Genomic DNA, 288358 nt, shown 5'->3' with positions numbered 1-288358 from the left:
AAAAGTTAACTCTCTTGAAGACACATTTATTGACTAATCTTCATGAAACTTTGCGAGAACATTTGTAGCAATACTATATCAGCTGAGTTTGAAAATGGTCAGTTGACAAACATGGTCGCCAGAGGGCGGTGCAGATATCGTTAAATGGCTATGGTAAAACCTTGTAAACACTCTATCAGTCTTATTTTTAGTCCAACCTTAATGAAACTTGGTCAGAACATGTGTTCTAATGATATTTCGGCTGAGTTCTAAAATGGTTACGTTTTTTTTTTTAAAGCATGGCTGCCAGAGGTGGGGAAGTTTTGCTAATATGGCTATAGTAAAACTTTGTTAATCCTCTAGAAGTCATATTTATATTCCAATATTTATCAAACGTGGTCCTTACATTTTTCTCAATTATAGCTCGGTTGTGTTTGAAAATGGTTCTGGTCCGTTGAAAAAAATGGCCACCAAGTAGTGGGGAAGTATTCATAATATAGATATAATAACACCTTTTTTAAACTCACATGCATAGTCATATCTTCATTAAAATTGGTCACAACATGTGTTCTTATGGAAGCTTATCTGGGTTCCTGTCCGTTGAGAATCATAGCCACCAGGGGCGGGTAGTTTTCCGTTTATGGCTATAGACCGTTCCAGAATTTAGTCATACCCAATTATCTCCCCTGAATCTCTCCGCGTCCGCCATTACACTACTGCCTCACAACCGGTAACATATATAAGAGAGCACCCATTATTCAACGGATGCATTTCTTTCTTTCTGTAAAACGTTTTGTTTGTCATGCAAATTCTATGAAATAAAGTTTTTTTGCTAAGGGAGATGTTAAGCTAGTGTTATAACCGAAAAATGTTTGAAAAACATGCATTTTTGTAGGTATTTGTCTAGGAAAAAAAACAAGTTGACACATTAAAAACATTTAATTGAAGGGGCCTTTTCACAGTTTTTGGCATGTTTTGAAATAAGTCATTAAATGCTTTATATTGATAAATGTAAACATTGGATCTTAAAAGCTCCAGTAAAAAAAAATCAAGAATAAAATTGAAAATAGGAGAAAAAAGTAGCCGCAGCTGGACTCGAACCAGTAACCCCCGGAGTCCTGGAGTAACCTGGAGTAAAAACGCATTAGCCCGCTCGCCTATTCTGCCAAGCATACTTGGTTAGAGTATTTTATGCATTATATCAGCAATCTTTCAATTTACCAAACCGTGAAAATATCCCTTTAAATTAAATGCAATATTTACCATTTGATTATTTGCATCAATCTTACAATCGTTTAAGCCTTTGCATTCCAGTGTTTAATTGCCCATATGTTCTGCATAAACCGATTATCTCGTTTTGATCAGATATTATCTAGACTTGACTAACAACATGGTGTCATAAACCACACTGGGTGGCAGATGACAGTCTGGTCATTAAACACAATTGATGATGCCACCATGTCGTCCCTTTCTATTAGTATATAAGCAGTCATTTGGTTGAATAATTTACCTCCGACATACTTAACAGTTGCGTACATTAGATATGTTTAATATTGTACAAATTAAAAGTTATGTCCAATATAGAATATCAGAAATTGTACACCCAAAAGATACTAGCCCGTTTAATTTATGAAAAAGAAGTATTTAATAATTATTAAATTTACGTAAAAACATATTACGTATTTAGCGGGTATCAGTTAATTAAAACTACGTCATTCTGTATGAAGATTGTTAGATATTTGTCACTCGTAATCACTAGTAACGAGTTTTCAATATACATGAATACACAGTTTAATTTGCATCATGTGAAGTTTTATGTTAATAGCGTCATTCTCTGTATAAACCCCTTTTAAAACTACATGTACAGTACAGCTCACGCAAAACAAGCATATTCCGCGATCCACGGAGTTTGACGCCATCATTCGTTTGCGGAGTCGACTCGGAATCGACCAGCTGGTCGCCGAGTAACCGCGTCTGTCCGCCGAGGCACTCCGCATCTCGCCTCCGCGACACGCCTCGGCATGATGCCGAGGAATTTTTTGATGATGCCGAGTCACTCGGTGGACAATCTTATTAACTATTATCCCTTTCCTTGACAGGTACGCGTTTTTACGACCGATTCCCTGTCAAATACACGTTTCTATGCCTCTATCGATTACCTGATATCTACGCATTTCTACTACCCTATGTATTACCTGATATATACGCGTTTTTTCGAGGCACGAATAAATTTGAATGCTATTTAAATGCTTACAATGACGTTTTGAGTGTAACAGAATTGCGTGTACACATGCGATCACCATTTTTCTAAATTGTCGAGTAAACATCCGGTAATGTTGCTATTTAAAGTTATGATGCAATTGACGTCCAATAAAGACGAGGGTTTATCATTGGAACATGCGTAAATCACGTTCCCGGATGTGTGCGCATTTCGTAATGTTCTAAAATAACTGCCATTCTCAAACCGTATTTAATATAGACATTTTCCAAAAACGTATTAATAACTCGTTAAAAATGAATTGCCGCGAAAATAAACACATTCCATAGGGACATAATATGCGGTGTAAATCGATTTCATTCTTATTGTTGTTTGATTCCATTATATCGTACATTTTTAAACCAAGTCCCGTTTCCGAGATCATATATGAGAATTACTTCGATATGTTTACTGACATGTACAATCACTGTTTTTACAAACAACACGTGCTTATCTAAAGTTTGTGTCAGGATATTGGATTATCGGTGCTTGATTGCGCAATAAAACAAAGACGCAGTCGGCGGTCTTCAATATGCCTTTTAAACTGACCATCATAATAATGAATAGCGCACGTGCTTATCTAACATTTAGGGATAAGAAACACGGGTTTTACACACTTTGTGCTTGTTTGGGCCATAAAACGCAATTCCGATGGCTATTTTCAGTAGCACGCGTGTTCAGAAACTAACGAGTTCGAGTAATAAAGCACAGAGATTATGATCTGAAAACTGCATGGAATCTGAAATGAAACAAAATGCCGACAAAAAAAAAAAAAAAATCACCTTCAATTAGGTCCTTCAACACCTAATTGAAAGAAACGTTTTATTTTGACACGTATTTTTCTTGTTAAATGTTGTTTTTTTATTTCAGAAAGCAGTACTTGACTTTAAACCAACATTATTTTCTTCCATATGCCGAATGAAAAGAAAGCATGGCTATGAGTGTATTTATTTTATATGTGTTGATTGTTGAAAAAAATATAAGTATTATAAATGCAAAACTTTGTTGTTATTTTCCTGGATAGCAAACGTATTTCTTTCTTAACTGGCGAAATAAAAAATTCGCTCGAAAAATGTAATGGGAATGTGTGTGGAAATTAAAAAAACACAACACTAGTATTTTATTCATCCTTTTATATTCACAAAATTAGTAATGGTAATGCAAGATATCAAAGTTGTGAAAGGAAAGTTATGTTATGTATAAAACATCGTTAGCATTCATCAATACAAATTATATATATTGATTACCGGTTTTGAATATCGTCTAAACTCCACGCTCTAAATCGGGGGCCACGAACACTTCCCTACATAATTATTACATGTTTTGGAGCGTTTGGAACAGTGCATGAGGCGTTTATAAAATTCCATTATTTAAATTACAATGAAAATGCTCACGCTTTCCAGGCGGGTAACGTGATATTACACAAGTCATCTTTATTTTTGCGCAAATTCTAAGAGAACTGCATATTAACAAGTGTATTTAATTGTCACAATAATGATACTGTTTTGCGTCACAATATTATTTATGTAGTCACATTTATGCCGCGTTTAATGTTTCTATATATTTCCCGATAATTCCGTTTATTACAACCATTTTTAGAAGCAAATTCTGTTAATATTGCTGAACAGTTTGTTAAGACAAACGTTTTGCATTTTCCATCAAACGAATTGTACATGCGATTGTTTTATTTAATGGCAGACTTATCGAGACGGCGGTATTCTCGGCTAACAGGCGTATATCACCTGATGCAATGTAAAAATTTAAATGTAGATGCCACATGTAAATGTCCAATTCTGAAAATTGGGATGAAGTGAAAGTAATCATTTTTAAATATAAACGAACATATGTTTTTATTAAAATTGTCAACATTATTTATATTTGTTTTCTATGTGTATAGTTGTTTCGTTCGCATATGTATTTTCGCAAATCTTATGAAAATCAATATTTTGTTTTCGATGTTAAAAGCAAGTCTTGTTTCCGATATCATGTATGGGATTAAACTGTGTAAGGTTCATTGATATGGTTATAAGGACCTACACAATCATTTTGTATGAAGTTCCGTATGCAGAGAAGCTGACGAAAGGTTTACACAATCACGCAGAAGTAAACATATCAACGTATTATTTGTATCTGTTTCTAATAATCGTTTATTTAAAAATTATTTCATATTTGTTATAGTATAAAATCAATTATTTTTTTTCTCTGTGAACCTCCGCTTGTTAAGACGCGACGTGATGCCGCGGATCGATGCCGTGGCAGGAACAAACGCTGCGTAACTCCGCGAATTATCGCGGAGTGCCTCGGCATGATGCCGAGGGATTACTCGTTGTGGATGCGGAGTAACTTCGAAAACAAAAGAATGTGTCCGCGGCATAGCCGCGGATTTTGTTGGTTTTTGCGTGAGCTGTACTGTAAATACCGTCATGCACTGCGCTTTTAATATGGCTTTGTAGTACGTTTATTTTCAATGCACCCTTACACTTTCTATCACCCATTTGTTTATCACACTAGCGCAAGTGTCGTTATCCATATGTTTTGCGTTAGTGCAAATACATATACAATTTTTTTTTTGATGTTTAGCTTAATAGATGTTAAATTATTCCAAAGACGAAAATTTATTCAACTATATATATTCACATTCCCTTCATCTTCCATATAATCACCTTAAAGATCGTCAAGATCAATATCACTCTCTCATGATAAAAAGTTCGTTTTTTACGTGACATAATTCCAGCTCACAAAATTCAATTTAAATTCAAACAACCATTTTTTTATTAGCTCATTTTTTTATTTTTTTTTAATTATGAGCTATTGTCATCACCTTGGCGTGGGCGTCGGCGTCTGCGTCGGCGTCTGGTTAAGTTTTGCGTTTCGGTCCACTTTTCTCAGAAAGTATCAATGCTATTGCATTCAAACTTGGTACACTTACTAACTATCATGAGGGGACTGGGTAGGCAAAGTTAGATAACTCTAGGCGTGCATTTTGACTGAATTATGTGCCCTTTTTATAGTTAGAAAATTGAAAATTTTGGTTAAGTTTTTTGTTTAGGTCCACTTTTTTCAGAAAGTATCAATGCCATTGCATTCAAACTTGGTACACTTACTTACTTTCATGAGGGGACTGGGCAGGCAAAGTAAGATAACTCTGGCGTGCATTTTGACAGAATTATGTGCCCTTTTTATACTTAAAAAATTGAAAATTTTGGTTAAGTTTTGTGTTTAGGTCCATTTTATTCCTTAAGTATCAAAGCTATTGCTTTCATACTTGCAACACTTACTAACTATCATAAGGGGACTGTGCAGGCAAAGTAATGTAACTCTGACTGGCATTTTGACAGAATTATGTGCCCTTTTTATACGCCCGTATAAATACGGGACGTATTATGTGAAACCCCTTGGCGGCGGGCGGGCGGGCGGGCGGCGGGCGGCGGGCGGCGGGCGGAAGGCATCACTTTGTCCGGACTCTAATTCAAATTGTATTCATCCGATCTTCACCAAACTTGGTCAGCAGTTGCATCTAGTTGATATCTAGGCCAAGTTCGAATATGGGTCATGCCGGGTCAAAAACTAGGTCATAGGGTCAATAAGTGCATTTTCAAAGGGGCCACTTTGTCCGGACTCTATTTCAAATTGTATTCATCCGATCTTCACCAAACTTGGTCAGCAGTTGCATCTAGTTGATATATAGGCCAAGTTCGAATATGGGTCATGCCGGGTCAAAAACTAGGTCATAGGGTCAATTAGTGCATTTTCAACGGCGCCACTTTGTCCGGACTCTAATTCAAATTGTATTCATCCGATCTTCACCAAACTTGGTCAGAAGTTGTATCTAGACAATATCTAGGTCAAGTTCGAATATGGGTCATGCTGGGTCAAAAACTAGGTCACAGGGTCACTTAGTGCATTTCAAGCATTTAGCATGGTGTCCACTCTCTAATTGAAGTAGTTTTCATCCAATCTTCACCAAACTTGGTCAGAAGTTGTATCTAGACAGTATTTAGGTCAAGTTGGAATATGGGTCATTCCAGGTCAAAAACTAGGTCACAGGGTCACTTAAACCATTTCAAGCATTTAGCAAGTGCTCTCTAATTGAAGTAGTTTTCATCCAATCTTCACCAACTTTGGTCAGAAGTTGTGTCTAGACAATATCTACATGTAGGTCAAGTTCAAATATGGGTCTTGCCAGGTTAAAAACTAGGTCCCGAGGTCCCGTAGTGCATTTCAAGCATTTAGCATGGTGTCTGCTCTCTAATTGAAGTAGTTTTCATCAGATCTTCACCAACTTTGGTCAGAAGTTGTGTCTAGATGATATGTAGGTCAAGTTCAAATATGGGTCATGGTAAAGTTATCAAGTTGTCCAAAGTCTTAAAACGGGCGTATCTTGTGACAGTTTGGCACTCTTGTTATACTTAGAAAATTGAAAATTTGGTTATGTTTTGTGTTTAGGTCCACTTTATTCCTACAGTATCAAAGCTATTGCTTTCATACTTGCAACACTTATTAACTATCGTAAGGGGACTGTGCAGGCAAAGTTATGTAACTCTGACTGGCATTTGGACGGAATTATGGGCCCTTTATACTTAGAAAATTGAAAGTTTGGTTAAGTTTTGTGTTTTGGTCCACTTTACCCCTAAAGTATCATAGATATTGCTTTCATACTTGGAACACTCGCAAACTATCATAAGGGTACAGTAAAAGGACAAGTTGCATAACTTTGGATGTCATTTTTACGGAATTATGGCCCTTTTTTGACTTAGTAACTTTGAATATATGGTTAAATTTTGTGTTTTGATCCACTTTACTTCTTAAGTATCAAGGCTATTGCTTTCAAACTTCAAATGCTTTCATGCTATCATGAGGTTACTGTACCTGGCAAGTTGAATTTTACCTTGACCTTTGAATGACCTTGACTGTCAAGGTCAAATTATTAAATTTTGCTAAAATTGACATAACTTCTTTATTTATGATTAGATTTGATTGATACTTTGACAAAACTACTCTTACCTGACATACCACAATAGACTCCACCCAAATCATCGCCCGTGCCCACCTTATTCCCCCCCCCCCCCCCCCCCCCGAATTACCCCCCTATTTTTTTTTTTTTTTTTAAGATCATCTCACAAATGACCACCACAGCCTCACACTATACCCCCGACCCCACCCCCTCCCCAATTTTTTTTTTTGAAACGGTTATAAAACAAAACTATTTATTTTGATTATTTTATGTCCCACCCGAATCCCCCCCCCCCCCCCCTAAATTTTTTTTTTTTTTTTTTTTTTAAGATCATCTCCCAAATTACCACCACAACCCCCCTCCCCCAAATTTTTTATATTTTATTCCTTTTTTCCGCATTTTTGGAAGCTAATGTAATAAATGTCCACACCCCCACACAATGCACCCCTCATCACTCCACCCCTCCCTCCTTTGTGATTGAAAATGAGAGTCCCTTCATCTTTAAAAAGAAAATAGATGAGCGGTCTGCACCCGCAAGGCGGTGCTCTTGTCTCTGATTTCAGTTAGAACAAGAAAAAATGGAAGGTGTATCAAAAAAATCATACTTAATACAATATTTTATGATTTTAGAATATAGAGTTTTACCAATTGATACAAATTCCAAACAATTAGCGGTAATTTATTGCGCGAGAATCTTTTATAAGTATTAATTAAAATATAATCTGCTTGATGTTGCGGCTATTAAAATCAACACGACAATACATGAGTGAATTGTTTGTAACAAGTTAAAAGTAAAAAGTCTTACCAAAAATTGAGCGACTGAACCGGCAAATTTTAGCCGATGATTACCACTTGTTTACACACACAATAAAACAAATACACGAAAGCATTTAAAATAATTTATTTGTTACAATCAATCTCAACTTCAATCAATGATTTTAACAACAATAATGTGATAATCGCCTAAAAATAATTAAGTAATTTATTTATCCGACATCGGCGAAGCGGGTATTTTCTACGTCTCTGGCTTTTAAAATCTCAAGCTCGCAGAAGATGGCATTAGTATTATGGCGGTCAGTCACGTGACTGACAATATGGCGGCGGTCAATTTATCGATTCTGGGACGGTCTATAGTGAAACCTTGTTTACACTTAATATTCCAATCTGCATGAACTTAGTCAGAACATGTGTACTTATGATATGTCGGCTGAATGTGAAAATTGTCCAGGTCCGTTGAAAAACATGGCCGCCAGGGGATGGGGAGGTTCTCAATATATGGCTATAGTGAAACCTTGTTAACACTCTTTAAGTCCCATTTATAGTCTAATCTTCATGGAACTTGGTTCGAAGATTAGTTCTTATGATAGCTCGGCTTTATTCCAAGAGGGTTACGGTTTGTTGAGAAACATTGCCTCCATGGGAGTGGCAGTTTTCCTAATTTGAATATTTTAAAACCATTGTAACACTCTAGATGTAAAGAGGATGTTGGTGCACAATGCTGTTATAATGATTTTGATGCTGCTGCTGCTGCTCATTATGATAATAATTATGGTATTGATGAGGATGATAATTATGGTATTGATGAGGATGATAATTATGGTATTGATGAGGATGATAATTATGGTGTTGATGAGGATGATGTTATTGATGATGATGATGATGGTGATGATGATGATGATGATGATGATGATGATGATGATGATGATGATGATGATGATGATGATGATGATGATGATAATGACATTGATGATGATGATGATGAGGTTGATGATGATGATGAGGAGGAGGAGGAGGAGGAGGATGGTGATGATGATGTTCAAGGTGTTGATGATAATGATGATGATGATGATGATGATGATCATCATCATCATCATCATAATCATCCTCCTCCTCCTCATCCTCATCCCCTATAACATTCAAAGATGCCGTGGTGTTTATCTCATGATCTCAATGCTGGACAACGTTTTTTAGAAAAGTGTACTGTTATTTTCTTTTATTGATTAATTTATTGTCCTCATAATACTTTTATCAAAGCTGTGTCGCAAAGGGTAACACATGTCTTTTTTAAACCCATTCACACACACACACAAAAACAAAAACTACTTATATCCCATATTTTATATATATCTTTAGAAACAACAACAATATCGTTTCACAAAACAACGTTTACAACCCTTGCCTAACGTCAATACTACTCTGGTGAGCGACACAGTGCCACCATGGCCCTTTTGTTTCAGGATTAGGAAAATATTTGAGGATTGAGATATATTTTGTTAATTCCATCATTCAAATATTTTCCATGACACCAATTCAAAGAGAACGCAAGATATATGAGCATTTGTTTCAACAAATCATCCAGATACAATGTTGAGTGACCGTTTCTAATTACACGGTAGCTGAAATTTTAAATGTTTGGATGCAAACATCACCAGGTAATTACTACATTGCAAACACAATTTTGAGAAACATATTTTTTATTATCAGTTGAATAATCAATAATAAAATACGAATTGAAAGTCATTGAAAGTTATGACGATGACAAAGCAGTCGTAGGCAATTACATATTTCTTTAAGTTTTCGAAATAAAAATAATTTAACAACAATTACACATTACTTTTAGTTTTCGAAATAAAAAATAATTTAAAAATTATAAACCACCCAAGATTGATAAACCAAGACCTATATATATTTTAAGGTGTACGTGCCAAATCACAGGCGAGGATGACCCAGCATTGAATTGACATATCTATAAGATTAATTTTCCAATTTAAATTGATAAAACGGTGTGTGTGGTCGGTTCTCTTGACAAGCAGATTACAATCCTTTCATATTAAGTGCTATTTTTCCTTAGTGGCATTATCTTGTCATTAATATTTTGAGTGCAAATGCTAAACTTGTTTAAACATTGCGTGATAAATTGAGGTAAAGGGGAAAGATAACCAGCTTTAGGCCAAAAAATAAGTGTTAAGTTTTTCAAGTCCCACTGCATAGATTTTACAATGTCTTCTTTCATTGTTTTATCAATGGCGAAACACTTATTGCATGAACAATAGTATTTAGAGATTTAGGTTTAAATAAAAGGTTTTAAAGCAGTTAACTTTGCATGTGTTTGGGGTCACTATGTAAGATCAAAAACAAATTATATTACTCTGACCCTCAATTCGAAACTTAACGCATATTTTGTAAAATCATTTGTGGGCTCTAGCAAAGGCTAATACACTGTAACTCCAATATAAAGCGCTCCGTTATAACGCTGAATCCAATATAACGCGGAGGGTGCTTGGATCCCATTTTTTCTCCAACCTTCCATTTGATTTCTTATTCAAATCCGTATTATGCAACTTCATGTATTTTCAGACAATTCAAAGATGGCGACAATCATGTTGATTGCTTTATTCAACTGTCCGTTGAACCGATTATAATCGCCTCGAGGTTAAACAACACCGACAGCTAATTGGTGTTAATCTGTTGTGTAATGTCAATAAAGGTGTGAAAAACTCGCGTGTCAGTGTTTATTACATGTATTCCTCATCAGAGCGGTTCAGTGCGATAATTTCCATAAGTTAAGTGCAAGCGGGATAGTTATACAATTTAAGTAATTCAAAACGATTGAAACATTCTTACTTTGATATGGTTGCAGTTTGACTATATTAAATGAGCGGCTGTGAAATATACTGCCTACTGTATAAAACAACCTTTTCTGTAATTTCATTATCATTCTAGTATTATGTCATTTAATCTTTCTGTTCGTGTATAAGAAATTAAATAATGCAGACGATTTATTTACATGCGAACGCAGTGTACCGCCAATTGTTAACAGAGTTTCACTTTCATTTTCGCGCGGTATCAGAAAGTCCCCGGGAAACACGTTTTTTGCATGCGTATGACGCAATAAAACAATTTTTTGAACATGAGTCGTATTGAATTCAATCTAAATTTAAAGTCGCTCGTCCAATGAAAGCTCTGCCCCATAATGCACTGTACTCTTAACATTTCTGAAAATGGCATATATGCGAACGGTTGTGTTTACGAATTTCTTAAACATATATCGTCATTAATGTTCAAGATTATTATTTTTTAAGTTATGTTGTAATTTCATTGGATTATCGGATAAATGTGCACATAAGAAAAGCGGTATGTATACTGTTATCGATACGATTCGGTTTATATGCATGTATTTGCGTCAACACAGCATGGCAATATACATGACCTATATTATAGGCTATTCTATACCTGTTTTTTTTTATAGCGCCCTGCAGTAAATGAGCTCAAAACCTATAACGCGGATCCGTTATAACGCTGTTTCGCGGCTTGGACCCCATTGACTGCGCTATATTGGAGTTACAGTGTAACTCTGACCCGTAATTTAGTAGATTTATTCCCCTTTCGTTCTTAGACGAGTCTGGAAATTGCGTGCATCAATGTTATATCTGTTTGTCTACTACAGATATTGAAATAAAACTACGCATTGGTTCAGTTGCTTTTAAAACAATCGCTTACTAAGACCCATAACTTTGACGAGCCTTTAGTTGCTATTCGCACCTTTTGCTTCAATCACTTTTATGGCAGATAATATAGAAAAGAAATTATGACTCTGCAAAAATGACAAATTACAATCAAATTAACGATGGGCATCTTTCAGAAAGCAGAGGTTTATGAAATGCCTGTGATAATTACCGATGCATAAAACGTTGTAGATACAATCACTATATGTACTTATATATCAATTACACCCAAGTGTGCTTATTTATAGTTTTATGTTTTCCCACCACTGCCACTGATGCCATTAAATATTCCACTCAAAACCAGGTTACCACGGATAGTTTTGCTCTTTTTTGCCTTAACCGCGCGTTAAAATGCCTTTTTATTGTACTGCACCAGGCCCCTTGGTACTCCTGGGAAAACACTAGTATACCATTGCTGATGTTGCTCCTTATGCTGATTTTGACTGTACTAATCGCTGTGTTGCTGTTGTTGATGCCTTTGGTGATGTTCATTAATGTTACCACTGCCTTTTATATGGCTCGATATTGCGAAGGCTGTGTGTTTGCTAATGTAAACAACTCCAAATAAAAAGCTTAAACACAATTTAATAAAACAACAAATGAGTTCTTCCTGCAAGAACGTACGTGGACTTACCGCTGCATACCAAAATTTGTGTGAAATTTCACACCTTGTGTAGTGCAAAATTATTCCAGTTTGGCAACGAATATTATCAATAATTGTATATAACGGAAACAATTCACATCCTATAAGAAAGCATATTTCTCCTAAACCACAGCTCAAAGGCACTTATCATATATAAATTTTGCAAGAAAGTGATCTATTCGAAAGTTAGATTTCAGCCGAAAGATATGACATCGCATCAACAAGGGCTGATTAGGAAGCGTTCGAAAGAAGGTGCAGCACGTACAGTATTTATGATATAGCATTGTCAAAACTTACAAACATGTTGATAATTGATTAATATTGTGTACACCTTTGTTATGAATTGAACTCCATTGGAACTCGATAAAGATACTTTCAGAAAACAACCTAGCGTATAAAACACATGTTTCACAGGTTTATGTGAATAGTTTGTAAATTGTATTTCAAAACATCATCTAATGATTAACTGGCAAAACATATGCATTAAGCAGACAGTTTCTTACATGCTCATTGAAACAGCACATAATTCATGTGGCACAGCCTGAGTGTCAACAAGAGCAGATAAGGCATGCAAAGTGATTCCTATTTCATTTCTTATGAGTCATGTTGGTTTATATAAACTTCTAGACAGTCAATGTTTAATATGGAGTGGAGTTTTACAACATAGAATGATGGACAATTTTGATCATGAATATCTACTACTTGCTGCATGCTGATGATCATTTGGTTTGATCATCATATGCACTGCCTGTTTCGATGATACAATTATACAGTCAACTTCTTTTCAGAGCTAAAGATGTTTAATTAAAGAGGGTTGTTTTACACATAGCAAAAAAGTTTCTCATTATAAATGTGTTTGCACGCCTATTTTTTTTATATAAAACCGCTTTTCTAGGGAATAGTACATACAAATAATTAGCGGTATAAAATAATTTTCCGTCCTCCAATATTTAATTTAGAAAGAATGGCCTGCAGAAATTAATCTTTTGACTAAATTATAGTGCTATGCATATATTTGGTGTAATATACCTTGGCCACTTTCCCTCTTCGATCAAATTGTCTGTCGGTACGTTGGTGTTTCTGTAGAGCATTTCTCGACCATGTATAGAGAAGTCACTTTGAAATAGGGTCATTTAAATTTGTATGCTGGAAACTAAAAGTTTATATGTGTCCTCTTTTAAGCTTGTTGATATCATGCATCTGGGATCACCTGATACAACTATTACTTTATAGTAAAAAACGTAAACATCTTATTTTCTGAAACCGCAAGTGTTATTGGTTTATATTTGGTGTGTATCATCATATGGATGCCCTCCACTAAATGCATGCTTAGGAAAATATTTACTCCATTCTAGGTGCTATTCTCAATACCCCGCCAAAGGCAGAGGGATATGGAATTGGCGTTTTCTTTCCATCAGTCTTTACTTCTGTCAGTCAGTCATTCCGTCAATCTGTCCGTCAGGGCTATATCTCATATATCATACAATACTTAAACAGGAAACTATCTAAGTGTATTAATAGCAGAAAGGAAAATTGCAGTGTACACGAACCATTACCATAGTTACACTTTCTAAAATAAGAAATATTGCCCTTTGTTTTTGTATTGTGTAAATGTTCAGGGCTATATCTCAGATATGCTACAATGTTTTCATATGACACTGCACGTGTTTACAGATATAAATTAGGAGAAGTGCAATGCATAAACACACTACCCTACACTGTTTTCTTTTTGTTCAGGATTATACCAAATATCAAGGGATTTGCACCCGTCAATATACAAACTGTATTTGGCGGGGATATCAATTTAACTAATTTGCTTCTTTTATATGTATTTAGTGAACATCTACTAATTTCTCATACTTTCAAGGCATATTTAAAATCATTGTTATACAAAGTATACATACTATAAACATACTTCATTTATTTCACATACCTCACAAAGTCTGCTTAACCCTTTCTTGACAGCCATTTAGCCAAATTATAGGTTACGCATGCACAATTAATTTCCTTCTATATTACATATAAAATAGTTAAAGTTTGATATCAATTTTTACCATGATCAAGCAATGACCCACTTTATCAATATACATCATTAGAAAGATAAATGCATAATCTTTTGAAAAAAAAGGATGTCATTAAATTCTATACGTTGTAACTGAAAATATTCACCTTAGAATAGGCAAACCGGTTTTGACAGCTGTGCAGGCAACCATTTTGGGGTCAAATAGTATGACAAACTTTCAAAGCTGGGAACCATCAACAGAAAAAGTAGAGCACAAAAATGGCTTTTTTTCTTATTGCTCACAAATATACCTTCAAATTAATACCAAAAACAACCATTAACAATGTATTTTACAAATCATATGCAGCATGCACTGAACAATGTGTGCTAAGTATCAAACTTACTGCATATAACCCTAAAAACAGGAGTTCCAGTTTGGGGTTATGTGACCTTAAAGGTTACGCATGCGCAATTAATATCCTTCTATATTACATATAAAATAGTTAAAGTTCGATATCAATTTTTACCATGATCAAGCAATGACCCACTTTATCAATATACATCATTAGAAAGATAAATGCATAATCTTTTGAAAAAAAAGGATGTCATTAAATTCTATACGATGTAACTGAAAATATTCACCTTAGAATAGGCAAACCGGTTTTGACAGCTGTGCAGGCGACCATTTTGGGCTCAAATAGTATGACAAACTTTCAAAGCCGGGAACCATCAACAGAAAAAGTAGAGCACAAAAATGGCTTTTTTTCTTATTGCTCACAAATATACCTTCAAATTAATACCAAAAACAACCATTAGCAATGTATTTTACAAATCATATGCAGCATGCACTGAACAATGTGTGCTACTTGTATCAAACTGACTGCATGTAACCCTAAAAACAGGAGTTCCGGTTTGGGGTTATGTGACCAATAAGCCTATGCAGTTACCAACAAACCTAGCTGCCTGCTTACCAGTGGCTGATAGCCATCTGATCAATATCAGTACCCCATCTTTACAGGCATTATTGGAAAAACGCTGTTTTATGACCCTCATTGCTTTTGAACCTGATATTATCATATAAACTGAAAAATTATTGAAAAATACTCAATAAAACAGTTTTAGCTTATAAAATTTCCTTTCTTTCCTGTGGTGTAAACTGTATGTTTCTACCTTAATTTATTGGTCAGTTATAGTTATGCAAAGTTGACCATTGTGTGTTAAAAATAAAACTTAAAACATTTTGCAAATAAAATACGAGTGATAAATAAAACGTTTCTTTCAATAAGGTGATGAAGGACTTAATTGAAATATTTTATTATTTGTCTGCATTTTGTTTTATTTCAGACTCCATGTAGTTTTCAGATCATAATCTCTGTGCTTTATAACTCGAACTCATTAGTTTCTGAACACGTGTGCTATTGAAAATAGCCGTCAGAATTGCGATTAATTGCCCAAACAAGCACAAAGTGTCTAGAACCTGTGTTTCTTATCCCTAAATGTTAGATAAGCACGTGCACTATTAATTGTTATGTTGGTCAGTTCAAAGGCATATTTAAGACCGCCGACTGCGTCTTTGTTTTATTGCCCAATCAAGCACCGATAATCCAATATCCTGAATAATACGAAACACAAACTTTAGATAAGCACGTGTCGTTTGTAAAAACATTTGAGTGTACATGTCATTAAACATATCGATGTAATTCTCGTATATGATCTCGGAAACAAACATTTACGATATAATGGAATCAAACAACAATAAGAATGAAATCGATTTACACCCAAATCATATTAAATCCCTATGGAACGTGTTTATTTTTGCGGCATTTTTAACGAGTTATTAATACGTTTTCGGAAAATGTCCATATTAAATACGGTTCGAGAATAGCAGTTATTTTAGGACATTATGAAAGGCCCGAAGCGCGCACATCCCGGAACGTGATTTACGCATGTCAAATGGTAAACCCTCGTCTTGATTGGTCGCAAATTGCATCATAACTTTAAATAGCAACATTACCGGATGTTTACTCGACAGTTTAGACAAATGATGAACGTATTTCTGTTACACTTAAAACGTCATTTTAAGCATTTAAATAGCAAATTAAATCATGCCGCGTAAAAACGCGTATATATCAGGTAATAGATAGGGTAGTAGAAATGCGTAGATAACAGGGAATCGATACAGGTGTAGATACGCGTATTTGACAGGGAATCGATAGGGTCGTAGAAACGCGTACCTGTCAAGGAAAGGGTTAATGCATCTTCTGTTTTTTGGTGGCAAAGTCTGTTTGTTGTCGCTTACCAGTAGCGGGTTTCAGACATGTAAAGTTTTTGGCTTCATCTGTGCGATAGAATTCACAAATGTGTTCAAATGGTACCACTGACGGTCCAGATCAAGCCCTTTCGCAAACATTTCTTTTGGCAGGTCGTCACAGCTCACATTTACATTCACTTTCAAGACCTTCCTGAAAGTGATTCTGACTATTGGTGAGTCACTAAATTCCTTTCACTCCACAACACCTGGATGATCCGCTGACACATGGGATTGGTGATTGACACATTTTATTTGATTTTTTTAGCCGGATTTTTTTCGAAAAAATCTCGGCTTATAGATTGATGTTGTCGTGCGGGCGGGGGGGCGGGCGGGCGGGCGGGGTGGCGGCGTGCTCGAAAATGTTAAAGTTCTTATTTCATGGTATAACTTTGGTATGCTTGGACCTAGAGTCTTCAAACTTGACATGAAGGTTGGCCAGGATTAACAGATGACCACTGGTCATTTCAAGGTCATTCATTTGAAGGTCAAGGTCACTGTGACCTTCAATATAAAAAATGTTAAAGTTGTTATAACTTTGGTATGCTTTGACCTAGAGTCTTGAAACTTGACATGAAGGTTGGCCATAACTAGTTAGTAACCACTGGTCATTTCAAGGTCATTCATTTGAAGGTCAAGGTCACTGTGACCTTGAATGTAAAAATGTTAAAGTTCTTATTTCATGGTATAACTTTGGTATGCTTGGACCTAGAGTCTTCAAACTTGACATGAAGGTTGGCCAGGATTAACAGATGACCACTGGTCATTTCAAGGTCATTCATTTGAAGGTGAAGGTCACTGTGACCTTCAATATAAAAATGTTAAAGTTGTTATAACTTTGGTATGCTTGGACCTAGAGTCTTGAAACTTGACATGAAGGTTGGCCAGAACTAGTAAGTAACCACTGGACATTTCAAGGTCATTCATTTGAAGGTCAAGGTCACTGTGACCTTGAATGTAAAAATGTTAAAGTTGTTATAACTTTGGTATGCTTGGACCTAGAGTCTTGAAACTTGACATGAAGGTTGGCCAGAACTAGTAAGTAACCACTGGTCATTTCAAGGTCATTCATTTGAAGGTCAAGGTCACTGTGACCTTGAATGTAAAAATGTTAAAGTTCTTATTTCAAACCTTTTGGAGTGATCATAAGGCTGTCTGGATTTCTGTGTAGGTATGTGAAAGCAAAACAATAAATAGTATTATTTCATCTAAGTTTATTTTCTTACATTTGATAATGAAATTGATGGAAACTTCAAACAATATGTTACTAATTTGCTAATAAAAAAATTGAGATCAAACTTTCCTAATTGTCAATTCAAGTTCATATTTGTGACCTTAAATGTTATTGTTGTTCATGTATATGCATGCATTCAAAACATAACACAAGGTTTGCTCATGCCTTGAAAAGTACTTACATTTCATTTTGACCTTTGAACAATATTTCAGTAATTTAAGTATTGCATTGACAAAAACACGAAAGGTACTTTCCTGTCATTTAAATCAAAAATCCGGCTTCAATGCGGTCATCTCCGACCGCGGAACTCTTGTTTATTTTTATATTAATGATACTACAGCTTTAAGATGTGTTCTTATGTACAGTCTGTATAATTGCCATAAAGAAACCAGTTTTACTTTGACCCTCGTAGTCTTAAAACAATGTCAACCAGTTAAGTGATAACAATATGCCTGAAACCCATTATGTGGTCTACTAGACAATAATAATTTGAGACCAAGGCAGTAATCCTATACCAATAGTCTGACAAGTGAAAACCCCCTCAATGGTGGCTTTCTTTGTACCAGTGGTCCGTATTTGTAAAACATTGTGGCATCGCCCTAAAATATAATTTACAAAAGTTATCTAGGGTGGTCTTTATGACATGTTGTAAGAGTACTTGAGCACATTCTTGAGCATAGAGCTATAGTAAGATGCCTCAACATTAGTCCCTGCAACTATCGGTTCTCACAAAAAGTTGAAATTTGAAAGTTATATAATAATAAAAAAATATGAACATTTCGATTATATTGGTCCGTACCTAAAATATATTTATATTTTCATTCAAAGTGTACCTGTAATACCCAAACAGTTCATATTTGGTATTACACATTCTATTGTGATAACTGTAAGGCCCAAACATTTTAAAACTTAAAGCATGCATATAAAACATCAATATTTAATATGTATGCATATTTTTATAAAGTAACACAGTTTTTATGAAGATATTGCATTAACAAATATACACTATTTAGACCCATGCAAATATCATTTGCATTAAAAAAAATAAATAGATTCGGGCTCTAATAATTTAATAGAAAGCCATAATAACGTTTTACGCACACACATTTATTAATTGCGATTAACGTGAAGATGTTTATTGAAAGAAACTATGTATATTTTTTTACGGAAACTGTTTTTCTTAAAACTTACAACAATATTGAAAAGGCTTGGTACATGTACATGTACTATGTATAAAGCAAACATCTGAATGTTAGATTTACATGTATGCATATGCTGATAGCAGCTAGTACACATGTACTTAACATGTCACTTTCTTAAGGATTTTAGTAATTTGATCGGTAATTATAAGGGATGGGAACGAATACTGAAAATGATATTCGAATATTCTTTTGTCATTATTCGAATATATATTTGAATATTCGATTTTTAAACCATATATTAAAATGTCTGAACTTATGACCGTCCGGAGCAACGTGCTCGTCCATATTTCCACTAATACCACTATAGATTGTATCACATGTGCAGCTTTGAAACACTTTATAGAGTAATAATTTTAGAAAAAAGATTATTGATAATTATTTCTTCCTTTAAAATAAATGATGTTTATTTTCATAAGATATAAGATATTTAAGGAAATGTCATAACCTTAATTTTACTTTATTTCTATACTTTAATTGATTTGGATTACTTCCAATCGATAATATTTATGCTTTTGTTTTCGCTATTTTTTTCTAGAATTAAGAACCACAACGACTTAATTGGTTAATATTTGAGCAACTAAATTCTGATTAAATAAACATTGATTTAATATAATGGATAATGCATTGAAAACAAACATGGCATACGTCCTGATCTCGTCGGGACAGTCCCACTTTTGGGGTATTTGGTCTGGCGTCATGATATGAGACAATTTGGCCCGACATTCGTAAAACACAATGAACGTTCTAAAAATTAACAATAAAAATCACTATTCAAGGTCTATCTTGGTAAAACATAATATCACAAATGATAATCCCTTAATTGCCCCTTTTTACCATCTACTTCTACTCGAGTGCACCAGTGTAGTTTTTGACACCTTATCAGCCACAGGCAGCAGTATCATAAATTTGCCCCCCGGCCCCCCTCCCCCCCCCCTACCCTACCCCCCCCAAGGTTTGAAACGCACTATATGCCTAATTGCTGAAAGATTGTGGAACAATGGACGTGACCTTTTTCATCGAAAACACACATGTTCCCATGCAGCTGCCGACAAAATGATCCATCATCCAAGCTTTAGTGAAGGATGATGGGCATTATTTGAGTAAAGCCGGAGGCTGAGCATGTATACTTAGCATATCGGGATGACGATATCGAGTGATCCGCATTTTAAATAACGCGCTTAAAAACACCACGTGACTCACCTACATACCCGGATATTCAACCAGATTTTACCATTCTTTAAAACTGTTTTGTTGCTTCCAAATCGTACACAAGCACAAAGGGAAGGGAAAAGAGTTGATCAAACTTCAATCAACCGAAAAGCCATATATTAAATTATATTCTCAGAATACATAATATAATTTCATAAAGAAGGGTGGGAGTATACATGCTCAGCCTCCGGCTTTACTCAAATAATGCCCATCATCCTTCACTAAAGCTTGGATGATGGATCATTATTTTCCGTAAAGCCTCCGGCTTTCACATGTATACTTAGCATCTTTAAATCTAGCAACAAAACCGAACACAAACAATAACAACTGTGAGTATCTTTTACTAAAGACTTCCATTATAACTATCATTATCAATCATTTATGGATGTAACACTACAGATATTTTCACAGGAGATTCAACCCTGTTAAAACAAATCAACACAACATTTTGGATATGCAATCTTTATCAACACATTTCATTACTAGTTTAAAATAATAATTATTAACTACCTAACACAGCGTCATTAATTGACACTGATTTCTCTACTCCAGTTATAAAAATTCTTATCAAATTTCCAGTCTGGAGTTTTGAAAAATGCCCACTAAGGATCAACCTTTATTATATGCTGCAGAAGTAGCTGCATATGTAAACACACAAGCCTTAACAATACCAATGTCTATACCAGAAGTTGTAAGACTTTCCTTAACCATCTAGCCGCAGTACAAGTGGTAACTGTATTATAGGTTACATAAAACACTAACAAATAATATACATTTCGAAAGGCTTCAGTACATTTTACATAAAACAACACGGTATGCATAACATACAATTTCTCATAATGAAATTTTCTAAAACTAACAGATAATTATTATGCTTATTAGTGATTATGAGATGATTAGGAAACACAAAACACACATTATTATTACTTGTCTTCATATAGCCTAAGTGTGTTAAGTAACACTAAAGTCTAAGCCCTGGGAAGCAGGATAATACTATAAAAGCAGACACCTAAAGTGTCATCATTTTCATGGAATACGGACAAAACCCCTCCCGGATAAAAACCCACCCGTCAATTTCATAGGGGGCGGACGAAAACCCTCCCATGAATAAACATGGGCGGACAAAAACCCTCCCGTGAAAAAACGGGGGAGGACAAAACCCCTCCCATGAAAAAACGGGACTGGACAAAAACCCTCCCGTAAAAGAAACACTTAGTGTTGCATTCATTAATCCGATAGAATTACCCGTTGTGTGTATTGTGTTTTCAGGGGTTTGAAATTGAAAGAAAATGTGTATCCATTAACTGTAAACATACTGCTTTCTAATGTGCATATATATCCGATAATCCAATATAATAACAACATCAATTAAAACATAAAATGAGGCCATTTATAGACAAGTGAATTTAAATTTAGATTGAATGCAATACGATACAGTGCAACGATTAATCGCGTCATATGCTCATTCATGCAAAAAACGTGCTTTCCGGGAATTTTCTTAAAAATTTGCGAAAATGAAAGTAAAATTCTGTTAACAACTAACAATTCGTTAGCATGTAACTAATTTGTCTTAATTACTTATTTAATTTAGCTTTGACTGTAACATTTTCAATTGCATTTTTGCAGACAATATATAAAGCATACTCTATTGTCAAATATGTCAATGATTCAGTTATTTAGGCCCACTAATCAGTTAATCATAACAATTAACTAGTTAATGGCATACAATCATATGTATCAAAATAGCAAACTGTGAATCTGCAACTGCGGACAAATTTCCTCCCTAATAAGGCAAATGGACGCATTTTTTTTCTGTTTTATAACTGGTTATCATTTTTTTAAACCACATAAACACCAATGCTTATTTTTTTGAAGATTATACTGCAAGTTAAGCAAGTGATTTCAGTATTTAACAATGCTCAATGTTTACATTGAAAGTCTCATTGAACGCAACTTCAGGCTGGGATTATAGACCTGTGATGCTCACAAAAATAACTTCTTGAGGCCCGGGAATAGTTTATTATGAGACTTTAATCTATCGATGACTACAAGAAGACGAGACTTGGCAAAACATTAAATAATCTAAATATTGGTGAAATTAACATTAATAACATGCAAGAGTAAAATGGCATTGGTCACCTTTACACCCATGTATTCTGGAATGCCTGACTGAATAAGGTAAATTACTGAAATTTTAAGAAAAGCATATTTCTAAAACATCATTACAGAAGAAAACACTTTGTTTACATAAAACGAAAAAACAAGTGTTATTTTGTCCGAATTATGTTGCCTTCCAGAAGTAGTTTCACACTTGGTAGTGTGGCTCACACATGAGGTAGAATGGCCGTGGTAACTACTTGGGAGGCAAAACAACTAGGGGAAAGGAAACTACTTGGGAGCAAAACAACCTGATACTGTACAGAATTTTATTTTGTTTGAACATGTTGATTTTTGTAAACCACAATTATTTGCTTGTGAAGTAAGTTTCTGTTATTATAAACCTGTTAATGAGTTAAAGAGTTTATATTTGTTTCAAAATATACATTCATATGTCTTTTTTCCAGGACCACTGAAGCGTGTGAAGAAACTGTATTTTGATGATGAAACACTTCCAGTGCCACGTTCTACGCACTATTGGAGACAGATTTAATGTAGAAAAACTACACAAATATCTGAATAATGTTATGAAAAAGATGGATGAAATCCACCCATTACAGTTACCAGAAGCTCCTGTAGTTAGTCACCTAATTCCAGTTTAGTTCTCCGAGATTCTTGTGATGGTGAATGTTGAGGAGCTCTGTGAAGTCCTAGTGTTTTAATTGACACAAGATTACATGCAAATTCAGAAGACACTAAGTATGCAGAATTCCGAACAGATACAGTAAAAAAAAATTAAATAATGTGTAATTTGGTGACAAATTATAGTCAGTTATATACATGTATATGTATGTGTGTAGCAGAAGATTTTGTAAGGACTTGTCTTAAAGGAGAAGTACTTTTTGGTATTTCAGGGATAATTTTCTCCAGTTCTCCATAAAAGCTTATGTTTGTATACTCATTAGGAGTGCCTCGTAACGTTGTTTCTAGTGAGTAACCACATAATGTTTTAGGATTAGAAATAAGACAAAGTATCCCAGACCTATCAACAAACACTCCTCCTTAACATTAGTCCTCTGTTTGTGTATGATATATATATATCTTATGATATGACAGCAATACCTTGCAGACACCAAAGCAAGCAAAGTTTCAATGTGAAAATTGTTTTGAAATATTATTTGAAAGAAGTCAAATTATCATTGTCTGAACTAGTTTATTTTAAATATGTAGAACAATTGTAGGACAATTGTAGACTTTGGTTCTAGACCTGTTCTATATGTGTTCTTATTCCCCATTAGAATGTTTGTAGAACTTACTGGTTCTTAAAGAGTTCTAAATGTGTTCTAGAACTACAGTTTAGAACATTTTAAGAAATTTCTTGAACTTATTTTGTTCTAGAAATGTTCTAAAATGTTCTTGTATATTATTAGAACAGTTTCAGAACTAAGCCTTGTTCCACAAATGTCTGGAATTATTCTAGAAAACAGTTCTGGAACAATTCCAGAACATAAGTTATAGAACGCGAATATGGAACATTCTAGAACTGTTCTTGATGTTTTAGAACAGTTCCAGAACCGTTCCAATTTCTAGAACAAATCCTCGCAGGGGTACTACTAATTTGTATTTTGAGTAGGCTTCATTTATTTAAAGAAAGTTTCCAATACTTGAGACTCACACTTTCAGTTCGGGACTCGCATATTTGAAGCCAAGCTAAACTTAAAAACGGTCCTGCATGAGGAATTTCTCCCTAATAATAAATACAGCGTATCTTGGTCAAGTTTGCAGAAATGATATATTTTGATGTCAGATAGATCATGTGTTATTGTGACTTTTAAAAAAGTCCTTTCCACATGAAATTTCAGCTAAGTAACCAGTTTATGTGATTTGCATTTTAATTGCATGTTCATGTCAACTTGTTGTTATCGCCATCAGCTTGATAGTTTATTGTACATTGATATCATATTTCTTTGTATTCACTTGTGAGAAATGGCTGAATTGAGGAAAATCAGACTTAAAGCCACACACCTTATTTGGCATAGTAAATTTAAGTATACATAAGAAACATATTTTATCTACATGTATGCCAATTAGAATATATCTGGTGGTTGCAAGATAGAAATCTGTCTTTTTGTGCTTTAAAACTTAAAAATAATCGTGTTTGTTGAAATGGACGTATACATCTAGAAATCATACTTTCACTTTTAAAAGCGGTATATACCGTTTGAAAAAAAAAATTACTTGCTAACATTAATATTAAGGCTATAGATTTTATGTTATCAATGCCAATTAGAACATGGTGGTTACAAGGTAGAAATCTGTCTTGTGTGCGCTTTAAAACTTAAAAGTAATCGCGTTTGTCGAAATGAATGGACGTATATGTCTAGAAATCCTACTTTTGGTTTTAAAAGAGGTACCGTTTGAAAATTAATAAATTACTTGCTAACTAGGCTATAGATTTAATGACAATTTTGCACACTTTCAAATTGCATCTATATGTACTGATTAACATGTATTTCATTTCAAAGACAGAGGCAATGTGTTTGACTTTAATCCAATGCATAAAGTTGTCCACCAAAAATGGATGTAATACAGTTTTACATTTATGCTAACTTGGCAGTAATACACGCTTGATGGGCCGGTTTTTCTTGAAACAAAGATGGTGATATTGTCAAGGTCACAAAGATAGCTTGGTACATAGTTTGTTTAATTTCCTTTTCAGGGTTCAAGTCCTGTATGCAAAGTAATAATTACTCTACTTAATTATTGCTCATAGTTTGTTTTAATGAATTTATGGAAAGGGGTTTTATCCTCTGTACAACACTTGTTTCTTCTTAATATTTTGTTATGCATTTCATTTTCATTCTATGCGATTTAATTGATACATGTAGATGAAATTTACAAATTCCAAAGCTGAGTATCACTATGTATCATACAAAGAAACATGATAGTCCCGTGGTAACTAAATTTACATTTATAATAATATACAAATTTAACATTTTGTAACCATATCAGCTATAATCTCTTTTCGGCCGAATAGAACTTAAGTGCCATGTCATGTGGTGAATAAAAAAATATAACATCAGGTGTTCAGTTACCAGGGAGGTGCCTTGCATATCATTAAAAGCAGGATAGCATCTTAAAATGTCACATTCAAATGAAATATCACGTGTCAAACAGTTTATAGTCACAATGAAACGTGTTTGTCTATATTTGTGTATTTGGTATTGCAGGGTATGTTAAATGTATCACATGTAGTGATAGCTCTATTCTGTTTACTCTGTACACAAAAAACAATGTTAGTGAGCAAAGACAGAATCAAACATGCATTATTACTGTAATAACGTTCTATAATGGACAAATAAACAATTCTTGATTATTGTTTAATTTTTCATATTTTTATTATTTGTTTGTATAAAACAATGGCCACATGATGATGCTGTGATAGTCACGTGATAAACATCTTACCAGTTCACACATCGGTTTAGTGATCTTGGTGTAGTCAAAACTTAAATCCAGAACATTCTGAAGCGAAAACGTGAGATATTGGACAAGTTTGAGGGGAACTTTAACTCTGAAAGTAAAAACCCTAAGCGTGAGTCGGATTACGCTTCAGAGAATGTGTTAGTTCATAAGTGGTTTATGGATGCTATATAAACACAAAACTGTGTTTTCAATTCTTTATTACCTTACACATGCATTAGTTTTCACACATTTAAACAATAGAGCACATACATAAATAAGGTACCTGTTAAAGGCCTATACTAGCATTTTTGCAAAGTTTCAATCCACCCTGCAAATAAAGACCACATGTGAACAAAGATCACAACGATCAAATCCATTGAGTGGTCTTTATTGGCAGGTTGGACTGTATATCAATGTGCTCTGTTATCACCTACCCCATGTAATAATTATAGTACTGGCACATTACTGCATTATTGTTATCATTAATTTTGCAATTATTGCCAAACATCAATATAAGCAATATTTTCCACTTTGCCTTATCATATTAACTTGGCTTGCAGATGCGTTTTGGTCATAATCTTCTTGTAGAGTGCCATTGGATCGCCATCTCACAATTTTGACCCAATTTCACAAATTGTAACATGTATTTTATGAAAACAGCCGCTGCAATCTATTAACAACTGACTTGTTGTGTTAAAGATAGTCAAAACGGGCCATTTTTTATTGGCCTGGGGCGAAGCCCCTAGGCCATAGAATTCAACACGTTTTTTTTAGTTGAGCTGACTTGGCTGGCTGCCAAAACAACCACGAATGAATGAATTTGGAAAAGTCCGATTTACCACTTGGCGGTCATTCGTGCGCTATCAAAGAAGAGGGACCTATACAAACAAATAGGTCCCTGCAAAGAAGTTCTCAATAACCCGCATTGTGAATACAGAACATCACTATATAACATGACAGTGTCAAAACACGCGTAAAAAATATTATTGAAGTAAAATTCCTAAGCATTGGGTACGGCATAGTTTTTATTATTGTGTGCATATTCATGCGAGAATAAGTTCCTCACTTGACGGTCTAGGCCGAAAATATACGAGTGTCTACGGAGACAGTAAGAAGAATTTGTTCTGATACATTTTTTAAAGGTATTAGATCTCTAATGAACTTCGTGCTCCTTCCTTCGTACATATCCGTCAATCCGAACGTTATCCGGGAATGTGCAGAAAACTACGAATATTCTATAAATACGCTAGAAATACTAAATGTAGGATCCGCTAAATACAAAGACAACAAATATGGCCGACATTGTACCAGATTGGTCGTTTAAAGAAAAAGCAATTTGCTATATTGAAAGAGAACGATTAAAAAAAGTGTTATTATTGTTCATATTAATGTGACTGGAGTTAATGATAAACGTCAACTAATGCATGGCAGTGTTGATATTTATGAAAAAAAAACGATTCCTGGAAATACGATGTGAAACGGTTGAAAATTTTGACCACTGTGAAGAATAACGTTTAGAACCCGTGTCACTTACAACATTTTATATTGTTGGTGAGAAGTAAAAGGGGATAAAGTGGATTTATGCTTGTGTGATGACTGTAGCCATGTAAACCGGTTATCGTACGGCAAAACCCATCACGTAAAGAAGAGTCTTCAACTTTTCAAGAATGCCTTGTTTTGCTATCAACACAAAGCTCGGAACAGGAAGGTACATAGATATTTTGTCAAGTATAACAGTTTCATTATTCATAATTGGAGTAAAGTAAATTTTGTAGGAAAAGTGCACCCTGTCAGTGATTTTTACCACATAATCGGGCTCATATTTGCTTTCATTTTGAAAAAGAAAACGTGCCATGTAAGGAAAAAGTAGGATGATTGAACTTTACCGGTACGCAACACTTAACATCAAACAGCGTACCCTAACCCTTAGCACCTAACATATAACAACTAACGCAACACCTTATAATCCTATTTATCCTATATATTTCCTTAGTATCGGGGGCTACCGCCCCCAAACCCCCGCTTTGTTGATAGTGGTAAACAACTGCGTACCGGTAAAGTTCAATCTAGCCGAAAAAGTTGTGTTGTAAATGCATGGAAATCAAGGACAGCATATTTGAATTTTATGACCGAGTATTGATGTTTTCCTCAAACAAACAACAAAAAAGTATATTATGTCCAAAATACAAAAATTACTATTCTGAAAATGATATACTTTTTGTGTGATCATCTATATATATACATTCTTCATCCAATTGTTAATACCAAATACATGTATTATCCCTACTGGATATGTGGTGTTTACACTTACTTATTAATCCAGTTAAAAGGGGTTTATCATATAAAATACTGAGTAATGACATGCTATGTCGTGAATGTCTGAATAAATAAAAACGATGACGCATATCATAATGGATCATTTCACACTTCTCATGAAACACTAATATCAGTTCTTACTCCTATACAAGTGCTTGTGTATTTGACATCTGTATATAATTATTTTGTTAAAGAACTTGAAGAAAATGTTGTCAATTTATAGAAACAACTTTGAGAAGGCTTATTGAAGCCAAATTAATAAGAAAAGACCAAATATTTCTATTTTAATAAATACAAATAGTTAAAATTATTCATACACAATTTGCAATTGTGCATAATTTTGTTGACTGAAACTACCGTAATTACTTTATGTTTTCGGACACTGTAAGCAGAGCTCCAGATAAGGTTTTGTGAAATTTTTAAATTACTACCAGATTTTCAAAAAGAATTCTTAACTCTGAAATTTTATTCTTAACGTTACTACTAAGTTTTGGAAAATAATTCTTATTTTTTCTAAAAGACCTAAAAATAAATAATAATGGTTATTTTCATGCAAAAAAAAATCAAAATAAACATACTAGCAACTTTATTTATGCGAGTTCAACAGTGTCTTTTCAGTATTATACAATGTTATTTTTCAAATACCTTCATATGCCCAAACTGTGCTTAGATTGTATGCCTTAGATGAATTTTTACATATTTCACAATTAGAACGGATCTCCCCTTCAATCTTTTCAACGATTAGCCACGGGACTTGTCCCTTCCACTCGTTCAATGTTTTTTTTGTGTTTAAGTTTGGACCCGTCGTGTTGCGTTTTTGTTTAGCTTTTCTGACTGTGTCGGCAACTGAACAAACAACATCGTATAAGATCTTTTCTATAATGTCTTTCTTAACATTTAACTTCGGCTTACTTTGCGTACAATATGTTAAAAGCGTGTTTTTGGACGCTTTGCATTTTTTTAGGACGTTTTCTGGGCGCCGCCATTTTTTTTGCCAGATAGACTGTATACGCCGCTTTTATTGGAAAAAATGCGCTTTGTTATACAAACCTGATATCCATTCTATATAAGCACCGCAAAGATCTTTAATACGCAAAAAGAACTCAATAAAAATCGATACGATCCGATGTAAAAATAATATTCGTAACTGGATTTTGAAATTCTTAATGGTATGACAAGATTTTAAAATAAATACGTAACGGACTTGAAAATAATTCGTAATTACAAAAATACGACCCTTATCTGGAGCTCTGCTCTAAGTTTTCGGACACCCCTTTTTTTAGCAAAAATAATTATTTTTCGTGACTCTTAATTTTCGGACACTCGAGTTTTTGTCAATAATTAATATCTCTAAGTTTTCGGACAGTATATATTACAGCGCTGTTTTACCAAATGTTGGTCCTGTTTTTGATATATAATGACACTTCGATTATGGGGTTTTACAACCGGATTAACATCATAAAACGTGGCAGGTGCATGCCTGAGGGCAACGGACCATTACATTTGCATTATTGGGTAAATAACCCTGTAAACCGGTATTAAACATTGGTTTTGCCCGATAGCATAAGCGTTATGACAATTATCAGGGGTAGTGCCAATTAACAAGTTCAATTATCTAGCGCAATGGTATTACCGATTCTCAGTAAAATAGCTGTAACAAATAATAAAAGGTTCAAAGTGTGATGCACCCTATTGCAAGTTTTACGATTAATGGAAGGTGTAAGACAACAACTTTCGGAAACGAACAAACAAAGAATTCATAGTTTGCTTTTTTATTGCGTTAATTACAGGTTCATAATAGTGAGTATCGGTACATCACATGCTCTTCTGTGAACTCGTTGGCCTATTTAAGTACAACCTAGTAGTAACTTTCTGTCAAATAATTTAAGCATTTAAAATTATTTAAAAGATAATGCAAACATAACTGTAATTTATTCTAAATGATATTTTACAAGCGCGTGCTATCACCGGTAGTCGTTGATACAATGGACGCTATTTTCGGACACTTCAATTTTTGACTCTAAGTTTTCGGATACCTGTATTTTGAGAATAATTTTCGTATCTAAGTTTTCGGACACGAATACAAATAATTATTTTTAAGTGTCCGAAAACATAGAGTAATTACGGTAATTGATGATCTTATGAACCTGTCTGAATATAACTACATGTACTAGTCAAATATCAACTTCAACATTTCAGTGATACATTGTATGCTGATTACCTGTGCAGGAGGAAAATGAAACCAGACAGATTATGGACTCAAATTCAACCCGTAAAAAAGCTAGGAACTTGCAGTCACTGAGTGTTCTTGTTTACAGTCATGTGTTTAATGCTGCCACAACATAAATATTATAGCTGGCTCTGGACTCTACAATATGCATCTTAAAATGATCTTTGAACGCGATTGTCTCAAGAACATTTTTATAATAAATAACTTTGACGGTCAGCCCAGGGTCACCAATGCCAAGCGTCTTTTGGAGACACTTATTCCAACCTGTCAAAGTTCTTCAAAGAACTACCATGACAATCGTGTATTTGTTTTGTTTGTCATAATAAGTTTAATGTTTAATATCACTAGTATCACTAGTCATTGATACATTGATAAATCTATTTTCCTTTAAACGTGTTTGATTGAATGATTATATGTGCCTTGTTACTTAATTATTAATGTTCTTATTTCCCTGTAACATTTTCAAGTCTTATTCATAGAAGAACGCATTTCACATGCAATTTCAAACAAGGTTAGCAAATCTTACTGCACTGAGTAGGTTTCGTCTCACACATGATATATGAGATGTATGTATGTTTATATGTTTATGGGTTTATTATAGGCTTTTCCTCTTTTTTATGCCCCCCTTCGAAGAAGAGGGGGTATATTGCTTTGCTCATGTCGGTCAGTCTGTCGGTCGGTCCGTCCACCAGGTGGTTGTCAGACGATAACTCAAGAACGCTTGGGTCTAGGATCATGAAACTTCATAGGTACATTGATCATGACTCGCAGATGACCCCTATTGATTTTGAGGTCACTAGGTCAAAGCTCACGGTGACGAGAAATAGTTAAATGGTTTTTGAATGATAACTCAAGAACGCATACACCTAGGATCATGAAACTTCATGGGTAGATTGATCATGACTTGCAGATGACCCCTATTGATTTTGAGGTCACTAGGTCAAGGTCACGGTGACCCGAAATAGTAAAATGGTTTCCGGATGATAACTCAAGAACGCATACGCCTAGGATCATGAAACGTCATGGGTAGATTGATCATGACTCGCAGATGACCCCTATTGATTTTGAGGTCACTAGGTCAAAGGTTAAGGTCACGGTGACCCGAAATAGTAAAATGGTTTTCGGATGATAACTCAAGAACGCATACGCCTAGGATCATGAAACTTCATAGGTAGATTGATCATGACTTGCAGATAAACCCTTTTGAGGTCACAAGGTCAAAGGTCAAGGTCATGGTGACCCGAAATAGTAAAATGATTTTCGGATGATTACTCAAGAACGCTTTTGCCTAGGATCATGACACTTCATAGGTACATTGATCGTGACCCGCAGATGACCCCTATTGATTTTCAGATCACTAGGTCAAAGGTCAAGGTCACAGTGACAAAAATCGTATTCACACAATGGCTGCCACTACAACGGACAGCCCATATGGGGGGCATGCATGTTTTACAAACAGCCCTTGTTTTATCTTTTTATAATAATTTTTGAACATTTAGCTCATCTTAATGCTCACATATAAAAATCTCAAATTCAGTATGGCGTTTCTGGAAAAGGGGGGTAGCCTTGATTGTAAAGCTGGAACTTTTCGTTTTCACTGGTGACCCCCATTTTTAGCTTATTATTATAAAACAATGTCTTTGCCATCAACTACAAGTTTCTGTATAGTTTTGTTTTCGTTTGTAAGTTTTTCATTGTTTGCAAAGTATTTTGTATTGTTTTCATTGTGTTCAACATGCTGTGCCCGTGCACGAAGTATTATGCCATCAAATTGTAGTTTTCAACTATGTTATTCAAAATGTTCCTATTTTTGGAGTGAGTATAAGATTTCCATTATTTTTATCTCTAATTATGCGTTAAACACAAAATTGAAATCACCTCCAACTAAAATGTTTTTATCTTTGTTATTTATTTTATCGGAATGTAATGTTTCATAAAATTTGGATTCATCTATATTCAGGCCGTAAACGTTTATTAATGTTAATTGTGTTTTGTGTATAATTATCCCCCGCCAGAGGCGGAGGGATATTGTTTTGGCATTGTCCGTCCGTCCAGCTGTCTGTCCGGCACTTTTGTGTCCGGAGCCATATCTTGGAAGTGCTTTGGCGGATTTCATTGAAACTTGGTATGAGTATATATATGCATAAGAGGATGATGCACACCAAATGGCATTGTACACCATCTGTTAAAAATAGAGTTATTGCCCTTTGTATCTTGAAAAAATGCTTTTAACTATAGGCACTTTTGTGTACGGAGCCATATCTTGAAGTGCTTTGGCGGATTTCATTGAAACTTGGTATGTGTACAGTCATTGAAATTTAGATGTAAATCTACAAGCAAGTGGGGCTAGTAATATGCGAATTCGAAGTAGCCTGAGTCAGATTTTACTAGCCCAAACATTTTTGTTAAAAATGCAGATAAACATAACATAAAACATCCAAAGAAGCATTCATTTATTCAATCTTTAGAATACAATACAAATCTCTTATTAATTTCATCCTCATCCAAGTCAGCTTCCTCTTCATCTGAGCCAGCCTCTTTCGGATCCTGAAATAAGAAGAAATTAATTTCACACACGGATTTCAATTTAATCACAATTATAAATATATACATTAAGTTTAGGTAAAAAATTAGCAGAAATGTATCCCATATATCCATGTGAAAGAGAGAGCAAACCTGAACCACCAGAAAATATATAAGCAATTTAGTGCTAGGTTATTCTACAAAAAGCCAGTTGACAAATGCGTCAATCACACTTACCTCAGATTTGCATTCCTCAATGACGTACTTCAATGACAACTGTTCGGCCATTACTCTCTGTGTCCCGAACGAAACGCAAAAGATTTATTTTACATAATAATAATCCGGGAACCACAAAACCATGCGCTTTATGCGCAGTAATCCAATTATCGGCTGATTGCCCAGCACGTGCGCGCAGTGTGTTAAAACATAAGCAGCTGTTGATTTAAGCGGCTCAAAACTTCGTTTACAAATATTGAAAATGAAATTCGAACTTGTTTTGTTAAATGAATTGTACAAGCAACTAGTTTTTTGCTGTCGGACTAGTGCGAATTTCGACAACTGTGTGTATATACATATGCATAACAGGATGATGCACGCCAAATGGAATCGTACACCATCTGTTAAAAACAGAGTTATGGCCCTTTGTATCTTGAAAAAATGCTTTTTACTATAGGCACTTTTGTGTCCGGAGCCATATTTTGGAAGTGCTTTGGCGGATTTCATTGAAACTTGGTATGAGTATATATATGGATAAGAGGATGATGCACACCAAATGGCATTGTATACCATCTATCTGTTAAAAACAGAGTTATTGCCCTTTGTATATTGAAAAAATGCTTTTTACTACAGGTTCTTTTGTGTCCGGAGCCATATCTTGGAAGTGCTTTGGCGGTTTTCATTGAAACTTGGTATGAGTATATATATGGATAAGAGGATGATGCACACCAAATGGCATTGTACACCATCTGTTAATAATGGAGTTATGGCCCTTTGTATCTTGAAAAAATGCATTTGTTTGCGTGTCAGCAGCTATATCTTGGGAGTGCTTTGGCGGATTTCATTGAAACTTTGAATGAGTATATATATTGATAAGATAATAATTCACGCCAAATGGCATTGTACATTATCTGTTAATAATGGAGTTATGGCCCTTTTTATCTTGAAAAAATGCTTTTTTGAGTGTCAAATATAACACTTGTGTCCAGCAGCATATTGGCGGGGGATATCAATTCAACGAATTTGCTTGTTATATCTATACTTGCTTGTCTGACAATTATTATTTCTTTCAAGTTATCCACTGTTATTCCTGTATTACATTTGATCAGTAAAGTGATGCCTTGTTTATTTGTATGTTGTCCGCTAAGATAAATATCTCCGTCCAATGCACTTTTCAATGTTTGTGCGCAGGTACGTGTGATGTGATTTTCCTGTAAAAGACTTTTTTTCGTCTAACCATTTGAAAATTTAAGTGTGTTTGTCTTTGTTATTTAGCCCTTTTACATTTAGAGTACATATGTTAATATTCATACAAAAGGAGGAGAAATACATGCCACTTTTCTTGTTTCTAACATTTTAAAATCATTTTGTAGAGCTAGATTATTTATTGATACTAACTTATGCAAAATTATATTACGCTTTGACGTTAAAAACAATAACCTTCCATGTCGTTGATACATTCTGTTCATTAAATTGATCTACGTACTTGTTCATTTATTACAATGGTATTGGTAACTATGCCCTGCCTTCATTTAAATTGATCTCGATACCATTTTTTGAACATTTCATTATCATTAACCAGTTTTTCCAAAGGAAAAAAAATGGTTATTAGATTGGTGAATGCGGGCGGGCTGGCTGGCTGGCTGGCGGGCGGGCGGAACATGCTTGTCCGGGCCATAACTATGTCGTTCATTGTCAGTTTTTAAAATCATTTGGCACATTTGTTCACCATCATTGGACGGTGTGTCGCACGAAATAATTACGTCGATATCTCCGAGGTCAAGGTCACACTTTGAGTTCAAAGGTCAAAAATGGCCATAAATGAGCTTGTCCTGGCCATAACTATGTCATTCATTGTGAGATTTTAAAATCATTTGGCACATTTGTTCACCATTATGGGACGGTGTGTCGCACGAAAGAATCACGTCAATATCTCCAATGTCAAGGTCGCCACGACTAAAAATAGATTTATTTTAAAAAACAAACTTACAAAGGGGGTTAATTTTGTTTGTTCATTTCAAAAGTTCAGTTTGAGTTTTCTCCCTTTATCAGAATTTTTTTTCACAATGAAAACATGGTTTTGTGACAATTTTGTCCCTTGTTAACACTTTGCTTTCCGCGTGGTAAGACCACCATTGTTAAATGAATGAATAATTTAGTGAATTAGTTAAATGTGTTTGAATATCATTCCAAAATATTTTATAACACTTGTTAGTGATGCTATCAGATCCCGAACTTTTGTTATTTTGCATTTCTTTAAGAGCTAGTCCACATTCATATTCAGTTAGTAATCCGTCACATACTTCTTTTTCCTCTTCATTTAAAGCATGATGTGTTTTTTTACAGAGGGTGTTATTTTCAACATTCTTTCGTTTATAGGGTTTCAAAAAATAGGCTTGTACTATTATTTGCACAATATTCATATTCAGTTTGTAATCCTTCACATACTTGTTATTCCTCTTCCTTTAAAGCATGATGTGTTATTATTTTACAGAGGTTGTTATTTTCGACATTCTTTCGTTTATAGTGTTTCAAAAAATAGGCTTCTTCTATTATTTGACTTTTATTTGATATGTCTTTGCCATTAACTACTAGTCTGTGTATAGTTTTGTGTTTGCTTCTACGTTTGAAAATGTTTGCACAGTATTTTGTATTGTTTTCATTGTGTTCAACATGATGTGCCTGGCTCGAAGTATTATGCCATTGAGGTGTGTGTGATAAATTCCTTCTATTATATTTTTTTTAAGCCCCCCTTCGAAGAAGAGGGGGTATATTGCTTTGCTCATGTCGGTCGGTCGGTCGGTCCATCCACCAGGTGGTTTCCGGATGATAACTCAAGAATGCTTGGGGCTAGGATCATGAAACTTCATAGGTACATTGATCATGACTCGCAGATGACCCCTATTGATTTTGAGGTCACTAGGTCAAAGGTCAAGGTCACAGGTGAAGGTCACAGTTACTGGAAATAGGCATTTTAAGGATTTAGCATGGTTCAAACAAGGGAAACAACTACCGTTTATGCATGTTCTTTTTATTACAGCATTTGCCTCCCTTTAATTCATTTAAAATCTCATTTTACAGCAGAGATTCCAAATCTGACCTGTAAATGAGCCCCATATTTACTGCCAGTGCTAGGTTACCTTTTCCCATTTGATCATTCTTAAGTATTGGTATTGTAATGCTGCTGCTACTGCTACTGCTGCTACTACTACTTCTACTACTACTACTACTACTACTACTACTACTACTACTACTACTACTACTACTACTACTACTACTACTACTACTTATACTACTACTACTACTACTACTACTTATTCTACTTCTACTACTACTACTACTACTACTTCTACTACTACTACTTCTACTACACCACCACTACACCACCACCACCACTACACCACCACCACCGTTCACAGTGACAAAAAACGTATTCACACAATGGCTGCTACTACAACTTATAGCCCATATAGGGGGGCATGCATGTTTTACAAACAGCCCTTGTTTTGTAAGAATTTCCTTCTTCAATGGAGGTTGCATAATTTGTGTTTCTTTTATGCATCTGTTTTTCAAGTGCTTCAATGACTTTTATGGCTTCATTTTCAAGTTTGTGTGTTTCTTTTTTTTTAGCTTACCTGAGCACAACGTGCTCATGGTGAGCTTTTTAGATGGCCTTTTGTGCCTTGTCTGTCGTGCAGCGTCAACATTTACCTTGTTAACACTTTAGAGGTCACATTTATTGTCCAATCTTCATGAAACTTGGTCAGAACATGTGTCCCATTAATATCTTGGACGAGTTCGAAAATGCTTCTTGTTGTTGAAAAACCTGGGTGTCAGGGGGCGTGGCAGTTTTCCTAATATGGCTATTGTAAAACCTTGTTAAGACTCTAGAAGTTACATTTTTTGTTTAATCATCATGAAACTTGGTCGGAACATGTGTCCCAATAAAATCTTTGACAAGTTCAAAAATGGTTCCGTTTGGAAGAAAAACATGGCCACCAGGGGGCGGGGCAGTTTTCCTATTATGGCTATAGTAAAACTTGTTCACTCTGTAGAAGTCAAATTCATTGTTCAATCTTCATGAAACTTAGTCAGAACATTTGTTCTAATGATGGGGGGGGGGCAGTTGTCCTTATATGGCTTTAGTGAAAACTTGTTGACGCTATATTAGCCTTATTTATTGGCCAATCTACATGAAACTTGGTCAAAACATTATTTTGTCCCAATGAAATCTTAGCGAAGATTGAAACTGGGTCATATGAGCTTAAAAACTAGGTCGCTAGGTCAAATATAAGAATAAACATGTTGAAAGTCACTTTTTTGGTCTAATCTTCATGAATCAGTTTGCATTTGTCCAGAATAGTCTAGTTCCTTTTGCTCTCAGGTGAGCGCCTTAGGGCCTAACGGCCCTGTTGTTTTAAATGACGTGCATCTTATTGTTGTGTTAAGTATCTTGCCTTTAATTATTTCCCATAAGGTGTTTGGATTTGCATCTTTGTTATCTTAAACTGTATTGGTTATTACCTGTTATATTTGTGTTTGATATTGTGTATCTTTTCAGAAGCTATTATTAACTTTTAAAGTACCTTGGGCCTCTTTCAGGTTGTATTTCATGCAGTTAAAGTTCAACTATCGAGTGATCAGTCATAAATCCTGGTTTTTAAGTTGCATGTGTTGATAAGGTTGCAAAAAGACTCGCATATTTAAAAAAATCTTATCTCCAAAATATTGCTGTTTTTGTGTTTGAGTGCCAGGTGAATTTTCTTTCATTATGATAAACTGTATGCCTTATGTCTATCAAATTGTAGTTTTCAATAATGTTATTCAAAATGTTCCTTTTTTTGGAGTGAGTATAAAGATTTCCATTTCTTTTATCTCTAATAATGGGTTAAGAACATTATTAAAATCCTCTCCGACTATAATGTTCTTATCTTGGTTATTTATTATAACATTTGGATTCATCTATGTTCGGACCGTAAACGTTCATTAATGTTAATTGTTTTTCGTGTATTTTTATATCTATACTTGCGTGTCTGCCAATAATTATTTCGTTCAAGTAATCCACTGTTATTCCTGTATGACTTTTACTCAGACAAGCGATGCCTTGTTTATTTGTATGTTGTCCGCTAAGATAAATATCTCCGTCCCAACCACTTTGTTTGTCAATGTTTTTGCTAAGGTATGTTTTAGGTGACTTTCCTGTATAAAAAAGACATATATTACTTTTTTTGTGTAACCATTTGAAACTTTTAGTGCATTTGTCTTTGTTATTTAGCCCTTGTACATTTACAGTACATATGTTTATACTCACACAAAAGGACGGAATTGCATGATACCATTCTTGTTCCAAACATTTTAAAATCATTGTGTAGAGCTAGATTATTAGTTAATAGTTCATTATGTCAAGTTATATTAAGCTTTGATGATAATAACAATTACCTTTAATGTTGATACATTGTGTTCATTAAATTGATCTCAGCACGAAGTACTTGTTCATTTATTGTGATGGTATTAGTAACTTTGCACTGCCTTCAGATTGATCTCAAAACCATTTTCAAACATTTCATTATCATTAGCACTTTCCTTTCAAAATGCCATCATTGTCATTATATTGACTGAAAATAGTCTACCAGTCACACATAACTTAATTAATATCTCCCTTTTTAGCTCGACTTTTAGAACAAAACAAGAGCTATTGTCATAGCCAGGTAGTCGATGTTCGCGTTTGTTTAGTTGTCTGTAAATGTCAATTTCCGCAAAGACTATCAAAGATATCCTCTTCAAACTTACAATACTTGCTCAATTTCGCCTGTTAAGTCCATACTGACAAGGCTGGTTACCATATGACCTATATTTATGGAATTATCTGCCCTTGTTTTGACTGAGTACATAGAAATATTGTCAAATTCTCAACAAAAAACTTAATTTTCTCAAACATCGTCCAACCTTTCAACTTGACAGTCTACATACTTATATAATGTGATGACATGCAACTTCTGTTAAAAGCACATACCTTTATCCTTCATATTTTACTAGTTATTAGTTTACCGACTTACAATTTCTCAAACACTATCGAAGCTTTCAAATGAGAAGCTTGACATCCGTTCAACACTTAAAGAAACCTAGCCTTACTTATGAATCTTCCTCTTCATCTCTTGAAAATGTTTGTCTGTAAAATACAACCATAAATCTAATATTTAATTTAAACTTTTTCATACATACATTGTTTTAAAGCCCAGAAGGCAGGCATATGGTTTCTGAACTGTCTGTCCGAAAAATTATACTTTTGCCATAACTTCCATACTACAGAATAATTGTTTTCACTTGATATTTGTACACAACTCTTCTTTGATCAACACCTTCCCACGGACATATTTCTTGATGACCTTGGCCCTTGAACTCAAAAGTCAAAGCACCCAATAACTTAACATTCACCATAACTTTGTGGTTCATGATTGGATTTACTTTATTTTTGTCCATAACTCCCTTTTGGACAAGACCTTCCCACTGACCTACTTTATGATGACCTTGACCATTGAATGACCTTAGCTTAAAGGTCGAAGTGTTTAAAACCAAAAAGACATATTAAGCACGAGTAACATATTAAATCTTCAACTTCATAACATCAGTATACATGTACACTGTATCTGGCAGCAAAATAGCGTGGATCCGTTTGCATTTACTTCAGTTTAGTCACTACACTTCTTTCCAAGCACCCTAAATTTAGCCCCAGGCCTTCAGCGCCTTCGGCGCTTTGATTTTAAAAATTGTGATTTGTTAAAATGTTTTTATTAACTGTTTTGATCATTTACCTACATTTACCTCGTTAGCTCTCTAGAGGCCACATTTATTGTCCAATCTTCATGAAACTTGGTCAATACGTTGTCCAAAAAATATATCATCTGAGTTTGAAAATGGTTCTGGTCAGTTGAAAAACATGGCTGCCAGGCGGCAGGGCATTTTTCCTTATATAATTACATGTATGTATATATATATTGGCTATAGTAAAACCTTTTTAACACTCTTAAAGTCTTAGTTTTAGTGCAATTTTCATGAAATTTTGTTAAAACAATTTTGTTAAAACAATATATTAGCTGAGTTTTAAAATGGTTCTTGTCTGTTGAAAAACATGGCTTTCAGGCAGCGGGGCAGTTTTCCTTATATATGTTTATGTATATTGGCTATATTAAAACCTTGTTAACACTCTTAAAGTCTTAGTTTTAGTCAAATCTTCATGAAACTTGGTCATAACATTTGTTCTAATGATATCTCAGCTGAGTTTGAAAAAGAGTCCCGTTGGTTGAATAACGTGGCCTCAAGGGGACGGGGCTACATTTTTCCTTGTATGGCTAAAGTACAACCTTGTTAAACATACATGTAGAATACAAATTGGCGACTGTGGATTAATAAGGCATAGGAAATGATTAAATTCCGAATCACGAACAAGATATGACGCATTGAAAGTCTGTCATGTCGGAAAAATTGTTGCTCAATAATTTATGAAAATAAATAAAGTATTAACAAAATTAAAAGTAAATTTATATAAATACATGCATCATTTTATTAAAACAATGGTGGTGATAAGGTAATGTGATATTTAATTGTTTGGTGCAACTAGTAACAATGTTTCTTTAAATTTATCTGTTAACTGCTTTATAAACAATACTTATTTGGTCATTCCTGATCAAGAGCTTTGTATTAGTACAGCTAAGGGAAGTATGTATTAATAATTATGTTCACTGTATCTTCACTTTATCAAGTTGCACTGGTATGATACTGACACATGTAATATTTTTAGCACCATGTTCTGACTGTTCGAAATCTTTCGAGTAAGTAATCAAATATTTAAGTACGTTTTGTAACACGACATTGAACTAAAGCGGCTTATATTAACTTCCTGATGCTTCAGATAAAACGTTGAAAACGCTGTCAAGTGGCTTCAGGGATGAGCAGGTATTGTTTCATGTTGTTTGTTAGTTTATTTTGAAATATTCTGATTGCGTGTTTAGATCTCTATCATGTGAAACTTTGAAATAAATCTTCCTGTTTTGGTGTTTGATAAATCACGATAACGATACATAACTTCCCTGCATTTGTATTTTGTTTATTAGTTTTGAAGAACTAAACACTCGGAATGGGTGTGTACTAAATGCCTTACCATAATGTTAGTAATGTCTGAATTGAATACAAGATAAAAGAAGATCACATCAGAACTAGCATTTGAGTTGAAAAGGTCAATGATACACTTCTACAAGAACAAAGTCTTGATCAAAACTAGACTCAGTTAATTCAGACTTGTAGAATCATATCATATCTAGTAGCCTACTACTATAGCACTGAAAGTGTCATCAAAATTATTGGTACCCTACTACTAGTAGGGTACCAACATATCAAGTAGCCTACTACTATAGCACTGAAAGTGTCATCAAACTTATTGGTACCCCACTACTAGTAGGGAACCAACATATCTAGTAGCCTACTACTATAGCACTGAAAGTGTCATCAAACTTATTGGTACCCTACTACTAGTAGGGAACCAACATATCTAGTAGCCTACTACTATAGCACTGAAAGTGTCATCAAACTTATTGGTACCCTACTACTAGTAGGGAACCAACATATCTAGTAGCCTACTACTATAGCACTGAAAGTGTCATCAAACTTATTGGTACCCTACTACTAGTAGGGTATCAATAAGTTTGATGACAGTAGTAGGGTACCAATAAGTTTGATGACAGTAGTAGGGTACCAATAAGTTTGATGACAGTAGTAGGGTACCAATAAGTTTGATGACACTTTCAGTGCTATACGTGATGGATACTGTGGCTGGTATTAAACTAATTAAAACAACACATATTTGTGAACATATTTTTATAAAACGTAATTATCCCCATGCTTTTTGGAAAAAGAAGTGGGGATATTGTGGTTATCTCCGTCTTCCGTCCGTCCTGGCCACTATCTCCTCCTACACTATAAGCACTAAAACCTTGACACTTACACACATGGTAGCAATCAGCATATGTGCGACCCTGCACTATTCTGAATTTTTATCTGACCCCTGGGTCAAAAGTTATGGGGGTTGAGGTGGGGCTGGGTTAGATATTTTTACTTATGTTTTTAGGTTATTTTACTATAATTACTTCATTTCTACACCGATTGTCTTCATATTTATACTGAACCTCTCTTTCGACAATACGGTCAATCTCAACTATGCATGGCCCCATTACCAACCCTGGGGCACCCCGCCCACATAGGCCACACCCACCCAAAATTGCCTTTTACTATAATTTCTTCATTTTTACACAGATTCACTTCAAATTGATACTGAACCTCTCCTATGACAATATGGTCAATCTCAGCTATGCATGGCCCCATTACCATCCCTGGGGCGCCCCGCCCACATAGGCCACTCCCACATAGGCCACACACACCCAAAACTGCTTTTTACTATAATTACTTCATTTCTACACCAATTCTCTTCAAATTGATACTGAACTTCTCTTATGACAATACGGTTAATCTAAACTATGCATGGCCCCATTACCAACCCTGGGGCGCCCCGCCCACATAGGCCATGCCCACTCAAAATTGCCTTTTACTATAATTTCTTCATTTAACACCGATTCACTTCAAACTGATACTGTAACTCTTAAATGACAATAAGGTCAATCTCAACTTTGCATGGCCCCATTACCAACCCTGGGGTGCCCCGCCCACATAGGCCACGCCCACTCAAACTGCCTTTTACTATAATTTCTTCATTTCTACACTGATTCACTTCTAATTGATACTGAACTTCTCTTATGACAATGCGGTCAATCTCAACTATGCATGGCCCCATTACCAACCCTGGGGCGCCCCTGGGTCAAACATGCGGCATGGGGATACGCATCTGCCTCTGACGCGCTATTTCTAGTTGTAAATGTATTCCTCTAATACGAAATATATTGTTTAAACCAATTGCTTATTACCAAAACTCAAAGGCCTTGTTTTGCTTTTTCATTGATATAATTTGATGGTGGTTCGGCAGTCAATATGTACTGATATTTTCATTTTGTCAAGAATGAGATGGGCTATAGTTGAAAAAGTCTAGTTATTGTTTGTTGTTATATTTGTTTGTTAATGTGCAAAATTGTGTTAGATGAACACTTAAAACATATCTTTCTTTAAATGTTTTTGGCAAGTGTTTTTGAAATACCGTAAACTAAAATTGTATCATCTGTGTTCTTTGTCCATAGATGTAATGTATATGAAGTATAAGTCATCGTCTGTGCTGGGATAAGTTTCAAACACCACTGCAACTAGTGGTCTTTCCTATACTGAACTAAAGCTCTGAATTCTGCACTGGCGGAAAGCTAATTTGTATCAGTATTCTTGAAAGAATTTTTGGGTAATTACACGTAACAAACTTGATCTCAATATAAGCTTTACTGAGCGCCTAGACGTGTCAGAACTGTCAGTTGTTGATTTGTGTTGTGTAATGTTACTAACAAACGCAAAAAAGTAATTTTTATACAATAGTTTTGCAATGAACATCTTAACTCTCAATTTTTAGCTCGGCTGTTTTTGGAGAAAACCCGAAGTATTGTCATAGCAATCTGTCGTCCGGCGTCGGCCGTCTGCCATCCGCCGTCTGGCGTCTGCCATCCGCCGTCCAGCGTCTGCCATCCGCCGTCCACGTTGTGCTTAAACCTTAACATTGGCTCTAAAATCAAAGTGCTTCCACCTACAACTTTGAAACTTCATATGTAGCTGAACCTTGATGAGTTCTAAGTGCCACATCCATTGTTGGGTCACTAGGCCCAGGCCAAGGTCAATGTGACCTTTAATATGAAACTTTAACATAAGCTCTGAAATCAAAGGGCTTCCACCTACAACTTTGAAATTCATATGTAGATGCACCTACACGCCACACCCATTTTTGGGTTACTAGGTCAAAGGTCACTGTGACCAACGGTAATTCATTACACAATGCTTCTAAAATGAGAGTTTTTCCACCTACAGCCTTCAGTGTTTATGCACCTTAATGACCTTTAGAACCATCATATTCTCTTTTGTTTCACTATGTTAAAGATAGAGGTCATAATGTGTTGTCTAATACCCAAATTTCTTTGATACTTAAAGTATGTGGACATTTTACAATAATTCCTTTACAAATTTGTAGTTGTCACCTTATGTTACTTTATTTGATGTTCTGTTGTTAATTTTATATCAGACAAATACATTATTATTGTGAGTATGCAAGTTAGTTAATTCAATGTTTTTCAAATACCAAATGCATATTCAACCATACATTATCATCAATTACATTTTGTCATGCATGATAATGTCTGCTGATCTGCAGGACCATGTTGGCTCCGATCAACTCACTGGCTGGGATTACGTAGTAGTCCTTAAAATGAAAGTATCATATCTGCAGATGCATAGTCTCTAAGATGAGTTCTTCTCGCCACGTACCTTTCTTCCTTTTCACCTGACAAGCTTTCATTTATTCAAAGCATCATCCACAGCCAAGCTTTGGCACCCGCTATGTGGTGCTCTTGTTTAATCTAAATTATTGTTTGGTATTTTCAATGCATATTTATGCCTTTAATACACAAGAAAATATGCCTTCTTTGGGCTGAGAACACACACTATGAAATAAATTCCAATAGACTTAAAAAACTTATTGACTAAAGCTTGAATTGTGTATTGTCCACTCTGAAGTCATTGTATAGCTAAAGTATAGCCAGGTCTTGAAACTCACAGAATGCAGACGGCCAGTAAAAATTCAATGTGCATACATTGTTTTGTAAGCAAGTAATATATGATGCCAAATGTATGTCCAGTATGTCATTGTATGTCCACTGTGATTACTGTATATCCAGTGTGTCATTGTACGTCTAGTATGAGTACTGTATGTCCACTATGTAATTGTATGTCTAGTGTGATGACTGTATGTCCAGTATGTTATTGTATGTTATTGTATGTCCAGTGTGATGACTGTATGTCCAGTATGTCATTGTATGTCCTGTGCGATGACTGTATGTCCAGTATGTCATTGTATATCCAGCGTGATGACTGTATGTCCAGTATGTCATTTTACGTCTAGTATGTGTACTGTATGTCCACTATGTAATTGTATGTCTAGTGTGATGACTGTTTGTCCAGTATATTATTGTATGTCCAGTGTGATGACTGTATGTTAAGTATGCAATCGTATGTCCAGTGTGATGACTGTAAGTCCAGTATGTAATTGTATGTCAAGTGTGATGACTGTAAGTCCAGTATGTAATTGTATGTCAAGTGTGATGGCTGTATGTCCAGTATGTCATTGTACGTCTAGTATGTGTACTGTATGTCCACTATGTAGTTGTATGTCTAGTGTGATGACTGTTTGTCCAGTATATTATTGTATGTCCAGTGTGATGACTGTATGTTAAGTATGCAATCGTATGTCCAGTGTGATGACTGTAAGTCCAGTATGTAATTGTATGTCAAGTGTGATGACTGTAAGTCCAGTATGTAATTGTATGTCAAGTGTGATGGCTGTATGTCCAGTATGTCATTGTACGTCTAGTATGTGTACTGTATGTCCACTATGTAATTGTATGTCTAGTGTGATGACTGTTTGTCCAGTATATTATTGTATGTCCAGTGTGATGACTGTATGTTAAGTATGCAATCGTATGTCCAGTGTGATGACTGTAAGTCCAGTATGTAATTGTATGTCAAGTGTGATGACTGTAAGTCCAGTATGTAATTGTATGTCAAGTGTGATGGCTGTATGTCCAGTATGTCATTGTATGTCCATTGCAATGACTGTTTATCCAGTATGTCATTGTAGTTCTATTGTGATGACTGTATGTCAAGTATGACATTTTATGTCCAGTGTGTTAACCTTGTGTCCAGTGTGTGCATTCTTTTCGATTTTTATTTTCGCTCAACAACGTTATTCCTCGTTTATTGTCTGCCATCTAAAAATCATGTTTGCCTGCAGAAAGAGAGTTGATGCTGAAAAGCACTTGTTTAAAGTCATTGTCATTGTTTTTGCAACGCGTAAAAGTTTTAAAGCAATAGACAAACATCGACGATAAATTTGTTGTCGACAGGCTGGACCGTACATAATTTTACAGGCAATGTTTCGCGGCGACTGAAACAAGCAATCATAGTGGTTCATTTGGCTGGCGTTTTGCCAGACATTGTTAACTAAGAACATAGAAGGTGTTATTTTTAATAAAATGATATATACAGAACTATTTTACTTAAAATAATTTGAAGGAAGATAACTATTGATTTCAGGGCCATAAGGTAAGAAGTATTTAAAAAAACAAAAACAAATTGAGACCAGGGGCAGGGTTCTAGAACCATAACTTTTTATGTACTGTTATTAGGGTTATTGCCATTTGCTTGTTATTTTGCTGAGCATAGCTACAAATCGAAAAAAATAACAGTTCACTTAAGAAATGTATGTTAACTTCCTGATGCTTCAGATAGCATTGTGTAAAAGGTGTCATGTTGGTGCTGGGATAGGCAGTTTTTGTTTCATGTGGTATGCTAGTCCATATTGAAATATTCAGATTGCATGTATAGATCTCTACCATTTGAAGATGTTCAAAAGACGCATACAAACTTCTTGCTTGGGTGTTTGTTAAATCACAATAACAAAACACAACATCCCTGTATTTGATATATTATTTGTGAAGAAAAAAAGAAATTCTTTGACTGGGTGTTTTTTAGAGATTGCTATCAGAGTAGCACATCACATAACCATTGTGTGAAATACTTAACAATACATAGCTGATTTCCTTGTAATTGTTTATAATGTCTGATTTGAATAAAAGATAAAACAAAAACACAGTATAACTAGCCATTGTGCCAAACAGGTTGATAATAAACTTCTATCATAACAAACTCCTGATACAAAGCCGGGGCTCAAGTAGTGCAAACTCGTAGAATCACACATGTATCTAATACAACTATTTTTCAAATAACTGTTTGTTTCTCGGCTTACTTTCATGTAAAAATAGTGGATTATCATAACCTTCTGAATTATTGAATGAGTCCAGCACACTTCCCCGGCGAAATGTTGTTCATGATTTCACGAACACTTCAAGCCAATCAAGAACTGTTCATGAACGGTTCTGAAAAGGTTCCTGAGCTTGGTTCATGAACTTTTGGACATGAACTGTTCTTAAGACATGTTCATGAACTGTTTATGAATTATTGTTGAACATTTCAAAGTTCATGAACAGTTCTTCATCTAACCATAAATACTTAGTGATGAACATTTCATGCACAAGTATTTCTAATGACTTTTCTGAGACAGACTTTAAGGATCCATCATGAATAATTCATGAATTCTTTTGTGCTAGATGTTTCATACATATTTTTGAAAGTAATATCGAAATGTCTAGCATACAAATCTTGTAGATTTGTGAAACCTGTGAAGTTAGTATGAATATGCATAGTACTTTCACCACTGTAAGTTAGAGTTCTTGACCTGTTCTAGAGAATTTTAAGAACATTCGTACAAGAACTGTTCAAGAACTGCCTTCAGGAACACTTCAATAACTTTTTAAGGACCTTTCCTGTTCTTGAATTATTCTTAAACTATTCTTGAACACTTTAAGAACTTTTTTGAACAACATGTTTCCTTCTGATGTTCTTAAACAGGTCTACACAATATTTTTGAACGTATGATGGACTTTTTAAGAATCCAATATGTTCTTAAAAGGATCTGTCATTGTTCTTGGCAGACTTAAAAGACAAGTTTAAGAACGTTTTAAGGACATCTTATTTCAAGAACAGTTTAAGATGATATCAAGAACTCAATGTACATTGCATTGCTGTTTTTACAAAGAAAGAATATTGTGTGCACAGGAAGTTGAAACGGAAGGCACATGGTTTATGTTATATTTGAAAATGTAAGTCTTTAATAAATTACCGGCTGAACTGATCAGCCATTGGTTCCATTTCAAGTTCTTTGGCACTGTAAGTGTAACCATTTCAGGGAAACCATTGATTAGTAAATGATTCTTGAACTGAAAATGAGACTATTCATAATCTTTTCAATACATGAATTATTCATGAACATATAGTGCAAAGTTGTATTATGAAATTTAAAGAGTATTATCAAACCACTTGTATCTCAGTTATTAGTGTTATATTTAAATTATTGTTATATGTTGCTATCAATATGTTAAGTGCTAATACAAGACTTGTTTCTTCTTACCCTGACCTGTTTGTTGAGCTTTAGTAACACTTATGATAACCTTTGCATAAATTGACAAATTCTTGTTCATGAATAGTTCATGAACACTTCATGCCACCTCAGTTCATGAACTCTTGAAGAACTATGGTTCATGAACTATTCACTTACAGTTCATGAACAGAAAATGAGCCATTGAAAAATAGAAGGAAAATGTTCATGAACTGTTCGTGAACAGCAAAACCCTGAAGAATTTTTCAAGAATTGTGTTGTTCATGAACTGTTCAAGAACACTTCATGCCATTGATGTTCATGAATAGTTCATGAACATTTCATGCCATAATGGTTCAAGAATAGTTCACGAACAGTTCATGAACTGTTCACGAATTATTCGTGAACTGCAGAACAACATTTCGCACGGGTTGTCTTAAGGCAAACACCTATTTGTCCTTACTCCATAGACCATAGCCCTTGTTAGGGTATCCAATCCTTAAATTTATAACAATTCAGATTATCACAAATACAGTCCAATGTTGAATAAATAAGTTTATTAATTTGTCAATATGTCAACATATGTTAATTTGGTTTTAAATGAGGACATATGACAAGGTCACGTTTAGTGTATTTTTTAACATAACAGTACCAAGTGTAGCACTGGGGATGACACAGAAAAGTACACAATTATGATGATAAAACATAACATACTTGTATTTGCTGTTATGCTTTGATATTCGTTTTAGATTGAATCATGTACTTTGGAGTGAATACTGTAAAAGCATTTGTATTCGTCAGCATACAATTTTGATGTTTTTCAAAACATTCCTTTTTGTGGACACGAACATTTGTGGATTTCATATTTTGGAAAAAATGAGGAATTTGTGTTTGCATTATATTCGTTGAGAAAAAGCCTATTGAAATGTAACGCATCTTTTACTATGAAATCTAATTATGAAATAAGAGGAAATACTGAAAATAAAAGCTGATATTTACATAGAGGTTATGTTCTCATTATTTAGTCACTCCTTAATGCATCTGGCAAAACTGCCCTATAGTATGAAGCTGATAGATAATTGAAAATTCTGAGTTTACTGTCACCAGAAGGCATTTATACTGCTACATATCCTATTTCATCAGGAGAACATTTTTGAACTTAAAATACCAAGGGTTAACTGTTTGTTACAATCATCAAGGGTTAATTGTTTGTTACAATCATCAAGGGTTAACTGTTTGCTACAATCACCAAGGGTTAACTGTTTGTTACAATCATCAAGGGTTAACTGTTTGTTACAATCATCACATGTACATGTTAGAGGGAAAGTGTGGATAATTTTGTTCTCAACAAAATGCATTAAAGGGACTGTCCAACAGTCAAAAGAGTTGTTCGACGCAAATCAATATTTTGGGGAACTACGAGGATTGCTTATATAGCTAAAAAAATACCTCCGCATATGACTTGAGCCTGGATGGTCGAGTGGTTAAGTCGCAGTGTTTTTTTTTCACTTATAGGGGAATGGTGGCGGGGCCCGTCCAAAGGGGAAAAACACGTCGTTTTTTAGGAAAAGGGGAAAATTAAAAATTCACTCTTTTACATGTAATTATATTTATTATATGAATACACATGTATGCATGAATGTCATATTTACAGCTGAATGTCTCTGCCCTTTTTCTTAAATATATATCAATGATTTTTTCAACATAAGTTCAGCCTTCATGCACAGTCTCAGTTTTCCTAGCCATTTTGAGTCTTATTGAGATTTTTCAATCTATAAAATGGCAAATTTGAGCATTTTTTATCAATAAAATGGACCATATTGGAATGTTTTTATCAACAAATATTGACACAATATAGAAACATCAGGCCTTTTCCTGGCCATTTTGGGGAAAAAAATGCAATTCATTTGAAAAGTTCTACTGATTTGGGAAAAACTAATTTAATATAACTCTTTATAATAATTCAAAATCATATTAATTATAGTAATATATTTTGTTAGTTGTTTATGAAGTAAATTTGAGATATATTTATCATAAGACAGTTCTTTAAAAAAAAAAAAAAAAAACTTCTGGAGGGGATTTTTTCTACAAAATGGGGGAAAAATATATACTATTTTTTGAGGGGAATGGGGCCCCAAAATTGCCATAAAAAACACCGAGTTGGGTGAAATTTTACTCCAAAACTCCAATACTCTAGGAGTCAGTGGTTCGAGCCCTGTGGAGGTTAACGTTTTTTCTTCTTTTTTTTTTATTGTATTCTTATTTTTTTACTGGAGATTTTTAGTTCAAATGTTTAAATTTATCAATATAAAGCATTTAAAGCATTAAATGACAAGCAGCTTTAATACATGCCAAAATCTGTTGGACGGCCCCTTTAAAATACATGTTCATAGTGAAACAAAAATAGTAATTTATAGTGCAACATGTGTATAAATATCTATTGAACATAATTAGAAAGTGAAAATTTGGAATACTGATGAGGTTTGAGGTCACTGGGGTCAAGGTCACAGACGCTAAAAATAGATTTTCTGTCACAATTTTTTACAGTTTCTCACAGCGCCTTCAATACTTTACCGATCTTTTTCATATTTGGGATGTTGGTACCTTGCATGGACCTCTACCTTTTGATGACGTTTGAGGTCACCGAGGCTAATAATAGATTTTTCCATCACACTTTTGTTACAGTTTCTCAAAGCGCCTTCAATACTTTACCGATCTCTTTCATATTTGGCATGCAGGTACCTTGCATGGACATCTACCTTTTGATGAGGTTTGACGTCACTAGGTTCAAGGTCAAAGTCACTGAGGCTAATAAAAGATTTGTGTCACACTTTTTTTACAGTTTTTCATAGCGCCTTTAATACTTTACCGATCTTTTTCATATTTGGCATGAAGTTACCTTGCATAGACTTCTACTTTTTGATGAAGTTTGAGATCACTAGGGTCAAGGTGAATGTCACTGAGGCTAATAATAGATTCTTAGCTCGACTATTATTTATGAAATATATATAGTGGAGCTATCATACTCACCCCGGCGTTGGCGTTTCCGTTAGCGTTCAAATGTTAAAGTTTGCGTACTACCCCAAATATTTTCTTTGTCTTTTGACATATTGCGTTTATATTTTGCATACTTCTTTACCAACATGACTCCAATCTATAAACAAGAGCAGACAACTGTATCAAGCATTTTGACAGAATAATTGCCCCTTTTATACTTATAATATGCATATTATTGATAAATCTATGTTAAAGTTTGCGTACCAACCAAATTATTTCCTATATCCTTTGACATATTGCTTTTATATTTTTCATACTTCTTTACCAACATGACCCCAATCTATAAACAAGAGCAGACAAATGTATCAAGCATTTTGACAGAATTATGGCCCCTTTTATACTTAGATGATTGAAAATTTTGCTTAATTTGCCATAACTTCATTATTTATGATCACATTTGATTCATATTTTGACAAAACAACACTTACCTGACATACCACAATGCACTCCACCCAAACCATCCCCCATGCTCCACCCCAGAATCCTCCCCCCTCAAATTTTTTTTGGGTTTTCCTTATTTTTTTTTAGATCATCTATTAAATGATCACACACCCACATTATACCCCACCTCCGTGATGGCTTACGTTATACTGTCAAGCACTCGAATAGTCGAGCGCGCTTTCCTCTGACAGCTCTTGTTTTAGGTGGTTATTAACACATAGATTGACAAAGCGCATCATCGGGGAGCATCCATCAGTTTCACTGATATTCTTGTTATTGCTATACATAAATTAAATGAGTTTAAAAAAGGCTTTTTCAGGTAAAATTTGCCTCAAACGATAGAAGTTATATCAGTGGTGACTTAAATTACTAATGATAATATTAATTTCTGATAAAACAAATGCGACATCAACTCGACAAGATTTTAACTACGAATGCATTTCTTGTTTAAATTTTAACTCATAAACATTTTATTGTTTCGAGCAATAAGTGTTGGATATTTGTTAACAAAATATCAATATAAGTCGTCCAATGTTTTAACTGATTTTTATCGCGAGTTAGACAAACGTGTCAATAACGTCTTCGATAAACGTGTCAATAACGTCTTCGCTAATGGTCCACACGCCCCGTAGTTCGCTAGTTAAGTTTTGGCGAGTAAAAAACAATCAATAGCACCAATTATCAAAACATTCTCCCTGTTATAACCAGTCAAAGGTACTGAGTTATTGCTTTATTACCTTGGTTGTTGACACGTTATTTATTACCATCAATGGTGCGGCATGTGTTCTAACTAGTCGCCAGCCCAAGTGGGCAGTAAGTCACACGCAAAACGTAACATTGTATGAATCATTCAATGAAAATTGTTTTTTTCAGTTTAACCATTCATGAAAATGTAACTGGTTAATTGGTCGTTCCGGTAGATTAAACGGTTAAGCGGTTAACCTCTTGCATCCCTAATTTTAATGTTATTGAGTTTGCAGGGCTTTGAAATGAATTTCCCTGATAATCTTATCCATTTAGATAGGTTCAACTTGGAATTGCAATTGAGTGCTTGGCCCGTCTTCTCATTGTTGAGGTGACTGGAACTCAACATAGAACAGTTTTCGCTCAATACATATCGTTCAGAACATGGTATAACATGGAAATGGCGTGGGTAATTGTATATTATCTGCAGATATAGACATATTGTTCTGAACATGGTAAAACATGGAAATGGCGTGGGTTTGTATATTATCTACAGATCTAGCTTCATGTTGTATGGCGTGGGTATGTATATTATCTGCAGAAATAGCTTCATGTTGTATGGCGTGGGTATGTATATTATCTGCAGAAATAGCTTCATGTTGTATGGCGTGGGTTTGTATATTATCTGCAGAAATAGCGTCATGTTGTATGGCGTGGGTATGTATATTATCTGCAGATCTAGCTTCATGTTGTATGGCGTGGGTTTGTATATTATCTGCAGATCTAGCTTCATGTTGTATGGCGTGGGTTTGTATATTATCTGCAGATCTAGCTTCATGTTGTATGGCGTGGGTATGTATATTATCTGCAGATCTAGCTTCATGTTGTATGGTGTGGGTTTTTATATTATCTGCAGAACTTGCTTTATTTTGGATTTTGGATCAGCCAGGTTAAGGTCAATGTCACTGATAGTGAAATAAGAAAAAATATTTCCCAAAATAACATAAGTTTGGATGGAGCCATTTCACTGAAATTGTGTAGGAGATAAAGGTCATGGTTACTGTTACTAAAAATAGAAGAACAGGTATTACAGTACACTCCACGCGTTTTTCCCCAAAAAAGCGCTCACTCCGTGTTTTTATGTCCCCCACTATAGTAGTGGGGGACATATTGTTTTTGCCCTGTCTGTTGGTCTGTTGGTTGGTTGGTTGGTTGGTCTGCGCCAACTTTAACATTTTGCAATAACTTTTGCTATATTGAATATAGCAACTTGATATTTGGCATGCATGTGTATCTCATGGAGCTGCACATTTTGAGTGGTGAAAGGTCAAGGTCATCCTTCAAGGTCAGAGGTCAAATATATGTGACCCAAATCGCTTATTTTATAAATACTTTTGCAATATTGAAGATAGCAACTTGATATTTGGCATGCATGTTTAACTTATGGAGCTGCACATTTTGAGTGGTGAAAGGTCAAGGTCATCCTTCAAGGTCAGAGGTCAAATATACAGTACAGCCAAAGCAGAACAAACGTATTTCGCGATCTGCGGCGGCAAGGCGAAACAAGTCGATGCCGCGTCAGTCGTTGAAGCCGTGTCAGTATGCGGCGGCAAGTCGCATTTCGCTGCAAAACTTCGCATCTGTCCGCCGAGGCATGCCGCGGTCCGCGACATGATGCCGAGTCGATGCGATCATGAAATATTTTTTTTATAATTATTAGTTACATGTAGTTAACAAATTTTGAAAGAACAATTATAATAATAATTAAAATCATAATAAATTTATTGTGCGCGGATTGTATTAGCATATACATGTAAGCATAGATAATGTGTCTGGCCAATTATTAAGTTTGTTTCCCGCCCTTAGCGTATGTATTTCACACATAAACAAGGTCACGTAATTATGTTTTCGCACATACAAGTGGTCAAGGCTCCAGCATATGGTGGATTTATAAATTAATTGCATGTTGATTCCGCTATTATATTTTAGCTGAGAAAATTAGCAGTTTGAAGCCACATCAATAATCAAGACGGTGACAACGTATTTGTAGTTTTGTTAATTATCAGCTTATTACAACTATTGTTTGAATATGCGTATATAAACACGTTTTATTTTGTTCATATTATACAGTTAATATCGCTACTAATTACCCGATAATCCCGTATATTCCAGTTTTAAAGCAAATGCTGGTAAATATTTACGATACACAAACATTCTCGATATTTCCTTAAGTATCAAATACATTTGGGCATTTGTTACTATTTATAGAGATGATGAAATAACGTCTAATCGGGGCGTTTTTTTCTTCACTGAACACGCGATTTACGCCTGACGTGATGTTCATGTATTTATACAACACAAAATACACCCAAACTTTCCAAACGACGTTCTACATGTCTGCATAATTTTCGCGCGCTTTTTATGAAACAAAGGATATTTTAGCACTGTTTATTTGACGCAAGAATTTGCCAAAGGACGCGTTCGCATTAAAATTCTGAAGTGTGTTTCGGATTACAAATATAATAATGATAATCGAACGAAACATAAACAGTTGCGCGTAATTAATTCTACGCTACACATACATGTATGCACATGTAGGTGGATATCTTTTCACTCGATCCGCCGCGTACGTATGCGGCGGATTTACTCCGCGAAAGTACGCGAGGTTAATACAGACTCGGCGTCGTTGCGCGGATCGATGCCGAGTGCCACGGCGATACGCCGCGTGAACACACGATTCGGCCGCCGCGGACTAATAATCTGGCCGTGGCGTAGCCGCGGATTATGTTTTTGTCGCCCTGGCTGTACTGTATGTGGCCAAAATTGCTTATTTTATGAATACTTTTGCAATATTGAAGATAGCAACTTGATATTTGGCATGCATGTGTATCTCATGGAGCTGCACATTTTGAGTGGTGAAAGGTCAAGGTCATCCTTCTAGGTCAAATATATGGGTCAAAATTGCTCATGTAATGTAACTTCTGCAATATTGGAGCTAGCAATTTTATATTTGACATGCATGTGTATCTCATTGAGCTGCACATTTTGAGTGGTGAAGGGTCACGGTCAAGGTCATCCTTCAAGGTGAAACGTCATATAGATGGACATTGTGTTCCACAAACACATCTTGTTTTTTCCTGCTAGCGAGTGATTACGCGGAGTTTGAAAGCGAGGTAAAACACGGCGTTCCGCCGAGTTCGCTAATACCCGCGGCGTGTATTATTTTAGCCTAGTCGGTAAATGCAGACAATTTCCGTTCTTATCAGAGACCGCCGCGCAACACCGCGTTAGCAGTGTGCTACTGGGCATGCCAAAAAATAAAAACATTGTTATTAAAAATTGTTTAAATACTGTATAAAAATAAAGATAATTGTATAGAAAATTAATACGTATAAAAATTATGTTTTATTTAATTCACAGGTACGTCTACAATATGAATGAATATACGACATGTCAAGCGTTTTGACAAATTAATATTTAAATCATAACACATATAACACAAGGATGAATGTTCCGTAAAATTTCCAAATGAAAATAATAATAAGTAATCCGAAACACACTACGATTTTTAATGTTAACACGACATTTACAAATGCTTCCAATATACAGTCATCATGTATATTTCCCGACAAAAGTGCGCGAAAATTATGCTGCAATGTACAAGGTCAAGGAATACTCCTGCAAACCGTGCGTGTATTGATTTTTTTTATACAAACTTTGTAGCGCAGAGAACACTTAATTCTGTTGATTTCTGTTAAAAGTTTCTTTGGTATTTTTTAACAAAATTATATCGCGAATAAGTTGATATTTCCTCCAAAATAATTTCAAATCAAACACGCAGAATCTTTATCGTTACGGTATTTTAGAAGAGTAATTATTTTAACAGTAATTGTACTGTAAACTGATTAATAAAGAAGACATCTGGGCGGAACTGGATTAAGTGTTTGACGTTATGAAAACACGCAAAGCTTGTCTACTGACCTATTGTGTAGACTGCTGTCTGCGGTGTTTTGACAAAAGGGATTAACATGTGTGAATGTCACTCTGCCCATTTGGTCCATAATTACCGGTAAACATTGTTTTGAATGTCGACGCCATTAGAATACAACTGTGAATATTTAATGCAACTATCAACTCAATAGTTACCACCTTCTTTTAGCAATCAATGGAATAACCTACCTACAAAGAGAAAACAAATGCATAAGTGAGCAGAGAATCGACTTTGTTCAGACAATTAAAACCATTCTTATGCATTCGTTGAACGTTTTTACTTGAGTAAGTTATGCCTTCAGACAGGAAGCGGCTTTCCTTTGATAACGTCAAACTGTCAATTTACAGAGACTTTTAGGGTCCTTGGTCATTTGTTTACATGTTCAGTATAGAAAAAACACCTGCTTACATGAAAACTTTGGATTAAATTATCAAAATAAAAACAATTTTGCAAACTGTGATTATATTAATTGGTAAGTATCAGTTTAAAGACGACGTTTTGTTTGTCGTAAATCAACGAGTTTTCTATACAACTACTTCTACAACCACGTGGGGATCAATTTATCTTGGTTGTTTTTTAATGGTATATTATACATATATATATATATATATATAAATTAATATATATATGTACTTGTAATAAATGTAATTTTATTTGAAAATCAGGAAGTCAAACAAAGTTAAATTGATCGTTACCTCGTAAAACGCGGAGTTTCCCCGCGTTGCCAACGCTGAGGGCCGCCGCGTGGACTTATCAACTTTGCCGATCGTGCAACGCCGCGTCCCAAATCATGCAAACGCCTTGTATAGCAAAATTTTCCTTATCTCCCTCTGCGTTACTGCGCGCGGCGTATGGAGGGAAATTGGGGAAAACGCGTGGAGTGTACTGTATGTTAACATTATGTAAGTAAGTGGGGCATGTACAGCATTGCCAATGTATGGTTTGCGCTTTGTGCGTCTGTCTAGTCTGTCACACTTTTCTGGATCCTGCAATAACTTTAAATGTTCTTAATATTTTTTCATGGATCTTGCAACATGGATAGATGGCAATATGGACATTATTTACGTCAATTCATTTTGTTTCTACGTCAAAAATTGTGTTTGCTATGGCAACAACAAAAAAAATTCTCAAAATGATCGAATTTCTGACAATGGTGGAGCCGGTAGGGGACCATATTGCTTGACAATAGCCTTTTTTTCTATATTATTTACTGAGCAATGATTTCTACAACAGATTTATGCATCTTCACATACCAGTTTAATACAAACTTTTGTAAGGGCGTACTTAGTAACATTAGTTGGCACTCTTGTTTTGTAACATTGTAGAATCACAATGACATTGTGTTGTTTGATATTCCTGATTGCAAAGGGAACCCTTTAGTGATAAATCATTTGGCATGAAAGACAAAGAAAGTTTACTTTTGAACTCATCTTTCTCAAGTTATGACAATTTTAAAAAGTACAATAAGGCTTGTGCAACTATTAAGAAACTTGATGAGAAGGTTTTGAAATTGTGTAAAGATTATGACGATGATTAAAACAAGACAGCATAAGTTTGGTTTTAGTTTTGTTTCATTAGAAATAGTCATATTATACATGATTTGTGCATGTTATATGCATGCTTTATGATGACCCATAGCAAAATATTCGATTGAAAGTGTTCTAGTTATTGTTATTATGTTTAACAGCGGATGCCCGCAATCCTCTGTTTTATTTTCAGCTGTAGAGATCTTTTGCTCGCTTTGCCTCATGGGTCATGCAACATGCGTCATCCACATTTGTATTTAGACTCTAGATTGTCCAATCTTCATGAAACTTTGTGATACAATTTTGTCCTAATGATATCTTTGCCAAGTTTGAAACTGGGTCAGGTGAAGACAAATTCTAGGTCACTAGTTTAAATTAATTTTAAAAATGACTAACATTATCATATGTATAGTCCAATCTTCATGAAACTCGGTCAGAACATTTGTTCCTATGACAGCATAGTTTGAAAATGGTTCAGAATCATTGAAAAACATGGTTACCAGTAGCGGGGAGGTTTTTCTGATATTGCTTTAGAAAAACCTTGTTAGCACTTTAGAAGTCACATTTACTTACCAATCTTAATGAAACTTTGTTAGAACAAATTTATGCCCCCAACGGGCAGCAATATAGTTTTCGCACTGTCCATCGGTCGGTCAGTTCGTCTGTCTGTCTGCCCATTTGTCAAACTTTCCGTGTCTGCTTTTCAAGTAGTTCTCATCCAATCTTCATCAAACTTGGTCATAAGTTGTATCTAGATAATGTCTAGGCCAAGTTCGAACATGGGTTCTGCCTAGCCAAAAACTAGGTCACGGGGTCACTTAGTTGGTTTCAAACATTCAGCATGGTGTCTGCTCTCTAATTCAAGTAGTTTTCATCCGATCTTCCCCAAACTTGGTCACAAGTTTTATCTAAATGATATCTATGCCAAGTTCAAACATGGGACATGCCGGGCCAACAACTAGGTCATGGGGTCTCTTCGTGAGTTTTAAAATTCAGCATGGTGTCCGCTCTCTCATTCAATTAGTTTTCATCCGATCTTCACCAAACTTGGTCGTACGTTTTATCTAGATGATGTGTAGTCCAAGTTTGAATGTGGGCAATAGGGTGCAAAAGAAACTAGGTCACGGGGTCAAAAACTAGGTCAGGGGGTCACTTAATGCGTTTTTATCATTCAGCATAGTGTCCGTTCTTTAGTTCAAGTACTTTTCATCCGATCTTCACCAAACTTGGTTACAGGTTTTATCTAGATGATCGTTAGGCCAAGTTTGAACATGGGCCATGCCGGGCCAAACAATAGGTCACAAACTCATTACATACACATGTACGTGCATTCATGTTATTTACATGTCAAGAATGGGCAGAAAAAAACATCTTCAAACTGCAGCAGATGACGTATGTAACAAGCAACATAATTTAAATATTGAACCCCTGTTATGCAGCAAACTTGTTGTTTACTAAAATAAAGACGATGTACATGTATATCTAAAAAAACATTTACACAGTTATGTTTTTTCGTAGTGACAAAGTAACAGTTGGGGGCTACCGTGTCGTGTGGACAAATTTCTTGTTCTAATTATATGTAGGCTGAGTTTGAAAATGATTTTGGTCTGATGAAAAAATGGCCGCCAGTGGCGGGGCAGTTTTCCTTATATTGCTGTACTTAAACTTTGTGCACATTGTAAAATGTGCCCTCATCCTAGCTTTAGTGAAGGATGAGGGTCATTATTAGAGTAAAGCCGGAGGCTGAGCATGTATACAATAGCATTATGTTCGGAGTCGTTCGAACTAATCGATTAATTCGCCAGTACAACGAGAAAATCGAGTCTACCCGAAGTACTCCCAATCGAGTACACCGGAAGCACTAAGCACATTTTTCATAATTCAAAGCTCAATGTTTTGTTGAAAAAACACAATGGGCGGGCTAAGAAGCAGATATAAAATATTGCAGAATAAATGTATGTTAAACAATACATAAAAATGTTGGGTGGGTGTATACATGCTCAGCCTCCGGCTTTACTCTAATAATGACCCTCATCCTTCACTAAAGCTAGGATGAGGGCACATTATTTTTCGTAAATGCCTTCGGCTTCACATGTATACAATAGCATCTTCAAAGAGCAACAAAACATTCACTCAATCAAACACATTTATTATAATAAATGTTCATCGTCATTTAAACACCGAATCAGCAAACGACATATTTTCTTTGCTAATAGTATGTCTGTAATAAAACTTCCTAAAGTTCTTATCAGAAGACCAGTCCGCTGTACGTAATATCTTTTGTAAAGAACAACCACTTACTAAAGCTTTAGATACAGATGCCCCTCTAAAAGAATGTGCCTTGAATTTATTAGAGTCTATTCCAGACAAATCCAAAACAGTACGTAACCATCTAGCAACAGTACTAGTGGACACAGATTTAAAAGTGACATACGAAATAAGTAATTTTCTTGACAATCGTACACTTTCTGTTTTACTTAAATAAAATAATAAAGTATGCATAGCACACAATTTCTCGTCTTTATAATGCTCAATTTTTAAATTATATGAATGTCCAATTCTTGAAGTTTTCAACACAGATGGAAAACCTATAATAACACATTGCTTTTCCTTCAGCATATAATCTATATCCATGGCAACTAAAGTTTGTGCTCGCGGGGCTGCAGCCAAGGAAATCAAAGCCACCACTTTAAAAGTCAATAATTTCAATGATAAACTTTCCAAAGGAAATAATGAAGAAAGAAATTTCAAAACAGGAGTTACATCCCAAGTAAAATTATACCTTGGTTTTGGAGGCATATTCATAAACACTCCCTTCATAAACCTTGTAATTAAATTACAGTTAACACACCATGTATTTCCCATCAATGGTAAAGTCTGTAAAAGCATTGCTTTATGCAAATTAATGACTGAATATGATTTTCCTATCTGGAATAAATAACACAAATATGTCAACACAACTATTTCAGTCGTCTGAAAGGGATTGCCAAACCTGATACCGTTCCAAAGCACCCAATTCTGCCACGCATATTTGTACTGCTGTCTAGTTCCTTTTGACCAAGAAGATGTAATGAGGATTGAAGCTGCAGATGGAATCTTTCTTGTTGACATCTCTTGGATGATATGATGGCTGCGAAGATCTTCAACCTCTTCCCTAACGGGTGCAGCTCCCCGCTGTGAGGGAGAAACAGCAAGTCTTTATGTCTCGGCAAACTTACAGGAATATCAGTCAAACATTCTAATAAAACTGGAAACCATGACTGTGCCGTCCAATATGGAAAAATTAAGAGTGCCTTTTTAACTCTGTCTTCTTTCACCTTATTTAGCACCTTTGCAATCAAATTAAAAGGAGGAAATATGTATGGTTCCAATTCTCTCCAATTTAATGAGAATGCATCATTATGAAAGGACCCAGGTTCAGGGTACCATGATACAAAACGATCAATTTGTTTATTTAATTTTGAAGCAAACAAGTCAATATTAGGGTAAAATAATTGTTTACAAACTCTCTGAAAAATATCTGACTTAATAGTCCATTCTGTATTTTCAGAAAAATTTCTAGAATAATAGTCAGCAGTATTACTTGAACCAGGTATGTAAACTGCTGAAAGAAATATGTCTCTCACTAAACACCATTGCCAAATATCACCAGATAATCTGTCCATACTTAAAGAGGCAATTCCACCCATATCATTAATATATGAAACAGCTGCTACATTGTCAGACTGAACTTGAATATGAACTCCACTTTCTTCATTATAAAAGGATTGCAATCCATAAAAAATTGCCAACATTTCCAAGTAATTTATTGGATACAATGATTCATCCATGTTCCATCTTCCATTGGCATGACTACTTGTGATCAAATCAATAGCGCCCCAACCTAAAAGGCTTGCATCAGTTCTACACACAAAATTAACTTCTCCTTGCCTAATAAGTTTCCCATTTTTCTTTACCAGATTAGTTTGCCACCATTGAAGCTCCTTTATACTATCATTACTCAGTAACACTTTGTTATCAAAATTCATCATGTGTCCTAAACCCAATAATTTATTTCTTTCCAATTGCCTGTAATGTAACGGGGCCTCTAGCACTGCATAAAAAGCGTTAATAATTGACCCTATAAAAGAAGCCAAATCTCGGACAATAACAAACTTTTTGTCAATTAAAATCTTTGCTTTTTGCAATATTTTGTTGATTTTTTCCTCTGTAAGAAATATTTTAAACTCAACCGTATCAATTATAAAACCAAAAAATACCAATATTTGCACTGGTTCCATTACAGACTTATTCAAATTTACCAAAAAACCCAGTTCTTCTAATGTGTTCTGGGTAACTTTTGTGTTTTCTTTGCAAACCAATCTATTTTGATTCATAATAATGGAATCATCAATATAATAGGAACATCTTATGTTTCTATGTCTCAACCATGCAAAAACAGGTTTTAAAATCTTCGTAAAAATAAATGGAGCAGATTTCAAACCAAATGGAAGGCATACAAACTGGTACAATTTATCATTCCATTGGAACTTAAGAAATTTTTGAAAATCTTTGTGAATTGGGACCGAAAAATAAGCATCTTGTAAATCGATGGAGGTCAAGTAATCATTTTTCTGCAAAAGATCAAGTACAACTTTGAATGTCTCCTGTTTAAAATGATCATAATGTACAAATGCATTCAAATACTTCAAATTAATCACAGGACGAAACTTTCCATTAGGTTTCGGTACTATAAAAATAGTTGATATGAACTCTTCGTTTTCATGAACAGAGTTAATAATAGCTTTTTTGCTCAAAAGAGTTTTGATCTCTAGATCTACAATTTGCCAATGTTCTTTTTCAAATGGAATTTCTTTTGGAATTTTATGTTGACATGGTTGTATGTCAAAATGAATACAGTAACCAGACACTGCATCAAGAACCCATTGATCTTGTGTAATTTTTCTCCAAGCATGTAAATTATATTTCAGACCTCCAATTTTACATACCTTAATGTCCACATCTACTCGTTTGGGTGTGGATTTGGAGGTGTAGCAACCGCATTGGCTGACCTCTTGAACCCTCTACCATATGTTAGACTACCAGATCTATACTGGCCCCTGTAGGGGTACGGCTGGTATCTGTTTGGGTACGGATCCTCATAACCGCCCTGAACATAACTTCCTCTGAAACCCCCTCTTCTAGGGTATCTACCAGGCCCTCGACCTCTCACAAAATTGTCATTTCGTCCAATATAGGACACGAAGTCACAAGCTTTGATTTCTTTTGACACTTCATCACCAAAAAGCTTATTTGTAATCTGTTGAGAAATGTTACAAAGTGGATAATATTTCCGTTTTAAAGCTGGTCTTATCATATACCTTCTTCTTATAGAAAGGTTGAATTGCACCTGACCCATTAAAGTGAGTGCATCACACAGTAAAGTTTTTGCTTCTTGATTCGCCATAATTTGAGGCTTTAATACCTCTGCAAGACGGATAATGGGTGTCATACCCGAGGCTACCAAATTTTGGGTTTGTACAATGCTTCTATCTTGCGTCTGAGTGCGTTTATTCAGAATTTTCCATATTTCATTATTAACCAATGGAGGGCAAGCCATTTCACAATTCTCAGGAACAGAGTACTTTGAAATTAAAGAATCTGTTTCACACTGTGTTGTGCAAGCAACATTTATTACTTTCGCCAAAGATGGTGATATTGGTTTGCCCTTATCTGGGGCTTTAAGACGGGGCAATTCCCAAGTGTCACATTCAGCCTCATCATCATCAAATAGTGCACTTGACATGTCAATGTTAGTACGTTTTCTTTGTTTTATTACATCATCAGTGTCAGAAATCTGATCTGCATCTACTTCGATTGTCATTCTTGGTAAATTTTCAAGAGAAGTTCCAAACAGAGATGTAATGTCATCATCATCAGCATATTGTGGTTCTGTACTAGGAATACCAAGTAACTCTCTAAGACTCTTTATGTCATTTTCTGATAGTTTAGACAAATCCAATGCAGGTGTCTGCTTATTACAACCTACTTGTGAAACTGAAAGTTCATTGTTATTCTTATCTGAACCAGATTGCTTCTTTTTTGTTACTTTCGAAACATTACTTTTACTTGTTTTGTCTTTAGAATTACTTTTGTCTTTAGAACTAATTTGCGCTTTCTCCTTCGGAGTGGCCTTTTCTTTTGCATTTAGTTTCTCATTAAACGTTTCTTCATCAGAGAAACCATAAAACGAGTCCTCCGACTCCTCTGGATGCAACGAAACTTCGTCTCGTTTAGAGCCCATTTTCCCAACTTTAAATGTCAATAAATTGGCAAAAACACTATAACACTGAGATTAATCAATGCTAATATAAACTGGGACTACGTCCTCAGTTGGCTCCACAATATATTGATGTACAAATTGTTTATTTTGTCTCACCTTGTTCGTCGAACGCCAGAACATAAAATGAAAAATGTGCTTAGTGCTTCCGGTGTACTCGATTGGGAGTACTTCGGGTAGACTCGATTTTCTCGTTGTACTGGCGAATTAATCGATTAGTTCGAACGACTCCGAACATAATGCTATTGTATACATGTGAAGCCGAAGGCATTTACGAAAAATAATGTACATTTTTAGTCCAATCTTCATGAAATCTATTCAGAAAATTTGCACTAATTTGTTATCTGTGGAGTTTAAAACTGGATATTGAGAATTCAAATATAAGGTCATTAAGTCAAATTAAAGTTTGTTAACACTATGAGTCACATTGTAAGTCGAATCTTCATGAAAATTGTTCTAATGTTATTCTGCGTATATCAATTTAAGGTTATAATATGGACATATTTGTTATGTATTGTTAATGTTTTCAATGTATCAAAATGCTGTCCTTATAATTTGCCTAGCATTGAAATATGTATGTTTCATATACTTATTTTTTATGCCCCATGTAGGATGGCATATAGCAGTTGAACTGTCCATCAGTCAGTATATCAGTGATGGTAGTTCAAGGTCAAAGGTCATTTTTTTATATTTCAAAGCACGCAGTAGGGGGCATTGTGTTTCTGAGGAACACATCTCTTGTTTCTTCTGAAGTTCACCTTGTCAGAATAGTTCAGTTCCTTGGGATCTCAGATGAGCGTCTTAGGGCCAATTGTTTACGACCACTTGTGTCTTCATTGTGAATTGGAGTAAAACATTTACAGTTAGAGTTACTCTAATCACATTGAGTATTCTCATTTTGTGCGAGATTTCAAATCAGCCAATTATAAAGCATCTTTTATTGCACTCGTTCAATCTAAATTCGTGTCTCTTGTACTGTGTGGTAGAGTATTGGATATTTTGGCTTAAAATGAATGTGACATGAATTGGAAAAGAAATTTATGTTACACACAATAGAGACAACAGATTTGTCAAGGTTAGTTATTCTTGAATTGCGATGTGCGAGCTTTGCCATAAACACATCAATTATTGAATGCACAATCTTTTTGCTCTTGTTTCTCATTACAATTAAGTTGATACCTTTCAAATAAAAAAGTACTATGAACTTTTATGTACTAGGTTACTGGGGTATTTTTGGTTTCCTTATGAACTATTATTAAACTACTTATGAAGAGTGTTGTGAAACTGATAGCTATGTTCTATGAAGCATTATTAAGAGCACTGGAAAGTAATTTCCAGACTGGCCGAGAAGTAATTTGTTTTGGCATTCTTATCCCTGATGAAACTCATTTGTAAAAAAGTTATAAAAGATACTTTCTATGGGTGCCAGCAAAATAGTTTTGTAATATTGAAATCGCTTTGAAATAAAACTACATAACATTTAGTTGTGTACATTTGCACTATTCATAATTACTGTTGTAAAGGTTTCTAATCAGTTTGATGTTTGTGAGACCCTGATTTTGAGTTTAGCTTGAAAAATGTGTATATATGAGTAAAAATGGTATAGTTATCCCACACTTTTTGGAGAAAAAGAGTGGATTTTGTGGTTATCTCCGTCTTCCGTCCGTCCGTCTGTCCTGGCCACTATCTCCTCCTACACTATAAGCACTAGAACCTTGAAACTTACACACATGAAAGCTATGAGCATATGTGCGACCCTGCACTATTTGGAATTTTGATCTGACCCTTGGGTCAAAAGTTATGGGGGTTGGGGTGGGGCCAGGTCAGAGATTTTTACTCATTTTAATGCTTCCCGGTTGGGTGGCATATAGCAGTTGAAATGTCCGTCAGTCAGTATGTCAGTATGTGTGTATGTCAGTCTGTCCGTCCGAAAAAAACTTTAACGTTGGCCATAACTTTTGCATTATTGAAGATGGAAACTTAATATTTTGCATGCATATGTATCTCATGAAGCTGCACATTTTGAGTGGTGGAAGTTCAAGGTCAAGGTCATCCTTCAAGGTCAAAGGTCAAACAACATTTTTTTTAAAGGGGCGTTCTCATAAAGCTGCACATTTTGAATGTTGGCAGTTCAAGGTCAAGGTCATCCTTCAAGGTCAAAGGTCAAACAAAAAATAAAAATCAAAGAGGCGCAATAGGGGGCATTGTGTTTCTGACAAACACATCTCCTGTTTTAGGTTATTTTACTATAATTTCTTCATTTCTACACCGATTCACTTCAAATTGATACTGAACCTCTCTTATGACAATACGGTCAATCTCAACTATGCATGGCCCCATTACCAACCCAGGGGCGCCCCACCCACATAGGCCACGCCCACCCAAAATTGCCTTTTACTAAAATTTCTTCATTTCTACACCGATTCACTTCAAATTCATACTGAACCTCTCTTATGACAATATGGTCAATCTCAGCTAGGCATGTCCCAATTATAGCAACCCTGGAGCGCCCCGCCCACATAGGCCACGCCCACCCAAAATTGCCTTTTACTATAATTTCTTCATTTCTACACCGATTCACTTTAAATTGATACTGAACCTCTTTTATGACAATGCGGTCAATCTCAACTATGCATTGCCCCATTACCAACCCGGGGGCGCCACTCCCACATAGGCCACGCCCACCCAAAATTGCCCTTTACTATAATTTCTTCATTTCTACACCGATTCACTTCTAATTGATACTGAACTTCTCTTATGACAATACATTAACTCTCAACTATGCATGGCCCCATTAACAACCCTGGGTCAAACATGCGGCATGGGGATACGCGTAGGCCTCTGCCGCGCCATTTCTAGTTTTTCTTAACACTTTTGTCAGTAGTTTTATGTTAATAGGAAATGATGTGCTTGATTAACTATTTATAAGCCTTGTGTATGAACTAAAATACTGTTTATAAGAGAATGTTCCTTTTATTTTAATGTGAGAATAAATGGAAACATTCAAAACCATCATAAATGGTTAAACCGATTATTCTTTCATAGATCTTTCAAACATAAAAATCAGTATTGCTTCAACAATTTCAGCAGAAAACACAGCAAACAATATTTAGAGAAATAATATGCCTTTAAGTATTTCTCAGCTCAAATCAGCGTTTATGGATTTTTAAGCAATGATTTTTGTAGACGTGACTGTTATATTTTGAGTAGTTTGCAATTAGATAGCCTTTCACAGGGATTTCCTTTAAGTAGGGGTTTGGAAAACTACTTCTACAAATGCATGGTTGAATTGTATATCTACAATCAAAGTGCTGAAGGCACTGTAGGTGTTCACTGTTGTATAAGTTTAGACGCAACTCAGTTTTAAAAATTATGTTATAGCTTTTTATATTGCAAGTTTTAAATGAACACAACCCATTCAAATTTATAAAAAATGTGTCTTAAAGCACTGGCCCAGATGTGTTTTTTTAAATCATTAATTTAAAATACAATTTAAGCTTCATGTGGGAAAACATGGCTTAATGCATATGCATTAATTGTCATCCCAGTACCAGAGACACTCTTTAAACAAAAAACATTATAAAATCAGAAATATCGTCCTTGATTAGCTTGTGCAAATTGAACAGGCTAATCAGTGTGCACAGACTAATCTTTTTTTACATGCCTAAGACACTTTAAAAAAACAACTTGAAACATACTTGTTCGGTGACTTTTTTGCATATTTTTAAGGTAATACGTGATGTACCTTTGTATGTTTTTAATTTGTGTTTAGATTTTTTATTTCTATTGTACAAAGCCATTGAATATGTTATATACGTAGGAATAGGCGTTCTCTGCTAGGAGAAGGGCATTTGTCGTCTGCATTATTTAACTGCAACAGGCAGTGGTTGTCTTTCCATAGCGTTTTTAAGCCTTCTAAGCGCATACAGATTTGTAAAATATGCTCTGTAAAATTAGCTGAGCTAACGCCCACACTAAAACTGGTGTGCCATGCATTTAAATATGTCAATATATCTGAAACCATGTTAACTTATATAAACAGAAATGTATAAAAGTTAGGGCTGCAACAATATACCGGTATATTGGTATATATTGCAATACCCAATCCGCATTATTGTATTGCGATACGATTTTCATCATACCGGTACGAAAATTTTACAAAACTTCATTCACATTTTGTCCAGAAAAGCCATCCGAAATAATGATAACAAGGTAAACAAAACAAAGCAGTGTAAATATTTTTTTTCGTAAAAATAGCATTCTGAAAAGTATATTATACGGAGTAGCGTTGTTACATCGGAGCATTCGTTCGATGCTTTTGAACAGATTATCGTTGAATTAATTGGGCACAGCTGTAAATGTTTTTGATTCTGAATTGAGCATTATTAAATTTGTAATCCAAATTTCGGAAATACGCTTCAAAATTTTAATGCTAATGCGACAATAAAAAATTATAGCATCAAATAAAAAGTGCTTTATCCTTTGCCTCAATAAAAAGCACGCGAAAATTATACAGACATGTAGAACGTTGCATGGAAAGTATGGGTGTATTTTGTGTTGTATAAAACAGGAACATCACGTCAGATGAATTAAGCGTGTTCAGTGGAAAAAATGCCCCGGTTGGACGTTTTTTCATCACATCTTTAAATAGTAACAAATGCCAAAATGAATTTGATACTTAATAAAAGTTGCAAATGTTTGTGTTTCTTGTTATTCTTGAGCACATTTACCGGTATAGTAAATATTTACCAAAATTTGCTTTAAAACTGGAATATACGGGATTATCAGGTAATTGGCAAGTTATAATTTTGGTACAAGTTAGCAATATATTGCGATATATTGCAATACGGGTTTTTGAACTGACAATATATTGCAATACCGATTTTTGCGTATTGTTGCAGCACTAATAAAAGTCCATAAACTTTCCAAGTAAACGAATATTTCGTACAATATTTCGAAAAATAAAGTTAACACATTAACGCTGGCAGCCATTCTTCCGTTTGCTCGTAAATGTTCGGATATCATGGTGGGAAATTAACCTGGAATATATTGTCACAATTTTTTTTTAATGAGCATTGTGTTATTTTTTTTGGAAACATTCCATTGGTAATTTTAATGCCCTATTTGGGTAAAAATATAAACTTCTTTTTTATTAGGAATTCAAACAGAAAAACACACTAATATAGAGAGCTTTTTCATTGCATTATTGATCGGTTGTTGTTTTTTCACTGGATTATTGATGGGTGGAGTCAAGGTTACAGGTACTTAATAAACTAGAAAATATGGATGTAAGCCATTCCGCACATCTTGATACTGCGGTAGAATGTGAATAATTATTAAATTGTGGCCTGTTCTGAGATTTTTGGTCGAAACGGGTTACATGGACAATATTGAGTTATTCACATTTTCAGACATCTCCATATACAGTCTAACCTGCACATCCGACCACTTGCATTTAGCGACCCACCTCGCTAAACGACCGTTATTAATTCCTCCCAAGCTAAAATCAATTAAAAATGGCTTTACTTAACGACCACCTTAAATCCGCAACCAACAACCATTGTTTTTCTTACAAATTAAGACTCGTTACGACAGTAAGCGACCATTTTGCAGTCTTGCAGTGAAGTTGCTAAGCGATGGTGACACTCAACTAACAATGCAGGTGATAATCCGCTAATTGGCATCCACGCTTGCACGCTATTATCGGGAGCAAACTGTGGAAACTCGGCTGACATTAATTATTTGTGTACTTAAAGTTTGCAAATAATTGTTTTTATTACAATGACAATATTTACTCAAAGGTAAGTTTGTAACGGACAGCAGTATAAAAAGGGAGGTAAATAATTTTTCAAGCACTTGCAAAAGTACACAAACAGCGCAACATGTCTTCTACTAAACGAAAGTGTCTTACATTGGAAGAGCGGATGAAAGCACTAAAAATGCTTGAATCCGGGAGGAGCTGTAGGGCTGTAGCGACCGAGATGGGTGTTGGCAAGACACAAATGCAGTCGGTGATGAAAAGAAAACGAGAAATTATTGAAGAGTATGAAGGGGACGGTAATCTACAAACCAAGCTTCAGCAGAAAGCCACAGAATATGACGATCTAAATGACCTTGTTCACAAGTGGTTCTTAGATGCTACTGGGCGTCACGTGAACATATCAGGACCACTCCTGAAAGAACGGGCGCTCAAGTTCGCAGCAGAATTGGGGTTAGCGTCGTTCAAGGCATCAAATCGGTGGCTCGACTCATTCTTAAGACGCCATAACATTGTATTCAAAACACGGACGGGTGAGAGAGCGGAGGTGGATCCAGTCGTAGTGGATGACTGGAAAAAGCGTCTTCCAACAATCTGCAAAGGTTATCAACCGTGTGACATCTATAACATGGATGAAACAGGATTATTCTACAAACAAAGCACAAGGTAAGAAAAAAATTAAAACACGCTAATAATAAAACACATAAATAAATGAAAATGTAAATAAATAAATTATAATTTTATATTTCAAAATTACTTTTTTAATATTTTCAGTGCGACGTTCTTCAAGAAAGGCGAGACATGTGCCGGCGGGAAGATGGCGAAGGAGCGCATCACTGTGGGTTTATGTGCCTCGGTAAGAGATAAGCTGCCCCCAATCATCATCGGGAAATAAAAAAACCCGAGATGTTTTGGGTCAGTTACTCCCGACAAATTGCCGATACGGTATTACAACAACAAAAAGGCGTGGATGACGACCGGGATAATGGAAGACTGGCTGAAGTGGTTTGATCGGCGGATGCGACATGCCAGAAGACACGTCATATTATTCGTAGACAACGCACCATCACACCCTCGCATCACACTAACCAAGATCAAGCTACAGTTCCTTCCTCCAAACACAACATCAGTGATACAACCCATGGACCAAGGGATCATACAGACAATGAAGCTAAAGTACAGAAAACGTCAACTACAACACGTGATGATGGAGCTGGAAAGATCGTCGGCGACCACCGGACCTCAAATTCTGAAAGAGGTTAACATCCTACAAGCTATCTACTGGGTCATCAGCGCATGGAAGGAGACAACGACGAAATAAATGTATATTAATATATTAAATACAATTAAACAACAAACAACTTTTTTTTCTGTATATATTTCTATAAAAACGAACACTCAATATATATTTGAATGTATAATGTACATACTAAAGCCAGATACACATGCATGTACTGACATATGCTAATGTGTTGCATTAACAACGACCAACTGGTCTGACAGGTCAAACTGTACTCAGAGACCACCTCAGTTAAGAGACCACTTCCTAGATTCACCTTGGGTGGTCTCTGAAGGCAGGTTAGACTGTATGAATATCTTAAAAAATAATTATGACGCTGTTTTTTACTTGTGTGTATGTTTTATGAAATGTGGTACATGTATGTATTGAATAATAAATCGTGTATCTACAACAAACTTATTTGTGTCGTCACTCACCTATATGACAAATGCCACGTACGTACATGTATAAAGCACCACGCTCACTTTGGGATTAATCCAAACAAGTCGGTATGGATTGTTGTTTGCTTTTAATCGATTAAAAACACATTTTTTAAGAACGCAATTAACATCATCAGTACCTGCGTACAGTTATCACATGGTACATGTAAATGTATATGGTTTGTTTTATTTTTATGTGATTCTGTACACAATGCATACCATGTATATTTCGGCAATATAAAAACTCTTGGTAAATCGGAACTCTCTGAAAACCGGACGATCAGGCCGGTCCCGAGACTGTCCGGTTTACAGAGAGTCTACTGTATATATATAAACATGGTCAAAACATGATGTTGATTGTTATAAAATTATCTAGAAGTGCGACAAGTGAATACAAGCTACAGAGTTTGTTAATTCTTTTTAAACCATACTGTACTACTGTACATTATCATTGATCAGTAAATGAAATGTTAAAAAATACTACTTCTTTACAGAGGCCATTGCTGATGGTCATCTCATTAAAGGACATTCCATTTGTAATTCAGTGACGCACTAAACATAATCAAAGATACCCTTCCGGTAAATTGAATTCCTGTCAGGAAACTCCTTGATTATGTTTCTGTAAATTCAGATGTGTAAGCTACAATACACATGCCTGTCTTCTCAGTATTATCCATCCATTTTTTTCCAGTTTGCTCCAGCAATTCCAGTTTGAAATATATCTGACTAACCTTCGTAAAAGATTTGCTTCAGGAAGAATCATCTCTTCTGTTTTAACAAAGAGCATATCCAGCACAACAAAGAATGGCCACACTTAATTTTATAAGAATCAAGAGATTGAACTTTTTTTACAGTTGACCCCTTTTTTCATCGCAATTTCGCAAACAAGGGACTTATTAAGGATAAATGTATAAATATTTAGTCTACCGAAAGTTTGTTAGTGAAAGCAAATTAACTCTACTTTATGAATTTCTTCAAATGTTCTCTATAAGGTCCGTGCAATCACCAGACTTCTGTTTGGAGATTATTCAAACATAGCAACTAAGTTTTACGCTACGTTCGGTTTCATTCATCTTGTAGAACATGCGTAGATTTGATCTTTAGCATCTAAAAATATGTGAAATAGAAAAAACAACACTATCTTTTGGAGAGATAAATGTACCTATGCGATAAGCAAAGGACCTGTGCGACAATTCCCAGGCTTTTTATCCCCGGCCAGAGGCGGAGGGATATTGTTTTGGCGCTGTCCGTCCGTCCGTCTTACTATAGGCACTTTTGTGTCCGGAGCCATATCTTGGAAGTGCTTTGGCGGATTTCATTTAAACTTGGTATGAGTATATAATATATATGGAAAAGGAGATGATGCACGCCAAATGACATTGTACACCATCTGTTAATTACAGAGTTATGGCCCTTTGTATCTTGAAAAAATGCTTTTTTCAGTGTCAAATATAACCCTTTTGTGTCAAGAAGAATATGGGCGGGGGATATCAATTCAACAAATTTGCTTGTTAGTCTGTTTAGTTAACACTGTAATAACATTTTCCATACATAAAAATGCTCACCCTTCCAACTTTAAGAACCTAGTGGGACGAGGGATAGAAAGAGACAGTCACATGCTTGAGTACATTTCAACCCATGCGCATTGCATGCTTTTTTCACATAATAAACAGTGGAGCGATTCAGGGCCATCATGGCCCTCTTGTTTATACTGTATGAGGGAAAGGATCTGATATTGTAATAAAATTGGTTTATGTAAGAACCTGCTTAATATTATCATTATAATTCCATGTTCATAACATGTCATTTATTAGAGCAATTAAATATGTGGTGTTTTAAAAATTTGGTTTAAAGGTTTTATCTATACAGCTTCTATGGAACAGTTTAAACTCTAGTAATCAAAACACACATTACCCAATAGTCATGTGACAAGTATACATAGTTAGACTGTTAACCTCTATCATACAAGCGCCATTTGATGGTTAACTTGGTTGGTGTTCAGTTAGAAATTTCATATCACTTGTCTATGTTTAATAACATTGTGTGTGTGTGTGTATTGTAAACATATGCTTGGACATAACTATTTCAAGTTATTTCAGATTGTAAAATCTTGTTTGTTGAAAGTGATTTATCAAAATGGCGACATCTAGAATTTCTAAAAATTCTGATGTGGTTAAATATTATTATTGTACAATCTGCAAAAAAGAGCAGTCTGTAGAAATAGATGCAGATTTTTACTGTAAAAAATGTCTTAAATACTTCTGCAGAACATGTATTCACTCTCATAAACAGCATGGTTTGGGGTTTTATAAAAAATCTCCTTATGGAAAGGATAAAATAAGGAAGTGGCCACTTTCTAAGAAGATGGAGACTTCTCTTTTAATGTGCATCATACACAAGGGAGAAAAATTAACAATGTACTGCGCGGACCACAACCATCTGTGCTGCTCTAAATGTGTTGAGCTTAATCACAGGTAGCTTAAATTATTGCTTATTTTATATCAGTATAAATTATTGCTTTGTATAATTCAATTACCATCATCCATTTTAATTTGTTTGGATTATTGTAATATTAGTTATATAAGTATTTCCAAATCATTGCATGTGTACAATTTGTTGTTCAGGTTTAATTTGTTAATTTGTGTTTGTTAATAAATAACTCTTCAATGGTTCAAGTATATGGATTACAAGATATTGGCCATATTTCAGCAAAAAACATAGTGTAAAAAGTCCTTCTATGAAATGACTTAATTATAAACTCTTTCTTTGTTGTTTCAAGTCAAAATGGTAAATGCAATAATAATGATGGACCTAAAGCTGTGACAATCAACAGTTAATAAACAGTAAATTTCTCATAAATAATGTAATGACTCCCATGCGGCAATGCAAGCTTTGTTTCAGAAAAACCTTAATTCAACCTGCCTGTATAATGTCTGATGCATGTATTCCTTTACCCAATTTACATGTTTGAAGGATATGTAACACGTGGCGGCTGAATGTTTGAGCCTGCATTTTTTAACTCACTTGAGCTTATAACCTGCTCATTGTGAGCTTTTCTCAGCCTGATCTCTTTATGTTGATTGTTCGTTGTCTGTCCAACAATTAGCTAATAAAAACGTTAGAGGCGCCACATGTATTGATAATATTCATGGGACTTCAGGTAAGAACATAAATTGCCTCCATGATATTTCTGCAAAATTTGAAACTGGGCTATTTGAGATAAAAAAATGTAGGTCACATAGTCAAATCGAAAAAAAAACCAGTTTTTCAACTCTATACAACAAAAGCATTGTTCGCATTCATTCTTAAATGTGCCGAACTGTCGTACCTGACCAAAGTTATTAAAACATGTCCGATTGAAAATGCTTTGTTGTCGGTTCAAATGTCCAGTAAATAATTAAAGAGCAAAAGTTTCTTTATTTCATAGAATTAAAACATGAAACTAAAAGCGAGCTTGAATGAAATATGAGCAGTACAAATTACCTCGTTTTTATGTTAACAGTCATGAAATGGTACTGCACATGCACACCGAACAATTTCTCCTATGTGAGTAAATGTGTCAATAGGTTTTACTGTTAATCCAAAACACGTTCTGCAACAGTGTTACGCTTAATAGGGCTTTTTCATTGATTTTTATATCTTTGTGGTTGGTTTGTTGATATTTGTAGTTTAATTCTGAGTTTTCATATAATTTCCAGACCGGGAAATGTATGTCATTGAAATATTGTAAATACCTCGAATTGCTTTTTAAACTTAGTCTGTAAAATTATGTAATTGATAGCAACATGTGTTAAATTGTTTGAGGTACTTCGTTGAGTCCTTTCAAGTATAAAGGCGATGTTTTTGTGTAGAAATAATTTATTTGCATTCTTCAGTCATTGTGACACCTAACTATCAGCATCTGAAAACATTGGTGTTCACAGAAATGTGCATGCCAGTATACAATAACTGAATTTTCAATTGAACACTTGCATTGTCTTTAACTTCATTTTGGTTTAAATATTTTTCTTAAGACTACTGTGATTGTGTTGTGATTTGTTAGTGTTAATTGTTCAGTGCTGTGTATATTTTTCATTTCATTTTTATGCCTCTGGAGGAGGGCATATAGTGATCGCACTGTCCGTCTGTCTGTCCGACACTTTGCGTTTAGGTTTCGAAAAATGCTCATATGTAGCTTCAGATGTAACCTTCATATTTGGTATGCATGTGCAAATGGACAAGGCCTTTCCATACGCCTCAACATTTTGACCCCTGTGACCTTGACCTTGAACTTACAGGCTTTTTCCGCCCTATGCCACGGGTCTGAATTTTTTTACCCTTTAAATATATAAGTTGACCTGATCTGGTGTAGAAAATAGAAAGTATTGCATAATTATATTATCTGTTGCCTTGAATTTGTTTTAAGAACTGTAAAATATGTTAATGATTATTTAAGACTTTCCTTTTTTTCCTCAAAATCCGGCGCTTCCCGCGATTTTTTTCACCTCAAAAAGGCCAAGCCTTTTCCCCAAATTCAGATTAAAAAACCAGCACTAATCACACATGTTCATAATATTTTGTAAAATTTTAATAATAAGTTACAGTGCCCCAGATAATTATTTGGGAATTAGGGTTTTCACCCATTGATTTTGATAAATAGGGTGATTTCATTCTTGAAATAGGGTGAAATGAGATATAAAAATGCATACCATAAAACCAGTGCCGCTTTACTTCTGTTGAAGCTGCACACTTGTATTGATTCAATAAAACTGTTTCAACATTTACTTTAATAAACTGATGTTTCATAACATCTTATATCTTTGAAACTGTGCATAATATAAACGTTTAACTAAAAAATGATAACACGAATGAATCGGCACTTATGGGCTTTTGCTTTCTTGGTTCGAAAACGTTTGCGATCGACTGATATTTTGGCGCAACAATCGCGGACATCTTTCGACCCCTCTTAGACTTTTTATTTCGCACCGTAATAGAAGCTGAAAGTACAGACGCTTTACAAAGACATGCACAATGAACGACGGATTAAGTCAGATTTAAAACGTATGTATGTCGTCGTCAATAATTTGGTCGGACGCTTTATTTAACAATTAAAATCTAGACCGCAGAGTTTGGATAACTTTGACTTTTCCTGCTCCGTCATCCAGGCGCATGCTGAATGAAAGCGTCGCCGCATTACGATAATAATTCCAAAGAGAAAATACCGAAAATGAGCAAAGCATTTTCGATCGAAGCTATTGTATTGTACGCATCAAATTTGACGAATTTGCGTATAAGTAAAACCTTTTGCGTTTTAAATACGCATGATATTGTGTTTCTTTGCGTTTTTAAGCAATTTAATAGGGTGAAAGACGCAGATACGCAGCTTATCTGGGGCACTGAAGTTATCAAAATAGTCGTTATTTACCAGTTAACGGCTTCTTTGAAATATAAGAAACACTGTTTTAAATAATTTACATGCGATAATTTTTCCCAATTGAGCCAATTTTGCGATTAATTTTTTTCCCAAAATGGGGGTTTTCACGACGCGAAATTCCCAAAATTCCAGTGTGGCGTTTTCCCAAAATGGAGCGGAAAAAGCCTGACTTAGGGTCCGCGTTTAGGTTTCGAAATCTGCGTTTAGGTTTCGAAAAATGCTCATAACTTCTATCAAAGCGTTAATATGGTGACAGCTCTTGTTCTGATTAACATTATGGCAATAAATTTGAGTTGATGACGTGATGTATAGGTCTTATGAATCCCGGTCCGGTCGTACAATTTTTTTAAGTCAACAGGACCCAATGTCCTGTGACCTTTAAATACTTTTGGGAATGTCTGGTTTGTCCGATCTTCATTAAACTTTTTCAGAATATGTGTATGCCCCCCTTCGAAGAAGAGGGGGATTATTGTTTTGCACATGTCGGTCCGTCTGTCGGTCTTTCTGTCGGTCCGTCCACCAGATGGTTTCCGGATGATAACTCAAGAACGCTTAGGCCTAGGATCTAGAAACTTCATAGGTACATTGATTATGACTTGCGGATGACCCCTTTTGATTTTCAGGTCACTTGGTCAAAGGTCAAGGTCACAGTCACTCGAAATAGTAAAATGGTTTCCTGATAATAACTCAATAATGCTTAGGCCTAGGATCATGAAACTTAATAGGTACATTGATCATGACTGGCAGATGACCTCTATTGATTTTCAGGTCACTAGGTCAAAGGTCAAGGTCACAGTGACTCAAAACAATAAAATTGTTTCCGGATGATAACTCATGAATGCTTATGCCTAGGATCATGAAACTTCATAGGTACATTGATCATGACTAGCAGATGACCCCTATTACTTTTCAGGTCACTAGGTCAAAGGTCAAGGTTACTACTGCTACTGCTGCTGCTACTGCTACTGCTTCTACTACTTCTACTACTACTTCTACTGCTACTACTACTACTACTACTACTAAAACTAATACTACTATTACCCACCACCACCACCACCACCACCACCACCACCACCACCACCACCACCACCACCACCGATCACAGTGACAAAAAAGTATTCACACAATGGCTGCTACTACAACTTATAGCCCATATAGGGGGGCATGCATGTTTTACAAACAGCCCTTGTTACAGTATTTAACAATAAGTATGAATTATCATTCTTCATCTATTTATTAATGAAGCTTATACCAATATATGCAAGAAAGCCATTAGTGAAGAGGAATTAAGTTCTCATAATTTATAACCTTAAAAAAAATAAAAATATAATAGTAAAATAGACATATTAACGGCTTATGCAAAAAAATATTTTATTTTATACCTAGATTGCCATTTCATAAGAATTATTATGCCCCCCTTCGAAGAAGAGGGGGTATATTGCTTTGCTCATGTCGGTCTGTCGGTCCGTCTGTCGGTCCGTCCACCAGGTGGTTTCCGGATGATAACTCAAGAACGCTTGGACCTAGGATCATGAAACTTCATAGCTCTATTAATCATGACTCGCAGATCACCCCTATTGATTTTGAGGTCACTAGGTTGAAGGTCAAGGTCACGATAATCCGAAATAGTAAAATGGTTTCCGGATGATAACTCAGGAGCGCTAAGGCCTAGGATCATGAAACTTGATAGGTAGATTAATCATGACTCGCAGATGACCCCTATTGATTTTCAGGTCACTAGGTCAAAGGTCAAGGTCACGGTGACCCAAAATAGTAAAATGGTTTCCGGATGATAACTCAAGAACGCTTAGGCCTAGGATCATGAAACTTGATAGGTAGAGTGATCATGACTTGCAGATGACCCCTATTGATTTTCAGGTCACTAGGTCAAAGGTCAAGGTCACAGTGACCCGAAATAGTAAAATGGTTTCCGGATGATTACTCAAGAACGCTTATGCCTCGGATCATGAAACTTCGTAGGTAGATTCATAATGGCTGGCAGATGACCCCTATTAATTTTCAGGTCACTAGGTCAAAGGTCAAGGTCACGGTGACCCAAAATAGTAAAATGGTTTCCGGATCATAACTCAAGAACGCTTATGCCTAGGATCATGAAACTTCATAGGTACATTGATCATGACTCGCAGATGACCCCTATTGATTTTCAGGTCACAAGGTCAGAGGTCAAGGTCATGGAGACCCGAAATAGTAAAATGGTTTCCGGATGATAACTCAAGAACGCTTATGCCTAGGATCATGAAACTTGATAGGTAGATTGATCGTGACTCGCAGTTGACCCCTATTTATTTTCAGGTCCCTTTATTAAAGGTCAAGGTCACAGTGACCTGAAATAGTAAAATGGTTTCCTGATGATAACTCAAGAATGCTAATGGCTACAATCATAAAACTTCATAGGCACATTGATCATGACTCGCAGATGACCCCTATTGATTTTCAGGTCATTAGGTCAAAGGTCAAGTTCACAGTGACTCGAAATAGTAAAATGGTTTCTGGATGATAACTCAAGAATGCTTACGCCTAGGATCATGAATTTTCATAGGAACATTGATCATGACTGGCAGATGACCTCTATTGATTTTCAGGTCACTAGGTCAAAGGTCAAGGTCACAGTGACTCGAAACAGTAAAATGGTTTCAGGATGAAAACTCAAGAATGCTTATGCCTAGGATCATGAAACTTCATAGGTACATTGATCATGACTAGCAGATGACCCCTATTGATTTTCAGGTCACTAGGTCAAAGGTCAAGGTCACAGTGACTCGAAACAGTAAAATGGTTTTCTGATAATAACTCAAGAATAATTAGGCCTAGGATCATGAAACTTCATAGGTACATTGATCATGACTGGCAGATGACCCCTATTGATTTTCAGGTCACTAGGTCAAAGGTCAAGGTCACAGTGACAAAAAACGTATACACACAATGGCTGCCACTACAACTGACAGCCCATATGGGGGGCATGCATGTTTTACAAACAGCCCTTGTTACTGTATGTGCTTACATTGTGTTAACAAAATTGTCAAATGCCTTTAAATTTGAATTTTAATTAAAATAATTAAGGTGTAAGTGTTAATGACTTGCATATCACTTACTGTCTCCCGTGTGGTTGTTTTTTTCAGACAATGCTTACAAGTGACTCCATTACCTCAGGCTGCCACAGGGAGGCCAACAGAATTCAAGAACCTGTCTGTCAGAACGGAAAATACCCTTGCCCAAATGAAAGAGTTTCAGACATATCAGGAGGACAGAGTGAAGTCTTTAAAGATTGCATACAATGAACATGAGAGGCATATTGTGGATGGTATGCGTCTGAATATATATCCTTTTTACTCCAATGTGAAACCAGCGTTGTGAATAAAACACATGAACATTTGCAATACACAGTCAGTGAAATGCGTGAGAAAATCAAATATTGTTTAGCAGATTTTGAGAAAAGCACTGTTAAGGAAAACAAAGAAGAGCTGACCCTGAAGAAAGCTCCTCTCATGAGTGTGAGATACAGATGCATCTGGCTTCACAATGAATTGTTCCATCTCCATATAGCCATACAGAAAGTACAGTATAGACCTGAACTCTCTTTTATTGCAATTAAAAAATGTCTGGAAAAAATGCAACAGTCGGATACATTTTTAGAAGAGAACTCTCCAAACCATGTGTTCACTGTGAATGGGAAGTCTGTGCACAATGTGAAAATGCCAAGTGATTCACACACATGCTGGATTGCAGCGATATGTGCTCTCAAAGATGGGCAGGTACTGGTTGCAGACCAGCAAAATTATAAAGTCAAGCTGCTGAACAGGCAGTACCAGGTGGTGAGTCACTGGGATGTGGTTGCAAGGCCACGGGACATGTGTCTCATCACACCCAGTGAGGTTGCAGTGGCTGTGGATGATAGAGTTAACACACATGAGGTCCAGTTTATCACAGTCAACCAGAGTCAGCTTACTCCAGGGAGGAAGTTTCAGTTACAACATTGCTGTTATGTAATTGCCCACCTTATGGGTGACCTGTTCATCACCTCTGGTACTGCACTGTTCAAGTACTCACCCAGTGGCAAACAGGTCTGCAGACTCTATGAGACCATAGACGATGCAGGTAAGAATCATAATGGATTCATCCTGATATCATTTGTATGATGTTCAGAGGTTTTCTAGCCATTTTTGGAAAAGGAGTCTGGTCTAATTGGGAATTTTTAAATCGATAAAATGGCAAATTTGGAATTTTGTATCGACTAAATGGACTGAATCGGGAATTTTTAATCAACAAATATTGACACATCATGCCTTTTTTGTATTTTGACTGTCGCTACATGACATCTGTAAATAGAAACTGAATTTCTGGGAAAGAGGCACTTTCTGACTGTCTTCATTTTTGTGGCTGTCATATTACTGTACAGTGCAATATATTTTATAAATACCGATAAAATAATAAAAAATCATATAAAATGGATACTCTTTAAATTGCTGTAGCTTGATTTTAAGAAGTTTTCAAATATATGTATGTAGTTATTAAGATTCATTTTAACATCTTGCTTGTGTTAATGGTTTAGTGAACAACTAGATAGAAAAGCGTCAATATTGTTGTTTGAAATATAATTGTTCATGTTATAAATAACACTTTTAAAACACAAATAAAGTCGTAACACTGTACATGTATGAAATATGTCTGCTTGTGTCAATTTCACTCATTTCAGTACATTGCTTTCACATGTATACATGACTGTGTTGGAAATCTATTATTGTTGCATATAATAACATTCATTAAATACACGTGTTGATTGAACTGTGCATTTGTTTCCGTATGTGTAATTGTTTCCAATCTGTGTAATTTTTCTACACTTCATTTCTAACTCACCAGTCGCATTTCAACTTGTCAAACGTATACACGATAACACTGCTACTGAAGTTTATTGTCACATTTAACTATTGAATTATTGGAATGTATGCATATATTTTAGATGTGGGAAGGCCTATTTTTAGCGAAAAATGCGTAATACAATATGACTGCAGTATGTTTAATATTATTTGACATGTACAATTATTAAATATGATCTTGATGTTACTCTGCTTTGCAGTATCCAGGTGTGCTGTGAGTCCCACAGGAGACAAGCTGTACATCGCTAACTACTCCCAGCACAAGCTCCTCACCCTGGCCATGGATGGAACACTCCTGACTACATTGACAGACCCAAAACTAGAAGGCCCACTGGGTCTACATGTGACCCCTGCAGGCCAGGTGCTGGTCTGTGGATACCTGTCCTCCACTATACTACAGGTGGACTGGGAGGGAAAGAGTAAGCTGGCTACGCTGGCTACTCAGGAGGATGGAGTGAGGTACCCAAGGTCAGTCTGCTACAGCAGCACAACATCCTCCATCATTGTAGGACAGGATGACAGCAACAACATCCTGGTGTTCAGAGTGGAATAGTGTGTACATGTATGTATAAGTTGTTGTTATTAGCGATGAATGTTTCAATCAGTAAGAGTTGTTGAGCATTCACAAATTGTAGTGTGTAATATTACTATACAGCATTGTGTGTGTAGCTGCAGATGCAAATAATGTGTGTACACATATTGTTACTTTCTTATACAATGTTAAGTATCTCTTATTGAACATTAAAACTAGTACATATTATGTTATGTTATCGTAACATTAAGTGTGTCATGATGATCCTAAAATTTAGTTCTTGTAAACTTTGCATGAAAAAAACAAAGCATTTCAACTGAAAATTTAATATTTGAACATAGAAGCACATGTACATAGCAACTGAGGCTATTTTTAGACTTTCATTTCTATAAACACCAAGCCAGGTAACAAATATATATGGATGAATACTTTTTATAAAATATGAAATAGTTTTAGTAATCTTTGGAGGAATATACATGTATATTGATTTTTTTGAGTAATAATTATAGAATGTTGACACATGATGTGAGATTTATTAATTTGCCTTTTTAATGCTTTTGAGCATTTGTTATTGATTTTAATTACATTTATATAAATGTGTGTGAGTCCTAAATATACATACAAGATAACAATCAATCTATTCTGCTGCTCCAGTTGCTGCTGAGTTAGGACATCGATGCTGAGGATGTGGTGGACAAGAATGACCTGAAGACTCAGAAAGTAAAATAGATGCTTAAATTGTCAGGCGTTTTCTTGGCCATTTTGGGGGAAAATGCTTTTTTTGGATTGGGATTTATTTCGCATGAAAAATCAATTTATTTGGGAAAATATAATTTTGTATAACTCTTTCTAATACTTCAAATTATAATAATAAAATCATATAATGATACAAATGTAGTTCTATACTTTTTTTTAGATCTAATTGAAACATAATTGAGATATAATAATCATGAAGCACTTATCTAAAAAAATAACGCTTTGGGTATGGTTCCGTTTAACCAACCCATAAATATGCCTGGAAAAGGCCTGCTTGTGTATTTCCTATGTATTAAGAATGCACAAAAAATGAGGTGGGAAAGAACAGTATGCATTGACATAAGGTAAAATATCCTCTTGAATTGTTTGTATATTGTACAATCATTTATATTCGTGGATTTCTCAGTTTGGAAAAAAAAGAGGAATTTGTCAGTTATTTTCTCACATGTTTGTGTTAAATTTGTTGATCACTCAACTCTTAAAATCAACAAAACATAATGTCCCACGAATATTAATGATTTGATAATGTACCTGTGTATTAAGAATGCTAAAGATGAAGTTGACAAGATTATATGATTACACATAAGGTAAAATGCCGTCTTTTCTTGTGTATATCCTGTTTACAGCACTACTTCATTTACTTGAGGATCAATAACTCAAACCCTTCTTCAGCTGGATGATTTCCAACTTACCAATACAGAAACCTCAGTAACTCAACACCTCGAGAATTTCTGTCATCCTCATAAGGCCTTGAGTTTTTATATAGTTGTGAGATATTTAATTAAGCTTATAAATATGATTCCATGGAATGCATTTGTTCTCAATAAGAAGGACCCCGGCCTCATTCCCAGCACAGTGTAATAAAAGCTTTAGAGTTAGTTTTCATGCATGCAATGGCAACAATGTAAGGATGCATGGGAAAACAGGACTTAATGCATGTGTGTAAAGTGTTGTCCCAGATTAGCCTGCGCAGTTTTGCATAGACAAATCAGGGACAACACATTTCCCTTTTATGGATTTTTTAATTTAAATGAAGTTTCTTCTAAATCAAAATTCCATCTATGCAGATATTCCATGATAAGCCTGTATGGCTGCACATGCTGATCTAGGAAGACACTTAGGGCAACATTTATTAAGCCCTGTTTTCTCAGAGCAAGACAGTCTACAATCTGTTACAGAGTTGTACAAGGTGATATAATGAGAGCATTGTTTTTGGAAAATGGGGCTTAATGCATTGTTAGTGCAATCCACTGGTAAGCCTTAGTAGTGTGCACACAGACTAATCAAGTATGATAGTTCAGCTTTTAGGAAATTTTCGTTTAAAGGGATTTCTTCTGAACAAAAATCAAGTCTTGATGGAAAGCATCGTCTCAGGTAAGCCTGTGAGGACTGCACGGGCTAATTTGGGACAATATACACATGCATTAAGCCCAGTTTTGCCAGAACAGGGCTTAAGTTAAGTCTGCTTCAAATCTGTTGTAGAGGAATATTTATAAATTCTGATAAGAACAAATATGAGACAATGATGTACATGTACATGCAAATTAAAAACAATTGTTTAACAATACTTATCTTAGGAATGTATGAGATTTTTATTACTTACTGTAAATGGGTAGTCAAGCTAGTAAACATAGTCTTATTAGATTGTGAAATCTTAATTTATTTTAATAAAAAAAGAAGAAAAAAATGCAAGAATACAATAAAAAAACGTATGTTGAGAAACTATTGATGTATAGTAGAAATAAATTAAATAAAGCATTGCAAACACTTTATTAACTGTAAAAACGTTATTATTTGTGGGACATTAATTATCGTTGAATTTGTGGGTTAACTGATGCATGAATTCAATTCAAACACATAACACCAGAATCAGAAATCCAGGAATTTACCTGTCCACAAAAAAGTAATTTTTTGAAAACTCCAAAATGTTATGTCAACATATATCTGATTGATGGGGACCAAATTTTTGTGTCAGTCAGCACGTTTTTATGCCCCCCTTTGAAGAAGAGGGGGTATATTGTTTTGCAAATGTCAGTCGGTCTGTAGGTCCGTCGGTCGGTCCGCCCACCAGATGGTTTCCGGATGATAACTCAAGAACGCTTAGGCCTAGGATAATGAAACTACATAGGTACGTTGATCATGACTGGCAGATGACCCCTATTGATTTTCAGGTAACTAGGTCAAAGGTCAAGGTCACAGTGACTCGAAATAGTAAAATGGTTTCCTGATGATAACTCAAGAATGCTTAGGCCTAGGATCATGAAACTTCATAGGTACATTGATCATGACTTGCAGATGACCCCTATTGATTTTCAGGTCACTAGGTCAAAGGTCAAGGTCACAGTGACTCAAAACAGTAGAATGGTTTCCGGATGATAACTCAAAAATGCTTACGCCTAGGATCATGAAACTTCATAGGTCCATTGATAATGACTGGCAGATGACCCCTATTGATTTTCAGGTCACTAGGTCAAAGGTCAAGGTCACAGTGACTCGAAATAGTAAAATGATAAAATGATTTCCGGATGATAACTCAAGAATGCTTACGCCTAGGATCATGAAACTTCATAGGTTAATTGATCATGACTAGCAGATGACCCCTAATAATTTTCAGGTCACTAGGTCAAAGGTCAAGGTCACAGTGACTTGAAACAGTTAAATTGTTTCCTGATGATAACTCAAGAATAATTAGAGGTCAAGGTCACAGTGATTCAAAACAGTAAAATGGTTTCCGGATAACTCAAAAATGCTTACGCCTAGGATCATGAAACTTCATAGGTACATTGATAATGACTGGCAGATGACCCCTATTGATTTTCAGGTCACTAGGTCAAATGTCAAGGTCACAGTGACTTGAAAAAGTAAAATGGTTTCCGGATGATTACTCAAGAATGCTTTTGCCTAGGATCATGAAACTTCATAGGTTCATTGATCATGACTAGCAGATGACCCCTAATAATTTTCAGATCACTTGGTCAAAGGTCAAGGTCACAGTGACAAAAAACGTATTCACAGAATGGCTGCCACTACAACTGACAGCCCATATTGGGGGCATGCATGTTTTACAAACAGCCCTTGTTTTAATAGTTTCCTAACTGGAAGGGACATGATCATTTAGAGCTTTTTTTCTTTCTTACGTAATGGCTGTTTTTTACAAATTTGAGAATTTGAGGACTCAAATGTTCACAATTTAAAAAAGTTTTGACTCAAATGTTCACAATTTAAAAAAGTTTGTGACTCAAATGTTCACAATTGTAAAAAGTTTGCGACTCATTTTTTGACAATTTTGAACAATTCATGACTCATTTGTTCATAATTTTGAAAAGTTTGCGACTCATTTTTTGACAATTTTGAACAGTTTGTGACTCATTTGTTCACAATTTTGAAAAGTTTGCGACTCATTTTTTCACATACTGAGGGGGCCACAGCCCCTTCACAAGTATGAGACAAAACAAGCCCTGTGATTTGATTTGTGTTTGTGGGAGTTTGGTTATTTTTAAACTGAAACATTTATTTTTCCTCAACTGAACATATCAAACCAAATTAATGTTTGCAAATTACTTAGAAAAACCGGTGCCATGGGATTAGTTACTGTGAAAATGTGGAGTTTTGGGCATCTTCACAGTACAGGCTAACTAGTGGTGTTAGCTGGTAGTTGTTCATGTTAAGTAGCCTTTTACTTAGAATTTTACTCCCAGGTGTATGTGAACAGTCATGTGTTTTCTTCTTTTTAAAGTACACGTAAAAGGCACCTTCTTAAATGCTATTGGACTTATAAAATGAGCACTGAAATTGAACATTTCACTAAAAACACATTTAAAAGAATATGTTGATGGATTTGTAAAATGAAGTTCCATGAAATTAAAAAGACCCATAATTCCCAATTTGAAGATTATTTCACACTGCAAATTGTCCAATTGTCAGGTTTTATCATGCTTATTATTCCCAAATCAGGTTTTTTTTCCACTTTTTGGGAAGATAACCCATGGCTTTGGAGTTGGGAATTTTATCGGCATTTTCATGAAATTGGGAAAATTAATTCATTAGCCTTTTTTTTCCACACGAAAAGTCCACTAATTAGGGAAATACTAAATTTGATATAACACTTTATAATCATTAAAATTAAAAGAACAAAATCATAAAATACTTTTTTAGATGTAATTGAATTAAAATATTAAAATTGAGATAAAATACGCATAAGACACTTCTTTCTAAAAAAAAAAAAAAAAATATTTTTTTTTTTTTGTTGGGAAATTGGGAATTTTTTGACCTATTTAGGGATTGGGAACATAGCCGAATTTCGGCTATAAAATTGGGCCAAAAAAACACTGCTATTGGTGTGGTTCAGGTACTTTAAGCAATTGGGGAAAAAATATTGCTGGTGTATTTCTAACGTTCTAGTTTAAAAGACTAACTGGGCTTTCATATTCCATATTGGCTTGCTCAATGTTACAGCTACTGCTCAGCAAAGAATACAACTGTCTGGTGAAAGGCTCGACCGTATCAAAGTCCAGTGATGTCGGGGTACGCGGCCGTTCCATGTCTGGGGATTGCATTTAAGCCGACACTAACAAGGGAGAGAAGTGAAGATCTGCACCTGCAGTGAGTTGTTCCCCTTTAATTGCTGTTTAATTAATTTAACGTATAATTAAAAGGGAGAAAACTGAAGATTTGCACCAGTGAGTTGTTTCCTTAAGTTGCTTTTTATTTATGTAGACTACAATAACAAAGGAAGTAACTGAAGATTTGCATCAGCAGTGAGTTGTTTCTCTTTAGTTGCGGTCTAATTTTGTCTTCAACTTTCGTTACATATTAATTTCCTTTTGAATGTTTTTCTTTTGTGAATTTAATCAGATTTTAACATTCAAGGATCTGGCATGGTAAAATTTTGTTTGTGTTTTTTTAACTTTGGGAAGACATTAATGTTAGCTTTTTACCTCCAATTTATTGAAACATAAATGTACAGTAAAACATCAGTGAGGGCATTATAAAAGAAAAGTTCTTAACAGAACGAGTATCATTTAAACATATTAGAGTTTTAACAAGTTGATGTTCCCTGATATTTTTATTGTTATGCAGGAAAGAAGTGGCTAAAAAGCTAAATAAGCCGCGCTCTGAGAAAATAGGGCTAAACACATGTGCTTAAATTGTTGTCCCAGATTAGCCTGTGCAGTCCGCTCAGGATAATCAGGGACAAAACTTTCCTCTTTAAAGTTATCTTTCTTTGAAAGGAAGTCTCCTCTTTATGAAAATCCAGTCTAGTCGGACGTTGTCCTCCCTGATTAGCTTATGTGGACTTGCTAATCTGGGAAAACACTTTATAATATTAATGAGATGCATATTGGTTTTTAAAATTACATCTGCAATCTTCAAGTTAAAAATGTTCATTATGAATTGACAGGTTAATATAGTATTGACCAACAATTTAGATATTTGAGTACGAAATGGTTTGACTGAATAAAATGTCACGCTATTTCGGACAAGGAACCAGTGAAATGCCAGATTCAAAACTCATGAGTCTGAAGTTTTGCCGCTGAAATCCTTCAGATCCTATCAAAAGGCATATTTTGTTATAGATTGTAATATAAACCTGTTTTACTAGTTCATATTACCCATGTTTTCAGAAGAGCACCAGCCTTGATATAGAGTTGGTACGGCAACGACAGAAGTCGGGCCCGCTGGAGCCCCATTCCAGCACGACCCCTCCCCTGACCCCTAGCTCCTCCCATTTTACCTCCAGCATCAAAGAGTCAGCATTGTTAAACAATTCCATCCCATTGCAATTTCTGAGCACATAGAGTGTTTGCACATTTTCTCAACAACCGCAATGTCCGTGTTGAGTCCGCACTTGAGCCCTGATTGGTTTGATAGACTCAAGTGCCGGAGGTGGTAGAAGTGTTACAGACATAAGAAGTTATTGCAGCAGTTATGGTAACACTAACAGTCAGCTCTCGCTGTTGGACATTACAATACAATGAATATTACGAAAAATACAAAGCTGGATAACTCATTCCATTCTTTTTGGGACAAACAGAACTGCAGCAAGGAACATGAGACGATCACGGAATGTTTGAAGAGTTTAATTCCGAAGCGTAAGCTTTCCACAGGGGATACTCCTGGATGGTCTTAACTTAAGGGACAGTCCAGGTTTGTCCTCTCAGGTGTCCAAACTGTCCAAAGAGAATGCATTTATTTTTGACCAGTTGCTAACAAAGAAAGGCAGTACCGACTTCGTTGTGAACAGTCAAGCATGGTACATCCCTGCGGAATGCCTCAGGTGGGAATTCCATCTGCAACAAGGTGCTAAAGGTGAACCCATCAGGGTGTGTTACTAACCACTTCAAGACCAAACAGCCTCACATTGATTCGACGATAAAGAAGGCGTTGAAAAATGACAGCAGTTTTGATGTGTCATCCAGTTCGCTCTTCGACTCTCAACCCAACATTAGTAAGAACGCAAACTCGGCATTTAGCGTTATCAGCGAGGCTCGAAGGTCATCTCTGCTTCTTGAGCTTCAGGTGAGACCTTACAGTGTTATTTACTTTGTAAAAGTTGGGGCCCAAATTCAGCACCATTCCTAATCTCATAAAGTCTTATTCCATATTTTTCCCATAATTACTGTCTTAAGTTCCCAATTGAAGATTTGCCTGAAAAAATTATTTATATTTAATAGGTTCCAACACGTTTTAGTTTAACATAAGTGACATTAATATTTATATCACTAATTATATTTTTTAAGTATTTGTTAAGAAACAGTTGTATTGTGTCACAGTGACATTTAAAGTGGCATAGTCTCACATTTAAATTTCTGAAGTTATGCCGGTTTCAAAAAATATATATATATAATTATGACACCTTGCTACATACTGTACTTTTCCATGTATTCCTTGCTGTTTAAAGCCCCAAACATTTCAATTTAACAAGTGTGTGCATGTTATTCATTATTACAATGCTATTGTAAGTGCTAATTTGCGGAAAAAACACATTGCGCTATCCTAAATATCAATTATAGACGCAATTTTCTGCATTAAACAAGCAGATGTTAAGAAAGGTGTAGCAGTATTCATATTCAAGGCTTATTCATTTGTCACTTAAAACACTTTTATGGTTAACGTTCCATTTCCTTTTCAGATAAAATTATAAGCCAACCAGACGAACATCGTTGAATCATTTGGCACATATACTAAAACTCGCTCAAGAAATTCAGCACGTCACTTATGAACATCTTCTCGCAAGGCGGCTACATCAACACTTCCAACAGTTGAGCCTTGGTGAGTTCAACTTTCATCCCGACGAGTCACTCGAGGTGAAACAATCTGATCCACAGATAGAGCAGACGCTGAGTGACTCGTCTGTTAACGTCACTGACCTCCATATGTTGCTCTCTAATAATGTGAACCTGCCTGAGGAGCAGTGTTGTCCTACATTCCCTGTTCTGGATGGTGACTTTGGCGTCTAGACTCACACAATCTCTGTCTATGGCCCTATCGCAGCAGCAACAAAAACAGGAAGTATTTCAGCTGCACTCTGGGAAAACAGGGCTTAATGCATGTGCCTCAAGTGTTGTCCCAGAAAAGGGTGTAAAGTCTGCCCAAGCTTATTTGTGACCACACTTTCCGAAATATACCTTAAAACAAAGAATTCCATAAAAGCTGAAAGTGTCGTAGCTGATTAGTTTGTGCAGACTGTACAGGCAAATCTGGAACAACTCTTTACACTTATGCATTGAGCTCAGTTTTTAAAGAGTTCAGAGTTGCACATTTAATTCACGTTACATCAGCTTTTTTCTGACCTTTTTGGAGAAAAGTTCTGATTACCAATCAGGATTTTTGCGTTTTTAATTGGTGAAACTGAGTAAATAAAAACATATAAGAGTTGATTTGATATCAGTTTTAATCATTAAGGGACAGGGCATATTCATACATTTTTGTGCCAAAATTCAGCCTCTAAACCAAATTTTGTTGTTGTTTTCACTTGTTTATTAACAATATTACCCTTGCATAAATTAAACAAAATGCATATTAAATGCTGTTTAATTTAAATTAAGCAATAATTGAAATGCAGTCAACATTCTAAAAATAATTATCTGCATTTATTTTCAATAAGAATATCTATTTAAATTAAATATTTATTTTTTTTTACATAAATTGAAATTAACAACCTTTCTAGGTTTTCAATATACACATATGCCCCTGGAGTGAGAATATGTCCTGAAGATATTTATTAATTATATCCTGTGTTAATTGGGGTATATTGGAATCACCTTGGACGGATGTTTATGTGTCTGTCTTTCCATCTGTCTGTGGGCGTTCACTTAACAATTCAATGTTCAGCATTTACACTTTCAGGTATTGTTCCTTCTCATATGAGGTTGTGAATGTACATTGTATCATTCTGCACTAAACATTACAAAACTGAGACATTCTTTACCATCATGCTACATATTATGACTTGTGGCATTGTGGTATAATCTGCATCACAATTATTACAAATTCTTGTTTGACTAGACAGCAATGACACTTTTTAGCCGAGTATTTTTATACAGATTAGAAGATGTTGTTTTCCATTTCCTATTCTCTTAATGATTCTAGTATGTCAGATGTCAGTTAATGGCATAAGTATATGCACTTAGTTAATCCAGGAAAACGATACCTTAATGACCACACTTCTACGACTAAAATGCATTTTTATTTGTGAAGAAGTATATAAAAAATTGATTAAATTCCTGGATTTTCTCATTTTTGCGATTCCTACAGGACCCCATGCAATCACACAGCGGAACAACAAGAGGCTCTCTGGTCAGCTGGGCCTGGACGCCCGGGAACAAATCCTTGGTATATGCAGTGAGCTCTTGGGCCAGGAATTTGGGGCAAAGCTGAACGAGTCCTACCCCAAGGGTACATCCAGCCTAACCATGGGGCTCCAAACTTCCCTTCTCAGGGGCAGATATAACCTCATCTACGAGGTAGATTGTAATACAAAGAGTTTCACAGTCATTCAAATAAGTTTTGGTAAAGTACGGATTTTGTCTTTTTTTCTGCTACTTGAGGCCTGAAACTTTGGATGCATTTTGATACCATGGTATATGTTTTCCATTCTTTTGCGATGTGTATGTGTACGTCTGTCAACTTTTTGTCAAGGGACATTGCCTCCTAAAGTACTGGAGAGAATTAAATGAAATCTCCCAGAAATGTTCATTGGGTGTTCATTTTTTTCTTCTTTTTTGAAACTGCATAGCCAAGAGGTTTAATATTTAATTTGCTAAAATTGTTACCAAATTATGTCTTAAGGGTCAATACTGGCTAAGCTCTGGGATTTCCCAGTTTTACATATACATATATAGGGACAGCCAAAATCTTTGTTTGAAACTTCAAAGCCCAGGTGTTTCATATTTGGTATGGAACATCATCTAAAGGTCCCCTACATAGTTTATTTTATTAATAAACTTGGTCCTAGTTATCATTGACTGATCCTGGTAAAACTGTCTTAAAAACGTTGTGTTAAACAGCAAAGTCCCGTGGGTTTATATTTGGTCCATGTAACGGATGCCATTTCTGAATGCATTGAATACATTTGTGGGATTTGTTAAGATATTTCTATCTGTTCATAGGGTACTTATCATCACAAGTTTGGCCCAGCAAATGATGTTCCTCAAGTGCAACACAGCCACTGCATCTCAACAGGTAAGTCCCAGTAATACACAGGCACTACCTCTCAACAGGTAAGTCCCAGTAATACACAGACACTACCTCTCAACAGGTAAGTCCCAGTAATACACAGGCACTACCTTTTAACAGGTAAGTCCCAGTTATACACAGGCACTACATCTCAACAGGTAAATACCAGTAATACACAGGCACTACCTTTAAACAGGTAAGTCCCAGTCAGGGATCATATTTTCCCGCAACATCAATAGGTCCGGATATAAATGGGGAAGCATATCCGAAAATGTGTATCCGAAATCATGACAAATTACGTTAAAATATATACCATTGATTTTGCCATTCATGAAGGTGGTACAATACATGTACAAGTAAAATTCCCTTAGGCATTTTTTTTAAACGGAACGAGTTTTCTCAACTGGTTTTATCATTTGGTATTTCAGTTTTGTTTCGTGTGCTGTTTTATCAGACTCTTTTCATCGTTGTCAATATTATTAATCTGTGTAAGTCTATACCGATGTTTTTAAATTGTTGTCGACTCGATAATATCTTACAAACATGCACTGAACCAAACAAATGCCTGTGCGTAGGTTGGCTACTGACAACAACAAACCAAATAATTAAGAAATAATTTGTTGTCAAATAACCTACGGCCGATAGTTTAGATGCGTAGGGATTTAAACACGAGAGCGAAGCAGTTGAAACAAAGCATCTAATTATCCGGTCGTGAGTTATTCAACACAAAGTATAAAGTACACGAATTATTTCGATTCTAACACGGTTTTACTAAAGATTTATTCAATGTATATTATTTTTCTTGTGTACTATTTTCTGTAAAGTTCCGTCCATAAAAATAACTTTCGGCTGTTCTGTCGATCAGATCCGCGACTTTCATTCATAATTATATTACCGGAATAATACGCTGGTGGAAAATGTATCAACATGTTTTGTTTAGTTACAGCGCGTGCATTCAGACACATCTTTTCGGATGCGTCTTTAATCCGCTGTTCACAAGTTTTTGATTCTTGGTCTGACGTGCAATAAACCGGTCCTGACCGGATTAGAGACTCTAGCGAATGGTTTATCACACCTAATCGAGATAAGAATGTCATTAGGGTGTGTTAGCATGTACACTGTGTAATCGATTTCATGACATGGGAATTTTAATAGCAAACAGAATCGGACCGACTGTTTGGGATTTTCAATCGGTCTTTCTTGACCCCAATCGGTCAAGGACCGACAAAACCGAAAAAAATATGTTCCCTGGTCCCAGTAATACATAGGCACTACCTTTCAACAGGTAAGTCCCAGTTATACACAGGCACTACATCTCAACAGGTAAGTCCCAGTAATACACAGGCACCTCATCTCAACTGGTAAGTCCCAGTAATAGTTTGTTTCATCACTTTTGGAATGGGGCTGGGACTTTTTGTATTTGGAAAAAAACTTTCTATTATTCCCCGCCATAGGAGGAGGGATATTGTTTTGGCGTTGTCCGTCCGTCCGTCTTTCCATCCGTCCGGCACTTTTGTGTCCGGGGCCATGTCTTGGAAATGCTTTGGTGGATTTGATTCGTTGAAATTTGGTATGAGTATATATATGGATAAGAGGATGATGCACGTCAAATGGCATTGTACACCATCTGTTAATATTGGAGTTAAGCTCCTGTGTATCTTGAAAAAAAATCTTTTTGATATAAGCTAAGAGCTTTATCTCCATTTACACATGAGCCAGAGCCATGCATTTTGCCAAATTTGTTCTCAATCATCTGAGGTTGATTTACATTCAACACCCATAATCCTAGGGGCTAAGGGCATGGCCCTTTGTATCTTGAAAAAAATGCTTTTTAATACGGTGAAACCATTATTAATCGTCAGGCATTAATTTTCATAAATTTCGTCAGTCGACCGATCGGCGAATTTAAGATCTTAACGAACAATCATGCTCTATGTTTGAACAAAAACAAACACTAAGTTGAACAATATTTTAAAACTTTACCGTTGACATGAGGCATTAAATTCCAACATAATCCATGCACACATTCACTGCTGTTTCGTTATCAAGATTAATCCGGTTTTGACACAAAGGGATGTAGATTACACAAGGTACTTAACTGACACGTTACACTTCTTTAAAACGCGTGTGCAGTACAGCTGTATCAAATGCGTTTACTTCGCTTATGTGGAATGGTAATAAATAAGCGCTAATTGTTTATAACTTTATTACCCATTAGGTGCATTGTATTTTTCAGGGGTGTTGCATATTAGCCATCACGCAACGAATGCCAATGAAAGACAATAAACCAAATGAAAAGATGACGATGTGTGATCAATAGATTAAGACTAATTGGCAATTGGCTTCGTTGTTATAAACACTCGTTAACGGTTATTCGATCCCACTTGTCCGCTAATCATAACAATGAACGTGTAAATGGCATACATTAAGAGGGTCCATTACTGTCCTTTGATAACAAAAGACTAGTTAATTGGCATGTGACAAACAGGCCCCACCTCCTGCAGTGATTCTCAAGTGTGTTTCCGCATTCGTACCACGATTTTTCGCAACTGCGATTGATCGCGAATATGTATTACACACAAATCGGATATTGACTGACGCATTTTTTTTAAATGCAAAATCAGAAATCGGCGAATTAAAGTGCTGACGAAATCGTCATTTTTATTAAAATGACGAAATTTTGTGCTATCGAAAATAAATGGTTTCACAGTATAAGCATAGAGCTTTATCTCCATTAACACATGAGCCAGAGCCATGAAACTTGCCATAGTTGGTCTCAATCATCTGGGGGTGCTTCACATTCAACATTCATAATCCTAGGGGTCAAGGTCAAGGTTACACATCGTGGTTAAAGGTCACAAATTTTATGAATTATTCATTATTTAGTCATTCTTTTACTATGCATTAATGGATTCTGTAATAACTGTCCATAGGTAATTGATTCATGAAAAATATACTTTCTGCATTTTATTGTCTGCAAACCAATCACAGGTACAAATGAGTTAAATAATAATTAACAAAATGCACATCCCTTCAGTTATACCTTTTATTTTAGTTCTACACCCATTCATAAACAAAATTTATTTGGCAGGGGATATCATTTCAACAAATTTACTTGGCTTAAGTAAAATTGAGAAATTGGTGTTGTGGTAGTTTTTGGTAACAAATACTTAAACATTGAGGATGCAAGTGTGTTAAATATAACATTTTCTATGGATCAACTTGTAGAGCTGAATAGGAAAATAAAATGGAAATGGCATATATTTTTTCCTTGCTTTGGAAACCTTCACTTGTTAATTTTATTCAGTCATTTTAGAAAAATGTATACTTTGTTACATTTGGAATGTGGCCGAACAACAGCCCCAAATAAATATACCAGACCTGTTTACTTCTACGGATTCGCAGTAGTTACTACGGATTATTTTGCTTAACTACGCACTACGGATTTGTACTGAAAAACAACGGATCAATTGGTCAAAATTTTCAAATTTCAGTTATTTATCATACTTTCGCTTATTTTCGGTCTTTGCGGGTAATTTATCAATCATAATCATTTTTGCGCTTGCGTAGTAAGAAACGTTAAAATTCAAGCCTCCCGGGGAACGAGTGCTGATCGAGCTTGTCGAGTCGTCACCGAAGAACAACTGACTTGCGTATTGGTTCGCAAATTTAGCCGAATATATACGAGTTTACGTTGCTAACCAGTATACACATCTCTCTCTCTATTGCGGATAATACCGACGATATTCGATGTATCGGGATTGAGCACGTCTGTTTTTACACACGTCCAAAATGGCGGCAAGCAGACGAGAAATTGCGATTAACGGCGAAAATAATAAATACCATTCAAACAAACAGTGGATATCAAATGGTCATTAGGGAATAATGTAATGCGTGTGTCAATTAACGCAAAATACTACGTTTGAGATAAAAAATAAAAAGAAATATTTATCAGAAATCTGCAAAGTGAATGTACGTCACGGAAACAAGTGTTGGAAAATTGGAGTTCAGTCTACTCACAAAGTTAAATCATTTATAATAAGATGAGTATCGTTCGAAAATGGAAAGAGACAAACATGATTTGATTTATATGTTAGTGGATCTGTGTATACTCAGATTCATATGCATATTCTGCTTTATTATGTTTGTTATGCTGTACAGTTTAATCAAATAGCATTGAACTGAGGTTGTCAAGTGCAAGATATTGAAAGGTAAACAAATAAAATATATTATTTTAACTCCATAAAATACATTATTAACACAGCAACAACACTTAAGGGTGTTTGTCAATATTTGTTTATGTTTTCCCCTTATGATATTTAATTTAAAAAAATACTGAATTAAATTAACAGCTACTCTCAAAGAGCTTATGAGCAAATGGTGTATTTAAGAATCTATAGATTATTGCAAGTTTAATATGCATGTGGATGGGTATTAACTAAATATTGTCTTCATTGTAAGGAGACATTAAAGCAGCACTTTATAATATAAAAATGCTGTCAAACATGCACTTAAAAACAATTTTAATTGTGCTTCTTATAATCATATTTATAAACTTAATGTTTCCCAATTTCATGATTTATCCCGCTATTTTTTCCGATTTCATGGTTAATCGCGCTAATTTTTCCAATCCAAATGGCACAGGCTGTAACAAACAAAAGCAAATAAAATCACTTAACAAATTCAATGGTTAGCAAGTAAATTTATATAATTCTTTATGTACCGTTAAATTGATATTTGACCCAGGCATGGTGTTTTAATGCTCAAAATGATTGAAAAGGTTAAAACTACATACAACAGCCCAAAACTACTGAGAGATGCCCTTCATACTACTGAGAAGCAATAGATAGGGTAAACAGGTCTGATATACATTAAAAACTGAGGTAAGTCCCCTTATCATTGGAAAAGGAATCATTGCTGATCACCTAGCACGAGTTCCCGTCTTGAAATGCCTCATTCTTAGAAAACTTGTCTTAATGCATGTGCTGCTTTAAGTCTCACCCTAGATTAGCCTGTGCATTCCGCACAGGCTAGTACGGGAGGACATTATCCACTTTTTGCACTTTTTTTGTTTCAGGTAGTCTCTTCTTTATGAAAATCCAGTCTTGTTCGAAAATTTGTCCCTGATTAGCCTGCGCCGACTGCACATGCATTAAGCCAAATTTTAAGCAAATTTCCCCTAAATGCGGCTTTTATAAACTTAAGACTTTTGATGCAATCAAGCTTTAACAAATTGGTAAAACCCAAATGCTAAATGGGTTTTCTGCACTTCAATTAATTGACCAATCTTATTTCATTTTGAGGGTTAAACGTGAAACTAAGGCATCTTCAATACAATACAAGAGTTTCACACTTAACACTCAAATTATGGGTTATATTGACCAACAAGAGCTTTATTTAAAAAAATGGCAATAATATGCAAATTATTTGTAGGTACCATTCAAAACTTACTCTTTAACTCTTTGCAAAATCATGTTCCATATCAAATGTAATGATCATAATGAAACAGTCATTTCTATAAAAAGGGGTCAATGTTTTTTGTACAATGGGTTTTATACTTGTGGGGATCTGGATAGCAACTTTAATAGCCAATAATGTGATCGAAATTGTTATTATATGCAAGTGATAGTAGTAGTATAAGAAGCTTTGTATCGACTACATCAGTAATTGATTTCCCCAATTGCTATAGACCCCAGAAGACTTGTTAGTGATATGTGATGGATATGAACACATTTTTAGATCTGTTTTAAGCTTACTCTATAAAGCATTTATTGTGATAACCCTATGTTAAGTATTGTGCTGTACTGCGTGGTCAACTTTTGGCTCGTTACCACTCTAGAGGCCTAATTTGTTAATCCAATCTTGATGAAACTTGGCAAGAAGTATATATTGATGCCACCACAGGGGCAACATATATGACTTTATCTTGATACAACTTAGTGGGTATGCTTATATTGACAATATGTATGCCAATTTGGAGTTTAGGTGATGTGCAAAGTCAAATTGTAGAACTCCACTCCAGATGCCACATTTATGACTCAATTTGATGAAACTTGGTCAAAATGTTTATCTTTTAATTTTTGAGGCTAAGTTTGTTTCAATGTAACATTCATCCAAAAAGTAGGTCACCAGATACAATATATAAAAACCTTCTTTTCACTTTAGAACTCACATTAATAACTCATTTTTGGTGAAACGTGCAGTTAATGTTAATCATGAATGCTTGACATTGGATTCACATCAGGTGCATTCAAAAACTAGGTCACTAGTTCAAATGTTCTTCATATCTTGTTACCACTCTTTATAATTTTATTGACACTCAATCTTCATAAAACTTCATTAGAATCATTTTTGTATTTTGTCTCGACCAAGTTTTAAATCGGGTCACATCTTTCCATTAACAAGATAAACAAGTTAAATCAAAGATCACTCTAGAAGCCATATGTATTGACTCAATCATGTTCAAACTGGGTCAGAATGTTTATCTTTACAATATCAAGGCCATTTTCGAAACTTCAAGTCTTCTACCAAAGTTTTAAGTTGAACTCAGGTAAGTCTTCAGGGCCATGCTTACCCTCTTGTTTCAATAAGCAAGATGCAGATTATTTTCAAATACGGATATTTTGGATTGTTTTCAAATAAGGCAATTATAGATTTTTTTAAGATAATTTGTGCAATTAAGAAATATGTTGTTGTGTTTTTCAGTGTACTTAAAATACTAAATGTGTCTAATTTTAAAAGAAAATGTCTGTTTTCTATTCATTCTATATTCAAAGGTCCCCGGTCTCTCTTGCAACAACAGAAGCTAAAGTTGCAGTGTAAAATAGAGGAAGAGTTGACATGAAATTGCTGCTTCAGCCTTCATTGGAACATCAGCAGCAGCAGCAGCAACAACAACACTTTAAATTCAGCAATCAACAGTTCGATTGACGAAGGCTTTCAAATGTACGAGACTTGAGAAAACTTAATTGGAGATTCCCCTTTGGTGAATGTTTTCTTTAATATTTGAGTGGATATTAACAATTGAGCCTTCCTCATGTGGTCAAAGTATCGTCCACGCATGCTTATCTGCTTTAACACTTTTCAGGCTTATCTGGGTTAACACTTCAGGCTTATCGGAGTTAACACTTTTCATGATTATCTAGGTAAACACTTTTCAGGACTATGTGGGTTAACACTTTTCAGCATTATCTGAGTTAACACTTTTCGCTTTAATGGTATTTTTTGTATAAAGGAAGTCTTTTTGGCAAAAATCTAGTTAAGGTCGAGTGTCGACAAAGGATTAGCCTGTGAGAACTAAACAGGCTAACTTGAGACAATATTTTACACACATACATTTAACCTCATTTTCACAGAGTGAGGCTCAATATTGTGATTTGTCAAAATGTGTCATGATTCTGTCCATGTGACCTTGTCATATACATGTGGCATTATGATTCTGTCCATGTGACCTTGTCATATACATGTAGCATTATGATTCTGTCCATGTGACCTTGTCATATACATGTGGCATTATGATTCTGTCCATGTGACCTTGTCATATACATGTAGCATTATGATTCTGTCCATGTGACCTTGTCATATACATGTGTCATTATGATTCTGTCCATGTGACCTTGTCATATACATGTGCCATTATGATTCTGTCCATGTGACCTTGTCATATACATGTGGCATTATGATTCTGTCCATGTGACCTTGTCATATACATGTGTCATTATGATTCTGTCCATGTGACCTTGTCATATACATGTGGCATTATGATTCTGTCCATGTGACCTTGTCATATACATGTGGCATTATGATTCTGTCCATGTGACCTTGTCATATACATGTGGCATTATGATTCTGTCCATTCGACCTTGTCATATACATTTGGCATTATGATTCTGTCCATGTGACCTTTTCATATACATGTGGCATTATGATTCTGCCAATGTGACCTCTTCATACCTTGAGAACCCACTACATCTACACATTATAAACTCACCACTTTTGTGAATTGTCATATACATGTGGCATTATGATTCTGTCCATGTGACCTTTTCATAGCTTGAGAACCCACTACATCTACAAACTATAAACTCTTTATTGTGAATTGTCATATACATGTGGCATTATGATTCTGTCCATGTGACATTGTCACACCTTGAGAACCCACTGCATCTACAAACTATAAACTCATCATTGTGAGTTGTCATATACATGTGGCATTATGATTCTGTCCATGTGACCTTGTCATACCTTGAGAACCCACTGCATCTACAAACTATAAACTCATCACTTTTATTACAATTTTATTTTTCCATTCCCTTGTTGCGAAATTACATCATTATTTTGCCCCAACCTTACAACTCTTTGTTTTCATTTGTCTATGGCAAAATGATGTATTAAATGACGTCATTAAACAAAAAAGAAACCAGAAACAATTTTGTTCAGCCTATGTTAACTTTGTGTTGTAATTATGAGAGTTAAATAGTACTTTAAAATACTATGGGTACAAATATTGCGGCTGTTAGTGGTTTGCATCTGACATTATGTCTGCTCTATATTTCAAAACATTGGATCATCATGAAAGTTGGTGATAAAGTTTTTTGTCATAATCTCTCGTCCAAGTTTAGTTAGCAGCCAGATTGAATTTAGCACTTTCACCGTATATTTTTGTTTAATGAAGAAAAATTGACCAAATTAAACTTGTCTGGCATTGAACTCATAATAAATGTAACCCAGTCTTCTAAACAGGATTTTGTTGGCATTCCCGTTGTTCATTTATTTGGATTATGAACTGAGTGAAAAATTGTGCCCTGTCTAAGCATAAATACCATAATAATTTATGCAATTGGCGTAATTTTCTTGATGATTTACATATCTTTTGGTGAACTGTTTTCATTGCAAAACTATGTAATGCTTTGTATAGTGTATGTCCTGTGTCTAACTTCATGTCACATGGTGACTTACCTTAAGTAAAGGACCTTGTAGGGATGGATAGGATGATCTGCTAATGCTACTAGAGTTTCACTTTGTTGATATTTTATTTCACAGGAAAACATGTCAATTACCAACGCATATTTCCCTGAAAACCTGGCCAAGCTTATAAACAGCGCTAATGCGCAAAACGTGACCCTTCAGAGAAATGGGATTCCAGGACAAATGTCAAACCGTTACCAATCTGGGCTCCAGCAGCAGACTCAGCCATGGTGGGCAGGTTTATAAAGCACCCATGGTCTCAATGCTCTCTGAACATCTCAATCTGTCAGAAGCCTCAGTCGTGGGGGCAGGTTTATAAAGCACCCATGGTCTCAATGCTCTCTGAACATCTCAATCTCTCAGAAGCCTCAATCGTGGGGGGCAGGTTTATAAAGCACCCATGGTCTCAATGCTCTCTGAACATCTCAATCTCTCAGAAGCCTCAGCCGTGGTGGGCAGGTTTATAAAGCACCCATGGTCTCAATGCTCTCTGAACATCTCAATCTCTCAGAAGCCTCAGTCGTGGGGGCAGGTTTATGATGTACCGATGGTCTCACTGCTCTTTGAACTGGGTTTGATTGGTAGATGGTCATCTTGTGACAAAGCCCTAACTTATCATTGGCCAAGTAACTTTTGCACAATATCCAATTAATAATTCTGTATCTCATCACACATGGGAATTCAGAGGCTGTGTAACTGATATTCTATTCAGGGTTATTAACTAACATTGTGCCCACAGTTGTGTAAAGTTGTGTGAATATCTTTGTTTTAAAAAAGGAAAACGCATAAAACATTTGCATCACTTGTAATCAAAAATGTTCGATGAAGGAACAATCATTTTGCAATATGACAAATATTCCAGAATATATTTGTCTTTTGACGGATCTTGGTCAGTGTCTAGCAGTATCCAGGCAAACAAGTCAAGTCAGCTAAGCAGCAATAACAGCAGCAGCAGTCAAGTAAGTTGTCTTCCATGTTTGAGCTACCTGTGTATGATCTTAATTGTATATGACACAATACATCAACAACACTCACGCATTTGAAAGGTACCTATTACATGTATTAATGCACACATTAAAAAATAACTTTCTTTATAATTTTCATTCATTATCAAACCTTCGTTTCCATACATATTTAAGCATATTGATATAGTGACCATGCTTTGATTTATTGTTTGATTTAATCACTTTTCCTCTCGTTTACTTACCAGGTTGAGGGTCGCCCAAAACCACCCAGTGCCTTGCGATGAAAACCTCCAACGGGACTGTGACCTTGCCCTTGTACTCACCTAATGGTCAGGTTGACGGTCACTTGGGCTTAGATAGTCACTGCAGTAAGAACGTGTGAGGTTTTAAAGGTACTTGTTCACAGATTTTATGAGTAGTTTGATTGACCCGACTGACAAAACTAAAGCACATTTAAAAGTGGCTACATATTAAATAAAAACATACAAACATATAACTACAAAGAATACCAATATTTGCATTATGGTATTGTGAATTGCTTTTACTGCTTTTAATCAGTTAAAAACCCAAAAGAAGGCAGTTTTTTTAATAATTTTCATTCTTAATTTTGTATATTAATTACTTTAGGTTATTCCATAAACTGTGTTGTTGTGGTTTTAATAATGTTAGAAAAATGATATTGAAAACTAGATGACCAAGTTATATTATATTGTTCCATCTGTATTTGTAAACAAAATGACTGCAGAACAGGGCATCACTATGTAAATCTATTAACATTTGTATTTTTTTTACAATTGTGTATTTGTATACGGGTGGTGCGGTAGTCGAGTGGTAACACACTGGTCTACCAATCCAGAGGTCCCCGGTTCAATTCCTGGCCGGGGCACTGGAAATTTCAGAAATGCTTCAAGTGTTTCCCACCCATCTAGAGATGTACTGGTATAAAACCCAGGTAATTCTTGCGTGTATCGGTTCTATACACTGAGCACGTAAAAGAACCAAGGGATCTATTCGCAAAGAGCTAGGGTATCGCACCCGGATTCCTTGTGTCTCAATACTGTCTCTTCTGCTTGCTGCCTTTAGCATTAACCAAGGACCCCATTAGAAATAAATGATTGCACTTTCATGGGTTATCCTTGACTGCAAGGTCAAAAGAAATACACATACACATTTGTCAAAATGACTAAAAACAGGGCATCAACAGAAACATGTTCATTTAAATATTGCTCAATCACTGACAGTAAACAGAAATTCTACAGAAAGAAAAATACTTTAAATAAAATATTGCTCCATTGTTTTACTGTAAACGAATTGATTACAAAACAGGAATATATCTTCAAACATTTCCCTTAAAATATTTTATATAATTTTCAGTAAAGAAGATGACTTCACAACATGACATCCGAGACTGCAGGGACGAAATGAGTGTCCTCACGTCAGCAGAGGAAGCCAAGACACAATACGAGAATTTCCAGCAGCTTACCTGCTTGTATGGGTTATTTTTAACCTAATTATTATATGATTTAGTTAGGTTATTATATATATTTATATAGTTTAAATATAGATTTGATATTATCCACTGAAGAAAAAATATGAAAACAATTATTACAACATTTTTGTTCAACATCAGCCAGCCAGTAAATTGTTTGTTTCTAAAAAATGCAAATGTGTGTCGAATATCAACAGGACATTTCGTTTGTTATAAATCAATTTAAAATATTAAATTAATCTACAACAGTGCACACAATCTGACACTTTTTTTTCCACCATACTTTTTGTCAGTTTGTAAGGATGCAATTAAAAGAGTGTGTATCCGACTTTGCATCAGACCCCTATTAGAAGTAGAGCCCTGCCTATAAAGAGACTAATCCAGTACCGACCTGTGCACATGTCTATTGCAATAAACAAGCTGTCATAATTGCACTTGTCTTTGGCTTATTCTCAGATGAGTCGCTATATCAATGTATTTAATGTTATTTTTTACCTTAAAAAATAACAGTGTGTAAATGTAAACCCTGTAAATTCAAGTGATTTCAAAATAAAACACAAGCAAATGACTTTAAAACTGTCCTCACGTTAGTTTCTGTTTTTGTACTGAACATAAAAAAGTGTTGCATTTGGTAAATCTTCACTTTTTCTATAACAATTATATTATTTAAACCCTTTCTTGTTAACCTGCCACGTGTGTTTTATGCCCCACTTCAAAGAAAAGAGGGTAATATTATTTTGCAGGATGTTTGCCGGTCTGTCGTTGGGTGTGTTGGTAGACCAGTTGATTTTCTGTAACTAACTAGTCAACAAATTGATCTATTGGCTTGATACTTCACATGTGCATTGGTTTGGACAGTAGATGACCTCTATTGAAATTGGGGCCACTAGTTCAAAGGTAAAATTCACTGTCACAATAATTATGAAAATCATTTCTGATCAATAACTTGACAACAAATTGACCAATTGGCTTGATACTTCACATATACATTTGCCTTGGACAGTAGATTACCTCTATTGAAAATGGGGTCGCTAGGTCAAAGGTCACAGTCACAATACGTGTGAAAATCCTTTCTGATCAATAACTCGTCAACAAATTGACCTATTGGCTTGATACTTCACATGAGCATTGGCCATGGACGATAGATGACCCCTATTGAAATTGGGGTCACTAGGTTAATGGTCAAGGTCACTGTCGCAATAAGTGCCAAAATCGTGTCCGATTAATAACTTGTAAAAAAATTGACCAATTGGCTTGATAATGAATATGTGCATCGGTCTTGGACAGTAGAGGATGTCTATTGAAATTTGGGTCACTAGTTCAAAGGTCAAGGTCACTGTGACATTAGGTGATAAATTGGTATTCATTCGATATTTCATCAAAGGATTGAGTGATGGGTGTCAGGGCTCTGTTTTGGGAGGCATCTGTCTCAAACCGCGGGGCTTTTGTTTTTATTTAAACATTCTTTTAAAAAAAGTTTGGTGATAAACCAAAATGAACTAATGTTTCCTCTCTAATTATTTTAGCTTCATTGCATTGAATGCCTTCACATTTTCAAGTCTCTTTACAACTCTAGAACATCGTGGGCACAATGTGGGCTCTAGTTCAATATTTTGACATTGCATTGTCGATATGAAAGATCGAAACACTGACAAGTGTTTTGTCGGGTTAAAATTAGTTTTGTTTGTCCTTGAAAACGCTAGTATTGTCTTTAATTTGTTTGTTGCACGATTTACTTTTATTCCACAAAACCTGGGAAGCAGAGCAATGAGTATGTCCCAGGAGCATTTGCAGTCACAGCAAGTGAACCAGCGGCAGTCATCGTCTCCAGATTCTGAGATCCCCATGCTTCACAACCCTCAGTCTATGAAAATCATGCAGAGCGAACCTTGGGTGAGTTTTCGTGTCATGTGCATGCTTTTTCATGGCCTCACTTTCAGAGATTGGTAGGTGCATGTAGATTTACCCTTTTGTGTCCATACATCTTTCAATCCAGCTGTGTTTTTTTTGTCATGTGTGACCTAGAAAAGTATTGCTTCTTGTGTGATAAAATCAGACATATTTACAATCATGTGAACTTTCCTTCTTGTTTATTCCCCCTTAAATGAAGTTTAGGGGTGTATATAGGAGTGAGCTTGTCAGTCGGTCGGTTCGTATTAAGTGTCCACTCTCTAATTCAAGTTGTTTTCATCCGATTTTCACCAAACTTGGTCAGATGTTGTATCTAGATGATGTCTAGATCAAGTTCGAATATGGATCATGCTGGGTCAAAAACTACGTCACTGGATCACTTAGTGCGTTTTAAACATTAAGTATGGTGTCCGCTCTTTTATTCAAGTAGTTTTCATCAGAGCTTCACCAAACTTGGTTAGAATTTGTATCTAGATGATGTGTAGGTAAAGTTCAAACATGGGCCTTGCCGGGTCAAAAACTAGGTCACGGGGTCACTTAGTGCGTTTTAAACATTAAGGATGGTGTCCGCTGCTTTTTTGTGAAGGCAACATGCAAAATATTCAGTGTCAATGCGGCATGTAGAGTATTAGTCACGTCTGTGACGAAGCTCTAGTTTTGGTTAATTTTTAGCTCGGCTGTTTTCGGAGAACACCCGAGCTATTGTCATAGCCAGCTCGTTGTCCGCTGTTCGGCGTAGGCGTCGTGCTAAAACCTTAACATTGGCCTTAACTTTTTAAATATTGAAGATAGAAACTTGATATTTGGCATGCATGTGTATCGCATAAAGCTGCACATTTTGAGTGGTAAAATTTCAAGGTGAACATCATCTCTCAAGGTCTAGGGTCAAAAAAACAAATCCAAGGGAAGTAATAAGCTTTAAATGGACATAGTTATCTGACCTGCCAACGTATATATTTTTGTTAAATAAATCAAAGTGGTGCAGAAGGTGGCATTTTGTTTCTGACAAACACATCATGGTAAAAGGTCAAAGTCAAGGTCATCCTTTACTGTCTACGGTAAAAAATACAAATCCAAGGGAAGAAATAAGCTTTAAAGGGAGATACCTAATCCATATTGAACATAGCAACTTGATATATTTGGCATGCATGTGTATCTCATGGAGCTGCACATTTTGAGTGGTGAATCTACAGTCACAGTAGTGGCTTTTAATTATTTGCTACTCAAAATAGAGATTTGTTAGAGACAATTATTTTCAAGGGAAGTAATTTATTTAATTATAAATGTCATATTATATATTTCCTTACCAAGAATTGAAGTTCTTTTCACAGTTACTGTACAGATTAATTATTTTGATTATTTATAACTCAAATGATTTATTTAAAAATGTTTTTTTTTAATTATATAATTATCATTTCTTTCATGTTTATTACATACCTGTGGACTTATGTCCATAGATACATGGTCTGACGAACACATCTCTTGTTTTAAATGATATAATTATCATTTCTTACCTGTTCTTATCTGTAAATGCTAGTTTTCATTAAATACCAGTGGACTTATGTCCATACATACATGATAAACTCTGGCTATGATTTCTTTGATAAACCACAGGCCTAGGTTGTAAGTGTTGTCTGACTTGGTCATTTTTGACTGTCTACAGACCCCCCCCCCCCGGTTGGATTGGACAAAATCCAAGGGAAGTAATAAGCTTTAAAGGGACATGATTTCTATTCCTGCCAAATGATACATAGAAATTTTATTTCAAAGAGGCGCAGTAGGGGGCATTGTTTCTGACGAACACATCTCTTGTTGGGTCACTAGGTCAAAGGTCAAGGTCACTGTGATCTCTAAACAAAAAATAATAATTTCTGACAAGCTTTCGCAGCCGAGCGTGGCACCTGTTATGCGGTGCTCTTGTTCTTTCATAGTAGTAAAGCTTTCAGTCAAAAGTAAAATGTGGTTGCATCGGTGACTTTTTGCCTACTTCACAGCATACATCTCAGAAAAACTCTTTTCAACATGTTTTATTTTCTATTGGCTAGTTGGCCCTTTCTTAATTGTTGTAAATGATAAGGAAATATTTTTCCAATGAAAAAATGTATGTTTATGGAATATCATCCCATATTTCCTGATTGATGGAGAGACTTAAAGTTAGTTGGTAGTAAAGTGGTTATAATTAACTTTATTGTAACTCAATGTATAAAAGTGCTATTATTGTACTTGTTTATCATGGGTAACATGCATAAAATGAAAAACTGACATTTACTGTTATGAATCTTTCTTTATTTCAGACATTGACGAAATCAAACCGGCAAATCAGAAGGACAGCCTGTTGCTACAGTTATCATATTAACCCCAGTCATACCGAAGAAGCTCAGAGATATAAATGCTGTTTAAGATGTGCTAGTCTCTACATACTCCCCGTCTGGTGTGAACATGTACAATTGAAGGTCTCTACATACTCCATGTCTGGTGTGAACATGTGCAATTGCAGGTCTTTGCATACCCCATGTCTGGTGTAAAGATGTACAATTGAAGGTCTCTACAAAATCCGTGTCTGGTGTGAACATGTACAATTGAAGGTCTCTACATACTCCGTGTCTGGTGTAAACATGTACAATTGAATGTCTCTACATACCCCATGTCTGGTGTGAACATTTACAATTGAAGGTCTCTACATACCCCATGTCTGGTGTGAACATGTACAATTGAAGTTCTCTACATACCCCATTTCTGGTGTGAACATGTACGATTGAAGGTCTCTACATACTCCATGTCTGGTGTGAACATGGACAATTGAAGGTCTCTACATACCCCATGTCTGGTGTGAACATGTACAATTGAGGATCTCTACATACCCCATGTCTGGTGTGAACATGTACAATTGAAGGTCTCTACATACTCCATGTCTGGTGTGAACATGTACAATTGAAGGTCTCTGCATACCCCATGTCTGGTGTGAACATGTACAATTGAAGGTCTCTACATTCTCCATGTCTGGTGTGAACATGTACAATGGAAGGTATCTACATACCCCGTGTCCGGTGTGAACATGTACAATTGAAGGTCTCATCTTGGAAATTGGGACAGGTGGAAATTTGATGCATTGATGCAGACAGAAGTCGCATAATGACAAATCACAACAAAAAGTAAAAATCCAGACAGTCTTGTGGCCAGCCATGTTTTTATGTGAACATCCAAGTTGTGTTGAAAGAAAACAATAGTTCATGTTTTATTGGAACTTTGACGCTGATAGTCATTTTATGTAAAAGGCTTTTATGAACTGTATTTAAATACTCAGTATAATAAGATTAAGATTACTTGATAAAAGCAATAATGAACAATATTATTTTAAGGGCAAAATTAGCAAGTCTATCCAATTACTTTGTCTGTATTATGAAATTTTATTTTGGAAATGTTAAGGAAAATATAATGTTACTAAATATATGTCTATTAATGTTGATTTTAACATTTGTCAAAGCTGTTTAAATGATGCTGGGAACTTTGACAATATTGAAAGAAAATGTATTCTTTTCATGTAATGAGACATGCTTCAGTTTTTTTTTTGGCTTAACATGTAATATAGAGGTGGTAGTAAGTTAAACACATTGTTTAGACAGGTGGAGAATTTTCGTGCTATGGCTTTGATACGCTTAAGTGTGCCCATTGGTGTCAGGTGTTTGTCAAGCATCTTGTTTATTATCTTAGTATTTCAAGACAATATTGATTAGTTTTAGACAAAATCATTTAATCTTCCTTAAATTGTCTATTCGGTTTTTACTACCAGTCATTTATTAATTTTCTTGAACATGATTTAAGAATGACTTTTTTGTTGCTTAAAATGCTTTATATGTTTTAAAACTGAGCATTTAAAAAACGAAAATATAGGACGTGGGAATAATGTCTAAAGTTATGATAATTATTTTTTTGTTTTTGTAAAGTTAATTATGCCTTATATGTTTGTGTATAGGCATTTAGACGACCAGATTAACCTGACCAAGAATTCTTGATTAATGTGTATATCGGTCACTTCATTTGTCATTTGTATATAGAGCGATTGCGAAATGATTGTATTGTTAATGAAAATCATGCGTTTATTGTTGCCATTTTGATTTTCGCTGTTGACATGTATTTGTACAAACAATTTTCATCCTGTACATCTTTTAGATGCCAGATAATAAAAACAAACATTGCTTGTGGAGATGCTCATTTAAAACTTTCTTAATGATACAGAACAACACATTCTGAAGAGGCAAATATCCTTTAGACAATAGGAACATCTTGTTACTAGTATATGTAATGCCTTTCACTAAATAAAGTCAAGCAACTATTGAAAGATTGGTTTAACTTTGTTTTGCATTATCTTAAGAAAAATTAATATATTCTACTTGGAAATCAGTCAATTGCAAATCAAGCGAGAGTGATTAAACACGCTAACACTTGTCAATAATTGAATTGTCTCTCTTTGTACGTAAGATATAGGGATGTTGTTGCTTGAAAAACAAAGTTGTATCCGTTGTTAGATAATGCTTTTGTTCATCTCTCAACATAACAAGTACATTCATTTGTTCATCTCTCAACATAACAAGTACATTCTTACAGTTATTAAAAATATGACACTCTTAATTCTCAGCCATCAGTTTGTATTGGGATGTTGTGGAATACTTACTAAACTAATATACGTCTGTTTAATGAATGAATAGCTATGGTACAATATGATACTCAGTGTTACAAAACATGTGTAATAAAAATATAATGTCATTTATTTGAAATCATAAAATTTAGTTGTCCATACAATGCTTACAGTTTTGCAATTGCGATGATAAAGGAAATGTTCTGCACAAAATGTCTTATTAAGACATGTGAAAATTGTAGCAATCATATTGTACTTGTATTTATATTATACATGATAATAATTGACTTGTGGCTGATGATAGCGGCTGTTTACTAGTTGTGTTACAGTTAGTTCCACTCGACCATTAGACCATATTTCCTTAAAAATGTGATTGTTTATATTGAACTTAATTGAATGCATGAAACATGATTGTTCTGTTGCTTAACAGCTGAAAATAGCTTGATGTTTGTAAAATTGTATGAAATGTTTCAAATAAATCATATTGATTACATAGAAAATTTGCGTTATTTTGAATGCATAACAAACAATTGTTACCATACAATCATATTAGTATTGAACTTAATTAATACTCTTGGATGCAATTTTTACAATAATGTGTTAATATTGTCATTGTCATCCATTCCAAATAAGCATTGTGCATTCGTAAATATAGGGTGTTTATAAACTTCTTAGATGCCTTTTTTAAATTGCTTGTGTACGTCATATTGATTAAAGGGGCCTTTTCACAGATTTTGGCATTTTTTTAACTTATTCATTAAATGCTTTATATTGATAAATGTAAACATTGAATCATAAAAGCTCCAGTAAAAAATCAAGAAAAAAAAATTAAAAAAGGAAAAGAACATTGCCCGGAGCAGGTTTCGAACCAGTGACCCCTGGAGTCCTGCCAGAGTCCTGAAGTAAAAACGGTTAAGCCTACTGAGCTATTCCGCCGAGTACACATGCATGACGTATTTTATACCTTATATAAGCAATCTTCGTAGTTTCACAGAATTTAACGACAAAAACAGAACTCTCCAAATTATTCAATCGTTTCGCGTTGCAACACTTTATAATTTGTAGGTTTTAAAATCGTCAAAAGAAGATGCATATAATGGCTATATTAGAGCATGGTTAATGTTCAGTATTACTGTTTCCTCACAAATATCATAACTAAAACGAAAACTTACGAATCTGAAACAACTTTTTTCAATTTTGTCAATTAACCAAAGCGTGAAAAAATCCCTTTAAAGACTCTTATGTATTGCATATTTGTTTGTGCCTATGTCTTACTTATCTCTTCATAGTCCTTAAATTACTGCAAATAGTATTTTAATAATGTTACGATATTTATCTAAACTATAACCAGGTTATCTGTTAATTTAAGTTTCATACATAATATTGTCTAGCTAATTAAATTGAAGTGTCTATATTCTCGCCAACATGCATTGTTGGTGTCTGGTTTAGACAAAGCACATTACACAACTCCTGTTGTTTTTCTCCATCATTAATAACCAATGTTTATTCTGTAGAGGTTGCATTATACTAAATATTTCAGTTGTGCAATGCTTTGCTCTCTTAATAAATCAGCACTATTTATTGATTTTTTATATGGGCACTTCCCATGACTTTATTCGTGAATATTTCTTTGAATGTGCGGTAGGGAAAACATTGTTTGCTTGAAGGTTTAGAAACTTAATGTTGACATCTTGAAAGATGGCAGAAAACATTTAACTGCAAAGTAGCTGTGAAAAGATGTATGTTAAACATATAATAAACAATGTAAGACAGAACTCCACGCAAGATATGTCATGCATTCGATATGCATGAACTATCTTTTTTAATTAATTTGGATCGGAATTATCTTTTAGAAATGGTATGGTTATGAGGGTCTCTATGTGCAAAATGTTGCATTTATTTTGTGTTCAAGTTATTGCTTAAACATTGATTTTGTTATGGAAATAATATAGTTTATGTGCCTTTAAGAGATATACATGTTTATGTTAGTGATGTGTTTTTGCTGATCCAAGTCTGTTCCTGCACACTATTTAAAGTAGATAACTACAAGTTTTCTCATTTAAATGGGAATAGTATTGTACTGTGGAAAAGTGTTGCGAGTTCAAATAAAAATACTATGAACCGTTGTATTAGTACTATATTGGCTCCCCTATTGAAACTAGGGGACACATATTGATTTGGCCTATCCGTCCATTAGTTTGCCGTCATACTTTGGTCGACATTGGTTTACAGTCAATATCTTAAGAACTATTCCGTTAAGAGCTTTCAAATGTCACATTGTGATTGGCGTTCGCGGAGATTTAATATCGTTTGATTTTGGATTTCTCCGGTAAAGTGTCAATGTCACAGGGGTCTCTAATGTGAAAATGGTAACAATGACTGGATTAAGACTTGAGCAAACCATCGTCTTTGCATTCAATATAAACTTGACGTAACGTTAAGGAAATCGCTTTAAGGAAAGACACCACTAAGACGTTTGCACACTTTTCATCAAGGTGACAGAGACGTTATTGAGACGTCTAATACATAATAATTTTACTAAATCATGCTGGTAAATCCTAAAATTTGATAACTTATGTGATGAAATTTGATGCTGACGAAGTCATGTCGCCAGAATAGCTGCATGCTATTGGTCAAAGCAAAATTTGCAAATGCAGACTACTCTCTGTTGATAACACAGTATTGTTTTCAATGTATCAAATAACACACATTTTAGGGAAAGATATTTAGGAAAACCTATCGGTAAATGCCATTTGTCTTGTATTGTGAGACAGAACTACCTAATAGTAGAGTGCCTATGATACATGTAGAAGGAAAATCGTTTAATTATCTAACCACACATGTGTGACGTATGCAAGTCAAAATAGTCTAAGGACATTTGCTAGTTTGCTATAAACAACACAAGGTGAATTTACTTTTCTACCGGAAAGTATTGTGCTTAGATATTCTATTTATAAGACGCAATGAGATTTGTACACGGGTCATGCAAAAATTGATCTTATGCAATATGATCCCAACGTAGCTTCAGCCAGGCCTGCGCAATCGCACAGTCTTGTAAGAATATGAATACTGAATAAACTACTCTGGAGTTATATCCAAACCTTGCGTGCCTTTTTTTAAAGCGGAAAGCGTAGCCATTGATGGGAAAGTGCGCAGGCTTGGCTTGAGCTACTCTGGCCGCATATGCCATAAGACCGATTTTCGCATGACGCGGATGATACAGTGTTATTTGAATATGTGGAAAAAACTGCGTCTCAAAGCCAAACAACTTATTTGGCACAGTAAATGTAAGTATAAATAAGAAACATATTTTAACTTTGCCAATTAGAATATATCTGGTGGTTACAAAGTAGAAATCGGTCTTTTTTGCGCTTTAAACCTTAAAAATAATCGCGTTTGTCGGAATGGACGTATACGTCTTGAAATCCTACTTTTGGTTTTAAAAGCGGTACCGTTTAAAAGTAATGAATTACTTACTAACTAGGCTATATATTTAATTGTATCTATGTCAATTAGAATATATCCGATGATTACAAGGTATAAATCCATATTTTGTTGCGTTTTAAAACTTAAAAGTAATCGCGTTTGTCGAAATGGACGTATGCGTCTGGAAATCCTACTTTCGGTTTGTTTTTAAAGAGGAACCGTTTGAAAAATAATAAATTACTTGCTAACTAGGCTATATATTTAATTTTATCTATGCCAATTACAATATATCTGGTGGTTACAAGGTAGAAATCCGTCTTTTTGCGTTTAAAAACTTAAAAATAATCGCGTTTGTCGAAATGGACGTATACGTGTAGAAATCCTACTTTCGGTTTTAAAAGTGGTACCGTTTGAAAAATTATAAATAACTTGCTAACTAGGCTTTAGATTTAATGACAATTTTGCACATTTTCAAATTGCATCTATATGTATTGCTTGACAAGTATTTCATTTATGGTCAGAGGCAAAGTGTTTGGCTTTAATCAACAATCAACAAACCATATGTTTTTATCACGAAGAAATACATAATAAACCATGCGAGGACACATGATGTGTTCTCACGAAGTAAAATAATAAAACATTTCATAAACTTTTGTTTTATCTTTAAAAACATGGAACGTCTATTTTCTACCTTTATTTATATGTCAGGATTATTATTTTTTAATTTCTCGTGTGGTTTTGTGTTGTTGTTTTTTTGTTTCTTTGTTTTTTGAGGGGGGGGGGAGCAGTAGGAAACCCCACCTGTGTGGTATGGTAACAACCAACCAAACTCACATGCTGCCAAAAACGGGAATTGAACTGAGTGTGTGAATCAGAGTTTATTGACGGGTCCTACTGGCCTCTTCACGAGGTCTTTATAGTCCGACCTGCCCCTGTGGGGAGAAAGTTTAATTTTGAGCCAAAGTAGGCCACATTTAACCCGGCTTTCCGGGTATTCGCCAAAGATTTCATTTAGATCCAAAAAGACCAGTGCACGGTGGCCAATGAGACCTTAATGTGCACTGGTAGATAGACAATCTCAAGACAAATTCATGTCTGAACGCAGCACCGCCAAGGGACTGCAGCACACAGCTCCGCCTTTATGGCCCACTTGTCGTCACCGGCCGTCGTCTTCATCCCCGAGACAGTTTTACCAGTGCGTTGAGCGTACTGAGTACCGCCGTCCCGGGGTCCCTATATAAGGCCACCCCTCGATGTTCTAGTAGCTACTCTGAGCGTAAAAGTAGCCCCAGGTCCGCCCTGTCTTTCCTCCACACTGGTGATCTTGCTGTCCCACTATCCCCGTCCCTCTACAGACGGGACCTCTGGCAGGTCCGGGTCAGCGAGCTCTCGACATTAAAAAGCAGGTGACAAGTCCGCTGCATCTTGGAGAAGACAGCAATCCGAGCAGTGTGGAAGACGTCCGGCTCGAGGGTGACGGACTCAGCTGGATAAGCAGAGTCACCCGCACAAGTGAGTAGATCTTCTGCGGACGACTCTCGCCTCGGTCGCGACGCGCACGCTCTAGCTGCTAACCGAGTTTGACCGTTCCTACGGCGGTGACTGAATTTTAAATCATTTTTCTTTGTGTGTCTGCAGTGTTTTGTACTGAATCAATGGCTTGTGTCTTGTGTCTGGCGGGTTTGAAAATAACCAATTGCCATTACTTAAAGGAACGTGTGCTATAGTAAGGTGTGTCTACTGTCTGTACAGCTGAGTTGTATGTATATTGGTGATAGATACGGTTATCGCATTTGTTTTGTTGAATATACATGTAGTGATGTTTGCAATTTGCTAAACGTGGCTTTGAAACACACGACAGAAAAAATGACGGTTTATGTGCCGAAAAATTTTGCCCTAGAATTCTCTGTTATGGCAATACTGTTGACAACAGTGATGTCATTTTCGACGTCTCTTGGGTGGAATGCCAAGGAATCAAACAGGCTGCAGGTCAAGGTCGCTTTGTTGTAGTGGGCACTGATGCAGTTCTCTGTTTCGGAACAGCTTGATGCGCAGAGAAGATTTGACAGGACCTTCGCGGAAACGTCGATTGCAGTGCCAATGTGAACATATCCTTGGAAAACCGAATAACGTGTGCCTGAAGACGAGAACATGTCAAAACGCGAACGAGCATTTGTAATAGGATTTGTTTCTACATGTATGGATATGTTTTGACTGCGGCATCGTCGCTATCTACTGTCTTCTAGGCACTGGTCAGTTAATACATGTATCCTCAAATATAAATTCACGTGTTTTTTTTCACGTAATGTGCCTGTTCCAACGCCGACCAGTTGCATATACATTCTGTATTTTTCAATATGAAACCGAGAAATAATAGTTTTATAAATATCTTAAAAATTTACTTTTTTCGCAACCTACCATTGGCTGCAGAGTACGGAACACCTTCCACGTCAACCTCGCACAGAGTGAGTACATCGTTAGGAGTGCTACGCGTAATCCGTACCCACTGTCCATACACCGGTGTAGCTAGCTCAAACGTGTATGAAACGCCGACCTCTCCAGGGTGAAACCCATTCACGAGATTGAAAGCCGGCCTCCGATAACCTGACGTAAAGCTTGACGTCTCTAAGGTCACGGGTTCGATCCCCACTGTGGAAGCGAAACGGACTCGAGAGCGTTATTACTTTGATATCAACTCGTCCAATACACAGCTAATATTCAAACTATGGATATGACCGATACACTGCCCTTTGATGCTTTAATATGAGTATATTGTCCATATATGGACAATGTTTGATTCAATGCATTTTATTTAGTATTATTTTGATATTTTATTGACACGCGCAACGATGGACAAGTCCTGAGTATAGGAATTATCACTCTATATGCAGATGCTTACTCGTGACAGAAATTACTGTAACCATCCGCTTTTCTTTTATTTTAGACAAGTGACGAAAGTCCTACACGACGCATATAAGAGCCGCGTTCTGAGAAAACTGGGTTTAATGCATGTGCGTCAAGTGTCGTTCCAAATTAGCCTGTGCAGTTCGCACAGGCTAATAAGGGACGACACTTTCCGCCTAAATTGGATTTTTGCTAAGAAAAGACTTCATTTAAACGAAAAATGACATAAAAGCGGAAAGTGTCGTCACTGATTAGCTGTGCGGACTGCACAGGCTAATCTGGGACGACAGTTAACGCACATGTTTTATGCCCGCTTTTCTCAGAACGCGACTCATATGGTTAGGGTTCTTGTTAATTTTCTATTATTAGACATGTCTTAATTCCATACGCCGAAGAGAGTTGTGTAAATATGCATTAACAATCACGGCATTTTTTGACCAAACATATTGACTTACAACAAATAAAAAGGTTTTGATACGAAACATTTTATTTTGACAATCTTTTCATATAAACGATTGAACGGTTTTACATTTTACAATATATTTTCATAACGATTTTCCACACAAGAAATGACAACGCACGACAAACCCATTAATTATGAGTTTCACGAAATTAAAGGTTCACACTTACGTCCTACATTCCTGTTGTAAATCTTGACGCTTCGGATGAGGAATATCTGCTCGAGATTCACCCATCATGAGACGTTGTGAGACGTTTCGAATTACGGCAAACTTATGCAATATATAAACGCAAAATCGGTCTTGAAGATGAATATCCAGTTTGGTACGATCAGGGACTTCTTCGATTACATTCCTAAGGTCGAGTCTAAATTACGAAAAATAAACGGACAGGAAAAAGCATTTCAAGTTTTAAGCGGTGCCTTTTTTCCTCACTCAGATTTTGAAAACGACACGTGGACGGGATATTTTACAACGCGGAATTGGCTGAAGCGATTCACGCGCGAAATTGAGCTGCTAATCCGCGCAGCCGACGTGTTCAGCGTTTCAGCCTTTCACCAATGCAGGAAACCCAAAACAGTCTTCGCTGAATTGTCCAAATCCTACAAAGGTAACATGGGTAGGCTGCGGAACGCCAGGCGGGACGTTGGTATGTTTCAGCATCACGACGGGATCACCGGTACGTCACTTCCGTTTGTTGTCTCAGGCGACGAGGAGCGGCTTACCAACGCGTTCCGAAAGGCGCGGGAAGCGTTGGCCTTCGAGCTCAGTCTCTTGCTCGAGAAGGGATCTGTACGCTCAACGACGGCACTGAAACACAGCTTCGACAAGAAGAGTCCAAGATCACTGCTCTTGTTGAACGAACTGAAATTTCAGGTTGAAAAATTGAAAATCGTAGTTGCGAATCCGGTTGAGCATGCGCGCGAGGACGTTGTAAGTGTATGCATTGCTCAGGGTCATGAAGTGGTAACGGATGAAGAAAGAAACATAAAGCAGTACCAAGCGTCCGAACCCATCCATCCCACACATAATGGACTGAGTATTGTGTCGTTTTCTGTGAAACTGTTACCGTATGAGGTCCGGACATTTACAATCTCAAAGTCTGCAACAGGCCAGAACGACGCCATCGAGTCAAGCGTTTTATTTTTTTACGAAAACAGCAAAAGCTCCATGAAATACATATTAATCGAAAACGATTTCATTTAAGTACAGTTTGACGTTAGGTTGGGCAATCTAGAGAGCATTAACGATAAGAAGACTGGAACATATACGGTGGTTATTTAAATACATCCCGGGAAAGAGCGGCGCCTACTTGTTCGAGCCCAAGGATCAAGCCCAGAGATCAAAGTTCTATACGATACAACGCCAAAGATCTAGGTCATCAGTGGAAAGGAATTCAGCTTGACCTACAAATCCGGATTTTCAAAGAAATTCACCATGTACAACGTCAAGGCGACTTCGGTGTTCATCACGAACGAAATCGACTTGAACATCGAGCCGTCGCTGGTGAATACCGAAATCATAATGCGCCTTCAGACGGACGTAGATAACGGAGACATCTTCACCGACCAGAACGGATTCATGTTGATGGGCAGGCGAAATAACTGACAGCGTCCAATAGAGACCAACTACTATCCCCTGACAACGATGGCGATTCTAGAGGACAAGGGCAAGAGGGTAACTCTGCATTCCAGTCAGCCACATGGAGTTGCCGCCCTTGACGATGGCTAGTGATGCTCGACCGGAATGGGCTGGGGCAGGGGGTCACCGAGCGCGTGCTCACAAGGACCGAGTTCGCCATACAGGTATTTATATTCGGGTCGTGTTTCAGAAACATGTTGGTTTCTCATTGTTTTCTCATTTGTTTTACCATGTTTGAAATTTACATTACATGTCATTTTTGCATGCACAAAACACTGGTATTATAACATCTTATAAAAATGATATCTGATCCCAAAGTTTTGAAATTGTCGGTTTGCTTAAACAGACCACACGTTAACATATTGTTTGACGTAGGGCTCACTACTTATCAATTAAATTTTAACTTCTGTTTTACTAAATGCTATTGGATCATAAATCTTTTATAGTGTTCATAATAGCACATTATTTTAATCGGATAATGAATACAAATGTATATAAATAATCATTATGTTTTCCCGATAAATACATATAATAACATTGAACATATATATCGTTTTAAAACATGTACACTGTATGTAAATTTCTGGGTATTCCGTGCATAGGCCACATTTTTATTTCCTATTTTTCAATCTTTCTGGAATACCTTCGGGGGCCTGTATTCACATTTCAATTTTAAGACACACGAACAAGCTACATTCTTGAAAGTGTTTTGTTATGTTAAGTGTATTAATATTTATATTAAATATCATGTAATTCCCATAATAACGACCCACAGTTTAACTGTCTTATATGTATAGAGACCCCAACAGTGCAATGCACATGTCATGTTAATAACCAACTGCGCAAATCTGTTTGTAAATACAATATGAGTCTCGCTCTGGGAATACGGGGACACATGCCCAAGTTTTCCCAGAGCGACTTTACATGCAGTAGCGTTTTATTTCGCTGCATTCGTCCGTTTATTAAATCACGTACGTGTTTTACAGGTGGAGTACAAGGAGGTTACGGGTCCCGTCGTAGAGCCGTGTTTTACACACGTCCCGCTGAATAGCCTGGTCGTCAACGAGCATCTTCTAAACAAGTTGCTTGCCTTCTCCATAGAACAACGAGCCGAAGAATTCACCCGGAAGTTACAGCTACTTGAATTGAAATCTTTCCCATGTGATCTCACGGTTGCGGGACTTATGCATTAGTTTCGAACGATCTCGGATCACGTCGTGCGAGCCTCGTTCTTCACCGGAAGTCGCCGTATTGCACATTTCCAGCGGGAAAGGTGTTATGTTCGATCTCGAATTATAAAGTATTACTCTTGGATGTTATACGTGCCTTAGGTGTGAATCAGACAGTTTTAACGTGACTGAGACGTCGCTTTCGCACTTACATCACGTAAAGTCGTTGACGTTTAATGGAGATATATCTCCCAATTATGGGGAGCTCAGAAGTATTTTGATAAAATAAAAAATGGTAGTGTTTATATTACATTGCGCCTCGTACTGGGAAAAATGGGCTAAATGCATATGCGTTAGGTGTCGTCCCAGATTAGCACGTGCAGTCCGCCCCGGATAATCAGGGATGACACTTTCCGCTGTGATGGTAATTTTCGTTTAAAAGAAGTATCTTCTTAGCGAAAATCCAGTTAAGGCACTGTCTAATCTGGGACGAGACTTTACGGACATGAAATCAGGTCCAGTTTTCCCAAAACGAGGCTTTCTTATTGACCAGTTCATTGCTTGCATTTGTAAAACTATTATGTATTGTTATTTTGTTGAAATTCCATTTTGAAATGATGTGATTGTGATTGTAAAAATCCGCGCAATTATACATTGCATTCATAAAACATATTTATTTTGTAAATTGTGTTTACTATATTGTATACATAAAATAATTGCCGGAAAATACACATTTACAATAAATATTTTGTTTAAATCCTGCTGTTTGTGGTCCGCACTCCGAAGAGGTACTGTTCAAAGCAGGGGCGTAGATAACCTCCCAACATTGGGGGGGGGGGGGGCGGTCCAATTTCTGTACTGGGAACATAAAGAGGTTCGTTTGAGAGGGTTGTCCTCTCCCGTGGTTCAGAAAAAAAATTAATTACAATTAATATGGTGCGTTTTGGGGGAACTTTCATGTTGATATAAATGTTATTTTCTTTCCAAAAACTCTAATTACAACATAAAATTCATCAATCAGAGTTTACTGATGTACTTAGAGAACAAAAATATTTTCAAACTAATTACTGTTTTTCATGCGCATATTTACTCAAAATTGTTTAAAGTGGCAGTTACCTTTGAATTAAAGCGATCAATTAAAATTAAAAGAATCGCCTGTCCCTAATCAAAACACCGACAGTGCAATCACGGAAAAGAACAATGAAACAATTAACGCAATGACATTTACCCCGGCCCCTAGTTTATGACACCTAACAAGGGATATTGACACATCACTATTGGCAACCTCAGAGCAGACGGAGAGGGGACACATGGCTTCTGCACTGACGGCGCGTGATTACAAAAATACTGGTTTTGGGGCGGCAATTTTTGGGGGATTTTACGTTTATTTATATAACGATGACTAGCTGAAATATTGGGGGGGCGGCCGCCCCCCCTGCCCCCCCCCATTATCTACGCCCCTGCAAAGCTGCTATTATTAATATAAATCACGCGCCTATTTGCTTCGTTCAGCTGTCAATGAACGGCTGAAGTAAAGAAAGAGGATGAATCGCATCAAAATATCTGACAGGACGTCTAAAACACTGTGGCTAATGCATAATACAATTTAGCAAATACATTATTCTATTAATGCTTTTGTTATCTTTTATTGTGTTAAATAATCACCATAAAATGCATGAACATGTAAACATATTTTCAAATAAATATTTGACGTTACATGGACGAAAAATATTTGACAAGCACTGTAATATATTAACATATACATATATATACATCAACATAGTTAAAATGTATTTTAACATAAATTTACAATTTGAGCAATCAATTGTAGAAACAATTAAACACACCATGAAAAATGTATACATGTATAACAATACATCATTATATAAGCAACGTTCTGTGAAAACAGGGCTTAGTGCATGTACGCTAAGTGTCGTCCCATATTAGCCTGTGCAGTCTGCATAGACTAATCAGGGACGAAACTTTCAAAATAAACTGGATTTGCATTAAGAAGAAACTTCATTCAAACAAACAATTCCATAACAGCGCAAAGTCCCATCCCTGATTAGTCTGTGCAGACCGTACAGAATACGGTTATCTGGACGACACTTTAAGCACATGCACCAATCCCGATATTCCTAGAGTGAGACTCATATAACAAATGTCAAATAAGTTAACAACATTCCGTTAAATAAATGCGCACAAATCAAGAGAAAGGTTGGCATGAACAGCATGTCAAATACGTATTTTACAAGTTACCGATACAGCGCTGTGTTACAACGTCTGCATATTGAATATTGCAGTACTCGTATCCTTATAGCCATGAAATAAAGTGCAAAAAATATTATTAACCATCGTAGGGAATATACACAGCGCGATATCTTTATTTTCGAAACAGTACGCGTCCAAAAAGCCGATATTGCAAATCTAATGATGACATTGTATAAAGATTGTTTTTTTGTAATTTCCACAAGCCCTTTTATATCAGGTACATACAGATCACATTTAAGCGGCTAAACTGCAAAATTACGTCGTAACTCAAAATTTCCTACGAGATCTTTGATACAACAGAAGGTCTCAGCTCAAACAAGACTCGACTTGACTGCGTCGGTGGTAACGATATCTCTGTGAATAAACCGCGTGACGTCACTAACGTTTCCGTCTGACGCAGATTTTAAGTTCAGCCTCGCTTTTAGGTGACATAACTACAATTTTGCTTGTAACGTCACCAAGAAAACGGACGCTGCTGCTGCAGGAATGATTTTCACCGGAAGCAACATCGATGCGTCCGCTTATGTCTCCTTGTCTGAAATTGATAATACCGGTCAAGCCATTTTTGTATTATACCACTACATTGATATATGCCTGATAAATTTCTTTAATATCACGTCATGTTTGGAGGTAGGTCGTATTACTCGGAATCAACTATAAATTCATAATTTTTGGTAAAACAATTATCAGATTCAACTAAACAAATACTTGGATTCCGAGATGTTATATATTTAAGACACAAAAAGCAACACGACAACTAAAAACACGCTTTAAAAATTAATAATCGCAAGTGCGCATGACGTAATTATTAAAACGTCAGACTTTAAACATCATATTTAATCAAGCTAAAAATGTAGCGTCATAGCGATTATAGTATATTATTTCTTTTAAAATATTGACGTAGATGTATGATAAACAGAAAAACAGGTTACTGCCCTATCGTTGTGTAACATAAGAAACTCACCGTTGTTTATTCTAAGCCTCAGCTGATACACAACGATATGACAGTAACCTGTTAGTCTCTATAAGTTTAGTGACATCAGTTCACTCCAGTAAAATGCGTAGAATGCAATAACGTTTCGCCATAATTAATTGGCGCTAACAATTAAAAACAGAAGCAATGTTTCTCATTACGTGATAACATATTATTTAAATTATAAAGCGTGTACATCCAGAGACTCAGTAACAAGTAAGAACCAACTATTGGGAACAAAACATTTTCAAAAAACATACTTACTCGTGAGTGAATGTTTTCAGCCGACCACAGCATACGATTACCGTAAACAACGTTTTGATAATCTGACGACATAACAACTTTTTGCACTGGACTATGCGTAAGTAATATAACAAAATCACCGGTAGTACGTAATTGCGTTCTGCAGATCTCATCTGACCATTGAGGCACTGTGTAAAAGTATGCACATAAACTTACTATTCACAGCATCGAGCGATGTGAAGATGTTGTATCTGTATCTCAAAGTACTGTACAGAGTACAGGATGTATAAACAGTATTTACAGGTACAATATCATAGGAGAGTGATGAGAAAACGTTTGTTTCAACCTAGAAGTACTGTATAGTAGAGGATGCATATGAAATTACCATTCATGACGTAGTAATGTGATCATTTTTGTTTGACCCTAGAAGTAGTGTGTAGAGAAGTTGATACTAGTAAACTTACCATTAACGACGTAGTGGTGTAAACACTTTTGTCTGGCCTTCGAAGTAGTATGTAGAGTAGAAAATGCACGTACACTTACCATTCACGATGATGCACATAAACTCAAGCTCTGCGTCCCGATCTTCGACGTTGGAGACGGTAAGATTTGACGCCAAGACGCCGTCATGACTACAAAAGATGTCAGTACAAACTAAAGTTCTTCATACAATTTTGAGAACATTGTGAATCTGATCTTTTATACTGAGTGCTATTAGAGGGATGGTTAATATGCCCGTAATCTGTCAATACGTTAAACAAGCAAATTGACAACGATATTGGCCGTTATAACTCATTTTGAATCAATTCCATTTTAATAAATTTTTAGTGACAGCGTAAAAGCCACTTTAAATCAAGTGTTCGTTGCCAAATAAAGTTTATTTACTATTTCAATTACAAGTTTTGTAAAACTGCCTAACTTGAATCAGAGGTAGAGGACGGATGGCCGTCACAATCATTTTACCGCCGAATCCTAAACGGCTAACCGATATCTTTCTGGCTGTGATTCCAGTTAGCGTTCCCCTACCAACTAGACCAGCAGTCCCGTCTATTCAATACCAATTTAGCCAGCCGTCCCGTCTACTTAATACCAATTTAGCTAGCCGTCCCGTCTACTTAATACCAATTTAGCCAGCCGTCCCATCTACTTACTACCAATTTAGCCAGCCGTCCCGTCTTCTTAATACCAATTTAGCCAGCCGTCCAGTCTACTTACTACCAATTTAGCCAGCCGTCCTGTCTACTTAATACCAAGTATACCTGGCGTCTCTTCTACTTAATTCCATCTAGGCCAACCGTCCAGTCTAATAACTACCAAATAAGCCAGCCGTCCCGTCTACTTACTACCAACTAAGTAAACCGTCCCGTCTTATTACTACTAACTAAGCCAGTCGTCATATCTACTTACTACCACGTAAGCCAGTGGTTGCGTTTACTTACTTCCAAATACTAGTAAGCAAGCCGTCCTGTCTACTTTTGCCAACTAAGCAAACCGTCCCTTCTACTTCCTATCAACTAAGCAAGTGTAATAACTAAGGTATGTCCAATGATCTCCTTCCAACTAATCCAGCCGCCCCGTCTACTTACTAAGTTTTTTTCTGGACGAATTTAAGTAAATATTGCATTAAATAAAGAGCGTCACATGCTTTTGTTCGGAAGAAACAATCATCCAATGTTATCCAAAACATAGTTTTCAAATCTTAAAATTCGTTATGTACGCGAAATCAATTAAAAAACCCTCGCTATGGGAAAATCGTGCTTAATTCATGTTGGTAAAGTGTCGTCCCAGATTATCTTATGCAGTCCGCACACCCTAATCAGGGACGACACGTTCCGCTTAAACTGGATTTTCGCTAAGATGAGACTTCCTTAAACGAAACAATACAATGAGAGCGGAAAGTGTAGTGCCTGATTAGCCTGTGCAAACAGTAAGGCTAATTTAGGACGACAATTTACGCACATGCATTCGACCCAGTTATCGTTATCATAAGCTGTTAATTAAATTAAAGAACCTTGCTCTGAGATAACCGAGTGTAATGCATGAGCGGTAAGTATAGTCACTGATTATCATGTTCAGTCGCAGTTCAGGTACTTGTATGTACTGAAAGTATATATTATTTGACTTAAATATAGGATCTGGCACGAGTTGTCATATCAAACCATATTTTATTAAACGAGTTCAGGAATTGTGCTAGTAAGCGAGCCTTTAGCCTGTCAGATCTTTTTTATCACATGCTTTTAAATGAGCAAATTAAATAAATTTTACGCAAACATAATGATAAATACCGAATGTTGTCATTTGACGTTGCAACGTCATTTCAGCAAACTAACAAAATGCGATTGGTCAATAAACGAAAACTAAGCCAATGAAAAAGCTTAAAAATGTTGTATTACGCATGTGTAATAAACAAAATGTAATGGTTGTATTACATGGAAAACAGGGTATAGCATGTGATAATGTACTGTATGATATATCGTATGTACTGAAATTATATATTATATGATTAACGTGACATGAATCTTAATCACGATTTGTTTGTTTTGTTACACTGACGATGTACATTGTGCAAGTTGTAATAAAACACATGTTCTGTTCTTAAGCCCTAAACTGGATTTTCGCTAAGAAGAGACTTCCTTTAAACGCAATATACCATAAAAGCAGTAAGTGTCGTCCCTGATAAGCCTGTGGGGACAGTGTACGACACTATACGAGCATGCATTAAGTTCCGTTTTCCCAGAGCGAGGCTCTTTAAAGTATTCACCTCTCTGGTTGGAGGTACAAGGTCGTCCATCTGTCAGCATTACCCATGGCAGAAAAATACAAGCTGTCACTAACTTGGCCTCCATATTTGGTTTGTAATCTAAATAAACAAAACAAACAAACACGTCATAAAATGCTTTTGATACTATTCCACATTTAAGTCTCATAAGTCCCATCTATTTTCAGACAAGCCTAAACACGAATAATTCTTTGATACATTGACAAAATTGAAAAAAAAGTTTCATATTTGCAATGTTTTGATGTAGTCATGTTTTTTGCAAGGAAACAGTAATACTGAACGTGAAAAAGATATCATGCGAATCTAACAGTATATTCTATGTTTATAGATGTCTATCGCAACCGTTGTATATTTTTAGTGTTAACATTTATATTTGTTTATGCAACATCAACATACTAAAACAATATCCCGGAAAGAGAACAATAATGCATTTGAATATCAACCGTACTATCGTTTTGACAACTGACGACAGAAATGATTCGATGTACGATGTGAATCTAAATTTAGTTTAAGTGCAGATTCGTTCATACGACACAAAGACACAATTTTGTTTCACGGATCATTTCGGCTTAGATAACTGGGACAGTCATGTAAAATATCGAAATTAATATATACTTTGTATAAACAACTGGTAGCAAGATGAGCTGTAGATAATTAGTCAGTTACCACATTTTAACTCTTTTGACCTGCTAATTCTTTACAGCTCAATTCAACAATGAAACATGCGCATAATATCACTTTAACCCTGCTCTAAATATCCAATATATGCATATTATGCCTTAAAAAAAACTGGAAATTATAAAGCGTTACAAACGCAAAACGATTGAATTATTTGGAAAGTTCTGTTGTTATCGTTATATTTTGTGACATTACGAGGATTGTGGACTATCAATTTGAAGCATCAAATGACAAACTTCAAAACATGAAAAATCTGTGAACAAGTCCCTTTAACTTCAACCACACTACATAAATAACATCAATTATTGCTAGTACCTCTGCTGCTGTTACAACAACCACACTTCAACAACTACTGCTACAGTAACTACTGCTACCACCACAACACAACACTACAACGGCGTCTGCTCCTAAAATATACATAGTAAACATATTGTATTAAATTATATATATATATATATATATATATATATATATATTATAACTACTGAAGATGCTTCAATAGTGATGATGAAGATTTTAATAATAAAAATAATAACAATACTAGTAATAATAATAAAATAGATTATAATAATAATAATAATAATAATAATAATAATAATAATAATATTATTATTATTATTATTATTAGTAGTAGTAGTAGTAGTAGTAGTAGTAGTAGTAGTAGTAGTAGTAGTAGTAGTGGTAGTAGTAGTAGTAATAATAAAAATAATAATAAAAGAAATCAATGAAATATTTAAACGAATCTTAGTAAAATTAGCTCTGTCACTGTAGAGTTGTGTCTGCTCTGTTCTCGAATCCTCAATAGACACTCAGTATTGTGTTAGCGTACTTGCAAACGTCACATATAGTGCCTTTGTATATAGTGGGATCCCTTTTACAATTAGAATTCTTCGAAAACACCCGCAGGGACTCCACATTGCTTACTTAGCTTACTTAGCTCTACGTTGTATTTGTAAGAAAGGTTGCATGATGCCATGATTCATGTAATCTTTTTCTGCTATTTGTGCCGTTGATAGATTACGAAAATAACAAAAACAACAATAATAACAATACAACTACTACTACTACTTCTAATAATAATGATAACAATAATAATAAAATTAATCATAATAATAATAATCATAAAAAGAAGAAGAAGAACAAGAACAAGAATAAGACGTATAATTATAATTATAAGAATATGAATTACAGAAATAAGACGACGACGAAGAAAGAAGAAGAATAAGAAGACGAAAAAGAAGAAGAAGAAGAAGAAGAAGAAGAAGAAGAAGAAGAAGAAGAAGAAGAAGAAGAAGAAGAAGAAGAAGAAGAAGAAGAAGAAGAAGCAGAAGAATGGATAAGAAGAAGAACAGAAGAAAAACGTAGAAGAAACATCGCAACTCATGCTATAATTAGATTTTAACGTCTCTGCATAGGGGTCGTCCATAAAGAATGTCACGTTATTTTTGTTAACTATTTGACCCCCCCCCCCCAAACTCCCTTCCCCCTGTCACAGCTGTCACAAATCTCGGACAACCCCGCCCCCCCCCCCCCCCAAAGTACGTCAAACTTAAAAAAAAATCAATTAACACCGAAAAATGTAATCTAAAACACAATATTTATCTATTAAATTTCCACCTTAGAGAACTTTTCTGACAGGCGTATTCCATATTAGTGAAATTACTTTGATTGATAGATTGATTTTTATTCAGGTTGAAAACACATAATATACAAGTTGTCATTCAAATTTACATAACAATTTTAACCAAAAGTATTAGTGAGATTGCTGCTGATCTAAACCTATGGTGTAAAAGCTGCCATAAAATAATATGAAATAAGATTTGACATAGAGAATAATAGGTTAGTGTTGATTATAGATCAGGTTTATCATGCGAGGCTTAGAAAACAAAAAGCACGAGCCTTGGCGAGTGCTTTTTCGTTTTCGTGCCGAGCATGATAAACCTAATCTATAATCAACACTAACCTATTATTCTATTTATCCCACTTTTATAAGGTCAGTGTATTACTCCGCGTTCCAAAAATAACCGCTGATCAAATAATCATTTTTTTTTAATCAGAATATCGTTCTGTAACAAAGTGTCGAGCGTTATTTATTACACTTTTAATCATATTGAATTGCAAATCTTTAAGTTTTATGATATCAATATGGCATTAAGTTGTTATATACAAGGAACTACATTTGTTTACAACGTAGCCTAACACCACACACAATTCACTTGCGATATCAAACTATCGAGTCGATCACGAGGTGCACAATATTTCCTTCTTTGTTATAATATGTGGTTATTTCGTGACAAAATAACAAAGATTACTTGGATTTAAGCTAATTATATACATTAACATTTTGAATGTTGAAAGTGGCACCAAAGAATTGTGAGGCAAAGTTGTTCGAACTAGAGAAAGACATTTGCAAGTGAAGTGACTGGGTGGGGCGAACATCAAGATCAACTTGTTCGACGGTAGACATCGGTTGTCTAGGCTGCATTTCGGCCATCGTTTCAGTGCGTGAAGGTGAACAAGAGGAAACTGTTGGATTGTTACATTTACTGGACTGAGCAAGAATGAACACTTTTGCTGCTGTTCAACAGATATGTTGGAATAATTGGTTATGGACTTGACATTTTTGTGCCCTGTTATGGCCATGGTTTCAGTGGGTGGAATGTTTGCATTTCGAAGTTTTTGGACCAGGAATTTGCGAACTGAGTGGTTCGTTATTCTCTTGTGCTTGAGAAAGCCGGCTTCTTATGCCATGGCCTTTAGCATCTGACCTAACTTGTTGACACCCAATTGTTGACGCAAGAATCACCGGGATGCAGTGTCATTTGTGCGTATTGCCAGGTAGAAAAGATGCTTTAAAGAAAAATCAGATGGACGCATATCCGAGTACATCTTGTAAATGAACACAGGATTTCTTGGTCCAGACGATTGTTTTCTACGGTCAAAGGGGAGCAACTCGAACTGACTTCTTCAAAGGGGAGCAACAACAACAGAACCTATTTGCATAGTGTTAAATTTACCTAATACTAGGTTTTAATGACAATAAATGACAAAAAAATCGTTTTTTTGCTACTTTCCTTTGTTTTAAGGTCATTAAGATTGACAAACATTTGAGATTGTTTTTATTATTGATGCACTTGGCAAATACAGGTGACGAGGTGCGTGGGAAAAAGTAGTCCCGGTTCGGCAGTTGATGACGTCATTTCGTGCCATTGATTATAGCCTTGCCGTTGATTATAGATGAAATTTAATCAACGGGGCTTTAATCAACCGATTTCGCTGTAAAAGTGGGATAAAATGAAAATGAAAATGAACACACACGTGCGACAAGATAAAAAAAGTCTTAAGAAAGCGTATCACCTTAAGAAAGTGTGAAAGCGTATCACCTTAAGAAAGTGTAGAGTGGAACGCTATTCATCATTAGTCCGTGTAGGAAGAAATTTGCGTCGTACAACTCCATATAACAGCATACGGCGTATGGACGCTTGTCCGGCACAAGCTAATCTGGAACGACACTTTACGCACATGCATTAAGCCACGTTTTCCCAGAAAGAGGCTCATATTTACCCAAAGATTCATCAAGTGGCATGAAGGAACATTCAACGCGTTTTTTGTTCGCTTGATTCCTGATATGTGAATGTTTGCATTTATTAAACATTGTTGATTATAAATTTGAATGACCGATATATATTTTATTAACTAATCGTTATTATATTACTAAAGAATTATGTAAAGTGGTATATTTAATGATGATGCGATGAGAGTGATAATAACTGATGGTAACTGATGATAACCGAGGATAACTGAAGATAACCAAAATAAGTACTCTTCAGAGGGATGGGCATTATTTTCTCTTTGATTTCGTTATTATTACACCGAACCAGAATGTTGTAATTTGATAAATACATTTTAATAACCATATACCGTTAATAACATACTTTTCGATAAAACAACCGTCACAATGACGATTCAGTTAATTGCGTCTGGCAGATCTTGCCCAGATTGTAACTTCATCATCGATGCACATTTTAACTTAAATGCCCGAAATGATGACTATTCGGTGACGGTGTTGTCAAGTGCAAGGCATGTATGCATAACTAAAAATCATAATCACACTTACAGGTCAGTTGTTGAATACTAGTATGACGATTCAACAGCTGGACCCGAGTGTAACTTTGCGATAAGTCTGGAGATGTAAAATGAATAACTGAAAACAAAAAACTGAAATATTTACTACCAATATTATAAAAGTATTAATTCAATCATGCATGACAGTAACCGTTCAGATCTGGAACATATACTATGTTGAATAAATCGGTTGGGCAGTAAAGGAAATACATATATTAATATAGTTAAGCGTCTGCAAAGAATCTGGAGTGGAATAATGATAATTTGGAGCGTACGTCTATTTCTAACATGGCGTTTTAAATAGGCTGAAGAGTATAAAAGCTGGACAGACACAGAGGAAGCGCGTTATATTTGACTCGCAGAGTTCCCGGGTTTGAATCCTACGGAAAGCTATTATACTTGGCATTATACTTATTGCAGAGTACTACCCACATGACAGTATTTCCGATAAAATCACTCAACAACACGTGCAACAACCAAAACTACAACCTCCGCGCAGAGATTTTACTGGAACCAGCATAGCTGGATCGAAGTCCTGCCTCCATAACTAACCACGTGATATAGCCGAGCGACGTGGCACAATAGTTTACCCGTTGTAATTTTTACGTGTTTTTTTATTTAGGTATTTTTTTTATGAACCTTAACTAATTATAAACCATTTTTTTAAATACAAAATAAAATTATACTTCTTTTCATATAGAATCATACAAATAATCCTTCCAAATCTGGTAGGATGTTCTTGTGATGGCAGAGATTGTATGTGAGAGCAAGGAACGACCACTCTTCGTGAAGATTGTAAAAATATGTTTCTCTTCGTCTTTTCGCCAATATGGATGTAATCACTGATAGAAGTTTGGTATTTCGTGGATCTTTTTAACGTACAGTTTTCGTATGTATTCATATTTGCTTTAATTTCGCGTTGTCTCCGTCAAACTTAGTTTGCACTGCTTGACATATAAGCGGATGCTTGAAAGTCTGTATTGTATAATAGATCGTTTGAAAGACGTCCAAACACACCAATAACTGGTTCTACATAAGAAACGAACTCTAGAATGTCTAAATAAGCCATAGGCTATTGGTGCAATAGAGAAAAAATAATAAAAATGTTTAAATACAATACGTGGCAACGTACGTACGATTAAGATGCCCCCCCCCCCCCCCCCCCCTAGAAATTCTATGAAACTGTTATTTATACATGCAATAATATAATAACTATGATAATCAATATGGCAATACAATCACAGCAACCTTAACCATCACCACCACCACCGAAACCGGACAACCACCACCAATACAAACACACGTGTGCACATTTTATGTTATTAATTTTGTTAATGATGAACTGACCATACACCTTACATCTAAATTACATTTTATTCATTCCTTCGAATGGAAATATTCACATATTAACGAATTATTGAAATTATTGGAACTTTCCTGAAATTTTACGAAAACAAACGCAAACAATAACTACCGACATGCACTAGTGAAGTACTTGCAGCATTGAGTGTTTCATCAATACCAGGGTGCAGGGTCACGTGGCTTTGTTGGGTTCCCAATTATACGTTTTATGATTGTAAACACGCCGGTAAGCGATGCTCTTTTTAAATATTTTTTTAAAACAAGAATTTCAACGATTGCATAAAAGACAGATTTTTATGCTGATATGGCAGTGTGAAATACATCAAAATTACTTTATTTAATACGCCTGTGTTCTTGTTTACAAACTCATTGTGAACTGCACGGTTATGCTTCAAGCAACATTTACTTTTGTCACCGATTTCAGATGTATTCAAGGATGTATTCTTATACCTTGAGATATTGGCACAAACTGCAAGAACATTTGTGTTTTTTATGCACTAAAGATTTTTTTTTTCAAATATATTTCAATAAATTGAGATATTTGAAAAAATAAAGTTCTTAACGGTGTATTTACATACTTCTAGCCCGGTCAAAGCAAGACTGTCGCTGATTTTTTCGCAATATTTCGCTTAAGTGATAAAAAAATCAGGCCTACAAAAACGGAGATAATGACATGAATGGAATACATGCGTGTCATTGTGTATTTTTGTAATCTTGTTCTCCGTCTGAGATTTAAAAATATGAAGATCATCGTATTTGCTAGTAAGGTAATTCGGAAATTTAACACTTATTCTTCCCAACCGGTTCCCATTCCAACCCCTTACATGCCCGTCCATTTTTGCCTTACCCAGCAAACATATGACGTTGAATAAACGTTGAAAAGACGTTGTACCATGACGTTGAATGACCGTTGAATTTTGGTTGTAAATGAAAGTTTTTTAGACGTCTTTATATGACGCTGATTCGACGTCATGTTACAACCAAAAATCAACCATTTTTCAGCCAAAATCCAACCATTTTACAACCACTTTGCAACCAAAATTCAACCACTTTGCAACGTTATTATTAAATGTATGGTTCGCTTAACGTTCCCGAAACGTTGCGGAATAACGTTTTTATTTAACCTGAAACGAACCTAACTCTTATTTTCATATTAAGGTTGAAATCCAACACATATTTTTTATACACAAGTTTATTGCATGAATGTAATTTATACAAATACATATCATCGCATTGTTGTTCTTTTTTGTCTTGAATCCGGATCTGTTCGGTTGTCTTCCCAGTTGTCCTGGAAGTACAAAAAAATATAAGAATGACCGACTGTTCCTTTTTAAATAAAACGGCGAACAATTGACCAGACATACATGTACCGCATGAATAACACCAAGAAAACACACACACACACATATATATATATATATATATATATATATATATATATATATATATATATATATATATATATATATATATATATATATATATATATATATATATATATATATATATATATATATATATATATATATATATATATATGCGTCATCTTGAACAGACACATATATGAAACCGAATTTTGTATCATACATGGTAAAATAATCAAGCGTTACAACATCTTTAAAATAAATAATGTATTTTATGACTGTACCAATTCATAGCTAAATTTGAAATTAACCTACAAGATCACATCTCTCATCTTGTCTAGCACGCCAATGGTCGAACAATCATTAAAAATTGTTTTATTATCATGCTTGTAGAGGAATTTCTTCAAAATTAACATTCCAGTATCTGTGCTTTTACCAGTTAAATTACACTAATTCCAATTCCGAAAGGATCGCATTATAATACAGCAAACGTTTGAAGCATTTTTTCAAGCCTTTCTTTTTCCTATTGCAAGCCTTGTATACATTACAAAGATCGATATGTGTTTCATTAATTTCAATAAAAGGACATGTCATACGAATGCAGACACAACTACAAACATCGTTTTGGCAGCCATATTTCGACAAAGCATTTTTCGACAAAAGCCCCACACAACAGAAAACGCAAATTAAAAGAACATTGTTTAACATAGAATGCAATTGACGTCATAAAAAACTCAAGACACATATAGGATATTATAAATTGCCATATAATACAAGTCTCAGATTGTTGAATGGCTTTTATGCAAGAAGAAAAAAAATAACTTTAGAAATTACGCACTACGGAGGGATACTCGATGTTTTAGTTGAATCTAACCTAAGATAGCGGCGTTTGACAACGCATTTAGAGAACGAACATAAAACATACATTTTAGTAACGAATATAAAACTTATAATGTAATGAAACAGGTAAATATGTGTTTCTTACACATTTTAATGTGCAATAACTATACATTTACGATGGTCTTAATCCTACAATATCAATTTCTCAAACAAATGAATCTTAAACTGCACATTTTGTCAGGAAAGATTAATGAGTTGCTCCCCTTTTCTTTAAATAACATTCGGTGATCTTGTGTAGAAATTCACCTAATACCTATGATTTTGTTTACATTAATCAATGCGCTTTAGGAAACGAAGTTGTTTACCATTGCATAACCTTAGGCCAGGTTTTTTTGGCCCGATTTTATAGCCGAAATTCGGCTATGTTCCCAATCACAAAAAGTATACTTTTATCCCAAAATGTGGCAAAAAATTCCCAATTTTTTTTTTTTTTTTTTTTTTAGAAAGAAGTCTAATGCGTTTTTTTATCTCAATTTCAATTCAATTACATCTAACAAAGTATTATATGATTTTGTTCTTTTAATTTGAATGATTATAAAGAGTTATATCAAATTTAGTATTTCCCTAATCAGTGGACTTTTCATGTGGAAAAAAGGCTAATTAATTTATTTTTCCAATTTCATGAAAATGCCGATAAAATTCCCAATTCCAAAGCCATGGGCTATCTTCCCAAAAAGTGGAAAAAAAAACCTGCCTTAGGCAAAACTCACTATGCAAATTATTAAAATAAACACAACATTTCAACAAACTCAAAGTTAGAAAGAGTGTGTCTTTATGCAAAGGTCTAGATGTGTGTGCGCTACAGGGGACAACAAATTTATAAATGGCACTCGTCCTGCAGGACAAGTGCATTAAAATTTTCACTCGTCCTGCAAACACATGCACTTGTCCTTCAAATATGTGTGAAAGAAAGATTGCAAAGGACTGATATGACTAACAATGTTTCCTAAATCACTGCTAAAATGCTGCTTACTTAGTTATTCATGCCAGCTGATCACAGAAGAAATGTTAACTTACTTTATTTATGAGGAACACAAAATAAATAAATGAAGACACATTTGTTTTTTCCTTTTTCTAATGCTTGCGTGCTTTCCATTTCGGATGGTTGAACATCGCTCCTGCCCCCTTTAAAGAACGCTCGTATGTCAGACATTTTTCAGATGAAATTCAGACTGGTTTAAAACCGTACTTCGCAGTAAAATAATTCTTTAAAAAAATAAATACTTACAGGGAATGAAGTCAGATGGTTCCCTGTCAACATGGACGCTCAAAGTTTACACCAAAAAGCCAATATTTACTCGGGACACAGTCTCGCATAACAACACGCACCTGCTGTATGAAATTTACAATTACGATTTCCGGTTCATTTGCGTTCTACTTTCGGAATAGATATGCTTTAAGAAATGATTTTATTTAATGAAAAAGAGTCTTACTGGTCAGAAAATATATATTTTAACATCAGTTTTTTTTTCACTCGTCCTGTAGGACGAGAACTTTAGGGAAATTCACTCGTCCTTTCAAGATTTCACTCGTCAAAACGAGCGGACGAGTGGAATTTTTGTCCCCTGCGCTAGTTATCATCCTATTTATGTTATAGACGAATTAATTTTATTGTTTACAATCGGAATTTTTTGCGCATGTGCAGTCACTGGTTGGCAAAAGCACTGGTTACTGATACGGAAAATATATGCAATTAGTCATGTTTTCATCAGAAAATAAGTAAGAACTTCTAAAATGAATTCTAAAACACAATACATTAATTAAGAACTATATCAGACCACACCACCATCGCCTTCGGAATAAATTGTATTGTTATTTTTTGTAATAATTAGCGTAAATAATCGACACCCTAAATCGGTCTTCGATTTGGAAGCCATAATGCGATATTTATTTAGACAAAGAAAGTGATAAAAAAAACACACATGACTGCATGCATTTTTCAAGGTTCAAAATACAAGTGAAATCATCATTAAGCTTGTTTAATTACTGGACAAATACCTTCCAACCTATTGGGGGCGGGGCACATTAGGTCACTAATGTTTATGACACTCGTGTTGATAGTTAGTATCTGTCAAACAAAAGGCCAATTAAACGGCAGATTACATGTGTAAACACGTATAAACACATGCAAATTACTTTTTAAGTAGACACACTTTCCATTGGTGCATTGACATTTTTTTCCAGGCCTGGTAAGGTTTCAATATTCAATTCAGGGCTTTCCTTAGACCTCAAATCTCAAGAGTCAAGGACTCTTGGAACCATATTTTCAAGAGTCAAAATCAAATTTCTGAGAGTCCTAATAATAACGCAGGAGAGTCAATGATTATTTGCAATTTAAGCAAATTACTGAGATATAATATATAAAAAGCAACAACTTAAAAGATACATGTATGTTAACATTTATTTCTTGCATTTTACTGTCACTACAACACTTTCATTTAAACACAATATTTCAATGATTAATAAATACAAAACATGTATTCTAATACAACATTAACTTCATGTATACAGCAGAGTAATATGTCATATGTTCTTCTTTCGCACGTTTGGGGGTGTTAGGAGCACTGTCATTTAGATCTAAAGTACGCTTTGTCGTTGGCGTCTTACACACACTTTCAGAGTTACTACCGATTCCGAATTCGAAAAGGTTTCTCTGCGACATTTTCAGAATGCACAAGCACAATTACACTTTATCCAATAACTTTGTTTGACCGTTTCGCGTGGCTATTAAATTAAGAATGAAATACAAAATGTGAAAAAAAACATTTCCGCTGACTATCACAAAAAAACACAAAAAAACATACGGGTGGTACCTAAACACAATAGCCTATATAAGTCGGTAAACTATAAAAAGAAATTATTTCTACTCGCCCATAAAGGTGCCTCCGTATTTAATCCCATCAAAAATTCCAACGCCCTTTAATTATTTCATGTGCCATCTTCGCTGAAGACGTGCGACAAACACGCTGTTTTCTATGCCTTCTCAAACGGTCAATTATTACGCCTACATGTATTTTGTAATCAATTAGCTCATGCAAAAATTGTCACTTTGCCACAAGGTCAGTAATTTCGGTTCTATAGTTATTTTTAGCAACTTTGATGCAAAGCGTGTAATTTGACGTTGTAGACAGTACATATGCCAGCATAACTTTCGCGCGTCTTTGAACTGAGCAATCATGAAGTAAAACAGTGATGGGTGCATTCAGCTTTGGAAATACATTCTGCCATACTCTGGAAATATCTCAAAATATGCTTTACGGTATTCTGTGGATATGGATGTTATAATTTTATATTGAATATTATTAAAACTGATGCGTATGAGTCCATTCTTTTTTGGTTGGTTTATAGTTCTTCTTAAATGCTCTGAGCTTTTATGAGTACATACGTACTCAGAGGGTCAATAGCTGGGAGTTGGATTATTGCAACTAGGTGGGTTTAATACACGTCTTTTCCGCAAACAGCTGATAACAAACGCTATGATAAATAATGGAAAGTTAATACACGCGTCATTGAACCAGCAGGGTTTTAATTGGTCAATACTAGATTTCTTAATTAACCAAACTCCGCCTACTGGGTGGACTTGTGCTTCGATGATTGGAAACGGGCGTTAACGATTAGCGTGTACTTAATGAGATACTCCGCCCCGAGCCAATTATCGCTTAGTCTTAACAGCTTTTGATCTCGTTGACGCAAGTCGGTATATTCCCCCGGGTCAAATGTGACGCATGACGTAATTTTCTTAAGAGTCAAAAAGGGGTCTTCTGTAATTTTCAAGCGTCAAAACCCGGGAGCTCGGGTCAAAGGAAAGCCCTGCAATTTATCATAAAAATCAAAGAACGCAATTTAATAAGACATTCATACCCGTTGGATTAATTGCTTAGTCCATTTTGTGTAGTTAAGAACCGTATAAATGCTGAACAACTTAAAAAAGGTAAACCAATGATAATCAAGCAGTGTAAACTTGTTTTTACGAGTAGTTATTAACTTTAAATATTGTCTGTATTCATTCATGTTGGGCACGTTGATTTCATAATTTCAAATGCTTTATTAGCGAAAACTAAAATACAATTTTATGTTTTCTATAAAAGTTATTTATTATAAATACCGGTAATGTAATTGAGTTTCAGTGTGTTTTGAGGATATAAATATTTATAGAAATTTCAGTAATTTTCAACACAATCTATATAGATCAGTGTTATGCCAACCACCTTTTGCCAACCAGTGGGCAGAGTCTGCAGATATAAGCAGGTGCGCGTGAGTCAGCATGACGTCACTCATTAACTCGTCTCTAGAGATAACTTAGACAACCAAAAATAATGAAATGTCCCTTTTAGGCGTTCTGAAAGCATAGAAAATATGATGAAAATGGTATATAGTGAGATTCACTTAATATAAAATAAAATTTGTAATCACCGTTAAAATATTATATGAACATTGTTGGAATATTGATGATACCTATAGCATTAAGAACATAATTTCATGATGGAAATTCCCTTTTGATTTTTTTTATCTTGTTGACACCATAAACAAATTCAAAATATACAATAAGATAATTGTTGAAGATAAATACAAAATAAATTTGCGAGGAATACTTTTTACTCATGAATTAGGTAATCATAAACACAGCACTGTTGACTGTACTTTGTTGTTGATGCATTACTTGTTACCCTAACAGCTCACATGGTGTCAACCAGTCTCTGTCAGACCTTAACATCGGTATAGAACACTAATGCGCTTTTTCGGCGATTGCTGTTTTACCCAGCTTTTCACCTTAAATGACCTATACACAGCACCAGCAGACACGATTGAATACATTCAAATATTTTAGTGGTTGATTTAAGAGAAATCTTTTGAAAGGACTACTCTCTGCATATTCAAACGACACATAGGCACAAATTGTGACCCAGTTACAATAATGCGTTACAATCTATCTTGCAGAATTTCACGGTCTGTACTAAGACACTTAATCGCCAAAGGAAGTCTTAATTGACCTTTCGACAGCCGATTGATTGACAGGCTTATTAACCAATCAGATTACTGCATAGATTAGGCCCGTTTCTATCCGCCATTTTGTCCGTCAAACTCGCCGTTGTTCGTCACATAAGCTTATACGTAATGCTGTGTTTTAAACAAAGAAAATGGTTAAAAGGTGCTGTTATGGCACTTGTTATTCAGACACAATGTATCCAGAACGGTTAAAAGATGGAACTACGTTTTTTCCGTTCCATTAACCGGGTACTAATCTTAAAAAATGCAAACGTTGGATTCGTCTTTGTAGTCGTCTCAACGAACAGCTTAATCTCAACATATTAAGCTATCGCCTGAAAGCAAAACACCTCGACGTTTGTTCTAAGGTCGTCATAATAAGATACTACGCGAAAATAGAATATGTAAGTTTTGCACCGGACACGCTATAGAAAACGAGTATCACTTTTTACTTGTTTTTCCTCTATATAGAGAAATTAGAAAGGAACATTTAAAACCAATAAATGTCATTTTACACCATATGTGGGCTTTCTACTAATTCGTTATCAAAACAGATGCCGCAAACTGTGAATGACCCTTGACACTTTGTTAGCCAGTCTGATTAGCGAGTTTTTTTTTGTACATGAAAATTCTTTCAACTTCTTATATTTTAAACATTGCAAAAAATAGTTTAAGAGGAAATTAATAATATATTGTGTATGTTACTTTTTTGACGACATTGACTATGTTACACGATTATAACAATGCTCATGGGTCATTTTGACCAAACGCATTATAGATATGTGTTATATCGGATTTCAATATAACGTTCTTTGTCTTCTTATATAATAAATTTACTTACCTTTGCCACATTTGCAATATTGCCATCGGTTGCAAAATTAACGGCTTTTAATTAAAAAACTGAAACATCTATTACTCGATGAAAAGTATTGTGACAAACGACAATGCATTTTGTATGTGATAATTTGCGATAATTGGCCGACTTTGACTATAGATTAACGACTTTTAAGTAGACTTATAAAAAAGTTATGACTATTTCATAGATATGATAATTATATTCAGCATAACTATTCAATGATAATAAAAATATTGTATGGCCTTTCTGGTATACCATGAGGCGTTTTTGGTTCACTGATGCGGACTTTTTGGGAAGCCTTTTTGGTAAACGGCCTTTCTGGTACTATATCTTTGAGGGGAGCTAAACACCTATTTGATACATTACATTTAACACATTTTAAATAAAACATGAAAGCAATAGAAACATTTCATGTAATTTGGACCGAAATCTTTGTGAATATCTTCCAACGTACCGATTCGCGTAGCCAGTTTTATGACGGACTTCGGCGGAGTGACCTCCCTTGAAATCGGGGGGCGTGGCTTCACTCTCGCTGTCGAAAAGTCAATTGACTATTGATAAACACAGTTTTGCTTTCAAGATTAGAAAACAAACACTACTAAAATAGTAGTGTCTCGATGAGAGGGAAATTGTTTAATTAACTTACCACAAATGTTTGCTGTACTTGGTCAGCACCACTTGAAATCGTTCCTGAACGCCTGAATAGGCTACCCTAATTTTCCAGATTGCAATATTTGCTATTTTGAATTCAATTTAATATCGAAAAACATTGTGCTTAAATGTGCCATTAACAATACGCAATAAGATTTTTAAAGACCTGCATCATGCAAAAATGGGTCTTATGCCATACCCGCCCATCATAGCTATAGCCCACCTGGTCTATCCATCTTGCAGTCTGGTCAGGAGATACATAATGAGGCCATAACAGCTTTGAGTGATTTTATAGGAGATAGCTTCGCCTTTGACCATACTACACAAATGTGCAGGCTGAGCATGAGCTAGGCTTTCCAAAACGCCATAAGACCCATTGTGCATGAAGCGGCTATGAAAGTGTGATATAAATGCATCAAAACAAAACTGTGTGTTAGTCAAATAGTAACATACCATATATTTTAATAATGAAGAACTAAACTCACAGTAAGCCATGTGAGGACAATATGATGTGAACTCCCGTGGTATAATTTGTATCTACTAACACTAATGTGCGGTTTAACTATAAAAAGACATTTCATGCGGTGAGTATGCAAAATTGTGAATAAAATTGTGAAAATTCACGTGTTACACTTCATTCTTACACCTAAACGCAAAATGTCTTCAAGTGCTCTAAATCCAGTCAGTGGAGAGCTAATTATGGTGATAATTGTTAATATTAAGAACAAGAATCCCCTGATTAAAACACTCTTCCCGCACCCTCCCCCCAAAAATCAGGTAGCTATGTTGGTAAGTTGATTTCAATTAGATGTTTTTCACACATAATTTGAGAATCTGATACGGTGTTTAATGGCTGAACAGGTATTAAGGTATTAATAATATGTATTCACATAGTTGTGTTTACCTTTTTGGGAAAAAATTAATGAGCTAATTATTTTTCTGTTTCAAATACACAGTTAATGTACAGATGACACGTTAGCTAGCAAGGGACTCAAGCATTGTAGGCAAGAGCAATTGAAGTTGAGCCAGAGGCTGGACATTCACGGAACTCCATCCTGTCTATGCGGACGAGACTGTTGTTGGAACAGTTATATAATGATCAGCAGAACTGTTACTCCAGCTAAACACTTGACACTATACTGGCCCCCTCCTTTTTAGGTGGAAGTGACAGTGGTTGGGATAGTTATTTAGTGAGCAGCAGAAAACTTGAGTCAGACACTGGACATGTACTTGCATCCAAACTGTCTAGGTGAAAGTGACTGTGGTTGGAATAGTTGTCTAGTAAGCTACAGAAATATTATTCTAGCTAGACACTGGACATGTCCTAACCTACCTCCTGTTGAGGTGAAAGTGGTTGTAGATGAAACAGTTGTAAAGTGAGCAGTGGGACTCAAGCCAAACACTAATCCTGTGCTGACCAACCTACTGTTTAGGTGGAAGTGACTATGCCTGGAAAAGTTGACAAGTTGGAAAAGTTTTCAAGTCAAGAATCACAAGCTGCAAAGTCGAGTCAGGTAAGATTACATATAGCAGTCACATCCTCAGTGGCATGCAGCCCAATCACATACATGTAATGCACCCTCAACTGAAAGTAAAGTTCTTAGATATATGCTTTTGTGATCTGTCATTGTCTGCTGTCAAATGTGTGTTGCCTGTCATTTCAAGAACCATTTTTTGTAAAAGTTTGGTACAATTTTTATTTTTGAGTGGTCTCCCTTGGACTTGCGTTGCTAATATATATCACTACCATTTCCAATGGTAAAATGTTGAAACAAATAACTGAATAATTTGAATATGCCATGAGGTTGGATTAATCTATATTCCTATGAGACTAGAATATTAAATATACCAATAGTCTGGTATACAAAATAGTAACATAGGCTTCAACTCAAATTGCTTATGTGTAATACTAGTATGCTTACTTTGTTGTAAAACAACTAAATCAAGTAAATGTGTTCGCTGCGTAAAACAACTAAATCACATGAATATTTTTGCTGCATAATACAACGATACAGTGATGTATGCATTTGATTTTGCGTTCATTAGCTTTTCTCATTGATATCAGAGTTTTTCAAATTGCAGCGTTATATCTTCTTCTGATATATGTATTGCTTAAGTGCTATAGAAGGTAAACTAAATTGCAGTGCATAGAACTAATTTGTTTAAGTTAACACATGTCATTTACCCACCATGTATTTGATTACATTTCTATTTGGTTGATCTTTTTTAACTACAAAAAAATACATCTTGAGCAGTTAGGCAAAAGTTCCGTGTCATACAAATATTAACAATCAATAAGAAACATCCTTAAGATTATTGCAATTTAAACAACGTGTTATGTTGCAGATAACATGTATGTTTCCTTTCTATGTTTTGCTTGTCAGCATGATAGTGGCAGTCCAACTGGTGTTTTCTGGTCAAATTAGCAATCTTTGTATGAATCCGGAGCAATATATAGATATTTATAGGACAATTTGTAACTGACTATCTGATATTACTGTAAAGTTCAGGGCCCTCAATCCATTTTAGAGGAAGCGGGTCGTTACCCATAGCAGGGGGAATTTTCACGGCGTTTCCCTTTTTGGGGATTTTTTTACTTACTCTCTAATTATTACATTTGTTTGCACAATATTCATTGCTTTTTTCATAATTTACTATGTTTGGCAAGATTAAATTTAAATAGGAATGATATTTAATAATCATGAGACACATCTATCTAAAAAAAAAAAATCTTAGCCTGTTAGGGGGAATTTTTCCCCCCAAAAAGGGAAAATTGTATACTTTTCAGGGCGGGGGGGGGGGGGGGGAATGCGGCCAAATTCGGTCGTGGATTTGACAGATTTAAAGCCCTGTAAAGTTAATTGACCCATCGTCCATCTTTACTCCACAATAAACAATTTTATAAGATTAAGCATATATATCTGAAATATAAAATGCAACCACTCATTATCAACATAGCGAGTTTAAAGATTGGCAACAAATGCTCAACACTTTGATTTTACAGAAAACCATTTATTCATGCTTTCGGATTGATGACATATTGAAACTTTCTGATTCATAATCAAGGATATTTAATAATATTTCTACTAAGATTGTTTGAAATTAATACTATTACCAAAATATGTTTTTTTTGGAGTTGGTCCATTTTAATTTAGAGTAGACCGATAATATTAGACACAAATTGTCAGGTCAGGTATACATGGCCTTCAAATTGCCAAGTCTAAAAGTTGTATGACCCTAATTGTAATAAGTTTCTAAGTATGGAAAATTTGCTGATCGATTTTGTATTTAAATACAGATGAGAAGGGTTATTGTGTTTAATGTTTGAATGAGCTTACAAACACATTATAGAATATTATTAAATTATTTTGATTATTGATACAAAAATAATATAATCATTGTCTTCGTGTTTATTGTCCTCATGTGCAAGATGATGATGTTAATACTGATGATGATGATGATGGTGATGGTGGTGGTGGTGGTGGTGGTGGTGGTTGTGGTGATGATTATAGGCTCTACATATTACATTAAGATGTTATTTGAGATAAACTCAGTTTGTATTGTATTACTGTGAAACCATTTATTTTCGACAGCACAAAATTTCGTCATTTTTATAAAAATGATGATTTCGTCAGCACTTAAATTCGCCGATTTCTGATTTTGAATTAAAAAAAAATGCGTCAGTCAATATCCGATTTGTGTATAATACATATTCGCGATCAATCGCAGTTGCGAAAAATCGTGGTAATTGTCCATGTTGTGTTGATAAAACAATGTTGTTTCCTGTTTTTTTGCTCTCTAAATGAAATGAAGTATTTTTTTGCAAGCAAATCAAACTAGTCACTTTTGTTTATTTTCTTGGGTATGAGTTCTAGTTGGTATGCTTTTTATTAAAATGCTGTCAATATCGTTTTAAAACTGTTTGTGTTATACGAAAGAGGTTCCAGATTGTTAAGTGTTTTTTTTTCAAATAAAATCCTTTTTTATTTCGATATCAACATTAAAATTATAAACTCTATGTGTGTGTTTGTTCTTAAAAAGTAAACTACCGGTATATAAATCAATAATGTCAATAATTTAAAAATAAATAAATTGATACATACAAAATAGTAATAAGTATGGTTAAACGCAAACAATCAAACAACAAACAGCAATTACAATATTCTTTATAAATTTGTGATAAATACGCATGTTGATCACACATCGGCATCTTTTCATTTGGTTTAGTGTCTTTCATCGGCATTCACTGCGTGATGGCTAATATGCAACACCCCTGAAAAACACAATGCACCTAATGGGTAATAAAGTTATAAACAATTAGCGCTAATTCATTACCATTCTTCATAAACGAAGTCAACGCATTCGATGCAGCTGTACTGCACACGCGTTTTAAAGAAGTGTCACGTGTCAGTTAAGTACCTTGTGTAATCTACATCCCTTTGTGTCAAAACCGGATTAATCTTGATTACGAAACAGCAGTGAATATGTGCATGGATTATGTTGGATTTTAATGCCTCATGTCTACGGTAAAGTTTTAAAATATTGTTCAACTTAGTGTTTGTTTTTGTTCAAACATAGAGCATGATTGTTCGTTAGGATCTTAAATTTGCTGATCGGTCGACTGACGAAATTTATGAAAATTAATGCTTGACGATTAATAATGGTTTCACAGTAGTATTTAAATTCACAAATCATGTTACATACTAGGCTATAATTACGGTTCAATTCTTATGCAAAACCTTTCTGGCTTACACTTATTCACAACAGAACAAACAACCTATTTGAGTGAATTTTAATTATCAAACGTTCACTCTTCCAGTTTTGTTCTACTAACTGTTGCTGTGCAGATTTTTGTTTAATCAGTTGACAAGTGTATTAGAAGCATAGTGTAAGGAAGACCTGGTTCCTCCTTTGGGTAGTCTTACTGAGAGTATCAGGGCTATGTTTATTAGGGTCCACTATTAAATGTATTTTCATAATTTGTTGTCTTTTGTCCCAACTTATTGAACCCTCTCCCACTTAGGAACAAAGAAAACAATTATATGTGCAAAACAGCATAACACCAGACCAGCCTGTGAGTTATATAGTCACTTAAACTATCACACAAAATTCAAATGCAAAATAATATCATTTATGGTTTCAATATGCTCAATACAAATACAAGACACACACAGACAGCATAATGCAAAAAAAGGAGAGAACAAAATAAACTCAATAATTACATGTCTACAACAATCTCACAATTAATAACAATTTAAAAAACTTGATAATAACTGATTTTAGTAATGTACAGGTATTTTTATACATCTAAGTAATAAAATCTTGGCAAATGCCAAACTATGAGTATAACTGATACAACCATTAAACCATTGATGACCTTTTCAAAATTCCTTTTCATCCATTACCACATTTGTGAATTTAAGGTTTGAAATTGTGGGTAAATAATAATAATTGTGTATGTATGCACATGAACCGCCTAAACTGAGGCAATCACAATTATGGGTTTACTACTCAGTGTTTCTCAGGCCGTTTAAGAATGGCGAATCGCCATGCCGTTGTTTTGTTTCGCCATGCAAAGTCAATTATTGCCACGCTGCCCTTTTCAAAGGCAGCCGCCTTGCCCTTTCATGACATAAGTACCCGCTGTTTTTCGCGCCCTTATTGATAACATATTAATAGGCATAGTAGCCCTTTGTCCAAACTACCTTGCAGACTAGTGTCAGAGTACGGCCCCAAGGCCGCGAAGATTCACTCGGTTATGAATTGGTCATGCGTGAATAACCCAGTGTCAATATTTATCGAAAATTCAGTGGCATGGTAATGTATACTAGTCCACAATAAAATCATGGACAATTACTTCGGAGACTTCTATTGAAACCAAGATTTTCCTCGAGAAAAATGTTCTTTTCATGCATAATACAATATCATCAAAACATTTATCTTAAATTTAGATAATTAATTGTTGACAGAATTACTGTAACGTTTTCTTATCTTATTAATAGGCGGACATATTATACGAGTTTAGTTTGCTATGCGCACCTGTCGGTTTTCATTTTAATAAGATGGCGGACGATACAGCTAATAAATTGTGACTCTTGGCAAAAATGGCAATTTACCAATGGATATCACACATTTAGAAGGGATAAATGAAATGCACGTGCTAAAGAACGATGCATTAATCGTTAAACACAAAAACAACATATTTATCAGTAATCTGTTCATTTGATGTATGTCACAGAAACGAGTGTTTGCAAATTGTTAGCATTCAGTTTACTCAATTTTTGCTGGAAAAACTTCTGACAAGATTATCGTTAGAAAATGGGATAATACAAACATGGTTTCATTTATGTGTTAGTGGATCTGTGTATAATCAGATTCATATGCATATATTGCTTTATTATCTTTGTCATTCTGTACAGTTTTACTGCAACAGCATGCTACTTTAATGGAGACATAGCAAGGTAAATGTATTTATATTAATTAAAGAAAGATAAATACACCAATTACCATTAAATGTGCTTGTTTATATGTTTATGTGTATATGTTTCTCTCTGAACAACTTAGTCACATGTTTGCCGTTTTAGCCTAAACTGCGCGTTAAAATGCCCTTTTTAAAGTAATGCGCCATGCCCCTTTTCCCTCCTGGGAAAAACACTACTACTGACTTATGGATATCTTCTCATTGAACTCATGCAGTATGTGGCTTGGAAAATGGATTCCCATGTTGTTGAAAATCCATTTATATTTTATGTCCTGTGTTTTGGAAAGCAGATCCGTGTAGGAATGCAGTTCCTTAACTTCTTCTGTATAATATTTCTTCATTATCATTATGCCCTTTTTAGCTCATATTTAAAAAAATGAGCTTTTGTCATCACCTGAGCGTCGGCCTCTGGTCAAGTTTTGTGATTAGGTTAAGTTTTGTGTTAAGTTCCATTTTTCTTATAAAGGATCAAAGCTATTGCATTCAAACATGGCACACTTACTAACTATCATGAGGGGACTGGGCAGGCAAAGTTAGATAACTCGCTGGCTGGCATTTTGAAAGAATAATGTGTCATTTTTATACTTAGAAAATTGAGAATTTGGTTAAGTTTTGTGTTTAGGTTCACTTTATTCCTTAAGTATCAAAGCTATTGCTTTCATACTTGCAACACTTACTAACTATCATAAGGGGACTGTGCAGGCAATGTAATGTAGCTATGACTGGCATTGTTACAGAATAATGGTCCCTTTCATACTTAAAAAATTGAACATTTTCAAAGCTATTGCTTTCATACTTGCAACACTTGCTAAATATCATAAGGGCACTGTATGGGATAAGTGCATAACTCTGGTAGGTATTTTGATGGAATTATGGCCCTTTTTTTACTTAGTAACTTTGAATATTTTCTTAAATTTTGTGTTAAGTTCCATTTTTAGCTCATCTATTTTTTGAAAAAAAAATGAGCTATTGTCATCACCTTGGCGTCGGCGTCGGCGTCCGGTTAAGTTTTACGTTTAGGTCCACTTTTCTCAGAAAGTATCAATGCTATTGCATTCAAACTTGGTACACTTACTAACTATCATGAGGGGACTGGGCAGGCAAAGTTAGATAACTCTGGCTTGCATTTTGACAGAATTATGTGCCCTTTTTATATTTAAAAAATTGAAAATTTTGGTTAAGTTTTGCGTTTAGGTCCACTTTTTTCAGAAAGTATCAATGCTATTGCATTCAAACTTGGTACACTTACTAACTATCATGAGGGGACTGGGCAGGCAAAGTTAGATAACTCTGGCGTGCATTTTGACAGAATTATGTGCCCTTTTTATACTTAGAAAATTGAAAATTTTGGTTAAGTTTTGTGTTTAGGTCCATTTTATTCCTTAAGTATCAAAGCTATTGCTTTCATACTTGCAACACTGACTAACTATCATAAGGGGACTGTGCAGGCAAAGTTATGTAACTCTGAATGGCATTTTGACAGAATTATGTGCCCTTTTTATACTTAGAAAATTGAAAATTTGGTTATGTTTTGTGTTTAGGTCCACTTTATTCCTACAGTATCAAAGCTATTGCTTTCATACTTGCAACACTTATTAACTATCGTAAGGGGACTGTGCAGGCAAAGTTATGTAACTCTGACTGGCATTTGGACGGAATTATGGGCCCTTTATACTTAGAAAATTGAAAGTTTGGTTAAGTTTTGTGTTTTGGTCCACTTTACCCCTAAAGTATCATAGATATTGCTTTCATACTTGGAACACTCGCAAACTATCATAAGGGTACAGTAAAAGGACAAGTTGCATAACTCTGGATGTCATTTTTACGGAATTATGGCCCTTTTTTACTTAGTAACTTTGAATATATGGTTAAATTTTGTGTTTCGATCCACTTTACTTCTTAAGTATCAAGGCTATTGCTTTCAAACTTCAAATACTTTCATGCTATCATGAGGTTACTGTACCTGGCAAGCTGAATTTTACCTTGACCTTTGAATGACCTTGACTCTCAAGGTCAAATTATTAAATTTTGCTAAATTTGCCATAACTTCTTTATTTATGAATAGATTTGATTGATACTTTGACAAAACTACTCTTACCTGACATACCACAATAAACTCCACCCAAACCATCGCCTGTGCCCCCCCCCACTTCCCCCCCCCCCACTTCACCCCCCCCCCCCCCCCCGAATCCCCCCCCCTATATTTTTTTTTTTTTTATATATTATCTCACAACCACCACACCCTCACACTATAACCCCCCCCATCCCACCCCCTCCCCAATTTTTTTTTTTTTTAAACGGTTAAAAAACAAAACTATTTATTTTGATTTTTTTATGTTTGAAATACCGTCCAACGATCGCACCCAAGAATCCCCCCCAACCCCCCTCCCCCCACCCGAATCCCCCCCCCCCCCCCCAATTTTTTTTTTTTTTTTTTTTTTTTTTTTTTTTTTTAAGATCATCTTACAAATAACCACCACACCCTCACACTATACTACCCCCCACCTCACCCCCCCCCCCCCCCCAATTTTTTTGTAAACGGTTAAAAAACACAAATATTTATTTTTATTATTTTATGTTTGAAATACCGTCCAACCATCGCACCCAAGAATCCCTACCCCTCACCCCCCCCACCCCCCCTTCCCGATTTTTTTTTCCTTTTTTTGGCATTTTTAGAAGATAATGTAATAAATGTCCACACCCCCACACAATGCACCCCTCTTCACTCCACCCCTCCCTCCTTTGTGTTTGAAAATGAGAGTCCCTTCACCTATAAAAAGAAAATAGATGAGCGGTCTGCACCCGCAAGGCGGTGCTCTTGTTCTTCTGAAGTATTAAGACTATTGCTTTCAAACTTTAAATAATTTCTAACTATCATGAGGGTACTGTTCCATGGAAAGTTGAATTTGACCTTGACGATTGAATGACATTGACTCTTTATATCAAATTCTTAAATTTTTCTAAAATTGCCATAACTTCTCAGGGGTTTTTCATCACTGTCTGTGCCTCCGGAAAACGGAGGCACTCCTAAAGCAAACGGACCCGATCCCAAACCGAAATTATAAAAAATCCCAATTTCCCCCAAAAAAAACAAGAATTAAGAATGAAGTGTCTTATAACTTGTGTGACTAACCAGTGTTTGATTTGGTAAAAATATCTGCTATAAGGTTTTGACTGTTCAGTTCTTATCTCAGAGTGTAACTGTAACTGAAAAACAAAACTGCATTACTTGAATAAACGTTGAACATGCCCAATATTGCATCTGTTTATATAAAGAAGACAAAATAAGAAATAAAAACAAATTTATTTGTTAAACCACTGAATTATTTAAGCATAATAAATTCACAATTTTTTTCCAAATGAGCCGTTTCATTGAAACAAAAATTCCCCAAATGACCAATTTTGTCGATAAAAAATTCCCAATTTGGTCAGACTCCTTTTCCCAAAATAGGCAAAAAAACCCCTGCTTCTTTATTTATGATCAGATTTGATTCATACTTTGACAAAACAACACTTACCTGACATACCACAATGAACACCCCCCCAAAACAACCCCAGGTACAACCTCTGAACCCCCCCCCACTCCCACAAAAAAGAAAATCTTTTTTTAAAACATTGTTAAAAAAACAACAACACAAATACTTATTTTTATTATTTTATTTTTGAATGACTGTCCAGCCATCTCACCCAAGAATCCCCCCCAAATTTTTTTTTTTTTTGAAAGAAATGACCATACCCCCAATCTATACATCCCTCTCCACCCTAACCCCTCCCCCTTTTGATTGAAGTATTGAGATAGGTCCCTTCACCTTTAAAAATAAAAATAGATGAACTGTCTGCTCTCGCTAGACGGTGCTCTTGTTCACATTTGAACTCTTCAATATTGTACAAGGGGGACTGAATTTCTCATGTCTGATTTTGACACATTTTATGCCCCCCTTCGAAGAAGAGGGGGTATATTGCTTTGCTTATGTCGGTCTGTCGGTCCGTCTGTCGGTCAGGGCTTACTCTGCCATTCGCCAAATTAGCCAATGGCTACAAATAAGGAAATTTGGCTACAAAACATTCCATTTGGCTACAAGTTTTTCTGCATTATTACCCATAAAATATCCAAAATAATAAGAATTAAGACATAAAAATGTGAATTTGGCTACAGAAAATTTTGAGCCAGAGGGAGCCCTGTCGGTCTGTCGGTCCGTCCACCAGGTGGTTGTCAGACGATAACTCAAGAACGCTTGGGCCTAGGATCATGAAACTTCAAAGGTACATTGATCATGACTCGCAGATGACCCCTATTGATTTTGAGGTCACTATGTCAAAGGTCAAGGTCACGGTGACCTGAAATAGTAAAATGGTTTTTGAATGATAACTCAAGAACGCATAATGCCTAGGATCATGAAACGTCATGGGTAGATTGATCATGACTTGCAGATGACCCCTATTGATTTTGAGGTCACTAGGTCAAAGGTCAAGGTCACGGTGACCCGAAATAGTAAAATGGTTTCCGGATGATAACTCAAGAATGCATACGCCTAGGATCATGAAACTTCATGGATAGATTGATCATGACTTGCAGATGACCCCTATTGATTTTGAGGTCACTAGGTCAAAGGTCAAGGTCATGGTGTCCCGAAATAGTAAAATGGTTTTCGGATGATAACTCAAGAACGCATACGCCTAGGATCATGAAACTTCATAGGTAGATTGATCATGACTTGCAGATGACCCCTATTGATTTTGAGGTCACAAAGTCAAAGGTCAAGGTCACGGTGACCCGAAATAGTAAAATGATTTTCGGATGATAACTTAAGAACGCTTTTGCCTCGGATCATGACACTTCATAGGTACATTGATCGTGACCCGCAGATGACCCCTATTGATTTTCAGGTCACTAGGTCAAAGGTCAAGGTCACAGTGACAAAAATCTTATTCACACAATGGCTGCCACTACAACAGACAGCCCATATGGGGGGCATGCATGTTTTACAAACAGCCCTTGTTTAATGATTATGTTACTGGTAAACAAATGCCTTTCTATTTATGGGGAAATGTATTGTTTTTGATAAATTTCCTGAAAACAGACATAATTTCATAGTTATACATGTACAAATGATAGTCTATACATTACCGTAAAAATGCAGTCATAAGTCTACCCGCTCATAAGTCAGGGGGTAAAAAATGATACGAAAATCGGAGATTTTGAATATGTCCAAGTCATAAGTCGAGTCAGAAATTGTCCGTGCAAGAATTTCATAAACAGACGCAATTTTAAATGTACAGGAAGTTTTTATTCTATTCATAGACCATGACGTCAATATACACTATATGTAGCACTGTGCGACGTAGACATAGCGGACACGTGTATTATGTACTTTGTTTAATACAATCAATACGATATATATTTAGGGAATCGAAAATAATATATGAAAATATAGACAAGCAAATCATAATGAACCACATAAAAACAAAGACAGCATAGGAAACCAGAACTTATATGCATGTAAATCGTAATTTATATATCAACGACATATGAAACACCAAACTCGCGTTCAGCAGCACTATTATTAATTGATTGCTCTGCAAATTCTATCACATGTATTTTAAACGTATTGTCCTACGCATGGCGTTGGCGTTTTCGAAGCATTTTCACAAATCAAATGTGTGAGTCAAATTTATTAAATTATTATTATAAAGTTTGCACTAAATTGTCCATGTAGTAATAATCCACAAACTTATAATCCGATGGCACACTGTGATCACTGTAATCAAATCTTTGTACTTTTAATCTGACTATCAAAACAATTGATTAGTTCCTCGGTAAACATGTTTTTATGACAATGATTGACATAACCAATAGACCGCTAACTCCACCCTTGTTCTACATAACAGTTTCAAAGGCGGAGCTATGCACGTGCTCAAACATAATTGGAAGATTACCAGTGAATAACAAACTCGCGATTGGTTAAACATGTCGCTTCACAAATTAAAGAAATTTTATTTTATTGGCGAGGTGATGCTTTATGGCTTCTTGACAGGAAGCGGTTTTCCTTTGATGACGTCAAACTGTCAATTCACACAGGTTGCCAATTCTTGCTCTACTTTAAAAATGACTCGATCTTTTGTTCACACGTTCAGTTGTAAAAAAAACACCTGCTTACATGAAAACTTTGGATTAAATTATGAAAATAAAACAACGGAAATGTTGCGGAAAACTGTGGTTATATTAATTGCTAAGTATCAGTTTAAAGAGGAAATTTTGTGTGTCGTATTTCAACAAGTTTTGTATACAACAACAACAACAACTTTAACCATTTCCGCGGGGATCGATCTTAGTAGAATGTCATCATTATTTTTCATGGATGACTTCATAAGTCGAGACTGTAAATTTAATCAAATTTTTTACGAAAAAAATCTCGACTTATGACTGCATTTTTACGGTAATGATGGAGACTATTGTTTTCATTATTGATATATTTTGCAGACAAAAATATAATACCAACCCTTGGGCCACAATTAAAATATTGTTGGTTTGCCCTTTACCGACCCTACAGGGGTTCTGAAATATGCTGTCCGAGTTGTCCGAGTCGTCAATTTCCCCTTCCGGGCAAGCAGTTTTTGAAAGCTGGCTTGTCCGGGGACAAGTAAAATTTCCGTGGTGAAATTTGTATCAAGAACGAAACTTCAATATTTTCTGAAAATAAAAAACAAAAGTTTATATAAATAGCTTATGATTAATCTGCGGACTAGCACACTTTTTTAACTGGAGGTAGGTTATCTTCCGATAATAATTATATAATGTAGTAAACAAGTCCACGCGTATATAGCAAAAGCCAATCACGCATAAGGTAAAATTTATAGTAGAGAAACCAGCGCACGTCTAAAGCAACAGCCAATCACACATTAGATAACATTTTTCGTAAATTGCAAATGGCCGCAAACATGTTTTACCGACCTGCATTCGATTTTTAAAAATAAAACCACTTAAAGTCAAGCCATGACGCTAATCAGACCAATGATAAAATCAGTTCGGCTACGGAAAAGAAGAGAAAGCCAAGTTTGAATATCATAAAGCATACGACGCCAAGCGGAAACGAGAATTTGTTGAGTCTTGGCTAATTGAATTTCTTTGGATTGAAAATGCTGCCGGTGTGTGTAAATGTAAACTTTGTAAGGGGGTTCCTTTATAAACGGATAATTATATACTTATATTTAGCGGAGATTATTTTATTTCAAGTGAATTTTCTAGTCATGTTGAGATTATTAAATATCCGAGATGGTATCATGTGTGACTTCAACGTGTTCTTATTGTTTGCACATCTTGCTTGTATTTTCTAGTTAACTATGTATATAATCAAAAATAGAATTTAACAAAAGTGTATGTTTGTATTATTTGCTTAATTAGTAATGATGTTTTCCTTTATTTTTCTTAAAAGTACGGACAAGTACTTCTTTGGTACGGACAAGTGAATTTGTGGGTCCAACTTGTCCGTGGACAAGTAGACTCATAAAATATTTCAGAACCCTTGCCCTAAAGTTTACAGGTGGGTAGGTAGATATGAAAATTATTTGATTTTATTTGAGAAATTATATTTTTAATACACTAAGGCCAACACTTTTTTATAAATTGGTTTACGGGAGCGCCGACCGAATTTTATGTCAAAATGTAATAAAAATAAAAGTATCTTTCTCCAATTTTATTTTCATAACGTCCGCTGACAGTGTTTTAGTCCCGCGTGAAAAAATAAAACTTTCGGAGACAGCAATCAAAATTTATATTCGCAAGCGTTTTATTGCATCCGATTTTATATAATGTTACTATCGGTACATTTTATTGACTGTTTAAAATAGAATAAACCAATCGTATTCGTGTTTACGTAAAAGCTTCGTTTAGGCATGCAAAATGGCATGCTCTAAAGTGTTCGTTGACGACAATAACAATGACCAGCTTCAACGGAATTATTTGAAGATAGAAATTATTGAAAATGATAAGGTTAAGTCACACATTATGAATATTACATAATCCATGTCGGTGGCGGATGTTGTGGCTGAGATGTTTGTCGACGGAGATGAGATAGTTCTCGTCAAAAACGCATTTGTAGAAAATCGGACACAGATTGACAAATCTATCACGTTCGGTGTCTTAAAGGATTTCGGGTTCGTCTGTTTTCGTACATTTTGCTCTGGTATTAATAATACAATGAATACAGTACGTCTATGGTTTTGTCTTTTTTGAAAAACATTTCTTTACACCTGTCAATTTTTTATTCTGACAATAGCAAACAATGAGAACATTCAACAAAAATTAAGATTTAAAAGAAATGTAAAAAAAAGTATTTATATAAATAACCAGGGAATAATCTACAAGCGCGTCCCGCGTCTATGACGCACAAATATCGAAATAGACGCATAGTTTTGAAATATGTGCGTCCACTCGGACACATTGCTGAAACGAATCCGTTAACGCATATGCGAATCACGATAAGTACGAATCATCTTGGCTAGTCAAAAGTGTAGTGATGATCGCTGAATTTAACCGAAGACTGCAACAAGTCTTCTGATTGGCTCTAGTCGAGCCGCTGCTGTATATTTAAATAGCGTGTGTTATGATATTTTCTAGAGTCACCGGATGAATCCCTGCTTTAACTTTTTGTAACGTAGTCATAAATAATACAGACATAATGCCTCCGAAATGAGGTATTGAAGCTAGATCCAAAACAAACAACTCTAAACTTTAATAACGGTAGGTCAACGGCTAGCAATTCGGACGTTAACAATAATATAATCAAGCTCCCAATTCGGATGTTAACAATAATATTATCAGGCTCGCAATTCGGATGTTAACAATAATATTATCATTGACTTGAATCAAGTTGAAATGTTGTAACATGTTACAGACACTGTTATAGCCTATGTGAAGGCAAACAAGAAAGTGATAACCCTGAATTTGTTTTTTGGTTTCAAAATTCACTGTTTTTGAGATTATAAAAAGTTTATTGCAAAATATAGTTATTGTGCTAGTGTCATTTAAACTCACTTTCTTCACTACTTGGTATCTTTCAAAATTTGGGACCCGTTCTTTTTTAAGGTGGACTCATTAATTTTGGTATGGGACTCATTGGTCTAAAATCTGTGAGTTCAGGGACCCATAGATAGTAAATTCTAGATTATTCCCTGAAATAATGCTATTTCTATTGCTTCTAATGACTAACTGTTATCATAAATAAGATATATATTACAAATAAGATATATATTACAAAAGTAACATAAAAAGTTGGTTTATAAAAATCCAAAAAAATCGACAAGTTTATACTTTTATTTTTATTTTTTTTTGTCGACTCTGTGGTTTTTGTTCTTTTATTTTTATATCGACCCCCCGACCCTATTTTTCTAAAAAAAATCCCGTAAACCAATTTATAAAAAAATGTTGGCCTAATAGTCTATGAATATTTGAAACACTGTTATTAAAGCACTGTTGCAGTGTACGAAGCCCTATGTAGCTTAACATATATTTATGTCAAATGCATGCTTGTGTGTTATTACATCAAATATTTGTTCATTATATGATGTTAATTGCTCAAATGCATTTGGAATTATTTAACAGCCAGACAGCTTTTATTTTTAAATTAAACCTTTCCCTTAAATTTGGCTTAAGGTTCATGTAGAGGCTTCATTTTGAAAAATGTGGGACCCCAAGCATTGAACTCAAATTTGACTAAAGGAAGAGTGCCACATTGAAAATATATACATATATGCTTTAAAGGATGTTTTTCCTTCAAACTGCTACCAATTTTGTACATCAACGTATCATACCATCCACAAAATCAATCAAAATACAAAGCGATTTTAACACTAAAATATACATTATTTTCAAAAATCTGAATCATGTTTATTCCACGTATTTCGGCGGAAAATTATATAACTAGTGAATAATATCGACATTGACGAGGGCAAGTTACGCTTAAATAGTAAAAAAAGTTTACATATCTAGAAATATCAAAACTCGAACACATGTCATTTCATCACCATGGGGGCAGCCATTTGTAAATTCATAACATAGAAAGAAACATGCTAAAAACTAACTCATCGCCTAATTGACATTCCAAACGGTTGACGATGACAAATGCATTGGATTGTAATCTTTCCGTTGATGTTTGCAAACTGCACGATCAGACCTCATAAACACTCAAAAGAATAACTATGTAAGAAGCATTTCACCAATGTTTACAATTGTTGTCGAATCACCATACTTATATTTAATTTATTGCGCATAAAATAGTACGCTTACAGACTGACAGAAAGATCGATACGTAACTCCGTTAAATTCATCACGGTATACTATTCTATTGATAATATATAATAACACATCGCTTTAACAATCTAAATGGAGAAATAATTCTTTTAAACAAAGTTTTTAATAACGAAAGTGAAAACAACGGAAGTTAGATGGATATTCTGTGAGATGCACTTCGGCTCCAGAAAAAACAATACAAATAAACTAAAAAAGACGTGTGGGGGACAATTTTCAGCTGGAAAATATTTGAAATAGGGTAAGTGATGATATCTCTACGTGGTCATTTCTGTTATTGAGTGCGATCTCTTGCTGAATAATGTTAATAGTTGTTTTACTAGTTGCGAACCAACTGTCAAAATATGTTTGTGTTTTCTCAGGTATGTGTATACACATACCCGGTTTTCTCACTACTGCACGTGGTTTCGACCGATTTGTTTTGCACGTTTTTCTACGGAGCACAGCGATGGCCACGCTTTCAAAATGGGTAGAAGTAATCGAAATATAAAATCAATCGGTTTGCCAATTTCTTTATAATTCTTTACAATTTTATATGTCGTCTGCAATCTATTTCAATTTTAGATGGTTTAAATTTGCAATTTGGTTGAGAGGTAAATAACAAAATTGTTAAGCCTTTGAAGAAGAATTGTGACTCTTACTATCCACCATACCTGGATTTTTAAAAAGTAGTTACGTTTTAGTTATTTTTAGAACTTTGTTTAGGAAATTTATCCAAAATAGGCAGTTGAATAAAAACTCATTTGTTGTTTTATGACAATAATTTTCTGTGAAATGTTGCTAACTTGACCTTGTATATGTATATAGCTTTGTATTTATTCAACTTAAGGTAGTGCATATCCTTCCTAACTTTAGATTGAGATTTTGTAAATTAGTGTAAAAATGTATTGGTTTTAAACCAAAATATGAATAAAGCACACAAATATTGAATGTCAAAAATGTGTTTATGTTATTCAATCCGTCTTTAGCTTTAAAATGATATATAGTTTGACCATATTGTACCACATTGAATGAAGAAAAACCAAAGCGAATTTTTAATGAATTTTATCCCCCCCATGAACCTTAATTAGCATGCAACAAGCATTGAAGGAGTGTAGAAAGACAACCCAAAGCCTTAAATGGAAAAATTCAGACATGCAGAAAGACCGTCACATTTAACAGGCCAGACTTGCCTACCAGGAGAAACAATTCACAGGCCAGTTGAAATTTTTACAGGCCTCAATTTAAAGTGTTTGACCGGTAAGTGCATAGTCTCGGCATGGCAAAGTAAATTCATAAAAGGGCAAACTGAACATTATTATAAAGCATTATTTCTTCTTGAATGCTCTGAGCTTTTATGAGTACATACGTACAGCTCAGAGGGTCAATAGCTGGAAGTTGTATCATTGCAACTAACATAAGCATGAAAACTTGATTTGGGGAAATAAATTAAGGGTGTTAGTTTCAGTTTGTGGATATGTAAACGCTTTAAACATATGCTTGAGTGTTGACGATGTATTTAGCTAAGAGACATTAATATATTAAGTTTACCTTTACATATCCATTTCACTTACATGCCATTACAGTAAACTGTTAAGTGTGGCAAACATAATAAAGCAGAATATGCACATGAATCTGATTAAACACAGATCCACTTGCATATAAATCTAATCATGTTTGTCTTTTATTTTGCATTTTCGAACGATAATCCTGTAACTGTTAGATGTAATTTTCTTTGCGAGTAGACTGCATTCCAATTTTCAAACACTTGTTCTGTGACATTCAGTTCATACGTACAGTACAGCCAACGCGGTACAAACGTATTTCGCAATCCGCGGCGGCAAGGCGAAACGAGTCGATGCCGTGTCAGTCGTTGAAGCCGCGTCAGTATGCGGCGGCAAGTCGCATTTCGCCGCGAAGCTAGGCATCTGTCCGCCGAAGCATGCCGCGATCCGCGACATGATGCCGAGTCGATGCGCATCATGAAATAAAAAATCTTTTTAAAATTATAAGTTACATGTAGTTAACAAATTTTGAAAGAACAATTATAATAATAATAAAAATCATAATAAATTTATTGTGCGCGGATTGTATTAGCATATACATGTAAGCATAGTTAATGTGTCTGGCAATTAAGTTTGTTTTCCGCCCGTAGTGTATGTATTTCACACATAAACAAGGTCACGTATTTATGTTTTTGCACATACAAGTGGTCAAGGCTCCAGCATATGGTGGATTTATAAATTCATTGCATGCTGATTTTGCTATTATATTTAAGTTGAGAAAATAAGCAGTTTGAAGGCACATCAATAATCAAGACGGTGAAGACGTATTTGTTGTTTTGTTAATTATCAGCTTATTATAACTAGTGTTTGAATATGCTTATATGAACACGTTTTATTTTGTTCATATTATACAGTTAATATCGCTACTAATTACCCGATAATCATGTATATTCCAGTTTTAAAGCAAATGCTGGTAAATATTTACGATACACAAACATTCTCCATATTTCCTTAAGTATCAAATACATTTTGGCATTTGTTACTATTTAAAGAAATGATGAAATAACGTCTAATCGGGGCGGTTTTTTTCCCACTGAACACGCGATTTACGCCTGACATGATGTTCATGTACTTATACAACACAAAATACACCCACACTTGCCAAACAACGTTCTACATGTCTGCATAATTTTCGCGCGCTGTTTATGAAACAAAGGATATTTTAGCACTATTTATTTGACGCTAGAATTTGCCAAAGGTCGCGTTAGCATTAAAATTCGGAAGTGTGTTTCGGATTTCAAATTTAATAAAGATATTTTGATAATCGAATGAAACATTGAAAGTTGGGCATAATTAATTCAACCATAATTTGTTAAAGCGCATTACGTGTCATATCGCTTATGAAAACGTGAAAATAATAATTATGAAACCAGCGTAAATCTTGGTTTTAACGCTACACATACATGTATGTACATGTAGGTGGATAACTTTTCACTTGATCCGCCGCGTACGTATGCGGCGGATTTACTCCGCAAAAGTACGCAAAGTAAATACAGACTCGGCGTCGTTGCGCGGATTGATGCCGAGTGCCAAGGCAATACGCTGCGTGAACACACAATTCAGCCGCCGCGTACTAATAATCTGGCCATGGCGTAGCCGCAGATTATGTTTGTGCCGCGTTGGCTGTACTGTACATTTCCAAAAAAAAAAGAGTTTTATTTGTATCTAAAACGTATGCTCCATCGTAGAATGACACGCTCTTTTCATTAACCAATACTAATTATATGATGTCCGTCGTAAATTCGATAGTCATCTGTCCTCGCAGAGCATCGTTATTCTATTAATTGTCCGCCATCTTGGATCACGTTAACGACATGTGTACAACGAACGTAAACTCGTATATGTCCGACTACTTTCGCGAACCAATAGTTAAGTATGATGTCGTTCGGCCATTTTCATGGAACACCGCCGATCGCGATGCTGGTTATAGACGCTTGCATTACTGTCTATTTTGGTCACAATATACTAAAAGATTTCCTACACAAATTCAATGTGAAAGCAATAACTTTAACAAAAAATAAAGTCAAACTTTTGCGCATAGACATCCCCATAACCATACCTTTTCTTAAAGAGCATTTCAAGCTGCAATGATTTTAACAATAAAAAAGGGGTGTCATACGTTATGCAAGAAAGAACTCGACGCGAATCAGGGGTCACTGTTTTATGGCCATCTATTTAACCGGCTTCGTACCAGTTGAGAAGGGTTTCCCGCCATCTGTATAAGTCTCATGTAGTCTCCAACCTTCAAGCAAAAGAGTGAATTTCTGTTAAACATCAATGTTTTCCCTACCACATGCACAAAGAAACATTATAAAATAAAGCCATGGCAAGTGCCCACACAGAGAATTGTGTCTTCTTATAAATGATGTTCAGGTTTTTTAAGAGTATAGCATTGCACTCCAAAATATTTTAGTATATTGTAACCTTCTGGGGTGTATGAAATTCCAAACATCGGAGCGACCTAGATCAGTCAGGGGGGATAATAATAGACAGGGATATAAATACGCGCACAAATAAATATTGCAGTCGGTTCTTTTATGATCGTCGAAGAAAAAACGAAAATAAAAAAATACGTTTTCAGAAATCGCAATAAATTTTTTTGGGTCGGGGGGTAAAAAGTGGGTCAGTCGTTAAAGGGCAAACAAACTTAATTTTAATTTAGGCCTTGTCATTAGAGTTTTTAAATGGCAAGTTGACAGTATACCATTTGACTATTCCCACATTTTGAAACAAGGCCATATACTTTGATTCTATGTTTATTATATAAGGTATGTCCAAGCTTTGTTTTGATAAAGCATAAAATTGTGATTTGAAGTGCATGAAAAATAACTACAGTGACCCATATGACAACGATACCTGCGTTATTTCAGAAAAAAACTTGTACCCGTATTCATGTTTGGTGATCAGGTGTTATCCACCAGGGGGGTAGAGGCGGGCGCTGAGTATGCCCCCCCCCCCCTAAAATCCCCAAAGTAAAGTAAATTTATTTGATGTTTCACACTAAACTAGATCTAAATCACCTATTTAAACTCATTTTTAGCTCATCTATTTTTTGAAAAAAAATTATGAGCTATTGTCATCACCTTGGCGTCGGCGTCGGCGTCCGGTTAAGTTTTGCGTTTAGGTCCACTTTTCTCAGAAAGTATCAATGCTATTGCATTCAAACTTGGTACACTTACTTACTATCATGAGGGGACTGGGCAGGTAAAGTTAGATAACTCTGGCGTGCATTTTGACTGAATTATGTGCCCTTTTTATACTTAGAAAATTGAAAATTTTGGTTAAGTTTTGCGTTTAGGTCCACTTTTTTCAGAAAGTATCAATGCTATTGCATTTAAACTTGGTACACTTACTTACTTTCATGATGGGACTGGGCAGGGAAAGTAAGATAACTCTGGCGTGCATTTTGACAGAATTATGTGCCCTTTTTATACTTAGAAAATTGAAAATTTTGGTTAAGTTTTGTGTTTAGGTCCATTTTATTCCTTAAGTATCAAAGCTATTGCTTTCATACTTGCAACACTTACTAACTATCATAAGGGGACTGTGCAGGCAAAGTAATGTAACTCTGACTGGCATTTTGACAGAATTATGTGCCCGTTTTATACTTAGAAAATTGAAAATTTGGTTAAGTTTTGTCTTTAGGTCCACTTTATTCCTACAGTATCAAAGCTATTGCTTTCATACTTGCAACACTTATTAACTATCATAAGGGGACTGTGCAGGCAAAGTTATGTAACTCTGATTGGCATTTGGACGGAATTATGGGCCCTTTATACTTAGAAAATTGAAAATTTGGTTAAGTTTTGTGTTTTGGTCCACTTTACCCCTAAAGTATCATAGATATTGCTTTCATACTTGGAACACTCGCAAACTATCATAAGGGTACAGTAAAAGGACAAGTTGCATAACTCTGGATGTCATTTTTACGGAATTATGGCCCTTTTTTGACTTAGTAACTTTGAATATATGGTTAAATTTTGTGTTTCGATCCACTTTACTTCTTAAGTATCAAGGCCATTGCTTTCAAACTTCAAATACTTTCATGCTATCATGAGGTTACTGTACCTGGCAAGTTGAATTTTACCTTGACCTTTGAATGAATTTGACTCTCAAGGTCAAATTATTAAATTTTGCTAAAATTGCCATAACTTCTTTATTATCCCCCGCCAGAGGCGGAGGGATATTGTTTTGGCGTTGTCCGGCTGTCCTTCCGTCCGTCCGTCCGGCACTTTTGTGTCCGGAGCCATATCTTGGAAGTTCTTTGGTGGATTTCATTTAAACTTTGTATGAGTATATATATGCATAAGAGGATGATGCACGCCAAATGGCATTGTACACCATCTGTTAAAAACAGACTTATGGCCCTTTGTATCTTGAAAAAATGCTTTTTAGTGTCCGGAGCCATATCTTGGAAGTTCTTTGGCGGATTTCATTGAAACTTGGTATCAGTATATATATGCATAAGAGGATGATGCACGCCAAATGGCATTGTACACCATCTGTTAAAAACAGACTTATGACCCTTTGTATCTTGAAAACATGCTTTTTACTATAGGCACTTTTGTGTCCGGAGCCATATCTTGGAAGTGCTTTGGCGGATTTATTTGAAACTTGGTATGAGTATATATATGCATAAGAGGATGATGCACGCCAAATGGCATTGTACACCATCTGTTAAAAACAGACTTATGGCCCTTTGTATCTTGAAAAAATGCTTTTTACTATAGGCACTTTTGTGTCCGGGTCCATATCTTGGAAGTGCTTTGGCGGATTTCATTTAAACTTGGTATGAGTATATATATGCATAAAAGGATGATGCACGCCAAATGGCATTGTACACCATTTGTTAAAAACAGACTTATGGCCCTTTGTATCTTGAAAAAATGCTTTTTACTATAGGCATTTTTGTGTCCGGAGCCATTTCTTGGAAGCGCTTTGGCGGATTTCTTTGAAACTTGGTATGAATATATTCCCGCGCCAGAGGCGGAGGGATATTGTTTTGGCGTTGTCCGTCCGTCCGGCTGTCCGTCCGGCACTTTTGTGTCCGGAGCCATATCTTGGAAGTGCTATTATGTTCATCAGTCCAATTTGCACCCATCCTCAAACAAAGCATATGTTGCGGGGGATACCTTGGGCCTTTCAGGCCCTCTTGTTTATGATTAGATTTGATTGATACTTTGACAAAACTACTCTTACCTGACATACCACAATAGACTCCACCCTAACCATCCCCCGTGCCCCCCCCCCCCTATTTTTTATTTTTATTTTTTTATTTTTAAAGATCATCTCACAAATGACCACCACACCCTCACAATATACCCCCCCCACCTCCCCCCCACCCCCACCCCCCCCCCCCACCCCACCCCCCACCCCCAATTTTTTTAAATGGTTAAAAAACGCAACTATTTATTTTTATTATTTTATGTTTGAAATACCGTCCAACCATCGCACCCAAGAATCCCCTCCCACCCCCCCCTCCCCCCCACCCAAATCCCCCCCCTAATTTTTTTTTTTTTTTTTTTTTTTTCTTTAAGATCATCTCACAAATTACCACCACACCCTCACACTATACCCCCCACCCCCCCACCTCACCCCCCCCATTTTCTTTTTATTATTTCATGTTTGAAATACCGTCCAACCATCGCACCCAAGAATCCTCCCCCCCCCCCCCCCCCCCCCCCCCATGTCCACACCCAGTGATTTTTTTTGCTTTTTTTTTTACAGCCTGTGCCTTTTGGATTGGGAAAATTAGCGCGATAAACCATGAAATTGGGAAAAATTGCGCGATAAACCATGAAATTGGGAAACATTATAAATATGATTATAAGAACAGAATTAAAATTATTAAAGTATGTTTGACAGCATTTTTATATTATAAAGTACTAATTTAATGTGTTCTTACAATGAAGACAATGTTAAGTTAATATCCTTCCACATTCATATTGAACTTGAAATAATCTATATAGATTCTTAAATATACCATTTAATCGTAACCTCTTTACCAGTAAGAATTTAATTCAGTATTCTTTTAAATTAAATATCATATGGTGAAATCATTAACACATATTTATAAAAAAAAACGCTTTAGTGGTCTTGCTATGTTAATGATGTATTATAGGGAGTTAAGATAATTTATTTCATTTCTTTACCTTTCAACATCTTGCACTTCAATGCGTTTTCAGTAAACTGTAAAGCATGACAAACATAATAAAGCAGAATATGCATATGAATCTGATTTTACACAGATCCACTAACATATAAATCATATCATGTTTGTCTCATTCCATTTTCAAACGATACTCATCTTAAATGCATTAACTTTGTGAGTAACGGTAGACTAACTCCAATTTCCCAACACTGATTTCCGTGATGCACATTCACTGTGAAGATTTGTAATAAATATTTGTTGTTTTTATCTCAAACGTTATATTTTGCGTTAATTGACACACGCATTAAATTATTCCATAATAACCATATGATATCCGTTGTTAATTTGAATGTTATATATCATTTCCGCCGCGCATCGCAAATTTCTCGTCTGCTTGCCGCCATCTTTGGCGTGTGTAAAAACAGGCGTTTACAATCGGGATACATCGACTATCGTCGGTATCCTCCGCAATATAGAGAGAGATGTGGATAGCAACGTAAAATGGTATTCGGCTAAATTCGCGAAAAATAAGTAAGTCAGTTGTTGTTTGGCGACGACTCAGCAACTCGATCGGCACTCGTTCGAAATTATTGCTAAATTACATTGTAATCTTATTGGCTTTATTGGGAAAATTTTGTCTTTTTTTGGGAAATTTTAATCAAATTTTTGGGAAAAAACGTCATTTTTTGCAATTGGGAAGCAGCCGAATATCGGCTGTAATTTCTGGCAAAAAAAATCACTGACACCCCCACACTATACACCCCTTTTCACTCCACCCCTCCCTCCTTTGTGATTGAAAATGAGATTCCCTTCACCTTTAAAAAGAAAATAGATGAGCGGTGCTCTTGTTTTACTTTGTGTAGTAAGTGTGTAGTAAAATGTAACTGTGTAACTGTGATTACTTAACTTGTTAGCCTTATAATGGACTGCAGATTCATGAAAAAATCATTAATAAAAAAAATACTGGTATTAACCTTTTTGGTTTCATTTGGAGTTCATGAGCTGATAATTAACTAACACAATGGTTCATAAAAAATTCATGTTATTATTAACTCTTTTTTGCCATGACTTTGACCAGCCTATGCTGTCAGTGTTACAAATGGCGGTTAACTGAGTTTTTTTATTTAGCAATTCATCTTTACAGCATTCTTAAGATGTGCTTTATGTCACGAAAATATTTGGGTATTTTGTATAATGTGATATATGATCATGTACATCCTGATCTAAATATGTCTTAAAGGGATCTTTTCACGCTTTGGTAAATTGACAAAATTGAAAAAAGTTGTTTCAGATTCGCAAATTTTCGTTTTAGTTATGATATTTGCGAGGAAACAGTAATACTGAACATTTACCATGGTCTAATATAGCCATTATATGCATCTTTTGACGATTTTAAAACCTCAAAATTATAAAGCGTTGCAACGCGAAACGATTGAATAATTTGGAGAGTTCTGTTTTTGTCGTTAAATTTTGTGAAACTACGAAGATTGCTTATATAAGGTATTAAATATATTAAGTACGTGTAATCGGCGGAATAGCTCAGTAGGCTAAAGCGTTTTTACTTCAGGACTCTGGCAGGACTCCAGGGGTCACTGGTTCGAAACCTGGTCCGGGCAATGTTCTTTTCCTTTTTTTAAATTTTATTCTTGATTTTTTACTGGAGCTTTTACGATCCAATGTTTACATTTATCGATATAAAGCATTTAATGAATAAGTTAATAAATGTCAAAATCTGTGAAAAGGCCCCTTTAAAGGGGCGTATAAATTTGTGAATACAAATAAGTGTAATTTTATATTAATAATGTAAATTTATACAGTTTAGCTGACAGTGATGAAACACACTGTGCAGTATGAATTGGATTAAGTAAGTGGACAGTCTTTGTTAAGTTTATTTTAATTTCCATAATTGGAATATATAAAATGACTAGGTTTTACAAGTTAAATATTTTTTTTCCCTGTATTCATCATTTCAGCAATCTTGTACATATATATGACAAACTAAATTGTCTCACAGCATATCTTGTTCAGGTCTGCAGAAATAATATACGCTGAAGTCAAATGGGTCACATTTTAAGAGCTCAATTTGCCATCAGTCATTTCACTGCGTCGTCAAAGCATGTAACTATCTATTTCATGTGGTTTGGATTGAAGTCACATATGCCCGCTTGTTGTAAAACCACCAGTTTTTTTATATCATATCCGCCACTTAAACATCAGTAAACATAGTTGAAACTAGCATATCGACTATATCATTGACATTAAAAAATACATTGACTTTCTAATCAACAGGGTCAGAGTGACTAAAATGTTCCTTCAAGTACCAAAAAAGAGCGCTTATGCCTAGGACCATAAAACTTCATAGATACAGTGCTCATGACTCGCAGATAGGCCATATTGATTTTCAGGTCACTAGAACAAAGGTCAAAGGTCAAGGTCACGATAACCCGAAATAGTAAAATGGTTTCCGGATGATAACTCAAGAACGCTTAGGCCTAGGATCATATAACTTCATAGGTACATTGATCTTAACTTGTAGATCACCCCTATTGATTTTCAGGTCACTAGGTCAAAGGTCAAGGTCACTGTGACCCAAAATAGTAAAATGTTTTCCAGATAATTACTCATGAACACTTATGCCTAGGATCATGAAACTTCATAGGTACATTAATCATGACTCGAAGATGACCCCTATTGATTTTCAGGTCACTAGGTCAAAGGTCAAGGTCACGGTGACCTGAAATAGTAAAATGGTTTCTGGATGATAACTCAAGAACGCTTATGCCTAGGATCATGAAACTTCATAGGTAAAACGATCATGACTCGCAGATGTCCCCTATTGATTTTCAGGTCACTTGGTCAAAGGTCAAGGTCATGGTGACCTGAAAGAGTAAAATGGTTTCCGGATGATAACTCACAAATGCTTATGCCTAGGTTCATGAAACTTCATAGGTATATTGATCCTGACTCGCAGATGACCCCTATTGATTTTCAGGTCACTAGGTCAAAGGTCAAGGTCACAGTGACTCAAATCAATAAAATGGTTTCCGGATGATAACTCAAGAATGCTTATGCCTAGGATCATGAAACTTCATAGGAACATTTATCATGACTGGCAGATGACCCATATTGATTGTTAGGTCAAAGGTCAAGATCACAGTGACACGAAATAGTAAAATGGTTTCTGGATGATTACTCAAGAATGCTTAGGCCTAGAAAATTCATAGGTACATTGATCATGACTTGCAGATGACCTCTATTGATTTTCAGGTCACTAGGTCAAAGGTCAAGGTCATAGTGACTCGAAACAATAAAATGGTTTATGGATGATAAATCAAGAATGCTTACGCCTAGGATAATGAAACTTCTTAGGAACATTGATTATGACTGGCAGATGACCCCTATTGATTTTTAGGTCAAAGGTCAAGGTCAAAGTGGCTCGAAATAGTAAAATGGTTTCCGGATGATAAATAAAGAGTGCTTACGCCTAGGATCATGAAACTTCATAGGAACATTGATCTTGACTAGCAGATGACCCCTCTTGATTTTCAGGTCACTAGACCAAAGGTCAAGATCACAGTGCCAAAAAACGTATTCACACAATGGCTGCCACTACAACTGACAGTCCATATGTGTCTCTGACATATATATGTATATGATATTTAACATAATGCACATATTTTGTTGAACTAGAGTGGGGTCATTTAATGAATCAATATTTAAACCAAATAGGAATATTCAATATCATCTATATATCTACTGATTTACATATCTTTTTGTGAGGGTACCAAATGATATGTTAAACATAACAAAACATTTTGATTCATCACGCAAGAGAGCTCGGTTTACTCAACTGTCATACAGGTGCTGGTGTCTACAGTTCTTGTTTTAACCAATTGTTTTGGTACATCCTGCTCACATTACGTGCTTCAATAGAAGCCATGTCTAGATTTCTTTGTTGATTGTGAATATGTGTAATATAAGCAACACACCTGTTGTTTATTTAGCAGTTTTGGTGACATATGATGCTACATGTGCAGTATTAAATTGAAATAATGACATGTTAAAAGCATTTCAACAAGTGCATAAAGCTGTTTATGAACAATGTATATACATTATGATGAACATTTTAACAGGCATGATTATGGTAATTCTATTTACCCACACAATTTGTGAGGTGTTATGTACTTCATGTTTGCTTTAAGTCAAGCCCAGGTGTTTGGTAGCCTTGAAAGCGCATTGCGTTTTGTTAAATGCAAGATAACATATTAATATGTCACATTTCAGATGTGATATATATACCACTTTATGAACACACTGTATAGGAATGATTCATTTTGGTGTATATTTGAAACAAGAAATATCTTTAAAAAAGATATACGGCGTTGATTGTGGTCGATGTTTATGAACGATCAAAAGTTATCTCTATGAGATAAAAAGAAGCGGATGCCTTTTTTTCTGCGCAGTTGTTAGCTACATCATAAGCAAATCAATTACGGGGTGTTGCGCCAGATTTCGTGGCTTATTTTGCTTTATGTGATATTATTACTCAGATATCTATATTTACAGAATAGAAAAACACAAGAAACATGAAAATGAACGAGTGCATATAGGTCAGCCGGCAATACTCGAATCTTATTTAATTGCATAATTATAGTATAGCGAATTATTGTGGTCATGCTTAATAAACTGGTCTAAATGGATAAATATTTCTAATTAATTTTATCAAAATTGGTCCTTATCATGCAAATTTTGAAACCATATAAAAAAACGATGATTGACATACCACAATAATATCGCCGAATATTTTTATTTAGTATCTTTCTGATCAAAACAGACTTCAAGTGCACAAAGTTTACGAGACGGCGTTTATATAAAGATTTCTGCAACTGACCGCAAACTGACCTTGATACCTTGCGGATTGGAATGCAATGCATTACAGTCACTACGTTATTGTCAGTAAGACACAATGATCGCAACCCCTTTTGCGAACTCCGGTGATGAACTGTATATAAACTCTGACTTCACAAAATGACCGCGTATTGACCCGAAACCTCGCGATTTGAAATGCAATGCAAGTAAGTACTAAATATGACAACATAGCCTTTAGTTAAACGCTTTTGCGCTGGTAATTCTCTGAAAATAAAAGGTGAACGCACAAACTGTATTTATGTCGAAAATTGATTGTAAAACTGTTCTATCTATTGGGCCTTTTCATTAGAGATAAAATTTTTCATGCAGTAAAACAGTGTTACAAAGACGCGGATATGTTTCCAATGTTCTGGTGTTATACTCAAATCAGCCAATGGAATAAATGAAGTGTATTCATTCGTACCTAGCCGCGGGAAATTTTATTTGAGTATTATTGGACACTTACAAAGGTCAAGTCAGGGTGAAAAGCTGGCTTATTCAGCTTACGCCGAAAAAAAGGTATTTCAGAGCATTTTTGATCCATGTTTACTGTTTAATAGTAAAACTCTAGTCTGTTAGCAAGAAACACTCATTTCCATAATGTCATACAGGGCAAATTTAATTTCTCAAAATTCTAATTTTAAAAGTCTTTCTTGCCTTACTCTGTTTGTTTATGTGCTAAATTTAATGTTGCAATAATGAAACTTTTTTGAAAAACTTGTTGTGATTTCCAACAAATTCAAGTGAATATTGTTTGATTATCAGTCAAATTATTGGCCTTGTTTTTTCCCTTTATAAAAAATATTTTCCCTGAAATGGTAAACTACAGACTTAAGACTTAGCCCAATTTTCGTTGAATTATTGTCTTTAGTCTCTGTATGCTCTGCACAATATGTATAGATCCTGAAATTAACTTCTATTTTACCTACTCTCCTCCAACATATTATGCTCGCTACTCAAGAAGTGAAAAAAGTGAACCATTCGGAGGTTAAGGTCACAGGGGAATATTACACAAACACAGCACCTAATAGCTAGATAACCTTACAACATATGCTTATATAGATTTTTATTATATACCTGTTGAATGCTTTTAACAAAATACAGGTTGTATCAATCGTTGAAATAAAAAATCCCGTATTACGCTACTCGCTGTTTCCAATTCCGTATTACCATACTACTATTTTGAGAAGCCGGACTACTTTTTTTGACCCATTTAATGACGTCACATTATGCGCACCGAATATAGGAAACCCCCCTTGTTAAATCTTCGACCCATTTAATGACGTCACACTACGCGTAGCGAAAATAGGAAAGCCCCCTGTGTAGTATTATTAGATACGTCGTCTGCAGTTTGACCAGAGAGTAAATATGGCCGAATTTTCGACCATGGACATAGCGGAATGGTCATCGATCGGTTTATTTGACTTAATTGACGATAGTTTTTTTGAAAATGAACTATTTGAAACGGCTGTTCATAATTCTGGAGAGAATGAAAATGTCAGCAGCACTGAAAATACTGAAACAAGTGCAGTGTCCACTCTTTTAGAAGCAGGTGTCCAGCTGCCCAATGAAAGTAAGTCTGATCTGCATCAAAATATAGATTTAAGTTCACAAGACCAAAGAAATCAAATGGAACAGATGAATTTAAATAGTCATGCTCAAGGTGAAACACGTAAACAACCAACATTTGTACATGTAACAGAAGATGAAAAGACAAATTTTGTTCAAAGTATGAAAAATGTGAACACTAGCCGCAAAACTGAATTATGTATGCGCCATTTCCAACGCTGGCTATCAGAACCACCACGCAATGAAACAAGATCTGTCTGTGACATCATGACCACTGAACTTGACAACTACATAGGTTCATTCCTCCTGTCCATTCGTAAAGCCGACGGGTCCGAGTATGAGCCTGACACACTCACAAGCTACCATCGAGGCATTGACCGGTTTGTAAAAGAAATTCATATTTACACCAAAAACATAGTAGAATAAAGTGCTCAGTGTATAAACAATCAACATTGAATCGAAATAGTATTTCAGTGATGATCATGCAATGTTGTTGTAGTACTGTATTACTCACTGCTGTAGAGATAGTTTTAACCTATATATTTAAGCTTGAGTCCATCGAAAGCCTAAGGCTTATATAAACACTCTCGAGTCCATTTTCTGGGCTTAGAACCATTACTATGTGTCTTTGTGAGAGATCTTAAGAACGCTTGCACGATGGTGATCGAACCCATCACCTCCCAGTGGCTATACGGACACCCTATCCATAAAACATTAAAACATGTCGACCTTGCTGTTGAGTTTACTACATCTAACATAAAGTGATTAAATTAAAATATTTAAACAGCATGAAATGTTATAGCTGTGTAATTATGCTTTATAGTTGTTATGTTAACCTGATTGGTTATTGCACACATCTATGAAAATAAAATTTAATTAAGTGGCAAATAAATGTATAAAAGTTATTAAACAAAACAATATGTAAATTGAATATTAACCGCACAATGATATTAACGGTTTAAAAAAATAATATCTCGAACAAAATGTAAATAATGCCCATAATTTTCAAATTATATCCAGTTAAAAAAAAATCAAATAATTCTGTACATGGGTCAAGTTTTAAAAATAAAAGAATGAAAATCAATTGTTTAAATGTGATTTTTTCCAGATATTTAAGGGAAAATAAATATTCCCACAGCATTTTGGATGACATAGAGTTTGAAACTTCTCGAAAGGTTTTGGCTTCCAAAAGAAAGGAACTGAAGCAAAAAGGAAAAGGAAACAGGCCCCATGCTGCTGAAGCCATTACCTCTGAAGAAAGAGGGATTTTAAAACAAAAAGCAGTAATTGGACTTCAAAGCCCAAGACAGCTGTTGAATCAAGTTTGGCTAAATAATTCAACATTGTTCGGCATTCGTGGTGGAACCGAAAGTCACAACCTTAGATGGGGCGACATCAAACTGAAAAAAACTGATCAAGGAAGAGAATACCTTGAATACAATGAACGGTTGACCAAAACACGTACATCGGAAACCAAGTCGGATCAAAGGGCCTTTCCACCTAAGCAGTTTGCTCATACCAACAAAGATTCATGCCCTGTTGAAGCGTACAAGGAGTTTGCTCATCACAGACCGAAAGAAGCTCTGCGTGATGATGCCCCTTTCTACTTGTGTATAAACTATAGTCGACATGATGGGTCCAACAAGTGGTATAAATGTCAGCCCATGGGTGAAAACTCCTTGAGGTCAATAATGAGAACGATGGCCGAGAGGGGCGATCTCACAGGTCGGAAGACAAATCACAGTGCCCGAAAAACAACCTGTACGACTCTCTTGCATAATGGGGTTGCTCCAACAACAATTCAACAGCTAACTGGACACAAAAATGTGCAAAGTGTTAACAATTACGCAAAGGCTTCTCTCGAAATGCAAGCAGCCATGTCCGACATATTATCAGAAAATCCTGACCAACAACAAATTATGCAACTTAACCCTAGGCCTACCTATGGTTCTGTCATCCCGGCATCGGTGCGAAACACATCTATGTCAAGCAGCAACAAAAACACATCCAACGCCGCCATTGATGATTCCCAAGATAACACAAATCTCCAAGGTGCACAATTATTCCGGTGTAACGTAACCATCAACAACTACTATGCACACTCTCCATCGAAGAAACGCAAGAGAATATGCATAGTAGAAAGTGACAGCGATTAACTGTTGGTGAATTATAAATCCAGCTGGTAAATCCAACAACATGTGCTTTCAACACGCAAAGATTAAAACCTGTGTGTCCCCTGTTCAAATGTGTACACGTTAGACTAATTTGCATAAACTGTATTCATGCGCGTGTTATATAAACTATGGCGTTCCGTTTGTATCATTGTGTTGTATGTTTTGTTAAAGCGAAAAATACAATTGTTAACTGTTTTCGTTAGTTGCTGTATATAATAAATGGAATATTACGCTAGTCAATTGTTCCAAGAGTTTGTATTCAGTCTCGTGGCTTGTGCTATTTCGCATCACACTCGAGGCTCCGCCTCTCGTGTGATACGTCATCACACAAGCCACTCGACTGAAAACAAACTCTTGGAACAATTGACTAGCGTAATATTCCGTATTTACATGTATGTTGCCATAAGAGGTTAGCATAATACTGACACATGTAAGAACCAGGTTTAAGGTCAAGGTCACAAACCTGGGTCAAAGGTCAAAATAAGAAAATTAGAATTTTGCACTTTGTCTGGAGTATAAATTTGTCCAGCATGGATACATTTTCATATTACTTGGCTGCAAAAAATTCTCAGATTTATGAGATGGAGTGTCATAAGCAAGAACCAGGCTACTAGTTCATCTTAAATGTCTAACTCAACTTCATGAAACAAAGTCAAAGTTCATAACATAGTATTGAGCCAATTTAGGATCGTGAAATAACTGTGCTATTCAGGGCCCTTGATTGGCTGTTTTAGGGACCACAATGTAGTCCCATTCCCCCTTAAAACAGTATACTTTTCCCCCTATTTCTGCTAAAAATTCCCCCCTCTTCCTTTACACCTATTGTGCCAGCTGGTATTGTGCTATAAACCTTTGATTAAATGTATATTTATGTAGATTACATTAAACAATAGTAATTTTAAGTGTTGAATGGTTGGTGAAAAGATCTTCTAAAATTCCCCTTTTCGCCCAAAATGACGGAAATTCCCCCTCTAAGGGCACCGGACCCAATTCCTCAAAAGTGTAGCAAGGGCCCTGCTATTGTTAAAGGCACACATTTACCAAGTCCTAATGTTCAAGGTCTAGATCACAATTAAATGACAAAGTAAGAAATTAGAGAACTTGATTGAGACTTTGTCAAAGGTGTACAACCTTTTTTTAATGATGAGTGTATCTTTGTGACAATTGACCTCGTTTTTTAATTAAGTGATTTTTACCTTTGCGTCCTACATTTGCCGTGAACACAAAGTTATAGAAAATGTGCATGCGCAGGACGAAATTTATGTTCAAGTTGCAAACGTGTCCCCTGTCGCATTCATTGTTGTTGCACCTTCCATACAGGGTAATATGTATGTTATCATGGTGTTCACTCAAATATTGCATTTTGCATCATAATTAGATAATTAATTTACTTAGGAATAATAAAATGTATTTAGTTAATGGTGTAGGGGTTAACATTTACATCATAAAAATAAGCACCTTGTTCCTGTATGGTGGCTGGCATGTTTTGGAGATTTCACAAAGATGTGTTCATGTCAAATTAAGTAATTCAATTTGGTAAGGAAATCACCTGCGTTTCACATATTATTATTATGTAGGATTTTATACTTAAAGGTTCAGCATTTCGTATGATTTCTTAATTTAAAAAAAATAAGGACCTGAAAGCTTTTGGACTTGTTCCTAGCTACGAAAGTCCTAGATAAATGCAGTTTACATCAATATAAAATATAATCGCGACATATACTCATTAATATTTATATGAGTAATAATACATGTAAATGAAAACAAAGACCCTGGTCAGAGCAGGGTTTTTTTCCCACTTTTTGGGAAGATAGCACATGGCTTTGGAATTGGGAATTTTATCGGCATTTTCATGAAATTTGGCAAATACATTCATTAGCCTTTTTATTCCAAATGAAAAGTCCACTGATTAGCCTTAGGGATGTACTAAATTTGCTATAACTCTTTATATTCATTCAAATTAAAAGAACAAAATCATGTAATACTTTGTTAGATATGATTGAATTAAAATTGAGATAAAATACGCATAAGACACTTTCTAAAAAAAAAAAAATGTTTTTTTTTTGTTTTTTTTTGAAATTGGGAATTTTTTGCCTAATTTTGGGAAAAAAGTATACTTGTTGGGATTGGGAACATAGCCGAAAATTCGGCTATAAAATCAGGCCAAAAAACCCCTGCAGAGTCATTACTTGGTGCTTTTAGTGTTAAGTAACAGTTGAGAGATTGTAGTTGTGAATGAAAAATAACCAGTTGGAACAACATATAAAACTCAACAATTTTAAGTGCATTAGGAAGATAATTGTCTAAGCTTGTATTACATTTTTATATCTTTATCTGTGGGAACAAAACCTGAGTTTTGTGAAGGGAAATGTAATACTTGTATGAGAACTTCCCTGGCTTCCTCTAGATTATATAATTGATCATCTTGCTTTTTATTTCATCAAATTAATGGCCGGGATACTGCTACAAATTTGTATTTTGAGGGAAATTCATTTATTTAAAGAAAGTTTCCAATACATGAGACTCCCACTTTCAGTTCGGGACTTTGAAGGCCAGCTAAACTTCCCCTAATAATAAAAACAGAGTATCTTTGTCAGGTTTGTAGAAATGATATACATGTAGTTTGATGTCATATAGATCATGTGTTATTGCCACTTTAACAAAAGTCATTTAATCCACATGAAATTTCAGCTAAGTAACCAGTTTATGTGATTTGCATTTTTATCGCATGTTCATGTCAACTTGTTGTTATTGCCATCAGCTTTATAGTTTATTGTACATTGATATCATATTTCTTTTTTTTGTATTCACTTGTTTGAGAAATGGCTGAAATGAGGAAACGTCAGACTTAAAGCCACACACCTTATTTTGCATAGTAAATTTAAGTACAGTCCAACCTGCCAATAACGACCACTCGAGGGATTTGGTCGTTGTGGTCTTTGTTCACAGGTGGTCTTTATTTGCAGGGTCGATTGAAACTTTGCAAAATATGCTAGTAGGCTTTTAACAGGTACCGTATGATGTATGTGCTCTATTGTTTAAATGTGTGAATTCTAAAGCATGTGTAATGTAAAAAAGGATTGAAATCACAATTGTGTTTTATATTTACATGTATTATTTCAATTTCCAAACATAAACTAACAAACGAACTAACGCTTGGATGCCATAATGGTTAACTTTTACTGACAATTTACTTATCTATCATCTATACGCGTCGTATCACCAAGAAATTTAAGAAAGGAATGAATTTAAATTGTATGTGTACAATTTGCATCGTAATTGTAAAGAAACCGTAAATTTCCTTTATAAGTTGATATAAGCCCCAAACGTTAGGTATTTTCGACAATTAGTATATAAATAATCGCGAGCCAATAAAATAAAAAAGGCAACTTCTTACACCTTCGTCAAACTGCCAAATGCATAAAAGAAGCAGGTGGCTACCAATTTAAAGCAATGTGTGTTAAATAAACAAAAGAAACAGCTATCGAGTAAACTGTCACTTGCCAATATCTCCATAGCGACCGACCAGTGCACTGGTAAGATGTTTATCACGTGACTATCACAGCATTATGGCGGTCATTGTTTTATTGACAGTTGTGAAATCGTTAATTGTTATGATTGAAGTGGTCGTTGTAAGCCTCTTTCAAGGAATACAAGATTATTTTTTTTGCAAACCGATGACAACGTACAAAGTTTAATAGAAAATCCTTCAAAAAATATATTGTCATTGTATTAATAAGTTTGTGTATGCTGTTTTGTCAAATCTAAATTATTCGTTATGAAACGTTATATTATGATAATTAAAACGATTTTGTTAGTCACTCGACTTTTGGGAATGTAAAATGGTGGTCGCTGGTTATTGACGTGGTCGTTGTTAGCTATCAAATTCGACTTTGGGAATGTATAATTGCGGTCGCTGGTCGTTGTTGGCAGGTGGGCGTTATTCGCAGGTACAGAATATAGTGAAATCGTTCCGGGGGAAATCAATGTGGTCGTTATTGACAACTGGTCGCTATTCACAGGCGGTCGCTCGGGCAGGTTGGACATACATACATTTATACATAAGAAACATATGTTATGTACATTTTGCCAATTAGAATATATCTGGTGGTTACAAGGTAGAAATCCATCTTTTTGCGCTTTAAAACTTAAACATAATCGCGTTTGTCGAAATGGACGTATACATCTAGAAATCCTACTTTCGGTTTTAAAAGCAGTAACGTTTGAAAAATTATAAATTACTTGCTAACATGGCTATCGATTTGATGTTATCTATGCCAATTAGAACATATCTAGTGGTTACAAGGTAGAAAGCCGTCTTGTGTGCTCTTTAAAACTTAAAAATAATCGCGTTTGTTGAAATGAATGGACGTATATGTCTAGAAATCCTACTTTTGGTTTTAAAAGCGGTACCGTTTGAAAAATAATAAATTACTTGCTAACTAGGCTATAGATTTAATGACAATTTTGCACACTTTCAAATTGCATCTTTATGTACTGATAAGCATGTATTTCATTTCAAAGTCAGAGGCAAGGTGTTTGGCTATAATCCAAAGCATTAAGTTGTCCACCAAAAATGGACGTAATACAGTTTTACATTTATGCTTACTTGGCAATCATAAAATCGTGATGAGCCAGATTGTCTTCAAAGAAGGATAGTATTACTGTTACTGTCACAAAGATGGCTTGGTACAGCTCTGGTTCAGTGTTCAAGTCCTGTATGCAAATTAAAAATTAGTCTACTTAATTATTGCACATAGCTTGTTTTAAGGAATTTATGGAAAGGGGTTTTATCCGCTGTATTACACTTGCTTTTGTTCTTAATATTTTGTTATGCATTTCATTTTCATTCTATGTGATTCAATTGATAGATGAAATTTTCACATTCCAAAGCAGGGTTTTTATCATAAAAAGAAATATGATATTCCTGTGGTAACTAGATTCACATTTATAATAATAATTAAAAAAACATTTCGTAACCATATCAGCTATAATCTCTTTTCAACCAAATAGAAACTTAACTGCCATGTCATGTGATGCCATTACAGAAATAACAGTGTTTGGTGTTAATATGATACAATGGACAACGTCTGTAATATAATTTTGATATCACATACCACATCAATTATGTTACCTCGTTTTGGATAGGTGGGTTTATTTCAGAGGGATAGCATATTTTATGTTTGCGTTTTATTGCTCTCAGGTGTTCAGTAGCCAGGTAGGCGCCTTGCATATCATTAAAAACAGGATAGGATCTTAAAATGTCACATACAAATGTTATATCACTTTTCACATAATTTATAGTCACAATGTAACATGTTTGTCTATATTTATGTATTTGGTATTGCAGGGTATGTTTTTATCAGCTTTAGTGATAGCTCTAGTCTGTTTACTCTACACACAAAAAACAATCTTAGTGAGAAAAGACAGAATCAAACATGCATTATTTCTGTAATAACGTTCTATAATGGACAAATAAAAAAATATTGATTATTGTCTAAATTTTCTTATTTTTTATTTGTTTGTACAAAACCATGGCCACATGATGATGCTGTGATAGTCATGTGATAAACATCTTACCAGTTCACACGTCGGTCTAGTGATCTTGGTGTAGTCAAAACTGAAATCCAGAACATTCTGAAGCGAAAACGAGAGATATTGGACAAGTTTGAGGGGAACTTTAACTCTGAAAGTAAAAACCTTGAGCGCGAGTCGGATTACGCGTCAGAGAATGAGTTAGTTCATACGTGGTTTATGGACGCTAATCACAAAACTGTGTTTTCAATCCTTTATTACATTACAAATTTATTAGTTTTCACACATTTAAACAATAGAGCACATACATAGATAAGGTACCTGTTAAAAGCCTATACTAGCATTTTTGCAAAGTTTCAATCCAGCCTGCGAATAAAGACTCGCTGTGAACAAAGATCACAATGATCAAATCCATTGCGTGGTCTTTATTGGCAGGTTGGACTGTATATCAATGTGCTCTCAAAGTGCTCTCAATGTGCTATCACCTACCCATGTAATAATTATAGTACTGGCAAATTTCTGCATACTCTATTGTTATCATTATTTTTCAATTCTTGCCAAATATCAATATGAGCAATAATTTCCACTTTGCCTTATCATATTAACTTGGCTTGCAGATGCATTTTGGTCATAATCTTCTTGTAGAGTGTCATTGGATCACCATCTCACAATTTTTACCCAATTTCACAAATTTTAACATGTATTTTATGAAAACAGCCGCTGCAATCTATTAACAACTGACTTGTTGTGTTAAAAACAAATTATTAAGAAAGCATATGCTAAATGTCATTTTTCAAACATAAATATTTATTTGGTCATACAGTTTTATTAAGCTTATGTTATCTACTGCTACATAAACATATTATCTTTGAAATACTTTAGTCTGTATACTATGATATTTACATCAAAATGTATTGAATATAGAGCTAGTAAAATTTACCGTATACGTGCGCTTATAAGACGCATTTTTAAGACTCAAATTAATAAGTTAAAGTGGGAGTCGCGTCTTATAAGCGAGATACTTGTGAAAATAAGGGAAATTTTTCAAAATATAGAGTTTACTGGGCTTACGCTGGCCAAGTTGGACACTTGTCAATTGTTTTGAATAATCGCGGCAGCCATTTGCATTTTCTCTAAAGTCTGTATTTGCCCGTACCGTGTATCGGAACGCTATGTTCAGTTACCGATTAACTTGAAATAAAATGTATCGTTATTGATTTTGTTTGTCTACTACTTTTTATTTGAATTTTGTTATTTTGGGGTCGTAAGGCGTTATATTGTCCATGGTTATACTTGAAAAGTTTGTATCACCCGATTGTCTGCGCGCGACGTCGTTTAATGTCATATAAATTGGACATAATAGTATACGTGTGTAAGCGGCGACACGATGCCAAACATGCTTAAAATAACAGCAAAATCAGTTCACAGCTTGAAACTGTTAATTGTTAAATGGACACGCGATTACAAGTGCTTCTTTACAAATTTGTATCACCTGATCGTCTTTTTTCAACGCTGTTAATTGTCAATTAAGACATAAATGGTAATAAGGGTATCGTCTGAAAATAGTTACCAGTTTGCAACTGTCAATTGTTAAATAAACACGTTCATTCAGACAACCCCCTTATGGCGATGACACCTTATTTATTAGGGACCCACGACAGCGGGAGCAAAGAGCGACCGCATGCAATTATCCACAGGTGGCTTTCTTCTTGACCCGTGATTTCACTCTATCACGTGATTGGCTAATTTTATGAAAGTAGGCATTACCTATAGACAATGGGCGTAACATTTGCATAATCAAGATAATCTATATCTGCCAATTATAGTTTTCAATACCCGTCAAACAATACAATTATATTAACAAATTACAACTACTGGAATCGTCAAAATGAAACGCAAACGAAACTCTTATTATCTCAAACTCAATGGATGGTACACAGGACGACGAGTTGTTTGATGATCTTGTGGAAAATCGCGATCAATCTGAGGATGTATCGGCCTGTGCAAAGGTTAGTGATTGCGACGATGATGATGATGATATCGGCTACTGGGTTTACGATGACAATCTCACTAGTGAGGAATTCTACGAACTGTTTGGTGAAAGTGATGATGAGGATTTCGAAGGATTTTAAGATGACTGATACGATCAATTACGAACGTAATATGTTTGAAATTGTTATGGCAAATTGATTAAATACGCAATTGTTAGAAATTGTGTTAATTTGAAAATTATTTTTAATGTATGAATAATACTTGAAAATAAATTAAAACCTACTTATATATCATGAAATAAACAAATATTATTTACTTTGTTGTTTGATTGTTTTATTTTTCGGACTTGCGTGAATTACTAATTGTATGCAGCGCGAGTTTGAAAATTCTCAATGTGTTTCTTATTGATTTTCTTCAACATTCTGCCGTTTTTCGGCCGATGATACGGCAAAATTTGACCGCGTCTTACACGCGGGTCAGTCTTAAATCCACCGATTATAAAGTCCGAAATCGGGGTGCGTCTTATAAGCGAGGGCGTCTTATAAGCGCACGTATACGGTAAGTTATTTATCTGTGGTGTCTATTATTACTTGGTTAATAAGAAGAGCTGGAAAAATTAAGATACACAAAAGAAATATAATTATGTGTACTACAGTGGTATACTTCAATAATGTGCTACACATATATGTGTGTTGTAACGCCCTACATGCAAACCCTTGTGTCCGAGTCTCTCCACCTTTCCCTGGAGTCTCCTCACTTCTCCCTAAATCAGTGTCCAGAGTGGTCACTTCTCCCTAAATCAGTGTCCAGAGTGGTCACTTCTCCCTAAATCAGTTTCCAGAGTGGTCACTTCTCCCTAAATCAGTGTCCAGAGTGGTCACTTCTCTCTAAATCAGTGTCCAGAGTGGTCACTTCTCCCTAAATCAGTGTCCAGAGTGGTCACTTCTCCCTAAATCAGTGTCCAGAGTGGTCACTTCTCCCTAAATCAGTGTCCAGAGTGGTCACTTCTCCCTAAATCAGTGTCCAGAGTGGTCACTTCTCCCTAAATCAGTGTCCAGAGTGGTCACTTCTCTCTAAATCAGTGTCCAGAGTGGTCACTTCTCCCTAAATCAGTGTCCAGAGTGGTGACTTCTCCCTAAAATTTGAGCCCAGAGTGAGCCCTGCTTGATACTGTATTTTGGTATGCAGTATGCGGTTATGTGTTCTATATAGATAGTAAAATTATTGTATTTATTTCATTGCTGACCTATGATCCTTAAATGGCGGGCATAATTTGATATCAGCGCAGAGTGTCATAAGATTTGGTATGTGGCATCCATCAACAATGCTTATTTATTATAAATGACACTGAACTGCGAAGTATCCGTCTAAGGTATGCGACTGGCTCAACAGTGCTCCACAAGCTCCGTGAATGGGCTTTAGCACCCATAGCTGCTGCAATGAAACACTGCTAACATGGGCATTGGTGCAACCAACCAAAACATTTTTAAAAAGTCGTCTGTCTTATCATCGTAATGTATACCAGTTTCACCTATTTATATCACCTGCTGGTACTCAAAAGGTTGTATAACATTAAATAATTAAAAGAAATAATATACAAAAGTTACGTGGGGACTGTTTTTAGCAAAAAAGTTTTTAGTGGTTCGAAAAAGTTTTTTCGAAGGATTCGAGAATTTATTGAAATTTAATTTTTTTCTGCAGGGTGGGGAGTTTATGTCTGGATTAAAATGGGATTGTAAATAGATACCTTGGATGTTATGTTTGGGCGTGAAGTGAGGCGTGTAATCAGACCATCTAATATTTCGATTAAAGATATTAAATAAGACTAGATTAAGTGAATTGTTGAAGAATGTCTTCTTCTTTTTTGCACCTCAATTTCTTTAAGGTGTGACATTTATCATTGCTTAGTCTCATGTTTATGTGAAATTTGGTAATAAATAAAATATTTTCGTGTCTCAGTACAATTAAAGTGGAAACTATTTGATAGAAAATGTATTTTTCTTATATTTATTTGATTGACGTGCTGTAGTAATTTCCCCAAGTTATGCTTGCTATTTGGTTTTGTGTTTATGAAACTTACAACATGTTTATTTTTTTGCATTTATCCAAGAAACCTTTGATGAGATTGTTGAAAATTTGATGATAAAAAATATAGGTCAATGTATTTAAAATGCCATAGCATCCATAAACATAATATATGGCTGTATATTTTGCAAATATGTTATGTTTAAATTATTCAGAACTTGATTTAAGATTTGTGGAATATTTATTAGATATTTTTATATAAGGTATTACTTTATTGGTATTTTTATCACTGTTAGACTCGAGCATGACTATTCATAGACATGATACTAAGCTATTAAATTCGTTTTAATGCCCATTACACATAGTTAACATGTGGAAACACTATGCAATTAAATTGACAGTGTTTTTTTTTCATTTTTACTAATGATCCAAACATTGATAATGTTCACTAAAACAGAAAAATCATATTATGTTTACCTTAAATGATGACCCCTTTAAAAGTAGTGGGTAAACTATAAACCAATTTTAGGAAACCTTTCAAAATGGTGTTGCGATGTTTTTAATAGGAAAGTAATTTATGTTATTGTTTGTGACGGCACTCTGGCATATTAATCAATAAAACATGCTTGAAATTAAAGTATTGAATTTTAAAGCAATTATTAAACAACACTTAAAAGTGTACTTAAATATACAGAGTTAAAAGTTTATCATTGCAGAGTTAGACATTATGATTCATTAATTATAAACTTCACTGAAGAATATATCAGTTGTTTTAGCTGTGAAACTCAGTTAATTATAATAAATGAACAGGTATAATGCACTCAGGTATATAACATACACAGTAGATTTGCTTGTAAACAGGCCAATATTGTATTAAGTTCAGTATTTAAGAACAAATACTTGATTATCACATTGTATTCAAAGTAAGGTTGTATGAGAATAAATGTTAAATGAAATAATACATTGTTTAAATTGATTGAGGTACATTACCCTAGTTGCTCTCTGGGATGGCATGCTCAATGATGCTGAATCTTTATTCAAAGTGTTTGCTTGAGTTACAATTTAGTATTGGGTTGTAGGTTACAATTTAGTATTGGATTGTAGGTTACAATTTAGTATTGGATTGTAGGCTTATTTGAGCCTTGCTCTGGGAAAACAGGGTTAAATGCATATGCTAAAGGTTTCGTCCCAGATCACCTTGTGCAGTCCACACAGGCTAATCAGGGACAACACTTTCTGCTTTTGTGGTATTTTTCATTTAAAGGAAGTCCCTTCTAAGCAAAAATCCAGATTTGGCAGAAAGTGTTGTCCCTGATAAGCCTATACAGACTGCACAGGCTAATCTTGGACTGCATTTAACATACATGCATTTTATTAGCTCATCTATTTTTTGAAAAAAAATTATGAGCTATTGTCATCACCTTGGCGTCGGCGTCGGCGTCTGCGTTGGCGTCGGCGTCCGGTTAAGTTTTGCGTTTAGGTCCACTTTTCTCAGAAAGTATCAATGCTATTGCACTCACACTTGGAACACTTACTAACTATCATGAGAGGACTGGGCAGGCAAAGTTAGATAACTCTGGCGTGCATTTTGACAGAATTATGTGCTCTTTTTATACTTAGAAAATTGAAAATTTGGTTAAGTTTTGCGTTAAGGTCCACTAACTCAGAAAGAATCAATGCTATTGCATTCAAACTTGGTACACTTACTTCCTATCATGAGGGGACTGGGCAGGCAAAGTTGGATAACTCTGGCGTGCATTTTGACAGAATTATGTGCCCTTTTTATACTTATAAAATTGAAAATTTTGGTTAAGTTTTGTGTTTAGGTCCATTTTATTCCTACAGTATCAAAGCTATTGCTTTCATACTTGCAACACTTATTAACTATCATAAGGGGACTGTGCAGGCAAAGTTATGTAACTTTGACTGGCATTTGGACGGAATTATGGGCCCTTTATACATAGAAAATTGAAAATTTGGGTAAGTTTTGTGTTTTGGTCCACTTTACCCCTAAAGTATCATAGATATTGCTTTCATACTTGGAACACTCGCAAACTATCATAAGGGTACAGTAAAAGGACAAGTTGCATAACTCTGGTTGTCATTTTTATGGAATTATGGCCCTTTTTTGACTTAGTAACTTTGAATATATATGGTTAAATTTTGTGTTTCGATCCACTTTACTTCTTAAGTATCAAGGCTATTGCTTTCAAACTTCAAATTCTTTCATGCTATCATGAGGTAATTGTACCTGGCAAGTTGAATTTTACCTTGACCTTTGAATGACCTTGACTCTCAAGGTCAAATTATTAAATTTTGCTAAAATTGCCATAACTTCTTTATTATGCCCCCCTTCGAAGAAGAGGGGGTATATTGCTTTGCTCCTGTCGGTCTGTCGGTCGGTCAGTCTGTTGGTCTGTCGATCCGTCCACCAGGTGGTTGTCAGACGATAACTCAAGAACGCTTGGGCCTAGGATCATGAAACTTAATAGGTACATTGATCATGACTCGCAGATGACCCCTTTTGATTTTCAGGTCACTAGGTCAAAGGTCAAGGTCACGGTGACTCGAACCAGTCAAATGGTTTTCGGCTGATAACCCAAGAACGCTTACGCCTAGGATCATGAAACTTCATAGGTACATTGATTACGACTGGCAGATGACTCCTATTAATTTTCAGGTCACTAGGTCAAAGGTCAGGACCCACCCCAGCCCCCCCCATTTTTTTTTAAAACGGTTAAAAAACACAAATATTTTTTTTTTTTTAAGATCATCTCACAAATGACCACCACACCCTCACACTATACCCCACCCCCCACCCCAATCCACCCATCAATATTTTTTTTTTGAAACGGTTAAAAAACACAAATCACAAATATTTATTTTTATTATTTATGTTTGAAATACCGTCCAACCATCGCACCCAAGAATCCCCCCCCCCCCCCCCCCCCCCCCCCCCCCCCCGATTTTTTTTTTTCGCATTTTGGGAAAATAATGTAAGAAATGTCCACACACCCACCCCTCTTCACTCCACCCCTCCCTCCTTTGTGATTGAAAATGAGAGTCCCTTCACCTTTAAAAAGAAAATAGATGAGCGGTCTGCACCCTCAAGGCGGTGCTCTTGTTATTAAGCCCTGTTTTCCCAGAGCACGGTTAATTTATTTGTTGAATTTGATTTGTCTCCCTTTAAACCTAATATTGAACATAATAAAGAGTTGAAGTAAGAACACGACTTTTTATGCCCCCAACGGGTGGCATATAGTTTTCGCATTGTCGGTCTGTCTGTTAGTCTGTCTGTCTGTATGTCTGTCCGGCACACTTTTCGTGTCCGCTCTATGTTTCAAGTAGTTCTCATCCAGTCTTCACTAAACTTGGTCAGAAGTTGTACTAGATAATGTCTAGGCAAAGTTCAAACATGGGTCATGCCGGGCCAAAAACTAGGTCACGGGGTCACTTAGTGCGTTTCAAACATTCATCATGGTATCCGCTCTCTTATTTAAGTAGTTTTCATCCAATCTTCCCCAAACTTTGTCAGAAGTTGTATCATGGTAATGTCTATGCCAGTTCGAATATGGGCCATGCCGGGCCAAAAACTAGGTCACGGGGTCACTTAGTGTGTTTTAAACATTCAGCATGGTGTCCCCTCTCTTATTCATGTAGTTTTCATCCGATCTTCACCAAACTTGGTCATAAGTTTTATCTAGATGATCTCTAGGCCAAGTTCGACATGGGCCATGCCAGGCCAAAAACTAGTAAGTATAAGAAAAAAATAATTTCTACAGTTGACAAGAAGATATGTGCATTCCTGTTATTTGCATGCAAAGAATTGGCAGAAAAAAACATCTACAAACTGCAACAGATAACATATGTAACAAACAACAAAATTTAATTATTGAACATCTGTTATGCAGCAATTAATAGTTTAATAAAATAAAGGCGATGTATATCTCAAAAACATATACACAGTTATGCTTTATGTAGTGACAAAGTTACAGTTGGGGCATCCGTGTCGTGGGGACACATTTCTTGTTGTTTTAATATTTTGTTAAATGTTTTTGGTTGTATAAAATAAAGATTGTCTCTGATGATGCATTACTTGTTTGATTCATCAATATAAATTATATTATGTTAATAGCTTGGCTTTGTTAATGATTGCGTAGTAAGTAGTTAGGCCATAAAAGCTTTCCTTTAATCATCAATCTCAATAAGTGATCATTTCTTCAAAACATTATGATTGGTGTTGTCTATTGTACAAATTATTTATTAATCACTCAGATTTATACACATGTATGTGGACATTTTATTCATTTATAGATACTACTTTCTTACATCACTTTCATTCAGCTATTAATTATAATTTATTCGAGTGGAATTCATTGTATAAGGGTAACTGTAGAAGGTGCGGAATATACATGTATTCATGGAGTCTGGGACATATTGTTATTGCCCTGTCTGTTGGTCTGTTGGTCTGTTTGCAGCAACTTTAACATTTTGCAATAACTTTTGCTATATTGAAGATAGCAACTTCATATTTGGCATGCATGTGTATCTTATGAAGCTGCACAGTTTGAGTGGTGAAAGGTCAATGTCAAGGTCATCCTTCAAGGTCAGAAGTCCAATATATGTGGCCAAAATCGCTCATTTTATGAATACTTTTGCAATATTGAAGATAGCAACTTGATATTTGGCATGCATGTGTATCTCATGGAGCTGCACATTTTCAGTGGTAAAAGGTCAAGGTCATCCTTCAAGGTCAGAGGTCAAATATATGTGGCCCAAATCGCTTATTTTATAAATACTTTTGCAATGTTGAAGATAGCAACTTGATATTTGGCATGCATGTGCATCTCATAGAGCTGCACATTTTGAGTGGTGAAAGGTCAAGGTCAAGGTCATCCTTCAAGGTCAGAGGTCAAATAAATGTGGCCCAAATCGCTTATTTTATGAATACTTTTGCAATATTGAAGATAGCAACTTGATATTTGGCATGCATGTGTATCTCATGGAGCTGCACATTTTGAGTGGTGAAAGGTCACGGTCAAGGTCATCCTTCACAAGGTCAAGGTCATCCTTCAAGGTCAAACATCATAAAGGGGGACATTGTGTTTCACAAACACATCTTGTTTTTTTATATTTCTTATGCAAAGCATATCTATTGGTATTTATTAGATTATAATAAAATTGCATATACCAATAATGAAAATTGAGAATTATGTTTTTCAATAAATAATTACAACGGTGAGGGGGGGAGGGGGGTTGAAGGAGGATGAAAACTTTTTTTGTCATTGATTAATAGAACAATAAATGATAGTTACCATAATTGTGTGATTTTGTAACTTCCAAGACAGGGCCCTCACACTACTTTGGGGGAAGGGGTCCGCAGCCCTTAGGAGGGGGAATTTTTGCGGCGTTTCCCTTTTTGGGGGATTTTTTTACTTACTCTCTCATTATTTCATTTGTACATGTTTGCACTATATTCATTGCATTTTTCATAATTTAGTTTGTTTGAAAAGATTAATTTGAAATAGAATTGAGATATAATAATCATGAGACACATCTTTCTATTAAAAAAACAATTTTTTTTTTTTTTTTGGGGGGGGGGGGGGGAATTTTTCCCCCAAAAAGGGGAAAAAAGTATACTTTTCAGGTGGGGGACTGCCGCCGAAATTCGGCGGCAGATTTGATAGATTGAGGGCCCTGCAAGAATACTTAAATACAAATAATATGACCAAGAAGCAATATGATGACATCATGATCATCAACAACAATGACAACTATAATAATAATAATTGCAAAATCTCATGGTACACTACGCGACCCGTGATTTTTGCCTCGATTCTCGCATCACCGCAATCGATGCAACGTGACAAATTGCGGTGATTCCAAGCAACAAGAAAATTTGGGTGATGTCTCGGCGACCGTCGCGCGATGTATCTCGCTGTTACGCAATCAGCGCGAATCACCGCAAATCACCGTTCACCTTTTTAAGAGATTTACATTAAGGGTTACACTACATTACATGTACATGTAACATATATGTATACACTTACATTATACATTGCAATAATAAAGCTTTTGTTGTTGTTGTATGCAATGGGCGTATTAGCTAAAATACTCCCGTTCCGACATGAACGTGATGAAGTAATGTCGGAAGCTTTAACAGCTCCAAATTAATATAACAGCGCAGAAGAATGATATTGCAATAATTATTTAACATAACATGTAAACATTATTTAACTAATTGCATTAGCAGAATGTTTATTAAAACTAACAATCAATTATATTCCAGGCCCGAATACACTACCACTGTTCAAATTCCATATTGTTGCAATATACATGTAGCGTAGCACTGTGTAAATTGTAAGTTGCATAGTGTTTCGTCATTGGTCAGTTATAAATACCTTGTTTCTCTACATGGTATTTGATTTAAACTTTGATCTTACCGTGTGTGTTAATTGGCGTTATTAATTATGTTAATACTTATTTTTGCATTTCATTAAGAATTATAACGTGTAGCCCTTTTGTTAACAGTGTTAAGCAAAATATTCGCGCCTTAAGACACGGGAAATTGTTAAAGTAACACTTTCATTTAAAGGTTAAATGTAATCGGTAGATTACATCTAATTATTTGGACTAAAATATGCTATACTTATTTATTTTCTGTTTCAGGCTCCAATGCGGATAACTCGTGTTACTCGCGTTACTTTCCGAGCGTTGTACATACACTGTAACTCCAATATAACGCGCTTCATTATAACGCTGAATCCAATATAACGCGGACGGTACTTGGATCCCATTTTTTCTCCAACCTTCCATTTGATTTCTGATTCAAATCCGTAATATGCAACTTCATGTATTTTCAGACAATTCAAAGATGGCGGCAATCACATGTTGATTGCTTTATTCAACAGTCCGTTGAACCGATTATAATCGCCTCGAGGTTGAACAACACCGACAGCTAATTGGTGTTAATCTGTTGTGTAATGTCAATAAAGGTGTGAAAAACTCGAGTGTCAGTGTTTATTACATGTATTCCTCATCAGAGCGGCTCAGTGCGATAATTTCCATAAGTTAAGTGCAAGCGGGATAGTTATACAATTAAAGTAATTCAAAACGATTGAAACATTCTTACTTTGATAAGGTTGCAGTTTGACAATATTAAATGAGCGGCCGTGAAATATACTGTATACTGTATAAAACAACTTTTTTCTGTCATTTCATTATTATTCTAGTATTATGTCATTTAATCTGTAGTCCGTGTATAAGAAATTAAATAATGCAGATGATTTATTTACATGCGAACGCAGTGTACCGGTAATTGTTAACAGAGTTTCACTTTCATTTTCGCGCGGTATCATAAAGTCCCCGGGAAACACGTTTTTTGCATGCGTATGACGCAATAAAACAATTTTTGTACATGAGTCGTATTGCATTCAATCTAAATTTAAAGTCGCTCGTCCAATGAAAGCTCTTCCCCATAATGCACTGTACTCTTAACACTTCTGAAAATGGCATATATCCGTACGGTTGTGTTTACGAATTTCTTAAACATATATGGTCATTAATGTTCAAGATTATTATTTTTTAAGTGATGTTGCAGTATATTGGATTATCAGATAAATGTGCACATAAGAAAAGCGGTATGTATCTTGTTATCGATACGATTCGGTTTATATGCATGTATTTGCGTCAACACAGCATGGCAATATACATGACCTATATTATAGGCTATTCTATACCTGTTTTTGTATAGCCCTGCAGTAAATGAGCTCAAAACCTATAACGCAGATCCTTTATAACGCTGTTTCGCGGCTTGGACCCCATTGACCGCGCTATATTGGAGTTACAGTGTACATTCACAATGCTTGATAAGCCGGAAATCGACAATACATTACTGTTCTATTTTTAAGTACATGTTATTATGACATTGTGGTAAATAATTTGTTGGTATTAAATCATTGCCTATATATTAAAGCCGTTAAACATTGTGTTTGTTTTGCTGAAAAAAAACACGAGTATATCAATTTATGATGATGTATAATGTACATGCATTTCTCTGGGTTTTCACGCCAAAAACAAAAAACCCTCAACATTTGATTATTTAGTGTGTACTGTCCAGCGGGTGATAGTGTTTGTTCAAGTGTCTAATTGGCACTATTTGTACGTGTTCAAACTGTGAAAAGATGTGACAATCACAGAAACAACAGGATGGCGCTGCCAATTAAGTGCGATAATGGATCAAAGGGCATTGACAAAAAATAACAGTTTGGATATATTTTTCGGCGTTTACTCAGATGGTCTCTCACAACAAAAAAACTATACAAGTCAAGGTATTATGTTTTACTTCTATCAGTAACGATACGGATACGGCGTGTTTGATTTGAATTGACTTTAAAAGAAATATCAAATTGTTGGCGATATAACTGTTTTAAAAATACCAAAGATACATTTAACTGAAATCAACAGAATTCAATGTTCTCTGCGCTACGCAGTTTGTATAAAAAATCAATACTTGCACACTCGTATACCTTGACCTTGTACATTGCCGCATATTTTTCGCGCTCTTTTGTCGGGAAATATACATGATGACTATATTGAAAGCATTTGTAAACGTCGTGTTAACATTAAAAGATCGGAAGTGTGTTTCGGATTATAAATTTTTATTATCATTTGGGAATTTAACGGAACATTTATACTTATGGTATATTTGTTTTGAATTGTATATTAATTTGTTACAACGCTTTACGTGCGAAAAAAATGTTTTGATAATATTATGCATTAATAGCACAATTTCCAGGAGGAAAATGTTTTTACATGAAGGCGTATGACGCAATAAAACGTTTTTATGTAAGATCGTATTGTATCAATCTAAATTTAAAAACGCTCGTCCAATGAAAGCTGTGTCCCACATTATTCGCTGTACTCTTTACACTTCTGAAAAATGGCGTAGTCATATGGTTGTTTTAATGAAATTCTCAAACATATTTACCGACATAAATGTTCAAGATTATTTTTTTGATGTTGGATTATCGGATAATTGTGAACATTAGAAGCGTTATGTACATGTATAAAGTTATCGATACGATTCAGTTTCTATGCATGAATTGGCGAGTCATCGTTGTCACTGCGATCACGGCGAATTGCGGCGAATCGCAGCGAATCACCACAACATTGAGGGGATTTAGCGCGAAGATTATCTTGCTCTCGCGCGGCGTCGGAGTGACGATCGCAAATTAGGCAAAAATCACGGGTCGCGTAGTGTAATAGCTTGCATGTAGAAAACTAAAGAAAAAATGTTTTGTAAGTGATATTTATGTCAGGTCTAACTCTTTCAGTGCTGGAACCGAATTTTGAAGGCCTTTGCAAACAGTTTGGATCCAGATGAGACGCCACAAAACGTGGCGTCTCATCAGTATCCAAACTGTTTGCTATTCTGATAGTATTCTTTGAAAAAAATCTAAGAAAATGCTAGTTTTAGAAATTCAGCAGACGGCATTTTAGCAGACGACAAATTTCCCAGCATGCAAAGGGCTAAAGTGATAGAGGACAGAAATAATTTCATGTTGAATGGCAGCTTGGCAAAAATTGGTTCCTGCAAATGTCACAGATTACTACATGTATTATCTGGGGACTTGCATTTCAATCTGCCCATGAACAATCCTGTGTATGAAGTTTCCGATGTCACGCCAGGCGGGTTTCCCACAACGGCCCACAGCTTGAATATTAATTATTTGCAAACTGTTGCAACAAGGGTCAATATTTTGAGGAAAATAAACTTACTGGAAATCGTTCAATGTAATCCTGATCCGGCGACATATGTTTCAATTATAGTTGTTAATGCTTTTGACACCAAATGGACTTGATATTGGAAAGGGTTTTACATTAAATAAGTATCATACCTTGCTTGCTAAACAGTTGGTTATGATAATTTTCAAGTGTAAGATTTCTTAATCGATAAGAGAACTCTAAAAAAAATTTGCGTTGATATTTGGGACAATTAAGTGTAATAATACTTAGATAATTAAACAATTGGTTAAGTTTTTTGTATTGGTCCAATTAACTCCTATAGTATCATAGCTATTGCTTTCAGACTTGGAAAACTCACTAACTATCATAAGGGGACTGTACAGGGCAAGTTGCATAACTCTGGTTGGCTTTTTGACGGAGTTATGGCCCTTATTTGTCTTAGTAACTTTGAATATTTTGTTAAATTTTGTGTTTAGATCCGCTTTACTTCTAAAGTATTGATACTATTGTTTGCAAACTTCAAATACTTTCTTACTATCATGAGGGTACTGTACCTGGCAAGTTGATTTTGACCTTGACCTTTGAATGACCTTGACTCTCAAGGTCAAATTAAGAATTTTTGCTTAAATTGCCATAACTCGTTTATTTATGATCAGATTTGATTCATACTTTGAAAAATCAACACTTACCTGACATATCACAATGGACTCCATCCAAACAGCCCCAATGCCCAACCCCAGAAGCCCCCCTCGAAAAAAAATAATAATTCTTTTATTTTTTATTTTTGAAATCTTAAAAAAATGACCACCCACCCACATTATACCATCCTCTCCATCCCCCCAACCTCCACACCCCCCCCCCTACACCAAAAAAGTTTTTTTTTTTTAAACATGGTCAACAAGAGATTGCCAAGCAATATTGTCCCCTACCGGTGAAACTCCACCATTGTCAGTAATTTTTTATATTTTGTTGCCATAGCAACCAGAATTCTTGACGTAGGAACAAAATAAAATGACGTGCATAATCTCCATATTGCCATCTATCCATGTTTCAAGTTTCATGAAAAAATATGAAGAACTTTTTAAGTTATCGCAGGATCCAGAAAAATGTAACGGACAGAGAGACTGACAAACTGACAGACAGACTGACAGACAGACAGACAGAGCGCAAACCATAGGTCCCCTCTGGTTTCTCCGGTAGAGGACAAAAAAACAACACAAATATTAATTTTGTTTTTAAAGGACCGTCCAACCATCCCACCCAATTCTATTGCTATCAGACTTGAAATAAAATCATATTAATTTGTTTTATGTCTTTATAAATGTTCAATAGATTTTGGAAAATATACCTGAACTCAGAATTGTCTATAAAGTACAACTTCTTTAAAACATAAGCGATCAATATGTTTCAATTATGGTCCTCTTCCACTTAGAATATGACTATATTACCTTGACCTTTATGTTGAATATGAACAATTTCCCCCATGATGATTTACATTGTACTGTCAGGCACTCGAATAGTTGAGCGCACTGTCTACTGACAGCTCTTGTTATATTTTGGTATTGACTGTGTATTTTAGCAACTCTAATAATGCAAATAGATATTGTTTTTTTATATTTAAAGCAAGTCTTGTTTCAGAAATTAAACTGTATAAGTTTCTTCGATATGGTTTAACTGACCTACAAAATCATTGTTTTGACAGATGGCATCCATTGTTAATTGTATGAAGTATGCAGAGAAGCTGACGAAATGTATACACAATCGCGTAGAAGTAAACATATCAGCGTATTGTCTGTATCTGTTTCTAATGTTTGTTAATCAGGAAATTATTTAATATTTGTTATAGTATACAATAAATATTTGTAAATATTTTTTCTCTGTGATTGGCCGTGTGTTAAGAAGCCGTGTGATTCGGTTGATCGATGCCGAGGCAGAAACAGACGCGGCGTCACACTGTGAATTATGGCCAAGTGCCTCGGCAATATGCTGAGTGAATACTCCTGTCAGAAACATCGAACACAAAAGAATCTGTGTTGGTATCGCGTGAGCAGTTAACTGTAACTGGGTACATATATAAATCTTGATTTGCCAGAGTGTCACAAAAATTTAGGTCCATGTCACAGCTCAGTCTTTGGAATTCTTTCTTTATATACTATCCCTTTCAGTATACAAACTATACATACAAAATGATTTAGATGGTTATGTTGAGAGTAAATTATTATCCTGCAAAATTTGCAAATCATGTTGTTTTTCAAGGAATTTATTGATGTGTTATTACACTGACAGTTGAACAATGAACATCTGTTGGTATTGAATAATGAATATGTGTTCCTGTAATATATTTATATGATTTTAAGGGTTTAAATCCACACACCTTGAAATGAAATACATGGCATATTAAATTTAAGTATAAATAAGAAACATATTGTTTCTATGCCAATTAGAATATATCTGATGGTTACAAGGTAGAAATCCGTCTTTGTTTGCGCTTTAAAATGTAAACATAATTGCGTTTGTCGAAAAGGACTTATACGTCTAGAAATCCTACTTTCGGTTTAAAAGCGATAAAGTTTGAAAAATTATAAATAACTTGCTAACTAGGCTATAGATTTAATTTTATCGATGCCAATTAGAATATATCTGGTGGTTACAAGGTAGAAATCCATATTTATTGCGCTTTAAAACTTAAAAATAATCACGTTTGTCGAAATTGATGTATACATATAGAAATCCTACTATCGGTTTAAAAAAAATAAAAAATTACTTGCTAACTAGGCTATAGATTTGATGACAATTTTGCACACTTTCAAATATAGCATCTATATGCATTGATTAACATGAATTTCATTTCAAGGTGTATGGCTTTAATAGATGAAAACAACATATTTCAAAACAGGTTATTTATCATACAAAGTAAACGGATATTCCCATGCTAAGTTGATTCACATAAATTATGATGATAAAAACAACCTTTTCAATATCATATCAGTAATCATAAAACAGTGGTTTTGTAATTGTATGTACCAGTTCATGCAGATATCAAATAGAAAACATTGTCAATCGGAACATGATACCAGTGGTTTTTTTCACTTATAGGGGAATTGTGGCGGGGGCCGTTCAAAGGGGATTTAAATGCGTCGTTTTTTAGGGAAAGGGGAAAATTAAAAATTCACTCTTTTATTTGTAATGATATTTATTATATGAATACACATGTTTGTATGAATATAATATTCACAGCAGAATGTCTCTGTCCTTTTTCTGAAATATATATCAATGATTTTTTCAACATTAGTTTCAGACAGTTCAGCCTTCGTGCACAATCTCAGTTTTCTTAGCCTTTTTGAGTTGAATTGAGTTTTTTTTAAATCGATTAAATGGCAAATTTAAGCATTTCATTTCAATAAAATGGACCAAATTGGAATGTTTTTATCAACAAATATTGACACAATATAGATACATCAGGCCTTTTCCTGGCCATTTTGAGAGACATATGCAATTCATGTGAAAAATTCACTGATTTGGAAAAAACTAGCCTAATTTAATATAACACTTTATAATAATTAAAAATCATATAAATTATAGTTATATACTTTGTTAGTTATTTATGAAATAAATTTGAGATATATGTGTCATGATTATGAAACAGTTCTTTCTATAAAAAAAAAAAAAAAAAAAAATAATTTTTTTATTACTTCTGAAGGGGATTGTTTTTAAAAAATGGGGGAAAAATATATACTCTTTTTTTAGGGGAATGAGGCCGAATATCGGCCCCGAAATGGCCATAAAAAAAACACTGGATACTATAACCAGGAGTGGTGATGCAGTTTATATGGCTCAAACCAAATGAAACATCGTAATGCTGGGCGCTATTTATTAATGGATTTTTTAGGTGTAATATATTATTAATGATTGCTTTTTATGATTGAGTTCGGGTGTTTAGTAGCGAAGTAGAGGCCATGCATATAATTAAAGTTACGAAACTACCTTAAAATGTCTCATTTAAAATATTCATTATACTTAACCACAACTTACATGTTATATAAATGCTCCAGGTTGGTTATACTTTATCAATGGGATATATCAGGGCATTAACAATCGACAGGGTAAGCTGTTTGCTGCTGGTGAGAAAAGATCACAACATTTTATAATTCCCATCACCCTTTATCTTGTATTATGTATTTGTATGCTAATTTCTCTAAGTGAAGGCATGTGTATATATAACTTCCAAAGACATATAAAGCATTAAATTATTGGTATCCATAGAAAATGACTTTAAACTGCAGTTGGCTGATAGCAGCTGTAAATAAATGATTCGCACTAAAAAACAATGTTTGTTTAACAAGAGACTTGGGATAAATTATAATCAGTTGTTATACAGGCCTTTTCCATCCTATGCCACAGGTCTGAATATCCGTTCCCAAAGCTAATCTGGTTGTTTTTTTTCCCAATTGAAAAACAAATTCCCAATTTCAACTTCCAACGATTGCAAAGTATTATACATAATTAAATTATGTGAAAGCCTCATGAATTGTACTGATATTTCTGCAATTACAATGTATCAAATGACTGCTTTTATAGCAATTTCCTTTTCTCCAAATTTTTATGCCCCCATTCGAACAAAAGGGGGCATATAGTGATCGGACTGTCCGTCTGTCCGTCCGTCTGTCTGTCCGTCACACTTTGTGTTTAGGTTTCGAAAAATGTTCATAACTTCTATGTCCCTTGAGATAATAACCTTAATATTTGGTATGCGTGTGTATATGGACAAGGCCTTTCCATATGCACAAAAATTTTTACCCCTGTGACCTTGACCTTGAACTAAGGGTCCGCGTTTAGGTTTCAAAAAATGCTCATAACATCTATGTCCCTTGAGATAAAACCTTCATATTTGGTATGCATGTGTATATGGACAAAGCCTTTCCATACGCACACACATTTTTACCCCTGTGACCTTGACCTTGAACTTAGGGTCTGCGATTAGGTTTCAAAATCTGCGTTTAGGTTTTGAAAAATGCTCATAACTTCTATGTCCCTTGAGATATAACCTTCATATTTGGTATACATGTGTATATGGACAAGGCCTTTCCATACGCACACAAATTTTTACCCCTGTGACCTTGACCTTGAAACTTAGGGTCCGCGTTTAGGTTACAAAATCTGCGTTTAGGTTTCGAAAAAAGCTCATAACTTCTATCAAGCATTTATAGGGGGGCATAAGTCATCCTATGGTGACAGCTCCTTTTCTTCATCATTTAGCGACTCTCTTAATACAGTTTCCTTATAAAAGGGGTAAACCGAGGTTAATAAAATGTTGGTACAAATATCTTACAGCTCAGGAACAGTTGGTGACATTTTCAATATTTTTAAACCTATTTATCTTAACATTTGTGTTTTTTGTATTTACAATTGTATTTGTTTGTACATGATACAGAGAAAAGACTCTTAAAAACTCATAAACAACATACACAAGCACACAGTGCTCTAAAAATGTTTAACAAAGAATTGAAGATATTATTTCTCATTATTGCCCTGTAGAGACAGCGTCCTTCTGTGTGTCAGTCTGTCGGTTTGTCTGTATAATATGTTCTATGTTTGTGAAGCGATCTATTAAGTGTCGATGTACAGTACAGCCAACACGAAACAAACATAATCCTCGGTCACGCCACGGCCGGAACATTAGTACTCGGCGGCGGCGTGTGTTCACGCGGCGTATTGCCGAGGCACGCGGCATCGATCCTCGCAACGATGCCGGGTCTGTCTTAACCTCGCGTACTTTCGCGACATGAATCCGCATACGTACGCAACAGATTGAGTGCAAAGATATACACCTACATGTACATTTGTGTAGCGTGGAAACCTAGATTTACGCTACTTTCATAGTTATTATTTTCACGTTTTAATAATATGATTTTTATATGATGCTTTATAGACTATTTATATAATTTATATAATTATACTTATCACTCAAAAATATTCGACACTAAATGCACCTAAACAAATTATTGTTGAATTAATTACACACTATTGTAAATGTTTTGTTTGATTCTCAAATGAGCTATATTCAATTTGTAATCCAAAACATGTTTACGAATTAAAATGCTAACGCAACATTAACAATTAAATTATAGCGTCAAATAAACGGTGCTTTATCCTTTGTCTCAATTAGAAGTGCACGAAAATTATGCAGACGTCACATGTAGAACGAAGCATGGAAAGTGTGGATGTATTTTGTGTTGTATAGAAACATGAACATCACGTCAAGCGATTTACGCGTGTTCAGTGGAAAAAAACCCTCCTCATTGGACGTTATTTCATCACATCTTTAAATAGAAACAAATGCCAAAATGTATTTGACAATTTTTAAAAATTGCGAATGTTTCTATTATTTGAAATTCATTAGAACTTTTATCGTAAATATTTACCAGAATTTGCTTTAAAAATGGAATATACTGGATTATCGGGTAATGAGTAGTGATGGAAAATATAGAAAGTATTCAGTAATAGATACATTAAATTAATTATGATTTTAAATATTATTATAATTGTTCGTTTCAAATTTATAGACTAACTACACATTTTTTAAATAATTTTATTTTATGATGCGCATCGACTCGGCGTCGTATCGTGCAGCTTGCCTCGATGGACAGATGCGAAGTATCGCGGCGAAATGCAACGTGCGGCTGCATACTGATGCGGCTTCAACTGCCGACTCGGCATTGACTTGTTGCGCCTTGACGCCATGGATCGCGAAGTATGTTTGTTCCGCGTTGGCTGTACTGTAAATGACACAATTTTCAATCGCAGTTATGTAAATGCTCCAGAATTATGTGCACATGAACTTAGCCATGGCAGGTTTGCAAAGCCTCTGTCAAAGCATTGGATGGTATACATGGGTAATGTTTGTTACAAATCTTTTTTTTTATACGAGACAGCTTCAGAAACAATGGTATAGCTGTTGAAATGGTTGAGTGTATGAGTGTGCATTTGTGTGTCTGTTATTGTATGTGTGTGTGTTTAGGTTTGTACAGACAGTAACTTCATCATGCAGCATGCAATTTTAAAATGAATAATTACATAAGACCATCATTAGGAGACGGTGTTTAACATGTAACACCTGTCTACCTTACTTAAAAGTCAAGGGCACACTTACAGGTCGAAGGTCAATCCAGACTGATACTTCAATAGTAATTATGCACTTCTTCAAAATAACTTGCCAAATATGTTAAACAGTTCCATGTAGAAACCTCTTTCATGTTCCCTTTTTAAGGTAAGGTAACAATGTAGATGTCAGTTGTCATATTTGAGCATTATACAGCTTGGCAAAACTTAAAAATGGTCACCAATAAGGCATGTCTTCCTAATAATAATTACAGCGTTTTATTTTCAGGTTTGCAGAAATTATATATTTTGATGTCAGATAGATCATGTGTTATTGCCAATTTAAAAAAGTCCTTTTAACATGCAATTTCCGCTCAGTAACCAGTTTATGTGATTTTCATAATAATAGCATGTACATGTCAACTTGTTGTTATTGCCAATTTATTGTACATGCATATCGTATTCCTTTTTATTACTTAATCCAAAGCAAAGTTGTCCACCAAAAATGGACTAAATAAATGATTTACATTTACTGTATGCTAACTTGGCAGTAATACAAAGCTTGATGGACCAGTTTATCTTCAAACAAAGATGGTGGTACTGTCAAGGTCACACAGATGGCTTGGTACAGCTCTGGTTTGTTGACTTTCCTTTTAAGTATTCAAGTCCTGTATGAAAAGTAAGAATTACTTTACCAAATTATTGAAAATAGCTTTTTTAAAGGAATTCATGGAAAGGAGTTTATCCTCTGTATAACACTTGCTTTTTAGCCGGATTTTTTTCGAAAAAATCTCGGCTTATAGATTGATGTTGTCGGGCGGGCGGGGGGGCGGGCGGGGGGGGCGGGCGGGCGGGCGGCGTGCTCGAAAATGTTTAAGTTCTTATTTCATGGTATAACTTTGGTATGCTTGGACCTAGAGTCTTCAAACTTGACATGAAGGTTGGCCAGGATTAACAGATGACCACTGGTCATTTCAAGGTCATTCATTTGAAGGTCAAGGTCACTGTGACCTTCAATATAAAAAATGTTAAAGTTGTTATAACTTTGGTATGCTTGGACCTAGAGTCTTGAAACTTGACATGAAGGTTGGCCATAACTAGTTAGTAACCACTGGTCATTTCAAGGTCATTCATTTGAAGGTCAAGGTCACTGTGACCTTGAATGTAAAAATGTTAAAGTTCTTATTTCATGGTATAACTTTGGTATGCTTGGACCTAGAGTCTTCAAACTTGACATGAAGGTTGGCCAGGATTAACAGATGACCACTGGTCATTTCAAGGTCATTCATTTGAAGGTGAAGGTCACTGTGACCTTCAATATAAAAATGTTAAAGTTGTTATAACTTTGGTATGCTTGGACCTAGAGTCTTGAAACTTGACATGAAGGTTGGCCAGAACTAGTAAGTAACCACTGGACATTTCAAGGTCATTCATTTGAAGGTCAAGGTCACTGTGACCTTGAATGTAAAAATGTTAAAGTTGTTATAACTTTGGTATGCTTGGACCTAGAGTCTTGAAACTTGACATGAAGGTTGGCCAGAACTAGTAAGTAACCACTGGACATTTCAAGGTCATTCATTTGAAGGTCAAGGTCACTGTGACCTTGAATGTAAAAATGTTAAAGTTCTTATTTCATGTTATAACTTTGGTATGCTTGTACCTAGAGTCTTCAAACTTGAAATAAAGATTGGCCAGTACTAGAAGATGACCACTGGTCATTTCAATGTCATTCATTTGAAGGTCAAGGTCACTGTGACCTTAAATGTTAAAATGTTAAAATTGTTATAACTTTGGTATGCTTGGACATAGAGTCTTCAAACTTGACATGAAGGTTTGCAAGCACACTTAGATGACCACTGGTCATTTCAAGGTCATTCATTCTAAGGTCAAGGTCACTGCTAGAACTGGTGTGATAGAAACCTTTTGGAGTGATCATAAGGCTGTCTGGATTTCTGTGTAGGTATGTGAAAGCAAAACAATAAATAGTATTATTTCATCTAAGTTTATTTTCTTACATTTGATAATGAAATTGATGGAAACTTCAAACAATATGTTACTAATTTGCTAATAAAAAAATTGAGATCAAACTTTCCTAATTGTCAATTCAAGTTCATATTTGTGACCTTAAATGTTATTGTTGTTCATGTATATGCATGCATTCAAAACATAACACAAGGTTTGCTCATGCCTTGAAAAGTACTTACATTTCATTTTGACCTTTGAACAATATTTCAGTAATTTAAGTATTGCATTGACAAAAACACGAAAGGTACTTTCCTGTCATTTAAATCAAAAATCCGGCTTCAATGCGGTCATCTCCGACCGCGGAACTCTTGTTTCTTGATATTTTGTTATGCATTTCATTTTCATTCTATGCGATTCAAATGATAGATGGAATTTACAAATTCCAAAGCAGGGTATTTATCATACAAAGAAACATTATATTCCCGTGGTAACTAAATTTACATTTAAATTAAACATTTCGTAACCATATCAGCTATAATCTCTTTTCAGCCGAATAGAAACTTAACTGCCATGTCATGTGGTGATTTAAAAGAAATAACATTTAAAATGATACAATTAACAACGTCTGTAATATAATTTTGATATCACATACCATATCAATTATGTTAATACGTTTTGGATAGGTGGGTTTATTTCAGAGGGATAGCATATTTTATGTTTGCGTTTTATTGCTCTCAGGTGTTCAGTAGCCATGTAGGCGCCTTGCATATACTTAAAGGCAGGATAGCATCTTAAAATGTCAAATACAAATGAAATATCACTTTTCACATGTACATGTAGTTTATAGTCACAATGAAACATTTAAATCTATATTTGTGTATTTGGTATTGCAGGGTATGTTTGTATCAAAACTGAAACTGATTTATTTGATTAAATGCCTATTTTTATGCGTGTATATTCAATGGCGTTGTACATGTAAAAATAACATAAAATTCATAAAGTTACGAGGTAAAAAGCTGACAACATATAAATATAGGCAGTAACTAAAATCTGATAAAAACTTTAAAATAACCAAACTAAATAAATTAAACAAAACACTACTTAAATTAAGTTAAAATAAATAAGTAGATAAATAATTAATGAATGCATGAGTGATTGCATTGATTGTGGGGTTTAAAACACACATTAAATGAGCACATTAAAAAGTTTATACAATTTAAAACAGTGTGTCAAACTTCCTAAAATAAAATGTCTTCATGTTTCTTTTTAACAAATGCAATGTTTCTGACTGCCTGATCGCTAATGGATTATAGTGTTCCAGACTCTTGGGCTAGCAGTCCGGAAAGCCCTATCGCTGAATGTTCATATTTTGTTTACAGAGACTGTGTAGCTCATCACGTTGTTGTCGGCAGATCTCAGGTTCCGCTTCGGAAATTGGAGCATTAATAGTTCCGTCAGATAAGCCGGCGCGTTTCCGGGGGAACAATTGTACATAAAGGTCAATAGTTTGAACTCTATTAGGGATTTTACCGGTAACCAATGGAGGTAAAAAAATGCTTGCCTGGAACTATCGTATTTTTTCCCATTAGAACTAGCTTTGCACACATGTATTTTGAATTCTCTGCATTTTATTAAGATCACACTGGGCGGCTCCATACAACAAGACGTAACAGTAATCTAGATCTTAAACAACTAATGATAAAACAAGAATCTCTGTGGCTTCACTTGTTAAATATTTTCGAATACTTTTGATTTTAAAATAATTAAGCATGGCTGTTCTGCATTTACGTGTTATATGCTCCTTAAAATTAAGTTTTTCATCTAGAAAGGCACCAAGATAGTGTATAAACTTTTGTTTTGGAATTGAATCATTTATAATGACAAGCGACTCAGTCACACACTTGTCAAGTTGTTTCCGACTACCAAACATTAGAAATTCCGTTTTTGAATTGTTCATTTTGAGCTTATTTCCATTCATCCAGTTGTTAATGGATTGCGCAATCTTGAAGGTCTTGTTTTGCTTTGCGTTCAATTGATGGTGTTGGAGTAAAGCGTATATTTGCAGTGTGATCATCAGCGAATCCATACACAGAAATATGTGGCGGAATGACGTCGAAGAGAGTTCCTGCGTATGTTAAATATAGCCAAGGCCACAGACAGCTTCCTTGTGGTTTCACCTGTAGTGACAGCTCTATTCTGTTAACTCTGTATACAAAAAACGATCATAGTGAGAAAAACAGAAAGAAACATGTACATGTATTATCTCTGTAATACCGTTCTATAATGGACAAAACAATTTTGATAATACATTAATTTTCTTAATGTTTTTATTATTATCCCCACGTTTTTCTGAGAAAAAGTGGGGATATTGTGGTGATGTGCGTCTGTCCATTCGTCCTGGTCACCTGCTCCTCCTACACTATAAGCACTAGAACCTTGAAACTAACATACATGGTAAATATGAGCATATGTGCGACAATGCCAGTGACGGAATTTTGATCTTACCCCTGGGTCAAAAGTTATGGGGGTTGGGGCGGGGCCGGGTCAGAGATTTTCACTCATTTTTTTATGTAATATTTTACATTAACTTCTTCATTTCTGCACTGATTTACTTCAAATTGATACTGAGCCTCTCTTATGACAATACGGTCAATCTCAACTATGCATGGCCCCATTACCAACCCTGGGGCGCCCCGGCCACATAGGCCACGCCAACCCAAAATTGTCTTTTACTATAATTTCTTCATTCCTACACCGATTCACTTCAAATTGATACTGAACCTCTCTTATGACAATACGGTCAATCTCAGCTATGCATGGCCCCATTACAAACCCTTGGGCGCCCCGCCCATAATAGGCCACACCCACCCAAAATTGTCTTTTACTATAATTTCTTCATTTCTGCACAGATTCACTTCTAATTGATACTGAACTTCTCTGATGACAATACGGTCAATCTCAACTATGCATGGCCCCATTACCAACCCTGGGGCGCCCCGGCCACATAGGCCACGCCAACCCAAAATTGTCTTTTACTATAATTTCTTCATTCCTACACCGATTCACTTCAAATTGATACTGAACCTCTCTTATGACAATACGGTCAATCTCAGCTATGCATGGCCCCATTACAAACCCTTGGGCGCCCCGCCCATAATAGGCCACACCCACCCAAAATTGTCTTTTACTATAATTTCTTCATTTCTGCACAGATTCACTTCTAATTGATACTGAACTTCTCTTATGACAATACGGTCAATCTCAACTATGCATGGCCCCATTACCAACCCTGGGGCGCCCCGGCCACATAGGCCACGCCAACCCAAAATTGTCTTTTACTATAGTTTCTTCATTCCTACACCGATTCACTTCAAATTGATACTGAACCTCTCTTATGACAATACGGTCAATCTCAGCTATGCATGGCCCCATTACAAACCCTTGGGCGCCCCGCCCATAATAGGCCACACCCACCCAAAATTGTCTTTTACTATAATTTCTTCATTTCTGCACAGATTCACTTCTAATTGATACTGAACTTCTCTAATGACAATACGGTCAATCTCAACTATGCATGGCCCCATTACCAACCCTGGGGCGCCCCTGGGTCAAACATGCGGCGTGGGGATACGCGTCCGCCTCTGCCGCGCCATCTCTAGTTTTGTTTGTATTCAGTGTACTTATTGCAAATGCTAAACCTGGAAATATGAATACAAGTATGTTTTCATTTAACCTTGAAACTGTTGAAAATGCGAACATTGTTTTTTTTAAATGTAGGACTCATTTTTTAAGTCTGTGTAGCCCTTCTTTCACTAAAATGTGCATGTTTTCTTTGAATAATCAGATTTTTCTTGTGATCAGATTGCATCAAAGAGTCGAAAAATTGTCATAAGTCAAAATACAGTACAGCCAAAGCGGAACAAACATATTTCGCGATCCGCGGCGGCAAGGCGAAACGAGTCGATGCCGCGTCAGTCATTGAAGCCGCGTCAGTATGCGGCGGCAAGTCGCATTTCGCCGCGAAACTTTGCATCTGTCCGCCGAGGCATGCCGCTATCCGCGACATGATGCCGAGTCGATGCACATCATGAAATAAAAAATTATTAGTTACATGTAGTTAACAAATTTTGAAAGAACAATTATAATAATAATTAAAATCATAATAAATTTATTGTGCGCGGATTGTATTAGCATATACATGTAAGCATAGTTAATGTGTCTTGCCAATTAAGTTTGTTTCCCGCCCGTAGTGTATGTATTTCACACATAAACAAGGTCACGTAATTATGTTTTCGCACATACAAGTGGTCAAGGCTCCAGCATATGGTGGATTTATAAATTAATTGCATGTTGATTTTGCTATAAAATTTAAGCTGAGAAAATTAGCAGTTTGAAGCCACATCAATAATCAAGACGGTGACGACGTATTTGTTGTTTTGTTAATTATCAGCTTATTATAACTATAGTTTGAATATGCGTATATAAACACGTTTTATTTTGTTCATATTATACAGGAAATATCGCTACTAATTACCCGATAATCCCGTATATTCCAGTTTTAAAGCAAATGCTGGTAAATATTTACGATACACGAACATTCTCAATATTTCCTTAAGTATCAAATACATTTTGGCATTTGTTACTATTTATAGAGATGATGAAATAACGTCTAATCGGGGCGTTTTTTTTCCACTGAACACGCAATTTACGCTTGACGTGATGTTCATGTATTTATACAACACAAAATACACCCAAACTTTCCAAACGACGTTCTACATGTCTGCATAATTTTTCGCGCTCATTTTATGAAACAAAGGATATTTTAGCACTGTTTATTTGACGTTAGAATTTGTCAAAGGTTGCTTTAGCATTAACATTTGGAAGTGTGTTTCGGATTACAAATTTAAAAATGATAATCGAACGAAACATTAACAGTTGCGCGTAATTAATTCTACGCTACACATACATGTATGTACATGTAGGTGGATATCTTTTCACTCGATCCGCCGCGTACGTATGCGGCGGATTTACTCCGCGAAAGTACGCGAGGTTACGCCGCGTGAACACACGATTCGGCCGCCGCGAACTAATAATCTGGCCGTGGCGTAGCCGCGGATTATGTTTGTGCCGCGTTAGCTGTACTGTAAGGATACCTGAGCTGAGATTCAATTTGTTATCTTATCATACAATTAAAAAAAAATATCAACAAGATGCAATGCAAAATATGTGTAATTTACTGATATTTTAGTCATAAAGCACGGTGCATTGGAATTTATCATACCACCGCATTGATATCTGCCTAATATAATGTTGCCTGATATATTTTTTTATATCATGGTCAACAGGAAGTTCTTAAATCAGTCATGTGTTGAGGATTGTCATATTACTCGGAATCAACTACAAAGTAATCATTGTAGTACAATTGAATCAGATTCAACAAAACAAACAATTTGATACCAAGATGTAATATATTTTAAACCCAAAATGCAACACTAACAGCAAAAACCATTATTTACAAATATTAAGCGCACATGCTCATTACGTCCTTATTTACACGTCAAACGATAAAAAGTATTTTTTTCCGCTAAAACTGCTGCTTGTTAGCATTTTTTCATTATTTCTTTAAAATCATGGACGTAGATTGGTATGATCAACAGAAAAACAGCTCTTAAACTCTTAGTTGTATGTTTAACAGAAAAAAACAGCTTTTTTCAGTCTTAGTTTTAGACCAATCTCCATGAAACTTGGTTGGAACATTAATTTTGTACTAATGGTATTGCAGCTGAGTTTGAAAAAGATTCCGGTTATATGAAAATCATGGCTCCCAGGGGAAGGGACTTTTTTCCTTATATGACGAAAGTAAAACCTTGTTAACACTTTAGAAGTCATGTTTATAGTCAAATCTTCATGAAACTTGGTCAGAACAATTGTGCTAATGATATTGTGGATGATTTCGAAAATGGTTCTGGTCTGTTGAAAAATATGGCCACCAGGGGGTGGGGCATTTTTCACTTTATGGCTTAAGTTGTTCTAATGATAGCTCGGCTTAGTTAAAAAAAATGGTTCATGGAAAACTATGGCCGCCAGGGGGCAGGGCATTTTTCTTATATGGTGATAGTAAAACTTTGTTAGCACCCTAGAAGTCAAATGTTTAGTCCAATCTTCATGAAACTTGGTTAGAACATGTTTATGTCCCCCAGTTTATTCTAGGGGACAAATTGTTGTTGCCCTGTCAGTTGGTTGCTTTGTTGGTTTGTTTGCGTCAAACTTTTACATTGGCCATAACTTTTTCAATATTGAAGATAGCAACTTGATATTTGTCATGCATGTTTATCTCATGGAGATGCACATTTTGAGTGGTGAAGATCAAGGTCATCCTTCAAGTTCAAAGGTCAAATATATGGGTTACATAGTGTTTCACAAACACATCTTGTTTCTAATGATATCTGAGCTGAGTTCCAACTTGGGTCCTGTCCGTTGAAATACATGGCCGCCAGGGGGGCGGGGCATTTTTCCTGATTTGGGCTATAGTAAAACCTTGTTAGCTTCCTATAAGTCACATTTATGGTCTAGTCTTTTTGAAACATGGTCAGAACATTTGTTCTAAAATAGCTTGGCTGATTTTTAAAAAGGTTGTGGTATGTCAAAAAATATGATCACTAGTGGGCGGGGCATTTTTCCTTATATGGCTATAGCAAAACCTGGTTAGCACTCAAGAAATCACATTTTAGTTCAATTAATCTTCATGAAACTTGGTCAAAACATGATGTCTGGGCTGAGTTCCCAAATGTTTCCCGTCTGTTGAAAAACATGGCCACCAGGGGGGGGCAGGGCATTTTTCCTTATATGGCTATAGTAAAACCTTGCTAACTCTCTAGAAGTCACATTTATGGTCCAATCGTTATGAAACCAAGTCAGAACATTTATTCTAATGATAGCTTGGCTGAGTGTGAAAATTGTTGTGTTTGATAAAAAATATTGCCACCAGGGGAAGGGCGTTTTTCCTCCTTATATGGCTATAGTAAAACCTTGTTTAAACACTCAAGAAGACATACATTTTGCCGAATATTCATGACACTTGGTCAAAACATTTGTTTTAATGTTATCTGGGCTGAGTTTGAAAATGGTTCCCATCTGTTGAAATCATGGTCGCTAGGGGGCTGGGCAGTTTTCTTTATTTTTTTTTATAGTGAAATTCTATAGTTAAGCCTTGTGAACTCTCTAGTTGATATTTTGAACAAGTTTGAAAATGGTTGTGGTTCATAAAAAATATTGCCACCAGGAGAAGGGCATTATTCCTTATATGGCTATAGTAAAACCTTGTTAACACTCTAGTAGACATACATTTTGCCCAATCTTTATGACACTTGGTCAAAACATTTGTTTTAATGTTATCTGGGCTGAGTTTGATAATGGTTCCCATCTGTTGAAATCATGGCTGCAAGGCAGTTTTCTTTATTATGTTATAGTGAACAGGCCTTTTTCTGCCTATCTCACGGGTTTGATAGTCGGACCCATTCACAATGACAAATATGGATGTTTTTTCCCAATTGAAAAAAATAATTCCCAATTTCCGACAGAAATAATAGAAGCCGAAAAATGCGTTTCCCGGTAGGTACCATGTTTTAAATAATCGGGCGCCGTGTTTTAGCATGCAAATGGGAATTCTGCGTAGAACGTCATCGTATCGAGTGTTCCATAATGCAATTTTGCGATCTTGCCACTTCAGAAAAAATGGCGGCCGCTTGTGTCTATGCATTTCTTAAGACACATTTATGGTCATTTTCGGTCAGAATTACTTTTTAATATTGAAGTGTTGGATTACTGTGAAACCATTATTAATCGTCAGGCATTAATTTTCATAAATTTCGTCAGTCGACCGATCGGCGACTTTAAGATCCTAACGAACAATCATGCTCTATGTTTGAACAAAAACAAACACTAAGTTGAAAAATATTTTAAAACTTTACCGTAGACATGAGGCATTAAATTCCAACATAATCCAAGCACACATTCACTGCTGTTTTGTTATCAAGATTAATCCGGTTTTGACACAAAGGGACGTAGATTACACAAGGTACTTAACAATCACGTTACACTTCTTTAAAACGCGTGTGCTGTACAGCTGTATCGAATGCGTTGACTTCGTTTATGTAGAATGGTAATGAATTAGCGCTAATTGTTTATAACTTTATTACCCATTAGGTGCATTGTGTTTTTCAGGGGTGTTGCATATTACCCATCACGCAGCGAATGCCGATGAAAGACAATAAACCAAATGAAAAGATGACGATGTGTGATCAACATGCGTATTTATCACACATTAATAAAGAATATTTTAATTGCTGTTTGTTGTTTGATTGTTTGCTTTTAACCACACTTATTACTATTTTAAATGTATCAATTTATTTATTTTTAAATTATTGACATTATTGATTTATATACCGGTAGTTTACTTTTTAAGAACAAACACACACCTAGAGTTTATAATTTTAATGTTGATATCAGAATAAAAAAAGCATTTTATTTGAAAAAAAAAAACACTTAACAAACTGGAACCTCTTTCGTATAACACAACAGTTTTATAACAGTATTGACAGCATTTCTATAAAAATCATACCAACTAAAATTACGATTGTTATCAGTATGGCAATTATAATAATAGAATAAGACTAATGGGCAATTGGCTTCGTTGTTACAAACACTCGTTAACGGTTATTCGATCCCACTTGTCCGCTAATCATAACAATGGACGTGTGAATGGCATACATTAAGAGGGTCCATTACTGTCCCTTGATAACAAAAGACTAGTTAATTGGCATGTGACAAACAGGCCGCACCTCCTGCAGTGATTCTCAAGTGTGTTCCCGCATTTGTACCACGATTTTTCGCAACTGCGATTGATCGCGAATATGTATTACACACAAATCGGATATTGACTGACGCATTTTTTTAAAATTCAAAATCAGAAATCGGTGAATTTAAGTGCTGACGAAATCGTCATTTTTATAAAAATGACGAAATTTTGTGCTGTCGAAAATAAATGGTTTCACAGTATTCTGAATTAACAGGTATGTATACAACAAGTGATAACCATGTCTACGCAGTAATTATTGTAAATTAGTTGAGAATCGATATTGATGGTCTGACGTATATAAATGTGGTCTAGTTTCATTTTCAACGTTACTCGGGTTCGAAAGAATAAATTTGGGTTAAAAAAAAAACGGAAATCGGACCAAGTCTTAAAAATGTCGCATAATTCGAAGTACTCCCGAAGTAAAATACGAAAAATTTACTCAAAAGGCACACACAAACTGAATGTTTAACATTCCCAGTAGTCCAAGTCAGAATGCCAGTTTGTGTTTCCTAGAAGGGGTTGCTGAGCAAGCAAGTGATGAACATTTGCCACTGCCAGATTCAGAGTCACTACCCTTTGTTGCTTCTTAGCATTTCAATACTGTACATTTATGATGTTCAGCTTGACTGTTGTGTTTCAAAATATGGTTGCCTTCAGACATTTGGCAACTTGAATTTTGAATAAAAATATGTTGAATGCAGGTCCTTCGACTGTGAATATTTAAAAAAAATCCTTAATGACATATCAAGCTATGCATTTTATTTGAACTTCAAGCAGAACAAAGTCTGTGTTTTTTATCATACACATACTTAGGTTAGCTGTAAACAATGACTGTTGCATTTCTGGGCAATACCTATGTATGAAAACATTTGATTTAATAATAAAAAAATCAGCAAAAATAATTTTCCAAATAATGCTTTTGTTGATGAAATTTCTTCCCAATTTGAAAGATTTCGCGACTCGAAAAATCTCAATTTGGCTAGGTACTTTTTCCCAAAATAGACAGAAAAAGGCCTGGTGAAATGCTATAGTAAAACATTGTGAACTCTCTAGTTGATATATTTTGAACAAGTTTGAAAATGGTTTCGTAAATATCTCAAACAATGCTGTGAGCAGTTCGGTTCCTGGAAGTCTCAGTTGAGCCTCTGGCCCTATTGTCATAAAACAATTTGTGATTTTTAGCTCCACTGGCCAGAGGCCAGCGGGGCTAATGTCATGGTCCTGACTCCATCGTGCGTCTGTGCATTTACTTTTTCTTTAAACATCTTCTTCTCCTAATCTACTGGTCCAATTCTGATGAAATTCCTTAGGAATGTTCCTGGGGTAAACCTCTTCCAAATTTGTTCAAATTATGTTCCTGGGGTCAAATTTGACCCTGCCGCGGGGCGTCAAAAATTGAAAATTTGCTTCTATAAGGCCTATTTTGTGAAAACTTTTAAAATCTCATCCATAACCATTGGGCCTAGGGCTACCAAATTTGGTAGGTAGTGACATCTTATAGTCCTCTACCAAGTGTCTACAAATTATGCCCCTGGGATCAAATTTGACCCTGCCCCAGGGGCTCAAAATGTTGAAAATGTGCTTATATAAGGCCTATTTTGTGAAAACTTTAAAAATCTACTTGTCCATAACCATTGGGTCTAGGGCTACAAAATTTGGTATGTAGTGACATCTTAAAGTCCTCTACCAAGTTTCTTCAAATTATGCCCCTGGGGTCAAATTTGACCCTGCCCTGCGGGTCAAAAAATAGAAAATTTGCTTATATAAGGCCTATTTTGTGAAAACTTTAGAAATCTTCTTGTCCATAACCATTGACTCAGAGCCTAGGTCTACCAAATTTGGTATGTAGTGACATCTTATAGTCCTCTACCATGTTTCTTCAAATTATGCTCCTGGGGTCAAATTTGACCCTGCCCTGGGGGGTCAAAAATTTAAAATTTGCTTATATAAGGCCTATTTTGTGCAAACTTTAAAAATCTACTCGTCCATAAGCTTTGGGCCTAAGGCTACCAAATTTAGTATGTAGTGACATCTTATTGTCCTTAACCAATTTTCTTCAAATTATGCCCCTGGGGGCAAATTTGACCCTGGCCGGGGCGGTCAAAAAATTGAATATTTGCTTAAATAAGGCCTATTTTGTGCGAACTTTAAAAATCTTCTTGTTTATAATTATAGAGCCTAGGGCTAGTAAATTTGGTATGTAGTGATATCTAATTGTCCTCTACCAAATTTGTTCATGACTCGCAAATGACCCCCTATTGATTTTCAGGTCACTAGGTCAAAGGTCAAGGTCACAGTGACCCGAAATAGTAAAATGGTTTCCGGATGATAACTCAAGAACGCTTATGCCTAGGATCATGAAACATCGTAGGTGCATTGATCATGACTGGCAGATGACCACTATAAATTTTCAGGTCACTAGGCCAAAAGTCAATGTCACAGTGACTCATAATAGTAAAATGGTTTCCTGATGATAACTCAAGAATAGTTAGGCCTAGGATCGTGAAACTTCATAGGTACATTGATCATGACTGGCAGATGATTTTCAGGTCACAAGGTCAACGGTCAAGGTCACAGTGCCAAAAAAAACGTATTCACACATTGGTTGCCACTACAACTAACAGCCCATATGGGGGGCATGGCATTGTTTTGCAAACAGCCCTTGTCTTGATCCTGTGATAACTTTAAAAGTTCTTAATATTTGGTCATGAAACTTAAAATATGGATAGATGGCAATATGGAGATTATTCACATCATTTTATTTTTTCCTACGTCAATATTTCTGGTTGCTATGGCAACAAATAAAAAAATCAAAAATATCTGACAATGGTAGAGTTTCACTGAAAGGGGACCATATTGCTTGGCAATCTCTTGTGTTTTTGTGTTGTTGAATATAATTGATAGAAACTGACCCACAGTAGCAGGGAGATAATTACATGTAGTGGCCCTGTACAACATATCTTTAATTTATAATACTGCAACATTATTAGCTATGCTGCAAGGGATTTAGTACAACATACAGTACAGCCAAAGCGGAACAAACGTATTTCACGATCCACAGCAGCAAGGTGAAACGAGTTGATGCCGCGTCAGTTGTTGAAGCCGCGTCAGTTTGCAGCGGCAAGTCGCATTTCGCCGCGAAACTTCGCATCTGTCCGCCGAGGCATGTGTAGCGTAATTGCGTATCGTTCGTGGAAAAGACACAGTAACCAACAAAGTTCATTTCTGATTTCTTTGCGTTTTATTTCTGCTTATTAACACAACACAACGTTTCCAAAATGTTTGTCAAATACAAGATACATGCGAAGCCCGCAATGGGCCCATCCCGCGAAAGCCAGCAATAATGCGACTTGTATGTTCGGCCGTTTTAGTAAGACTCCCCATAAATATAGATATAAACAACGAAAGCTTTGATAATTGTTATGTGTACAATTCTGATTGGCTGTGTAACGTCACGTGTCTACATGTACAATTCTGATTGGCCGTTTGTTAAGTCACGTGTCTGCAACCTAAATATACGTATGCAACGGACACCTAACGAATACATACGGAAATGACCGAAGATTGACACATACGGTAAGCAAATATTCGTGTCCGGTAATTATAACCCGAGGCTAATGATTTGTTGATCCAGATGGCTGCCTATTTAAGATTGTATGAAATGTGGTACAAATTTCGATCATTATATAAATCCAACAATGCCCCAAATGTGCGTTTTGTGTGCGTTATGTTACACATGCCGCTATCCGCGACATGATGCCGAGTCGATGCGCATCATGAAATAAAAAAATCTTTTAAAAATTATTAGTTACATGTAGTTAACACATTTTGAAAGAACAATTATAATAATAATTAAAATCATAATAAATTTATTGTGCGCAGATTGTATAAGCATATACATGTAAGCAGGGATCATATTTTTTTCGGTTTTGTCGGTCCTTGACCTATTGGGGTCATGAAAGACCGATTGAAAATCCCAAAGAGTCGGTCTGATTCTGTTTGCTAAGATTCCCATGTCATGAAATCGATTACGCAGTGCACATGCTAGCATACCCTAATTACATTCTTATCTCGATTAGGTGTGATTAAGCCATTCACTGCAGTCTCTAAACCGGTCAGGACCAGTCTATTGCACGTCAGCCAACTAGTATCAGCGTATGACCCCAAACAACGAAGATTCGCGCGGTTGTGTATTAGTCAAGCGTGAATAACCAAATGTCAATATCAATCGATAATTTCACTGGCTTATTCCTAGCACACTAATGTGTCAGGGCCGTACCCAGGAAATTTTGACTGGGGGGGCCCAAACGGGAGGGTGCGGGAGGGGTTGCCTCTCCCGAATATTTTTTTTTTATATAAGCCACTGTTTCAGGTGAATTTTAGTGCATATAGAAACATTATTTTGTGCTATAAATTTATGGATACATTTGTATATAACAAGTAAATCAGCACCTTTCTGAAGTATAAAGCTTTAACGTTTAGGGGCCGTCTATAAAGTATGTCACGCTCCAGGTGGGGGGAGGGTGAGTAAGAAAGTGTGACAGTTTGTGACATGGGGGAGGGGGCCAGGCCATGTGTGATGTCACACATTTATTTAAAAAAAATATGTCTTATTTATTTATTATTTCTTTCGTAGAATTTAAAAATAATTTCCAAAAAATGTGTGAAACATTTGAATTAGTTTTGTCAAAATAAGACGAATTGCGTATCTCCTGTATGTGTTGTTCGAATGTTTTATAGGCAACTTGGCTGGGCCGGCTTATTCAAAATGCACAACCTCCACACAGATTTCACTGACGAAATAATTTATTGGACTGTTCCATTTTTAGTTAGTAAAGGGTTGAAAAAAAACTTAATTATAATTTCGCTTTTATTAGAGGTTAACACGTGGATAAATATTCATACTGCCCATCGTAACAACCCTACAGTCATAAAAGCCCGTAATGTGAAAGTTCTTTTACTGGTAAGTGAAATTTTAATACGGTTTAATAGTGAATTGTGTTTTAGATTTGAATTGGGTATTAATTAAAAAAAAATGTTGGAAAGAGTGAGTTTGTGACGTACTTTAGGGGGGGGTCCAAGATTGTGTAACAGTAACAGTTTGTGACATGGGGGGGGGTTAAGAATGGTAAAAAAAGCGTGACATGCTTTATCGACGACCCTTTGGTGTGAGATTCACACACATGTTTAAAGCTTTAAATAGATTTCAGAAATGTACGACACTTTATGAAGAAGGAAAAGCAACCTTTGAAACTAAAAACCCTTTATTATGAAATGTAACATAAAGTATGACATTAGAGGAGGTTTGATTTCAAAGAGAAAAGTTTCAAAGTAAATTCATAATAACATGTTTATCATCTACAACACAGTTTTCACAGAAATGTATATTAAGGTATGACTCTACAGGTTTGAATTAAAAAGAGAAAACACTATTATCCTTTAGACCTACGACCTTCTGTATAAGTTCCATCCATTCGCTGCTTCTCTTTCCTTGTCCAATCAAAAGAGGTGTTACATCAACCATCAAAAGATGAAGCATTGAGCACAATGGGTAATTGACAGATCGGGGATGTGTGTACAAGGTGATAAGAAAACATTGACCTTATCGCGATGACGTCACAAAAGGGGCAGTCCCTTAGCGACGGTGAAAACAATGCCCTAGATACGGTCGATTTACTACGCTGATTGAGCACCTCTGCTGATATTTCGTCAATTGCATTCCTATTGGGAAGTCGATAGGTAATTAAATGTCCTGTAATTGGTGTTTAAAATGTCTTTTGACTATTATGAAGGGTTAGATTGCACTTCGAAAGCCCGATATGATCAGAAAATAAAACTAATTGGACTTAATGACTGTCCGTACAAATTGCAAACTGGATGTTGGAAAAATGACCCGACCAAGTGGCCGATGATCGAGTACGGCGACATTCATGATTAACTTTCTCACTGAGGCACCGGGTAAATTCGTTTATTCTGTAATAATGGGAGTATCCTTGTAGATGTTGATGTAATGAGTATTGTCGTTCTTTTCAGGGTTCATTCATCTTCGAACATTAAAATTATATTTCTACTATGTCAATTTATCATGCTAATGTGAAGCTGTGAAATACGTAGGGACATCTGGTACATGACTTACTGAAAGCCTTGTAATTGTAATGAGTACGAGTGACAAATATTAAAATTAACACACATATATCTGTATAAATATTTGTTTTTCAAACATTATTTACCCCTGTTGCTGTCAAACGTAATTTCTTTTTTATGATGTCGATCGTTTATTGTCGTAACATTAAATCTTAATATGGAATGACGTCTTTTTAATTGACTGATACACTGTAAATACGTTACTTGTTTTTTTACGTAAATTTTATAATTATTAAATACTTTAATAAATTAATCGGGCTAGTATCTTTACGGTGTAAATTTCTGATAATCTAAATTGGACATGACTTTATATTTGACCATATGTCACATATCTAATTTAAGCAACTGTTAAGTACATCGGCGTTAATTATTCATCCAAATGACTGCTTAATACTACCAGAAAGAGGAGACATGGTGGCATCTATCGTGTTAAATGACACTGTCTGGACCACCCAGTGTGGTTTATGACACCTTTTTGTCAGTTAAGTTTGGATAATACTTGATCAAAACGAGATAATCGGATTATGCAAAACAAATGGGCAATTAAACACCAGAATACAAAAGCTTACACAATTTTAAGACTGATGCAAACATTCAAATGAAAAATATTGAATTTAATTTAATTAAATGTTTATTTAAGGTGTCAACGTGTTTTATAAAGCAACTGTATATTCAATTATTTCGGCATTAAACATTTGGCTTAAATGACTGCTCAGTATGACAAGAGATTACACAGAGGTATCATAAATTGTGTTTAATGACCACATGTGGTTTATGCAGAGCCCCAAGTATAGGTCCCCAGCTGGCTTTATGACACCGTGTTTTCTTTGTCTGGACAGTATCCGATCATAACGAGATAATCGGTTTGTGATGAAGAAAGGGGCATTCAAATACCTAACATGCGGAAACAAAAAGTGTCGAAATTGGTGTGAATTAAATAAAAACAATAACATTTATCATGATAATTTATTTAATACGTAATAAGGTAACAAATATAGAGGTTCAAATCAGCTACTATATGTTGTATATATTTAAAATTTATTGGTTGTTTGTTTTCATCCTTATTTGTGTTCGTTCATTAAATTAAATTTATTATGAAAGAATTTCTATTTCTGGGTATTTTTATTCTAAAAATTGGTCGCGAAGATGTGCCTTAACTTAAGAAAATTGCGAGCAGTGTTAAATATTTCAATGCAAATAAAATGGCGACAGCGCTTTTGTTTTCACCGTCGTCAAGGGGCATGTAACTCTAACTGACGCAAGTGCCCGGATGTTGCGATAAGGTCAATAGCCTAGTGGCTTATCTCCACTGGCGAGTAAATTAGCGCTAATCCCCTTGCGTATCAGGGGCAATAAAACACATCTGCGCATTTGTATTGTGGGGAAGTGTACTGTGGGCTCTTTCATGTGAGAAAAATTTGCAGTTGGCCCATTATTAAAAAAATCATAAATCGACAGCCAGCTGGGGGGGCCCGGGCCCCTGGGCCCAGTGCCTGGGTACGGGCCTGTGTGTGCTCGTCCACGATAAAATAGTTGACAGTTACTTCGGAGATTAAATGTTATCCTCGTGGAAATTGTGCTTTTCATGCATGATACAGTCAGTAAACTTTCATATAAACAAAGAAGAAATCCGATATTCTGCAATAATTGTGGGCGGACCTTATACACTGAAAGCACGCGCTGTAACTAAACAAAACATGCCGATACATTTTCCACCAGCGTAATAATCCGGCAATAAATGAATGAAAGATGCGGTTTTGATTGACAGAACAGCCGAAAGTTATTTTTATGGGCGGAACTTCACATAAAATAGTACACAAGAAAAATAATATACATTGTATAAATCTTTAGTAAAAATCGTGTTAGAATCGAAATAATTTGTGTACATTATTGTTGAATAACCCATGACCAGAAGTTAAGATGCGTGGTTTTGCTTCGCACTCGTGATTTAATCCCTACGCATCTTAACTATCGGCCGTGGTTTACTCGACAAAACAAACTATAACGTACACAAATTGTTTTTCAACTATTTGGTCTTATTATTGCCAGTAGCCAACGTACGCACAGATATTTGTTAGATTCAATGCATGTGTGTAAGTTATTATCGAGTCGACAATGATTTAAAACATCGGTATAGACTTACACAGATTAATGATATTGACAACGATGAAAAGTCAGGTAAAACAGTTACCAAAACAACAATGAAATAGCTAATGATAAAACCAATTGAGAAAACTTGTATGTTCCATTTTAAAAAATGATTAAGGCAATTTAACTTGTACTGATTATACCCTCTTCATGAATGGCAAAATCAATGGTATATATTTTAACGTAATTTGTCATAATTTCGGATAAAAATTTTCAGACACTTTTTCTCCATTTAAATCCAGACCGATTGATGTTGCTGGAAAATATGATCCCTGCATGTAAGCATAGTTAATGTGTCTGGCCAATTAAGTTTGTTTCCCGCCTGTAGTGTATGTATTTCACACATAAACAAGGTCACGTAATTATGTTTTCGCACATACAAGTGGTCAAGGCTCCAGCATATGGTGGATTTATAAATTAATTGCATGTTGATTTTGTTATTATATTTAAGCTGAGAAAATTAGCAGTTTGAAGCCACATCAATAATCAAGACAGTGACGAGGTATTTGTTGTTTTGTTAATTATCAGCTTATTATAACTATTGTTTGAATATGCGTATATAAACACGTTGTCTTTTGTTCATATAATATAGTTAATATCGCTACTAATTACCCGATAATCCCGTATATTCCAGTTTTGAAGCAAATGCTGGTAAATATTTACGATACAAAAACATTCTCGATATTTCCTTTAGTATCAAATACAGTTTGGCATTTGTTACTATTTATAGAGATGATGAAATAAGGTTTAATCGGGGCTTTTTTTCTCACACTGAACACGCGATTTACGCCTGTCGTGATGTTCATGTATTTATACAACACAAAATACACCCAAACTTTCCAAATGACGTTCTACATGTCTGCATAATTTTTGCGCGCTTTTTATGAAACAAAGGATATTTTAGCACTGTTTATTTGACGCTAGAATTTGCTAAATGTCGCGTTAGCATTAAAATTCAGAAGTGTGTTTCGGATAACAAATTTAATAATGATAATTGAATGAAACATTAACAGTTGCGCATAATTAATTCTACGCTAAACATACATGTATGTACATGTAGGTGGATATCTTTTCACTCGATCTGCCGCGTACGTATGCGGTGGATTTACTCCGCAAAAGTACGTGAGGTTAACACAGACTCGGCGTCGTTGCGCGGATCGATGCCGAGTGCCACGGTGATATGCGCCGTCAACACACGATTCGGCCGCCCCGTACTAATAATCTGGCCGTGACGAAGCCGCGGATTATGTTTGTGCTGCTTTGGCTGTACTGTATCTTGAATTTATAATACTGCAACATTATTAGCTATGCTGCAAAGGATGTCATGGTAAACGAAAAGTTTATAAGAAACATACATTTTTTGTTTAAATTGTGGTAATAGATATTTGTGAGGAAATAGAAATTCTGAACATTTACAATGCTCTTAAATATCCATTATATGCATCTTTTGATGATTTGAACACCTGAAAATTATAAACCGTTGCAACGCGAAACAATTGAATAATTTAGAGAATTCTGTTGTTGTCATTATATTTTGTTATACTACAACATTTGTTTATGTAAAGTTTAAAATATATCACTCATTGTATGAGCACAGATGGCTGAGTGGTCTAAGCAATAGACTTTTACTCCAGCACCCAATTGTATAAACGCTGGTTAAAGTTACAGCTCGGTAACATTCAAACCTTGGTAAGTTTGCGGTTATTCAGGTATAGTAACCTTCAAGGTAACTCGATTGTATAAACACCATATACCGCAAAGTAACCTAACTGCGCAATTAGTGGAATTTAACCACCGGTAACTTTAACCAAAGCATTCCCACAATGCATTTTCTAATGACGTAATTTTCGTTCGAAGTGTCACACTTATAAACAGTGACATGTATTTGTATTATCAAATTCATTTACAAATGAATTCACAATAAAATAAAGTGTAAATTTTAACTACGAGTTCATCAAAATGACCAGGGACAAATTGATAATGATGTCGGGATTTGCATCATTTAGCGGAATCCCAGGTGAGTGGTGCTTCCAAACTGCAAGAGAGTGCTTACAAAGACCTCTATTCTTCTAGTTGTTCTAGATGTAACATAAAAATTAAACATGATCGTCGTAACATGCTAGACTATTCTTCTAATTTGGCTTATGTTTACAATAAACTTACTTACTTTCTTGTACAATGAGGGAATTTACCGTAGACAAATAAAAAATTGTTCAAGTTTAAATATATCTTTGTATGCAGAAATCTGCAAATGCAACCGAGTTCACCAACGGCTATTATTTGTGTTGTGTTCTGAGAAAACTGGGCATAATGCATGTGGGTAAAGTGTCGTCCCAGATTAGCTTGTTAAGTTCGCACAGGCTAATCAGGGACGACACTTTCCGCCAAAAATTTATTTTTGCTTAGAAGGGACTTCATTTTAACCAAAAATTTCATAAAAGCGGAAAGTGTCGTCCCTGATTAGCCTGTGTGAACTGCACAGGCTAATATGGGACGACACTTTAAGCACATGCATTATGCCCATTTTTCTCAGAACACGACACATTTGATAAACTGCTCCGGTTCATTTTAACAGCAGTAATGTACATAGAGTACATGGCGTAGCGTGTGACGAAGAAGAAAGTTTATTGAGTTCTCATTTGAATATAATGATTTGATGGCATAAGGGTCTTGAACATTTAACTATACTAAAATAATTATCAAAGACCCTAGATGCAAACTTGTCAATTATTGAATTAAATGGATTATTTATGGATTATAAATGATTATTAAAGGTAATTTACTAGTTCAAACGTGTTTTGTCTTTTGTTTGTACTTTTGTTGTTCCCTGTTCTCGGAGAAATGATTTTAACATGGGCGCCATTGATGCATCGGATCACACACGGCATACCCATAACAGAATATAAGAAACACGTTCTGTGCGTCCCTAAATTCGTCGTCCAAAGTCTGAAATCGTATTGCCCTGTAGATTAAGTCAAATAAAGTGTCAGTCGCTGCAATTTGTTGTTTACTCGTCGAAATTGTGAAGGTCGTCGATGGTCAGCTTTTATAATGCACGCGCCGCGGCCATTTTGTGTAAGTTACCTCTTGGTTACTGTTACTTACCCACCTAGGGAAGCAGGGTATGTTGTAACTGGGTTTTAACCGATCGGTATAGCTAACCAAATTTTATACAAACGCTTACCGACCAGTAACCAACATGTTACCGAGTTTTAACCGCAGGGATGTGGTTAACCGCCGGTTTAACTGTTTATACAATCGGGTGCTGGGCGGAACTGGATTTTAAGTGTTTGACGTTATGAAAACACGCAAAGCTTGTCTACTGACCTATTGTGTAGACTGCTGTCTGCGGTGTTTTGACAAAAGGGATTTACATGTGTGAATGTCACTCTGCCGATTTGGTCCATAATTACTGGTAAACATTGTTTAGAATGTCGACGCAACAAGAATACAACTGTGAATATTAAATGCAATTATCAACTCAAAAGTTACCACCTTTTAGCAATCAATGGAATAAGCTACAAACAAAGAGAAAATCAATGCATTAGCGAGCAGAGAATTGACTTTGTTCCGACAATTAAAACCATTCCTTATGCATTCGTTGAACGTGTTTACTTGAGTAAGTTATGCCTTAAGACAGGAAGCGGCTTTTCTTTGATTACGTCAAACTGTCAATTCACACAGATTTGCGAGATTTTTAGGGTCCTTGGTCATTTGTATACATGTTCAGTATAGAAAATCACCTGCTAACATGAAAACTTTGGATTAAATTATCAAAATAAAAAACAATGTTGCAAACTGTGTTTATATTAATTGGTTAGTATTAGTTAAAAGACGACGTTTTGTGTGTCGTAAATCAACGAGTTTTCTATACAACAACAACTACTTCTACAACCACGTCGGGATCGATCTATCTTGGTTAATTTTTTTTAATTGTAAATATTATACTACATGTACATGTATGTACATGTAATAAATGTAATTTTATTTCAAAATCAGGAAGTCAAACAAAATTAAATTGATCGTTATCTCGTAAAACGCTTAGTTTCCCCCGCGTTGCCAACGCTGAGGGCCGCCGCGTCGGCTTATCAGTTTTGCCGATCGTTAACCGCCGCGTCCAAAATCATGCAAACGCAGCGTCTAGCGGGATTTTCTTAATCTCCCTCTAGGTCGAAACCCGCGGAGTATGGAGGGAAATTGGGGAAAACGCGTGGAGTGTACTGTAACTGGTGTCGGTTTTATACACACTGCAGCCAATCTTACTTGTGACCGTTTTGGTCTGCCCCCTTTTTAAAAAAGCAATAACATTTAAAAGAGTATTAAACTAGTAAAACCTTTTTTAAATGATTAAGATTTTAATTCAGAAATTTTGAATGTTATTCAAAACAGAACTATTTAAAGAGAGATTATACAATTTTTATATGTGTTCAATTGTAATATATTGATGCAAATATGTTATAATAACACACAATAGGCAAGAAAAATGATACATTTAAGAAGAATTTCATAAAATGCAGCAAATACAAAATAATGCCCCAAGCTGTTTGCGACGAAGATATTTCGTAGATATTTTCCTACAATAACCGAAGCATTTGTCTTTTTAGTTAGTGTTCGTGTGTCGTATGAATCGATATCGCTGCAAGAATTTTAAATGAACCGTTAAACTAAATTTAGATTCACATTGTACATGCATGATATACATGCTGGCCAATTTGGCTGTAAAGTTGTTTTCGATTTCAGAATAAAACATCTACCTTATTTCGCATTTTTGACACATGTTCTTCTTATCTTTTATTTTAATTTAAATTTAAATATGTGTATAATAAGTTTTTTACACATTTCATATAAATTCATGAATATTTGAGAAATCGTATAGTCCCTATTTTTTTCAAACATAACATATCTTTGTTTTTAAATTTCCAAATAATTACATAGTTTATTAAAATAAAGCAGGTTTCTCATAGAATGAATTTTTTGATAGACATAGTCCCTTTAATAACCATCAGTCTGGTCACTGAAAGTAAAAACAATTTGACGAATAAGAATTCACATACCTCCGATGTTTTAAAGATCTTCTGCTTGTTGTTCACCATGAAGATACTGGGAATTTGGTTCTTGCTGTTGTAGATCCCATCGACAAAATGTGCTGAACACAGCTGATCGTTCTTGATCTTCAAAACGAAGCCAGTGCTGACAGTTTTCAGTCTTTTGATCCATAGTTTTCTCACTTTTTCGTCGGCTGGAAATCTATGCAACCTCACTTGTTTCCCATCTACTAATTTTCCCCGAAAATTACTGCAAATACAGCAGTAATTCCGTTTCTTCTAGGTTGATTTGTGTTCTAGATTTGATAAGTCGTCCATTGCGCAATAATTTGCTAACCACCGAAAATTGATGAATTACCTCCTTAGCGAAGAGCAGTTAAGGGGGGTAATTTTCAGGGGCGGTAACAACAGTTATTGAACTGGCTAATAGTTGTAAGCTGAACGGACCTGATTCTGAACTTCCCATCATTTCAGGTAAAACAACTTAAAAAGGACTGTGCACATTAGTGTTTGAGTTTATTTACACTTCTGAATTAATAAGGCATTGAATATTATTTCAACAATAATTATACTACAGCCGATGATAAGATGGCGTACCACTTCAAACACTTCTATACTCGCTATAACAAAATATAAAAACAAAAATATATCAAACGCACGTCAGTGTGTATACCTAAGTTTGGGTCAAAATCTGGTTTACACCATGGAAAAGTGAGCTCCCAGGGTTAAAATGCATCAACACCGAAATGTTTATCAACATAGCTGGATGTATAACTAATTAATTAAGCAGTTCAATCTTTCTCTGATATTTATTTCTTTAGATCTATTGATCAATTATCTTATTGTGTATTTTATAATGTGTGTGTGATATTAATACTTAATTGTTTTGTAAAGCAAATTTTCATCAGGATATTGTTGCCTAATAAAAATCCAATAGTCTGACGGCGTTGATGATGGCATATAATTTTAATTTATCTTAACATGGTTAAAATAAAACAATTGTCATCATACTTGCTACAATTTCAACAAATCAAAAAGATGTCTGTTGGTGTATTTTGTACTAACTTTGTATCTCTAAAACATGCAAAGACAGTGCACACACATCTCGACATTAGCTTAGGATCCCCATTTTTGCAGGCAGCATCCCTGAAAATTGTTGACCCCAGTCTTGGGTACACCAACATTTCATATGAACTTTGCCCTAGGTCAAAAGTCAAGGTCATTGTACAAGACAAAAGGAAAACTCTTTGTCCACGGCAATTAGATAGGTTTTCTTATTATTGGGTAGAAGTTACAAGCATGGTTTGAAAGAGTATAAAGTGCCAGAACCAGGCCCCTTGGTCCAAGGTTAAGGTCACTGTTCAAGGTCATATGTTAAAAATATAAGAAACCAATCCATTAAACCTTGTCCTTTACAGGGACCTTCTCAAAGATTTGTGCATGTATTGCAATTTGTTATTAAATGATTTATAATGATAATGTAAACATTGTATCTAAAGGCTCTATTAAAAAAAACTAAAAAAGAATTATAAAAAGAAAAAAGTAACGCTCAACTGGGCTCAAGTCACTGACCCCACGAGTAAAAGTTTATTGCTTAGCCCACTCTACCACCCGTTCTCATACTATGATTGTTATATTTTAAACTTTATATAAGCAATCCGCGTAGTTTCACAAAGTATAACAACAGCAGCAGATCTCTCCAAATTATTCAATCGTTTTGCGTTGCAATGCTTTATAATGTTCAAGTTTTTAAATCGTCAAAAGATGCATTTAATGGATATTTTAGAGCACGGTAAATGTTCAGTATTAATGTTTTCTCACACAAATCAAACTACAACGAAAATTTGCGAATCTGAAACATTTTTGTTTAATTTCATCAATTTACCAAAACATGAAAAGGTTTCCTTTAAGTAAGTTTGTCTAGCATAGGCAGAATTTTACATTCTTTATAAGTAGTGACTATATTGTATTGTTTAACAAGTATTATTTACAAAGGCCCATGTCAAAGTCACAATTCAAGTTCAAACGTCCTAACATAGCCCATCTGAAATTAGTTTTAAACAAAATGTACCATTCTTGTTAAACTGGGCAGTCATTTGTACTATATGTTTCTAAACTATCTTCATAGAAGATGTCTGTGCTTTAAGTCAGTTTAAATTAGCATTGTATTCAATGCACTTCTTACAATTTCATTCCAGTAGATTTAAAGTAAACTGACACTGTACAATGTTCTCACGTGACAGTTTACATAGTGACGTGGTGAGTCAGTTTATTTCCCCACAAAACTGTGCTGCAAAGAGCTTTTCGGATTATAAGTTGAACAATGTTTTACAAGTTCACATGAAATTTTCTGAGTCATGTTAAAAGTGATAAATGTTGTTCAAATGTAAATAGTATATAATATATATTTATGTATATTATGTTTCTATACTGATGCAGGTTTGTTTGTAATTATAGTGTCAGAAAGTGACTTTGTTAAAACCAGTTAATTTATAAAATGGCAACAAGTTCTCAGTCTTCAGTTGAGCTGGGTTCGCATGAAGTGAAGGACTATATTTGCAATGCCTGTGAAGACCAGAATAATGTTGTGACAAGTGCTGATTTCTATTGTAAACAGTGTGAACGGTTATATTGTGGAAACTGTATTGATCCACATAGTAAAGCCTTGGCTAAACATACTACATTTGGAAGGGTCGAAATAGATAAATGGCCAGTTTCAAAAAAGGTGGTGGATTTTCTACAAATTTGTGATGTTCATAAGGACCATAAAATTGACCAATTCTGCAACCTGCACAAACAGCTGTGCTGCCCACAGTGTGTATCTGATCAACACAGGTATGTACTCTTCAGCTGTTAAGTTATTAAGAATTAAATGAGAAAAGAAAAAAAATCAATATGTTTACTTGTGGCTTTGACAACTGAAACATAGAGGATATTTGTTCATGTCAGTGTAAGATCGTTTGTTATTTCACGAGTGATCAAAGAAACTATATTTTCATGAGTGGCGCAAATCTTCTGTTTCTTTTATGCCCCTTTTTCAAGAAAATAATTAACAGCTGTTTCCCTTTCGCTGAAAAGTTACCATTTTCTCCTGTGGCGTGCCTCAATACAATTCAATGAACAAAATGATGTCATTTTTTCGACGAAATGACGTCACTATTCCAGCCAAATTCTCCAGTTAAACTCTTTAAATGTAAATAAACAGTGAAAAAAGCATAAAATAAAAAAAATAAAATTGTTGGATTCGATGGAATATCATTTTTAATTCACTCGTGATCATAAAAAATATATATAAATCTTGAAGTAAATCTTGATATGATAATCCGTAGTTTCGAAAATGTGTTATTTTCACCGGTGAAAATAACAGTTTGTTTATTTTCACAGCTGTTATTTCACTGCAGAAATGTCATATTTTATCATTAGGTATAAAAGAAATATTAATTTTCTGAGTGCTGATGATATAAAATATATAATTTACCAAAGCAAAGAAATACCCTGTATTTGTGTTATGATTGAGGACCAGTTAATAAAACCTTAACAATTTTGTTCTTATGCTTAGACCTGGCATTATTTTGCTATATAAGAGCAATATTTAAACCAATCTTCATGAAATTGAAATAAACAACAACTGAAGATAGGCCCTCGATGTTTAGAACTTTAAACAGTGTCTTATATATGTACATGTTTATTTCGCTACTAGTTTTACTAACGGGGACTATAGGTTTACCCTACCTATCTTTATGTATGTATGCCGCTCTTCATGTCCGTCAGTCTGAATGTCCGCTGAACTAGATCCTGCAATGTCTCGGAAAGTAACTAAAGATACTTGCAATCAAAGTACGTTTTTCCCAAGTAAGACCTTTAAATTCCAAATTGATTTTTTTTAAGATCTCAACATCTTGTTCATCTGCCATCCAGCTGTGTAAGTTCAACTATAGTGAATATAATACTGAAATCACTGTCTTGTATTATCAATTTTGAAGCATTTTTCAGCACAAATGGACAAGTTATTTTCAAAGGCTTTAATAGTACCCATCACTGTATAGCTTTTGTTGTTTATATTTAATTAAAAAAATTGTATTTCATTATATTAATTAACAGCTAAATTATGTGAACGAAAAAACTAAAAGTAACTCTGCTCAGGTATAAGAACCTAGGTCATTTGATGAACAGCAACCCTTCCACTCCTATGGATAAATTACATACCGGTATGTGGTTCAACATTTTTCACATCAAAAAGGGCTTCAAAGTTAAAAAAAGTCATCTTAATATAACACTTTTAATTACCACAGAAGTAATGAAAGCTGTGACAGTTCTGACAAATTGAACTAGAAGTATTTTCATACAAAACGGGATGACAGGATTATGCATTTTCTAAGCAGTGAGCTCTGGTGCTGTATCATGAAAGACAGGGCAAATGTCTCATAGCTCATAATTGTTTTCCAAATTTGTTAAACACAAACTAATAAACTTAAAGTTAATGTTTTTCAACTTACATGTTAATTTGTGTACATAGCACAAATAGTCAAAGCGCTGAAGGCACTGAAGTTGTTCGCTGTTGTATAATCTTAGACGCAACTCAGTTTTAAAAATTATAGTATAGCTTTTTTTATCTCAAGTTTCAAATCAACACAACCCATTCACATTTGTAAAGAGTGTGTCTTAAAGCACAGTTCGAGATGTGGTGTTTTTTTTTCAAATCATTAATAAAAAAGATAATTTAATCTTCATTTTGGGAAAACAGGGCTAAATGCATATGCAGTAATTTTCATTACAGTAACAGAGACTGTCTTTAAACAAAAAACACCATCAAATCAGAAAGTGTCGTCCTTGATTAGCTTGTGCAAATTGAACAGGCTAATCAGTGTGCACGGGCTAATCTTAGTTGACATGCATTAAGCCCCGTATTCCATGAAAGCAGCTATAATGCACAGATTTTAATGATAAACACTTGACTGGCCAATGTCATCTTACAAGCTGTTAAACACTATTGATTAAATACACACTGCAGTAGTAGAGCAGACGCTTTTAGCATTCGTCGTCTGCATAATTGTACTGCAGGTAGTGAAGACAGGCAGTGGTTATCGTTCCTAGCTTAGCAAACAGCAGACTGACTTGCAGTTATCGTTTCTAGCGTATTTAAAAGCAAACTGGCTTGCAAAACTGCGTCTCTTCATTAGTGTGAGCTACTCTCACATCTAAAAACCTCACACAAATTTGTGATGATCATCTAAAAGCCAACCTTTTTAGCTGAAAGTTTAGGCAAGAATTTTTAACCAGGTTTTCCGAAGGAAAAAACTGGTTATTAGATTGGCGAATGCGGGCAGGCTGGCTGGCTGGCGGGCGGGCGGAACAAGCTTGTCCGGGCCATAACTATGTCGTTCATTGTCAGATTTTAAAATCATTTGGCAGATTTGTTCACCATCATTGGACGGTGTGTCGCGCGAAATAATTACGTCAATATCTCCAAGGTCAAGGTCACACTTTGAGTTCAAAGGTCAAAAATGGCCATAAATGAGCTTGTCCTGGCCATAACTATGTCATTCATTGTGAGATTTTAAAATCATTTGGCACATTTGTTCATCATCATGGGACGGTGTGTCGCGCTAAATAATTACGTTGATATCTCCAAGGTCAAGGTCACACTTTGAGTTCAAAGGTCAAAAATGGACATAAATGAGCTTGTCCTGGCCATAACTATGTCATTCATTGTGAGATTTTAAAATCATTTGGCACATTTGTTCACCATCATGGGACGGTGTGTCGCACGAAAGAATCACGTCAATATCTCCAATGTCAAGGTCGCCATGACTAAAAATAGATTTTTTTTAAAAACAAACTTACAAATGGGGTTAATTTTGTTTGTTCATTTCAAAAGTTCAGTTTGACTTTTCTCCCTTTATCAGATTTTTTTTCACAATGAAAACCTGGTTTTGTGTCAATTTTGTCCCTTGTTGAAACATATATCATCAAATTTGACATACACTAATTATAAACATTAACTAAAGGAGTTGAGTTCTTAGTACGAGCCAACATCATCAATTACCAGGAATATGTAACCCTGAAGTTTTCATGTAGCCAACATCATAACCTTGGAAAACAATGCAAACAACGCACATACTAATGTATGTTTGAATCTACTGTTGGCGTTGTTGTAACCATTATAACTTATGTTGATGCAACTGTTTTGATAGCCAGCAGTATATTGTGGCTGTTACATGCTAGAATCTAGGATAGACCATGACCTACATGTACGTATCAAAGCATTTTCAAAACAGTATTGTCTAACAGACGACATAAGGACTCACTTCGGACGGAAGCCCGCCATGACGTAAGCTCTTCTGGCTAAAAATCATTACAATATCATAGCACTGGATGACATTGACCTAGATATGCTGATCTACAAAAAAATAGAGGTCATCAACACTTCATTGCAAACCTTTTTTAACCAAACATGAGAACTGTAGGGTAAAAGATGGATGAGATATTGTTCAGAAACCATGAAATGGCTATAACACTAGATGCAAAACAGAATAAGGTGCCATCTACTCATCAGGACTAACATTTCTGCCAACTTAAAGAACTGTTGGAAGAATGTTGGGTCAAATATTGATAGTAAAACCATAAACATGAAACATGATTATGAATAATTGCACTGGCCATGATGCAACTTGGATTACCAACTGACATATTGTCATGCTAGTTAGGTTCCATGTGGGTACTCTATCCAGATATGACCGTATCATCGAAAAAAGAATCACTATATGAAAATACTAATTTGGTTTTTAAGAATATTAAATTTTGTTTCCTTTCTAAGTTCTTTGATTTAAAACAAATAGTTTTTGAAGAAACCAATTTTACTATGTAGATCACATCATGTGTTTTTCACATGGCTTATTATGCCCCCCTTCGAAGAAGAGGGGGTATATTGTTTTGCACATGTTGGTCCGTCCGTATGTCCGTCTGTATGTCCGTCTGTCCACCATATGGTTTCCGGATGATAACTCAAGAACGCTTATGCCTAGGATCACGAAACTTCATAGGTACATTGATCATGACTCGCAGATGACCCCTATTGATTTTGAGGTCACTAGGTCAAAGGTCAAGTTCACGGTGACCGGAAATAGTAAAATGGTTTCCGGATGATAACTCAAGAAAGCTTATGCCTAGGATCATGAAACTTCATAGGTACATTGATCATGACTTGCAGATGACACCTATTGATTTTCAGGTCACTAGGTCAAAGGTCAAGGTCACGGTGACCCGAAATAGTAAAACGGTTTCCACATGATAACTGAAAAACGCTTATGCCTAGGATCATGAAACTTCATAGGTACATTGATCATGACTCGCAGATGACCCCTATTGTTTTTAAGGTCACTAGGTCAACGGTCAAGGTCATGGTGACCCGAAATAGTAAAATGGTTTCCGGATGATAACTCAAGAACGCTTATGCCTAGCATCATGAAACTTCATAGGTACATTGATCATGACTCGCAGATGACCCCCTATTGATTTTCAGGTCACTAGGTCAAAGGTCAAGGTCACAGTGACCCGAAATAGTAAAATGGTTTCCGGGTGATAATTCAAGAACGCTTTCGCCTAGGATCATGAAACTTCATAGGTACATTGATCATGACTTGCAGATGACCCCTTTTGACTTTCAGGTCACTTGGTTTAAGGTCAAGGTCACAGTGACTTGACACAGTAAAATGGTTTCCAGATGATAACTCAAGAAAGCTTATGCCTAGGATCATGAAACGTCATAGGTACATTGATCATGCCTCGCAGATGACCCCTATTGATTTTCAGGTCACTAGGTCAAAGGTCAAGGTCACAGTACCAAAAAACGTATTCACACAATGGCTGCCACTACAACTGACAGCCCATATGGGGGGCATGCATGTTTTACAAACAGCTCTTGTTATGGCTTATTGTGAAGTTATTTCGTCATCATGGAAACATTTGATATTTGATTAAGATGCAGTTTTCTTTCCATGAATATGATGGAGGTTTTGTGCTGAAATTGTGTGCTTTGGTTGCTTAAATGCAGATCTAGCTTCCCATTATAGTCAGATGTACGTCAGGGTCAGTGCCACCATGATAAATAAAATCTGTCTTCACTCGTTTACATAATTTTGAAAGAGGAATTTTTTTCTGAAATGTTTAAATGTACTTGGGAGTATACAATTATATAAATTGAATTCCTATGTGCTGAAACATGGTTTTCTGACATCTCCTGGTTTCTTGTTTAAATGGTACAGTTCATAAATTATAAATTCATTTTGACCATGAAAGCGGGCATATAGCAGTAGTCACACTTTGTTTTTCGCTTGGGTCTGTCTTTTCAGATTTAGTTTAAGCTCTTTTACTTTTTAATGCCTGAAATGATATTAATATTATGTTTGGTAATAAAGCTCAATGATAAAAAAGACAGGTATTTTTTATCCATTCTCATTCTCCTTGGTAAAAAGACAAAGGTCAGTGTTTCTTTTGTTTTCACATTTTAACTGGTCCATTTCTGGGAATATTGGTTTTAAGATAATGTATTGCCTATCTGATGAGCATATATTTGTGAGGCATGCTCACACTCTTCAATAAATCTTTGTTTACTTTTGTTTGTTGGTCAATACACAATAATTAGTAGTTCTTATTCATGGGAGTTAAACATTGTCTGTTATGGTGTTAGCCAGTGTCATTAATAACCAGGCATCATACAAACAAGAGGTTTTAAAGTGGGTTTCAATTCAAACTTTACAGAACTTAATTGTAGTATAAACAGTACAGCCAACGCGGAACAAACATAATCCTCGGTCACGCCACGGCCAGAACGTGAGTACTCACTGCATTGTGCGTTCACGCGGCCAATCGCCGAGGCACGTGGCATCAATCTGCGCAACGACGCAGAGTCCGTATTAACCTTGCGTACTTTCGCGGAATAAATCCGCCGTATAAGTTCGTGGCGGATCGAGTGCAAAGATATACACCTACATGTACATTTGTGAAGCGTCGAAGCCTAGATTTATGCTACTTAATTAGTTATTATTTTCACGTTTTAATAAGCGGATATGATTTGTATTTGATGCTTTTTAGACTGTTTATATAATATCACGTCTTCAAATATATTTGACACGTAATGCGCCTTAACAAATTATCGTTGAATTAATTACGCACAACTGTAAATGTTTCGTTCAATTCTCAAATGAGCATTATTCAATTTGTAATCCAAAACAAGCTTCTCAATTTTAATGCTAACACGACATTAACAATTAAATTCTAGCGTCAAATAAACAGTGCTTTATCCTTTGTCTCCTTTGTCTCAAAAGTGGACGAAAATTATGCAGACATGTAGACCGTCGCATGGAAAGTGTGGGTGTATTTTGTGTTGTATAAAAACATTAATATCATGTCAGGCGATTTACGCCTGTTCAGTGGAAAAAAAAACGCCCCAATTGGATGTTATTTCATCACATCTTTAAATAGAAACAAATGCAAACTTTATTTGACACTTAAGAAAAATGGCGAATGTTTGTATTTCTTGAAATCCATGAGAACTTTTATTGTAAATATTTCCAGAATTTGCTTTAAAACTGGACTATACTGGATTATCGGGTTAAGAGCGACAGGAAAAATAGTAAGTATGCAGTAATAGATTCATTAAATTTATTATTATTTTAAATATTAGTATAATTGTTCTTTTAAAATGTATTGACTAACTAATCATTTGAAAAAGATTTTATTTTATGATGCGCATCGACTCGGCATTATATCGCGGATCGCGGCTTGCCTCGGCGGACATAGTGTTTTATACAGGAAGGAAAAAGGGCGTGGTGCAAAATTTCAAAAAAGGGCACTTTTGCGCGCGACATCCATAAAAAGGGCACACATATATCTGTATAGTGACTTAATAACAAGCTTTGTTACACACAAACATTGTATGTATAGTTTTGAGATTTATTGTTGAATAATTAAACCAACAAAATCCAGAATGTATATTTTATTATGTGTTTTATATTTTCATGTAGTAACAAAAAACAAGATTAAACACCATAGGATATATATCTTATACAAACTATAGCTTTTCAAAGAAGTCTTCGAATACTGTTAAATGAGTTACCCTCTTAAACAATTATTTATATTTAAAACGTTAAACACATTGCACAAACAAGTCCTTTATATGCATCTTAAATGGAGATTCACAAACACTAACACTTTGTTGAATAGTCAGAAAGTTCTGCGTAATGACATTGTTTTCATGACCTCGTGTTGTATTGTGTACATTTTATTTCGCAAAAAGTGTAACTAGGAACGGCGCCGTACTGTCTTTTGTTCATTGTCAATTAATTTAATACACATTAATTGGTCTTCGATATAAACTTTTCTTGCTTACAATGCAATTTGCATCAATTTCTAATTTACGTTTTTGTCGAAAGTGGAATGCCAAAAGCGAAAAGCATACGTTGCGACATTCTAAACACGAAAGATAAGTGGTACAAGTTCAATATTTTTGTAAAATTCATATCTGTGTTTGCCAATTAACATATTTTGACAAGTTACAGACGGGTCATAATGTTCTTAATTGAACCAATGGTGCAGGCCTACTACTGTTACAACAATTAACAACTTTTGGCCAAATAGGGTCCAAGACGGGGTATCAATTTCTTTGCCGACATTCACACGTTATTGTAATCAAAACATCGTGACAATAAACAAGCACGTGCCCCAATTAAGCGCGGTCTGCCTAACCGTGAACAGCAAACGTGTTAAGATTGTCGTCTGCTACAATTCATCAACACACATCTACTGTGAGCCTGCGCCAATTGTATTGGATAGGAGGCGGAGCGTTATTTTAATCGACAGCTTTAATATGAGCCTGCGCCAATTGTATTGGATAGGAGGCGGAGCGTTATTTTAAACGACAGCTTTAATATGTCACGGGTTGCTATTTTCGGCGTATGGCCAATTTTCAGGAAGTACAGTGGACGTCATGGGGTTTTGTAATCGGCGTATGGAAACAATTATCGGGCGTAATATACGGCCGTACGCCGCTTAGTGCAAGCCCTGTTTTAAATTAATTTTTATTAACTTAAAACTGTTTTGCATTAAATTTTAATCAAATCAATATTTTACAGATACAACTGGTGTTGTTTTTTTTAATTTAATTACGCGTAAAAATAAATGTTTTGATATAACTGAATTATGCATGAAATGCACAATTTCCACGTGAATAACATCGAGGTTTTCATCAAGTCTCCTATTTAACTGTGCACGATTGTATCCGGACCGATTGGTGTTACAAAGCCACTGAAATTATCGATTGATATTGACACATGGTTATTCACGCATGATGTATTCACAACTGCGCGAATCTTCGCTGATAAAAGTTGGCTTAGAAGCTTGGTTAAGAGGCAATTAAGATGTTATCAATAAGGTTGCGCACGGTGGAAAACAGGGCGGCGGCCTTTGAAAAGGGCAGTGTGGCGCTGATTTGCTTTGAAAGGGGCAGCGAGGCGCTTCAAAAAAGCAGCGTGGCGCCGCGCCAGGCTAAAACGGCCTGGATAAAACACTAGGACAGATGTGAATCATGGCGGCAAAATGCGACTTGCCGCCTCATACTGCCGCGGCTTCAACAGCTGACGCGGCATCGACTCGTTTAGCCTTGCTGCCGCGGATCGGGAAATATGTTTGTTCAACGTTGGCTGTACTGTACTTCTCTTGAATATCAGAGGTATTTTAGGTAATAGAGTAATTATGAAATAGATTTAAAAATTAAACCTTGTGTTTTTTGTCCACAGTAGAAGACATGTTTGATTTCTGATTGTTTTGTTTTAAAGAGGCATTTTCACGTTTTGGTAAATTGACAGAATTTTTAAAAATTGCTTCAGATTCGCAAATATTTGTTGTAGCTATGATATTTGTGAGGAAACAGTACTACTGGACATTTACCATGCTCTAAAATATCCATTATATGCATCTTTTGACGATTTAAAAACCTGAAAATTATAAAGCGTTGCAACGACATGCAAATGATTGAATAATTTGGAGAGTTGTAGTCATGATGTTGTCCTTATATATTGCTAATTTTATTACCAAGGATAGCTGATTGGTCTAAGCTATAAACTTTAACTCCAGGGCTCCAGTGGTCAGTGGTTCGAGCCCAATTGAGGGTTACTTTTTTTCTTTTTTTAATATTTTTCTTGTTTGTATGCCCCTGGATCAAAAGATCAGGGGTATATTGTTTTTGGCCTGTCTGTCATTGTATGTGTGTGTGTGTGTGTGTGTGTGTGTGTGTGTGTGTGTGTGTGTGTGTGTGTGTGTGCGTGTGCGTGTGTGTGTGCGTGTGCTTGTGTGTCCCAAAACTTTAATCAAAACTTTAACCTTGGTCATAACTTTTGCAATATTGAAGATAGCAACTTGATATTTGGCATGCATGTGTATCTCATGGAGCTGCACATTTTGAGTGATGAAAGGTGAAGGTCAAGGTCATCCTTCAAGGTCAAAGGTCAAAAAAACAAATTCAAAAACTTTAACCAAAACTTTAACCGTCTTCATAACTTTTGCAATATTGAACATAGCAACTTGATATTTGGCATGCATGTGTATCTCATGGAGCTGCCAATTTTGAGTGGTGAAAGGTCAAGGTCATCCTTCAAGGTCAAAGGTCAAAAAATAATTCAAAGCTGCGCATTTGGGGGCATTGTGTTTCTGGCAAACACATCTCTTGATTCACTGGAGCTTTTTAGATCCAAGTTTTACATTTACTGACAAACTTCAATACATGCCAAAATCTGCGAAAAGGCCCCAATTTAACGTGTTAAACAAAGTGCATTCAACTCAAACAATAAGCTCTATATTCACTGGTAAACCAGTCACACTGCATGCATTGGCAATTGGTCACAAGCCTTTTACAAAAGACTACCTTTAGGTGAACTAGAAGGCATCACCCCATAATGTCTCAACGGATAATAAGCCCAAGGAAAAAGCTTTCATTTATGTTCCATGTTTGTTTTTATTTGACACTGTATACTTGTTGGGAGCATTACATAATATCACTGACTATTCCTTGGTATGTCAGGACTATATATAACAATCGTATGTGCGTAAGCTGTTATTACACAATTAAACTTACCAAAAACATTATTCAAAATAAAGTGTACAAAAATGCAAATGCAAATGTTATAACATAAAACCTTGCGTCACAAAGCGCAGTTCTTAAGAACACCGAGCGTATTTTTTAGACTGGTTATTTTCCATACAAAAATGTACGGGATAGTTTATATGCCGTCCTATGAAGAAAAGAAGGCAGTCTTTTCAGTAGTTATCAAACTTTGGGGTATTATTGTAATTATTCGTAGACCCGTCAGATTTCTACTTTCATTTTCAAGGTATTGAACTCAAAATGATCCAAAACGGGGTGCATTGCTTTGAACAGCCATAACTTCATCAATGGTGCATCGATTTTAACTAACTCGGTCTTATTCAACGCCAAAATGAATTCACTTTGATCAGAAATTCAGTAATTGTTTGTTATTATGTACAGATACCTTTTTGAATTCCATTTGTATATACAGTCACCTTAGTAGATTTTTATTTTATTATATATGTCATTCCCTAAATTACCTAAATTGAGTTAAAAAAACAGGGGTGAAAATCCCAATTAAGCTCAAAAGTAGGGGGTGAAATTTTTTGCTAAAACTCTGTTGAATTTACAAAAACCCTATTGTTGTCAAAGACAGGGGGTGGTTACCCAATATACCCCAAACATTATCTATACCCCTGGTATGTACATGTATTGTTTGTTCATTTCAGCCAGTGCAGTAAAGTGACTCCAATTAATGAGCTGACTGACACGCAGCCCACAGACCTACAGGGACTGTCAGTGGAGCTGGAAACTGTCCTGGGAGAAATCAAGAGCCTACTGAGCATTCAAGAGGCCAATGTTAAGTCATTGCAAGGCTCTTACAAGGAACATGGGACATTCATGATAGACCAAATGCGTGTCAATATAGATACTTATATAGATGTATGTAGTAATAGGTCTGTGAGTACATCAAGAACAAATGAGCAATGTTTAAAAGAAGAAATTTGTAGTAGTGTTCTTTCTATCTTGAATGAATTTGATAATATTACTGCGAAGGAACTTAGCGAGATGAAAGCTGAAGTTATAAGCATTAAAGGGTCAGTTACAAGTTCTTTTCATAAATGCACCAGTCTTCACAATGACTTGTCACAATTCCATGAAATTGTTCAGAAAATTGGAGATCATAAGCAGCTCTGCCTTATAGCCAGCATAAAATGTAAGCATATAATACAGCAGGCACTGACTCTGCTGGGAAAGTCAGGCAAGGCGTTTAATGTCCAGAGTAATGCTAAGCACAATGTGAGAATACCAAGTGATTCAGATGTATGTTTGATCACAGGCATATGTGTTCTGACTGATGGGCAGGTGCTGGTCGCAGACTGGAAGAATAAGAGGTGCAAGCTGCTGAACCAGCAGTACCAGGTGGTGAGTCACTGTGATGTGACTGATGTAAGGGACATGTGTCAGATCACACCCAGTGAGGTTGCTGTGGCTGTGAATAAGAATGCTAGCAACACACATAATGTCCAGTTTATTACAGTCACCCAGAGCCAGCTCTCTCTTGGTAGGAAGCTTGAGTTACAACATGGATGTACAGGTATTACCTGCCATCAGGGAGAACTGTTTATCTGCTCTGGTACTGCTCTGTACAAGTACACACTATATGGCAAACAGCTCTGCAGACTCTATGAAGATAGGTCATCTGATTATGCAGGTAAGAATCATGGTGAATTCATCCTGATAACATTCGTATTATGTCTAGTCAAATTGTTTTATTTTAAATCCATACAATGACAAATTTGGGAATTTTTATCCACTAAATGAACCGAATTGGTATTTATTTTTTTAAGCAACAAATATTGACCCTTTAGGCCATTATCTTATTATTTTGAAAAAAAATCTTATAAATTATAGTTATATACTTGTGAGATGATAATAAAATAAAATTCAGATGTAATAGCAGAAAACCTGCTGATGTATTATAAAATATTTGTTTATAATTCAAATGTGCCCTTTGAATGCTACAGTACATTGTAGCCAAAAGAAGATTCTGAAATATTGATTTATAATCATGAGTAGGGTAATGAAGTATTTTGACTGTCACTACATGGCATGTCTATAAATAGAAACTGAGTTCCTGGGAGAGAGACACTTTCTGACCCTGTCTTAATTTTGTGTTTGTTAAATGATTGTACATGTACAATATGTTTACCTGTTGATAGAACTGTGCAATTGTTTCAGTATGTGTAATTGTTTCCAACTGTGTAATTGTTTTGATTCAATTCATATCTAACTCACCAGTTGCACTTCAACATGTCAAAACGTTAACACAATACTTCTGCTACTGAAGTTTAATGTCACACTTAACTATTGAATCATTGAAATGTATGCATATATTTTAGATGTGTAAAGGCCTCTTTATAGCAACATATGCGTAATACAATATCACTGCAGTATGTTTAATAAGATTATTTAACATTAACAGTAATTCAATATCTTGATGTTACTCTGTTTTGCAGTAGTCAGGTGTGCTGTGAGTCCCACAGGAGACAGGCTGTACATCATCAGCTACAGGCAGAACAAGCTTCTCACCCTGGCCAGGGATGGCACACTCCTGGCTACATACACATACCCAGCACTAGGGTACCCACTTGGTCTACATGTGACCCCTGCAGGCCAGGTGCTGGTCTGTGGATTGGGGTCCGCCACTGTACTACAGGTGGGCTGGGAGGGGAAGAGTAAGCTGGCTACGCTGGCTACTCAGGAGGATGGAGTGTGGAGGCCACGGTCAGTCTGCTACAGCAGCACCACATCCTCCATCATTGTGGGACAGGGGTGGGACGACACCATCCTGGTGTTCAGAGTGGAATAGTGTGTACATGTACGTAATAATTGTTGTTATTAGTGATGAATGTTTCAATCACTAAGAGTTGTTGAGCATTCACAAATTGTAGTGTGTAATATTACTATACAGCATTGTGTGTGTAGCTGCAGATGCAAATAATTTGTGTACACATTTTGTTATTTTCTTATACAATGTTAAGTATCTCTTATTGAACATTAAAACTAGTACATATTATGTTATGTTATCATAACATTAAGTCTGTCATGATGATCCTAAAATTTAGTTCTTGTAAACTTTGCATGAAAAAAACAAAGCATTTCAACTGAAAATTTAATATTTGAACATAGAAGCACATGTACATAGCAACTGAGGCTATTTTTAGACTTTCATTTCTATAAACACCAAGCCAGGTAACAAATGTATATGGATGAATACTTTTTATAAAATATGAAATAGTTTTAGTAATCTTTGGAGGAATATACATGTATATTGATTTTTTTGAGTAATACTTATAGAATGTTGACACATGACGTGAGATTTATTAATTTGCCTTTTTAATGCTTTTGAGCATTCGTTATTGATTTTAATTACATTTATATAAATGTGTGTGAGTCCTAAATGTACATGCAAGAAAACCATCAATCTATTTTGCTGCTCCAGTTGTTGCTGAGTTATGACAACGATGCTGAGGATGTGGTGGACAAGAATGACCTGAAGACTCAGAAAGTAAAATAGATGCTTTAATTGTCAGGCGTTTTCTTGGCCATTTTGGGGGAAATGCTTTTTTTGGATTGGGAATTTTTTCGCATGAAAAATCAATTTATTTGGCAAAAAATAATTTTGTATAACTCTTTCTAAAACTTCAAATTATAAAAATAAAATCATACAATGATACAAATGTAGTTTTATACTTTTTTTAGATCTTATTGAAATATAATTGAGATATAATAATCATGGAGCACTTATCTACAAAAATAATAAAATGCTTTGGTTATGGTTCCGTTTAACCGACCCATAAATATGCCTGGAAAAGGCCTGCTTGTGTATTTCCTATGTATTAAGAATGCAAAAAAAATGAGGTGGGAAAGAACAGTATGAATTGACATAAGGTTAAATATCCTCTTGAATTGTTTGTATATTGAACAATCATTTATATTCGTGGATTTCTCAGTTTGGAAAAAAAAAGAGGAATTTGTCAGTTATTTTCTCACATGTTTGTGTTAAATTTGATGATCACTCAACCCTAAAAATCAACAAAGCATAATGTCCCACGAATATTAATGATTTGATAATGTACCTGTGTATTAAGAATGCTAAAGATGAAGTTGACAAGATTATATGATTACACATAAGGTAAAATGCCGTCTTTTCTTGTGTATATCCTTTTTACAGCACTACTTCATTTACTTCAGGATCAATAACTCATACCCTTCTTCAGCTGGATGATTTCCAACTTACCAATACAGAAACCTCAGTAACTCAACACCTCGAGAATTTCTGTCATCCTCATAAGGCCTTGAGTTTTTATAAAGTTGTGAGATATTTAATAAAGGTTATAAATATGATTCCATGGAATACATTTGTTCTCAATAAGAAGGACCCCGGCCTCATTCCCAGAACAGTGTAATAAAAGCTTTAGAGTTAGTTTTCATGCATGCAATGGCAACAATGTAAGGTTGCATGGGAAAACAGGACTTAATGCATGTGTGTAAAGTGTTGTCCCAGATAAGCCTGTGCAGTTTGCACAGACAACACATTCCCCTTTTATGGATTTTTTAATTTAAAGGAAGTTTTTTCTAAATCAAAATTCCATCTATGCAGAAATTCCATGATTAGCCTGTGTGGCTGCACATGCTTATCTAGGGAGACACTTAGGGCAACATTTATTAAGCCCTGTTTTCTCAGAGCAAGACAGTCTACAATCTGTTACAGAGTTGTACAAGGTGATATAATGTGAGCATCTTTTTTAGAAAATGGGGCTTAATGCATTGCAAGTGCAATCCACAGGTAAGCCTGTGCAGTGTGCACACAGACTAATCCAAGTATGATAGTTTACGCTTTTAGAAAATTTTCGTTAAAAGGGATTTCTTCTAAACAAAAATCAAGTCTTGATGGAAAGCGTCGTCTCAGGTAAGCCTGTGAGGACTGCACGGGCTAATTTGGGACAACACTATACACATGCATTAAGCCCAGTTTTGCCAGAACAGGGCTTAAGTTAAGTCTGCTTCAAATCTGTTGTAGAGGGGTATTTATAAATTCTGATGAGAACAAATATGAGACAATGATGTACATGTACATGCAAATTAAAAATAATTGTTGAACGATACTTATCTTAGGAATGTATAAGATTTTTATTACTTACTGTAAATGGGTAGTCAAGCTAGTAAACATAGTCTTATTAGATTGTGAAATCTTAATTTATTTAAATAAAGAAAAAATAAAAAATGCAAAAATGCAATAAAAACGTATGTAGAGAAGCTTTTGATGTTTACAATTTGTAGTAGAAATAAAATTAAATAAAGCATTGCAAACACTTTATAAACTGTAAAATTGATATTATTTGTGAGACATTAATTATCGTTGAATTTGTGGGTTTACTGATGCATGAATTCAATTCAAACACATAACACCAGATTCAGATATCCAGGAATTTACGTGTCCACAAAAAAGAATTATTTGAAAACTCCAAAATGTTATGTCATCATATATCTGATTGATGGGGACCCAATTTTTTGTGTCAGTGAGCACGTTTTTATGCCCCCCTTCGAAGAAGAGAGGGTATATTGTTTTGCACATGTCGGTCGGTCCGTCCGTCCGTATGTCTGAATGTCCGTCCACCAGATGGTTTCCGGATGATTACTCTAGAACGCTTAGACCTAGGATCATGAAACTGTATAGGTACATTGTTCATGACTCTCAGATGACCCCTATTGATTTTCAGGTCACTAGGTCAAAGGTCAAGGTCACAGTGACTCGAAGTAGTAAAATGATTTCTGGATGATAACTCAAGAATGCTTACGCCTAGGATCATGAAACTTCATAGGTTCATTGATAATGACTAGCAGATGACCCCTAATAATTTTCAGGTCACTAGGTCAAAGGTCAAGGTCACAGTGACTTGAAACAGTAAAATGGTTTCCTGATGATAACTCAATAATAATTGGAGGTCAAGGTCACAGTGACTCAAAACAGTAAAATGGTTTCTGGATGATAACTAAAAAATGCTTACGCCTAGGATCATGAAACTTCATAGGTTCATTGATCATGACTAGCAGATGACCCCTAATAATTTTCAGGTCACTAGGTCAAAGGTCAAGGTCACAGTGACTTGAAACAGTAAAATGGTTTCCTGATGATAACTCAAGAATAATAAGAGGTCAAGGTCACAGTGACTCAAAACAGTAAAATGGTTTCCGGATGATAACTCAAAAATGCTTACGCCTAGGATCATGAAACTTCATAGGTACATTGATAATGACTGGCAGATGACCCCTATTGATTTTCAGGTCACTAGGTCAAAGGTCAAGGTCACATTGACAAAAAACGTATTAACACCATGGCTGTCACTACAACTGACAGCCCACATTGGGAGCATGCATGTTTTACAAACAGCCCTTGTTAAAGAAAGAAAAACGCTTTGGGTATGGGTCCGTTTCACATACCCATAAATACGCCAGGAAAAGACCTGATTATGTATTCCCTATGTATTAAGAATGCAAAGAAGATGAGGTGGAAAACAAAAATGTATGAATTTACTTAAGATAAAATACCCTCTTTACTTGTTTGTACATGTATAGTGTAAGCTCATATATATATTCATCCGAAATTTCGTGGTCAAAAAGACTTTTACGGACACATTAGTTTATTTTGTGGATTTCTCAGTTCAGAAAAATAAATGATGAATTTGTGTCAGTTACTTTTCTGTGTGTGATAAATTTGTGGATCAGTGAACCCTTAAAATCAACATAAATAATGTCCCTCAAATAATAATGGTTTACAGTGTAACCTGTGTATTAAGAATGTTAAAGATGAAATTGACAAGAATGATATGATTTAACAAAACATAAAATGGCGTCTTTTATTGTGTATATCATGTTTACAGCAGGACTTGTTTTACTTGAGGATCAATAACTCAAACTCTTCTTCAGCTCGATGCTTTCCAACTTATCATACAGGAACCTCAGTTACACAACACCCCGAGAATTTCTGTCATCCTCATAATTCCTTGAGTTTTTAACCAGGTTTTCCGAAGGAAAAAACTGGTTATTAGATTGGCGAATGCGGGCGGGCTGGCTGGCGGGCGGGTGGAACAAGCTTGTCCGGGCCATAACTATGTCGTTCATTGTCAGATTTTAAAATCATTTGGCACATTTGTTCACCATCATTGGACGGTGTGTCATGCGAAATAATTACGTCGATATCTCCAAGGTCAAGGTCACACTTTGAGTTCAAAGGTCAAAAATGGCCATAAATGAGCTTGTCCTGGCCATAACTATGTCATTCATTGTGAGATTTTAAAATCATTTGGCACATTTGTTTACCATCATGGGACGAAGTGTCGCACGAAAGAATCACGTCAATATCTCCAATGTCAAGGTCGCCACGACTAAAAATAGATTTTTTTTAAAAACAAACTTACAAAGGGGGTTAATTTTGTGTGTTCATTTCAAAAGTTCAGTTTGAGTTTTCTCCCTTAATCAGATTTTTTTTCACAATGAAAACCTGGTTTTGTGACAATTTTGTCCCTTGTTATAAAGTTGTGAGATATTTAATAAAGCTTATAAATATGATTCCATGGAATGCATTTGTTCTCAATAAGAAGAACCCCGGCCTCATTCCCAGAACAGTGTAATAAAAGCTTTAGAGTTAGTGTTCATGCATGCAATGGCAACAATGTAAGGTTGCATGGGAAAACAGGACTTAATGCATGTGTGTAAAGTGTTGTCCCAGATAAGCCTATGTAGTTTGCATATTCCATATTGGTTCACCCAACGTTACAGCATCTGCTCAGCAAAGAAGACAACTGTCTGGTGAAAGGCTGGCCGTATTAAAGTCCAGTGATGTGGGGGGGGCGGCCTTTCCATGTCTGGGGATTGCATAGTAGCGGACACTAACAAAAAAAGTTAAAAATATTAATTATGAATTGAAAGATTAATAAAGTATTGACCAACAATTTAAATGATGTTTGAGTACGATATGGTTTGATTGAATCAATTGTCATGTTATTTTGGACAAGGAACCAGTGAAATGCCAAGTTCAAAATTCATGAGAATGAAGTTTTGCCTCTGAAAAACTTCAACTCTTATCGAGAGACATAGTTTGTTATAGATTGTAATATAAACCTGTTTTTATGTCCCCCACTATAGTAGTGGGGGACATATTGTTTTTGCCCTGTCTGTCTGTTGGTCTGTCTGTTGGTCTGTTTGTGCCAACTTTAACATTTTGCAATAACTTTTGCTATATTGAAGATAGCAACTTCATATTTGGCATGCATGTGTATCTCATGAAGCTGCACATTTTGAGTGGTGAAAGGTCAAGATCATCCTGCAAGGTCAGAGGTTAAATATATGTGGCCCAAATCGCTTATTTTATAAATACTTTTGCAATATTGAAGATAGCAACTTGATATTTGGCATGCATGTGCATCTCATGGAGCTGCACATTTTGAGTGGTGAAAGGTCAAGGTCATCCTTCAAGGTCAGAGGTCAAATATATGTGGCCCAAATCGCTTATTTTATGAATACTTTTGCAATATTGAAGATAGCAACTTGATATTTGGCATGCATGTGTATCTCATGGAGCTGCTTATTTTGAGTGGTGAAAGGTCAAGGTCATCCTTCACAAGGTCAAGGTCATCCTACAAGGTCAAACATCATATAGGGGGACATTGTATTTCACAAACACATCTTGTTACTAGATCATATTTCCCATGTTTTCAGGTGAGCCCCGGTTTTGATATAGAGTTGGTACGGCAACGGCACCAGTCGGGCCCGCAGAAGCCTCAAGTCAAGCACGACCCCTCCCCTGACCCCAAGCTTCTCCCATTTGACATCCAGCTTCAAAGGGTCATCATCGTTGAACATATTCCTCCTATAGAAAATTTTGAGCACAAAGAGTTTTCACACATGGTTCTCAACAACCACAATTTTCGTGTCGAGTGATCCACACTTGAGCCTGTTTGGTTTGTTAGACCCGAGTGCCGGAGATGGGACAACCGTTACAGACACAAGGACTTATTGCAGCAGTTATGGCAACATGTACAGTCAGTTCTCAATGTTGGACTTCACAACTAATATCACGATAAATACAAAGTTGGATAACTCATTCCATTCTTTTTGGGACAAACAATACAACGGAAAGTAACAAGAGAAAATCAAGGAATATTTGTAGAGTTTTAGTCGGAAGTGTATGCTTACCACTGGGATACTCCTGGACAGTCGTAACTTTACGGACAGTCCCGGTTCGTCCTCACAGGTGTCCAAACTGGCCGAAGAGAACGCACTTTTGACGCAGTTGCTAACAAAGAAAGGCAGCACCGACTTTGTTGTGAACACTCATAGCATCCATGGCCATGCCTCAGGCGGGAAGTTCGACCAACAGCTGAAACAAGGTGCTAAAGGTGAACCCATCAGGGTTTGTAACTACCCACTCCAATCCTAAACAGCCTGGCATTGAGTTGGCGCTTGAGAAGGCGTTGAAAAATGACAGCAGTTTTGTTGTGTGGTCCAGTATGCCCTTTGGCTCTCAACCCGATGTTAGGTAGAACTCAAACTGGGCCCTTAGCAATATCAGCGAGGCTAGAATGTCATATCTGCATCTTGAGCTTCAAGTGAGACCTTACAGTGTTATTTATTTGGTCAAAGCATTCCTAATCTCAAAAAGTCTTTTCCATATTTTTCGATAATTACTGACTTAATTCCCAATTAAATGTTTGCCAAAACAAATACTGTTTTTAATAGGTTGTGACATTGAGTTCATTTCCTTATTCAGCTCTATAAGTTGAACATAAGTACAATTTATATTTATAGCACTGATTCTAAATTTGTAAGTATTCGTTAGCAAAATGTTGTATTGCGTCATATTTAAAGTGGTTAAGTGTCACGTCTAAAAGTGCTCAAGTTATCCTGTTTTTTAATGTACAGATAAATATGGCAACACTTCCAACAGCTGAGCCTTGGTGAGTTCAACTCTCATCCGACGAGTCACTCGAGGTGAAACAATCTGATCCACAGATAGAGCAGGCGCTGAGTGACTCGCCTGTTTACGTGACTGACCTCCATATGTTGCTCTCCAATAATGTGAACCTGACTGAGGAGCAGTGTTGTCCTACATTCCCTGTTCATGGCGGTGACTTTGGCGTCAAGACTCACACAATCTCTGGCTATGGCCCTATCGCAGCAGCAGCAAAAACAGGAAGTATTTCAGCTGCACTCTGGGAAAACAGGGCTTAATGCATGTGCCTCAAGTGTTTTACCCACAAAAGTGTGCTAAGTCTGCCCAAGCTAATCTGTGACCACACTTTCCAAATAGGCCTTTAAATGAAAATTCCTTAAAAGCGGAAAGTGTCATGGCTGATTAGTTTGTGCAGACTGCACAGGCTAATCTTGGACGACTTCTTACGCTTATGCATTTAGCCCGGTTTTTAAAGAGTTTAGTGTTGCACATTTAGTTCATGTAACATTAGTTCTTGTTCTGACCTTTTTGGAGAAAAGTTCTGATTACCAATCAGGATTTTTGTGTTTTTTATTTGGTGAAACTGAGTAAATAAAAACCTATTAGAGTTGATTTGATATCAGTTTTAATCATTAAGGGACAGGGCATACTCATACATTATTGTGCCAAAATTCAGCCTCTAAACCAAATTTTGTTGTTGTTTTCAGTTGTTTATTAACAATATTACCCTTGCATAAATTTAAAAAAATACATATTAAATGCTGTTTAATTTAAATTAAGCAATAATTGAAATGCAGTCAACATTCTAAAAAATAATTATCTGCATTTATTTTCAATAAGAATATCTATTTTAATTAAATAATTTTTTATTTTTTTTTACATAAATTAAAATTAACAACCTTTCTAGGTTTTCAATATACACATATGCCCCTGGAGTGAGAATATGCCCTGAATATATTTATTAATTATATCCCGTTAATTGGGGTATATTGGAATCACCTTGGACGGATGTCTATGTGTCCGTCTTTCCATCTGTCTGTGGGCGTTCACTTAACAATTCAATGTTCAGCGTTCACACTTTCAGGTATTGTTCCTTCTCATATGAGGTTGTGAATGAACATTGTATCATTCTGCACTAAACATTACAAAACTGAGACATTCTTTACCATCATGCTACATATTATGACTTGTGGCATTGTGGTATAATCTGCATCACAATTATCACAAATTCTTGTTTGACAAGACAGCAATGACACTTTTTTAGCTGAGTTTTTTTATACGGATAAGAAGATGTTGTTTTCCATTTACCATTCTCTTAATGATTCTAGTACATGTGTATGTCAGTTGTCAGTTAATGGCATAAGTATATGCACTTAGTTAATCCAGGAAAACGATAACTTAATGACCACACTTCTACGACTAAAATGCATTTTTATTTGTGAAGAAGTATATAAAAATTGATTAAATTCTTGGATTTTCTCGTTTTTGCGATTCCTACAGGACCCCATGCAGTCACACATCTGTACACAGCGAACAACAACAGGCTCTCTGGTCATCTGGGCACCTACAGGACCCCATGCAGTCACACATCTGTACACAGCGGACAACAACAGGCTCTCTGGTCAGCTGGGCCCCTACAGGACCCCATGCAGTCACACATCTGTACACAGCGGAACAAGAACAGGCTCTCTGGTCAGCTGGGCCCCTACAGGACCCCATGCAGTCACACATCTGTACACAGCGGACAACAACAGGCTCTCTGGTCAGCTGGGCCTGGACGCCTGGGGACAAATCCTTGGTATAGGCGGTGAGCTCTTGGGCCAGGAATTTGGGTCAAAGCTGAACGAGTCCTACCCCAAGGGTACATCCAGTCTAACCATGGGGCTCCAAACTTCCCTTCTCAGGGGCAGATATAACCTCATCTACAAGGTAGATTGTAATACAAAGAGTTTCACAGTCATTCAAATAATTTTTGGTAAAGTACGGATTTTGTCTTTTTTTCTGCTACTTGAGGCCTGAAACTTTGAATGCATTTGATACCATGTTGTCCATTCTTTTGAGATGTGTATGTGTACGTCTGTCAACTTTTTGTCAAGGGATATTGCCTCCTAAAGTATTGGAGAGAATTAAATGAAATCTCCAAGAAATGTTCCTTGGGTGTTCATTTTTTTCTTCTTTTTTGAAACTGCATAGCCAAGAGGTTTTATATTTAGTTTGCTAAAACTGTTACCAAATTATGTCTCAAGGGTCAATACTGGCTAAGCTCTGGGATTTCCCAGTTTTACATATACATATATAGGGACAGCCAAAATCTTTGTTTGAAACTTCAAAGCCCAGGTGTTTCATATTTGGTATGGAACATCATCTAAAGGTCCCCTACATAGTTTATTTTATTAATAAACTTGGTCCTAGTGTCATTGACTGATCCTGGTAAAACCGTCATAAAAATGTTGTGTTAAACAGCAAAGTCTCGTGGGTTTTATATTTGGTCCATGTAACTGATGCCATTTCTGAATGCATTGAATACATTTCTGGGATTTGTTAAGATATTTATATCTGTTCATAGGGTCCTTATCATCACAAGTTTGGACTAGCAAATGATGTTCCCCAACTGCAACACAGCCACTGCATCTCAACAGGTAAGTCCCAGTAATACACTGGCACTACCTCTCAAAAGGTAAGTCCCAGTAATACACAGGCACTACCTCTCAACAGGTAAGTCCCAGTAATACACAGGCACAACATCTCAACAGGTAAGTCCCATTAATACACAGGCACTACACCTGAACAGGTAAGTCCCAGTAATACACAGGCACTACCTCTCAACAGGTAAGTCCCAGTAATACACAGGCACTACCTCTCAACAGGTAAGTCCCAGTAATACACAGGCACTACCTCTCAACAGGTAAGTCCCAGTAATACATAGGCACTACCTTTCAACAGGTAAGTCCCAGTTATACACAGGCACTACATCTCAACAGGTAAGTCCCAGTAATACACAGGCACTAAATCTCAACAGGTAAGTCCCAGTAATAGTTTGTTTCATCACTTTTGGAATGGGGCTGGGACTTTTTGTATTCGGAAAAAAACTGTCTTTTTATTATTCCCCGCCATAGAAGGAGGGATATTGTTTTGGCGTTGTCCGTCCGTCCGTCTTTCCATCCGTCCGGCACTTTTGTGTCCGGGGCCATATCTTGGAAATGCTTTGGCGGATTTTATTCGTTGAAATTTGGTATGAGTATATATATGGATAAGAGGATGATGCACCTTAAATGGCATTGTACACCATCTGTTAATAACGGAGTTAAGTTCCTGTGTACCTTGAAAAAAAATCTTTTTAATATAAGCTTAGAGCTTTATCTCCATTAACACATGAGCCAGAGCCATGCATTTTGCCATATTTGTTATTAATCATCTGAGGGTGATTCATATTCAACACCCATAATCCTAGGGGCTAAGGGCATGGCCCTTTGTATCTTGAAAAAATGCGTTTTAATATAAGCATAGAGCTTTATCTCCATTAACACATGAGCCAGAGCCATGAAACTTGCCATAGTTGGTCTCAATCATCTGGGGGTGCTTTACATTCAACATTCATAATCCTAGGGGTCAAGGTCAAGGTTACACATCATGGTTAAAGGTCACAAATTTTATGAATTATTCATTATTTAGTCATTCTTTTACTATGCATTAATGGATTCTGTAATAACTGTCCATAGGTAATTGATTCATGAAAAATATACTTTCTGCATTTTATTGTCTGCAAACCCATCACAGGTACAAATGAGTTAAAAAAATAATTAACAAAAGGCACAACCCTTCGCTTATACCTTTTATTTTAGTTCTACACCCATTCATAAACAAAATTTATTTGGCAGGGGATATCAATTCAACAAATTTACTTGGCTTAAGTAAAATTGAGAAATTGGTGTTCTGGTATTTTTGGTAACAAATACTTTAATATTGAGGATACAAGTGTGTTAAATATTACATTTTCTATGGATCAACTTGTAGAGCTGAATAGAAAAATAAAATGGAAATGGCATATATTTTTTCCTTGCTTTGGAAACCTTCACTTGTTAATTTTATTCAGTCATTTTAGAAAAATGTATACTTTGTTACATTTGGAATGTGGCCGAACAACAGCCCCAAATAAATATAAATTAAAAACGGAGGTAAGTCCCCTTATCATTGGAAAAGGAATCACTGCTGATCACCTAGCACGAGTTCCCGTCTTAAAATGCCTCGTTCTTGGAAAACTTGTCTTAATGCATGTGCTGCTTTAAGCCTCACCCTAGATTAGCCTGTTCATTTCGCACAGGCTAATACGGGACGACATTATCCACTTTTTGCATTTTTTTGCTTTTTTTGTTTCAGGTAGTCTCTTCTTTATGAAAATCCTGTCTTGTTAAAAAATTTGTCCCTGATTAGCCTGCGCCGACTGCACATGCATTAAGCCAAATTTTCCCTAAATGCGGCTTTTATAAACTTAAGACTTTTGTTGCAATCAAGTTTAACAAATTGGTAAAACCCAAATGCTAACTGGGTTTTCTGCACTTCAATTAATTGACCAGACTATCTTATTTCAATTTGAGGGTTAAACGTGAAACTAAGGCATCTTCAATACAATACAAGAGTTTCACACTTAACACTCAAATTATGGGTTATATTGACCAACAAAAGCTTTATTTAAAAAATGGCAATAATATGCAAATTATTTGTAGGTACCAATCAAAACTTACTCTTTAACTCTTTGCAAAATCATGTTCCATATCAAATGTAATGATCATAATGAAACAGTCATTTCTATAAAAAGGGGTCAATGTTTTTTGTACAATGGGTTTTATACTTGTGGAGATCTGGATAGCAACTTTAATAGCCAATAATGTGATTGAAATTGTTATTATATGCAAATGATAGTAGTAGTATAAGAAGCTTTGTATCGACTACATCAGAAATTGATTTCCCGAATTGCTATAGACCCCAGAAGACTTGTTAGTGATATGTGATACATATGAACACATTTTTAGATCTGTTTTAACCTTACTCTGTAAAGCATTTATTGTAATAACCCTATGTTAAGTATTGTGCTGTAATGCGTGGTCAACTTTTGGCTCGTTACCACTCTAGATGCCTTATTTGTTAATCTAATCTCGATGAAACTTGGCAAGAATTATATATTGATGCTACCACAGGGGCAACATATATCACTTAATCTTGATACAACTTAGTGGGTATGCTTATATTGACAATATGTATGCCAATTTGGAGTTCAGGTTATGTGCTATGTCAAATTGTAGAACTCCACTCCAGATGCCACATTTATGACTCAATTTGATGAAACTTGGTCAAAATGTTTATCTTTTAATTTTTGAGGCTAAGTTTCTTTCAATGTAACATTCATCCAAAAACTAGGTCACCAGGTACAATATATAAAAACCTTCTTTTCACTTTAGAACTCACATTATTAACTCATTCTTGGTGAAACGTGGTCATAATGTTAATCTTGGATGCTTGACATTGGATTCACATCATGTGCATTCAAAAACTAGGTCACTAGTTCAAATGTTCTTAATAACTTGTTACCACTCAAAATAACTATATTGACACTCAATCTTCATCAAACTTCTTTTGAATGATTTTTATGCCCCCATTCGAAGAAGAGGGGGTATATTGCTTTGCTCATGTCGGTCGGTTGGTCTGTCGGTCCGTCCACCAGGTGGTTGTCAGACGATAACTCAAGAACGCTTGGGCCTAGGATCATGAAACTTCATAGGTACATCAGGTGATCATGACTCGCAGATGACCCCTATTGATTTTCGAGGTCACTAGGTCAAAGGTCAAGGTCATGGTGACCCGAAATAATAAAATGGTTTTCGGATGATAACTCAAGAACGCATACGCCTAGGATCATGAAACTTATTAGGTAGATTAATCATGACTTGCAGATGACCCCTATTGATTTTGAGGTCACAAGGTCAAAGGTCAAGGTCACGGTGACCCAAAATAGTAAAATGATTTTCGGATGATAACTCAAGAACGCTTTTGCCTAGGATCATGACACTTCATAGGTACATTGATCGTGACCCGCAGATGACCCCTATTGATTTTCAGGTCACTAGGTCAAAGGTCAAGGTCACAGTGACAAAAATCGTATTCACACAATGGCTGCCACTACAACGGACAGCCCATATGGGGGGCATGCATGTTTTACAAACAGCCCTTGTTGTATTTTGTCTAGACCAAGTTTGAAATCGGGTCACATCTTTCCATTAACAAGGTAAAAAAGTTAAATCATAGACGGTGACCACTCTAGAAGCCATATGTATTGACTCAATCATGTTCAAACTGGCATTGGACCTCTGAAGCAATTCAGTCGTGTTGTGCACAATCAATATATAAATTATTTTGACGTGTTGACAACGTGATAATTTTAATAAGATCGTTTCTAGTAAGGGACAGAATTAAAGAAAAAGTGCGATAATATGACAATTATTTAAAATACTATCTGATGTATTTGTTGACATATAAGGTATAAACCACTGAAGCAATAGCTACATCTTATCGTATCCTATGGAAAACACGTGTTTAGATCTTAGTGTTAAGATCTTTTTAGCAATTATATTGCTTTCACTTAATATGCGGATGGGTATTTCTGTTGATGAGTTTCACATTCCTAGAATGTTCTAATATGACAAGTTTCGAGATGATTCGTGGGAGAAAATGTAAATATTAGTGAATTGCAGAGCGCACGTAGAACTATGAAACGGTAAAAAAAGAAATATACACGACGTGCTGCCATGTCGTGTTATTTTTCAATAATTAAGAGCGAATATATTATAAACGTTTTAATTTCTTTTTTGGCGTATCTTTATGATTACAAATCTTCCATATGACAAAGCCTAAACTGCTAAGTAAGACATCAAAACGGCTAAGTAAGACACCGAAACTGCTAAGTAAGACATCAAAACGGCTAAGTAAGACACCGAAACTGCTAAGTAAGACACCGAAACTGCTAAGTAAGACATCAAAACGGCTAAGTAAGACACCGAAACGGCTAAGTAAGACACCGAAACTGCTAAGTAAGACACCGAAACTGCTAAGTAAGACACCGAAAGTGTTAAGCAAGACTTGTTAATGGAATTTTAATAATGGAAATATTGTATTTAATATGTTTTTCTTAATGATGGATGTCTTTTAGTGTTATGAAGGACATTAATTAAAAATGTACAAAATCGTAATAAACACTGTAATGATTCTATACGGAACTTAAGAATAATTTTGCAACGATCCCATTCAGGTTGTTATATTGTATGAGTAAACACTGTGAAACTCGTTTTCATGAAATGTTAGGTACCGTTACACGAAAATTATGTGCGCACCAAAGTTCGCTTGCTTCTACTTCTAAAATACAACAACTGATGCCCGTTGATTTATACCGAACAGTTGCTACGCATTTTCGAGAGGATGGGAAATTAGATATCTGGCTGCGGTATAAGAAGCGCTTTCAGATATCAACTATTTAGTTGGCTTGTGATCACTTGTGGAGTTTATGCGCATGTTCAATTTATATTTCAATTACGAAGGGAAAGTGTTATTCGCGTGTTAAGCTAGTTGTTGTTTTAAATTCCCAATAGTTGGCAAGTATTATTTGGAAAATATTTAAATGTCAGAGGTACATGACTGTATATAGGTATACTTGCCAATATTTGGACTTAATAACATGATGATAATGCATTTTCAACGGAATACTACCTTACATGTTCATTTTTCAATAAAATAAGTGATGCAAGGTGCAGCTCGAACTAAGATTTAATTACAACATATGTTGTCGCAATATGAATTCCATGCTAACAGGTTATTTACTGTGACTTTATCGTCCAAGTAAATACGTCAAATTAATCACTGAACATTGTTCTCTTTCCGCAGTCCAGAGTATGGCTACAGCTCCGAAGTACGTGCAATCTTTACAATATCAAGGCCATTTTCGAAACTTCAAGTCTTCTACCAAAGTTTTAAGTTGAACTCAGGTAAGTCTTCAGGGCCATCCTGACCCTCTTGTTTCAATAAGCAAGATGCAGATTATTTTCAAATAAGGATATTTTGGATTGTTTTCAAATAAGGAAATTATTGATTTTTTTAAAGATAATTTGTGCAATTAAGAAATATGTTGTTGTGTTTTTCAGTGTACTTAAAATACTGAATGTGTCTTATTTTAAAAGAAAATGTCTGTTTTCTATTTATTCTATGTTCAAATGTCCCCAGTCTCTCTTGCAACATTAGAAGCTGTAGTTGAAGTGTGAAAGAGAGGAAGAGTTGACATGAAATTGCTGCTTCAGCCTTCATTCGAACATCAGCAGCAGCAGCAACAACAACACTTAAAATTCAGCAATCAACAGTTCAATTGACGAAGGCTTTCACATGTACGTGACTTGAGAAAACTTAATTGGAGATTCCTTTTTGGTGAATGTTTTCTTTAATATTTGAGTGGATAATAACAATTGAGCCTTCTTCATGTGGTCAAAGTATCGTCCATGCAGGCTAATCTAGGTTAACACTTTTCAAGATAATCTGGGTTAACACTTTTCAGGCTTATCTGGGTTAACACTTTTCGCTTTAATGGTATTTTTTGTATACAGGAAGTTTTTTTGGCAAAAATCTAGTTAAGGCCGAGTGTCGACAAAGGATTAGCCTGTGAGAACTAAACAGGCTAACTTGAGACAATATTTTCACACATACATTTAACCCCATTTTCACAGAGTGAGGCTCAATATTGTGAATTATCAAAATGTGACCATGTCATATACATGTGGCATTATGATTCTGTCCATGTGACCTTGTCATATACATGTGGCATTATGATTCTGTCCATGTGACCTTGTCATATGCATGTGGCATTATGATTCTGTCCATGTGACCTTGTCATATACATGTGGCATTATGATTCTGTCCATGTGACCTTGTCATATACATGTAGCATTATGATTCTGTCCATGTGACCTTGTCATATACATGTGGCATTATGATTCTGTTCATGTGACCTTGTCATATAAATGTGGCATTATGATTCTGTCCATGTGACCTTGTCATATACATGTGGCATTATGATTCTGTCCATGTGACCTTGTCATATACATGTGGCATTATGATTCTGTCCATGTGACCTTTTCATACCTTGAGAACCCACTGCATCTACAAACTATAAACTCATCACTTTTTATTACAATTTTACTTTTCCATTCCCTTGTTGCGAAATTACATCATTATTTTGCCCCAACCTTACAACTCTTTGTTTTCATTTGTCTATGGCAAAATGATGTATTAAATGACATCATTAAACAAAAAAGAAACCAGAAACAATTTTGTTCAGTCTATGTTAACTTTGTGTTGTAATTATGAGAGTTAAATAGTATTTTAAAATACTATGGGTAAAATTATGGCGGCTGTTAGTGGTTTGCATCTGACATTATGTCTGCTCTATATTTCAAAACATTGGATCATCATGAAAGTTGGTGATAAAGTTTTTTGTCATAATCTCTCGTCCAAGTTTAGTTAGCAGCCAGATTGAATTTAGCACTTTCACTGTATATTTTTGTTTAATGAAGAAAAATTGACCAAATTAAACTTGTCTGGCATTGCACTCATAATAAATGTAACCCAGTCTTCTAAACAGGATTTTGTTGGCATTCCCGTCGTTCATTTATTTGGATTATGAACTGAGTGAAAAATTGTGCCCTGTCTAAGCATAAATACCATAATAATTTATGCAATTGGCGTAATTTTCTTGATTATATACATATCTTTTGGTGAACTGTTTTCATTGCAAAACTATGTAATGCTTTGTTTAGTGTATGTCCTGTGTCTAACTTTATGTCACATGGTGACTTACCTTAAGTAAAGGACCTTGTAGGGATGGATAGGATGATTTCCTGCTAATGCTACTGGAGTTTCACTTTGTTGATATTTTATTCCACAGGAAAACATGTCAATTACCAACGCATATGTCCCTGAAAACCTGGCCAAGCTTATAAACAGTGCTAATGTGCCAAACGTGACCCTTCAGAGAAATGGGATTCCAGGACAAATGTCAAACCGTTACCAATCTGGGCTCCAGCAGCAGACTCGGCCGTGGTGGGCAGGTTTATAAAGCACCCATGGTCTCAATGCTCTCTGAACATCTCAATCTCTCAGAAGCCTCAGTTGTGGGGGCAGGTTTATGATGTACCCATGGCCTCACTGCTCTCTGAACTGGGTTTGATTGGTAGATGGTCATCTTGTGACAAAGCCCTAACTTATCATTGGCTAAGTAACTTTTGCACAATATCCAATTAATCATTCTGTATCTCATCACACATGGGAATTCAGAGGCTGTGTAGCTGATATTCTATTCAGGGTTATTAACTAACATTGTGCCCTCAGTTGTGTAAAGTTGTGTGAATATCTTTGTTTAAAAAAAGGAGAACGCATAAAACATTTGCATCACTTGTAATCAAAAATGTTCGATGAAGGAACAATCATTTTGCAATATGACAAATATTCCAGAATAAATATGTCTTTTGACGGATCTTGGTCAGTGTCTAGCAGTGTCCAGGCAAACAAGTCAAGTCAGCAAAGCAGCAATAAGAGCAGCAGCAGTCAAGTAAGTTGTCTTCCATGTTTGAGCTACCTGTGTATGATCTTAATTGTATATGACACAATTAATTCAACAACACTGATGCATATGAAAGGTAGCTATTACATGTATTAATGCACAAATTAAAGAATAACTTTCTTTATAATTTTCATTCATTATCAAACCTTCGTTTCAAAACATATTTAAGCATATTGATATATTGACCATGCTTTGATGTATTGTTTGATTTAATCACTCTGCCTCTCGTTTACTTACCAGGCTGAGGGTCGCCCAAAACCACCCAGTGCCTTGCGATGAAAACCTCCAACGGGACTGTGACCTTGCCCTTGTACTCACCTAATCATCAGGTTGAAGGTCACATGGGCTTAGATAGATACTGCAGTAAGAAGAAACCATGCAAGGTTTTAAAGGTACTTGATCACAGATTGTATGAGTAGTTTGACTGACCCGAATGACATAACTAAGCACATTTAAAAGTACAAACATATAACTACAAAGTGTATACCAATATTTTGCAGTATGGTATTGCAAATTGATTTTATTCCTTTTAATACATAATACTATTAATAATCACAGTGTAGAACTCAAAATAAGGCAGTTTTTAATAATGTTTGAAAAATGATATTGAAAACTCCATGACCATGTTATTTTAAATTGTTCCATCTGTATTTGTAAACAAAATGACTGCAGAACAGGGCATCACTTAGTAAATCTATTAACATTTACCTTTAAGTTTGTATTATTTACATTTTTGTTTTTGTCAAAATGACTTTAAAACAGGGCATCAACAGAACCATCTATATGTATTAAGATGTTCATTAAAATATTGCTCAATTACTCACAGTAAACAGAATTTCTACAGAAATAAAAATACTTTAAAATATTGCTCCATTGTTTTAATGTAAAAGAATTGACTACATAACAGGACTATAACTTTAAACTTTTCCCCTAAAATATTTTATATCATTTTCAGTAAAGAAGATGAGTTCACAATATGACATCCGAGACTGCAGGGACAAAATGAGTGTCCTCACTTCAGCAGTGGAGGCCAATACACAATACGAGAGTTTCCAGCGGCTTACCTTATCTGGTATGTATGGGTTTATTTTAAACCTAATTATTATATGATTTAGTTAGGTAAGAATATATATGTATGTAGTTTAAATTTAGATTTAATATTATTCACTGAAGTTAAAATATGAGAACAATTACAACAATATTTGTGTTCAACATCAGTCAGCCAGTAAATAATTTTTTATCCCCGCCGAAAAAATTAGGAGGGGATTTAGTATTAGTCTCCGTCCGTCTGTCTGTCTGTGTGTCTGTGCGTCCTTCCGTCGGAAACTTTGTCCAGAGCATAACTCCAAATCTATTCAATGGATTTACTTTAAACTTAGAATATAAACCGATGGCAACTAGGAGAATTGCAGTGACCAAGAACCATAACTCTGTCTACCTAGGTTTTTGAATTGTCTCCCCTTTTAAATAATTAAAGTAAATTTTTGACCGGAGCATAACTCTAAATCTACTGAAGGGATTTACTTGAAACTTGAAATATAAACAGATGGCAAGTAGGGAAAGTGCAGTGACTAAGAACCAGAACTATATCTACCTTAGATTTTGAATTATCTTCCTTTATTTAATTTCAAAGTAAATTTTTGTCCAGAGCATAACTCTTAATTTACTGAAGGGATTAATGTGAAACTTGAAATATAAACAGATTGCGAGTAGCAGAAGTGCAGTGACTAAGAACCATAACTCTATCTACCTTAGTTATGAAATTATCCCCCTGTATTTAATTTCAAAGTAAATTTTTGTCCGGAGCATAACTCTGAATCTACTGAAGGGATTAACTTGAAACTTAAAAAAGTAAACAGATGGCAAGTAGGAGAAGTGCACTTACTAAGAACCATAACTCTATCTACCTTTGTTCTTGAATTACCTCCCTTTATTTTATTTAAAAGTTAATTTTTGTCCGGAGCATAACTCTAAATCTACTGAAGGGATTTACTTGAAACTAGAAATATAAACAGATGGCAAGTAGGAGAAGTGCAGTGAACATGAACCATAACTCTTTCGGCTGTATTTTTTAATTATCTCCATTTATTTATTTTAATTATTTTTTTTATATTATATTTTATTTATTTATATTTTTTAATTATATTTAATTAAATTTTATAGTACATATTTTAGCTTTTCAATTTTTAATATCTCCCTTTATCTTATTTTTCAATAATATTTCAATTTGAACAACAAAGAACTCTGTAAAATAAATAGATGAGTTTAAGGAAAAATACAGTGACAAACAACAGTAACTGTTTATAGTCCTCTTCTTTAATTACCTCACTTTCTTTTATTTCCTAATATTTTATTCTCTACAGCATATCTCAAACACTATATAACTAATTGATCCTTGAAATATAAATGGATGGCACAGGTGCAATGTTTTACAAATATTATTTTACTCTCTAAAACAAATGTTGTCATACACGCAAACACATGTTGGCAGGGATTTGGCATTATTGTGACAAGCTCTTGTTTTTCTAAAAAATGCAAATGTGTGTCGAATATATCAATAGGACATTGTGTTTGTCATAAATCAATTTAAAATATTAAATTAGTATACAACAGTGCACTCATTCTGACACGTTTTTTCCACCATACTTTTTGTCGCTTTGTAAGGATGCAATTAAAAAAAGTGTGTATCTGACTTTACATCAGACCCCTATTAGAAGTAGAGCCCTGCCTATAAAGAGACTAATCCAGTACCGACCTGTGCACATGTCTTTTGCAATAAACAAGCTGTCATACTTGCACTTGTCTTTGGCGTATTCTCAGATGAGTCACTTTATCAATGTATTCAAGGTTAATTTTTACTTTAAAAAATAACAGTGCGTAAATGTAAACCCTGTAAATTCAAGTTATTTCAAAATAAAACACAAGTAAATTACTTTTAAACTGTTCTCACGTTAGTTTTTGTTATTGTACTGAAACATAAAAAAGTGTTGCATTTGGTAAATCTTCATATATGTATAACACTTTTTCTAGAACAAGTATATTTAAACCATTTCTTGTAGGGGCCTACATGCCAAGAGTATTTTATGCCCCACTTCAAAGAAGAGGGGGTATATTGTTTTGCGGGATGTTTGCCGGTCTGTCGTCCGTGTTTTGGTAGACCAGTTTATTTCCTATAACTTACTCGTCAACGAATTGATTTATTGGCTTCATACTTCACATGTGCATTGGTCTTGGTCAGTAGATGACCTCTATTGAAATTGGGGTCACTTGTTCAAAGTTCACTGTCACAATAATTGTGAAAATCATCTGATCAATAACTCGTCAGCAAATTGACCAATAGGCTTGATACTTCACATATGCATTTGCCTTGGACAGTAGATGACCCCTATTGAAAATGGGGTCGATAGGTCAAACATCAATGTCACAATACGTGTGAAAATCCTTTCCGATCAATCAATCGTCAACAAATTGACCTATTGGCGCGATACTTGACATGTACATTGACCATGGTCGGTAGATGTGCCCTATTGAAATTGGGGTCACTAGGTTAAAGGTCAAAGTCACTGTCAAAATAAGTGTTAGAATCATTTCCAATTAATAACAAATTTACCAATTGACTTGAGACCTCACGTGTACATCGGTCTTAGACAGTAGATGATGTCTATTGAAATTTGGGTCTCTAGTTCAAAGGTCAAGGTCACTGTGACATTAAGGGTTAAATTGGTATCAATTCGATATGTCATCAAAGGATTGAGTGATGGGTGTCAAGGCTCTGTTTTCGGAGGCATCTGTCTCAGACTGCGGAGCTCTTGTTTTTATTTAAACATTCTTCAAATAATTTTTGGGGATAAACCAAAATGTACTAATGTTCTCTCTCTCTATTGATTTAAGCTTCAATGCATTGAATGCATTCACAGTTTCCACACGCTTTACAACTCTAAAACATCGTGGGCACAAGGTGGGCTTTAGTTAAATCTTTTGACATTACCTTGTTGATTTGATAGGTCGAGGCTCTGACAAGTGTTTTGTCGGGTTGAAATCAGTTGGGTTTGTCCTTGAAAACGCTAGTATTGCCTTTAAATTGTTTTGTTTGATGCATGATTTACTTTTATTCCAGAAAACCTGGGTAGCAGAGTAATTAGTATATCCCAGGAGCATTTTCAGTCATCTTCTCCAGATTATGAGATCCCCATGCTCCACAACCCTCAGTCTATGAACATCATGCAGAGCGAACCTTGGGTTAGTTTTCCTTTTTCATGGCCTTACTTTCAGAGATTGGTGGGTGCATGTAGATTTAACCTTGTGTGTCAATACATCTTTCAATCCAGCTGTGGTTTTTTTTGGTCGTCTGTGAGCTAGTCTGTCGGTCGGTCGGTCCGTCAGTCGGTCCTTATTAAGTGTCCGCTCTCTAATTCAAGTTATTTTCATCCGATCTTCACCAAACTTGGTCAGATGATGTCTAGGTCAAGTTCGAATGTGGGTCATGCCGGGTCAAAACTAGGTCACGGGGTTACTAAGTGCGTTTTGAAAATTGAGCATGGTGTCTAGTACTTTTTAAAAATTAAGCATGGTGTCCGCTCTCTTATTCAAGTAGTTTTCTTTTTTTATTCCATTTTTAGCTTGACTATTATATATGAAAAATATATTGTGGAGCTATCCTACTCACCCCGGTGTCGGCGTTTCCATTAGCGTGCAAATGTTAACGTTTTCGTATTTTCCCTTGACATATTGCTTTCATATTTTGCATACTTGTTTACCAACATGACCCCAACCTATAAACAAGAGCAGACAACTGTATCAAGCATTTCGACAGAAATATTGCCCCTTATTTACTTAGAATGTATTATTGATAAATCTATGTTAAAGTTTGCGTACTACCCCAAGTGCTTTATATACCATTTTGCAAGCTTTTGTATTTTCTGTTATTTCGTAAATTTTAGTATTTCGTAAAAATCTGAAAAATGACCATTATTTGTAACGCGTGATGTTGCATCTTTATAAAATAGCATTACCCACTGTAAGGTGTGCTCACTAAATCCGAAATGGCGAGGCATTTAAACATAAACCCATGATCCATACTGTCGAAGGCTTTATTATATCGGAAAAAATAGGAGACCGTTTTCGTTACTTTCATCCATTAGTTCAATAATTTCATGCAAAAGTCTTACATTTTCGCCATTATATCTTCCTTTGATAAATCCTGTTTGATTTACACTGGTTATATTATTTGAAAGAGGTTTTATTCGATTGGCAATGGATTTTGTAGCTATTTTGTAATCAACGTTAAGAAGCGAGATGGGCCTCCAGTTATCGATCAAAAGGGTGTCCTTTCCGGTCTTAGGTAGTAAAGTAATTATGCTTTGTTTTTGCAATTCTGTTATATTATTGGTGTCTAAAGAATAGTTAAGAGAATTAACGACATATTGCTTAATATAATTCCAAAATATTTTGTATAATTCTGCAGATATGCCATCTGATCCTGGACTTGTATTGTTTTTCATGTCTAGCAATGCTTTAGCGCATTCATACTCTGATAGGTATCTTTGTTCATTTTGCGTTTGTTCTGGGTTTATTTTATTGCAGATATTGGTATGGAAACGTTCATGATGTTTATATCTATATTGTTGTCTTTTTTATAAAGATTCTCATAAAATTTGGCAGTGTTTTAATATTTTGTTTTGATCACGTATTACGGCATTATTATTAGTTTTTAGTTGTTCAAGTAGTTTTCATCAGAGCTTCACCAAACTTTGTCAGAAGTTGTAGCTATATGATGTTTAGTTCAAGTTCGAACATGGGCCTTGCCGGGTCAAAAACTAGGTCACGGGGTCACTTAGTGCGTTTTAAACATTGAGCATGGTGTGCGCTTTTTTTGTGAAGACAACATGCAAAATAACCTGTGTCAATGCGGCATGTGGGGGTATTTGTCATGTCCGTGACAAAGCTCTAGTATTGGTTCATTTATTTTATAGTAGTGAAGTTTTCAGTCAAAAGTAAAATGTGTTTGCATCGGTTGCCTTTTGCCTACCTCACACATACATCTCAGTAAAACTCTTCTCCAGCACGTTTTATTTGCTATTGGCTAGTTGGCCCTTTCTTATTGTTATAAATGATAAGGTGATATTTTTTTCCAATGGAAGAAATGTATGTTTCTCGAATATCAACCCATATTTCCTGATTGATGGTAAGATTTATAGTTAGTTGGTAATAAAGTGGTTATGATTAACTTTTAATGTAACTCAATGTATAAAAGTGCTATTCTTGTTCTTGTTTATCATCCGTAACACACATACAATGAACAACTGACATTAACTGTTATGAGTCTTTCTTTTTTCAGACGTCCCTTGACGAAATCAAACCAGCAAATCAGAAGGACAGCCTGCTGCAACCGTTATTATCATATTAACCCCATACCGAAAAAGCTCAGAGATATAAAGGCTGTTTAAGATGTGCTTGTCTCTACATACCCCGTGTCTGGTGTGAACATGTACAATTGAAGGTCTCTACATACCCCATGTCTGGTGTGAACATGTACAATTGAATGTCTCTACATACCCCATGTCTGGTGTGAACATGTACAATTGAAGGTCTCTACATACTCCATGTCTGGTGTGAACATGTACAATTGAAGGTCTCTACATACTCCATGTCTGGTGTGAACATGTACAATTGAAGGTCTCTACATACTCCATGTCTGGTGTGAACATGTACAATTGAAGGTCTCTACATACCTCATGTCTGGTGTGAACATGTACAACTGAAGATCTCTACATACTCCATGTCTGGTGTGAACATGTACAATTGAAGGTCTCTATATACTCCATGTCTGGTGTGAACATGTACAATTGAAGGTCTCTACATACCCCATGTCTGGTGAAAATATGTACAATTGAAGATCTCTACATACCTCATGTCTGGTGTGAACATGTACAATTGAAGGTCTCTACATACCTCATGTCTGGTGTGAACATGTACAATTGAAGGTCTCTACATACCTCATGTCTGGTGTGAACATGTACACTTGAATGTCTCATCTTTGAAATTGGGACACATGGAAAATTAGTGATTTGATTCAGACAGAAATCGCATAGTGACAAATCACAACAAAAAATGGAAAGCCAGAAAGTCTTGTGGCCAGCAATGTTTTTATGTGACTTCTAAGTTGTGTTCAAAGAAAAACAATAGTTCATGTTTTATTGGAACTATGATGCTGTCAGTCATTTTATGTTGAAGGCTTTAAATAACTATATTTAAATATAATAAGATAAAGATTTCTTGATAAAAGCAATAATGTCAAATAGTATTTTAAGCGCAAAATTTACAAGTCTATCCAAGTACTGTGTCTGTATTATGACATTTTATTTTGGAAATGTTAAGGAAAATATAATGTTACTATTAAATATATGTCTATGAATGTTGATTTTAACATTTGTCAAAGCTGTTTAGATGATGCTGGTAACTGACAAAATTTAAAGAAATGTATTATTTTCATGTAATGAGATGCTTCAGTTTTTTTGTGGCTTAACATGTAATATAGAGGTGGTAGTCACAAGAATTGTTAAGCTAGATGGAGAATGTTTATGCTATGGCTCTGATACTCTTAAGTGTGCCCATTGGTGTCAGATTTTTATCAAGAATATTTTTTATTGTCTTACAATTTCTTGAAAATATTGATTAATTTCAGACAAAAACATTTAATCTTCCTTAAATTGTCTTTTCTGTATTTACGACCAGTTATTTATTAATTTGCATGAATTAGATTTATGAATGACTTTTGTGTTGCTTAAAAAGCTTTATTTGTTTTGAAACTGAGTATTTAAAAACGAAAATATGAGGTGTAGGAATAATAGCGGAAGTTATAATAATTATTTTTTTGTTTTTGTAAAGTTTATTATGCTTTATATGTTTGTGTATAGGCATTTAGACGACCAGATTAACTTGACCAATAATTAGTGATCACTGTATATATCGGTCAGTACATTTGTCACTTGTATATAGAGCGATTGCGAAATGATTGTATTTGCAATCTAAATCATGCGTTTGTTGTTGCCATTTTGATTTTCACTGTTAACATTTATTTGTACTAACAATTTTCATCATGTACATCTTTTAGGTGCCAGATAATAAAAAAACATTGCTTGTGAGAATGCTCATTTAAAACTTTCTTAATGATACAGAACAACACATTCTGAAGAGGCTAATAAATTATGCTTTAGGCAAAAGGAACATCATGTTGCTAGTATATGTACTGCTTTTCATTAACTAAAGTCAAACAACTATTGAAAGATTGGTATAACTTTGTTTTGCATTATCTTTACTACTTGGAAATCAGTCAATTGCAAATCAAGCGAGAGTGATTTAACATGCAAACACTTGTCAATAATTGAATTGTCTCTCTTTGTACGTAAGATATAGGGATGTTGTTGCTTGAAAAACAAAGTTGTATCCGTTGTTAGATAATGCTTTTGTTCATCTCTTAACATAACAAGTACATTCATACAGTTATTAAAAATATGACACTCTTTATTCTCAGCCATCAGTTTGTATTGGGATTTTGTGGAATACTTACTAAACTAATATACGTCTGTTTAATGAATGAATAGCTATGGTACAATATGATACTCAGTGTTACAAAACATGTGTAATAAAAATATAATGTCATTTATTTGAAATCATAAAATTTAGTTGTCCATTCAATGCTTACAGTTTTGCAATTGCGATGATAAAGGAAATGTTCTGCTCAAAATGTCTTTTTAAGACATGTGAAAATTGTAGCAATCATATTGTACTTGTATTTATATTATACATGATAATGATTTACTTACGGCTGATGATAGCGGCTGTTTACTATTTGTGTTACAGTTAGTTTCACTCGACCATTAGACCATATTTCCTTAAAAATGTGATTGTTTATATTGAACTTTAATTGAATGCATGAAACATGATTGTTCTGTTGCTTAACAGCTGAAAATAGCTTGATGTTTGTAAAATTGTATGAAATGTTTCAAATAAATCATATTGATTACATAAAAAAATATAATTAGATTTTGCCTTACTTTGAATGCATAACAAACAAATGTTACCATACAACCATATTAGTATTGAACTTAATTAATACTTTAAGATGCAATTTTTACAATAATGTGTTAATATTGTCATCCATTCCAAATAAGCATTGTGCATTCGTAAATATAGGGTGTATATACACTGCTTAGATGCCTTTTTTAAATTGCTTGTGTACGTTATATTGATTAAAGACTCTTATGTATTGCATATTTGTGTGTGCCTATGTCTTACTTATCTCTTGATTGTCCTTAAATTACTGCAAATAGTATTTTAATAATGTTAAAATATTTATATAAACTATAACCAGGTTATCTGTTAATTTTAGTTTCATACATTGTATTGTCTAGCTAATTAAATTGAAGTGTCTATATTCTCGCCAACATGCATTGTCTGTGTATGGTTTAGACAAGCACATTACACAATTCGTGTTGTTTTTCTCCATCATTAATAACTAATGTTTATTCTGTAGAGGTTGCATTATACTAAATATTTCAGTTGTGCAATTCTTTGCTCTCTTAATAAATCAGCACTATTTATTGATTTTTTATATGGGCACTTCCCATGACTTTATTCGTGAATATTTCTTTGAATGTGCGTTAGGGAAAACATTGTTTGCTTAAAGGTTAGAAACTTAATGTTGACATCTTGAAAGATGGCAGTAAACATTTAACTGCAGAGTAGCTGTGAAAAAGATTGCTGTTAAACAATGTAAGACAGAACTCCACGCAAAATATGTCATGCATGCAATATGCATGAACTATCTTTTTAAAATAATTTGGATCTGAATTATCTTTAAGAAATGGTATGGTTATGAGGGTCTCTATGTGCAAATGTTGCATTTATTTAGTGTACAAGTTATTGCTTAATCATTGAATTTGTTATGGAAATAATATAGTTTATGTGACTTAAAGAGATATACATGTTTATGTTATTGATGTTTTTTTTGCTGATCCAAGTCTGTTCCTGCACACTATTTAAAGTAGATAACTACAAGTTATCTCATTTAAATGGGAATAGTATTGTACTGTGGAAAAGTGTTGCGAGTTCAAATAAAAATACTATGAACCGTTGTATTAGTACTATATTGGCTCCCCTATTGAAACTAGGGGACACATATTGATTTTAGCCTATCCGTCCATTAGTTCGCCGTCATACTTTGGTCGACATTGGTTTACAGTCAATATATTATGAAATATTCCATTAAGAGCTTTCACATTGTAATTGGCGTTCGCGGAGATTTAATATCGTTTGATTTTGGATTTCTCCGCTAAAGTGTCAATGTCACAGGGGTCTCTAATGTGAAAATGGTTACAATGACTGGATTAAGACTTGAGCACACCATCGTCTTTGCATTCAGTATAAACTTGACGTAACGTTAAAGAAATCGCTTTTAGGAAATACACCACTAAGACGTTTGCACACTTTTCATCATGGTGACAGAGACGTTATTGAGACGTCGTCAATAATAATAATTTTACTAAATCATGCTGGTAAATCCTAAAATTTGAGAACTGCTGTGATGCAATTTGATGCTGACGAAGTCATGTCGCCAGAATAGCTGCATGCTATTGGTCAAAGCAAAATTTTCAAATGCAGACTTCTCTCTGTTGATAACACAGTATTGTTTTCAATATATCAAATAACACACATTTTAGGGAAAGACATTTATGAAAACCTATTGGTAAATGCCATTTGTCTTGTATTGTGAGACAGAACTACCTAGTAGTAGAGTGCCCATGATACATGTAGAAGGAAAATCGTTCAATTATCTAACCACACATGTGTGACGTATGCAAGTCAAAATAGTCTACGGACATTTACCAGTTTGCTTATAATAAACAACACAAGGTGAATTCACTATTCTATCGGCAAGTATTGTGCTTAGATGTTCTATTTATAAGACGCAATGAGATTTGTACACGGGTCTTGTAAGAATATGAATACTGAATAAACTACTCTGGAGTTATTACCAAACCTTGCGTGCCTTTTTTAAAGCGGAAAGCGTAGCCATTGATGGGAAAGTTCGCAGGCTTGGCTTGAGCTACTCTGGCCGCATATGCCATAAGACCGATTTTCGCATGACGCGGATGATATAGTTTTATTTGAATATGGGGAAAAAACTGCGTCTCAAAGCCTAACAACTTATTTGGCATATTAAATGTAAGTATAAATAAGAAACATATTTTATCTATGCCAATTAGAATATATCATGTGGCTACAAGGTAGAAATCGTTTTTTTGCGCTTTAAAACTTAAAAACAATCGCGTTTGTCGAAATGGACGTATACGTCTTGAAATCCTACTTTCGGTTTTAAAAGCGGTACCGTTTAAAAGTAATAAATTACTTACTAACTAGGCTATATATTTAATTTAATCTTTGTCAATTAGAATATATCCGATGATTACAAGATATAAATCCATATTTTGTTGCGTTTTAAAACTTAAAAATAATCGCGTTTGTCGAAATGGACGTTTACGTCTAGAAGTCCTACTTTCGGTTTGTTTTAAAAGCGGAACCGTCTGAAAAATAATAAATTACTTGCTAACTAGGCTATATATTTAATTTTATCTATGCCAATTACAATATATCTGGTGGTTACAAGGTAGAAATCTGTCTTTTTGCGTTTTAAAACTTAAAAATAATCGCGTTTGTCGAAATGGACGTATACGTCTAGAAATCCTACTTTCGGTTTTAAAAGCGGTACCGTTTGAAAAATTATTAATTACTTGCTAACTAGACTTTAGATTTAATGACAATTTTCAACATTTTCAAATTGCATCTATATGTATTGATTAACAAGTATTTCATTTATGGTCAGAGGCAAAGTGTGTGGCTTTAATCAAAAATCAACAAACCATATGTTTTGATCACAAAGAAATACATAATAAACCATGTGAGGACACATGATGTGTTCTCACGAAGTAAAATAATAAAGCAGTACTTAAACTTTTCTTTTAACTTTAAAAACATAGAACGTCTATTTTCTACCTTTATTTCTAAGTCAGGATTATTTTTTAATTTTTTTCTGGTGTGGTTTTATGTTGTTTTTTTTTGTTGTTTCTTTGTTTTTTTTGAGGGGGGGGGCAGTAGGAAACCCCACCTGTGCGGTATGGTGACAGCCAATAAAACTCACATGCTGCCAAGAACAGGAATTGAACTGAGTGTGTTAATCAGAGTTTATTGACAGGTCCTACTGGCCTCTTCACGAGGTCTATATAGTCCGACCTGCCCCTGTGACCTTTCAGGGGAGAAAGTTTAATTTTGAGCCAAAGTAGGTCAAATTTACCCCAACTTTCCGGGTATTCGCCAAAGTTATAATTTAGATCCAAATAGACCAGTGCACGGTGGCCAATGAGACCTTAATGTGCACTGGTAGATAGACAATGTCAAGACAAATTCATGTCTGAACGCAACACCGCCAAGGGACTGCAGCACACAGCTCCGCCTTTATGGTCCACTTGTCGTCACCGGCCGTCGTCTTCATCCCCGAGACAGTTTCCCCAGTGTGTTGAGCGTACTGAGTACCGCTGTCCCGGGGTCCCTATATAAGGCCACCCCTCGATGTTCTAGTTGGCTACTCTGAGTGTAAAAGTAGCCCCAGGTCCGCCCCGTTTTTCCTCCACACTGGTGATCTTGCTGTCCCGCCATCCCCGTCCCTCTACAGACGGGACCTCTGGCAGGTCCGGGTTAGCGAGCTCTCGACATTAAACAGCAGGTAACAAGTCCGCTGCATCTTGGAGAAGACAGCAATCCCAGCAGTGTGGAAGACGTCCGTCTCGAGGGTGACGGACTCTGCTGGATTAGCAGAGTCAACCGCACAAGTGAGTGGATCTTCTGCGGGCAACTCTCGCCTCGGTCGCGACGCGCACGCTCCAGCTGCTGACCGAGTTTGACCGTTCCTACGGCGGTGACTGCATTTTAAATCATTTTTTGTGTGTGTGTCTGCAGTGCTTTGTACTGAATCAATGGCTTGTGTCTTGTGTCTGACGGGTTTGAAAACAACCAATTGCCATTACTTAAAGGAACGTGTGATATAGTAAGTTGTGTCAACTGTTTGTACATCTGATTTGTATGTATATTAGTGATAGATACGGTTATCGCATTTGTTTTGTTGAATATAGTGAATTTTGCAATTTGCTAAACGTAGCTTTGAAACCCGCGACAGAAAAATTGACGATTTATGTCCCGAACTACTTTGCACTTGAATTCTCTCTTATGGCAATACTGTTGACAACAGTGATGCCATTTTCGACGTCTCTTGGATGGAATGCCAAGAAATCGAACAGACTGCAGGTCAAGGTCGCTTTGTTGTAGTGGGCACTGGTGCAGTTCTCTGTTTTAGAACAGCTTGATGCGCAGAGGAGATTTGACAGGACCTTCGTCGCGGAAACGTCGATTGCAGTGCCAATGTGAACATAACCTTGGAAAAACCGAATAGCGTTTGCCTGAAGATGAGAACATGTCAAAACGTGAACGAGCATTTGTAATAGGATTTGTTTCTACATGTATGTATATATTTTGACTGCGGCATCGTCGCTATCTACTGTCTTCTAGGCTCTGGTCAGTTAATACATGTATCCTCAAATATAAATTCACGTGTTTTGTTCACGTAATGTGCCTGTTCCAACGCCGACTAGTTGCATATAGATTCTGTATTTTTCAATATGAAACCGAGAAATAATAATTTTATAAATATCTTAAAAAATTACTTATTACGCAACCTACCATTGGCTGCAGAGTACGGAACACCTTCCACCTCAACCTCGCACAGAGTGAGTACATCGTTAGGAGTGCTACGCGTTATCCGTACCCACTGTCCGTGCACCGGTGTAGCTAGCTCAAACGTGTATGAAACGCCGATCTCTCCAGGGTGAAACCCTTCACGAGATTGAAAGCCGGCCTCCGATAACCCGACGTAAAGCTCGACGTCTCTAAGTCTAACACCTGAAATACGTGTATAACAACTGAATACTTAGCGGCCATAGACTTAGAGAACTCAGTGGTGTAGTGGATATGGTGTCCGCCTAGCGATCGGAAGGTCATGGTATCGATCTCTACTATGGGAGCGTTCTTAAGATTACCCCTATAAACACCAAGTACTGGTTCTAGTCCCAGGAAACGAACTCGAGAGCGTTTATTACTTTAATATCAACTCGTCCAATAAACAGCTAATATTCAAACTATGGATATGCCCGATATACTGCTCGTTGATGCTTTAACATAAGTACACGTGTATATTGTCCATATATGGACAATGTTTGATTCAATGCATTTTATTTAGTAGTATTTTGATATTTCATTGACACGCGCAACGATGGACAAGTCCTGAGTATAGGAATTATTACTCAATATGCAGATGCATACTCGTGACAAATTATTGTAACCATGCGCTTATCTTTTATTTTAGACAATTGACGAATGTCCTACACGACGCATATAAGAGCCGCGTTCTGAGAAAACTGGGCTTAATGCATGTTCGTTAAGTGTCGTTCCAGATTAGCCTGTACAGTCTGCACAGGCTAATAAGGGACGACACTTTCCGCCAAAATTGGATTTTTGCTAAGAAAAGACTTCATTTATACGAAAAATGACATAACAGCGGAAAGTGTCGTCACTGATTAGCTGTGCGGGCTGCACAAGCTAATCCGGGACGACACTTAACGCACATGTACTATGCCCGGTTTTCTCAGAACGCGACTCATATGGTTAGGGTTCTTGTTAACTGTCTATTACTAGACATGTCTGAATTCCATACGCCGAAGAGAGTTGTGTAAATATGCATTACCAAACACGGCATTGTTTGGCCAAACATATTGACTTACAACACATAAAAAGCTTCTGATACGAAACATATTATTTTGACAATCTTTTTATATAAACGATTGAACGGTTTTACAGTTTACAATATATTTTCATAACGATTTTCCACACAAGAAATGACAACGCACGACAAACCCATTAATTATGAGTTTCACTTAATTGAAGGTTCACACTTACGTCCTACATTCCTGTTGTAAATCTTGACTGAGCTGCCCTCTTTAAGAATGCACTGCTCACTTACAGGTATGAGGAAAGGGCTAGAAAAGGTGTCCTAATAATTGCTCGCTCAAACCTTCACAAGACTGCTTATCGCGGCTGGAAGGGGGCCCTACACCAGCAGTCGGAACAAAAAGAAAGCAAATAGAACGAGAACAGTTCTTCTCACATTAGACGTATTTTACGTGCGCAAACCTGTGCGCAGGTACGATACAGACATACCACACTAGAATAGCTCTGATATGGAACGTACTCGTCAGAAACGGAATTGATATCGTAGACTTCCCAGTTAGCTCCCATTTATGGAAGGAAGGAAGCATCGTACTATGCTCAGCTCTTAAGCCTTTACCCAGAAGAAGTGAAAACAAAGTTCTACGCAGACCTACATACCGTCATTACCGAGTCCTTGGACACAATGAAGTGGGCCAATGCAACATGAATGGTCTTCTTTTGCCCCAAACATGCGCGAAGCAAGAACCGCTGATCACAAACAAGATCTTCCGCCAACCAACCCGTAACTGAACGTCATGGATGCACCCTCGCTCAATACACTGGCATCTTATTGACTATGTTTCCGTGGGGAAGAGGGATTTATAAGCCACAGACACATACATATGAGTCGTGATCTGTGAAAAGAGGTTTAAATGCATGTGCGTAAAGTGTCGTCCCAGATTGACCTGTGCAGTCCGCACAGGCTAATCAGGGAAGACACTTTCAGCTTTTATTACAATAATAGTTTGAAGAAAGTATATTCTTAGAAAAGTCCAATTTAGGCGGAAAGTATCGTCCCTATTAGCCTGTAAGGACTGCACAGGCTAATCTGGGACGACACTTTACGCACATGCATCAAACCCCCTTTTTTCCAGATCACGGCCGATATGATACATACGAAATGAAAACATACTTAAGAAATGCTTACACAGGATTAATGGTTGAAACCGGCAATAACAAGGTTTTTAAAAAAACCACAAAAGTTCTCATTTTGCAACAAATAATTTGTGTCAGTCTTTCCGATTATGTGCTTTAAAAATCGTATGTAAGTTTAAAGTGTTTGCATGTAATTTGCTACTGTTTAACCAGTTTGTTCTGTTTTGCTGACTGCCTCGTGAAGTTCGCGTTTTGCATCGCGTATTTTGTAATTTTGATAAATCTGTTTTTTCTGTTTTCATGACCCACATACCATTTAAATAGCGAATGCTTATAAAATAAACAACTAAGGCTTTATTTACTGAAAACAGCGTACTATGTAACTGGCAATTTAAACGTTAATTTATAATAAGCTTGAATACAAGTTCAGAAGAAAGAGTCCCTGAGCACCGCGACACTGAACGCTTTATACCCTTGCATATACTGTTTGTACAGTCAAAACTTGCTGAGGACTTACGCGTATATACGATCGTATTACTATTTTTAAATCGATAAAACGATATTGTATTAACGACTTCAATACATTTCAAACGAAGTCGAGAATAACAACGTAACGTGTTTTTTTTTCAATGGCAAATAATGTTTTGCTTTCTTGTACTCAAAACAGGTACTCAGTTGTGTAATCCCAATCGATTTGTGCAAATTCGTTCATAGGAAACATGGACAAATTGTGATCAATTATATATCAAACACGAGTCAATTTGTCGGTATTGGCGTTAATTTGCGCGTGAATTTTCCATGAAGTAAGAACATAAGAAGTATTTGATGTTTTATATAATCAGTCCTGTTCATAAATTAATTTGATATTGCGATAATAATATGAGTCGTGTACTGAGAAAACTGGGCTTAATGCATGTGCCTACAGTCCGCACAGGCTTATCAGGGACGACCATTTCCGCTTAAGCTAGATTTTTGGTAAAAAGGGACTTCCTTTAAGCAAAAAATTCTATTAAAGCTGAAAATGTCGTTCTTGATCAGCCTGTGCGGCTAATCTGGGACGACCGTTAACGCACATGCATTATGCCCAGTTTTCTCAGAACACGACTTATATATTCACATTGCAATCGTGTAGGCATTCCTTTCGCGAGCTTGATTATTTAAACTATTTGTTTAGAGGCACATCAACTGTGTTTTTTTTAGAAGAAGAGACTATCTGCAAACCAAAAATACCGTAAAAGCGGAAAGTGTCGTCCCTGATTAGCCTGTACGGACTTCACAGGCAAATCTGGGACGACACTTTACGCACATGCATCAAACCCTCTTTTCACAGAGTACGGCCCGTATTTAATCTTTGTCAGAATACCTTTTAAAATGTGGTCTCATTGGATCTTTCGAATGAGTCGCAGCACTTATTAGTATTGGTGTGTGCAAAATTAAAATAATATTGTACATTGTATGTACAATTAAGTTATAAATTAACAGAACTAATAATTCAGAGCTTCTGTTATCGAGATACAATTCTTATTCGGAACATCACTTACAATAAACTGCAATAATGTAGCGGTAGAAAATAGCGCTTCATTAGTAATAATTGAGCATAACATAAAAGAAAACGTATTTCGTGAAACGTATTTTGTGCCCATAATTTTGAACAGGAGGAGTGCAAACTGGTACTTTTTTTTAATTCGGCGGTCGAAAATGAAAATGCGAGGAAATGAATGTGTCAACCAGATACTTCAATAACAACAAAAGTTTTGTGTTAGTAACGTTTGATGATGTCATGAGGGAAAGCTGTCGCTTTTAATAATTTAAGAAGAATCGGAAATCAAAGTTATGCTATTGAAGCATGTGGGAAGGAGAAATGCGGATACAATATCAAAGGAAGAACATTTTGTCATATGAAAATAGTGTTTACAATGAGGAGTTTAAAGCCTTAGCGCAACTAAGACCACTGGGACTTTTAACCCATGTATGCCCAGTAGAATCTCCCATTATTCTAAATTGGATCAATTTCATTCCAAAATTAGGGATGTCTAGTATTTTTATTTATATATTTAGAATATTTCTTACAGAAATTCCTGTAAGCAAACAGCGCAGACCCAGTTGAGACGCCTCAAGCGGCGTCTCATCTGGGTCTGCGCTGTTTGCCAAGGCCTTTTTTCTAGACGCCAGGCATAAATGGGTTAATGCATGACATATTTTAAATACAAATAAAATAAATATTTGAACGAAAACACTTGGGTTTCACGTCATAAACAAACTGTTGTTTGTTTTTAAGAAGCTTATAGGAATTTCAATATACCGAATTAATATACGCGCCAACGTTAAAATAATGTTGTTGTTTTTTTGTTATAAAGCTGCATATACTTTTTGTATAGATGATAACTATCTTTTTTTTGGAAATGAGTAATGAAACTTAAAAATAAATAAGCAATTATATTAAGAGTCTTATTTCATATTTCTCGTTCTGACGTTTAACAACATAACTGTATAAATAACGGCTATGTTTTATTTATGTTTGTTTTATGGGAGCAACAAAAAAGATGTAAAGAAAATTATTTGGTTTTCAGTAGTTTTAAGTTTAGGTTCTTTCAAAATCGGTATACGAATTAAATATGTGTTTATTTTCGTATTAATGTTGTCAAATTTAAGACGAAAAACGAAAATACGGTATATGGATGGACTCTGTATCCACTGACCATTGCCCATGAGTTTGCAACGACTGCATTTAATTTAACTCAGTGTTCTTTCATAAATATAATGAATATACACGGACTTTGTTTGAAACTAAATATTTTTTCTTTTATCAATGTTGTATTTGCTCTAATAATCTGAGTGCATTGTCGTCTATTTGCTTAGCGACAGCTTAGGTAGTTTGTTATATGTACTACACATGTAATTACTTCAAGTTCTAAGTGACCTACAATTTCGCTGCGTACTCGTTCTATCAATTGGAATTCCGCTGAAAATTTATGAAAACAAAACAGGATAAAACAAGTAGTCCATAATAGAAGTTGGTACTTTGAAATTCTAAATTATGTCTGAAAACACTTAAAAAAAATAACAATCTTCTTTCTACTTCTCATCCATATCACATAAAACCACACCGGGTCTCTGCGCAAAGGTAGGATTCCAAAATTTCAGAACTTATCTTTAATCTTCCGTTTTAAAATTCATTACTTATTCATGTGCAGGTAATGTAGACAGAAGATTTTATCGCTTTTAGAGACCTCTTGTGAACTATGAAAATTATCTGTAATTTCCATAAGCGGGGCGTATCAACTTTTAGTCTCCTCTAATATTCCCCTGATGATCTAACAACTACGTGATGGGTATATATTATTTATTCCCTTACTTATAGACTTAAATCATCCGTCCCAGTGTTAGCCTTTGAATCTTGCAAGTCATAGTTAAAAACAAAACTTGGCATGGGTCAGCGCCAAGGTTTCAAATAACACTCGTGGATGGCAGACCAAGAGCAGATTATAAAGGGGTCATGCTCTGTAAAAAAGGGGTTTAATGCATGTGCGTATAGTGTCGTCCCAGATTGGGACGACACTTTACGCAAATGCATTAAACCCCTTTTTCACAGATCACATTCAATATAGTTATTTTAACAGTTCTGATAATATGTTAACTTTAGTAACCTAACGCCCATCATCAGCAATCTTATGTCCTTACTTAGCCGACCAATCATAGACAGTATTTTCAGCTCAAAATTCAAAGTAGCATAAAAGGATCAGTCTTTATCAATTTCATTCGCGTGCGCTTCATAGTTTTATTTCGACCCATGGTGCAAAAAGGTACCTTGTGTACTTTAAATTTAACAGTATGTGGTACCATTTTGCACCAATGGAGCGATTTGATATAAACCAACAATACAATTTTACATTGAAACCATTCAACCGATATTTCATAGTCCTGAGTAACTGGACTAAATGAGTCTGAGAAAACTGGACATAATGCATGTGCGCAAAGTGTCGTCCCAGATTAGCCTGTGGAGTCCGCACAAGCTAATCAGGGACGACACTTTCCGCCTTAATTGGATTTTTGCTAAGAAGAGACTTCATTTTAACGAAAATGGACTGCACAGGCTGATCTGGGACGACACTTTACGCACAAGCATTATGCCCAGTTTTCTCAGAAATAAATCTGTCAACAGGCTGATTCAGATTATAAATAAAAGTGGGATGCAATCACGTGACAGACAATTTGGCGACGTCCGTTCCGAGATTCGTATTTTTCGCCATTGTATGACCTTGAATACCTTTTTTAATGCCGCTCACTTTCCAGCCATATAAGCGAGAAATATATATGAACAATAGTAGACTGCAACGCTATCTGATTTGAAAAAAGCAATGTATCTAACACGGCCGAACTACAATTTGATTATTGTCAATGCGCGTGCGTGAGCATTAGGATAAGATGTTTTTAAATACTTTTTATAACGTTAGTTCTTTTACTTGTAAAAAGCTTTTGTATTTGCTGAAGAATTCACGTATACATCAACCACGCAGTATAATATTAAACCCTCTCCCATTCAGAAGCAAAGTGAAAATGACTATGTGCAAACAGCATAAAACCAGAACAGCCTTGGAGTAACTCGCAATTTGTTCAGGTTTTATGCTGTTTGCTACGCACCAGTATCTAAGTGTTGGAAAGGAAGCCTTACAAACTTGAAGAAAGGCCTTTAATTTAAAAGTACTTTCTAAGGGACTACACATGCTTGAAAATACGTATCTAATTGGTAAAGGGTCAAAACACTCATATACGCATTTCAGGCCATGGTATGTAAAGCCTAGCCGATTCGATAAATTATGCAATAATAGAATAGCAACATATTGTCTGTATGAAGTGGGCATTACAACATAAAACAAGCAATAGACGAGTTTTACATTCCCAAATTGGGGAATGATCACAACGAGGAAATCAGGTTCAGTGAGATATGCCATCGAGATTTTTCCGCCAAACCGTGCTTTATTATTTATGAAATCGTTATATTGTTTGATCATAGAACCACTTTATGAACATATAGTGTATACCTGTAACAAAAATTGTAACAGTTCACGTGACAATTAAGTACTCCACATGGCACCAGACACACTTTGGCGTCGTTTTATTACAATAAATATGATAACGTGATATTATTTCAGTATTTTTCTTTCTCTGCAGCTTGGAACTATAGCGAGAAGAGAGAGAAAAGAAGAGTATACCACTTTTATAAAGATCACATGATGAAACTATTTGAGCCTTGTTTTGGGATAACTGGGCTTAATGCATAAGCGTAAAGTGTTATCCCAGATTAGCCTGTGCAGTCCGCACAGGCTAATCAGGGACGACAATTTGAGCCAAAACTTGATTTTCGATACGAAGGGACTTCCTTGAAACTAAAACGAACCAAAAAATCGTAAAGTGTCGTCCCTGATTAGCCTGTCCAGACTGCACAAGCTAATCTCGGACGACACTTTACGCACATGCATTAAGCCCAGTTTTCTCAGAACAAGGCCCATATAGTGTATACGTGTAACAAAATTGTAACAGTACATGTTACAATTAAGTATTCCACATGGTACCATGGTAATCAGTGCAGTAAACCAGGTGTCATTGTTTCGACATTGACTTCATGAAATATGGATAAAATAATAAAATAGACATTTAAGTTTAAGGTAAATAACACTTCACATAATATAAAATAAGATTGATATTGATAAGATCAACATTACATATTTATAAAAAATAGTTTCTAGTGAGCATAAAAGGCGCATGACTGTATAGAATGACAATTAACACTTTCTTGTTGGGTTGTTTGGTATAAATTGTTAAACTTATGTGTTTATCTAAGCTTTCTTATTTTATTGTTCTTACTAGTGATCTTTTAATATATTTGGACCGTGTTCTGTGAAAAAGGGGTTTAATGCATGTGCGTAAAGTGTCGTCCCAGATTAGCCTGTGCCGTCCGCATAGGCTAATCAGGGACGACACTTTTCGCTTTTATGATATTTTTCGTTTTAAGAACGTCTCTCCGTGCTCAAAGTGAGCTTCTGTAATCATCCTATGTCAAGCGTCCAGCATCATTTGGTGTGCGGTATGTGTGTATCGTAATATTTCAGATCGTTACAAATATAGAGGCCACGTTTTCCATCTAATCTTTATGGAAATTTGTCAGAAAATATTGGACTGTTTGAACATTATATAAAGACACAATTTTAGTCACGTGTTTGAAACTATGTCATTATGTCAAATCATAGCAAAATCGTGTAACCATTCTTGAGTCCACAATAGTGGTCTTAAACAGTTTATTCCTAAGGGCATAAGGAATATACTGGACTATACATTACCACGGTATGACACGCAGAGCGTACGTAAGTGTTAATATAGTTATTCTTCCTGTATTTGCGCGATGATTATCTGAGATATTAACTCTATGATTCTACATTCTCAAATCTTTTCTATAAAGAAGGAATGTAGTTGACAATTGTTAATAGTTTTATTTGATCGTTCGTCAAAAAGTTGTAATTCTGTTACTCTTGTATCTTCAATGCAATTGAGTAATTAAATAGTAATTAAATTGAATGCGTTTTAATTCCCTTTTATTATTGTTTAATTTGAGTTACAATGCTATGACGTTAAATTTTATTTACACTTAAATGTATTATGAATATTGCTGGGCCAAGTGTGAGGTTGAGCGCTCTATAACCAGGTTTAAACCCCCAATGCTTTGCATTGACCGTTCCAAGGCGGTGACCCCAGCTTTATTCATATTTTGTGTTTATGTTGGTTTGTATTGTGCTGTATTGTGCTGTTTTGTACTGTTTGGGCAATCGGTCACTTGCCTTAAATAAAGGACCAACTAATTGTTTTTAATGAAAATTCAATACTGCTCCAGCAGCTGGAGTTTCACTTCTTTATATTGTATTGACTGTAACTATCATTAAATACGTATTTATAATATGAAATTTGACTATACAATTATACAAAGTTTGTATTAATATTTAATTATAATTAGCATTGCACCTATCACTCCAATAATTATAAGAATGCGGTACCATATTACTAGAATCAGCCCGGGTATGTTTCCGCGCAAGATGTATGATACGTTGGTGGGATTGACTGCCTCTTTCCCAATGACCAAGATTTTGTCAGTTATCCGAATGTCTAGTAGATATTTGGACAGCACAGGGAAGACCGGGCCTTCCCTGTCGCTCCTTGGGGTCGATGAAAAGGTTTAACACTAGTCCATGGGAGTGCAATGCGGCTCGAAGCCGGCGCCTCTGCAATGAAAAGAGGTTGCAGTGTAGCAGAATGTTGGCAGCCGTGAAGGGCTCCCGACAACGGTTCCAGAACAATGACATACTCTCCTGCGCCACCGAGTACGAGTGTGTTTCCAATCCTAAGACGCGTCGTGGCTCTGTCAAGCGTCATGGCTCTGTTAAGCGTTATGTCTCTGTCAATCGTCGTGGCTCTGTCAAGCGTCGTGGCTCTGTCAAACGTCGTGGCTCTGTCAAGCGTCGTGGCTCTGTCAAGCGTCGTGGCTCTGTCAAGCGTCTTGGCTCTGTCAAGCGTCTTGGCTATGTCAAAGGTCTTGGCTCTGTCAAGCGCCGTGGCTCTGTCAAGCGTCGTGGCTCTGTCAAGCGTCTTGGCTCTGTCAAGCGTCTTGGCTATGTCAAAGGTCTTGGCTCTGTCAAGCGCCGTGGCTCTGTCAAGCGTCGTGGCTCTGTCAAGCGCCGTGGCTCTGTCAACCATCGTGGCTCTGTCAATCGTCGTGGCTCTGTCAAGCGTCGTGGCTCTGTCAAGCGTCGTGGCTCTGTCAAGCGTCTTGGCTATGTCAAAGGTCTTGGCTCTGTCAAGCGCCGTGGCTCTGTCAAGCGTCGTGGCTCTGTCAAGCGTCATAGTTATGTCAAGCGTCGTGGCTCTGCCAAGCGTCGTGGCTCTGTCAAGCGTCATGGCTATGTCAAACATCGTTTTTATGTCAAGCCTTGGCTCTGTCAAGCGTCCTGGCTTTGTCAAGCGTCGTGACTCTGTCAAGCGTCGTGGCTCTGTCAAGCGTCGTAGCTCTGTCAAGCGTCGTGGCTCTATCAAGCGTCGTAGCTCTATCAATGTTACAGTTCGTTCATGGAAGCATTTTGTCATTTATTTGAGTCGCGTTTTGAGAAAACTGGGCATAGCGCATGTGCGTAAAGTTTCGTTCCAGATTAGCCTGTGCAGTTCGCACAGGCTAATCAGGGACGACACTTTCCTCTTTTACGACATTCTTCGTTTAAATGAAGTTTCTTCTTTGCAAAAATCCTATTTAGGCGGAAATTATCGTCCAGGATTAGCCTGTGCGGACTGCATTGGCTAATCTAGGACGACACTTGACGCACATGTATTAAGCCCATTTTTCTCAGAACGCGACTCATTTTATGACGAAAGCGTTCATGTTCCCATATTGAACCGCGAATGTTTGGAATAATGATTCAAATCGAGCATATTTGTTTTGTAAATATTTCCTTAATTACCATCTCCACGGTATCAGGTTTGGTATGAATCGCATACGTATTACCTATGTATGTGACACCACATTGAAGACTTGTCTAAGTACATGTTTAAACAGCAAAGCAAGCCTAAAGTTAAATGACTTGTGTGTGGACTCAAAAGAACCGTTTTTACAGATTTTGGCATGTATTGTAGTGTATCATTAAATATATGTATATTAATAAATTTAAACATTTGATCTTAAAAGCTCCAGTTTAAAATCAAGAAAGAAACAAAAAAGTAACCCTCAACTGGGCTCAAATCACTGACCCCTGACGTTAAAGTCTAATGCTTAGACCACTCGGCCATCCGTTCTCATACAATGAATAATGTATTTTATACTTTATATAAGCAATCCTCGTAGTGTCACAAAATAAATATAACGACAACAACAGAACTCCTAAGATTATTCAGTCGTTTCGCGTTGCAACAATCAAAAATTTTCAGGTTTTTAAATGGTCAAAAGATGCATAAAATGTATATTTCAGAGCATGGTAAATGTTCAGTATTACTGTTTCATCACAAAGATCATAACTAAAACGAAAATTTACGAATCTGAAACATTTCTTTTTAATTTGTCACTTAACCAAAACGTGAAAAGGTCCCTTTAAAATGCATTTCTTAATTGCGTTAGTATTAAATAAAATATTGTAGAAATCGCTCCTACTGGACATTGTTTTTCAAATCAAAACAACATACGGACGCATCGCTTTTGAGAAACAATATACATGTATCATAACCCATTTATGCCTGATGGACTCTCCCATCCTTCTAAATTGAATCAATTTATTTCCCAAATTAGGGATGTCTAGTATATTTATTTCTATATTTAGAATACTTCTTACAGAAATTCCATTAAGCAAACAGCTCAGACCCAGATGAGACGCCGCATCATGCGGCGTCTCATATGGGTCTACACTGTTTGCAAAGGCCTTTTTTCTAGACGTTAGGCATAAATGGGTTAAAGTCATGCGACAGCTTAGGGATGCCTTGTACTTTGATTGTTGTTAAACTTATGATAAAGTATTTCCTCGTAAACTAATGATGATCGTGTCGAAACACAAAAAGACATTGACTTTTGCAGTCGTTTCTGTCAAATATTGTTTTATGTTATATATCTGCTTTGCTTCTACTATAGCATGTTGTCTAAATTTCGAACTTTTAAAGACCTTGACATGATTAAGTTGGTAAGGACATTCAATGTAATGTGAATAGGACTTATCTAACTTTATAGGTCATGTATGGTTTTAGAAGTGGGTTTAATAAACCCAAATCAGTCTGTTAAAACCCAAATGAAGACCGATGCGGAATATCATGTACTTACTTTTGGTCTTACCATGTGTTTTTCAGATACACCGGACTCAGCATGTATTCTTCTACGAGATAAACGAAACTTTTATGAACGTATCTGTTTCAATAATCTTCTAGTTTTAAATGGCCCGAACACGTGGTTGAATAAGGTGAGTGGTTATGACATACGACCCATTGTCGCATGACGCGGCTCATAGACCAGCGCTATTATGCCAATATTGCATCACTCAAACCTATAGCGCTACTCGAAGGAGCCTGGATGTACATGTGATTGGCATCAATATTTTTTGTTGCTTTCCGGTATATTTCGTGATGTTCCATTCACAATTCTTTGGTATCCTAAATCTGTAAAATCATTTTAGCCTCGCTCTGGAAAAATCGGGCTTAATGCATATGCATTAAGTGTCGTCTCAGATTAGCCTGTGCAGTCCACACCGACTAATCAGGGGCGACACTGTCCGCTTTCAGACCTAGTTAAGTCATATGGTTCAGATTTTGCTTTGATTTCAACCGATTCCTATTTCGGATTCAACGTTGAATGAAAGACATGTTGTTGTTTTTTTTTCAAACCTTTATGTTACATTTAATCGTAACTGTTTTACACCTGTATTTAGTATTTATTCAGATGAGACCATCTCAAGGTGAAAAAAGAATGCTTAACTGCTTCTTATTAATTGCTTTTGCTCAATAAACATTTGAAAAAAAATGCGTTGTTGCAGATATCAATCTTGAGAGTAGCGACTGCTTGATTACTTCTTGACATTCGCTTTTTGATCTATATGCAATTCGTATTTGTGCTCAAAAAGTGAATGTTGCTGACAACCGCTTTGAAATATTTACATTTATACCGTTTGAAATACAGACATGTCGAGAACATCTTTTTATGAAATTAAATAACCAGTTATGAATTTAAATGACATGTTCATGATGCAATATTCTGAACGACATTTAACCATGTGCATCGGGAGTTAGAAAAGGATATGGGTATAAACAATATATACATATATTTATACCATATATTTATACATGTACTCACATTTGTGTTAATAAGACCTTGTAAAACATTGATCTGCCAATACCAAAGAAATCGAAATTAAAAACATCGACCGGTAATTTAAGTTCTTTCAATCGGGAAACTAACAAAGCTAACAATGGGAAAACAATCCTTAATACATGCTTTTAAAGTATACTCCCAGATAACCATGTGCAGTTACCGCTTTTATGGAATGTTTCGTTTAAAGGAATTCTCCTATAAACGAAAATCTATTCTATGAGGAAAGTGTCGTCCCTGATAAATCTGTGTGGGCTGCACAGGCTAATACGGGACGACATTTTAAGCACATGCATTATGCCCCGTATTCACAAAACGTGGCATATATATTAAGTTATAAAGGCAATCAACTAAGCGACAACGGTGCTTACATGTGTTCACATAAAATAAATATTTGTTTGAATAGAACTGAATTTCTTCAACAGATTAACATGACGAAAGAGACTCATTGGTATACAACATCCGTTCAAACTTAAACGTCGATTGGTCGATAACACTTTCGTAGTCTTATAACATATGGAGCGAACACCATAAACTGATCTTGAAAACAACATTCGCAAAGTTCGCTTTATTGATAGTATATGTTATGCTAGTATGCAATGCGTACACAGAAAAAGAAACGCCGTTAACATTAAAATATATTGTACGATATATGCCGCGAAATTCCAACGTATTTTTAATTCTGAGAGGTAAAGATACTTTCGCATCTCCTGAACGTACTGTTTGAGATCTCATACATGCGAGAGTGAGTGACAAGGTCCATCAACACTACAGGTCCAACGAGAGCGCCGATGGCGTTAAAAGCATAGGTGCAAGATACAGGGAAGAATGGCGTCACGTGGTATAATGTAGTTCGATATCGCCATCCGCGAATTTCTCAAATCAATAATTTCAAACAATTACCGACTATTTAAATAGATAATCTTTCCATTTACATCAGTGTTTGAAACGCTTATGAAAAATAATTACCCAAGCCTTTCAAAATTTAAGCACGGACAGATCTGTATCGAACTATTCTTTTCACAAATGAAAATAGACGCTACCCTATTCGTCTGCGTCAAGAATTTGTCGTAAAACTTGTGGTAAGCGTTAGATGCAGACGTGCACAACAGATTGAGTCCTGAATACAGATTTCTGAATGCAGATTTTTATAGAAACTCCTCACAGCAGTTACTTCCCTTGCTTCGCCCGGTCAGTAACTTCTAGTATAAGGGAGGCCACTGCGTAGGAGATTGAGATTTATAGTGCAGATAGAATTGTTTTACGAACGAAATTTGTTTTAGGTTATAAGAAGATTTTTTGACATAAAACGGTCTTAGAAAAATTCACTAAAAACGGTGTCAGCAATATTCTTGGAAGAAAACGTTAGAAAAACGTTTCCAAAAAAAATTTGTAAGAATGACCATATACTAAATTAAATAGATATTTCGTCTGATTTTTGATCAGGTAAGGCTTCATAAAGGGCAACCAATCGATGTGGATTTTCGAAATGTGGTATATACCATAAGCATAGGTGCGTAAACGCACCTATGCTAAAAACTACCGTCACTGCAGCAAGCCTTCCCGGATCGTTCACCTGTAAAACAACGATATGAGCCTTGCTCTGGGAAAGCAGAGACGACACGTTCCGCCTTGACTTGATTTTCGCTAAGAATAGACCTTTTTTAGCGAAAAATTCCGTAAAAGCGAAAAGTGTCGTCCCTGATAAGTCTGTGCGGACTGCACAGGCTAATCTGAAATAACTCTTTACTCACATGCATTAAGCCCATTTTTCGCAGAACGGGGTTTATTTACATTGATCACCGTTTTCAACAGTAAACAAGTCATATCGTGGCGGCCAGTTAACATAACTTTTAATTGGCTAGCTGATTTCCAATTACTTAGTACTAGTGGTGAGTTGATTAATCAGATCGTCGACGCGTCATCGACGAATCGCTGCTGACGTGACGATGACCATGAAAATTTAGAGTCGACGAAATTTTGACAATTTTTTTACCGCACGGATCATTCGATATATATGTTTTTGTGTGCAAAAGTTTAAATCTTTAAAAATATACTTTAAGCACTCAGCCCCTAGCATATTCAGCTCAATTTTTTTATAATAACAATAGTGCAGTAAGGTTCAATATTTCAGCTAATCAATAACATTATAAAACAACCCCTTTAAACCTATCAGCGATCTTAATACGGATGTGTATAGCAGCTATAGCCAATTCATTCAAAATGTCGGTCA

The 288358-nt window shown here is 35.5% G+C and overlaps 3 protein-coding genes and 1 long non-coding RNA gene across 11 annotated transcripts; 3 read left to right on the top strand and 1 right to left on the bottom strand.

Annotated features, from left to right (window-relative positions):
- The first annotated feature begins 70317 nt into the window (after positions 1-70317).
- LOC127865945 (tigger transposable element-derived protein 4-like) lies at positions 70318-71415 on the top strand. The gene is made up of 3 exons (XM_052406111.1): positions 70318-70760; positions 70869-70950; positions 71059-71415. Exons 1-3 carry the CDS (start codon positions 70318-70320, stop codon positions 71413-71415), a joined length of 882 nt encoding a protein of 293 aa, XP_052262071.1.
- Positions 71416-73807: 2392 nt separating this feature from the next.
- Positions 73808-265981, top strand: LOC127864687 (uncharacterized). 7 transcript variants are annotated; one of them, XM_052404588.1, is made up of 19 exons: positions 73808-74287; positions 80367-81342; positions 82322-82683; positions 83308-83373; positions 87865-88011; positions 89034-89928; positions 90542-90681; positions 250130-250558; positions 251196-251268; positions 256559-256659; positions 256913-257052; positions 258606-258768; positions 259172-259268; positions 259521-259672; positions 260236-260352; positions 263398-263519; positions 265618-265735; positions 265780-265823; positions 265868-265981. In XM_052404588.1, exons 2-3 carry the CDS (start codon positions 80640-80642, stop codon positions 82672-82674), a joined length of 1056 nt encoding a protein of 351 aa, XP_052260548.1. In that variant the 5' UTR covers positions 73808-74287; positions 80367-80639; the 3' UTR covers positions 82675-82683; positions 83308-83373; positions 87865-88011; positions 89034-89928; positions 90542-90681; positions 250130-250558; positions 251196-251268; positions 256559-256659; positions 256913-257052; positions 258606-258768; positions 259172-259268; positions 259521-259672; positions 260236-260352; positions 263398-263519; positions 265618-265735; positions 265780-265823; positions 265868-265981. The 7 variants fall into 7 exon arrangements, 1 of the variants encoding a protein (XP_052260548.1); XR_008042205.1 differs by lacking the exons at positions 73808-74287; positions 80367-81342; positions 82322-82683; ... (12 more) ...; positions 263398-263519; positions 265618-265735 and adding exons at positions 105266-106401; positions 108714-108828; positions 108873-109048; positions 109225-109356 and having other exon boundaries at positions 265780-265981; XR_008042208.1 differs by lacking the exons at positions 73808-74287; positions 80367-81342; positions 82322-82683; ... (12 more) ...; positions 263398-263519; positions 265618-265735 and adding exons at positions 105266-106401; positions 108714-108828; positions 109181-109400 and having other exon boundaries at positions 265780-265981.
- LOC127865932 (uncharacterized) lies at positions 227827-253010 on the top strand. The gene is made up of 11 exons (XM_052406087.1): positions 227827-228365; positions 239340-240325; positions 241287-241330; positions 242117-242182; positions 247396-247521; positions 247847-248089; positions 248689-248872; positions 250230-250558; positions 251196-251268; positions 251573-251648; positions 253007-253010. Exons 1-11 carry the CDS (start codon positions 228028-228030, stop codon positions 253008-253010), a joined length of 2469 nt encoding a protein of 822 aa, XP_052262047.1. The 5' UTR covers positions 227827-228027.
- On the bottom strand, positions 265885-266413 carry LOC127864698 (uncharacterized). Of its 2 annotated transcripts, none has more exons than XR_008042220.1 (3): positions 266276-266413; positions 266100-266231; positions 265885-266011 (listed from the first exon to the last, which is right to left on the bottom strand). It is a non-coding gene; the product is annotated as an uncharacterized LOC127864698 (long non-coding RNA). The 2 variants fall into 2 exon arrangements; XR_008042221.1 differs by having other exon boundaries at positions 265893-266011; positions 266056-266231.
- Positions 266414-288358: the final 21945 nt, after the last annotated feature.

Source organism: Dreissena polymorpha, chromosome 1, assembly GCF_020536995.1.
Source record: "Dreissena polymorpha isolate Duluth1 chromosome 1, UMN_Dpol_1.0, whole genome shotgun sequence".
NCBI lineage: Eukaryota > Metazoa > Mollusca > Bivalvia > Myida > Dreissenidae > Dreissena > Dreissena polymorpha.
Note: the sequence above shows the minus strand (reverse complement) of the source record. Positions and strands in the feature narration are given on the sequence as shown.

Coding starts and splice junctions, on each gene's coding strand:
- LOC127865945 (XM_052406111.1), top strand. CDS start 70,318: ATGGGTGTTGGCAAGACACAAATGCAGTCGGTGATGAAAAGAAAACGA. Junction 70,761..70,868: donor TTCTACAAACAAAGCACAAG/GTAAGAAAAAAA, acceptor TAATATTTTCAG/TGCGACGTTCTTCAAGAAAG. Junction 70,951..71,058: donor CTGTGGGTTTATGTGCCTCG/GTAAGAGATAAG, acceptor AACAACAAAAAG/GCGTGGATGACGACCGGGAT.
- LOC127864687 (XM_052404588.1), top strand. CDS start 80,640: ATGCGTGAGAAAATCAAATATTGTTTAGCAGATTTTGAGAAAAGCACT. Junction 81,343..82,321: donor TGAGACCATAGACGATGCAG/GTAAGAATCATA, acceptor TCTGCTTTGCAG/TATCCAGGTGTGCTGTGAGT.
- LOC127865932 (XM_052406087.1), top strand. CDS start 228,028: ATGGCAACAAGTTCTCAGTCTTCAGTTGAGCTGGGTTCGCATGAAGTG. Junction 247,522..247,846: donor TTGACATCCAGCTTCAAAGG/GTCATCATCGTT, acceptor GAATATTTGTAG/AGTTTTAGTCGGAAGTGTAT. Junction 251,269..251,572: donor CAGCCACTGCATCTCAACAG/GTAAGTCCCAGT, acceptor ACCTTTCAACAG/GTAAGTCCCAGTTATACACA.